Below are 288358 nucleotides of genomic sequence, written 5' to 3' on the forward strand. Positions count from 1 at the left end.
TCTGTGGCCATCTGTGAAAAGTGTGGTTTAACTGACCTTATTCAGCACTGTTCAAGAACTATGCAGCAAAGAAGGGGCTGAATCCATCCCAAAGGCAGAGCTCAGCTATTCCAAGAGCTCATCCTTCTTCACGATCCTATGGTGTCACTTAATGCATGTTTATTCTGAAACAAAAAGGGAAAAAACTGTTATAGACAGCGGCCTTTTCCACCATGTAGTTCCTGACACAGCTCCAGATCAGCTCCACTCTGAGAAGTAAATGTAGCATAGATCCCATGGAAAGAATAGTATGCAATTATATTATTTGCAATTATTTGGAAATGCATATGCAAGTGAGAGGAAGGATAAAATAATACTCATTATGCAGTATTGATTTTGCAATCTAATCCTCATTTAAAGCAGATTCCATATGTGCAATTAGCTAGCTTTTAGAAAAAGCAAGCAGTAACAGGAAAAGTAAAACCTTTCCATTGTGCATCGTACTGTGGTACGTGTCATAGGGGCTGGAGCCTTTAGATCCATGGCAGAGAGCCCTGCCACTCAAAACTAACAGGGAAACTGATGAGAGTGTCTTTTCATCCAAGACTGGACAGGGACAACAAGTATCCAGAGATCTGTGGTTCTATTACAAACTCTGAAATACTTGATTCTCCCTGCTTTCTTCTAGCACAGTTCATTCAGCTTCCTAATACCCCATCTTTCCCTGCCCTATTCTTCTTCATGACAGCTTTCTCCATCCTAGTCTTTTTCTATCCATTCTTACATTTGCTTCCCCCTCCAGTCTCCTTTCTATATCTCTTCATTAGATCCCACTCCCAGTTTGGGAGCATCACATCCCAGCTTCCTCTGCATTCCTTTCTACATGTTTCAGTCATACCAGCTCTGGGCTCTTTACCCAGGACTTTGTCCTTTTTTTATCCTTCATTTTTCCTTCAATCTTTTCTCAGTTGTTTCCTTTCAGTCCTCCCTCCAAGGACAAAATTCCCCATGTGTCTAAGAGCTATACTGTCACAGCCACATCTGTTAGTACAATCTCTTTCCCTTCAGCCTTGCTCGCTCACCTGCTCCCTGGGGATCAAACAATCTCTGGTCCAGCTCCACCCACCACCTGCTTGGGATAGGTCTGGAACACAATCACTGCCGCAGCTGCACAGCCATGCAGATATTCCCACAATAACTTCACACTAGCTAGTTCATCTCTTGCTGCCTCACGTGTACAGTGCTCAGATGCAAACCCTACCAAGAAGGTGAGTAGAGATTAAGGACAACAGGCATGTATCTGTATCCCTGTCTACGTCTAAGGACAAACACCAGTACAAGCAAATAAAAATAAGACACTTGGCAATACATGAGTATATGGCAGTACTCTTTCCACAGTCGGTTTCTGTTTTCTTCTAACACTGGAAATCTGTCCAGATTTGAAAATGAAGTTGGGCTACACCCTAGTACTAGACCTGTGGTAAATTCTGATTTTGGTTTGGTATTGTGTGATGTATCACAGCTAGAAATTAAAGCTTTTATTAAGAGGAGAGTATTAGCTTTTATGTGGTGCACAGAGAACTTATTAGAAAACGAGGTATATTCAATCATGAGAAAGATCACGGAAGTGCAGTATGGTTATGCTTAGAGAGGCTGTTAAAGATCATCTTGAGCTTTCAAAAGGAGAACATTTTTTCTTCCTTTTTTCCCCCAAGGCCAGGCTGGATGTGGCTCTGGGCAGCCTGGTCTGGTGGCTGGCGACCCTGTACACAGCAGAGGGGTTGAAACTGGATGATCATTGTGGTCCTTGTCAACCCAGGCCATTCTGTGATTCTATGATTCTATGATTCTATGATTCCATGATTCTATGATTCTATGATTCTATGATACTGGACTAGCTTCTTCATCAGTGTCTACGGGATACTGCACAGCATTTTTATTCTCCAAAACATGTCCAAAAGCTTTTTCCCAAATTACTTTTTCATTTACATATGCATGCAGAATGCAGGAGGGCATATTTTTATCCTGTGCCTTATCAAAATCACAGAATCACAGGATCACAGGGGTTGGAAGAGACCTCTGATAAAGCATTAAGACAAACACCCTGCTAAAGCATGTTCCCTACAGCAGGTCACAAGGAAAGCATCCAGACGGATCTTCAGTATCTGCAGAGAAGGAGACTCTACCACCCCTCTGGGCGACCTGTTCCACAGCTCTGTCACCCTCAAAGTGAAGAAGTTTTTCCTTCTGTTTAGATGGAACTTCCTGTTTCCCAGTTTGTGCCCGCTGCCCCTTGCTTTGTGAGTGGGTACCACTGAAAAGAGCCTTGTTCCAACCACTTGAGTCATATTCTTCAGATATTTATAAGCACAGATAAGATCTCCTCCCTCTCAGTCTCCTCTTCTCCACTCTGAGCAGCCCCAGGTCTCTCTGCTGGCTCACGGCCTACCTGTTGTTCACCAGGATGCCCAGGGCCTTCTCTGCAGAGCTCCTTTCCAGAAAGGGCATATATTTACACTTACTGCTTCTTAAAAATATTTTATATTTGCTGTCTGAGTTTTTAGAGCATGCTCACTACTGTTTCGCAGGTCTTCCTCTACAATCTCTGTGCTTTTAAATGTTAAATGAGACTTTCCTACAGTCTTTGGATACTTCTGGGTAGTGCTTTGAGGAACAAACAAACTTCAAGATGCAAAGTGGAAGTGAACACATTGCGTCAGCAATGAGAAAATCAGAAAGCATTAGGAACTCCCACAAAGATAGGGGATGTCACAGATGTTTACAGCAGTTGGCTCAACTGTGCACAGCTACAGGTGGGCATCATACACCAGAGCAGAGGCCCATATATGTGCAGCGTTCAGGCACAGTCACAGACACTGTATCTGTGTTGCTAATGTGCATATCAAGAGACTCCCAATTGCAAAGATCCCACTCAGAGAATATATCCAGGAGCACAGTTACTAGATCTCATGTACAAATCTCCAGCACAGATGTAACTGGACACATGTTTTCAGTCTTATGTTGGTGGGATCCTGAGATGAAGTGTTGGAGGATGGAGATGTTTGGGTGAGGTTCATAAATAAAGGAGGAGAAGGGCTTGTTGGGCTCATGCGGGTACGTATCTGTGGGGGTTGGGTGTGCAAATGTAGTTGAAAGTGCTTATGAATGGTGAATATCAATGTATACGCAGCTGAGATCAAATATTAGCACATGAGTAGTTCTAGAAATTTCAGGATATAGTCTTGGGGATTTGCATGAAGTTCTGAGAAAGACTTCAGGAACTGGAACTGGACATAGTGCTTTTTGGGGGGGAAAATGAGTGTTTGAAGCAGGCACAGCAGCAGAGTACAGGGGTTTCATTCTGTGGGATGCGAACAGTGTGGTTCATGTGCACTTACAGCACCAGTAGCAGGGTGGGAAGTGCCATCCATTCATGTCTGTATGGTGGGAGTACCTGGCCTCTATCCTCCATGGGGACTGCCATTTGCAAACTACCTTGATTTTCTCTGGAAGGACCCAGGCAGCTGTTCAGAACAAGGAACAAGCTCATTCTGCACAACACTGTACCAAAACAAAACCAAATCAAAACGATCAGGGAAGGTCAGCAAGAACAGGCAGTTACACCTGCCAGCTGGTAGAAGGGCAATTACTGCCAAAGCACACCTGAGCTTAGGGGTGTAGACTGGGAATATACTTGTACACGGACAATTAGGCCTGAACAGCTGACAGCTAACAGCGGGGCAAAAAAATGGCTGCTGAAACAAAGCCTGTGTGGGTGCTGTCTCATACCACCCGTAGGGAATAACTTACAACTCCACTTTGGTGAAGGCCTGCAACATCACCAGCGCTGGTTGTGCCACAAGTTGCTGTGGGAAGTGTTGGGAGAAGTTTTCAATTAGCAGCACTTACATCTTGGATTCATTTTACCAGCCACTATATCATTACTATGCAGAGAATGCAAGTGATGCTGAGCTCATGGCAGGTTTTTTGTTTTGTTTTAGTTTGTTTTTTTTTTTTGGTGGAGAAAGGCATGGCTGTGGCTCCTGGATGAGCACTGAGGACCCTCTGGATGGAGCAGGGTTGTAGGCCGGCAGCTTGTGTTTGAGATGAGCACATGTTGATGAAGAGTGAGGTATGAATTCAGGTTTTGTTTCAAGGGGAGGATTAAGATTGTATGTAAAAGAGCTAAAGGAAGAGGTTTTCTTTGTTGGAGGCAATGTTAATGAGAAGACTAGAGGACTGTAGGACTTCCAGCATGAGAGCCTGTAGGATGGAGCAGGGCTATGCAGTAATAAATAGGGGTGCTGGGATCCTGGATATCTCATTAAAGTTCTTTAATTTTGAAGGCTGCCTTCTTTCCTGCTTCCTCTTCACCCTGAGCCACGGCCAGGTGGCCCTGCTCTCCTTCCTGCCTCTCATCCCACAGCTGCTTTTAGGCCCAGGCAAATCCTGCTCGTCCACAGCAGCAACCACATAGCAACAGCCTTTCCCAGGCAGTGGGGGACCCTCCTGGCACCACAGCAGTGGGCTGTGCCTGTGCTGGCAGGCAAGGTTCATGCTCTTTTCCTGCAGAGATCTTGCCTCAGTACCCTATGAGCACCTCAGGTGCCACAGGAAGCCTAGAAGGTTGTCAAAACTCAGGGCAGAAACTCAGGACAAGCTGCATCTATACATCCAGCTCCAGCGCTGTATTTCTGGGATGTTCTTAGGTACATACACGTGAGTGAAGTGTGTGTGCCAGACGGATGTGCCCATGCTATGGAGAAATACGACCCCAACCACGTGGGCAAGACACAACAGTGAAGCTGTTCTGGCTGAGATGCACCCCGGCCACACAATCACCCCGGCGGGGCCGCGGAAGATTCTGGAAGGGTGTCTGCGGACGCCCACCTGCGGGCACCTCAGCCGGCTGCACGGGACCGGCGGCCCCGGGGCAGGCGCGGAGGCTTCCCGGCACCGTTCTCTCCACCGCCGCGTGCGGTCTCGGGTGCGCGTGTGTGCACGGCGGGGGGAGCAGGGGGCGGACACAGTGGAAATTTCCACTCCCTGCAGCAGCCACAGCAGCCGCCACCACCGCGGCGGCGGGAAGGAGGAAGGCGGGCGCAGGCCCGGAGCCGCCGCAGGGGAGAGGCGGCTCCCGCCCCGCCGCTCGGCCCGCCCGGCTCAGAGCCCCCTCCCCGGTGCCGGGCGTCCCCCATTCGGCCCCCCGGGGGCAGGGGCGGCAGGGCAGCCCCCGGGCGGGCCGTTGCTCGCGAGGCCGCGGCGGCGGAGGCGGTGCCTGCGGGGGGCGGCGCGGCGGAGCGTGCGCAGCTGCCGGCGCCCTTTAAGCCGCGCCGCCCGCCCGCCTGCTCGGTGTGTGTGCAGCCCGGGAGCCGCGCGGGCGGGAGTCACCGCCAGCACAGCCGGGGACGCGCTTTCCTCCTCTCCTCTTCCGTTACCCCCTGTCCGGCACCGCCGCCCTCTCTTCTTCCCCTGTGTCCCGCCAATCCCTGCTCCTCCCGCTACGGCCGAGCTCTGCGATGCCCCGCTATGAACTGGCTTTGATCCTGAAAGCCATGCAAAGGGTGAGTGAGGGAGGGGCGACGGGCGGGAGGGGACCGGCCAGGTGGGACCGGCAATCGGGGGGCTCCTCTCTTCCCCCTGTCACCCTATCCAGTCCCGTCCGCGGGGCGAGCAGCTCCCGCCCGGCCCTCCCTCGCTTCTCGAGGCGGAGTTGTGCGCGGCTCCCGGCCCTTTATCTCTTTCCCCTTTTCCGAATCCTCCCCCGCCGGGAGCTGTCGCAGCGCGGCTCTCCCCGCAGGTAAGCAGCTGCCGGCTGAGCGCAGTCCCGGCTTCGCCCTCCCGCGGTCCCCGCTGCTTCCCGGGCACTCCCCGCACCTGCCCCGAGCACCTCCCCGCCCGCAGTGCCCCCGGGCCTCGCCCCGCAGCGCCCGGACACGGGTATCCCCGTTGCGGCCCGCTGGTGGGGGAAGGGGTGGAGGATCTTAGTGTTAATTTTTCGATTTATCCCCTTTTCCGTTCCCTCCCCCCCCCCCCCCCCCCCACCCTGCCGTTGCTACCACCAGTTGAGCCGCAGCGATATCGCCCCTTGGAAGGGCTGCCAACCGCTGGTGCTCTTCGGTGGCTCGGTGATAAGCAGTGGTGTGAGCGAGCGGGATGATGCGGTGCTCTGCGAGAGCCCCTTCGGGGCTGTGTGATACCTGCATGTGGAAATAGCGATAAAATAACAGTATCCTGCAATACCTGAGACCCTCTATTGGGAAACAATAGTTCACGGCAGTCCCTCCCCAGTGCCTCCTTTAGCCCTTATCTCTACCTTCAGTGCCACACGCAGGGTTGGGGTTGGCATGGAGCAGCACCCATAGCCTGTACCCTCCTGGTTCTACCCCCTGCTGTCGCATTTCACCTTTGTTTCTATGAGCACATACATCTGCAATAGGACACTGAGGAGCAAAGTGACGTTACTGTGTGCCTCCCGTAGTTGCGGGCGCACGTCTTCACGCATTGCATCTGCTACATATACTGGTATATTTCCATTCATTTTACATGTAGCATCCACATGTCAGGGTTGGCTTTTTTTTTTTTTTTTTAACTTGGCTTAACTGCAGGAGCTGTAGTAGACTTCTCAGGTGAGTCCCCTAGTGGAGAACTGCGGCAAGTGGAACAAAGCTGGGGATATCGCTGCACCCCCTCGTGGAGCAGCGCTCAGCCTGGTACCCGTGTGAGCCCTGGGTACGAGGATGGGATGCTTTTTGTGGCTGTGCTCTTAATGTGGCAGATGCCTTGTACTGTGCGGGCACTGTAAAGGCAGAATGGGGCAGGAAGCATAGCAAATGTGGCATAGTGAGGCATGGAGAAATGCTGCTCTGAAAGGATGCTATGGAGTGCTGCGTTGGGGGAAGAACGTCTTCAGTGCCTAGTGTTTGGCACTGAGACCCAGTGATAGGCTCTGGGTTGTAGGATGCTCCCAATGTGCATTAATGTACTGAAGTCCTAACATCCACAACCTTTCTCTCTTTGATTCCTTGTATATTCTTTCCTAATGATGCATCTTAATTTTTTTTCTCCTGTAAGCTGTGTGTTTGTACACCAAGTTTTAGTTCAGGAATATTATTGTTTCTAACCTACCCATGTCATCATTCTAAAATCTAGGTAGTTAATCTCTAGGTGCTGTTTTCTTGGTTTGCTTTTCAGTAAGTGTCTTACTACTATTCCTTTTCATGTGCAGTGTACATTTGAAACAAATTTCTGTACATGCTGGTTATATGCTGCACAGTACTGCTGGATACTGACAGATGGGTTGCTCTGATAACTCCTTAATGATGTGTAATCTGAAGCATGATACTAACTTAAATCGATCAAAATACAGAGACCTGATTTTTGGCCTGAAATTGCACAGCCCTGCAGAAGTTGAAGCAATTGTACACAGTGCTGAGTAAATTTCATTTCCCCTTAATGAGAGCTCTCTGATAAAGCCATCCCAAGCAGATGCTCCGTGTGCAAGGTTGTCAGTCCCTCTGTGCTGTGTCCGTAAGCTCTATACCTGTTTCAGGTTGAGCTTGAGTGAGGGCTGGCTAGTCCCCTGCTGTCCCTGATACCCATTCTCATCTAGCAGCTCCCCTGCCCTGTTTTCCTTATGCTTCACTGTTAGCTCCTATGGGCTCCCATAGCAGCTTGAGTGCAAACCTCAGAGCTGCAGTCTGGTGGATTTTCACAGCTCTCTCTCTGGCAAGAACTACAGGCAAGTGCTGTGGTTCTGTGGGGTTCCCCCCAACCACAGTTGTTTTTCATAGTTGCCTTGGCATTTGCATGGACCTAGGGAGAACTAACTCCCCCTAAATAAATTCTTTTGCTTTAAGTTCTTTTGCTCCCTAGTACTCCTGAGTTCAAGTTGGTGGTCCCTCATTCTTCTCTTGCATGTGGCTTCTTTTCTGAATGATAGAATGTGTAATGCAGCAAGGCTTCTTCACATCCAGCTGACCTCTGTGTGGCTGCAGGACTCTGCTTGTTCAGTGTGGCTCTGTGATCCCATCCCATTCTTCTCTGTCCCTGCAGTGCTTGGCAGATGTCCTCAGTCTCTCCGGCTTTCCTACTGTTGCTGTAAAAACACAGTACCTGAAAGCTTAGGGGAAGGAGGGAAAACTTGCTCAACTCAAACTCTGTCGCCAACTGATGCAGTGTGCTTATCTGAGGGATTGTGGCTTTATTCTGGGTAGAGCTGAGGAGCCATTCCCTGTCCTGTCCTGTAGGTGGTGTGCAGTCGTTCATCAGACTTGTAGCAAAGATCTCTAAGTTTCTTATGGGCTGTGTCCTCAATCAGCAAAGACTCTGGCTCTCAAGAAACCCTAATTAATGAGAATCTCTAAAAGGGCTTCCCGAGTAGATTAATTTGGGGGGGGGGGAGGGGGGGGGGGCGCAAAGGGGGGAGGAACACTTGTTTGTGGTGTCACTGTATTTGAGAAGTAGCTGCAGTGGGAGCAGTTGGGTAGTAGTAGGAGGAGATTTCTTGCAAAGGCAGTTCACTAGAGAAGTGAGGTAACAGAGTTATGGTGGAAGTAGTTAATTCTGCCTCTTTCTTTTGCTTTCTACTTTCAAAGTGCTAGTGAACTATAGCATGATAGCAGGTTTGTGGCCAGCTCTTAGCAGCATAGAGATGTGTGTGTGAAGGTGCACTGCTTACACTCTGGAGCCTGAGTCAAAGGCTGCAGTTGTGTGTTAAGTAGGGATGCAGAATAAAGACATAGCGCTTGGTATTTTGCTACAAATAGTGAAGTTTAGAGCATGGTTTTCTAATTATTTCTGCCTTTCTCCCAGGAGAGCATTCAGCAGGGGGGGTTCTGGCAGCAGGAAGGGACAGTGACCCATTGGTGGATGTGCTGGAGCTCTGGCCTCTGGAAAATGAGCTGTTCTGCAGGGAGCCTTCCTTTGGCTTCCCTCCTGGTCCTGCTGCAGCTCCCTTGGGAGTCTGGGGAAGAAAGGAAGTGGGGCATGGGAAGGGGAAAGGGAAGGAAGAGCTGGAAATGGCTTCCTCTTGCTCTGCTGCTGTTTTGCAGACCGACCGCAGGGCGGCAATACGAGACACCCCACGCGGGAGCCGGCAGCCTGGGGAGCGTAGGACAGACAGAGCAGGCGGAATCCCCGTGCTGTGCTTGCTGCTGCCCGACTGGCAAGTTGGGACAACCCTCTGCGACAGGACAGCGTTGTGACTGCAGCTGCAGAGAATGGGCACTTGAAAAAAAACTTCTAGTAGATGATCTTGCTGAAAATGAGAAAGTGTCAGTATTTTTATTAGTATCATAGAATCGTTTGAGTTGGAAGAGACCTTTTAAAGATCGTCTGGTCCAACGCCCCTGCAGTGGACAGGGACACTTACAGCCAGATCAGATGCTCAGAGCCCTGTCTGACTTGACTTTGAATGTCTCTAGGGATGGGACATCTGTTACCTCTCTGGGCAACCTGTTTCTGTGCTCTCCCCCACTTCATCTGTAGTGAAGTCATCATGATTTAACACCTGTTTACCTTATTACAGCCATTCTCTTAGCTAGGGAACCTGTCCACCCACCTCAGTAGCCTTGCAGTGTACTTGGACTCTCAGTTTGACCAGCATACTCATAAAGTGTAACTGGTGTTCAGCACTTGTTTGCTGTCTTCTGAGCAGGTTGCTGCTTTTCAGAAACTGTCTACCTGCTGTGTAGATCATTCTATTTTAAGGAAGCTGAAGTAATGGGCAATAGTGTTGCTTGACATCTTGACTATTATGCTTAATTGCTATGTGGGCAGCTGCAGCAATTGGGCTTTTGATATTTTAGTTGCTAGGAAAAGGAGAAGGGAGTGAGGGGGGCAGTAAGCAGGCAGATACTGTTTTTATTTTTTTTTTTTTGGATAAACCCACCTATTCTTACCATGAATTATGCCTTTCCTGTACGCTCTTGCACCACCACCCCCGTTTGGTTGGTTGAAAATTACTTTTTCTTCTGTTTCCTTTGACTTTTGTAGTGGGCTGAAGTAGGCTCTTCATGATATTATGTGTAGCAGGGAAAGGACTTCTGTGGGGGAGGTGCTGGAATGAAGACCAAATAGTTGGAACCAAAAGAGAGGATTGGAAAGCTGCAGGGTCTACAGTTGACTCTCCTATAAGAGTCAGCCTTTTTGTTTTCTGCCTTAAGCATTACTGTCAGAATTACTGGATTTGAACTGTGTGATGCAGACAGTGTTAGAGAATGATACCCTCTTCACTGACACTTGCCATTTTTCTTTCCTAGGATGTGAGAGTAGCAAGTTTCTGCCAAGTGTGTGATATTTGCCTGGTTTGGATATGGAGGAGGTGAAGGATTGTTATTTTCTGTGAAGTAGTTTAAACCTTTTTATAGCAGATAGTTGTTAGCAAGATGTGTTTGGCAAAATTGAAGTGAGAACTAAAATGATGGCAGGAATTAAGATAGTCAAAAGTCTCTTGGTTTATACAGGCTTATTCAGTGACTGAATATGTGTAATAGGATGGGCTGGTTACTCTGCAGCTCTCATTTCCTTAGCTTTTGAGCTGCCTGAATGTAGAGGCAGGGCTGTGAGCAGGCTGTTGTGACTATGCTGTGGCCAACAGACTTCAGAGGGATTTTGTGGATAGAAGTGGCAGCTTAAACTTCTAAGATAAGAATTCCCCATTTTGCTCCTGCTACCTATTCAGCACTGTGCTGTTCTGTCTTGGTTGTGCATCTCCTCTCATTTGTTCATTGTGTGTGTGTGCATTTATCTGTACACATCAGATATATATGATCAGATAGAGGCTTGTAAGCTTCAACATGGGAGTAGTTTGTATTCTATCCTTCATAAATGAGAACCTGTTGTACTGATAAAATCACATTATTGCTCTCCATTGTTTAAAAACAAACAAAAAAAAAAACAAAAAAAAAACCTTAAGAGTGACTGACTTTCAAGATGTCCTTTGTATCAGACTTGTCTGCTAAATTCAAGTATGAATGTGTGTATACGCTTGTTTTCTTCTAGTACATAATATGTATTTTTTTAATAATGTAAGTCCTTGCGGTTTTACATATCTTTCAGAACGTGATTTCCTCAAATTCTCTTGTTCCAGAGCTGTAACAATGACACTTTGGGGATCATTGATTATTTATTGATCAAGTCACTTGTTTTTCTTTTTGTTTGTTTGTTTGTTTTGTCAGATTACAGACTGAGCAGATTGTTAATTCTGTGACCCACAGCTGCTCACACCTGCTTTACTACAGATCTCTGACAGAGGAAGCATTGCTGAAGTGGAAGCAGCAGTTAGCATTGCTTATAATGACCTCTATGCAGTTTATTTGAGAGCAGCAGGAGCCACTGTGTTATGCACTTGAAAGCTTCGTGCCTGTGGGATGTAGCTCTGGTGTGCCTCTTGTAGAAGAGCCAATAATGAGGTGGAAAGGAGGGCAGATGGGTAAAATATAACTAGGTATGTAGAAGTTGGACAGGAAAGATGAGAGTTAAAAATACAGAGAGCAAGGCAAGATCTATGCAAGTTAAAGGTTTCTGCTGTGGGAACATCAGTTTGAATTCTGGAGCTGAGATATTACAGAAATGTATTGGCCTGGCTGAGGAGGGGGAACAGAAACAAGCATGGGGGTGGCAAACTGTCATGAATGCTAAAAATGTAGTTCTTCATGACACAAGAACTGCTGTTTTGTTATTTCTCACATCCTTTCTTTTCTTTTTTTAATCTTGGCTTGTCCACTTGCAAGCCAGTCTTTGCTTTGGTCATGAAATCATTTAAGGAGTAATAAGTATAAACAAAGGTACATCCATAACATGGATGGAGGAGGGGAGTATGTTCAGTGGAGTTTGTTGAGACTACCTAAGCAAGCTGGGTAGTGTTCATTCGCTATAGGTAATTATAAAGTTCAATTTAGAATTGCACTAGTTGTTCTTTAATCAAGATAACTTTCTTTAATACTCATTTTGGTGCCTTGAAATGCCTTCAGAAATCTTGCAAGAGCATCATCAGGCTGAGAATTTTGAGGGGCCTCAAAATTGGATTCTGCTGTTAAAAGTGCCTGAGAAACTTCAGTCTCACTTAACAATAAAACTCGTGATACTTTTTGTTGTTGAAAAGATTGTGGACAGCCATAAATGTGATAGGAACCTGGGAAAGTCCTGAATAAGCCTTGAGTGTTCTCTGTGATTTTCTTGTGCTTTTTTTTTTCCTTTGTCCTTGAAATTCTGGAAAGAATGACTTCCTTTTCTGCCCAGTTGTGTGGTGACTCGCATTTAATGATCATTTCTTTCTCTAAGTAGCTTATGAAGTTCCTCCTCTCTTAGTCAAAATCCTCTTCAAATGAGGTAAACCAACACATTTTTCTGAACTGGGAGTTGTGCAAGTTATTCTAATAAACTGCCAGGTGATGGTAACCATCAACTAGATTGTGTCTTCGTGCCTTGCAGCTGAAGAAGAATTATCTTCAACAGTAGAGATACATAGTGCTTTCTGATGGCTTCTGTGCTTTTAATAATAATTAATGTCTGTCATTCACACACAGAAAACTTTATTTTGTGGTCCCAAGTCCTCTGTTGAAGTCAAATACTTGCATGTTTGTATTTCCTTTATCCTTGCTGTTGATCTTAATCACAAACTACTTAAACAAACTTATCCATAGGTAAATAACGTTTGTAAAAAGCAGTGAAAAAGATGGTGCTTCTGAACCACTAGGAGAAGGAATTTGAGTCTGTAGCTGCTGATGTGGTACATCAGCAGACATCTGTACAGACTTACGTGGCATGGTGAATTCTGCCTGATACCAGAACCTTCTTCCTTTCCCCAGTGCCTGGGGGAGATACACCTTCTCACTTCCCTTTAAAACTACTTTCTTTCCCTGTTTGTCCTGTTGTGCTCTTAATTTTGCTATTGTTGGCCACATGCTTTCTCTGTGCTCTCCTTCCTCTTCTGCTTCTAGTTCCTGTGTGTGAGGAAGGTCATCTGCCTATCTGCATTTGCAAGAAGCAGCATGGTTTTCTTCCTGAGGGAAGGAGGAGCTGCTTATAGTGACCCATCTGTGGGCAGCTGAGCTACTAGTCATCTGCTGGAGTTTTGGTGAAGATACAAATCACAAAATAATTGAATGGTTTTGAGTGAAAGGGACCTTAATGATCATCTAGTTCCACTCCCTCTCACCCGCTGTGGGAAGGGCTGCCCCCTACCAGCTCAGGCTGCCCAGGGCCACATCCAACCTGGCCCTGAGTGCCTCTGGGGGTGGTGCACCACAGCTTCTCTGGGCAGTCTGTACTAGTGCCTCACCGCCCTCCAAGGAAAGCACTTCTCCTAAATGTTCCTCCTTCCCCCCCCGACATACTGTTATCTGCCTGTGTAAGAAGTTGGTTTCCCTGAAGCTTGTAAGCTCACTTGGAGCACTGCAGGAGGCCTCAGCGTGGTCTCCCTGTAGCCCCTTTGTCAGACTGAACAAGCCCAGCTCCCTTAGCCTTTTGTCACAGGAGAGCTGCTCCTGCCCTCTGATCGTCTTCATGGCCTCTTCTGGACCTCCTCCAACAGCTCTGTGTTGTTCTTGTACTGGGGGCCCCTGGCCTGTATGCAGTGCTCCATATGGGGCCTTATGAAGGGAGAGCAGAGAGGAATAACCACCTCTGTCTCCCTGCTGGCCATCCCTTTTTTGATGTAGCCTTGTGTTGGCTGTCTTGGCTGCAAGCATGTGATGAGGTTTACATCTACTAGGCCTCCTGAGTCCTCCTCCCAGGCTCTCTGCATATGGAATTGCATTGCCCCAGCTGCAGCACCTTGCGCTTGAACTTGAAAATCCATTGATGTTAGCAGGAATATAAACCTGCTGGGAGAAACTACTGAATTTGAAGTGCAATGACTTACCCCCTCAGTCATTACAACCGTCTAATGATACTATGTATTTGTGTGGAAAGGTTGGCCAATCTTTTGAAGGTGCTGAGCAGCTGTACTTCAGGATCTCAGAGCTGATAATATATCACCCTCATAAACATAGGCCAGTTCTTTTGTCCCCCTTATGACTTGGTGAAGGACCTGGAAATGTGTGTATGCTTTGGGGCTGGAGGAACTGTTTGTATATTTTTAAAAAATAAACGAATAAATAATTTGATCTACAATGCTGGTGCTGTCAGTTATGCTGGCCTTCAGCTTCATATGGCCTCACAGTACTCCAGTTACTGCTTCTGTAAAAGACCATGATAGCATAACATTTCTGACAGACAAAATGCAGTGCAGTTGCCTTTAGAGAGATGTAGTTCTCTTGCTGCTGAACTGCATGCGTGAGGTTACTTATTTCTCTTCTGTCTCCTTGATCAGTCCTTCAGAATCAAGAAGAACATGCTACAGAGCAACCTTCTTTCTCTGGTGCTGCTATAAAATGATGAAGAACAGAATTGGAGTCATTCCTGAGATACCAGACGAAGAAGTACATTACATGCTTTTAGTAACTCCTTTGAGTGACTGACTGACTTGAACTTTGCACCCTGAATTGAATTTCTGTGGTGGCGATAACTTACACATCTACCTCTGTGGCACCTGTGTTCTCCAAGACTGGAGAAGCGTTAATGTGGTATTGCTTTGGGGCAGCACAGTCTGTGTGGCAAACAGGCTGATCCGGATAGCTGCCCATTCAGATAATTCCAGTTTGTTGAGCTGCTGGAAGTCACATTTCAGACTTATTTATTAAATGTTATAGGTCCAGTTCTGCCTTTGAATTTGCCTGTTTCCTTTGCTGTACTGTGTTGCTTTGGGGTGCCATTCTAGCCCAGCCCCTCTGGCCCAGTTCATCATTTATAAGGCCAAGTCCTAAAAGTCTGTGGATGTTTAGGGTAGTCTTGAGCAGACCTTGCCTTCTCTAGGACGTGTACTACGTAAGGAGAAGTTGAAATGTATCAGTTGATGCAGTTGATCTATGAAGAACATTTTTGTGCTCCTCTCTCTCTCTTCCCCCCTTTTTTTTTTTTTTACCTGGCATGCTGCAATAAATGGAACAGAGCCTTTCCCATTTTTTTTTTTCTGAAAGATAGGCTACCTCAAGCATCCTTATATTTACTGTGGAGCAGTGAACAACTAGGAACTCACTTGCATGTCTGTAGCAGGCAGCCCGCAGTGTGAATAGGAAAGACAGCACGCTCAGAGGGTTGGATGTTGTGCAGGCCTGCTCAAAATATAAAATCTTCTAAAGTCTTTTTTTTTTTTCCTTCCTCCCCACTGGGAGAGAAAGTGTTAATATTTTTTGTGCAGGTATTGAGTCTGGAAGTCTGGAAGTCTTACACAGGTGAGTGATTCAATAGGTAAGGCACTACTAGCTCGCATTAGCTTGACCCTTTTTGAAGAAGAGAGGAGTGAAGAAATCTTACTTCTAGGAAAGACCTTCAAAACCACCTTGTGAGCAAAGCTGTGTACTTAATTTGCTAAGTGATTGTAGACTACTGTGGCCATGTGTATCCTCAAGTTAACCCTTAAAGCGTTGGTCCCTGGGACTAGCGTTTTAAATGCAGGGAGGAGAGGAAATGAAATGGGAAGCCTCCCATCTGCAATTAAGAGAAACAGACTAAGCACAAACCAGATAGTTGCTTCAGGGCTGGAACAGTTTGATTCTGGCACTTTTAAAGGCCTGTCTTATTAGAAAAGCACTGTGGAGAAAGTGTTCCTTTAAAACAATCATACATATTTCTCCTACAAATCCCACCCTAAATCTGCTTCACATTATCTAGCATCTCTTCAGGGATTTGAGACTTTTTTTTTGCTTACAACATAGGCTGCCTGTTGAAGACAAGAGCATTGTTTCACCAGAGTTGTAATCTTCTATCTTCACGCAAGAGGGAAAAACATTGTTTTGCATCTCTGATATGATCCAGCCAGAAAACAGCTCTAGGGGAAAAAAATCACAGTCCTTGGCAGCAGGGCTCTTTCTTTTTTTTCTATCAGTGCCACAGTGTATGCTGCTCTAATAACTTCAGCTTAAACTCTCTTGGAATGTCTCAAAAGTCCTTCTTAAGACTTGAGGTCGTAACTTGCTGAAAGTTCAGAGGGACGTGTCTCATTTTCATAATAAAAAAAAAATTCCAGGGTTATTTTGGAATTAGGTCTAGTATGAAACTGGTACAAGAGACTACTTTAGTACAGTAATTTAGTGACAGTGCAGCAGATTTGTGGCAGCTACTGAAAACTTTACACCTTCCTGTTCAACTGAGCTGAACCCTGTAAATTTCAGATGTTGATTACAAAAGTGATAGTTCAAGCCTCTGTAGGCTGCTTGTTTAAAATGAATAATTTGGCTGTACCTTCCAGTGGGAAATACTCAATAAACTTCACGTATTGTTTATTTTAGTTAGAATGAGCCTGTAGTAGTTTGGCATGTATCCCAACTGAGAAATATCACAATTTGTTCAAGGGCAGCTGCATCTTCTACTTACGCTCTTTCCAGGGGGATTGAATGTGCTTGTGTAATGGTCTTATCAGCTGGGTACCTCTTTTATCATGTAGACATAGTTTCATTGGATGTTGTCATGATTCATACATGTTACTGTGTAGTATAACTTTGCAGGGTTGTTGATTAACCTACAGGGAAAATATTGAGAAGTGAACTGAAGTTCAAGTCCAACATTTTTCAGTAACAGAATGACAGTAGAATATTATCCTGTACAGTAGAAGAAGGATAATATAGATTCTTGCTATTTCTTTAGCTTGCCCATTATTCCGACTCCATATAGTTTTTCTTATTTTCCAGAGTGTTTCTTCTTCCACTTCCCTTAAAATATTTTATTTTTGGTGCAAGCATTATAAAGTACTTGAAAACTTAGGGAAATATAGTAAAAGAAACAACAGTATGAAAGTATTGCTCAGAAAGGCTTAAAGCTAAGAATACTATGCATAACACTGGCGTATGGTGTGATGGCACCCTATGATCTGAAGTATTTAGAATTCTGTGTTGGATTAAACTAAAGCATTTAACTTGTGCTGCATTTGTGAGTGGGGGTAAACACGAATTCTTCTGTGGAAGAATTTCAAATACATCTGTGGCTCGAGGCTTAAGAGCATTAGAAATTTAGCACAGTACTGTAATCAGTCCATTTTGTGCCACGTCTCCGTAGTCTTTCATTATTGACTGTAGCTCCCGCAGAATGAATACGTGTATTCTCATGTGGGTTTGTGGCGGTGGTGGGGAACCCTTATTATCTTGTTCTGATTCTGAACTACTCTTGAAAAACAGCCAGCTTGTACAAGTAACATGATTGTGATTTTTCTCCTTAAGGCTGAAATTTCTTGTAAGCCTTTTCTAAAATACATCTGCCTTAATGAGAAGCATACATTCTTACGTCAGCACCTTTGCTGCCTTCAGTAAGGCAGACAGGGTATGTGTGCATTTAAAACCAAACTGCAGCTTATTATGATCTATTTGAGAAATCTTGATGTTTTAATTTTTCTTTTGTTTAAGAAAAATGAGTATGCTACAAGGGTGCTGAAGGGGAAACCACCCAAATGCTGGTATGTTATCCATGAGTTTGTCTTAATCAGAGGTGAATGAATAGGAAAACGTGTGCTTTCAGAGTGGTACCCAAAGTGGTTTTGCAAAGGAAGTAGAAGAGGGAGTGCCTAAAACTGATGTTTATAGGCCTCCTACAGCTGATAGACCTTATGTTCAGAACAGCGATCAGTGATTTGTGTGCTTGCCTTTATTAGTGGATGGGAAAGAGAAATGGTGTCAGTTTCCTGTTCTTTCCTTCCCTGTAATAAGCTGAAATTCCAAGACTGTGCTTGTATCAGAAGCAGAAAAACTTTGTGTCCAGTCCTCCCATAAGCCATTACATGATTTTGGTAGGTAAATGATACTTTCTCAGGCAGAATCAGGAGAAAGGAGCGTCTTGTCTGCATAACAGAGATAGGAATCACTGTGAAGCTCTTTAATGCCCCTTTCCTGCCTTTTCAGTTATCTTGACAGCAAATCTTTTTATTATCCCCTTGCCTCCACTTTAAGCGCTTCAATCCTGGGTGTTTAAATGAATTCCCTTGTTTGGTGATGTGCAGAACAGGGTATGATCTGGGGGTTCAGCAATAGAACAGCAGGATATACTTTCCCTTCAAACTTGCCTCTGGTTTTAATGTGATCCTTTTCATGCTTGAGTACAGATGGGTGGTACTGGAAACTGGAAACTACCAAAAGCCATCCAGTTTTTCATCATGGTACCTGGAGTGCTCCCAGAGGATGTTGAAGCCATGTGGGTGCAGATGTCAAAAAGCACGTGGAAGATAGAGATATCCTAAAGCTGGATGTGAGGCATAGTTTTGCTTTTGCCATCTGGATGAATGGGACCATTTCCTCACTCAGAGGATGTGTGGTACTTATGAAGAGCTTTCAGAGTGAAATGTAACCCTGTTATAATCTGTACCTTAGGCAGGTGCAAGCTTGGTTAAAACCTGTGGAATAACTTTGATTCTCCAGGTGATGATAAATTCATGTTGTTTCTTGACAGCATTATGACTTTGTAGCTCTAGTATCCAGCTTGCGTCTTGAGTGCATGCATACGACATCAGGATCTGTTAAGATTTGTAAGGTGCAGTACTAGAGCAATAACATGACTAGCCAGGTTACAGTTCCTTTGTGTTTTTTCTTTTTTCCTAAGATTGTCTGAAAGAGCAGGGCCTTTTTAGTGGCTTGAGAAATAGAATTGAGAGACTGTAAAGATTAATGAAAATGTATTTGTTTCTTGCCTTCTTTGGGGGAACTTGGGTGACTTAATAGTCTGGAATTGCTTTGTATCTTAAGGTGCTTGTTAAAGTTGACTTATAAAAGGCATGACTTCTTAGTTTTACAAGAATTGAATTTGTGTGTATTATGGATTGCTTAAATACAGCATGGATTGCAGGAAATGTAAAGGGGGAAAATCTGTGGTGTTGAGTCATTGTTTTACTAGACTTCAAATTTTTTCTCATTACTTCATGAAATTCTCCTCTAATTCAATCTTTGTCTTTTGTCTTTGCTGCCTTGCAGGGTTGGTACAGTAGGCCTCACTAAACTTAGCTGCAACTAAGAATTTCTCCTACATCAACTGAGTTAAGGCTGATGCTCTTGTGGAATGTGGATTAAAAGTGCGTGCTAAGTTCCAAATTTCCATTTGAGAAGCGGAGAAACTAAATGTACCACAACCACCAGCATCAGGACAGCAAACCAAGGGACAAAGAATTTGATCCGCAGTGTTGATACATGTTAACTGGTTCACGTGTTGCTTAAGAGACGTTTGCTGGGGGGCGAGAAGTGGACATCAGCTGTGCGAAGTCATTTTGTTTACAAAAATGAGGGCTTCTTTGGAAACAGCAGACATTGCCATTGTGGCGCTGTACTTCGTGCTTGTAATGTGCATAGGTTTTTTTGCCATGTGGAAATACAATCGAAGCACCGTAAGTGGCTACTTCTTGGCAGGGCGTTCTATGACCTGGGTAGCGATTGGTGCATCTTTATTTGTGAGCAATATTGGAAGTGAACATTTCATTGGGCTCGCAGGATCTGGAGCGGCAAGTGGATTTGCAGTAGGTGCATGGGAATTCAACGCCTTAATGCTTTTGCAGCTTTTAGGATGGGTCTTTGTCCCTGTCTACATTCGGTCAGGAGTGTACACCATGCCGGAATACTTGTCCAAGCGTTTTGGAGGGCATAGAATCCAAATCTATTTTGCAGCATTGTCTCTAATTCTTTATATCTTCACCAAACTTTCAGTTGACTTGTATTCAGGGGCGCTTTTTATTCAAGAATCGCTAGGTTGGAATCTCTATTTGTCAGTAATCCTCCTTATTGGAATGACTGCACTGTTGACTGTGACCGGAGGTCTTGTGGCTGTCATCTACACAGACACCCTTCAAGCTCTGCTTATGATTATCGGTGCCCTCACACTTATGATCATAAGTATTATGGAGGTTGGTGGGTTTGAAGAAGTTAAAAGAAGGTACATGTTAGCATCACCAAATATTACGTCTATCTTGTTAACCTACAACATTTCCAATACCAATTCCTGCAATGTGGACCCAAAGCCCGACGCTCTTAAAATGTTGCGTGAGCCAACAGATGAAGATATTCCCTGGCCTGGATTTCTGTTGGGACAGACTCCAGCATCTGTCTGGTACTGGTGTGCTGATCAAGTCATAGTGCAGAGAGTTTTAGCTGCAAAAAACATTGCTCATGCCAAAGGATCCACTCTGATGGCAGGCTTCTTAAAGTTACTGCCAATGTTTATTATAGTTGTCCCGGGGATGATTTCACGAATACTGTTTGCAGATGATATCGCCTGCATTAATCCAGAACACTGTTTTCAAGTCTGCGGGAGCAGAGCCGGATGCTCTAACATTGCCTACCCACGTTTGGTGATGAAACTTGTGCCGGTTGGTCTTCGGGGACTGATGATGGCTGTGATGATTGCTGCACTGATGAGTGACCTGGACTCTATATTCAACAGTGCCAGCACCATATTCACGCTTGATGTCTACAAACTCATTCGGAAGAGTGCAACGTCTAGAGAACTGATGATTGTAGGAAGAGTCTTTGTGGCATTCATGGTAGCTATAAGCATTGCCTGGGTCCCCATAATTGTTGAAATGCAAGGTGGTCAGATGTACCTTTATATTCAAGAGGTAGCAGACTATCTGACCCCGCCGGTGGCTGCTCTGTTTCTTATGGGTATATTTTGGAAGCGTTGCAATGAACAGGGAGCGTTCTATGGCGGAATGGCTGGGTTTGTCCTTGGAGCGATACGATTGATACTGGCATTTATCTATCGTGCTCCGGAGTGTAACCAGCCAGATACTAGGCCAAGCTTTATCAAAAACATCCATTACATGTATGTTGCTACAGCTCTGTTCTGGATCACTGGAATTGTGACCTTTATAGTGAGCCTTCTTACACCTCCGCCTACAAAGGAACAGGTTCGAACAACCACTTTCTGGGCTGTGAGAAACAGGAATGTAAAAGAGAATACTGCAAAGGGGGAGCGGTACAAAATACAAGAAAAGAACATCTTGAGGTGTAATGAAAATGCTAACCATATCATTCCAAACGGCAAATCTGAAGAAAACATTAAAAATATTAAGCCTGAGGATATCAATCTTCTGGTTACTTGCAGAGATGACAGCAACCCGGTGATTTCCGTAAGTCACTCTGAAGTCGAGACACCAGTTGATTGCTATTCGAATGGACAAGCAGCTTTGATGGGTGAGAAAAAGCATGAGGAAGAAACTGATGATAGAGAGAGACATTTGAAATTCATAGATTGGTTCTGTGGCTTTAAAAGTAAAAACATGAACAAGAGAGCTGTTCGGGAGATGGAGGAAGAGACTGTTTGTTTACAAATGCTGGAAGAGACTCCAAAAGTTAAACTATTACTAAATACTGGACTGGTCTGTGTCTGTTCGCTTGGAATATTCATGTTTGTCTATTTCTCTTTGTGAGTGAATAATGAACTTTTAAGGGTATGGCTAAACATACAGAAGTTGATACAGGTCTCTGGAGATTTTTTTATTTTTATTTTTTCCAAGTAACATAACTGCAACCCAGGCATTGTTTACGCTATAACTGTAAAATCAACTCAACTTTAGCCCATTTAGAGACCATTTAAATCATGTTGTCCTATCTGCTGAAAGCAGGATGTGTTGTGTGGTGTCTCTCTCCCTCTTTCTTCCCTCCTCTCCCTTCGTTTGCAGTACTAATCTTTTCTTTTTTTCCATGTACATGTGTGTAAATATACCAAAGGCGGGCAGGTGGCTGTGTTTGAAGTCAGGCAGTTCTAGAGTTCAGTCAGCGTTAAGATGAAGATAACAAGTAATCATTTACCTTTGTGTAAAATCCAAAATGATTAAAGCTATGTCGAAAGATTTTGAATGCAGAGTTGTGATGCACATCATTGTATCGTTGTTCTTTGTAATGTAGCTGTGTTATCTTGGCCAACATAATACTTATGAATTTTGTTCATCACTTCCAGTGTTTTCAGCTTCTCAGTTCTCTTATAGCAACAACAGAATGATATTTTTCCTGCAGTAATTTAAAATGTGATAGCTGTTAGTAGCTTTCTGTCGTTCTTCCCTGTAAGGAAATGTTTATCTTTTGATCTTTATCCTTTGTAAATTGCAGTACTGAAAAGCTGTTATATTTAAAGCAAAGAAACCCTGGAGATCACGAACTGGCAATGGAAGAGAGAAGAAAAGAGGGGTGAAAAAGGGTTCTCTTCATTGCGATTTTACAGTATATTGAAGTGGAAGAATATACATTCAATGCTGACGGTCCACAAAATTTTAGCCTTATATTGTCATTGATGTCATTAGGGTTTGCCTCTTTTTAGAGAAAAATCTATACGTAGTCTCTACCACATGGGAGAAAGAGAAATGTTAAACTTCACATGTCTTAAGTTTAGTAAACACACTAAAATATAACTTTTTTTCCTCCATGATGGGGAGAAAGGGAATGCTCCACGGCCTTATCGCTGCTGTATTTTGAGTCTGGAAGGGGAGAAAACAAAGGAGAGGGGAAGGAGAGGTGAGGGAAAGAGGTGCAAAGTCCCTATTTTCCAAAGTCACATCCACGCTGCCTTTGGAACTAACTCCTGCAGCAGTCTTTGCTCCTGAGCTTGTCTGGGGAATTGTTTGGGAAAAGTGGCCAGGCTGAGACAGTGTGAGGGGCTGTGCTGACAGAGCCTGATGTGTTTTAAGGGTCCAGAAATGTTTCCCTGCAGTCAAATCTCTTAATAAACTTGAGAACAGATAGTTCCGTAGAGATGAAATTGGGATTAATCTTGCCACTGACTGTTGGAGACGATTTGTTTTCTAGTACAGTGGGTCCTGTAAGCTGCAGGCTGCTTAAGTAGCTTTTAGCAATATGATATATGATGTGTGTTTTCAAGCAAACCAATGCATGTTGGGTTTTGTGGAGGATTTTTTTTGTTTGTTTTGAAATCAGTTGACTCCCATTAGCTCTGAGACTTTAGTTAGAGGATGAGTTGTCTCAACTTTCTCCACTTCATTTAGTTGTTGCCACTGTGAAGTAGGATATCTAACTGGAAATACGGTAGTGTTGGAACCCTGTTGGGAGTGTATCTAAGAGAGGAGAGTTACCATACCTGACTCTTGGTGTAAATACACATTTTCTTGCAGTTTGTGGCTCACTTCATGCAGAAAAAAATCTTTTAACTCCTTCTTAATGGTAAAGTTCTAGTATATGAAGTATGTTAAAGGAATCTCAAGTTAATGGGGTGAGTTGGGAATAATGATACTGTATGTAAAAGACATAAAACATCAATAAATGTTTCTATGCAGGATAAAATAACCTAGAACAGAACTTGCCTGATGTTACTGGAGTGAAAAATGACTTGTAGGATGAGAATAAGCCTCAGACGATCAGTATTTTCTTGAAAAGCCTAGGTTCTAGAGTGCCAGATTTGGCACAGGGAAGGAGATTCACGTGCTGGGCACTGTCCCTTACTAACTTGGCTTGTCTTTCTATCAGCAGCTGGTACTTGGGTTTTCCAGAGCAGTCTTTTTGGCTCTAATACTAACAAATGCATTACCACCTAACCTGTGCAGTTAGGTTAGCTCAGGGACCCTTCTGCTTGGCTGCCCTTGCTTCGTCCTTGCTTACTTTTTTTCCAGGGTGCCTTATGTAGTTAGGAAGCTGAAGGCATGGCTTTTAGTGCCACCTAAATAGCAATTTGCTTATAGTGTGTTTTCCCAGGTTGTTTTTCCCTCCTCTTTCCCTAAGTCATTTGCTATTTAAACAGAACGGAGTTCTATCTCCGTTCTGTGTAAACAGTCAATACATGGGATGCTTGTATCCTGGTCAGTGTAACTGCAGTCAGATCCATGGTCAAAATGATCCTTTGGTCCTCGTATGGAGTCAGAATCTTTCCCATATGTACAGTGCAGCCTTTGACTGTTGAATCTGAGATACTCAATATTCCAGTTAATACGTTCTTATTTTTGCTGAACTAACAAGTTGCCAAAACAATGTAAGTGATAATTGACAGGCAGTTAGAATCTTCATGAAGTAATACTCTCACCATTTAAACCATTATTATGAAGAAGCTTTTTAGCAAATTGTTTATTTGGTGGGTTTTTTTCTCTTAAGTCATTTACAAACATTTCTATGGTACTCTCTGCCTGATGTCGGCCTCTTCAGTCGTGTTCTGTTTCCATGTCTTAGAGGTGTCATAGAACTTGCCCGATACTCTTTGCTGCATGTCACCACTTAACAAATCCTTTTATCCCCCCAAAATTTAAGGCTTCAGGAGAACTGTTGGTGAGCAAATGCCTCACCCAGTCTAAGAGACTATAGTGTTAGAAGTTGCTCGAGGGTTTTTTTTTATAGCGTAAACATGCCTTTGCTAATTTTTTGATCATGATCTACCTACAATCCTGGTTAATATGTTTGGGTCCAAACACCAACTTTTTGGTCTAGTAGAACTGCAGTTTGTCCCGTAACGGACAGTTGGTTCCATACATGTTAATGACTGGCCTCCTCTGAGGTGGGACTGGTGAGCTGCACAGGGGCAGAGCCAGGGGGTGCTTGGCTTCCCTCTCTGCAGCAAGGGGATTATTTATTGCCTTGAACTTAGAATGACAGTCTTGAAGAAGTCGTTTTGGAACTACACCTTTTTTGTTGTTATTACCCTTAACTTATTTCTGTTAAGATATCTGAATCTTCTCCCAGAAATCTATTAGAAGCCTTTTATTTAAAAAAAAAAAAAAGAAAAGAAAAAAAGAAAAAAAGAAAAAAAGACAAGCTAAGAAGGCAGCAGCTTCTTGAGAGCTTAAGAATGCATTCTGGGAGACTGTTCTTATTTAATTTTTTTTTTTTTTTTAAATGAATGATTTGATGCTGTTCTCTGCCAAAGTTATTTTTTTTATTTTTTATTTTTTAATTATTACTTTTACTGTTGTTCTTTTTGTTTTGTTTTTCCTGTTAGCTTTTGCTAATACCTGAAAGGAAATGGCGAGAGTTTGTGCGAAATTAAAAATGGCCTTCAGTTATACCACTCGTGTACTTTTTTTACTTCTCCAAATCTGTGTTTCACCCTTATCCCAGAAGGGCCAGCGTGAGACTTCTGATGCAAGTCATGAGAGTACTGTAACTCAGTAGTGAAAAGGATTTCCCACAAGGTTATGGTGAATGGGCAGAGCCATCAGCGGATCTCTGCATGAACACTTAAAGCTGCTTACAACTTTAAAACGTACAGCTTTATTTTTTTTATATATATATTTTTTTAAATCCTGAGATAAAGGAGGTGATGGGAGATGCTCCCTTTTACAGAACAGGATGCCCGGGAGAGGTTGGAGCTGATGTGCTCTAACGCTTTTGAGGAAATCTTTGGATTTAGCATGTATAGCAAAGCAAAAAAAAAAAAGCAAAAAAAAAAGCAAAAAAAAAAAAAAGCTCACCTGTTAATTTGGTATTCTGTATGTTCTGTGCCCTTAAATGTAATTGTTTTGAAAATAAAACTAACCTTGTTACGTGATGTTAAAAAGCAAACTTGTGTGCAATGTTTTAAATTTTTTTTTTTTTAAAGAAAATGTTTGTATATAATTAAATGGTTTAATGTGCTTTAATTGGCCTAAGGTAAAGAGTAGTCCTAGAATGTAAACATATATAATTAGAATTTCTGATTTCACTGTGAGATCTCTGAACTCTCTTGTTTTGCGAAGTGGTTTGTTTTGTTTACAAAACACTTTCAATTATTTCTTTTATGGTGTTGGTTCAAAGGCATTTGCTTCACTTCTGTTCTAATATTGAATTCATGGTATAGTGACATCTGGTGACACTTAGCATTATCAGTTTCACTGTGTAAAGTCAGACACTTTGAGCAAAAATGGTAATGATATGACAATTCTCTGTGTCTATGAATACACGTTTTTAAATGAGGTGGTTATAAAAATAGTTGCTGTGCAAAATGTTAGTAGTCTTCTTCAAGAAGAAAGCAAATTTTCTAATATCACTAGAGCAGTCTCTTCATTCATCTTCTTATTTTTGAAGCACAGTGTCAAAGTGATGCTGCTTTACCTTGTATTTCTGATATAATGGTTTTTTTAGATATCTGTGAGGTATTTTTGTTTTTTTGTTGCTATTGTATTTTTCTGCAGATTTTATATAAAATACCAGTTAACGAACTGCCTTTTTTTTTTTTTTTTTAACTATTCAACTAAAATACATTTCAGACCAAAACCAAATGATATGATCTATAGCATTTGAAATCTGCCTTTTTCCTTGTCCCTTGTTTGTTTTTTTTTTTTTCTTTTGTTGTTTTTTCGTTTGTTTGTTTGTTTTGAAATAAGCCAAATGGGCATGTAGATAAGATCGCTATAATGGATCCAGGTCTCTTTTGGTAAAGTGTTATTTAAAGGTCTGTTAAGATCTTATAAGACAATATACTGATAAAAATTATTGTAGTAGGAATATAGTTTTAGAAGTGTTAATGAGATTAATACAGCTTAATTATACTTGTAAGTTGCTACTGTCCATAATGACAAGCTTTTTGTCATAGAAACGATGTATGATAAATTAATTTTGGTCTAGTGTATAGAATCATCATATTGCTATAAATCTTTGAAGTAAATCTGATGCAAAATTTTCATAGTTAGCATTGCTGGCCCTGTGTATACTGTTCTTTGTATACTGTATGCATATTATTTCGCCTACTGCATTAGTCTTCAAACTAAAACTCTTATTAGAGAGTATTTGGATACTTCAGACTGTGTTTCTTGCAGTTTACATTCCTTTACCATGGCATTTTGTCCTGTCTAAAAGTATTGTATGGAAATGTTTAAAACTTCTGTACAAAGTTTCAATAAAAATAGAGGAAAAACAAGAATAGATATTTGTGAAGCTATTTTGGAGAATCTCTACATAATTATGTCTCATATATTCTTGCTTGTAACGAGCTTTATGTCCGCATATATAAAGAATATCTCCTATTTTGCACCTGTTAATAAAGGCAAACCTCTTGAAGCAGGGCATGGGCATTTTCTTAACGGAGTTTAAAACGATAACAACAACAAACAAGAGAACAAAGCAGGACTTTCAAACTGCAAGAAGAACTTAAGGATCCAAACTGCAGTAGTAGAGTTTGGCTGTGGAACTGAGGGCCAATTCGTGCAGTGGGGAGGTGGGCTTATGGGTGAGACCTGTGAGTGGTGTGGGCTGCTCCTTCTGCAACTGAAGGTCAGGATGCCAGGCAGCAGCAGGGGAAGGCTAGCTGCCAGATGCACCCTGCAGAACAGCTGCTTGCTTAAAACAGAATATGGGTGAGCCCGTAGTTAGTGCAGGCTTGTCAGACACAGGGTAAAATTGTGCTTTTGTTTTCTTTTATATACCAACTGCTGCTTCATTAACCAGTTTGTGAATGAGACGGGCATCTTGTTTCTTTGTTCTGGAGTATCCCTAAATACTTACAGTTGTGCTTTGGCATTGCTCTGGGACTATCACCGCCTGTAAGCCTTGGTGTGTCTGCTGTTTATTTCCAACTGTGGTCTAAAAATTGGTCCTAGTGCCTGAGTCCCACAAGGAGCCCCTGTCCATAGGCATGCTCTGAAAATGATGAGTGTGATGCTGTCTTCTATCTCATAGGAAGCAGTTACGGCTTGGAGTAGTCAGTGCTAAGATTCTTGCCCGTGGAGTGGGAAGGATGCTTACTCAGGATGTTTACTTGAACTGTTGATATTTTAATCTTTTTCTAGAAGAGGGGGCCAAATGTGAGTCCTCCCCTTCCTTCTCTCCTTGTCCCCTGTAAGGGTGTATTTGAGCTAATAGCTATGGAAAGTGTGGTTTTAGTCATGGTTTCTTTGTTGGCCAGTGAAGAAAGTGGGGCAGGTCTGTGGATTACGCACCTATGGAATGATGAGAGTAGAGTAGGAGCAAATTATGGGAAGGACATGAAGCAGAACTTCAGCTGTAGGAAAATGTTGCATTCATTAAATATTTTCTTGATATACTCTTGCTGCTGTGTTTCAGAAGCAAAACGGAAGCTTGGCTGATGTTTAAAGAAATGGGTCCAAAACATCTTTGGAGAAGAAAGCTTGGACTCGGGATACAAAATAAGCAAGGGTTCTTGCCTGCAGTCTTGGCATGGATTTGTGACTTATGGGAGGGAGGGGAACTCATGCTTTTGTTAGTTGTTAATTAATTAGTTATCTAATTGGTCTATAGGCTGATCACCCAGTGAGCAGCTTTCCATTTCATTGATTTTAAAAGAAGATCAAGAAGTATTTTTGTCACCTACTGGTTCTATTTGTGTTAATTAGCAAAGACTCCCAGTACCCAATTTACTGCGACCTTCATGTTTCTCTGGGTGTGGATTCCTGGCCCAGGCAAGTTGTGGGCAGGCTCTGTAAATGCTGCAGCAGCATTTATTTTGAGGGTTCACTGGAAAAACTCAAGGAGAGGGTGGTAATAAGTACTCTGCCTACTGGCGCTAGAGTGAATTCTCCTTCCTTGGATGTGGTTGCCCTAGTTTGCACTGTGCCTATGTTGTGCCAGGAAAGTGAGCAAGCCAGAAAGTTTGAATTCTCTGCTTTTTTTTTTTTTTTTTTTTGCTTTTTTTTTTTTTTTTTTTTTCCCCTATCCATCTAGTAAGCACATTTAATCAGGTTGAACTTTGTGATTTCCTTCATGCTTTTTGGGGAGTACTTAGATGGATAGGATTAAGGTGGTGATTTGACTTCATGACTGTGATGCTTATAACACTTGATCTAGATAACTAGTTTTAATACTTATCTAGACCATAAAACTAGTTTTGTAAATTAGTTTTGAATATCCGTGTGTATCTGTGTGTGTAAATGTATATGTACAAGGGCTGCTATGAAAGTAATACCTCCTATGTTATTCTATTGGCCCATGACATCAGAGGTGGATGTTGGTGGTATGGTAGTAGAGGGACAAACCTTCCCACCAACATCCCGTTTCATTTTGTTGTGGTATGACAGATGGCAGCAGAGGGGCAGTCTAAGACAGTGGCATCTGACATGGAAGCATGTATAAAGCAAAGGTGTGGAATTGAATTCATCTATGCGGAAAAAATGGCACTCACTGATATTCATAGACAATGGCTGAGCATTTCTGGAGACCGAACAGTGGATGTTAGCACAGTGAGGCTGTGGGTAGTTTATTGCAGCAGAAGCAACAGTGATATGAAAGACAAACCATGCTCTGGGTGGCCGTACACAGCTGTCACCACAGAATGAAGAGCATCTTGATCAGCCCATTCATACAGATCAGTGGATAACTACTAGGGAACTGTGTATGGAGCTGAATATTGCACCAGGGGGGTCCCACTCATGTTCATACAGGAACGGACAGAATACCATGTGTAAGTTTGTCAGGACCTATTGAAACAATACTGTATGATCCACTTTCTATTGGCCCATGACGTTCAGTCTTGTTACCAGAGATGAGATGTGATGTCACCCCTATGAGCCAGAGTCAAAATAGCAGTTTATGGAGCGATGACGTGAATTCCCCATGAAACAAAATCTTCAAGACACAGAAGCTAAAGTGATGTGCATTGTGTTTTGAGTTAGAAAAGGGGTGATCCTTTTGTATTTCCTGGACAAACCATAAATTTGACTGCTACTTTGCAATGCTGGCTGATCTGAAGGTTCAAACTTCTGGAGTCAGGCAGAGGAGGTGGCTGCCTTTCTCATGCAACACAACAATGCTAAGCTCCATACCAGCTTGAAGACCATGGAGTGTATTGCCAATCTTAGGTGGACTGTCCTACCACACTCACCATGTTGTTCAGATTTGGCATGTTCTGACTTTCATCTGTTTGGCCAATGAAAGAAGAACTGTGTGGGCAGTGTTTTACTAGCAGTGAAGCTGTCATAGCAGCTGTGAAACAGTTGGTCACCTCCACTGGTGCAGATTCTTACGAGCACAGCATGCAGGCTCTTGTTCATGGCTGATGGAGGTGACTATGCTGATAGATAGCATTTTGTAGCTTGGAATTTGCTCTACCAAATAGTGTTATTGTGCTCTTTCTTGCAGTTTCCATTGAAATCATTGAGGCATTACTTTCAGTGTAACCTATGTATATATTGTATATAGGAAAATTTGGCCAAGAAGTTGTCAAGGTTCAGTTTCACTTGTGCGCACCAGTATAATGAAAACAGTGTGATTTCCACCCTACATGCTGTTCTGGTTTAGAATCGAGGTCAGTTAATCTTCTGCAAAAGCAGGAGGATTTTAAAATTATGACCACAGTCCTCACACAAAATCTTTGTGGTTTGTTACTTACTACGTTCATTTTTGTAGTCCTGACTCTCATTATACAGCACTAAGGGTAACTGTGAGGAGTATAACAGCTAATATTAGGAATCAGATCTCTAGTTTTAGTATTTAAAATATTTCTCTCATTCAGTGCCTTAGACTAGTCTAGTGCTAGCTGTATACTGTATGTCTGGAGTTTGGATCTGTGCTGGAATATATCCCAAGACTCAGTGACTGCTGTGGATGTTTTGGACGGGTAGATGTACACTGTCCAAAGACTGGAACTCTAAGTCTTTGACCTGGGGAATGTTGAAATTAACTGTCTGTGCACTTTGCAGCTTGTGGCTCTCAACTGAAGTAGTGTTTGTCTTCTGGAAGGCATGCTGTGCCAGCTTCCTTCCACATCTCACAGCTTTTCTCCAATTACAGAAGTGTGAAAGCTGACTTGAAAAATACATAGCGTGCAGGATGTGTCCAGAGTAATTACAGTGAAAAAATCTCTGTGGGTTTTGAGCTGCCAGTGTGTGTGCCGTGTCAGACAGCGATCTGTTCCCTGCAGGGAGGAGTACCAGACTTGCTATCACCTATTCAGGGTTGGACAGGGAGTAACCATGCATTTTAAATGCTTGTGATGCTGTGTGCTCTTCACAAAACAGCAAAGCCATTCTTTTTCATAATACTGATAGCTCTGTCCCTGAAGCATCCAGGAAGACAGTGTCAGTAGCAGCGTAACAGTGTTTTGATTTGTGTCCCTTCTCCAACTTGTACAGAAGCTAGTGAATCGAGGTGATAGGCACCTGAAGGAGTAAGCTGTGCCTTTGGGCATCTTTTTCCTTTAGAATGCTGACAGCAAGGGAAGTGATTGGCTTTGGCTTCGCTTGGAGCAGCAGCCATTATTTTTGGAGCCCTTCCATACTGATGTTAAACTTACAGGTGAATAAAGAAGGTGAATTAAAATTGGGCTTGTCTTGAGACGTTTGATAATACGTATGACATTTTTAAGAGGTACTTAGGATTCAACTTAAGTCTGTTGTTGAATGGTTCAGTCTCTGTATGAATTACCACTTGTGTTAGCAGCAGCCGCCTGTTTTCATAAGGGTTATGTCACACTAAACATCTTAATAGGTAAAAGTGCACCAGAGGTCCTCTTATCCAGAGAAACTATAAACAGCTTTCTCAAGAAAGCAGTAAACTGTAGCTGCAATGTGTGAAGGTGGGGAGAAGACAGAGCAAACTTTTGCTCTCTGTGGTGTTTAAAGATCCTGATTATATCCAAATACATCATACATGGGACTTCTGTTACATACTCATCTAAGGATGACTTGATTCAGATCTTGAGTAGACTAGACTGCATGATGTAGTGTGGCTTTACGTTTTATTCGTCTCAGGCTCTTTTTAAGGTGGATCTTTGATGCTGGGCACTTAATCTCAAATGCATGAGGAAAAGTTCTTGAAGTTGGAAGTTTCAGAGTTTTTTAATATTCTCAGCTGACTGCTTTGGGGACAGTTGGTGACCTACACTGGCAAACTGTACAGTGACTTATGCATTCTTTATATACACAGGTAGAGGTTTAACAATGAGAAATGCTGGGATGGTAAAAGAAGCCTCTTAAATGTGGTTCCAGTCTTCTGTATGACGACATTGCAGAAAATTTTCTTTGACTTCCTGATTTTCTGCTCTTCTTGTCATCTTTTTGTTCAATTCATTGGAAGGCGTTTACTTTTTAATCTTAAACCTGACAAATGTGGAAAGAATGAGAGCTGTAAGCAAGAGCATGGAGTTGTAAATGTGCATGTGATGCAAACATGGGGCAGAAAAAGGTTTGGAAAGAACTCCCACCACTGGTTGGTTTTTTGTTTTTTCTTTTCCTTTTGCATTTGAACTTATTTAAGCTTAATAAATAAGCAAAATAAGTTTGATGAAGTGTACTCTGTATCTTTGTACTTGTGGTTTCTGCTAAGCTTGGTCTGAGCACATTTCCAGTAAGTAGACCTTACCTTACTATGAGTGTTAGATTTGAGTCCACGTTGTACTGCATTGTGGTTGAGAAGAACAGGGTAAGTTTCTAAATGACATTTTAAGGAAGATGTTTAATTGTATCTCAGGTAGTATCTACTTACTAAATCAATTATTTCTAATAATAAAGCACTGAGACGGCCTCGAGTCACAGAGGACTTGGTTACAGTTGGCAGTGTTATTTAGTTGAGAATTACAAGACATCTTCCAGAGTTCTTAGATATTATCAGAGTTCATACTTTTTAAGATGAACTAAATGTCATTTCATTGTTGAGATTAATGTTTTAAATTATTTGAAACCTGATATTTATCTGGTATTGGTATTGCTCAGGTTTAAATTCAGTTTTGTAGATTCAGTAATTTCCCTTAATCTTAAACTCTGAGTTAAAAAAAAATCTTGTGGAATTTAGATACTTTGAAGAAGAAAGGTGGATTTGGGGACAGAAGAGAGATTAGCAGCACTTTGACTTGGAAAGTTGCTTTGTTTGCATACAGGCCTCTGGCTTCAAATTCTCATTGGGTGTAGTTGCTAATTCCTTGGTTTAGCCTCCATTAAAATGCTGATTAAAGAGCTGTTTTGAGGATGTGGTGTTTATTAAATTCAGACTGACTCAATTTTGATCGCTCCCCCGTACTTATTTGTATTGACTTACCATCTAAAACTTCTTAACTATTTTCTAAACCCATTTCTAGAGTATCTTTCTGTCTTGGCCAATAACTGTTTGATGGAAATACGAACTTGGATTCTGCCATTTGTTCCTTACTCTATGCCTAGTAAATTATACCGTCACAGTTACAGTGAACTGGTCCTATCTGATGCTGCTCTGTGTTCAACTTTCCCTAGATTGTTCCCTTCCATCCCCTGCCTGGCTTTGAACATCCAGCCAGGTGTCCTGGCTCCTCAAATTTTTGTTGCTCACTTTCCCAAGACCCTTCTTACATTCAGAAGTCACATGCACATGATTTTTTATCATGGGTGCAGCACGGCTAGCACACTTACTTTTCACTTGATCTACCACTTTTATCTTTATTTGGGTCGTTTCTGTGTAGTGCATGTCTATCACTGGTTGTGACTGTTCCGTGTTGTTTATGTTTTTATGGTGATTACAGCTTTGCATCTTGCACCAGGAGTTCAGGCTTGTTCCTTAGACAGATACAGGACAGCTAGTGACATCATTGCTCTTCATGCCTGGCTACAGTTTTTACTAACATTAGCAGCATTTTTTTTCTTTGTTCCCAATTCTTAATCTGCTGATTGTTTTTTCATCTTGTACTAAAGCAGGGTGTTATAGTTAAATGGTTCTCCACAGTTTCCTGTCATTTCTCATTGTAAAGCTCATTTTCTTTCTTAGGCCAGTGATCTCAACAAGTTTACAAATACGTGTTCTTATCATTTTCACTAACAAGTTTATAGTGTTTAATTACAAACTCAGTAACATTAAGGAGGGTTTTTTCCTAGTTATACTGCTTTTGAATTGCGGCTTTCTTCCAACCATATTTTTGTATTTTTTGATTTAGATCAGATTTTGATTGTGAATTTTGGCAGTCATGCTAATCATGATGAAATTCTTTTTGTTTAGGAGGATGCCCACTGATTTTAAATGCTTTGTGTTAACTGGGTGAGTAGTCAGAAGAACTTGAATGCAGTCCTAACTAACCCTTAAAACTAAGTATTTGGTGCCCATTTCCCTTTTTCTCTCCAGTTTCTTCTAGGACAAGAGCTTTGGTGGCTTGAGAAGGCTTCTTTTTCAGCCAGTTCTTTTTATTGCCGTTCTTTTGACTTTGTCATCTCATGAGCTCCCTCTGGCCAGCTAACTAGATGAAACCTGGAATAGTGCTGCAGTCTTTTTAAATGGCTCTAATTTCAGCCACAGAATTGTCCTTTCCTTTAGGACTGGATGCGAGTCTCCTTGGTTTTTGTTTTTTTTTGGAGATGTCAGCTTTGCCCAAGTTCTTTTTCAAATTCTTGCCAAGTTTCTGCCCCACCTGAGAAATGCATATCATAGTTTCAGCTGATGAGCTCACATCCATTTAGCCTCCAGTAGGACAAAAAATACTGTGCCTTTAGCATGTTGCCCATTTTTTTTCCTGTTTCCCAGTTTTTTAAATATACTTGCTTAGTGCCATCTGAATTCTTTACAACTGATGAAGACTGTAGTAGAGTTTTTACTCATGCTGGTGGTGTATCATAAGTTCCCCTCACAAAGAGGTTTTTGGAGCTGTGTTGCAGTACTTACTGGTTATTACTGTGCATTTGTGGCTTTGATCCTGGGCAGCATTTCACTGTACCCCTCATCTGTTCCTATTTTTGCAATCAGTTGAGATTCTGAAGAAGTCTGTGCATTAAATAACTTTCTGCTCACTCATATGATATTTATGGTACACTGAAAAGAGCCACAAAAGTACATACCCACACTTTAACTGTAGGACTTCTATTAATCTTTGACTCGGGGAGGTTTTGGAGTGAAAGAAGGGGTGCAGCGTAGACAGACATGATTGAGTGATAAGCTCAACTTTGCATGGAGGCTGTCTGCATTTGGAGGCTATGGTGATGGTGGGCCCAAAGGAATGGGTATTTGTGGAAAAGCACTTGGTTATCTTGACATATGTAGCTACTGCAGTGTTGGCGACAGCAGCATGAAGGCGACCTGCTAAATGTGACCACAGTGTTTCTCATCCATGGAGAAAGCCAACCATAGACAGAAAGTATCCTTTGCAGTGTGCCCCTCTTGTGTTTGACAATTGGCTACGGGGTTAACAAGCTAGCCAGCACATTTTCACTTGGGCAGCTGTCAGTTTTAAAAGCGTGGGGTAGAGGATTGAGGAAGTTTGATCTGTAGATAACAGTTCTTCAGTTTTCCTGGGGCAGTTTTCCAAGTACGTGTTTTCCAAGTAAAAGCATTTGGAAAGTCTGCAGTGACCTCTCCCCCCTCTTCCTTCCATATCCATAGTGGGGTCACTAGTTCTGCATCTCCTGGAGAATAAGGTAATTACTTATGGCCAGATGGTGAATGGAGTTCACTGATGAAGTTCACTAAGTTCACTAAGGGTGAATCCAGTTGAAAGGGCTCTGGCTTAATTATGCACCCAGGAGGATGAACAAGGGATAGAATTGCATACCAGGGCTTACATGCTCTTTCTAACACTTCCTGCTCTCCAGCATGGGTATTCTGGCACTGGCTGCCATTTGCTCCTGTTTTTTTTCTTTTTTTTTTCTTCAGTTTATTTTATTTTTTTTTATTTTCCTTCCTTGCTTCTCCACAGTTGTGGTACTAGAATAACTGCTGGCTGTTTAGGAAAAAATGTTGTGGCTTCTGGGTTGGGAGCCAGGCAGTACCATTTCCTATGTCCTCAACTGGTCTGGCTCTGAGGCAAGCCAAGGAACCTGTGTCTGTGGATATTATGGTTAGCACAGGCTAGCCTATATATAGTTTGGTTGATGGCTTTAGGCAAGCTATGGTGAACCATGATCTTTTTTGGAGAGGAGGAATGAGAGGGATTGCAGTGACAAGCTTTCAAAACCAACAATTAGTTTATGTTTTCAAAGTACTTCCACAAATGGAGAGGTTGCAAAAAAGCGTAATATTTTACAATTCTGAATGTAGAAATCTGTGGCTTTCTTTTCTTGTTCTTTTTGTTTTGTTTTGTTTTTAAATATATAGGACGTTATCTTAGATTTCATTGTGTTTGGAAACTGCACATCATGTTGGACATGCTGCCACTCTAGGAAAATGCTGATTTGTTGGCAAGTATAAAAGATACAGAAAGCCGAAGTGTCACTTGAGGGTAGGAGGGATGCAGAGGAATAAACTTATCCAGTACATTTAACTGAAGCATGCATGGTTGTTATAGAAGGGTATATCATACACGTCCACATCTGGACATGCTGCTGATTGTCTAAAAGTCTCAATCAGTTACGGTCTCTTTTGAACAGAGCTCTCTTTGTGGATCAGAATTTTTTGTCTGAGTGGGAAACAAGTAGCAACAGTAAACCTAATGATATTTTTATTTATTAATCTGACAGATATTTACTGTGATAAGTGCTTGAGCACCACAGAGGCTTCTGCAACCAAAGCACACACAGCAGGCATAGAAGAAGACTTGAATGGCAGATCCTATTCCTTTCTAAGCATATGTTTTCCAGCCTAGTGTTGCAAGCACTACAGGTGTGCTGCAGTGCACAAAATACTGAAGCTGTTAGATTAACTACCCTTTCTTTCCTAAAGCTACTTGTTTTTCATTATTAATACAAGTAAAATCCTAGCAGTCTTTGTCAGATTCTTATTTTGAAGTCAGAACCTCCTAGGGAATGATGCTTGTGTCAGTGCTTTTGTTTCACAACAGCCGTAGTTGTTACTTTTCTCTTCTTTCTTGAAGCTGGATTTCTGATACAGTTCTTGCAGCATGAACCTATGGATGTCATTAACAGTTCTGTCACCCTGCTTTATGGAATGTGCAGCACTATGAAGCAGCCACTGTTAGAAAGGTGTCTCACCTGCAGCTCCTGGTTTGGATGAGTTTTGAGTGCTGAGATCACGTGTTAATGGAAGTAGCAAAAAAAAAAAAAGGTATTTAGAGTTTGAGCCAGATTCTCACATCTTTGTGTCTTTTAAGTTGTGTCGAAGAGCTGTAAAGAGCTTGAGAAAATAGTTGTTCATGGAGAAAGTACTGAGAGGAGCCTCAGCTCTGCTCTCACTCTGTTGTGTTACAGCATTTGTGGAGTGTGGAGGAATAGGGTCAAGTAAAGCCAAACTGTTACCTGTAACCTGACTGTTACTGACACTTCTCCAGTAGCAGAAATTTAAATGTTTTTTATTATGATAAAAGAAAACATGAATGTTTTGGAGTTATTGTGAAAATGCCACTTGTTCTACTTGGCTTTCCAGATGGCATGATTTATATGTAGGTTTCTACTTCACGTGAGGGCTGTATAGTGTACCTATCTGTCTGCCAGTCTCTCGTTCATAAGTTCTGAACACAGTGGTTTTGTTGCAGGTAAACTTGAAGGAAGAGACTGAAGTCAAATTTAAACACCTTAAATGTTTGTGAGAACAGCTTGCTTTGTGGCACAAAGGCAAAAAGATATCCTAAGTCAACAGAAAAAATGATTTTCCTATTTCTGAGCTAAAATATGATTTAAATTAATATAGTGCAAGGCGTAAGCTGTTTTAACAATGCCTTCACCCTAATTTTTCACACTGTGACAAGAAATACTTTTAGTATTTGTCTCTTGTGAGAAACATTAGTTTTAATGCATTGAAGAACATTGGCAAGGTAGTGACATTTCTTCATATTTGAACTTACTTGTCTGGTTGCTTTGACGGTTTTACAACATAGCCTAAATGCACATTGAAAACAAATTCCAGGCATTTTTGCTTGGGGTCTTTGTGTTGAAAATAAATTTCCCAAACAGTTCATCTAGCAGATGAGGAGGAAATAAAATTTCTGATTTATAGTTAAGAGAAGTAGATGCAGACTCTTGACTTTAACAGGTCAGTTAACCTATGGAAACAAGAAATCATTTCAGAATATCTGTGCTCCTGGTCTTTCCAAGAACAGTCAACGTTGCAAAATGTTGCCTGTTGAACACCTTTACTCTGCATTTAGAAGCTCTTTCTTATCACCTTTCATCCTCTGCAAAATGAGAAGGAAATTCTATATGCCGAGGCATGGACTATACCACATTCTTACTACAAGATTATGGTTCCACCTTTTTCACCAATGTCCTTTAAGAAATTCGGATGCTAAATGGCCCTTCTTTTTAGAGTCACGAAGCTAACTTTGAGTAATCTTCATTAAATGATTGAACTATTACGGAAGATTTTTTTTTTTCCTGCCTGAGAAAGGGCAGTACTTTGAAAACCAGCTCTTTAATTACTTCACCATTCAGCTATTGCCATTTCTACGGACAAGTAGATTTGGGAATATACGGTGATGGGAAATTTTGCAGGGAGGTGGGAATAACACTTTGTGGTTTGTGTTCAGTTTGATGTCCACTTGCTTTCCTTTCCCTGCAAGAGATTGGTTTTCTCAAATACTTGTCACAAGAATGTACCAAGTTTGCAGTTTTCAAAACGTTGTAATTTATACTGAATAACGTTTTCATAGATATTACTAAGTGTTGCTGCTGAAATCATTGCATTAAGCAAGAAAATGTTGCATCTGTTTCACCTACTGTTTTTTGGCTGCCTGTTCCTCATAGTTGTTCTTATGATGAGTGAAATCTCTGCATGTTAGACCAATTACTGCGTGCCGGTTCTATCGTTCTTAAACAGGCTTGGATGTCAACTACGCAACTGTAATGAGACACGCAGCAATTTAGGCAAGGGTCCAAATATCTATTACATGTGTGCTGTTGAAGTGATGGTGCAAAGTGAATGTAGTGCTAATTGCTATTTCCAGCAAGCCACAGATTGGTATTCCCCATACTGTTCACTTTAAATGTTTTGATGAGCAATATTAACTAGCATTAGTGGTCCAAGGGTCTTTCAAGCTGTTGTCAGTTCGTAGTTGCTCTTTGCCATACGTATTTACTCAGACCTGTGCAAGGATCTGCCAAGGTGATACCAGGTGAGTCAAATCCATTGATTACTACACATTCCCTTCTGGTACTTAAGCCATACAAATGCGTGTGTTGATTGTAATCAACATAATAAGAATAACGAGATTTGTGTACATTTCCTGCTCTCTTTTTATTTTTTCTCTCTTCAAAGCCTGAGACTGCAGCTGTGCTGAAGCGCACTGTAGAGGCTCTCATGGAGAGAGGAGCCATTGTGAGGAACCTCGAAAACCTGGGAGAAAGGGCTCTGCCATATAAAATCTCCAAGCACAACCATCGCCACAGGAGAGGAGGGTATGCATGATGCATTTTTTCTTAAAAGCCTTTCAGTGCTCCTATGAAATGTACTTACGTAACTGTCATCATTTGGTCTTCCTTGTGCTTCTGGGGAGTAGATACGCGATGTCTGTCACCTTGGCAAGGCTTTGCGGGGCTCTTTGTGCATGTGTTGCCCTGTTTTGTGCCTCTTTGTTTTGCCTGGTGTTGGCTTCTTGTTCGTTTTTAGATGTTATGTTGTGTGTGGCCCAAGTTCAGGCCTTCAGAACTGCTTTCCCTAGTGTACACAATGTTATTTTGTTAGGGCGTTTTTACGTAACTGTTTTCCAAGCCAGTCAGGCTGTTTACTGATAAAAGTCTTACTTAATCTGCTGGTTGCTAATTGGCAAGATTGATTCTTTTTCTCTAATGCATCTGAACTAAATGTTAATCACCATATGTATCCCGTAGGACTTGTGTTTGTGGTACAGTTGTTAAAGATGACCATGTAAGTGCAGCTCGCTTAGAGGATAAATGGTTCCAATTGCCCCCAGAGACGGTTCTCAACTGGCCCATCAGGTGCCAGGCTTCTCTGGGGCTGGCTGGGTGGGTGCTGTGGGTTTCACCCCCATCACTCATGTTAGTGTTTGTTGCTCCTTGGACTACCTCCGACATGGAAATGGAGGCGGGCTCTTCTCTAAGGTTGGGAAATGTTGCTAGGCAACCTGTGCTGTGCGGCACTGGGCCTGCCTGCGGTAATCCAAATAACAATTAGCTGCACGCTTCCCCCATCCTTCCAGTGCAGCCGGCTGTCATCAGTTGGCTGACCAGCATGTGTGCCACCTTCCTTGGTTGTCATTTGGTACCAGAGAAAATGAGGTGATTCCAGAGGTGTGTGTGCTTTTTATGAAGCCCTCCTTAGATCATTTCCTGGGGCTCTGCTCCCTCTGCTGAAGAGCTCCCTTCTGTGAAGGGGAGCACAGCAGGCTGACAGAAAGGATAGGGAGGGGGAAACCTCCGTGGTGTGCCAGTTCCTTACCAAAAGCAACGGTATTGTGGCCATGAAGTTCTTGCACTCTTGCTCCATGGTGCCTGTGGTAGTCTGTGTTCAAAATGTGGCTCGATCCTGTATGTTTTGCATTTTAGTCTTGCTGTCTCCACACAGGAGCTAATCAAAGCCTTGTCTCAAGACAGAATTATTAATTACCTTACTCTTTTCAGGGTGATTAAGCAAAGCGAGGAGCTAGTATAACTTATTTTATTATAGATGGGAGCTAAGACTGAAGTTGAGACTTCCAAATTTTCTTTTAGAGCACTTAACACCTTGAAACACTTCACCACCTTGGATCACAGTTTCCACTTGGTTTGAGTAGCAACAATTTGGAGGTCAGGTCTTGGTTTCTTCAGCAGGGAGACCAAAAGAAAAGAAGGAGAACAGCCAGACAGAATTATGTAACAGAACTGAATAGAAGGCATATCACAGAATTGCAAGGGTTGGAAGGGACCTCAAGAGATCATTGAGCCCAACCCCCTGCTAAAGCAAGTTCCTACAATAGGTTGCACGGGTAGGCATCCAGACAGGTCTTGAATATCTCCATACAAGGACACTCCACCATATCTCTGGGCAACCTGTTCCAGTGCTCTGTCATCCTAGCCATAAAGTTCTTCCACATGTTTATATGGAACTTCCCATGTTTAGGCTATTACTTTGTTTTACCGTGTTTTAGGCTATTATTTTTTGTCCTATTGCTATGCACCACTGAGAAGAGCCTGGCTTCATCTGTTTGCCTCCCGCCTCCCTTTAGATATTTATAAACATTAATCCTTTCTCCAAAGGATCTTTCAGATATGTAAGCTAGTTTAACTTGTTTACTGCAACAGATTATCTGTTTCATAGGGAGAAGGAGGGGATCAGTATACTATAACCCTCTTCTTTGCAGTCCTTAGAGGAGATAGATTTTCTATTTGAGGTTGGTTTTAGTAACAAATAATTACCATGTTTTAAATCGTGGTCATGAAGCTGTCAGACTAATGTGACCATTGCTGCTTTTCCTCCACCTCCCAGTTCAAGTATCTCTAAATAATTAGCCTTCATTCTGCTTGCCGTGGATTTGGACTCTCTGTATTTGAGTATGGCAGTTTCCTGCTCTCAATTGTCTGGCTTCTTAAAAGGGAGAGGTGATTAAAAGTGTGTACTACAGGAAAGAATAATGTTATTTGGATAATTTAAATTCAGGAGAAACAAGATATTATAATGGGAAGCAGCAGCAGTTTCTGGACCTAGTAATGTGAGAGAAGGCATTTGTGTATATATGCCAGGGAGGTTGCAGTTCACTGTGGGTGATGGATTCCTAATACACTATTTGATATTTTATATGGTCCAAAGAACAACTTACTAAGGATATTAAACATAGTATGGGAACAGAAAGTGAAAAGTCAGATCTTTGTCCACCTCATAAAATCAGTCAGTTTTACTTTACAGCACCCATAAAAGTAACTTTTTTTTTCCTAACAGGAAAACATTAAAAAGAAAGGGAAAAAAAAACTTTTCAAGATCAAGCTAAATATACACCTGTACTCACTAAGAAATCTAAGATCTTTGTTTCTAAATAATGAGTTAATTCTGCCTGTCTCCTCTTCCATACTAAGTTGGTGTTGAGTGCTAGATTAAACAGCATATTAATGTGGTCTCTAACTTTTTTTAAATTATTCTGGGCTTTTTTTGAAGTGACTCAAAGGGCTTCTATGAGAGTGCAAGTGGTGCTACGTTTCTGCAGAGGAGTGGTGAACCTTAGAAAGCTTTTCATTTTTGAGGGGTGGAATTGTTCGTTTAGTTTTGTGATTCTCAGCAGAGCTCTTCAGGTAGTTTGTTTTCTGAGAGCATGTACATGTCACGGGCTCAGGATGCACACTGAATCCATTACTTCCTTTGACCTCCTCTGTAGTTTTACTTTGTGAAAATTAGTGCAATACAGTATTCATAGCATGGGTCACAGCTTAATAGAGAGCATCTCTTAGAGACAGCCCTAGTGACCTCTGCACGAACCATCTTCCTGTCACTCAAAGTGGCACAGAGTCCCCTCAGCTGCATGGAGTATTTACTGGGAAGACAAAATGATTTTCCTGAATGTCCTGGTTCCCTTATAAACAGCCATTGTTACCCAAGCTGTTTCCTTATCTTGACTCAAGGCCCATCAGCATGGCACTGCCAGCTGCTCACAGCTCTGCTGAGACGTGCTCTGCAGCATGTCGAGAGGCCATCCTTCTCCCAGCCTTTTGGTATATGTTCTCTTCATTTAGTTCATTTTAATTTCATTTTCGTTAATTTAACTGTAATTCAAGCCTTTACATACGGTGCGTAGCATAAAACAGTGTGACTGACAGAGGCAGACAGAGGTGTCTTTAGTAAGTGGCAAAGAATTAAACCTAAAATGCGTGTCACTGGTCATTAAGCAGGTATCCTGAATTCTCAGTACAGATTTTTTCCCTCTCTGTTCTGTAGTGCTTCAACATCATCTATCTCAGCTATACAGCATTACAGGCGCATTACGAATTTAAGAATATCCAGGAGACTTAGTGGAGAATGAGAATTTTGCTGCCGATTGATCTATAAAGCTGTGATTTTTCAAAGGTTGCCATAGGGTATATAGTGGCCCACAGCTGTCACTGGAATGAATGGTTTTTTACTCCATGGCAGCTTTGAAGACCTCAGATCACATGTAAAATTGACTTTTTTCCTCTGGAAACAATATTCACTGAGCAGGTGGTCCCTGTGCACTGAGTGTATATTAAAAGAAATTTAGGTCTTTCTGTTAAGTGCATCTCTTCTGACAGAAAACAGCTTCTGTTTTTTAGAGACCTAATACTGACAGGCTTTGAGTTTAGGGAATTATGAAAACAGTACCCTTCAGGAACTGCATGGATACATGGGGAGAATAAAACTTACAAACTGTTAGTGGATTGGTATTTTAAATGGAAGTTAAAGTGACTACTAATTAATGGTGTTAATTGCTGTAGCAGAGCATTATTTTGTTTTTAAATTATTTAAGAGTGTGATTCAAGTGTATTCTGTAGTGTAACACAAAAATTCTTAACAGATATTGTTCACCTTACAGATGAATGAAACGTGACACAGGCATGCTTTGGTTCCAGTGTGGGTTAGGTATATAACTAACTGTACTGGGCACTGAGCCTGAGTGACTTGCCCATGGCCATCACGTCTCCGAAAAAATAACAATGGGAGAGTGTAAATAAGGTTTCTTGACTGTATTACCTAATGGATTATAGGTTCGTGCCAAGTGTTTGTTCTGTTAGCCATGACTTAATTGCTTTTGATACGATGTACTTGAATTGCTTGTGCATTTTTTTAGTACTGTATCATACGTATAGGGATGTATTTATTTCTGGAACAAACAGAAGCAAACTGATTTAAATTAAGTGTATGAATTCAAGGAATGTTAAACTCTGGATTTCTTTGCTGTTTAAAATGATACAGAAACAATGAATCTCTCAAAGCTGCTTTCAAATGAAGGGTCTAGACTATGGCTTGCTGATGACAGTACAGAGCCATTGCTGCCTATGCGGTCAGAGCTGAACTGAGGAATATTGCAACTACTTGTAAAATGATAGACCTCAGTAGTACAGTCTGTGGGTTTGCACTTTGTGGCATACCTGTTTTCTTTGGCCTTGCCAGACTATGCCTTAATCATATGCTTGTGACACTTCATGCTTCAAGGCATCAGATTAAGGAGCTGGTTTGGGGGAGGTGGCTGGTATGCAGGATATTTTTACTTCAGGGAAGCTGGTACAAGGGAGGCTGCAAAACAGATCTTTAAAAAATAGGTTTGAGGCACTCCTTTGGGAAGGTAGTGGCTCAAACGTTTTACAAACTAGGGTTCTGTTACACTGGAAGGAGCTATGGCAGGGGCTTTAGGGAGAAGAAAGTGGCCAGGCGTAATTGGAGTTTGTGTATTGCTGCCTTCTGGGTATCTTGATATGCCCTAGAGATTTGTTGTTAGAGATTTTTTTAAAATGTTACTTCTATTTATATTTTTTTGTTATTTCTGTTGTAGAAAGGATGCTGTTCATCAGCCTAGTCAGTGCTGTTGGTAAATTGGTACAGCACTGTGGTCTTTCTTTTCTGCTTCGCTCCGTGTGCTTTTCCTTACTTAATCTACCTCTAACATAGTAATGGTTTTAGAGCTTTCTTACATCTTTTACTTTTTCATTCTCTTTATTTGTGAGTTCTCTAGCTAAACTGTGCATAATTCTGGTTATTCATAACAATTTTCATGTTCTATTTGCCAACTTTTTCACTGCCTTGGTTTGTTGTTTCTATTCGTCCTTTAAATTTGATTTTGAATAGGTGGCAGCGCTCATTTTTTATTTGCTTGTCTCTCGATCTTTTTTGTTTTGCTCTTCACTCCAAGTTACCTCATCAACCTACTTGTTCTCTGAAATAACAAGCTCAGGTCTTACTTTTGTTCATGGTGAATTGTGCTTTGCAAGTCTGTCTTAACGTGTGCTTGGGGAATTTTCTTCTGGAGTTGCACAGGGACCCTAGTGGTGCTGGAGTATGCTAAGTAGCATAGGCTCCTTCCTCGGAGGCTGTCCTGGCTTTGTCACAAATTTCTCCCTGCGCCCCTTGGTGGTTTAGGGCCTGAAGAAGTTTCTCCTTTTTGCGGAAGCACCTCGTGTTTTGCTTTTATATGCCTCATGACTTCATGGTTCACTGCCAAAATGTGGGCTTAGGGAAGAAGGGGCATGTGAGTCTACCTCGTTTCCTTAGTGCTAACATACAAGGAGTAGATAGATATTGAGAGGAGTATTGGGTATGATGTTCTTTAAGAGTCTGAGTATTTTGTAAGCTTATCTATGTGAACTATGTTTAAACTTCTCCTTTCCTACAATATAGGAACTGTACTTACACAATTTGTTTTTAAGCAAGGAACTTGTGGTGGAATATTATTCCCTGAGGACAGGGGATGTTAAATTGCCGTACAGCAACCCATGCTATCTGGATATAATGTTACTTATTTTTAAGAGTGAAATAATAGTTATCCATCAGAGGTATTCTCAGGATTGTTTTCAGGTTTTCACAAACCATCTCTTCCTGGCCCCTTATATATACTTACATATGTATATATACTTATATGTATATATACTTAAATACAAGTGATCATATGATGGAAGGACTTCATCTTGCAGGTGATTCACCTTCACTTTCCCTCGGGTAGACTGCCTTGATTTTTATGGCTTCCACAGGCCAAACTGGAGAAAAGAAAACCAGGTGAAAGACCTTGCAAAGTTTCTTAACACCATCAGACTTAATTTATAGTTAATGTACAGCTTGTGCTGTTTGGTTTGTTCAAATTTGAGAATGTCTTATGTCTCGGTCTGTTTCAGCAAAAAGGAATTCTGAATCTGCATTGTACTGGGGTCAGGACAAAACAAGTATGAATACTTGAGTATTAGGCACGTATGTAGTATTTTCTGTGAAATTGATTGTCTTCTTCCACTAGATGGGGCTTTCTCCATTGATGAGTTGAACCATTACTTTCCCTTCAAATGTTTTTGTCCACGTGCATGTGTAAGTGTGCACATACATTGGGTATCAGAGCCCTGAACTGCTGTCTTTTTTTTTTCTTCCCTTATCTTTGAGATTGCAATTTGCAGTTTTCTGCTTGCTAGAAGAAATGTCACAGTGCAATAATTTGAGATGTTGAGGTGCTAAGTGTCATTTTCTGGTGTGCTAAATTCTGTATCATCTTTGTGCAAGCATGTTGATTAAATGTAATGGCCACTCCCAAACAGTAATCCTTTCAGCTGTCTTTGTGACAAATCTGCAGACTTTTCAAATGCTGCCCAGTGAGCATGGCTTCTAAAATACTTGGAATAGGTCAGGCTTGTTTCTGTTTTGCAGTGAAGCAGTATTTTTCTATTTTTCTGCAACACTGCAAAATATCTTTCTGTTATTGAATTAGCTTAATAACAGGCATCTATGTATAGGTTTGGCAAATGAAATTTCTGAAGACTGTGGACAATTAAAAAAAAATTAGTTTTCCCCAGCGTACTGGGGAAATTATGGATTATTTGCATCCCTGCTATGGCACAGTTCAATTATTAAGATACAGCTTTTGGTTTCAATCTGGAACTTCCCAGTCACTGTCCTTGTGATTTTAAAGGGATTCCCATCTATTCCATGCATGTTTTTTAAAAGCTAGAAATAACACATTGTGCTAATCCTTCCAGCTACAAAACCATAATCCGTCTGAGCAGAAGCTTGCCTGCCTACCCCACTGAGGACAAGTAGCTGCAAGAATGGAGGAAAAAAGCAAACTGTGGCTCTTCAAGAACAATGCAGTGGTTCCAAACATGAAGCGGGCATTCATGTAGCAAAGCAATTTTGTTAACAGGGGATTATCACAGTGAAAATGAATGTCCAGCTATTTTCATGAGAGTACCGCAGCTTGCTTTCCTCGTGACAATTTCTTGTTCCCTTCTTGGGTGCTTCAGTTGTACATTTTCTTGCCTTATCTTCCACTTTCCCATTAGGGAAGCTTACTTTAGACTCACTGTTGCTGTGTGCAAAGGAAAAATTTAAAGGCAAGATAGCTAATGGAACTTGAGCTTATCATCTTTAAGCATACAAACGTTTTTTGGGCACAACTGTGGGACCACACAGTCTTTTCCAAGTCTACCGTATGTGTGCTTTTTCCTCTGCTCCATGGGCACATTGCATATAGAATGGCCTTAAACTGAGACAGGGGAGGTTTAGGTTAGATGTTAGGAGGAAGTTTTTCACACAGAGGTGGTGAGGCACTGGAACAGGTTGCCCAAGGAGGCTGTGGATGCCCCATCCCTGGGGGCATTCAAGGCCAGGCTGGATGTGGCTCTGGGCAGCCTGGTCTGCTGGTTGGTGACCCTGCACACAGCAGAGGGTTGAAACTGGATGATCGTTGTGGTCCTTTTCAACCAGGCCATTCTGTGATTCTATGATTTACAGATGAGTTTTGATCCATTCAGGATTCTTTGAAGCCATATACTGTCCATCTTTAGGGCTCAGTGTTCAAACCATTTCTTCCTTGGATATGTTAAAAAAGATAAATGAAACCTGTCTTTTTTTTTTTTTTCTCCAATTTAAGCATTGTTTAAATATGTTTCACTGGGTAGTCTGCTCTCCTGTATTTACATCATCCTTCTATTTACAGTTGAGCAAGATGACAAAAATAACTGTGGTCTCTTATTGAATCAATGGAATTTTCCTGCATTTCTCCCCTGATGATTCGGCTGACTCCTAGACAGCCTAAATGCTTTTGCATTTCTGCTTGCACAGATGAGGTAGTTCCTCTCCTGTATTTTTCCCCATCTTTAAATCTCACTGGGACTTGCTTTTGCTTAATACACAAACAGCAGAAACGGCGTGGTTGATCAGGGGGTCATAGATCGCTGGCTGAAATTGAGGCATGCCTTATTAGAGTGGGTGAAAAAAAGCCCATAACCTCATGACAGCTGATTTAAATGCATGTGTTTGGAGGGAAGGTGTTCCGGATCTCCGCAGGAATTGCATTGTCAATTGTGTTTGCTTATTCTTTTTGCAGCTGTTATTTTCTTCTCTTCCTTTAATGAAAGAATAACATTTTTTATTGCTGGCCCTCCTTCGCTCTTTTTTACACAGGAATGCAATTGCTGCTTGTTACCTTGAAGACCGGTTGCTGTTTAAAAAAAAAAAATGGCTTTGTCCCCAATTACTGCAGTTTTGTGTCCTCAGATAAAATACCTATTCTGCGAGGAGTCATAAAGATATGCTGCAACAGCTCATCCTCCCATCCCCCACTTCTCCTTCAGTTATCAACAGTGCGTCAGTGGAAATTTCCACCGTTTGCTAATGTGAGAGAAAGCACAAAGTTGCAAAGCAGCCTTTTGAAGGGGAAAAAAAAAAAAAAAACCTGCCACAAAACCAACAAGAAAAAAATGTACTGCCGTTTTAGAAGCACAATGAAAAGCAGCATACCACTTGCAAGCAGAAATGAAATCAGATTCTGAAGAAATGGGATTAATACGGTGCACGGTTTGCAAAATGAATGAATGCTCCTGCAAACCTAAAGCTAGGAGAAGGGGGCATGGGAGTGATGGCATGGCATCAGCTGGGATTTCTCTCTCCATCCTCCCTTATATTATTCACAAGTGTGAGAGGATTGAGAAGGGTTCTTCCAATGGAGAAGATCTAAGTGGCATTTGTTAAATTTACCAGTGGCTTTTAATGGCTTTAACAGAAAAAGACTTTCCCTTTTCAAGGAGTGTGCATTTGTGCATTCTTCAGAATTGTTATGCTACAATTCTCATGACTCGTCCAAGCTTCAAACTCATTCTTCTCCTTAAACTTTTAACCAGGTGGCATTGCCTGTTTTCTGATCTTCAGAAAGACTCTTCATTCTCTGTGGAGATTTGCACGGAGAAGTGAACCACCCTCCAAGCCCTCCTTAAGGCAAGCTGTCCCTGCGTCTTGCAGCAGCCCTTCCTGCTGCAGTCACCATAGCTGACTCAGTGAGCTGGCTCTGGTCCCCCACTCCTGTGATGCACAGCCAAGGCCTGCACCAGTTGGGCACCTGTTATGGAGGAGTGGCTTCTTCAGTGCAGGCTGCAAGGAGATTTCTTGCCATCAGGCTCCTCACCTCATCTGGGGGAACTTTGTGCTTCCATCCGCTTTTTCTGAAAAAGTCTTCAGTCCTAAATTGTGACTGTTAATACAGATGCAGGCGTAAGAGGTTCAGGATGAGGATGTCTGGCTGAGAAGAATTTTCTTTGCAGTGTTTTCCATGTATGAATTCCACCTCTGCGCAGCAGTCCAGCAGATTTCTCAATTTCATTTCTGACCTAACAGGTCTGTGTGTGTACTATTTCTTGGTGTTAATTATGCAAGGCATTTAGTTAGGTAAAAAGAGCTCTAATGCAGGTCAGCGGCATGGATGTGCATCTGTCTGTTTTTGGAGACCCCACCTCCTGTATTTCCCGTTCAGCCTCCCATTCCAACTGCTCATTTTGTGGACTTATCCTCCAGCATTACCTCTATGGAAGTGATGTTCACCTTGATAAAAGCCTGTGTCTCCTGCAGAATACAGTCTTGTTAGGTACAGTTTTTAAACCCAGCTAGAATGCTTGATCCTGCTTCAGTGTTTGTGAGTTAGGAGTGCAGTTCTTGACAAATGTGTAGTATGACTTAGGAATACTGCTCTCATGGTATGTTTCAGGGTGGTGCTTCTTGGGGAGGTTCAATCAAGATATTTAGTATACTAATATACACACTATATACTATACTAATTCGGGATACTAACGGGCAAGCAAATGTTATCCTTTCTGTAGGTAGGCAGTCGGGTTTGTTTAGCAGATGCCAAAGGTAGTTGTGTGGTGGAGACGAAGTGCTTACCTGGAGCAGTGTATTTGATACATTCTGTGCATGTGTGGAAGGAAGACCTTTTCACTCTTGCCAAGATCAGCAAGTCAGCACGCTTGTCAAGTGCCGACTGTGCAAGTTGGCATTTCCTGAATGCAGCTTCAGCTCCTACCCCCACATTGATTTAAGCTCTGTTCACATTGGAGAGGTTCCTAATTTAGGATAAGTCCATCTATTTGGGTGTATTTTATTCTTTGTGGGGTTTTTTTGCTTTTGCTTTTGCTTTCTGTTTGCTTTAGTTTTGTTTTTTTTAATTTGCATTCAGCTCCAAAGCAGAACTTTGAAGCAGTATACCTATGTGTATGTAAGCTTAAGATATTTTGCGCTGTCATTTGTTTCCCAGTGAAACAATGCTGTAAATTCAAAGGAGAGTGCATGTTGTAAGCAAAGTTAATACGCCACCATTCAAAAAAAAAAGCCCACAACATATTATTCAGATGTTGGTGACCCTGCACATAGCAGGGGGGTTGAAACTAGATGATCATTGTGGTCCTTTGCAACCCAGGCCATTCTACGATTCTACAATTCAGATCCAGGTATGGAGCAGGTACAAGAAGGTCAAGTTCTCTTTAATGTGCTGCGCCACCAAGAAGAGTTCAGACGGAGCCTGCTTGAGTTGAACTTGTCATATTTGAAATCAAGATAGTACTGAGTTTTTATTTAAAGAATTCTGGTAGCAGAACTTTAGAAAAAAAAATGAATTTCATTTGAGATATCTCACTTATTTGAATTCAAGTTGTAGTACAGGTACTTTGTTTTATTTTATGTGTGTTTCTCATTGCAGGTATTTTTTGGTAGACTTAGAGGGCCCACCTTCAATTGTATCGACCATGATGGATCATTTAGGACGTGATGTTGATGTAATTAGACGTGCTTTTATAAAGTATCCTGTGTCAAAGACAGAAGAATGCAGTGGCATAGTCAACTATGAAGACAAACTAACTCCCAAGAAGAAATGAATACTCTAAATCACATGTTTGAAACTTTTAGGTGATTTTTTTAGTCCTACTTTTGAATACAATTTTGATAAGCAATGTCCATCAAAAATAATCAGTTTTAGCTATGTTATGTGTATGGAATAATACGCTTAAGTTATTGTAACATTGGAGGTTTCTTTTAAAATTGTTTAAATAACTTGAGTAGAATTAATCTGTATGCTTATCTTCATGTTTGACAGCTCTGAAAATGGATTTTCTTTTCTCTTAGAATATTACATTGATAAGATTTATCCATCATCACAACACTCAAAATAGCATTCTTTTCCAAAGACAGATTACTTCATAGTATGCATATTTACATTAGAGATTAAGAAGTCTACAGTGTAAATATAGCACAATAGTGTGTGATCTGTTTGAGGATTTTTTTGCTTGTTTTTTTGGGAAAAGGTAATAAAAGTGTGATTAAAAATAAAACTTGACTCATTTTTTATGACCAGAAAAGGTACAAAAAGAAATGACTCATGCTGCCAAAAGACATGCCAAACTTTTCTTTATGGTCATGTGAGAACTGTGTTCAAAGTACAGGTAAAGAGTTACTCTGTATACAAACACCAACTGGCATGTGAGAGAATGACCATAGTTGAGTTGAGTGAAAGAAGAATAAAAGACGTTTTGTTTTACCATCAACTAAACCCAGACTGGACATTGGAATGGAGGAAAATATATGTAGGATGGATGTTCCTTCCACACAGGTGTGAGCTTAGCCAGGAGGAGCTGTGGGGTTGTAAGGCTGTGCTGTGGGGTTGGATTCGTGTGCTGCCCTTTCTGCTGATCTGCTGAGAATTGAGGCTAACAGCATATGAAGCACAAACTACAAATAGAAAACTACATAAAAATGTGTTTTACTCAAGTCTCTCAGAAGTTTTTCTTAGTGGGACATGAGCAGAAACCTGTAGCCTAAAGATTCCCATCATCTTTCCTCATTTCAGTCTTTTGAGAAATGAGTGCTTAACTCTTTTTGGTCACCTACCTATTCACAGAATAAATTGGTGTTCTGCATGTAAAACAAGGCAAAGTTCTCCCTTGTGTTACCACCCGTACAAGCTTTTCACCTACACCTCCCTCCACTCTTCCCCCCCTCCTATTTTTGTTTTGTTTTGTTTTGCATAGGTGCACAAAACAAGTATTTGTTGGTAACTTGAGTTTTTTTTATTGTTTAAGAAAAATTGCTTTCAAGTCTAACAGTTATCCTCTGGCTAGGAATTTGGGCCCTGGATTTCATTTCAATAGCAAGGAGAATACATAAGCTTTCAGCTTCACTAAATAAAGATTGAAAACGGATTATACATACACAAATACTGGTTGTTTGTCTTTATGCTGTTCCCTTTAGCATCATATTATATCTGGCATTTAATTTGTTTCAGTTTTGATGTTGATGCGTGTGTTCAGAAAGAAAATTGTAGATGTTCACTGAGGATGAGCTGTCAGCATATTATCTATGAAACATGTGATAGTATTTGTTATGAATCAGGACCTGAAGTGAGTTGGACTTTCATGTCTCTGTTTCTGGTCTGAACAGAGCGTGGTGGATGCTAGGGATAGAGAACTTAGGCTCCTGAGTCCAGCTTATCCCAAGAGTGGATCAGCATTAGTGAATCTCTTGGAGCCTAGCTGACCCTAAAGAAAAGCAGCAGTACCAGCTCTGAGAGATGGTGGTCTCCAGAAGGCCAGAGAGCATAAGGAGATGCTCCCGATCCACTATCCTCATACTCTGAAGCATTGGTTGTGTACAGGGGAAGGACTGAAAATCTGCCTTTAGCATAGACATAGTGCCCACTGAAGCCAGCGGCCACAGGCACAGCAGCACTTGCAGGCCTGCTACGTGGTTACACAAGCACTCGTGCTTCCTCAACATCAGGATTTATTTATAAAAAGTCTGCTGAATAGCTGTCTCTTAACTGGATGTACTATTTTTTTTCATAATTGATAGTTTCTAATATGAACATAATTTTTTTTTTCTTCTTTTTAATAGGGGTTGGGTGGGGGAGGATGAGGAAGGAGCCTTGGGTTGCAATTTGTTTAGCCCAGTCAGCCGCTTAGACTGGTAGTTAGCTATTTCAGGAAAGTAATGCAGAACAGTGCACACATTCTCTCAGCAGCTATAAATGCTGGAATGGGCATTGGATTCTATCTGATGATTTGAGCGGTTCTGGTTTTGGGCAGCCTGAGTTGTGCTGTGGAAGAAAGCTAGGAGCTATACCTTGGGCTGTCAGATTCTCCTAAGAGAGAGAAGGAAAATTTTAGCATGTCTTTGCAGTGTGCTGGGGTTTTTTGATAGTTGAGAGCTGATTTGTCCCACTGGACTCTTGATTTCCAAGAATAAAACTTCAGGATGCTGTATGGTGTCACTGGAGAGCTGGAAGAGTCTGTGCAGTGGGAGCGTGGCCAAATAATCAAATGTCAAACTCCACTGGCATTCCCAAAGGCCTAAACAATTTGTGTACCAGTACTTGAAATTTTTTTTACCCTGTAGTCTGATAATGAAGCGCTTTGACTCCTCCTTAGATTATGTGAGAAGCTGTGGTGCCCCATCCCTGGAGGCGCTCAGGGCCAGGTTGGATGGGGCCCAGGGCAGCCTGAGCTGGTGGGAGGCAGCCCTGCCTACAGCAGGGGTTGGGGCGGCGTGGGTATTGAGGTCCTTTCCAACACAAACCATTCTGTGATTCTGTGTTCACAAGTGTATGAAATAAGTAATTTTACACTCCTAGATGCCCGGTAGATTGTGGAGATGCACTGAGGTAAGTACTAACATACCAACTGGCAGTTCTCCTGGGCCAGAAGTATTTTCTCTATCCTACTTCTGGCAAGCAAATAAGCACAAGAGATTTTGTGGTGGAGATCTTAGGTACGTCTTCAGTTACATATTTTTCCTGACTTGATCTCTCTCACTCTGCTGAATATGGACTGTGCTGTGGTTTCTCAGCAGGCTGAGGGCAATGCACCCTCATAGCACTTAGCACTGTGCTTGCAAAGCACTTGGTGAGCCTGACCCAGGAAGTTTGTGCATGTGGTGATGTGCTCCCGCTAACCCAGAGGCTGTACACCTTCTGTACATCTCAATAGCGTGTTGACAGTGTGAGCTTAAAGGAGTTGAGGATCCTCAATGTCGGTAGAATATTTCTACCACTGTAAATGTTTTAATGGGTCTCTCCAAAAATCATCTCTCAGCTGCATTTCTTAGTAGAGTGCTGAAGCAGCGGGCTGAGCCAGGTACAACAAACATGGGGAGAGGCAGCAATAATTACAAGGGCAGCTTTCCAATGACTCACGGGCTCTGACCGCAGAAACCCATCACTTGTCACTTAATGAAATCAGTTTCTGTTTAGCAAGGTGCTAACTTGTTTGAAGCAGTTGGAGTCACAGCATTTTTTTCTGGGACTTAACCTGCTTGCTACACTTTATTCCTTCTCAAGAATGGCTTTGGGGATCTGACCAGGACTGCCAGTACCTCCAGCAAATGTTCATGACAAGCCCTTCCAGATAATTCAAACTTGTGGCATGTAATCATGGGCTAAAAAACAATGAGTACTGTTTAAAATACAAGGTTCTTTTTATTGGCCTTTTAGGTTTTTGAGCTTTCATGATTCACTTTTTTCAATCTTAGTGGCTGGCATGGTTTTCATGTAGCATCTGACTGAAGAGCTTTCAAAAAAACAGCTATAGCAAATGAGATTCCTGATAAATTCATTGGGACTGGTGCTGTGTCCCTACACCCACTGAGACAGAACAAGGGAAATTAAAATGGAATTGTTATTTTATCCTTCCTAGAACTCTGAGCTTCAGATACCAGAAAAGTGAGAATTGATGCGGAGCCAAAACATGCATTTTCCCAAGTGCTGCATGAAGGGAAGATTAAAAAATGTGTTATTTGCTGTGACCTATGTGATGCGTTGATTTCTTACTGCTGCTTTGGCAGACCTTCAGAAACACACAGGCTGCAGCTGGTGGACTACCTTAGGCTAATGCTGCTTTTCTTTGCACTGCTAATTGTGCAACTTTGCGGAGGAGTGGGAGAGACACCACTTACTGAATGCTGGTTAAGAGGGAGAGCGATGTATTGACAGATCCCATTGCTGGAGTATTCAAGATTGCCTCCTAAAAACAGTTTTAAGGGAAGGCAATGTTCACTGTAAACCTGGGAGAATTTTCATCCCTGTTATTTCTGCATTGTGCTTGGACTGCCAAGTCAACCTTGTTTGGAAATTGCTAACTTTCACACAGAAAATCTGGCTTATTACAGTCTTCAAGGTGTTGATGTTGGGGATGCTTTTGGGGGAATAGTGCAGATCCACTGCCTCCTTCTGAGCTCTGTAGGAACTGTTGCATTCTGACATTAAGATTTACTTCTCTGAAGGGCAAGCCGACTTGGTGGGGCTGGGAGAATTCAGGATTTGTATTGGTTCCCAGGATTCATGAGAAGCTCCTGTGCAAGGGCTGGTGGATACACTTTGGAGAATGACTAACACTTGCAGGGCTCTCACAGAGCTGCTGGCTGTGTTAACGAGGTAAGTTCTGCCCAATTTTCTGCGGAGGGCTGACTTGAATGTTACTACAGAGAGAAGGAGGCTTTAGGTTTGAATTTCCTTTCATGATTCACCTTGAACATAGCAGCTGGTGAGGCAGGGTGGAGAAAGCTTTTGTGGCATGTTCTGATCTCTCAGGCTGTCTGCTATACCATTTTCTGTGTGTGACAGGAAGAGTGAAAATGTCATATATAATCTGTATCATTTGCATGTGTTTGTACCTGAGAGAGATGACTGATGAAAATATAAAGAGCAGAATGTTTATTATCTTATTAATGCATGAACATCATTCCCATTCTCTTACTCATTGAGTGGGAATGTTGTGAAAGAAAGAATCACTCCTCAAATGTCAAGCGCCTTGGAAAAGCTATGATCTGTAGAACTGGAACGGAGGGGTGAATGAGGTTGAAAAATATAGGACACACTTGGTGAAAAGTGTGCTGGAGGAAGGTGGCAGTGGAGCAAAGGATCTGCATGGAGAGGATGAAAAAGGGTCACAGAATCACAGAATGAGTTGGGTTAGGAGGAACCTCAAAGCCCACCCGCTCCCAACTCCCTGCAATGGGCAGGGCTGCCACCCACCAGATCAGGCTGCCCAGGGCCCCATCCTCGGCTGAATGTAATCCAGCAAGGTGCCTAGTGGCATCCAGCAGGAGCAAGGAGGTGATTGTTCCTCTGTACTTGGCACTGCCGAGGCTGCATCTTGAATACTGTGCTCAGTTTTGGGTGTCTCACTACAAAAAGACACTGAGGCAATGGAGTGTGTCCAGAGAAGGGCAGCAAAGCTGTGAGGGGTCTGGAGCACAAGACTGATGGGGGGCTGCTGAGAGAACTGGGGTTGTTCAGTCTGGAGAAGAGGAGGCTCGGGAGATCTCATCACTCTCTAAGCCACCTGAAAGTAGGTTGTGGTGAGGTGGGGATCGACCTCTTCTCCCAAGCAACAGTGATAGGATGAGAGGTAATGGTCACAAATTGTGCCAGGAGAAGTTCAGGTTGGGTATTAGGAAACATTTCTTCTCAGGAAGAGTGGTGAGGCAGTGGCACAGGCTGCCCAGGGAGGTGGTCACCGTCCCTGGAGGTGTTCAAGAAAAGGGTAGATGTAGAACTTAGGAACATGGTTTATTGTACAGTATTGGTGGTAAGTGGATGATTAGACCGGGTGATCTTACAGGTCTTTTCCAGTCTTGATGATTCTGTGATTCTATCCAACCTGGTCTTGAGCACCTCCAGGGATGGAGCACCACAGCTTCTCCAGGCAGCTGTGCCTGCACCTCACTGCCCTCTCTGAAAAATTTCTCTCTGACATCTAAACTAAATCTCCCCTCTTTTAGTTTAAAAGCATTCTCTTACTATCAGAACTGTGTAAAACGTTTTTCTCCTTCCTGTAATGAACCCTTAGCGTACTGGGAAGTCTCCCCAAAGCTTCTCATCTCCAGATTAAACAGGCCTAGCTCCTTCAGACTATCTTCACAGGAGAGGTGCTCCAGCCCTTGGAGCATCTTTGTGCCCTTGTTTGGACCTCTCCCAACAGCTCCACATCCCTCCAGTACCGAGGTCCCCAGGCCTGGATTCAGTACTCTGGATGGGTCAAAGCAGAGAGGGACAATCCCCCTGTTCTCCTTGCTTCTCACTCCTCTTGTGATGCAGCCCAGAAGACCCAATGCATTCTAGGCTGTGAGCACACATTGCTAGCTCATGTTCAGCTTTTTGTCCACCAGAATCCCAAATCCTTTTCTGCGGGGCTGCTCTCAATGAGTTCTTCTCCCAGTCTGTGTATGTATCTGGGATTGCCCCAACCAAAGAGCAACACCTTGCATTTAGCTTTGTTGACCCCCTTAGTGTGTCTCTTACTAAGCATAGGCCACAGAGGCATGTAGGAATGCTGGGGGAAAGACACAAGCACATCCCTCCCTCCTGTTCTGAAGTAATCTGTATGTTTGCACAGTGAAGTGCTGGAAGCAGCTGGTGGGTATGGGCTTGTGCCCAGCTTGCTCAAAGTGTAGACACAAGCTTTGTGCAGCATCAGCACACTGGAGGAGAATCAAACCAAAATTGTTTGATCCTCCAACTTGCTAACTATGAGGCAGGGTAGGATATTGCAAGTTGTACCAGCCACTGGAAAGTGCAAATGGTTTGCTTTAGTAATCCCTGTAATCCCCTATAAATAATGCCCTCCCCTATATTGATGAAAAAATTACATAACAGCTACATCCAGCCAAAGGGAAAAAATAAACAAAACAAAAAATCATCCAATACACTCATGATGCTGGTCAGATTCATCTGAGCCGCATTAGCAGGGCTTAGTCCTGCAGCCAGAAAAAGGAGGACTGCCATCCGGAAGGAATATCTGTGTAATCTTAGGCTCAAAAAGAAGTTTTCAAGAAACTCCAGACCCTGAATCTTTGTTTGTTATGCAGGATGCAGGCTGAGATGGAAGGTGGGGGATCGGTATGCTGGATCATATTCAAGCTGCTCGTTCATAGGGATTTTCCCCTGTGGCCTCCAAGTCAGTGCTGTGATGAGGTAGCTCTTCCTTCTGCATTTAGGTATGGGTCATCCACGTGGATAGCACATGGAAAAATCACTTCAGGCTTGCACTGGCACCTTAGTTAAGCTTTGCAAAAGGGTGACATAGTGGCTCAGGAGGCAGAGCTGCAAAGGGTTTCTCTCCCTGGGCTGTACTGTACTGTCAGAGCTGCTGGGTGGTATGTGATGTGGCTGAAGGAAACTGTTCTCAGGTTAGAAAGCTACAAAGGGACTGTCAATTGCTGACCATTCAGCCCCAGATTTAGCTTTAAAAGATACATACATATTTGAGCAACGTACACTTAGAAGCACTAGGTTGTCCTGTGTTCTTACGTTCTCTCGGGCCATGCTTTAGGCTGCAGACCACAGGAGTGGCCTACGCTTGATAGAGTCGATGGTCATGCCTGTTTGATGCTCCTTAAATTTGCCAGAAGAAAATTTATGGAGTGCTTAGACAGACAGTGCCAGCAAGAGCTGGGGCTACACATGTTTCAGATCAGGAGGCTAAGGAAAGGGACACTGATAAGGAGGTATAAATGCAGCACATCCTTCCAGAGGAGGAAGGCTGTGGAGGGTTTCTGCGAAGGCTTTATGTGCAAGGGGAGTGAATAACTACTGAAGAGTGCAGCAGTCCTTGTGTGTAGGTCTGTGCTGCTGGCTTCTCCACAGCCTCCGCTGGCACTGAGTAATCGCTGAGACGAGTGGGGCTGATGACTTTGAAGATGACTGCAAATCACAGCACCGTGATGGCTCCTGCACGTGACATTCCTCTCAACCTCTGGGAACTCTAAAAACAGCTGTGGTCTAAAACCCCTGGTAAATTGCAGTGTGAAAATGACCTGGTAAGAGCAAGAGCCCCCTCTGGGTGTTATTATGATTTGAATTACATGGTCCTTAAATGCTGGCATTTGAAAAAGTACAATAGTGGTCTTCCTCATGTGAGAATCCACAGAAATGTTATGGGTTCTTTTAATGGTAAATGTGGGCAACCCGCTGAAGCCAGTTGGAGTCCATGGTATATGGTTTTACCAAAAGTATTCGCTAAGGTATTTTTGTGAGAATGAAAATTAAGAAATCCAGATGGCCAGCAAGGTATCTCATTCCTGGAAACACATTCACATGTTTCATTTTATTCTAATGTCACTGATTTTTTCTCGGATATGGGGGAGAGCATCTATTTACTTTGGCTTCCCCTGTTGATTTCCGTCTGTCTGCTGACTTGCACAAAGCTAAGCACGTGCATGAAAATATGTAAGATCAGCAACTCACTTCATGGTATGCAGATCTGAAAATCAGAGCTTTCTGCAGAGTTCATCCTGAAAGATTTCTAACAAACATTCATCGAAAAATATATTTTCTTGCAAATTATTATTTTTTATTTTAAATTCTGGAAATGAAGTCTAGCAGTTCACTGCAAAGCAGTTAAATCCTCATTCAGATGTCAGTTTTCCCTTAGACCTAGATCAAAGTAAAGATCTTAGAAGATCTCACTGTGAGTTCATCTGTTTTGACATCTATCAGTGCTTTCTGCAGAGTTCTTTCAAAAAAATAAAAAATAAAGGAAGAAACTTGGCACAGAGAAGACTCTCAGGGTGGGCCAATTAACTTTAATGAGTTTTCTCTTCTTTGCAATGTATGTCCATGATATGAAAATATCTTGTAGGGTTCATTTGAGAGCTTACAGGAGGCTTTGGAAAGCCTGCTGGTTTCTCCAGGCTTGTATTTTTGTAGACACACTTAGGAAAAAGATGAAAACTATTTCTGACATCTAGTGAACAGATACCATTTGTTTCTGACATCTTTCAAAGTTCTGTCCATTACCTGGAGGTCAGAATGAATTTCAGTGGAAATATCTGAATCCTGGTTTTTTTTTCCCTCGTCTAGTTCTTTGTAGGTTTTCTACATTGCTTTTTTAACAAAAATATGTTCATTTTTATCTTTTAATTTGTGCTTCATTGTCAGGAAACAAACTGTTTCAAACAGGATATATCAATCCTCTTACTGTTGTAGGAAACTGCAATTTAAAGTACTCGCATTTACTTGATTCTCAAGCTGTTCCAGGTGTCTTTCTATAATTAGATTAATATACACATTTTCTTCTACACTTCCCTCATCTCTTCTTCAATGCGTTACTAAATCTATTTGTTCTCTTTTGACTTCTTCTAATTGAGCTCTTGTATCATCATCCATGGCCAGTGAACTGTTTGAGGAACTTTCTTTCTATAGATTGCTGAAATGTACTCTGTAGAAATAATGGAGGATGAGGTGAGGTGCACATGAAGTCTTCAAGCACTTCTTTAGAACCGTTCTCTACTGGCCCTACAGCATCATAGAAGCTCAAGGGCCAGAAAGTGCCTGAGATCATTTAGTTTAATTTACTGGTTATCACAGGATCTAGTTATTGCCATACTCCAAACAATTTTGAGTTGGCCCAACAAGTTCGGCTTGGCATAGATCCTCTCTCTGAAGGGCAGCCAGATTTGAAATGAAGATTTCAAGCTAAAGCTAATCTTGTCCCTCCCCTGGAGAGCCTCTTCCATTGACTAATCACTCTCACTGTAAAATATGAGAGTTGTTCCTGCTTAGGTTTCTAGAACTTGCCATCTGTTTGAAAGAGGCAGATTCTCACTTTTGGGTTTGAGGAATCAATAGATTTAGTTTATAAAATGCTTCTTTTCCTTGTCCCATTGTCCTTAAACAAACAAACAAATAAACAAAAAAAGCAAAAAGGAGATGAGGTGTTGTTAATGTATTGACTTTTAGGTACAGGGCTTTTCCAGACCTGCCCACTGTCTCTAACACCTTTCCTACCATCTCTGCTGTTGTTTTTGTAGACAAGCTTCACATCATCATCTGGTAAGAGAGGGGAAGAAGCATGAAATGGAATGCTTAAGTCCATACATTCCAAGAGTCTTTTCCTGGAGTTTCAGTAGGAGCAAAATATCTCATTTAAGAAGAGGAAAAAGAAGAGAATATTTGGAAGTAAAAGAAAAGACATTTCTCAGTGAAAAAAAAAAAAAGGAAAGACATGACAGAAAATAATGAAATACTTTGACAAAACACTTAACTAGAACTACCAAGTGGTGTAATCATGGAAGAGAAAATTCAGGAGAGTCTGAGGAGATTATAGAAAACAATCATCCAAATTATGATCTTCATCACTCTTCAATTTGACTAAGGTGACCATATATTGTTTGGGATCAAAAAGCATAAACACAAGTCATGTCCAGTTACTTCAGACCTTATCTTCGCTTGTACTGGAGCCTGAACTCCCTGTTCACACTCCCTGTGTGTTGACTTTCTCTGGCCCTTATCTGGAGTGCAGCAGTTTCCTCTTGAGGCAGAAAGGAGAGATGCAGGGGGGGAGTAGCTTACACTCAACTCTGCTTCCACAGTCACTTCTCAAAGTTCAGGTCTGGATTGCAGGCCTGCTGTGTTTACAGCATGAATAAAGTTGAGGTGACCAGAGATAAACAGTTCTGCAGCTGAGAGGCTTGGCTGCCTAAGGTGACCCCTGTGTGGTTCACAACTTTCAGTTTACTGACAGCTTTGTCATCCTCAGGGGTTGAGGATAGGCTGCTGTATTTGGGCTGGTGTGGCCAAGAAAACCCCATCCTCTGCAGATGGAGATGTTGCAGGTTGGACTGGAGAAGGTAAGAGCCACCCAAAATGGGGTCTTGTTTTTACTGCCAGGCTCAGGCTCTGACCTCAGCCCGCTGCAGAGTTTATCTGGAACAGGCTCTCGACATCCAATCTCCTGCACAGCAGGGGGCTTCTGCTGATGATGAAGCTATTTTCTCTCCTCTGCACTTCATTAGGAGAATTTATTTTGTTTATGCAAATAGGCTTCCTACCATCTCAGGCTCTCTGCAAAAAGAAGAAAGAAAATGAGCACCCAGCCAACTCTGACTGATTCCTGACGGCACCTTACGCCATTTGTGTAAGAGTAAAAGGGAGCAACAACCACATCTAAAAACTTCATGTTCTCTCTACTGCAGGGCTGAGTGGCTGGCAGCAGGAGGGGGGCCCTGGGCATGCGGCTGTTTTGGAGTGCACAGAGAGGCAGTGGAAGGTGGCCATGATGTGAGCGAGACCTGGCTGTGACAGGGACAGGTGCGGCTTGGTGGTCCCTGGGGATGTAATGGCTGCTGTGTGCCACTCACTGCCTGTGCTGCAAATGGTGAACGTTGAGATCTTGCACAGAAACCTGGGCCTTTTTATTTGAAACCTGATTCAAAGAATCACAGAATCACAGAATGGTTTGGGTTGGATGGGAGCTTAAAGCCCACACCGCCCCAACCCCTGCCGTGGGCAGGGCTGCCCCCCACCAGCTCAGCTGCCCAGGGCCCCATCCAACCTGGCCTTGAGTGCCTCCAGGGATGGGGCACCACAGCTTCTCTGGGCAGCTGTGCCAGTGCCTCACTGCTCTCTGAATGAAAATATCCCCCCTGATGTCTAACCTAAATCTCCCCCTCTTTCACTGCAAAGCCATTCCCCCTCATCCTATCATTTTGTGCATTTTAATGTGCAGGTGCAAATTACTCAGGCATTATTCCAATATATTCCAGGTCACTTGAAAGTTACTAGTGAGAATGTAGAGATAAGGTGTGACTGTTAGCAGCAACACAGAAGTGTTTTGTTTTGTTTTTTAAAAAGAAATTTGATTTAAGATGACTTTTTTTAACTTCTTCCTTCTCTTTGAGAAAGACATTTTTTGAGCCAGTATTTTTTGCTTTTCTCATAGAAATGATCCTACCCAATTTGAGAGAAAAATTCTTTTATCAGTAAGATGGAGCCAGATCTGGGTTCACAGACTTCAGCATAATGAAATGGATTGCTACTTTCTTCCTCCCATTCCACATTTTTTTTTGTAAAACAACATAGTTCTGTATTATTTTAATGCTATTTTTTTATTCCAAAGTGTTTTCTTTCTGTTTCGTTTTCTATTTGCCATTGTCTTAAACTATTTCTAGATATTGTATGTGCTGTTAGCATTGATGTAGCACATACACTATGACACGCAGTTCAAACATTCTATCACTTAAATTTTATTTTTTTTAATTTTATTTTAAATGCAATGCAGGGTAGCTTCTCCTCAGTGCTGACTGAAATATTTTATCTTCTTTTATTTCTGTGTCAAAGCATCAAACTATCCTGTGAAAGAAAAAAAAGATGTTTTGATCAGTACTAGGCAGCAACTTAGTGGTTTTAAAAATAACACTTTTTGGTAGAATAGAAGGATATTGAAGTTGCGATATGTCATATTGTGACATGCCAGTATTAGTCAGTGCATAATTCTATTGATTAGTCATAGAGTATCAGGAAAACAAGAAGTGAGAAAACTTCCATTAAATAGAATCTGTTTCAAAACGAAAATCCCCAGTTCTAAAACTGGAAACATCATCTCACCCTTTCTTTGTCCTCTAGGTTGTCCGTTTATTGAAATATTATTGAAATATTTGGTTTCATATTTGGATTAAAATTGAATTTCAAAATCTCTCTCTTCAGTGTGAAGAGAAGTTGTGAGTTTCAATCAGCTCTGAAATGAATGTATTGTTGGAAATACAGTCATAATACAATGTCAAGCGAATTCCTTTTTCTTGTTTGCTTTTTATGATTTTATACTGCTACACAAACATTGCATAATATTTAACACATGGAGAATTTGACTTATTTGAGATTTACTTGGAGAGATTTTATGAGCACAATTTCATTTACAATAGAATTCAAAAACTACTATGAAGTTCTATTCAGCATCTGAGGTACAAAGCCACTTTCAAGCATATGTCTCAGTTTCTTTAGACAGGGAGAGAACTCAAACATGAGCCTACATATAAGAGGCCGATAATGCTGAAAAGACAACCACAATCCTCTGCCCTTTCCTTTCTGTTGAGATACTCGTGGTGTTGTTGCCAGCATAGTTGCACACTGTGCCAAGCTGATCAGTCTGAAAAACAACCTGACAAGAAGGAAGGTCCGTTTGGACATAAGTCAGTTCCCTGATCTGGATTGCCGTTTGGCTGCATGTATTCTTGGTGCATGAAGGCACCATGCAGAGAGAGCAGGAGTGTGCTGATGTGCGGTGGGTAAAGGCAAGAGCCAAGCCCCAGTCAGTGGCAGCATGGACTTGTGCTGGATTCAAGTAACCATGTAAGCACAGCCTAAGCCTTCAAGCTTTGTTTACTTGTGTGCGTAAGACTGTTTGGGCATACTGGTTCCTGGCTAAAAGAACAAGTACATACAACGCTGTGTGAGAGCGATGGTTACAGATAAACATATAAACATAACACCCATTTCCTCCACTCCCAAACAAACAATTCCAATGTACGTATCCTTTTGTGGCCAAAAAATGAGAGCACAGAGAATGTAAGATTTGGGGTATCGTGTGATAGGATAGCCAATGTCTATCTACCTTTAACTCTTTCTCCATCCTTTTCCGTGGCACTGCCTGGTGAATTAAAACTGTCCCCTGCCTGTGCAATACCTCATGCAGCATAAATGAATGGAGAATGCTGACATACCCAGCTGCTCTGTATATATGGGAAATGAGCTGCTGTTCTGATCAGGTAAGACCTTACAGCTGCCGCAATAACCAGAAAGATGGTTTAGTTTCCCCACTGTGTGCTGGGACCACTACCTGTCAGCTGCCTGCAGATTGGTGAGGGGAAGAGAAAGTGTCATCTCAACGGTTGTTAATTTTGGCCATATTTTGGAATTTCTAGTGACTACCAACATTTTACCCTTGGGTTCTTTACAGCTGGGACAAGTCACAAATGTCTTGCAGAATGTCTAATTCTAATAAAGATTACAATGTGAACACGCTCTCAGTTTACTCTTCTGGATCCTCTTGGCTTAGCATTTACCAGAGTAGGCCTGGAAATATTGCTTCATAAGACCAGAACTCAAAACATTTTGTCCACCGTCACATTAGAATACATTAAAGGCACTTAGAGTTATTGGTGTTAGATAACTGAATAGTCACACTGGAAATGGATTGCAGTTTTGGATTGCAGTTTTGGGTACAGTCAATCCATCCTGTTCCTGGTACTTCACCCCTCCCCACTCCTCCAGCCTTGTCCCCAGTTATTTCTCACAGCTTCACTAGGAAGTTATTTTGTCTCTGATTTGATGCCATAATTGTCTGTGTGAATATTGCTTAACCTGTTCCAATCAAAATGAGTTTGCTGTGGCAGCAAAACTCTACTGCATAAACTGTTTAAATTAACGCAGCTTGTTTTGACTGAGCTTGGCAGATGGAAGAAGACAACAGGAGGGCAGTGACCACAGTGGCTTCTATGATGCTGACTTTGAAATGAGGTGATCAGAGCTTTTTCCCAGCTGTGCTCCTACCTCTGCTGAAGTAGGAAGCTGGAATTATAATCTCTTTATATTGTTCTGCAGAGCATTTCTTCTACAGTCTGAGCATCTTAGTGTTTTGACTGCACTCAAGCCCTGAGTCAGGATAGTGTGGATGTGGTATGCATAACCTTTTTCTGAGCTGATGCAGTTCTGGCAGTGTTCTGCAGTGAAGAAAGGCAGTTATCCCTGCATTGTGCATTATTTATGAGTATTAACTTTTCTTGGCATCATACAGCTATTGTCCATCCTTTTGGAAAATCTTATTGCCTGACTAAGCTAGATGAGTATACGCTATTTGGAAATTTTGTTGCCTCCTTGCATAATTCCCTTTCCAGGTCACTAATGCTTATATTTAAAGACAGCACCCCTAGTGTGGCACTGGAAAAGCCTCACTGCCAACTTTGACCATGAGGAAAATTGACTATTGACTTTCATGTTATTGGTTTTTGACTTTTAGATAATTTTTGCTGCATGGGGGAACCTGGTCTTACAGCCTAGAATATTTTCTGACTGCAGATCATGGACACCTGAGTAAAAGTCATTGTTTTACAATGGAGTGGAGACCCTTGGCAGGTCAGCTAAAGTACTACCTCATAGAGCAACAGTGACTCAACCGCGTCTGCCTCACACTGGTGGTGACTTCAGCAGGACCTCCGTTGGCACTCTTTTGAGTATTAGAAAACCTTGTCAGGGAATTCTGCAGTGTCTTTGCCTGGAAAGAGACAACAGATGATTTTTGTGGGACAGAAATAAATTTTGTTAGAAATGGTCAAGTCTGAGTGAGCTTCCTGTGGACATCTTGTTCTCTTTTTGCGTTATTTTAAGCTACTGTAAGACTTTGTGGTCTTTAACTCAGCTAAAAAGGTACAGTTCTGTGCTGTCTTCCCAGCTGTTGAATGAATATTTTCAATGAGGTTCCTAAATTTCCTCCTGACTTCCTCCAGAAGGTAAACATAGAAAGTGGGTCCTTTTTAAACCCATTCTCGTGCCCTAGCACAAGTCACTGTTATCGACACATTCATCGCCTTGTCAACTGGAGCTAGAGTTGAAAAATGCAGATTTTGCATAGGTGTCTTTTTATCTCCTCAACATCTCTAGTGCTAAAGATTTCTGCAAAGGAATATCTTAGCTTTTCAGAAATGTAGCATCTATCTGGATTGTTTCCCTAAAGACTCACCAATATAGCAAGTGCCAAGGTTACTTCACATGTTTCTTGATTCAGATTTCATTCCAGAACCTCATTTCAAGATTCAGAGACACTAAGGTAATAATATATATGTTAACGCAAAGTGATGTCCAGAGAGAGTGGGCCTGTGAAACAGAACAGTTGATGCTGATGAAAAAGCAAAACCCTCACACACCACAAAACTCAAGAGGATTTTATTTTAGATTTGGTGTGGCCTGTTCCCATTGAGTGACCACTACCTAGTGATTGGAGCACACTCAGTGCACTGCATTTTCTGCTTTAATTTCATTCAAGAAGAACCTAGTTTGTCTGCTCTGAGATATGAATAAAACATATTGAGTAAAGACAGTAAGATTTGCTTAAAAAGTATGCTCCCGATCTGAAGTACTAATGTAGACAAAGCCTGGAAGTACCTCTAGTTGATTTGTTTTAATACTCGGGCTATCTATTTTTCAAATTCAGTTTTGGCTGTCCTTTCATTTTTTTGCTCATAGTCATTTATCATTGCCTTCATTATGAGTGTTTCCAAATACAAAACTGCATGTTGGTCAGGCCTGAAAAGCCTCTTGAATCTTCCCATTTAGCCGTGTATTGTTTCCTTGGAACCTTTTATTAATGAACTACTATTGGTGATGTTTCTGTGTTGACTCCAGGTGGCTTGTTACTTTTCCCTTTCTAATTTCAATGACTTGTAAGTCTGAACACAGTACCTCTCCAGTTCCACCCCCACCCTCTTGTACTTCATGTAGCAATTATAGATTTATGAATGCATTTGTCATTGTTGGTTATCTAGGACTTACAACATGCTTGTTTCACAAGTGTCATTTCAACTGTATTGTTCCTTAGGTCCTTGTTCTCATTTGCTTGGAAGCAAGACAGAACAAGCAATTACTGTCAGCTGCTTTCGGACTGGCTTTCTGAACTATTCCAGGAGATGGAGTAGAGCTGACGCACTTACCTTGATGAAGAACCTCACTGAAGGTTTGCATTTTATATGTGGTATCACAGCACTGTGAAGGATGCATATGGGGAAGGCAGTTTAGTAGTCAGGTGACAGGAAAAGTCATCTGAAAGTCAAATAGCCAGAAGTGGATTGAGAACTTCTTAACTGAGTGCCATTTATTCTAATGATAAGGTCATAAAAGAGATTTGGAACTAGACCTTACTGGCTCTCTGTCACCACAGTGCTTTTAAAGTTCACTTTAAATATTGCACATATTCATTTTGTGGGTATGTTTGTATATTCCAGCCTGGCAGTTGCACGCACATTTAGATGGCTGATTATATGTGAACAATTCACTGAGTTATTGTCTCATTTGTGCTCAGCGACTAGGAAACTGCAGGCAGGTATTATTAAATGAACTGGATTCTTTACTGTAAAATCATTATAATCCTGTTATCTTTTGTACTCTGTAAAATCAAGAAGCACATCAGCTGTCTAAAAGAAGCCTAAATTTGTAGTCCCATATTCAGCCATGTTTAATATCAAATAAAACTGGCTAACTATGAACCTGCCCAGTAGAGCAGCTTAGCTAAAGTCTTTCTGGTGTACATGAGAACATTTTCTGAGCATGTGTGACTTGATTCTCATGGATGCTGCGCACCACTCAGAAAGAGACCCTTCCTCAGATCCCTTCCCCACTCTGCGTGCTGTCATTCATGCCAGGGTGAATGCTTTCTGCAGCTTAGTGGTGGAGCTGAACCTTGCTGCTGTAAGATTATTTGCGTATCAAGCACAGGGGGCTGCAGGGTGAGGTGGGTAATTTGGGCTCCCTCTGTTCTTTCTCTGCCCTCTGTAGGTACCAGTGTGTCTTTTGATCTAATTCCTGGTAGTGCTGTCCCAGCTTTGTTGAACATGCTCAGCTGCTACTTATGGCTCAGCAGGCAGAGAGATGTAGAGCAGATAAGGCGTGCCTTGTTTACTCCTTAACCAAATGGCTGTACCAAAAGGAAGTGGTGCTGCTTCAGGTTCTGCAAGCTGCTCCTCAGACTGTGGGCTTCACAGGGTCGTCCATCTTGGCTGAACGTTACAAGGGCTTCAATGGGAAACCTATGATGGCCTCAGATTTCCTTTACAACTGAGCCTTTACTAAGGCAAAATTGAATGTCTGTTAATTGCTTCTTTATGGCCTGATAAATAGCTCTTGTGGCAAATGGATTATGGTTTGCTAATGCTGGATTATTTCTTTTTCTTTTTTTCTTTTTTTCTTTTTTTATTTATTGTGTGAAATTTCAGGCCTTATATCCCCTCTGTTAGCTGGAGGGTTTTCTAAATGAATGAGGTATCACTCGAGGGTGAAACCTAAACTACTTCTCCCCTCCCTTACCCCCAAGGAGGGGGGACTAGTTGGATTAAGCTAATCCTCTTGACTTGAAACCTCATTGACTTGGATATTAAAGGACATTCCAGATGGGACCACACTAGGAGCTCCGTGCTCTGTTTTGAGCATTGCAGAATGGGCCTCTTCTCACTTCAATTTTTTCTTGTAATGTGGGCTGTACAGCGCTGTAGGGCAATGTTTGACCTAAAAATGAAGGAATTATTTTCATATGTCCCCAAGAGTGGCACTTTCAGCCATTGGTGAACTAGTGTCATCTTAAAACAATTGATTAGAAGAAGTGGTGGCATCTTTCCCAGAAACTGTACTCCCTGGCATGAAACCATAGGAAGTTTCCTTGATGTAATAGGCTGCATGTGGGAACTGTGAGGGTACAGTGGGTAAGTTGAGTTTGGATGGCTTTCAACTATCTGAACCTAGGAAATTAGCTGGGAACTGCCCGCATCTGAGTCGATCAGTGCAGACAGTGAGTAGAAATGAATGGAGTTGGACTACAAACAGGCTGTTTTATTATTACCATGGCTATTATTTTTAATTTTAATTATTTATTTATAATGTTTCCCTGAGCTAACTGAGTCATATGCTCTGGACATCCCTCCGACCAGATGACTTACTTGTCAGGTGTGGGCTAATAGAAAGAGCTGAGAGGGTTTTAGGTCTTTGGTTTGTCTGCATGGCCTAGGGCAGCCTTAAGGCTATAAATTGAGGTGTGCAGGGCAGGAATGTCTCCAGAAACTGCATCTACTGAACACCAGTAGTTTTGTGGTTGAAACCAGCGTGGTTCTGCTGCCTTGAGATGGGTACTTCCTTCAACATAGAAGCAGACATTCCCTTGCTTCACAAAGTGTCATCCACATTTATGGTGTCAAGCAAATAATGTAGAACAGCCCCTTGAGGTGTTTTCATGGCACTTGTGAGTAATGGGAGAGCTGCAGGCAGACAACACAATTGTTCTCTCTGCACCCACCACAAGTTGGTGCAAACTGATGCCAGTGTATCTGGGCCACAGCGAAGCAGGGGTGATGTTTTTGGCTGGGACAACATGGTATGTGTAATCCTAAAATAAGATTTACTCTGCTAAACATTTAGATTCCCTTATTGGGACTGTTGAGAAAACAGAAGCTTAATCTCCAGGGAAGCACAACATTTCCACAAGGCTGAGCCACCTTCCTCTTCTCCCTCCTTCCCTCTTTGCTCCCTCCTCCCTCGTCTGCCTCACAGCATGCAGCAGAGTGAGTTCAAAAGCACACACTGCGCAGAGAAAGTGAAACTGTCAGTGCTTCAAAACGGGTAGCCCAGTGTAGTAAAACGTGGTAAAGTCTAGCTGCAGGCAGCAAGGCAGGGAATTAGCCTCGTGCTGCTAAGAAATAGATGTGTTTTCCAACAGAAAGAAAATTGTAAATCTCTGTGACATGACAAGAATCCTCTCTGGGATGGAAATACATTTATTAGGGCTGCACAGCATCTTGTCTCTTCGGCCTCTGCCTGTGTTCACATCGCAGTGATTGGACCAGGTTGTAAGAAGCATAGGTGGAGGGGAAGTGCTGTTTGGTTCTCAGGGGGTGCAGCTGCCTTTCTGGGGGCACAGCTCGCCTCTGAGCTCTCTGTTTGCTTCGATTCCTCATGGTGGGGCAGCTGGGCAGGGAGAGTTTGGGGAGCTGTGTTTGGGGATCTGTGTCTGGGGAGTGAGGCTGACTCTAATATACTGCTTGGATGCAGTGCTTAGTTGGCACATCTCTGATGGTCTATACAGAGCGTGTTGTGTTAATCGTCTTGCAGGTGCTGAGGTGAATGCGTGCAAATGCAACACTTTTTGTCTTCTCTTGCTCCTCCTTTTGCTGGGCCAAAGCAGTGAGCTGGCCGCCTTTCCTAGATGAGCTGGGCTCAACCCTGCCCATCTGGTCAGAGAAACGTTATGAACAGCAATGTTGAACTGGATAATGCTTCCTAGTCCAGATTGACTCATAGGGTTTGGGGTTGCACTGTCTTCAGAAGTTTTCTTTTCAAGTTATTTTCATGCCATTACAGCCCAAGAAAGCACCAAGCTTACAAGATGGATGATTCCATAAGATATAACGTTGACTTGAACTCTCATCTGACTGCTTATGGGATTTGCAATCCCTGAACTCCATAAATACTTCACTCTGATTCACTTTTGACCTAAACCTTATCTAGAGGCCTGAATCCTCCCCAAGGCGAGCTCTCTGCCAAACTCAGGCAATGGAAACTTTAGGTTACTTGGAGACATGAATATGGACTCACCACAGCTGCAGACCAGCACTTTATTCCTGAATCTGCCTCTTTTCGTTGAAGGCTACAAACAAGACTGAAAAAATAAGGCTGTCCTTGGAAAGGATGTGTGTTTCCATTTGTCCTTATCTTCACTAGCATAGCTGCCTAATGTCCAGAGAATGATCCTGTTCTTTTCAAAAAGATGTTTGTGCTGTTTTTCACAATGGCTTTCTGTTGCAGAAAATTCCCCAGACTGGCTCTGGAGCTCTTTGAGAATCACTTCCTTTTGCTAGTTCCAAATCTATGGAACCATAATCTCATCAAGTGTGTGCTTGTTGCTCTTGTATGGTATTATGGTGCTCGATAACGTGGGTATTAATGTGGGTATTACTGTCTTCTGATCAGCAACAAAGCACAAATCTGTTGAGTAGCAAATTATTTTCTCCATTTGAATGGAGTTTTTCAATCTTTCTGTAATCCTTGTTTTAAATCTCATCAACCGAACAATGTTGGGTTTTTCTGTGTGTGTGTGTGTTTTTTGTTGTTGCTTTGTTTTTTGTTTTTAATTATAATTTATATCTAAAAAATTTGAAATCTAGAAAATGACAGTTTTCTCCAGGAAAAGTGGAAAGTTACAAAAATGCCATCAATTTGCAATAGTGAAGTGGGTCCATGTCATCTTACATACCTGTACATACTCATGCATCATTTTTCAAAAGTATCAGATTGGAAGTCCTTAATTAAATTGCTTTTGATTAAACTTGCAGCTAAATCTGTTTCTGACCAAACTGCATGGGCTAAAGGCAAGCTGTCTGGAAGCTGTCTGCTTTGCACTTCAAAAAGGCCATAAAGAGCAAATCTCAATTTTTGAAGCAATTGGATGTGAAATTAAACTGTAGATTCAGCTCATTGTAATGTCAATTTAATGGGGAATAGGTCAAACAAAGAAAGAGTTTCTGAACCCGAAGCTTAAGCTAGGTTTCTCTTCACTCAGAGAGCTTGTTCTTCCCCTTTTGTACACTAGACTTGTTGGCTTAGATGTGTCACATAAAATAACTGTGAAAAAGCTATCCTGACATCTAGATCAGTTATGCACACAGCTTCTCTGCTGACTGAGAACAAGTCCTGGGTAATTTCAACCATAGTGTAAATTTCATGTTAGCAATGAGCAGAAGTTGGCAAAACTGTCATAGTGAGCATGATCCACTGATTTTTCTTGCCTTGTTTTATGCCCTTCCACTGGTTGTTTCTGTTTTAACTCAATCCTTTCATCTTTACAATACAATAGTTATAACCAGTTTGGGGTTAAAGCATAAACTCCATCACATCTGTGGTCTCAGGCCCTGAAACCATGACGATGAGCAGCCTCAAGACCTGAATCTAGGATTTATCATAACAGTGCTCTCTTTAGCCTGGTGTATTGCCTCCAGCAGCTCAACATCCATTTAAAATGCATGTATGGATAGACTATACATCAAACCTGCTATGTGCAATGATAGCGGGAATGCCTAAGTCTCAGATAGTTTCTTTCACCATAATTCTCAAAATGCTTCACAAGTGATGTCAAAATTAATGGCCCTATTCCACAAAAGAGAAAAGGGATACGTGGGGAAGTAGATAGCTTATCTGCCTTTGCCATGCAGCATGATGGTATGGCTGGCAACAGAACCAGGCTCCAGTTCACTCAGAAGTTAAGCATGGCCAGATTCAGTGCTGCTGACATGCCTATGTTGTGCAAATATACAGTGCCATAAAACAGCATCATGTAGAGTTTTTGAACATAGTCTGTAAGGTAGGATTATTCCTCCAGAGGTGAATCATGCTGTAGGGAAGAAGACTGCTGCATGGAGACTCATAGAAAGGGTTGGGTTGAAAGAGACCTCAAAGCCCACTCAGCACCCCTACCCCTGCTGTCCCCACCAGCTCAGGCTGCCCAGGGCCCCATCCAACCTGGCCTCGAGTGCCTCCAGGGATGGGGCACCACAGTTTCTCTGGGCAGTTGTGCCAGTGCCTCACCACCCTCTGAGGAAAGCATTTCTTCCTAAGATCTAACCTAGATTTCCCCTCTTTTAGTTTAAAACCATTCCCCCTTGTCTCATTGCTATCAGACCATTTAAAAAGTCAGTCCTTCTCCTGTTAATAAGCTCCCTTTAAGTACTGGAAAGCCACAATGAGGTCTCCCTGGAGTCTTCTCCATACTGAACAAGCACAGCTTCCTCAGTCTGTCTTTGTAAGAGGTGCCCCAGCCCTCTCATCATCTTCATGACCTTTCTGGATCAGTCCCAATAGCTCCTCATCTTTCTTGTTTCATCACTTGTTAGTGATGTGGGAATACCAGGTGGTGGTGGGCAGCTGCTGGTAAAGAAAAGCCTCACAGTGGCCTGCTCTAGTGCAAGCTGTTGCCCATGTTCCCTGCCACAGAGCTTCTGTGTGATCCTGGGACAATCATTCATGCAGCCACAGGTGGTCATGAATGGTGCGTTCCTTATTTCCTGAATTACTGGCGAGCCTCGGGGCTCATTTGAGACGCATGCAGAACTGCTGCCAATAGTATGCTACAGAAAGCACATCCTGCCTATTTCAAACTGGGCACCCATTCTGACCAGACACTTTCATTGCTTCAATTTCCTAACGAGGGAATAATATTGTCTGCCCTGCCCTCCGGGAAGTGTTGTGAAAATAAATGAATTGATGTTGTGCAAGCACAGAGAGGCAGTTTTTCAAAGGTGTTTATTCAAATACAGACAAATATTTAGGGCAGTATACCAAACACTCCCAGCGATGCTGGTCCTAATTATTTAAAACTCTATTTAAACATCTGTCTGCATTCTTGAGCTCCTGAAAAAGCGATGGAGTCTTTAGGCCTTGAAAATGCTAACACTGTGAGTGCCACAGAAAAGGAAATGAGTAAGGAAGTGAATGAGGATATGTTTAAGGATATAAGCTGAAGGAAATTACAGTGAGAGATAACGACTTTTCATAGGCAAATTGAATTGAGTGTAGTGGATAATGTTTGCCAGTGCAGTTTCACAAAAACAAACTATTGAACAGGTATATATATAGATATAATTATATATGCACTATGAGAGTGCAGCTCATTCCATGTGTAGACTGAGAGGCATGGGACAGAAGTAAAAATGGCATGTGATCATTAGAAGTTGTATTAGAGCCCAGAGACGTAAGAAGGGTGAATGATGGTTCTGCAACAACGAGTTGCAGGTTTTAAACGTAGTCATTTCATCTACAAATACTGTGGTTGCTTAGGAAAAAAAAGAAAATGATCTTGTTTCCAGACCTCTGAATGCTAAGGCCAGGTATTTTTGCACCATGTGCGCCTAGACTAACAAAAAGTAGAAGCCAGTTGCTATTCCCCATATGGGCCTTCAGCAATGTGCTTCACAGCTGCATGGGAAAGGCAGGTTGTGAGCACCTTCGTTTATGTTCAGTGCTCAGCTACCTGGCTGTCCTTTCATAGAATCTTTCACAGAATCACAGAATGGATTGGGTTGAAAGGGAGCTCAAAGCCCACCACCCCAACCCCTGCCATAGGCAGGGCTGCCCCCCACCAGCTCAGGCTGCCCAGGCCCCATCCAACCTGGCCTTAAGCGCCTCCAGGGATGGGGCACCACAGATTCTCTCAGCCCATTCAGCTGTTTCTCTGTGTCCTTCAGTGGCTCCAGCTCCAAACCTTACCAGGTCCAGCTCCTCTCCCTCTCATCCTTGTGGCTGCATCACATAATCTTTGCCCTGGAGTCCCAGCTCTCCATTCCCACTTTGTCTCCAGCACCTAATCCAAAGAGATCTTTTCTTGATGTGCTTCAGTCCTTCCACAGAATCATGGATTGCCAGAAACATCAGCTAGCCAAGTGGAGGAAGCCTCTCCTAGGAGTGTGTGAACTGTAGTTTCTCTTAAGATTGATGATTAGTCCAAATTCACTTGGACTTTTATGGCAGAAGGTACAGCCATAACACAAAAAAAGCTATATTTTAGTCTTCTGCTAAATTTTAACCTTCTCTCCAATGATACAAGAGTAATAAATCTCTTCAGTGGGCAGTTTATTATTTTTATTATTATTATTTATCTATCTATCTATCTATCTATCTATCTATCTATCTATCTATCTATCTATTTATTTAGCTTTAGGCAATGAGCTAACTTACCATCTCCAAATCTCGTCCTGGGAAAGAACACAATGATTTTGCCTAAGCATTTTAAAATAGACAACAGACAGAATCTCACCTTTGCTTAGTGTTTGTCGTAGACAGTTCATCCCGAATTTTTAAAGTTGGTCTAAGTGTTGTGTGCACAAAAACAAGGTGTTCCCTTGGCTGCGTTTTGCTGAGTCACTAACTGGCAGTTCCTGCTAACCTCAGTTGGAAGCCGTTAATATTGTTTCATTTTCTAGCTTTCCCCTTTGCAAAACGAGTAACATTAGAATTGCATTTTAGAATTTGGCCTTCAAAAATTGTGGCACCGAATGGTACTGGCTGCCTACCAGGCGATGTGTGTGAGATTTTTTTATGTTTTTTTATCCTGTTTGGAATTTGGTAACTTTATAAGATCTCCCCACACCCTTTCTCTGCAGGAGTCACTTAATTTCTTTGTGAGCTTTGCTGCTAAACTGTGCATAATTTGGGGTTTTCATTGTTCTTACCCTGCTTTTGAAGTTGCTTTGTGATTTTTGAAAAGATGTTAATTTTCCTTTTGTTGTTTTCTGTTGGCCACTTAATCCTTTCCCATTCTAATTGTTATTCTTATTGGTCTCCTCAAACTTTTCTGTTGTTTGAAATGTCTGTCATCTAAAACTTGCCTTTGTTTTTCCAACAATGATTTTGGGAGCCTCCCTGCTGAGCTGCATTCCAAATGTGTGTGTGGCAGTGGATGGGGGGATTTTGGCCTTCCTTGCTCTTTGACGCCTCTCTTTCCTATATCTGGGCTATCAACAAATGCAAGCGACTCGAGAGAATGCTCCAGTTCTGCCTCCTTGGACGCTGATTTCCAGACAGCACAGAGTCACAAAAAGCCAAATGTTGCTTTCTGACATCCATTGCTATTGGATTAGACTCTACCTTGGTGTATTTATCAGATCTGTCCATTTCAACATTTGAGAGCAGATGAGTCTGACTGCAACTTAGCTCAGACAATCCTGTTAAAAAATGAATTTCTTTTTAAGCCTCTTGAGCCTCCCAGCTGCTGCTCAGCAGCTCTGCAAACATTTAAGAGCAAAGCACTTATCCTTGCTATGAAGTGGAAGCAAATCAAAATGATGAATAATTTATTTCAAAAGTAGTTTAATGATATGGAATACCTGAAGATGTCCCTGGAGGTATATCCCAATCAGAGAGGAAGTCTGAATGTTTATAATGGACTAAATATTTTCAGTTCATTTCTGCAGACCTTGGACCCTAATAACCATTCTCAAATCATAGAATCACAGAATGGCTTGGGTAGGGAGGGATCTCAAAGCCCACCCAGCTCCAACCCCCTGGCTGCCCCCTACTAGCTCAGGCTTCCCAGGGCTCCATCCAACCTGGCCTTGAGCGCCTCCAGGGATGGGGCAATGAGGATAAGATATAAGAATTGCAGTTGTGTTACCTTCTAAGAAACTTGGAATCTTTAGGATTTTAGGGAATCTTTATTTGGGTACACAGTTAAAACCAGCAATGTTAGCTACCTGCACCTAAAATAGAGATCCCTGATTCTACTTTCAGTGGTGGACACCTCCTGGAGGTATGAAAATGGTGAAAATGGAATGTGGACACTTCCATTTTTGGCAAATGTTATTTCTTTTTCATCTTTAGATGGATAGATGTAAATATCCAATATGGGATAGAGATTTAGGGCTATGACTTCTAGTGGGAGAGACAAGCTTCATTGCTGCCCTCTGTAGAGTACCAGGTTTCTATCTAGAGGTGTGTAGGATTTAAGTAACCACCTAGTTCTTGTATCTGCACTGTTGTCTGGCTTAAGCAGCTCCTTGCTTGTTGTATCCATTTCTGTGGATACCAAAGGATCTCTTCTCTGAAGCCCTCAGTGCTCACCAACCTCAGCAATACGATGTGAAAGTTTCCTTTGGGGATCTGATGCTAAATAGATGTGCTTTGTTCAGTTTTCATATCTTTTGAAGTAGTAGCTTAGGAACATGATTTACCGTGTTGTCCTGAAATATGACATTTAGGAGAGTTCACCCTTCCTGAATTGCTCGTGATAGGGTATGGTGGAACAGTGACAGTCCAGTCTTCTTGTTGATGATTAAGTTGTGTCCTGACAGAGACTGCTTTGGCCTGGAGATTTTGTGCCCAAAAAATCCACTTACAATTGTCACATGTTATCAGAGTGACATCAACATTGTAAGGAAATGGCTTTTGTGTACCTCAAAAGGTGTCTATCTTGATCAATGCTGCATTTTCCTTCGGTCTTTACTGTGTTAGTTAAAGTCCTGGAAGGCTTAGTCATTTTTTAGATGTATTACAGCACAAAGCTGTAGCATGAATGTAGCCATAAGTCACATTCTCTTTTGCTAAATAGTCACACACAGACTTCTCAAAGGCCTCTGTAGGTCTCTTAGAAGACTGAGACGCCTCTGCTCCACTTTCACTCTGTTACTGCAGAGTTTCACCTCCTGCTTTCCTTGTGGTCTCAAGCCAGTGCTGAGAACTGGCTTCCAGTTTGCTGAAGGGGCTAGTGTGTGGCTAATTGCTGGCCTAGGGCAACGCTTGCTAGGCTCAGCAAGCTTTGCAGGACAGAAAATACTGTCCTGATGCCTGATGGCATGCACAATTGAAATTTCAGTCCAAAATGTTTTATCTCCTGAGAAGGAAATCCTGGGATTGACTAGAAGATTCTGTAAGTATACATCTTTTGACCAAACCATCTTGGACAGGAAATATCCCAACCCTGAAGGAATTCTCCAAACATCAACTATTTCATTCAGGGTCATTCTAAATATGGCTTGTTTTAATTCTATTGCTATGTATTAAATGAGCAAGCTTCTCTCCCTCACTAAGGGCAACTAGCAATCTTGGGAGAAATCCAGGGTAATTATGTCAACAGTTGGGCTTGCTGGGATATGGGAGTTCCCATCTCCTCACCTTCCTGACCATTCCAATGGAACGGTGGCAAATCCGCATTGTCAGCTTAGTCATACCCCAGCACTTCCCACATTTGCACAAATAGCAGATAAATGGAAATCTACCCCATCCTATCTGCCAGACAGAGAGGTCATCTTGTTCTCTGTAAGTGTGCCAATTTTCTAACGAATCATCCAGTCCCAATTTGGGCAATGACCTGCTTTCAGTTCCAGGTAAGGAGCAACTCTCTTCCCTATGTGATAGATACACTGACATCTTTTTAACTTGACACTGTCTCTTAAGCTGGTGACAAATGGTGCTTTCGTGAAAACCAACTGGTAAGTGCTCAGCAAAGCTGGTTTGATTGGAGCTGATTTGCCCAGAACTTGTTGCTAGGAATCAGTAAACTGCTCTATATCAGTAGTCCATCTTTGTCAGATACAATCTTTACTTCAGTAAATTCATTAGCCTTACAGGACTGCAGTAACACAAAGACTCCCTTTTGACAATTAGGACCACAAGGGAGGGCTTGGGAAGATGATTACTCCCTCCTGGGAAGAGATGAAAGACTACAGTTGCAAAGAGGAGAGATTTTTCATTATAGATCTTAAGATTAAACCTGAGGGACTGCTTGTGCTGGAAGCCTGCCTTATGTTTTGTATCAATAAGTGAATTTCAAATGCTTGGCTCGTGGTCATGTTTTTAGGTAATGGTTTTCTAGTTTAGCTCACTCTGATTTCTTGGGAGCGGATTAGTACATAATTAAATATGTGGCACAGTGTAACGAAAAACATGATTCTATCAAAGCAAATTAATTGCCAGGTCTGGTTTTGAACTTAGAATCACTGCAAACAATGATCTGCTACATCTTCCCTAAGTACTTTTCCAATGCTCTTTTTACTTGATAGTCCTTGGCACTTACTGCAAGCAAACATAATAGTAATAATTTTCTAGGGAGGAGGTAGGGGTGGAGGGGGGGAGGGGAGAAGGAAAGGTGTGGGGGGAGACCAGCCTCTAATGTGTATTAAAGCTTCTGTGTCATCTGATGGGTACAGGTTTGTTATAAATTATATTTAGCCCCTAATAGGCAACTATGGGGATTGATAAAGGAGCCTTCTTAGACTTGAAAACCAGGTCATTTATCTTCTGTTTCATTTATAAACAGAGTTTTCAGAGACAAAGAAATCAGCAGGGCTGGTCTAATAATGCATCACAAAATATTTGCTTTCATTATAAGTATTCATGTGGAGATGGAAATTAAGCAGAAATCTCTTCCAGAGTATGAATTTTTTTAGTCTGTAGTTCTATGGGCAACTTCATCTTCATTCATTTGTCTTCATTCATCTTAGAATGCTTAACCTGGCATTTTTCAAGGCTGCTAAAAGGGAAGGAAATGCTGTCACTTGTCAGTACAGGGCAGGGAAAGGTATCTCCTAAAGACGTAGTTTTAAACAGGAGAAAAGCTGAAACTTCAAGCAATGACTATGATTGGTTTTTATGCTAGGAGGCTGATTTGAAGGTAGGTGAGTCTCCATGCCTACAAACTGTTGCTGTGTCCTCAGCCACAGTCTATTCTGATTGGTACATCTTACACAAAGGCTGAAGAATACAGAGCACAGAAGAGAAAAGAGGATCTGTCTCCTCACTTCCTGTGATTGCTGGGATTATGTGTGTATTTACATACAATTTTTAAGAGTGAGATGTTTGTAACATATTAGTGCACTTCCTTGGATTTGGTTTAGTGCCTTTTTTTTGGGGGGGGGGGGGGAAAGGGGGAGGGGGCCTGTTTCAGTTATTTTAATCAGGAGGAAATGCTTGACTACAACAATGTGAGCCCTGTAACACACCTGTTTAATCCCCTATACCTTGTGCATCAGTGCCGTGAACAAGAAGGGGCAGAGAGCTATCCTCCTTGGTTGTTGCTGCTATTTGACAGTTCTTGGCATGCCTAGCTTTCCCAGAGGAGCAGCAGTCCAACTATTTACACTGTGGTTGAGTCTACAGTAGCATATTTGGGGAAATCTCCCATCGTTAGACTTTTGGCAAAGACAAGTAACAGTGGGAGAACTATCACTGGCAGGGTGTTGGAGCTTTTAACCATCTAACTGACTAATCCTCTGGCTATTCTTTATGCCTCTGTAAGTGAAATCTAGGGCAAGCAATGCAATCCAGTCCTGAATGTGGCTTTACTTTTCTCAATTTGTTTGCCAGGTCCACTTCACAGGTTCAAAGTACATAAATCTTACTGAATTCTGAAGGTTTTCTGTTGCTTCATTCAAAAAGAGATTTTTCTCCTGAATTTTGTGAGAGCAGAATCAGACTTTAATATTGAAATATTAGCTATTTAGAAGGACAGAATCAAATTCTATTGATTATTTGCCCTTTGGTATATCCTTCATATATGCTAAAAGTGCAGACATTGTTTAACCCAGTTTACAAAGCTGTGATGTGTCCTCCAGCATGGAAAGGAGCAGTATTGCAGCGGTAACTTTTTTCAGTTTGTGGATGGAGTGTGTTTTTCTGCTCTCTAAATGCTGAGGAAGTGTGGAGCTGAAAGCATGGCAATTTACGAAAGAGATTCAGACATCAAACCAATCTTAGTAAAGATGTTAAATCACAGCTTTTCCATTCATTTGTCTGATGTTTTTGGCTTGATGATATTTTCTTAATAGTTTATAAGTTTAGAAACCAACTTGTTCTGCAGTAATATCTGGAAGCAATTCTAAAAGCTCCTTGGATGGAAATAAGAGCTCTTTATCTCAGGATGTCTTAGTTTCATCTAACATGGGACAGTTCAAAGCCTCTCAGTCGGAACTGCAGGTGCAGACAGACACCTTTTGGATATGTACCCACCATCCTTCTTGTTTAGACCCCTTTGGAATAGTTGTGTTCATCTAAGCCATATTTAGCACCATTATTTATTTATTTATTTATTTATTTTCAGTAGTACATCTCTCTGTCTCAGTTTAGTCTGCCTTACTGTCTAGCTCTATCTAGGCTCTTCTTCCTCATCATCCCTATCCTTGTCTATGGACACCCATTTTCCAAGGACTCCATCTCTGCTGTTCCTCCTTCCTGCCTCTCTTCAGAAGACATCTTCCTGGACAGTCATTTGCTGATCCTAGTGCTTTGTTCTACATTCAGCAGACTGTTTGCAGAAAGGCCATGCAGATGAAAAAAGAACCCTCCTAATCACAGATTTCATCAGGCAGCCTACCTCCTGGAAGCGTGATTTCTGGGGTCAGAGTCCTGTGTGTCAGATTTTATTCACAGTTTGTTGTATAAAATAAATTTGTAATGATACTCTGCATTTGGAAGCCTTTCAGATTTTGAAAATGCCCCTGCAATATATGTCAAGAAATTTCTTCTATTTGATGCCAGCCTCCTGGTTTTGATGGATTCTTTCTTTCTTTGAATTTTCAAGGTTCCTTAATTCACCTATTTTACTGTGAGTGAATCTCTTTAGGCTAAATCTAAGATGTGGCTGGTATTTTTGGTCATCCTGCCTGAGGTTCCTTCAAGTCTAATTTTCATACAATTGGAGAATGATAGAGTGGTTTAGGTTGGAAGCAACCTAAGTAGGCATCACCTAGTTCCAACTCCCTGCCATGGACAGGGCCACCTTCCACTAGATCAGTTTGCTTAAGGCTCCATGCAGCCAGGTGGTGAACATTTCCAGGAATGGGGCATCTATGGCTTCTTTGGGCAGCTTGTGCTTCAATACACTTTGAGTAAAGAATGTTTTTCCAATACCTAATTCAAATTTACCCTCTGTTTACTTGAAGACATTACGTCTTGTCCTGCCACTACACTCCCTCACATCGTCTGTCTCCAACTTTCCTGTAGGCTTCCTTTAGGTTCTGGAAAGCCTCAATAAGGTCCCCTTGAAGAGCTCTCCAGGCTAAACAGGCCCAGTTCCCTCAGCCTTTCTTCATAGCGGAGGTGCTCCAGCCTTCTGAACATCCTTGTGGCCTTCTCTAGACTGTCTCCAATAGCTCCACATCTTTCTTACTCTGGGGGCCCCACAGCTGAATGCTCCAGGTGGGACCTCATAAGAACAGAGCAGAAAGGGACAGTCACCCTCCTCAACATGATGAGCACGCTTCTTTTGATGGAGCCCAGGATATGGTTGGCTTTCTGAGCGGCAAATGCATATGCTGAGTTGTGTTGATCTTCTCATCAACCAACATTCCCAAATCCTTTCCCTCAGGACCGCTCATGTTCTATTTTCTGCCCCGCCTTTATTTTTGCTTGAGATTCTGACCCACGTTCAGGACCTTGCGCTTGCCCTTGTTGAACTTCATGTTATTTTGCACAGGCTCACCTCTCAAGCCTGTCCAGGCATCTCTAGATTGCATCCCTTCCTTACAGCAGAGAGGGTTCCACACCAGTCCTGATCCCTGGTTCAACTGGAGGCTGAGCCAATTCCATCATTCCACCTATATAGACTTATCCCCTGAGAGGCCAGTCCACATGGCTGGAGAAACTAGCCTGGTAGCTAGTATGGGAGAGAGGTGGGTAAGAATCTCACTAGAAAGGGAGAACTGTCCATAGATCTCTTGTTGAAAGTTCTATCTGTTCCTCATGGTGGTTGGGATGGCAGTAGGACCCTATGCAAGAAAAAGGTAACTTAGCTCAACTCTTTTATAAGAAAAATACTGAGTTACTTCAGTTCAGAGGAGTCAGAGTGGAATAGCATGGAGGCAAGTACATCATACAGCCCAGAATAAGGCAGTTGAGCCTTGAGGTAGATGTAGGATGTGAATATATGTACTTGGCACTTCCTCTGAGCCATGTAGAGCATCTGTTATCCATTGAATGAACTCTTGTGAATCCTTTTGTAAGGGAAGATCTTTAGGCACCCTCTAGAGAGCCTGGCCTAGTTCAATGCTGGGAATCCTACTGTGGAGACCAGCACCCAAATATTAAACAGCTGCAGTATTGAGTGCTGTAGGTCCAGTTCCCTTTGTAATTAGACACCATGTTGGCAACCTAAATAAAAGAAGTGTAAGGCTCTCATTGACTTTAGGTTGATTTGGGAGTCTTCAGGATATCTTAGCTTATCAGATTATATACATCCACAGCCCTAACTACATTGTAATTGTATAATTATATGGGATATGTTGCATAGAATGAAATGAGAATGCAACTGTTGTAATAGGGATGAACTTTTTGCAACATCCTCAAACCTCTGCTAATTTTAACAAATTGCAAAGACCAGCTCTGAAATACTTTCTCCTCTTTTGTACTACTAATTAAGCCAGAGCTAGACTGCCTGTCATTGTCATACACCATGTGAAATAGAACAGAGAATAGGGCTAACACGTCTAAAATATACCTTAAACCATGTAGTTATTCAGCTTTTATTATTTCAGAACTAATGTTAGAGTTGCTGAAACTTTGCCTATTTACATATGCATGACGTTCCTGGTAACTAAAAGCTAAGAGCTTAATAGCTCTACTCAGACTCAAAACATCTTTACTGATGAAAATGATGTATGTTATCCTAATTTGGTCTCCCATTATGACAAAAGAATTATTTTCCACCAATGAATTTGTTACGAATAGTCATTGCAAAGCAATTAATCTACCTCCTTAATGCTCTCCAAATGTTAGTTGCATTTGTCTATCCAGTAAACTAAACATGCATTTTTTACAGAAGGCTCCTCCTTCATTCAGCAGATTAATCTGTCTTGAGAAAGTGTGTCACTGAATGATCGCATAAATCTATGCTTATTGTTTTCTTAGGTCTTAAAAAAAGATTCAGCATCTTAGATGAGTAACTGGCTGCTGGAAGAGCCAGCCTGAACGTGTCAAATTGGCAATTTGCAAGGACAGCAAATGCAAAGGTGTTTGTACCAGGACTTTTTACATTTTGATTCTCTAGTGTAACTACAATGTTCTGCAGTGTGTGTTCTCTGCAGAACTACTTGTATGGACAGAGTTTGCTCATGTTTAACTACTTTGCCAAATCAAAGCATCTATTTCTTCATCTCCTGTTCAGTCTAGGTATTTATACTACACCATTGCCTGCAGCAGAAACCTCTCAGGAGTGTCTTTTCAGTACAATTTTTAAGTTGAAAGGTTTTTTTTCTTTTATTCTTCTTTTTTTTTTTTTTAATGAAAACTGTCATGTTAGCCAAAATGGAAATTTCCTTGGTAAAAGTATCTGGGTTTAATTATATTTTCATGTCTTCCATTGGAAAACTGAGAAATAAATTGTTCATGTGTCTGGCAGTGTGAACTTAAACAAATTGCCGGGCTGTCATTCGACTAGATGAATTTTTGGAGTTATATTTTTTGATTGTAGAAAACTGGAAAATATTTTGCTAAGTGGGGTGAAAGTCTGAAAAATTTTGCTGTAGAAAGTTAGTGAATTATGATGTTTGTATTTAGCAAGTATAGATTTCTTTCAACATAAAACCCACCTGAACTTTCAGTGTGTTCTGAAAGCAGTCACTTTCTTTGTCCTATTGAACTAATGAACATAAGTTCATACTTGCACTAATTTTAGTTATCTAATTCAAAAGGCTGGCTCCTAGACTGTCTGTGTAACACAGAGAGGAAACCTGCTCCGCAGAATGACTCTGGACATGTAAATTAGGCTTTTGCTCTTAATTTCCTCTTGAAGGAATCTTTCTCTGCCCATTGACCATACAGTATGCCTATGGAGAACAGTTTCAAAGTCAGGTGCTTTAAGATCACCTTTGTTGGCATCACCTTTTGACTGAAAATGGATTTGAGAAAGAGCATACTTAAAATATTTTCTGGGAGCGTTGTGATATGTGGAATTAGCTGCATGTCTTTATACACATGAGTAGACTGAATAGAATTGTTGTGTGTGCACAATGTATTTGGTTTTGTGTGTGTGTGTAAGAGGAAAAAAAAAAAAAAAAAAAGGAAAGATTGTGTGAATAGCTAAATAAGGTTTCCAAACATATTCCCTCTCCAGGAATGTATGTCTGCTGGCTGTCTTTCCCTACCCATTCTCTTGAACTCTGTCATTTCTGGAATTTTTGTCCCTTGCAAGAAATCCTCCCACAGCATCCTTATTCGTCCTTCAGTCCCTCTTCCTTTTGTCTCAGAGCTCTGTGCATCCCTTGACATAGTCAGAATTTCTCCATCTCACTTTCACTTTGTCTTTCTCCACTTCTCTTCAAACGCTCATAGTGTCATTCACCACTTCCTTCTTTTTCACTTTTTTTCTTCTTTCTTTTCAGGACTTTTTTCACTAGCTTTCAGCACCCTTGCTGCAGAAATAAAGCATACATAAGGACCTAAAAGGCTGTCTGTCTCAACTGCTTGTCTGGCTATGGTCTATTGCTGAGGGTAACCCAAACCATTGCAAAGTGGAGAGGGACAAAGATAATTCCACGTGGATAATAAAATAATTTGCTATAGAAAGTAAAAATGCCTCCATTACACTAGAGGATAAAATAAAAGAAAAAACATAGAAAAGGTGGCATCTTGAACAGCATCTTGAGAGGTCTAGTCTCCTCTCTGTTCTGCAACAGGGAGTATAAATATAGCTGTATTCTCATTAGATCTATTTCACGTTCTGCCATCCTTCTCCTAGAAGGGGACTTGTTCAAATCTAACCGTTGGATGGTCTAGAGCAAGAAATTCAAGCCCCTGTAGTATTTAGGGCCAGTTCCTAACTCCTAAGGAGCCCTCCTTTAATATTACCTCTGCTGTGCTTTCAATTAAAAAAAAAAAAATAAATGTTTCCATGGAGTAAGAGTTGGAAAATGGTGGATTTTGAAAGCACCTTGAGTGGGTTTGTTTTTAGCATTATAGCATGCAAGTGCCACGGTAAGATTCAGAAGGGGCATGGTGCTTCCTCTCCAGCAGACAGACCCAGAGTTGGACCTAATCCATACCATCTTTGCTTAGTATCCAGAGGCTAAACAATGCCTTTAATAAAAGGCATAATGTCTCTGAATCCATTGGGTCCTTTCTAAGGAGGAATTACATTAGTTTAACAAAATTTGTTCTTGACAAATAATTGTTTGTTATCATCTTCTAGATACTTGAAAATGGAAGTTTTACTTGTTAAGAGCTTCTTGATTTCAGAGAACCCTGTTTTGCTGACTGGTGTATAATTCATCCATCGTTTTTGGAGAGAAATATTGTGTTCTCCATCTACCAGTCATGCAAGGTGATCACAAAAGCTCTCAGATTACTGCAGCTAGTTCCTCATTGTATGAGAGGAGAGTTCCTCAGACCTTTATGATTTGAATACACTTAAGTTGTCATTTTAAAAAATGTGTTCTACACTGTAATCCTCCTTGGCATTTCCTTGTCAATACTAAATCACAGTTAAAATTTTTATGAATACTGAAAGTAGGATGTTATCATACGTTTTCCCTCTTTGTGGGCTCCTCTCCTTTCCTGCTTGGAAAAACACTACTTCTACTTTTCTAATTTGCTTCTTATTGCCTTTATATCCTTTATAACTTAGCATTCATTTCCATTCCTGTGTGTTTTATGCCATTCCACTTCACTCATCTTTAGTTATGTGCTTTTACTTTCTTTATTTGAGCAAGATCTCTTTGATATTCTGGTCACTGAGGAACTCAGCATTGCAGGCTCAGAGGTGGGATCAAGGCATTAATGTTGAACCTTGTGCTTTGTCACGGCACATTCAGTATAGATTCTTTTGCTAATTCATAGCTATCCTCAGTTACCTTCCTTAGAAGTCTCTACCAGCCACTTTCTTGGACAGAGAAATCTACTCTCCCGAGAGCTATAATTCATTTTTTTTGCTGCTCTCATGTTTCCTTTTTCTTAGAATACTGAACTCTTTCACTTCATTCAAATTATCCCTTAGTTTGTCACTTGTCAATCATAGAATCATCATGGAATGGTTTGGGTTGGAAGGGATCTCAAGGATCATCAAGATCCAGCACCCCTGCCACAGGCAGGGTTACCTGCTGCTAGATCAAGTACTAGATCAGATTGCCCAAGGCCCCATCCAACCTGGCCTTAAACACCTCCAGGGACAGGGCATCCACAATTTCTCTGGGCAATCTGTTCCAGCACCTCACCACCTTTTTCAGTAAAAAAACTTCTCCTGACATCTATAGTTTAAAACCATTCCCCCTTGTCTTATCACTATTCATGTAAAAAAGTTGTTTTCCCTCATGTTTATAAATTCCCTTTAAATATTGGAAGGCCACAATAAGCTCTTCCCACAGCCTTCTGTTTTCTAGGCTGCACAAGCCAGTTCCTTCAACCTGTCTTCATAGCAGAGGTGCTCCAGCTCTTGGATAATCTTTGTCACCCTCCTTTAGATCCATATCTTTCCTGTGCTGGGGGCCCCAGACACACAGTGCTCCAAGAGGGGCCTCATGAGGGCAAAGCAGAGGGGGGACAATCCCCTCCTTTGCCCTGCAGGCCACCCCTCTTCAGATAGAGCCCAGGATACCACTGGCTTTCCAGGATGCAAGTGCACACTGCTGGCTCATGTTCAGTTTTCCATCAACCAGGACCCCTAAGTTCTTCTCAGTGGAGCTACTCTCAAGGAGTTTTTCTCTTAGTTTGTATAAATATCTTGGTTTACCTCAACCTAAGTGCAAAACTTTGCACTTTGCAATCACTTGGAATTGAACAGGTATAGCCTTAACACCTTTCTCTACCTAAAATAAAATGCTGCACTCAGCATTTTGCAAGCACTTGTCCTACTGAACCATTTGGTCATATACCTTCAGATATGCTCTTTGGGTTCTTCTGATATTTGTGCAAGAAAGAGATAATTTACCTCCCTCTCTCTTATTTAAGTAGCCATTAGTAATCTTTCTAAGATTATTTGCTATTTTTTCATCTCTGTTTTCCTCCTGGTTTTCAACAGAGCCATCTTTTCCCTTACTGGACACTTACAGATCTATCTGCTAGAAGATAGATCAGTCTCAGAGTTTGCTTCTGCTTTTCTTCCCTCTGGTGATAGCTGTAGGTGTCCCTGTTTACTGCAGGGAAGTTGGAGTATATAACCTTTAAAGATTTCTTCCAACTTAAGTGATTCTATGATTTCATAGTCAAGAAATTGATCCTACTGATGAATTGCATATGACTGGCATCATGTACATCTTAGGTTGACATAATCTTTCCAAGATAATCACAGCACTGGGTACCCTAAATCCTGTCTTCCATCATATTCTTGGGACATCCATTTGTCTCATTTGTCTTGTGCACGTGCAGATGAAACTGACATTTGAACAAGTTAATGTCCAAAACGATTCCACTAAATTTTCTTTGATAAAGGCTGTTTTCTATCACCATGCTACTTCTTCTCCAGAATGATCAATATTTGCAGCTGACCTTGGCAATTTTGCCATCGCTGCCAGAAGGAGCTGATTAGGGCCTCTATTCATTTGGGAACAGAGATTCCTACAGCGGCAGGAATCTTCAGATCCTTCACAACTTTCCCCTTCTGGGGGATATGAAGAGATGTCACCCCAGAAATGTACTTGAAATCTAAAGACTGTAGATGGATATACCTTGAAAAAAAAGAAATACACATAAATGACAGCACTGTCTACAGCAGCAAGAAGACATCCTCTTTCAATGTGGAGGCAGAATTTGGTAACTGTATGTGTAAAAAAAGAAATGTGGTAGCTAATCGCTAAGCCATGTGAGAACTAAGACGAACACGAAATTTGGAGTTAAGAAGGCCAGCCCTTGCAAGTCATGAACTCAAAGCATTCTGGCTTCACTCTGTGTCCTACTTAGGACTTTCCAAATGTAGTCCAACTTGATATTCCTTGTTTCACATGCTCTGAAAGGAAATTTCAGTTGTAAACATGGAGGCATTACTCATGCTTCTCAGAGATAACCCAGTACCTGCCCTGGCAGTCTCTGGACACTATGATGATTCTTATTGACTGCTGTGTTGTGTACAGAGAGAGAGGTGAGGTGCTGCACAGGCTGCCCTGAGAGGTTGCTGATGCCCCGTCCCTGGAGGTGTTCAAGGCCAGGTTGGATGGGGCCCTGGGCAGCCTGGTCTACTATAAATGGGGAGGTTGGTGGCCCTGCATGTGTCAGGAGGGTTGGAGATTCATGATCCCTGAGGTCCCTTCCAAACCCTGGCCATTCAGTGATTCTGTGATTCTGTGATTCTGTGTTGCAAGACTGTCTAGAGCTGGTGTGCTAGGCATCATATAAACACTTCAGAGGTAGCAGTCCCTGTCTGAAGGTAAACACAGCCCAAATAGCCAAGGCTGTTTGTCATAGACTTGGAGGTTCCCTTGGGAAAAGGGAATGATTTCCTCAGCTCTACAATTTGGTAGTAAAGATGGGGGCAGAATGTTGTTCTGCGTGCTTCAGGAAGACTTGAGGTCTGTGCTGAAGGATGGCAATATTTTCAATCTACCTTTGGAGCAGATTGGGAAAAAAGTCTGCAAAGGGAGAGTTTCCTCTTCCCCCATTGTCTTGCATGCTCACAACCAAGAAATCACAGCGTAGCCTGTTTAGTATGTGGGGAATTTCCTGAAAAGATCAGAGCAGGACTGTCGTTCTACATGTAGTGTAGACATCATTATGTAGTGTTCTGTGGCTGTCCTGTGTAGCCAGGCACATATCATAAATTGTGAGATTATTTCTACAATCAACAACAATATTATTGTATGTTAACAGTTACATATTCACACCAGTTTGCTAACACACAGAAGGCTCTATTCTTTGTAGTGGATTGTATCTCATGAAGAATTCTCCTTTGAGCCATAAGACATCAAAGTGGTGGGTTTTTTTGCTTTTTTTTTTTTTTTTTTGTCTAGTTCTTTCCCAGAAACCACGGTCTATGATGTAGACTTTCTTAAAATAGTATTGCCTTCAGGGCCATATACATTCATTATGAAATGTTGGTAGATGAAAGAACAAAATAAATGTTTTATCTGCTAAAAATATTATCTAATTATACATTGCTGTTGTTGTTGTTTCCCCAGTATAACTTTTAAGGGGAAAAAAGTATTGGTCAAACCCAAATATGCTAAGGACTACTTGTTTCAAAGGCCATAGTTCTCTAGCCTTTTCACTTCTAATCCAGTTCAGATCACTCTATTTCTATTCGAGAGCAAAGATATCAGTTTGAGAAATTTTTCTTTGGTTTCTCTGGACCTTGGGCTGGGATATTGATAACAAGCCCCACAGAGGCCAAAACAAGTGGCAAAGCACCACACTGTAATACAGTCTCAAACCTTAAGCTACTTCTAGTTTCTGAATTCATGGGGGTACCCAGGGTTCATATCATGATATTGAAAATGCCTTCTGCAGCAATATGGATCTATACAACTATATGGGCTATGTCTGCATTCTGTTTGAGAATTATACATATTTATTGTCTCAGCAAAGGCTAACAGAAAATGTGAGAAGCTGCTGCCTGATAAACATTTGTAGAGAAAGAAGAGAGTATTCCTGAGGCTGACTTGAGCAATCTTTCCCTGCTCTGCAATTCCTAAATGCAGTCTTGATTCATGTCTGTGTGTATCTTGATGATGTTGTGGGCCCAAGACTTGTATGCAGGCATAGCGTGACAGTTTACGGAGTTCTTTGGGGGTACATAGAATTTTTAAATCAGACTATTGGAAAGAAAGTTAATAGAAAAATATCAGAATCATCTGGAAAAGAACCACTAAATGAGGAAAGAGCTGTATCCCTTGTGGGCAGCAGTAAAATCCATTGTCAGACTTTATGATATGAGACATAAACATTTCACAAACAACTAAATCTATTTGTAATTCTCAGTGGGGTTTGCCTCAGTGTGCCATTGCAGCAGCTGTTTGGATGTGTGTTGGCCACCTGCTGCATGCATTGCCACCATGTTTTGCGCTTCAGCAATTAATACAATGGCAGAGCCTCACTGCTGCTTCTTCTTGGGTCTCCTGAAGGATCAACAGTTGCAGTATGAGAAGAAGAAGAATAGGGCCTCTAAATGTGCACATTTTTATATATAGTATCCTGTGTTATTTGGTCTGGCAAACATTCGGAGCAAATGTGGTTCCATGTGGCTCCTCCCACTATGTCACTGAAGAAGGCTCTTCGTGTGCTTGTGAATATCCCAGATGTTGTGTGTTGGACAAATTTAGCACTCAAAAAATGGATTGTGGCATCACATCACGTAGACAGGGCTTTCCTAGAGGGGAATGGAGAAGCCTGAACTATACTTGAAAGTATAGGTTGCTATGCAGTCCAATTCATTTGGTCTTATGCTGTGAGAAACATTTCTTTTTGCATGACCTCTGGAGTGGTCGTGACAGTGAAGTAGAAGTACACAACATCTAAATTTAGCAGAGCCCATAAAAACGTATCGCATTTTGTTTGACAGATGTCCACTGAGATGGGAAAGAACTTTTCCCTGCTCCTGAGACTGGCTGGGAACTTCAGCAAGTCTCCTCCCAGGGAATCCTGGTGTTATTCTTCACTGCTAACCTCAGGTAGTTGTATTTTGATTCTCTGTTGAGAATTTGAGCAATTTTTCCAAGCACTCAAGCAATGTCTTCATGCTTTCATTTTTTTGCCGTTATATTTTTAATACACATATCCTTGAGAGCTAACAGTGGAGATCCTATCTTAGAAATCTACCGAATTCATCCCTTTGAAGTTGCACCTGGCATTTTTGAGTCATCAAAGTAATGAAGGCTTAAGTTGGGAAAGAGCTGGAATGTATATCTAATTAGATTAATGCAAATGTTTATGTACGTTGTGGAGGAGGAGAGGAAGAGGAATGAGGAGGAGACAGTGGAGAGATATCCCTTTGAGACCATGTAGGTAACCAACAGCAGAACCTGACTTAGAATCACAGAATTGTCTATGTTGGAAAAGACCTTCAAGATTATGAAGTCAAGCTACCAACCTGACCTAGTGAGTCCCACCACTGGACTGTGTCTTTTAGTGTCATGTCCATATATTTCTTAAATACCTCTAGGGATGGAGACTTCACCGCTTCCCTGGACAGCCCATCACAGAGTTTCATCACTCTCTTTGTGAAGAAATTCTTCCCGATATCCAATCTAAACCTACCCTGGTGCAACTTGAGACCATTTCATCTCATCATTTCACTTGTTATGACACAAAAGATTCTGACACCCTTCTCATTGCAAACTTCTACTTATTTCTATATTAGTAAAGTAAGGACTACAGGGGTCTGGTTACAGGCACTGCAACTTAATTGAACTGATCTTGAATTCTTAATAATAGATCCTAGAGTGGTGGTTGCAGGGAGGAGTCAGTGTTCGCCTAAACATTGCAGCACATGGAATTACCTCCCTCAGTGTGAAGACCATTTGCTAAAGGGAGTTAGAATGCATCCACCCTGATTTGTAGGTTATGAAAATTTGATAGAACATATGTTGGCCAGTCTGTTCCAGCTGACCTCAAGGTCACTGTGTGAACCTTGCCAGTATGAAGTTTTCTTGAATGAAGAATAGATAGAATATGAAGATTCTATGACAGTTTCCGTAGGTCATCAAGATACTAAGCCTATCAGTTGCTGTAATCACAAGGTTTTTCAGTCTCTTTTCATGACAGTTCCCTCCATCCCTGCAGAGTTGCCTACCCTTGCCTTCAACTGACCAGCTTACCTGCCACTGTATAAGACCCTGCTGGTGGTTGCTACTGCATAAGATCCCTTTCTGCCTCAGAGAACCAAGAATGTTCAGTTTCTACAGCATATGACTTTTCAGATTAGAAGGACTTATTTTCCAAGCAGTGTAGAGAGAGATTTATGCAGACTAGCCAGTTACCTGCAAGGCTGCAACAGTATTTCCCTGTCTTGGGTTATGCTTCTACTCTCACTGAAAGCAGCAGTGACTTCAGTAGTTCATGACTGGACCACATTTCTGGGATCTAAGACAAAAGGCACTCCATGTGAGTAGTTATTATTCGTTGTTATGCTCACTGATCCACTTTGGAAGACAGATGTGCATTCTCTCTCCCCCTGAGAACTGATGAAACATGAAAATCGCTTCTTAGATAAGAAACCCCCACAAAGTCAACACGATACGTTGTGAGTTATTTGGTTTCTAATCTCTGAAATTGAGCCAGGTCAAACAGACACAGCTCCTCTGATAAATTGTTATTCTTAGAGATTTCATCCTTGCATGGAAAAGTACTGAGCTGGCTCTCTGATCTCCTCTTACACTGTCATCAGCATACAGCCGCGGGCCAGTGGAAAATTGGAGAAAACCAGCTGCATGTAGAGTGTTAAGGGCATTATTTTTAGATGCTTCGTTTCTTTCTGACTACACACACTTCCCCGTGGAAAACAAGGCTGTCTATCCTAGTGACTTATGGGCAGCTGCTGCATTATGCATGTTGACGATGCTCTTTAGAAATGGGATGCTACACAAAATAAATGGAAGAAAAAGAGATGTACATTTGTGTACAGCATGAGAGTTGAGGGAGATTTGAGGTTGAATCCAGGGGAGTCTTTGGAAAGCATGCAAGCCTGCCTTTCAATGGAGAAACAAATTTGAGGGAATAATTTTGTTTCAATTTCCCTTTTTCAATGACTGGGGAATTTCCTTTCTTGTTTTCATGAGCTGTTTTGACATTTTAGCAGGTATCAACGCTGCATACTGGCTTTCCTCGTGAACACTGATCTGCTATCATAACAGAGCTGCCAAAAGGATGAATCTCCAGTCCACTGAAAACTATGATAATAATCAAATGCATGAGGACTCTCGTGCAGATGAAACACATGTACATGGGTTGCTCCACTGCCTCCTGCTGGCTGCCAACTCATTGTCTCACAAAGGCAATTTGCCAGGTAGGCTGGATGCAGTTAGATATACAGTTGGTCAGCATGCTGAAAGGCTCATTCTCTCCCTTTCTTCTGTCCCTGTGTGATCTCACCTGAGTGCAAGAAAAAGGCATCTCAGGGAGTGCCACAGAACTTCCACATCCAAGTACCAGATCATCCTCTGTATATCAAGAGCAACCCGTCCCTTGAAGAAAGGGCAAATGTGAATCTCCAGGAGGAGAGCAGCATGGAGAATCTCTCTCCAAATCAAAGTGTGTAACTTAACACCTCACACTAGTTGTACCAGTTATGAATTGTTGCTCTTTCAGATTCCTTAAGGGAAATAGGAAAGAAGAATGTAGAGGGGATTCCACAGGCATGCAGCTGTGGTGGTTACAGGGCTGGATTTGTGGGGCATCATACAGATTTGGGAGAGGAGTACAAAAAGCTCTAGTTGAATTTTCACTCGTGCATATTTTGAACGTGGTTGGACATAGCTAAGATGGCTTGTCAGGGGCCTATTGTTAATTACGGTACCTGGGAAATTTTTGGTACAAGGCAGTGCATTCTCTTCACCCCATAAACAGTTATTTGTCCTAGAAAAAAAATGTAACATTTTTGCCAGTCTTAAAGAAATCCAGCAGTGTGTTAAACCTCTGTTTCTCCAGACAGTTCTTCCTCCTACTGTTTGGGCTTCTTCATCTACTTTTAAATTGTGGGCATCAGCAGTTTGTCTTACCTCTGCTCACACATCTTTGTGAGCATCCGGACACCCAGCGGACATGAAATCTGAATGTGCTCCAGCCTTTCTTGCTACCCAGGAGTCAGTTGTGATGTGAGACAAACTAGAGAAAAACCCACATGGTGCCAGAGCAGAATGATACCTGTTACTGAAGAATTAATTATTCTTTCCTGTGGTGCCCTGGGTGTGTGCATATCTATAGCACAGGTAGATCTCCTAGCATGTTGCAAAGTTTAGACCTACCTATGTTTCACTTGTTTTTTGCTTTACCAGTCTTGAACCATTTTAGTAGGCATTTCCTGGCTCGAGTATACACTTCAGGCTAATGTATTTGTGACAGACTTTTCTAGATTAGCTCAATCATTTCCACAAATAGAGATGGAGAACACTGTTGTTCTGTCCATGCTGCATTAGAGAAAATTTCTTCCTGAGTTTTTAGTAAGAGACTTTGGTTCTTCCATGCTTAAGATTTGACAATGGAATGCCATGGTGTATGGGAACTGCTGAGTCACGGCCTGAACCTCTGATTGATCACCTGAGGTGAGCAGTGAATCAGCCAGAGGAGCACAGGTGAAGGCAATTCACCTGTGCTGCAGGAAGGGGTGCAGCCTGGCTGCACCTCTCCTAGACCTATTTAAGAGCTGGCTACCAGAGGGGAAGGATCTTTTCTGGAGGTTGCCTCTGCTGGTGTTTTGTGGGTGAGCCCAGGATAGGGGTAAGCCTCCTATTTATTCTCTTTTGTTATCATAGTCTGCTTTGCCTAACTCTCTTGTTTATTTTGTGATTATAGCATCCTAATATTCTTTGATTATACATATGGTGTTAGGGGCCTGCCTTCTCCTCTTTTTTCAAGATAAATTGACTTTCTTTGGCCTGCTTAGCAACTCCTGAAATTTGGCAGTTGCATCTTGTCAGTACAGATATTTATGAAACTTGGCAATAAGGCATGCTTCAGACTTGGACTTTAGAAGCTGTGCAGAACGTTATAGGTAACTGCTTGGTAATGCTGTAGTGGTAGGCACGGAGTCTGAGAGCAGCAAGACTGTTCTGTGGGCTCTTGATGCTCCAGAAAACATGTCAAAGAATAAAATGGGGAAAGTTTTCTGTGTTAGTACAAAGAGTATATGTAGGTTGGAGGGAAAGGAAGAGGCTGCATCAGTGGAGCTCTCCAAGTAGTGGAGATCTGTTTTCAAAGTATGTACAGTGGACTACAATAGCTACCTCCAGTGTGGGAGACAGTGAGGATTAAAGATAAGAAGGCAACTTAAGTTTAATACATTTATGGGAGCACTACTGAGCACTTGTATTTATATGGACTGTTTGAGCATGCTCACCTCCCCGAGGACTCAGGCTCCTAGTTGAACAGGAGTTGAGCGTAGACCAAGACTAATTTTTGCTGCTCTCCAAGCTTTGCTTGGAGGGTTGGTGAGATAGGAAGGTTCATTGCCAGTGATGTAAAGGATTGAAGGCAAAATAAAACAGTTTGGATCTCACTAGAGATCCTTGGCAATACAAACTCCCTCCCTGCCTCTTGAGTGAAGTGGCCAACATCCACAAAATTATGTTTTTGGCTGGTGGAATGTAACACTGGAAGGGGGTTTTAGTCTATCATGAGTCAAAGCCACTGTCCTTTGTGACAGTAGCCAGCAGTATCCACCCCTTATTTCCACCTCACAGTATGCACAGCAAGTCCATTCTATGCCCAGCTCCCTTTCTCAGCCTGCCGCAGGTGGAATTGATGGGCAGATAGAACTAGAATTCTAGAAGGAGAATCTTTGTACATAGGTCAGATTTGACCAAAACACACTGCCAGAAGAGTTTAATCACTCCACAGTTGATCACTCAATAGACACTCTAGGCCATACTGAGCATACTGGTACCTGTGGAAGCAGTAAGCCAGAGGGAAAACAGGTCCTGTAGATGCGTGCATAAACACAGATCATGCTGGTTTTTGTTTCCTGTTTCCTTCTTGTATAGGCCTTCTTTCATTCAATTTTTCTTCATAGAAGAGATTGGTTTTATTTTTGATCTTATAGTGCCAAAGAGATTAAGCCTGTGCAATGTTTTTGCAGTTGTATCTCTGTGATAAACACTGAGAACTGCTCTTGTTGGTAGAATACCTGGAAGCCACTTTACTGTTGAAGTGCCTTAGGTCTTCATTTCATTATTTATGGCTTTGCAAGTGAAACACGGGAAGGTGAGAACCTGAGAAAGATCAGGGAGGCCTGCATGCCTCAAGGTTGTTCTGATTTGTTTAGTCCTCAGTATTATACATACTGGGAACTGATAACATTTCCCTCCCCTTTTTGGTTATTTTTTTGTTCCTTCATCAAATCTCAGGAGCCTCTACCATTGTGTCTTAAGGGCAGCCTCCTGCCAAGAATCTGTTTACTGTGCATGTGTCATTATTTACAGGCCTAGTGTCTGCCTAATGTGTCTAAGGCCTGATTTATACCTCCAATTAATGCAAATTTACAGTCCAGTCTTGTTTAATCTTCTCCTGCCGTGCTCACGCACTTGTCTGTGCAGCCACAGAACAAATTTCTCCCTGTTTGATTACAAAGTCTCTCCAAATTCAGAGCTCTGCAGTGTTCAGCACTTTCTAACTGCAAAGCCAGAGAGCTGGTTGGATAGGTAGGTGCTAAACTGTTTGATGTCATGATTTGGAAACTTATTTGGTTTACAATTCTGGGTAAGTCCAACAGCCTGCTGAGTATAGTCTCGCATGTGAAGCCTCTGCTAATCAACAGAGGCAGCAATGTGATTTAGCAATGGTGGGCATTGTATGTGGGAGAAAGCGATGGGTTGTGTCTTCTCAGGAGATGATTTAGATGTTTCCTTCCTGTACTGGAAGTTTTGCCTGTATAGTCCAGACAGAGCTGCCATCACAGTATTTATGTTTCATTTTGCAAGATGAACTGGGAAGAACAGGCAATAATAATGCTTATTTGGTGTGAATTGCCTCTGCAGATCCTCACTCTTGGGAACATGCTTCAGCACAGTCTGGCACAATACTGGGGATTGATTCATGCATATTTATCATGTACTTAGATATCTTCCAAGCAAAGGTGTAAGGCATGCATTGTGTTATTTTTAAAATCTGGTGAATATGCTGCTGTTATCAGCGCACGCTGCTGGGTTGGGCTTTGATAGCCCATGGACTCAAAGCAGATGGTAACAGGCAGTGCTCAGAGGCTTTGGGAACTCACAAGGCAGAGCAGAGTCCTGGCCATGCACATGTGTAGGCCTCCACGTGCACATCCATCAACAGAATGCTCTCGGTGTCAGTCATCTCTAGTATTTGCAGGGTCATCTGAAAGGAAATCTCTAGCTATTTCTCTTCCTTCCTTCCTTCGCATTCTTTGGAAACTGTTGTCTCAGACATTGGGAAAGAGCTAGTAATGAATAACTTCCTCTGGACACAAATGGTGACCGTGACCATATCTGGGGCAGTGATGCTTTCACAAAGCCAGGTGTGGGAGCGGAGTGGGCCCTTGCCTTCTCTGACTGTTGGGCTGTGCAAGATCTGAGCTCTCTACCTGGTTGTTAGTGCTGACAGAAGAGGCTGGGAATTGAGACTCTGTACAGAAAGGGGAAGATTTGGGCCTGGATTTAGATTGTGCTGCTAAAGTTCTCCTACTGAATTTTTAGTTGGACACAAGGTTTTAGTCCAATAGTTCAAGTGGTATGCTCTTAATTTTCCCTCATTTAATTACAGAATCACAGAATGGCCTGGGTTGAAAAGGACCTCAAAGATTATCCAGTTTCAACCCCCTGCTGTGTGCAGGGTCGCCAACCACCAGACCAGGCTGCCAATAGCCACATCCAGCCTGGCTTTGAATGCCTCCAGGGATGGGGCGTCCACAGCCTCCTTGGGCAACCTGTTCCAGTGCCTCACCAGCCTCTGTGTGGAAAAACTTCCTCCTAATATCTAACCTTAACCTCCCGTCTCAGTTTAAAACCATTCCCCCTTGTCATATCGCTATCCACTGTCGTAAGCAGTTTTTAAGATAAACATTGATATCTAACTAAAAATATTAATAACCAAACATTGAAAATGAAAGTACTCCAGAAGGCAGGGCTGCTCAGCTCACCCCAAACTGCAGTCAACATTTCCTCCGGGGTGATGTGCTGGTGATGCAAGTGATATGGTTATGGGTAGCTGGTGCAAGAGGTGGAAAGACATACTCTATATGCTCACATCTGAGCTTGCTCTGGCTGAGGCATGGGGCATAAACTTGCATTTTACCGTGTACCTGATGTGAAGCTGCCATACCAAATTGGTGATTAAGCGCTAATGGCAAAGCAATATTGCCATTTCTCTTCCACATAGGACTCTTACAAAGAGAGAGATGAGGAATACCAAACCTGTGCTGTGAAACAGGCACTGATGACAGCCAGTTGACTTATCTTAGTAATGGAAAGCTAATGTGTTGGTGATATCATTGTTCTAGATACCCACATAAGTAAAATGCCTAGAAACAGAAATACCGATAGTTTAATCAGAAGAGTGGCAAATTCATGCCTAGGAATAAGGTGCTCTTTTTGTACAGTGACACTAGTGCTTCAGTTTTACTATCATTTTACCCTAACAGAAACAAGAAAGTGAAACAGCTGTGCACTTGTACTGCTTCACTGCTTACTTCAGTTCCCATACTACTCCTCTTTTGGAGACACTGATCCAAGTATTTTCAAGGCCATAAAGGGAACAGAGCTGGAAATTGTTCTAAGCAGTGTAACTGTTCTTGCAACGGTAATGAGAAGATGGTTGGACTAGATGATCTTGCAGGTCGTTTCCAACCTTGTGATTCTACGATTCTAAGCTTGTCCCCCTCTCAGATAGGAGAGATGAGTGTGCTCATTTGATTCATCATGACATCGCAAGCGCATGTGTGATGGGAGGAAGTCAGCAGCATGTGATAAGAAAGTGCTGGAGGCTAAGGCAAGAATTCTTTTTTAGGGTCCATTTTGTCTGCCACTCATGGTAAAACTACAGTATTATCCCACCTTGATTCCATTGCTTGTCTTGAAATCAGAGGAAAGTCTCTATGTTCTATCTCAACCTGGTAGGGCAATTTGGAGGGAATCACTGTGTTTCTGTGGTAACTAATGACAAGGCTCATACTTGTTTCGAAGGGGTGCCACTCCCAGTGGATTCATGTGTGATTCATGAGCAGAAAACCAGCAGCTGACAGTGACAGTTTCCACCTCATCCCATGGAAGAAGCTTGCAGATAAGAGATCACTTCTTCCCATGATGGACAGAGGAAGCCATTCTGGTATGAGACATTCAAAATAATCAAGTAAGAATGCCTGAGAATTTACCATCTTCTGCCAAGCAGAGTGTAACAGGACTTTTGTACTCCATATTTCTCTGATAGTTTGAGGAATGACTTCTGACATTAATTTGAAGATAAATGCAAATGCTCATGTAGTCTGGCTTTTACCCTTTTCTTTTCATTGGATTACTTTTTTAGGAACAGAGAAGGATATTGCTTACAAAACATATACAAAGCAAAGTTAAGCCCCTTTAAAAAAAAAAAAAACAAAACTAATCTTCTGCAAACTAAGAGTTCTTTATAATACTTTTATGCTCACCAACAATAAACTGAGAAGATTTTAAGAGGTTAGGAAATAAACATTTTCTATGCTTACTTGAGATGAAGTCAATTGTTAAAATAGAAAAAAAAAAAAAGAGTGCTTGGGTAATAAATGGTAAGTTATTCATGACTTTTTTTGAAGAAGAAATAACAATGTGCCTTCTGTGAATATTAAGTAAAAGTAACCTTAGGGGGATGGGTTGGGCAGTGTGAGTCATACTCAGGTTTTGAATTACTGATGTTCTGTGATTGTCAGCCTTTACAAGTTTGCACTCTATATATCTTAGTTCCTTCGAGGCAGGTGGAATAAGTTTCTGCAGATCCATATATGTTTCCCCAATAAGTTACTAGGACAGGATATGAAGGAATTTATAGTTGTGCTGATTTTTGAACTACCTCTCTGCAAAGCACAGCCTCTCTTGCAACATAGCATGTAACCATGCTTTTCCCAGGGGCAATGCGGGTACGCTTTGTGTGCTCCAGCCCAGTACATTTCCATGAACTACTTCCCATGCGCCTATTTTGAAAACTCTGTGATTGCTTTACAAGTGCAGTTTCATTAGCTGTTCCTGAGAGCTGAGTTTGATTAAGCTAACATTGGTGGTTAACAAGTCTCTGCTCTGTCACTTTATTGGCATCTTCAATCTAAGAAACCAGAAAATGTGAAGACTGGGACATAAAACACTCAAAAGTTATAAAGAGGAAGAATTAAATTGCTCACGTGTTGTCCATTCCAGCTGCTTGTGTGTATGCAGTGTGATACGGTTTTCAATTACATGCTTGTGTGCTCCATTTTCTGTGTCATGATGTCCCCTTTTAGTGTGCTGGCTGTCTGGTGCTGATTGACTGGGTAGCAATTCCTTATTACTGGTTCATTCTCAGCACTCAATGTGTGGCCACAGGCCTTATTTACTGCAAACCATCTAAATCCTGCAGAGACTTCACTCTAATGGATTTCCTCAGCTCCACTTTGACTTAATTTATGCTACTATACAGTATGTAACCACTAGAGATAAAATTCACCCTTCTTCAATCAGTGGAAAAAGCTAATGTTCCCTCAGTGGGAAAAGCTCTCTAGAGGGAAATGGAGAGTACGTTTAGTAGGCAATAGTCCTTGGATTATAAGTAAAGTTTGTCCCTGTGTTCTATGGATTGCAGGAGTGGGCTGGCACTGCTGGGCTTTGGCCATTCTTAGGGGAATCAGTGTGACTGCCTGCCATGTGGTGGCACAGGTCCTGGAGGTCTTTTTGGCCTTGTGGCTGGTGGTCAGAGAGGCCCATACATTGCATGTCAAGTCCTTCAGCAGAGATACTTCAGTTGTTGCAAGGGTCTGTGCTGGACATCAGCATCAGGAGATGCAGGTGTGGGTGGGGTAGAGGGGGAAAGCAAAAGTTGTTGTCCTACTATGCATGTGTGTGAAAATTAATACACAAATAGCTGATAGGTATGGTTTCATTTAATTATAATTGTCTAAGTAGTGGGACTATATTCAGGATTTAGCATGAGGTGATACAAGAAGTAACACACTTGTATAATTACAATTAGAGACAAATTAAGATAAGAGTAGTAATTTAGTCCAAATGAATAGTTAATACAGACAGCACGTGTCAGCATAGCATTGGATATGCAAAGCAGAGGTAAGGTGATCAGGAAATATTAAAGGTGCAGAAAAAAGAAATTGCCAAGAGGATGGGGCAGGCTCTTTTTGGTTATGCTCAGTGACAGGACAAGGTACAATGGGTACAAACTGGAACACAGGAATTTTCATCTGAACATGAGAAAGAACTTAGAGTGACAGAGCACTGGAACAGGTTCCCCAGAGAGGTTGTGGAGTCTGCTTCATTGGAGGTATTCAAGACCTCCTGGACAGCTTCCTGTGTGACCTGCTGTAGGGAACTTGCTTTAGCAGGGGATTGGAATTGGTGTTCTCCAGAGGTCCCTTCCAACCCCCTACGATTCTGTGATTCTATAATCATATTAAGATGTTTCTGTAGCCCACCTCCTCCCTCCAGAGATCTGGAGCCAAGAGACAGTACTGCCTGCTCCCTGCCTCGTTCGCCTCATCCTCTTGGTGACAAGCATTGCAGATGCTCATCTGGGGCCAACTGGAATAACTGGGAGACAGTGCAACAGGCAGAGAAGCTCTTCCCACCTCCCGTCCTCCTCAGCCAGGCTGTCAGCTACATGGAAACTGTGGGTATTTTAAGGAAGCAATTGTTCAGCATGCCACAGGAGATGACTGAAGAGGAGCTGGTGGTCAGTACTCTCCAGCTATTAGCAAGGGTGGAGACAGCTCCTAATAGCCTGGACACTCAAGTACATTGATAGTCTGCCTAAAATAGAGTGGCAGGGAGTTTTATGACAATCCTGTAGTCTCCTGGGAGACTCTCATGAAGCAAATGGTTCAATGCAAATAAAAACAGACAGGTCCGGAAGAAGCTTTTCAAGCATAAAATACCAGGCCCAGAAATATCAACTGAAAAATGTGCAAACTTTTTTTAATATGAAATCTGTACAAAATTAGCTTTGCCACTTGTAACCATTTCCTCAGCCCCCACACAGTAGTATTTGCTGTTATGTTTTATTTAGATTGAAAGCTTTAATGGACTGCTATCTATCTGCTTTGTGTGTCTATAAAGCTACATATACATCTTGGGATTTGTTTGAACAGTAATATTAAGTAAAGAGTGGGTAATTTGGGCTGAAATGCTGCCAAATATATACTTCACAGTCTTATAAGGTGCTTAGTTAAGTATGCATTTGATTTGTGAATGCTCTTGTGTGAGAAATCAGGTGACAGAGGTCCAGGTGGGCTTCCAGAATGGAAGTCAGAGGTGTTGTGAAGCTGGTTCTATTCCTATTAAACCCCTGGTGTGCTCTGAAGAGCTTATCTTTTCTAGACTTCTCTAGTGCAAGGCTGGAGTTTTCAATAAAAGTACAGATCAAAGTGTCTGCTTTTTGTTGAGGTCAATGACAGTTGTTGATAAACTGGGTCAGCTAAAAAGGGTCTGGAGGCGGGATTCATGGTATTGAACTTCAGAAGTGCAGGAGTATGTGTCTACATTAGAGCTGCTCCACAGGGCCTTTCTTGCCCTAATTTAGTTAAAGCAAAACACCCTACCTGGCTGGCTATAAAGGAAGCCTCACTCAGTGATTGGAGACTACACTGGGAGAAGCCTGTTTGGGACAGATGAATCCTGAGTTGGAGATTTTTATGCGTAATTTGATTGATGTTGCAAAGGAAAGATTTGTTTTATCTTTCACAGCATGATGAAGGTGAAATATAGCTCTGGGAAATACAGTATCTTGTATTTTCCTAGGATGCTTTTACTTTTCTGGGAAATCAGAAGGAAAACTACAACATGACTTTTTTTTTTTTTCCAGGCTTGTGTTTGGGATTATTATAAAACCTGTCAGAAGACCTCTCTTTATGGTGGTACAGGCTAACTTTTACCCAGAAGTCAAATAGCTTCTTAAGCATGCTTAGCCAAAAAACCATCCTGGAGAGCAGAGAAGACCTGAGGTCTGTCTGTACATGTTAGGCTATTTAGATCAACTTGTCTAGTGGCACTGAGGGATGTGGTCAGTGAGCATGGTGGAGATGGGCTGACAGTTGGACTAGGTCATCTTAGAGGTGGTCTTCAACCTTAATGAGATTCTTCAATTCTGTGTCTAAACAGACACAGTCTGAAGTAATTGTCTGAGAAGGACAGCAAAAATCTGCCACTGCAGTTGAGAAAGGTTTGGATCTAGCTTCTCTGAGGTACATACAAAAGGTTACTCACAGTGAAATGCTGGGCAACTAGTGGGGCCCTTGATGTAGCCTGAGCAGCTATGTTACAGGAAATATTTTGGTGATGAGGGAGTAAGAGTAGTTAAGGATGAGAGAGCTGTGGAAATAGCAGAGAAGCAATCTTGGAGAAGCTGTCATGATTTGTAATAGCTGGGCATTACAGGGCAACCAGAGTCAGGGCAGTCCAAGGAGGTGCAAAGCCAGCATCTAGCTTCCAGTCTCTCTCTCTCTCTCTCTCTCTCTCTCTGTTGGCATCTCACTGTTGTTGGAAAAAGCAAGTGGGGAACTGAGCGTGAGGCACTCTGGGACTCTCCTGGCAACTTGTTCGTGACACAAAATCACTGTTGTGTGATCTAGCTAACAGCACTGACTGTTCAGAGCCTGCGCACACAACCATTACTTCAGCTGCTACGTGACCTGGCAGTGCACAGCTTTCACATGACTGAGGGATGAACTATGGCCTCAGAAGATGCAAAGAGAATATAGCATGTGATATTGAGCTGTTTATAGCGAGGTGTTACTAGTTGCCTTAAAACAAAATCTTTCCTCCATGACAAGGTCCTTGCACGGTGAGATGGGGAAGAAAAATAGATGAGGCCTAATCAGAAGTGGGGGAAAAAAGGAGAGCTGAGATATGCTCTAATTGCTAAATGGAAGGTGTACAGTCACTGCACACGTGAGAAAAAGAAAGCCAGCTGTTACATGTGTCATCATGAGAAAAAGCAGAACTGACAGAAGAGGGAGACTTAGTAACTGTGAGCAACAAAATATTCTGCTGTCATTTGTTTCTACTTTTTTTTTCTGGGAAACAGGACTTTGTGGGCATACTTTGTAAATAAGATCTCACCAAAGAATCTCTCTGATGTTATTTTTTTATTCCTTCCATAAACAACCCTAATAGAAACTAAGTCTAATAATGTGGTAAAACATGCCCTCAGGAAAAAAAGACAAGTTGCCTGAAGAGAAAAATCTTGGAAACATGATTTGTAGCAGAGCTTTTATTTAGATCCGGATGTAGAATAAGATATATCAATATTTGGCTCAAACTCTTGACGTGAGATTTAGAAAAAAAAAGAGGCCCCATCTGAAACTAAGGACCTGAGAAAACTTACGTTCCAGGCATATCCACATGAGACTTTCCAAGATAAATTAGCAGTGGGCCAATTTGTAGATGTTCAGCTGGACTTAGCTCTACAGACTGAGATGTGAAAGGAGGAGAAGGACACTTCACACAGCTGTGGAATTTGACAGGGAAATTGAACCTTCATTTGTAGCAACCCACTAGGAGAAGAAGCAGACAAAAAGGTAGAATTCAGTTGCTAGGAACCCTATTAGCCAAGACTTGCTCCTGGTAGGCATCAAAGACAAAAAGCAATTGCAGCTTGTTCTATGAGATTTTTCATCTCAGGGAAATGTTGTTAAATTTAATTTAGAAAACAAGAAGATAATGAAGAAATTCAGGGAGGCTATTCATCTAATTGCTGTTGTGGTGATCAGGAAATACTGTCTTGAGGATAGTTGCTCTCACTTTAAAACTGGCCAAGAGAGAGAATCACAGCAGCCTGGTGATAGTCCCTTGGTACCAAGATGTTGAAGTTCAACACTTGTGTCTAAAGATTATAGAATCTTAGAATGGCTTGGGTTGGAAGATGCTTTAAAATCACTGAACTCCACAACTCTCTGTGATTAGCAGGGCTGCCCCTATCTGCTCAGGCTGCCCAGGGCCCCATCCAACCTGGCCTTGAGTGCCTCCAGGGATGGGGCACCACAGCTTCTCCAAGGACTGTATGCTTCTGCTTTGGGTCTGGGAGTAGCAAGTGAAGTTGGATGTTTGTCTATTGAATGGGCAGTAGGACTATGAAATGCAGGGTGATGATAGACAGCAATCAGAACAGTGTTCCCTAGAGCTTTTAGTAGTCCAAGAGAGCACTGTTCCTGTGCTGTGTCTTAGACTGCAAGTGACAACCCCATCAGTGTGAAAGATGGGGAAGGGTGTTTAAAGTTGCATGATAAAGCTTTAGGCTGCAAAACTCTTTATTAATCTATTATTCCCTGTGCTTTTTGTAAGCATGCAGTTGAAACACCTAAAATTTGGTGGGGCAGGAATAATCCTGAAAGCTCTGGTTTCTCCAGGGTGCGCAGTTCATTTCTGCATGTAATTGGAAATTGACCATGACATCTGCTGTATCTGTCAGACACCAGCACAGATACTGGCAATTAGCAAACTTTCTCATGCAGTAGCTGAGCACGCTGGTCATCACCACAGTGGAGATTAGAACCAGGAACCATATGCTCCAGAGGAAGAAATCCACCACTGTATGATGTATGAAACAAGAAAAGTCTTCCTTCTAACCTTGCCAGTTCTCAACTCGCAGAAGATAAACCTGAGCTATTTTCTTACATTCTGAAGTACTGATGTTCTTGTAGGAAGTGGGAGGTCTAGACAAATGAAAGATTTTAGGCACTCCTATTTGGGGAACACCCGAGGGAAGGACTGCTTGAGTGATTTGTTTATACACTGCCTAAAATAAAGGGGCCCTGATCCTTAGTGTTAAGGGAATAGGAATAACAACAACAGCAGTCTTTCCCTTTTCAGTGGGGACTCCTTACAGGATGGACATAGAACACGTGGGCTGGCATCTGACCTATGGCAGACTTGTAACATTCGTTGGTTTTTTTTTAAAGTTCTGTGTGGATAGACCTTTCTTGACATCTGAATATGACTCACGCTCTATCAATGTGACAAGTGATGAGGAATTGTGAGAGTCAGCTCTGCCTTTGGGTATGGGCAGATACATTTCCATTGAAGATGAAGGGTTGGACATATGTGTGGAATTTAGGGTAACAAAATTACATCTTGTAAATTCTGAATACTTAGTGACCACACTACAGGTTGTTGATTTTTATAGCTAGTGGTTTTCTCCACGTGACAGGCAAGAGATACCTCTTTTCAAGGACTCTGACAGCCCTGTATGAATGTTTTGTTTTCAGAGGATGCCCACATGTCATGGGGCATTTACTGAAATGTGAAGGCATAGAATTGAATACGAGCTGAGCATTCTGTTCCCAGCTCAGCTAGGCTCCCTTCTGGTGGATTTGAGGCACAGAGAGGGAGGGAATTCAGCTGTTAGGGTTTTTTTTTTTTTTTTTCTTTTTAAATGTAACTGCGTAGAAAAGTGCTTTCAAACTGAGCATCCTCTCACCCCTCAGTAATGATGATGTTGTTATGTGTGCTGCAGTCTTTCCCCCTTTCAGTCTATTAGCAGTTCATGCTACAGTGAAAGTTGCTCCCTACTGAATTCCATTTGATAGGTAGCTGCTCTTGACATGGTGGGGTCACCAGGACTAGAAGCTGTCAAAGTGAGCTGGACCTATCAGGGTTACAAATTGCTTTTGTAATTTGATTTTTTTTTTTTTTTTTTTGTAAATTGATTTTTACAAATTGCAGACATGTTGTTCTGATCATAGAATCATACAATCATTAAGGTGGGAAAAGACCTTTAAAGTCATCTGGTCCAACCATCACCCGTTACCACTATGTCCACTGCCTTGTACCTCACTGCCACATCTCCATCATCTCCTCATGCAACAGAGTTCCTGAATAATGGCTTCATAAATGCCTCACCTCAGGGTCTTACAGAGCCCAGTCTCTTCTCTGAAAGTAGGTGGTAGTACTGCTGGCTAACGCTGAGATAAGCTGCTCAGCTAAGAAATTGGGAAGGTCAGTGCTATCTTCAGCAAGGAAAAGTGTCCTGATATTTGCTGTACTCTGATCCTTGCTGTTTTACCCTGCAGTTCACTGAGCACTGATTCCATAGAGGACATATTTTTGCCTTTTTTTCCTGATTGCCCTGTCACTGAATTGTGACTCTAATATGGCAATCAAAACATGAGGCAGTAACAGAGGCACTCTGGCAACCAAAGCAAGTGAAAACCCCTGTAAGATTAATGCTCTTGTTCCTTCTCCCATGGTAAAATGTCAGTATTTTAGGAGAGAAAATGTTTTCAGCTGTGCACCGAAGGGTTTTTATTTAAGTGACCACAATTTCAGAGTTTCCATTGTGTTCTCCTTCTCCTCTCTTTCTTTATGAACAAACTAGTATCATTTATTTAAAATTCTCCCTGTTTTCATTGGAATGTAGTTAATTGACTTGGAAGAAGTATAATCTGTTGAAGAAAAACATGCTTACCATGTAAACAGCTCTTTCTCAAAAGGTTTGCAAAAAAGCAGATTATGTACAAATTCTTAGAATGCTCCTCTGTGCCAAATGCTGTTGAATTTTCTTGTATTGGTCGAGTTCTAGCATCAGAACATGACATTTGTATGATTATTTGTCCTGTTTGTTAACTAATGTATAGCTATGATAATCTGATTGCTAATGATCTTAGTATGGCCATATAAGCTGTTCACAGCAATAGCTCAAACCACATGCAATTTGGCTGGTTTTGAGTTTAAGCAGGAAAGTAAAAATTACTGGGTTTCATGAAAAACTGTTTGGCCCATGAACCTTTCATCAAATCTGCAAGAATAACTTATTTGTTTTTGGTTCCCCCCCGCCTCTTCTCTCTGTACACACCCCTATATTATGGAAAAGCTTAAATGAATGTTGTGTTTTTGTTATGTAACTTCAGGCCAGTGGCTGAAAATCAGGCATATGATAGGTTTCCTGGTTACTGATTGACCAAAATCAGTGTCTTTGTGTATATATAGGCATAATAATGTATCTCACTGCTGTGGCCTGTTCTTTATGAAATGTTGATAAAATCCTTGGTGCTATATGCTTAACAGCCAGACCAAGCAGGGGCAGCCCAGGTGGAACACATCTGCTTCCATTTCAGTGTAAACGTTTGGATTCAAAATTTACCTCCCCTACTAAGTTGTCATGGAGGCTGCTGAAGTCTGAACTCATCTCTGATAAGAGAGCAGTTAAGATGCTATTTTTGAGTCTTATGGCAGTAATACTTTCCTGAAGGGGCCTTTATCTCATGCCCAGCCTCCCTGAAGATCATGCTGGCATCAAGCTGGTGGTACCTAAGCCAGACTTATGAGGCATTTCTATGTGTTGGATCAGAGCTGTGCTGGCAGCAAGGAGACCTGCTCTACTCTTGGATGTGTGAGGGAAGTGCAGTCCTGTGATCAGTGGTGGCATGGGGCTGAGACTGCTGCTGGCTTGCACTCTCCTTGCATGGATCTGACAGTACAGTCATGCCCCGTAAGCCCCCAGCTCAGCTTTTCAAGCAATGGAGGAGAGGAGCCTGACTGCACACTCTACTATCATTACTATATGTATATTGAATAGGAAGATCAGGCACAGACAGCTGGGGGAGGCATCTGGGGCAGTAGTGTACCTGGGAGGAAGGAAGGGGCTAAGTTGCCCTGCTGTCTTATTTGTCAGCCTTGGAAAGACTGGGCAGGATGCTGCTGCTCTCAGGAAGGAGTCTGATTGTCTGGGACTGCAACAATCATACAGGCAAGAATCACTGACCATTTGTCTTCCTCAATAGCAGGACCAACAAACCCTGGATTTCCAGTCTCTGTACCTAATTGTCCATCTGGCACTGCCCCTTTGTCTGCCCCTTACCTCCATGTGCTCCTTAGCTTTGGGGCAGCAAACTTCAATTTTGCTGACACAGCTGAGAAGGCTTTAGCTGGCTTTGTGAAGGAGAGGGCTTTTCTGAAAACTGCTGATGGCATCTAAGTCCTGGAGAAGGTCAAGATTGAGACATATTCATGTTTTTGGCACTTCCTGTGGCTGGCTCAGCAACCTGCACTTTGTGGCTCTTGCTTGAAGGCATGCTGCTCTCATGCCTCTTTGTGGGAACTGAGGCTTCCATATCTTGGATGCTGTGAAATCCCCATGGCAACCCAGCATCTCAAAATTAGACATGGCCTTACAAAGTGTAGCAGTGCCCTGGAAAGACTCACTCTAAGTCAAAGAATAATGGACAAAAACAAGTCCAGGAAAGAAATTTGTGATGTTGGACTTACTAGGCTTTGACAGATACACGATTGTTCCAGTTCTTGCTCTCTGTTCCTTCAAAAAATGCTTGCTCTACCATACTTCGAACATCTGATTACTTTTAAGGAGCAAGGTAGTCTCAGGGAAATGAATGGATGGCTTAGAAGGGGAAATTTGTTTAAAGAGGTGGCTGAGGGGGAAAATGAGAGCACTTGTGCTTCATTTCTCACAGATCAGGGATGTATTTAGCTGAATTCTGCAGATCCACTGTATGAAAGTACACAAACATTTTTTTTTTATTCACACACAGAATTACTGAGGGATTTTTTTTTTTTTGTGCAGTTCGGAAGGGAAGCAGGCAGGGAGTGGCTGGACAGAGAAGGGCTTTTTGTTCTCATTCTGCCTTTGGCAAATGCTCTGACTCCAGCAGTGTTTGGAGAAGGACTGAGATTCTCTGCTGAAAGGTGTGGAGGAGCGCTGGGCACTGCAGCCCATTCTGCAGGCACAGCATCCGTACATGTGCAGAGTGGGCCTAGCCGTGCGACAGGCAGACTGTCAGTGCTTTCTGCCTAAAGTGAGGCTGTCTGAAAAGAAAAACAGTGACATTTTTAAACAACTCAATTTTAACCGGCTCAAGAAAAGGCAAATTAATTCTACGTGTTCTCAGTCCATTGCCTACCATCCATCATTCAGGAGAATGATAGATTTTCAGTTTATAATTCGGTCAGTGTTTGTTGACAGTTCTCTCTAATTAGTTTGAAATACTTCCTGGATCTTTGATTCTTTGTAGTTGCTCAGCACAGGGGAAAGGAGGGCAGTGAGAGAGTTTCCAGATACCTGATGTGATTTGGAAGCTTAGGAGAGATAGAAAGACATTGCAGGTACATCTGGTAGCCATACAGACTTCTACTTCAGAAGTGGTTTCTTCCACCACTTACCAGCCATGGATGTAAGCCACCCCTAACCTCCTGTGCTGGAGTCTTCATGCTGTTCCAGTGTTTAGATCCCTAAAACTGCAGTGGGGTTGCTGATTTGCAAGTGTGGCATAGGGCATGTAAAGCGTCCTTTAGCAGATCCCCTTAAAGGTAGGGAGGAATGCTTCTTGTTCACTGACAAACTTTTCAACAGTGTCTGCAAAGCAAAGTTTGAGAGCTGCTGCTGTACCAGACCCACTCCAGAAGCTGTTAGAGTGCAGTGTGTCACAGAACAGCATCATGTTTGGCCAACTGGGCCATCAGTGTTCTCAATTTCTGCAGTAGCAGGAGTTCAATATGGTAAAAAGCACAACAGGTTGTCCACAGAGGTGGTGGATGCCCCATCCCTGGAGATACTGAAGGTCAGGCTGGACGGGACTCTGAGCACCCGGGTTGAACCTGATGGCCTTTGAAGGTGCCTCTGAACTCAAATGATTCTATGAAAAATACCTTCTGAGATTGTACTCAGTAGGGGACAGCCTTTGCTGGGACAGAGGAATAGAGGACAAACATTTTGCTTTCTGGGGAGAAGATTCCTTCCTGACCTCAAGTCTATGGACAGAGAGCAGATATGCTAGGTACACCAACCAGGCATCTCTGAGCTGGACTGTGCTTGTCAAACAAGTCCTAATATGAGCAGGTCACTTTGAGAATGGACTGAGTGGACAGAGGGGAGCATCTGAGAGGGGCGTAAGGATAAATGGCATGAGATGCAGGTTCCTCTGTGATGAACTCCCCCTTCTGTTGTCCTTGGAGGTGTTCAAGAACTGTGTGGATGTGGCACTGAGGGACATGGCCTGCAGTCATGGTAGTGATGTGCCAATGGCTGGACTGGACAATCTTAGTGATCTTTTCCAACCTTAATGATACTAAGGCTGGCATCTGCTAATTGGAGAAAAGCAGCAGTGATGCAAGTGAGAAAAAGCACCTTCCCTGTGCCTTTTGGAGATGCTGTGCACCGACTGTGCCAGGCTTATAGGCAAGCATCTCAAGTGGAGTGTGTGCTTAAGGATTTTGCTGAACCTCTGCTTGCTCTTACACAGAAGTATAAAAAAAAAATCTCATGTTTAAGTGCTTTTCTGAACCTGAGCACTAGATGGTCAAACATACTGGTCAGGAGATGTCATTTTTTTTTTTTTTCTTGCAAGGGATGTGCTTTATCCCTCACACTGTGAAGATTTCAAGCTCCATAATTTCTTGGTTAGGACTAATGCAATAGGGCAGGCTGGGCTCTTGAAGCATGTATGTGATTCCCCTGGAAGAGAATGGAAAGTATATACAAGTTTAGTAGTTGGCCTTGCCTCTGAAATCAGCTTCTTCATACCAAGACAAGTATTGCTGAATTTCTTGCTGAATGGTTTGCAAAGTACAAGCAAGCTTGGCTTCACTCAAAAGACTGTCCCCCAATTATGATTTATAATAATCTAGATTTATTTCATTTCATCTTTAAATTCATGTCAAATCAGAGGAGGGTGGTAGTAAAAAACAAACATTTTTCTGAAACAATAACAAGGACATCGTTATGGTAATTGCAACATAATTTACTCCATCAATCACATAGTTGTGTGGGTTTTCTTTTTTTCTAAAAAAGAGAGGAGGATAAATGGTTAGAAAACCATGCAAAAACAAAACAAAACAAACAAACAAACAAAAAAACCTCATGATTTTTTAGCCAAATGTTTGTCTGTTGTTAATTATAAGAATCTGAATTTGCTGGCTGACTTATGGCTATCTTTCCACAGAGAATAGCAAACCATATGCCCCTTAACTAGTACTAACCTGCCAAAGTTATGTTTTTTGCTGAAAGCAATCTGGAGTGGCTAGTGCACTCACTGCATCTGTTTTGCAGATTAAGAGAGAGGAACACAAAGAAAACTATTGTACTTCTGCTTTTTCTTTCGTTGGCATGTCATGTAACAGCCGGGAGGAATATTACAATGGTTAAAAACTAAGATGAAAGTGATGCGAACCTGGGAAGATTGTTTTTGTTAAGTTTACTAATTAAAGCCAACACAAAAATCAGGAAGGCACGGGGCTCTTATGTTCCTTTTAGTATTTTCTCCAGTTGAATTTCGTACCTTGATGGAATTCTTGCAATATGCTGTAAATATGCACAATTTGATGTACATTAAGTGCCAGCCCTTGAATTTGTGGTCCCTAACAAAGGCCAAGAGCATAGTTTTTTCAAGTTTTGTTGCTTTATTAGCTCCTTCACTGTCTCGTATTAAGCTATGGGATTGACTTTTAATCTGTAACAAAATTCTTGCAAGAAATTTTACTGTCTCACTAAGAAATATTTCTTAGTCTGTAAAATTTGACCAAGGGGGAAATTGCAACATCACTTAAAAAAATAAAATCTGTTAACTTCATTTTGTAAAACTGCTGCTAAGCATCATCAGTTCATGACAACTGGAAGAGAATAGTCCTGGAAGCTAAGAATGCAACTTTATTCATGTGAATGATTGTCCCTTGTGTATCAACAGGACAGTGGAGTTCTGATTAGTTGAACAGTGAGATCTGCAGGGCTGAGTTTGGGTCCCCACTCTTACACTGGAGCAATCTTCTCTTACATAAGGAGCTCCAGGAAAACCAATTGTCTCTTCATATAAATGAGCTCTTCATAGATATGAAGGGTTGTACCTTTGGTGCAGACATACCCCGTATGGAGGTGCCTTTGCTTCTAACTCAAATTGCATCACTCGGTAACTTTTGCTAAAAACTGAGTTCCGCTCTTGATTAGTAGTCAGTCTTTCTTGTTTTGTAAGCAGTCAGCAATGGCTTCCTTCTAAGATTTTTCATCTTGGTCTCTTCTATCCTCTTATGTATGTTATTCTTTTGTGTACTTTAAGCATTCAGACATGCTGATCCTTACAGCTCAGCTTGTGGCAGTGTGCATGGTTGTATGGTTTTTCTCATGCTTATGTTAGTGAAAAGAGAAAGCTAGATTTTGCTTGATAGGATTCAAACAAAGGCTAGTTCTTTGGCTATAGGCATTTTATTTATTTTAGTGTCATCTTTCCAAGAGTTTTGTGGACCTTCCTGTACTGATACTTAAGTGCTGTGTGAATTTATATAATTGAGCACAAGGCAACAGAATGAAGAGTTTTTTCCACTTCTTAATCTCCACTGAGACAGTAAGAAGATCTGAGATGTGCTTTTGAAAAGCTCTTTTAATTTTAGTGAAGAGCTTCTTTCCTGTTATGCGCCTCTGGATGGCAGATCCTGCCTCCAGGTTTTCTCCACTCATTTCTGTATAATCACCTCCAAACATTAAGAAGCCACAGAAACATTGAATCACAGAATCCTTAAGGAAAGACCAATGAGATCATCTAGTCCAACCATCAGCATGTGCTTGTGACTGCTCTAGACCATGTAACTCAGTGCAACATCTACCCTCTTCTTAAACACCTCCATGGATGGTGACTCCACCACCTCCATGGGCAGCCTATTACAATGCCTCACCATATTTTCTGAGAAGATGTTTTTCCTGATATCCAACCTGAATATCCCCCTGTACAACTTGAGGCCATACCTCTCATCCTATCACTGTTACTTGGAAAAAGAGGCTGACCTTGCTCCAGCCTCCTCAAGGAATGTTTTCTCCTGGACTGAGTAGGGTGACAAGAAACTCTTTCTCTGCCTCTGTAAAAGTTGGCCTGTGTGTCTCAGCCCCAAATCTTCAGTCTTTCAGACCTAAGAAAGGTGATATGTGTCCTCTTCAGGTGTGCTGCATCAAGCTCACAGCCTGCCTCAGTGGTCACAGATATCCCACCAAACCTAACAGGAAGCCCTCTTCTCCGAGTTTGTTAATATGTAAAAACAGTGTTAGAAAATCCACATGGAAATGACAGCAACCCATCAAAGAAGCTCAAGGCTGCACTGAGGCCCATCAAACAATGTTAAGGGTGGATGACCTTTGAATATATTGGTTGTTCTTAGCAGCCTGGCTACATCAGATGCACAACACTGTCCTGTGCTCAGAACTTCATGAGCTGTTATGTCAGTTTACCTGTTAAGGGCTCATCATATTCACAGACTCTCACTAGGGAAGTGTCCTTAAGCACCACTTGAGAAGATTCCCCTCATTATGATAAGCATGCCAGGTGCCTGAACTCTCATGTCTTAATCAAGAACTTCTTAGTTCTGAGAGTGTTGGAATTAGGCTTGATTTATTTTTGTTTCTTAAACAGGATTTAATCCACTGACCCATGATACTCCGTGCAGGGGGCCTCAGCAAGCCCTAAGAAAGGAGAAAAGCGGGACTGCAAGTAGTAGGGAGATGGCCTGATGTGCCATCCCAGCATTTACTCAACTCCTGTGGTCTGATGGGAATCATTTTATCTGCTTGCTCTAAGAGAAAGACTGAAATACTCTGATACGTTGTTGGTGGAGCACAGTAATGTACTTTTTAGAGTCATACACAGGCATTGTTTTGTATGTGTGGTTTCTCTGGTGTCTAATAATACCTTGTAGTAATTTGCGTTATGAGTCCTTCACTAGTCTGCCTGTATTCATGAGATTCTGGATGAATTTATTATGTCTGAACTGTCAAGTTTTGTGAACTGGTCAACAGCTTCAAAGGGCATCAGTGAGAATAGGTAGTTTGTGTGAATACATAAACTTGATTTTCCTAGGAAAATCAACATAAAATCCTCACGGAAAAGCAATAAATTATTACCTTCAACAGAGCAATTGCAGCTAAGATGATTTAGCAGTTTAGATAAACATGGTGTTTTATGGTTGATGCACTAACCACACTTCTCTACAAGGCTTTTCTCTTGTCCTGAGCTCCTCGCATAATCTTTCCTAGCTGATAGATGTAGTCATCTGAAGAAAATATAATGACAGTTTATAAAGCAAGGTGACATTTACAGCAAGTTTCATAAATTTAAGATACGTCTTGGATTTTTCCTAAAGGAAAAAAGAGTAGCTGAAGAAATTTGTAAAATCACAAACTTGATGTTTGGCTTGTCTTTGCAAAATGTCTCAGTTGTTTTGAGTATAAGCCAGATGGTCTCAACCTCTGCTTGAAAACAACTTACAGTAACATTTCATCCACAAAATAAATCATTAGAAAGATGTATTTCAAAAGATTTTTTTGAAGGTGGGGGGATGATCAGGTTTAAAAATGTTTTTGTTTTTAACTGAATCAACTGGTTCAATTTATTCTAGTTAATACTCATAACAGGTAGCAAATAAATACTTTGTGTAGATTACGAGCAGCTCTCCTAACCTATAGTTCAGTAGGATATGTACACATCTATGTTTGCCTGTAAGCAAGTGCCAACTTCTAGTGAAATCATTTATATGCAGAAAAGTCAGCTCATGGTGTTGGGTTTTTTTTTTTTTTAAATTTATCTATTTTTCTACGGGATCTTTGTAATTACCAAAAAGCTCACACAGAACTGTGATAATCTTGGTAGCAGCCATGTTATAAGAGCTAACCAATAAATAGCCAAACTGAGCAATGCATAATTTAGGTCAACTTGATCTTCTTTATTTTCTTACTGTGGTAGTGTGTGATTTTACAAATGCTTAGGAGAGAAGAATTAGGATCTATCTTCCAAGTTTGACTTATGTCCTAGAATGACTGTTTTCAATTTGAGATATTTACTGCTCACATCTTGCATTTCGCCTTATTTTAAATGAAAATCATGTCCATCCAGATTGTAGCAATTAACACTTATATAAGCAAAGGACGCTATTAAGAAATTTTTTACCTCTATTTTTTTGTTTAGGGGTTCAATTTTTGCCTGTCACACTATACGTTTTTGCAACTTTTGTGACACTCTCTGAATTCTCTAGAGTAGAGAACATCATTCTCCGCTGAATGACAGAACCAGCTGTGAGTGAATGCTGTATGGGTGTAGGTCTGTGTGATGGATGACTCTCAGTCTTACTCGTAAGCAGATTACTTTAGTCAGCATAATTTGTGTTGCTGCTGAGCCAATAGTGTTTTGGATGCTACATTTCCATACTGACAAGGACACTGCTTAGAGACTGAAACTTAATTCAGTTTTTACACCACTAATGCTTTTCATTTCATACAGCAGTACTGGTATGATGACCTTGCTGAGGCCCACCTGGCCAACTGCCCCACACCTGGCACAAGTCTTAAAGAGGTGAAAGATTTTGGTGTGTACTCAGGTGGAAGAAAACACATATGAAACCATAGAAGGATCATTACATTTTACACAAAATAATGAACTTAATCTAGCCTGTCACTTGGAAGTACAGATGTAACAGGGCATTGAACTAATGGTGAAGTAATGTGCAGTGCAAACGAAAGCTCATAATGCTGGGCCTGATAAAACCCAGAAAGGCGGTAAGCAGAAGGACTGATTACACTTTGAGAGACATGGACCCTGTAGACACCTTGTTGCCTTGCATTACACTATTGTGCAGAACCAGGTTCTTGAAGACAAAGACTGTGCTGCATAGGGGCAAGGGATATGCTGTCGCATGGTATCTTCATCTGCTGTAACTCTGGGGCTGTAGTTTTAAGGTCAGAGCTTGATGGCATGTTTTGTGTAGATCTTAAGGCTGTACTTCTTTTTTTTTTTTTTTTTTTTTTACTTAATTCTCACAAGTTATATCATATTTGACAAAGAAAAAGGATTAGCTCTACTTAAAGCTAAAGGACTGTCAAGAATCTCAGTCATAGTTTGTAGTTTTTGTAACCCCTAGTAATAAGGCCCCAAAAGCTCGTTGAGAGCAAAGGTGATATTCCTGGAGGAGCAAGGCAGGGAAAGTGGATTTATTGGGAATTTGAAGAGAGTTAACAATAGTTAAGAACTACACCGTGCTTGTGTGCATTGATTTGTATATTTATTTGAGTTTTTAAATATAGAATCATCATAGAATCATTTGAGTTGGAAAGGACCATTAAAAGTCGTCTGGTCCTACTTCCCAGCAACGAACAAGGACACCTACAGCTAACTCAGGCTGCTCAGAGCCCTGAGCCAGCCTGACTCTGAGTTTTTAAATATATAGGGTAAGCAATCTTCCACCATGCCAAAAAAAATAGACGAGAATGAAGATATCCTTCTGTAATATGAATGGGAAAGTTGTAATGGTGTGAGGAATACTGCTTTACAAATAATGAAGACAAAACCTAATGGAGTTAAAACAAAACAAACAAACAAAAAAAAAACCCCAACAAACAGGTTACTATGCATGTAATTATGTTTCTGCAGCTGCACATTGAGAATCACAGGAGATGAATCTTTTCCTGCTGAAGAGGGCAAAGGGCCTCAGTAGCATAAGCCTGAGTACAGGGCAGAGATAATCTCATTGCACTGTGAGTTGCCTACTGCACACATTCTTTATTTTTTGTTAGTGCAAATGTATAGATATATCATATGTACTGTGCCTCTCTTGAGAAATAGAAGTGGACTATCACACAGCAGGGAGAAAATCTGTATGAACTGTATCTGAAAGAAGAGAAGTTCACTAAAGGAACTGCCGCTGTGTGATTAACACCAGAAGAGGTATGGTGTTTTTAGCTTTAGGCTGCGGTTTCTCAGCAAGACTTCCCACTAGTTTAGAGTGGGGAAAAAAAAAAGCACAGGTTCATGCAGTACAGTTACAAAGAAAGAAGATAAAAACACTGGCCTCATAATTTTTGGCTTCTTTCCCTTCCCTTTTCTGACTCTTCCCAATTCTCAGATGTGTTTCTGGTCACTGTCCAGCAATTCATTCTTTCTTCACATCTGTTTATTGTTCATTTGCACTCCTGGTCATTCTGCATTCACTTGTCTTTCCTTATAGTCTTACATTCCTTTCCTTTTTTGGTTTTGCTTTTTTTTTTTCTTTTCCCCCCTTCCTTCCTAATTTTGCTTATGTTTAATTGCCTTACTGCCTCTGTATTCCTCCTTCACTTTTTTCTAATCTTGGTTCTGGTCTCTCTCTCTGATTTCCTTATGTGTTAGCTTGAAAGCAGAGTCTCAGTTGGTATAAGTTGTCAAATCTGCCCTTCCTTTGACAGAAATCTTTGTGCTCCCTGCCTGAGAAGTCAGCTATTCACATCCCTTAGGAACTTCTATGATATTCTTATTGATGTGCTCAAGCACCTCATGGGAAAATGTAACATTTGTTGGATTCAGTGGAAATCCAGCACTTCATTTTCACAAGGAATACCTCATACTTCATGAGATTATGAATCACTGTTTAGCAATGAATGATGTTGGAGGTTGCAATTATTTTGAATAATCTCGGCAGTTGTAGTGCTGTTTACTTGACTCCAATCACTTTCAAATTCCAAAGAACCAGGCTGAAGGCCAAAGGCAGTGGCTAAGAAGAAAATATTACTATAGGGTATGTGAGTGGGTGTGAAAATTGCCATACTGTTTGGTAGAGACCTCACTGTGATGTGAGAAGTGGTAACTCTATAACTCAGTATGTGACCAGCATGCACTAATTCTACCCTGTGTTTCGGAGAAAGAAAATCAAGCAGTGGGCCGCAGAGGGCCATTTGCAATGGTTTCTTGCTCTTTGAGGGAGTAGCAGCATAAAGCCTGTTAAATTTATGGCAGCATTTTGCTTCCACAGTTTGCTTTGCCAATATCCATAGCCTTCTCCAAGACAAAAAATTGCGCATTATTTGAGGTAGTGCTTATCTCACTTCTGCATCATCATTTGAATGTTAGCTATCTAGCCTAAGCAAGTTGATTAGAAACTCTCTGGGGGTCAATAGAGAGAGATAACTCTGTGCTTGGATGTGTTTGGCTGCCTTTTGGACTGCTCTCTTTCTGTACAAATTACACAGGAACGTAGCTTAGCCTACATCACAGTTTTACTTCTTGTAAATTACTCAAATGACGTAAGATGAATCTCACTTTTCCCAAGTAGTCTCCAGTGTGATTTCCTGCTCACTCAATACAGTTTTGTCTGTAAGTGAACATTCCTATTGCACATGAAGTGATGCCTATGCACAGACTGAACCAATTGCACAAGTGTTGTCACTGAGGTTATAATTTTTATAGTATCATAAGGGTAAGATTGCTTTTATTTTTTTTATTTTTTTTTAGGAACCTATTGATCAACTGCTCCTCAGTTCTGAAATAAATGACATCTGAAGAACAAACAAAGCTGTGATAGAAAATTATTTGGCGTTATGTTAACCTTTAATTGGGCTTACAGTCCTTTTGGTTTTACAGTACTTTCCAGTTGCATAGTATTTCTCAAAAAATATATATAGTTAGCAAAGTCATTGCTGATATCAGCTGGATTTGGGGCCCATTGTTCTTTTCCAGGCCAATTCCTTGAAGGAATTGTTTCTGGGGCAAAATAATAGTTCTTCTGGTAGGCCTGCTCTTGGATGGTACAAAAACTGCAGGAATACCCTTTGCCTTTTTCACTGGTCTCACAAACAGCTTTCAGAGGGTCTGAGCAGGTCTGAAAAAAGCATCAACTCAGATAAACTTTTTGAACAAAAACAAAGCCAACTTAGCAAGGAATTACATGGGAAGGCAATTGTTCTGTGCAGAATTGACAATCAACTTCTCCATATTTCTTTCACCGGAACTTAAAGTTAATGGCACATTGTACAATGGGGAATTCACATAATGATATCACCAAGCTTTCTTGCAATTAATCACATGCTTTTCCAAATACACTTCAATGTAGTTCTAGTGGAAGTTTTGGAAAAGTTCTGCTCATTGTCTGAAAAGCCATTCTGCTGTCATGCCTGCTAATTGTAAAGCAGCCTCCTGGCTGCTGTCCCACCTGGGGAGTCCTGTGTGTCTGACTTTAGGCACCTCCCTGCAGCAAAGAGGCTGTGCTACTTTCATCGGGGCACTCTCCGCTGCAAGGATTTGTCCTTTTTGGTTTTGAAAACTGGTGTTTGGCAAGAGCTAAGGTTTTTTTCCTGTTTTTCTGTCTTGGGGGTCTGCTAAATTGTAATGCAATAGCTTTCATTCATTCAGAGCTCCTCTCCACATCTGTGCCCCTGTTCGACAACAATGGTAAGCCATGCTTACCTTCTCAAGGCTCAGCCTGCACCAATCTTGATTTTATTTATAAATCAGAGGACCTCAGACTCTGAGAGGAAATGACTGACTTACAAGTATGTGCAGCTATCCTGATGGATACAAACTAAAACTGCCTCGACAGAGGAACACTGCTTGCCTGAAACAAGAAATGCCTGTGTTTGCGGAGAAGCCCTAGCCTCAGTCTGTTCCCAGTGTAGTTATCTTGAGGATGAGTGGTCTGGAAGAGGAACTGAATACAGACTTAGATTTTTGCCTTCCCTTTGTCTGTCATGGGCATATCCCTTGGTGCTTGCCAAGGATAGCACATTGAAGGTTTATTGCTTTGACTCAAAATCTTGTCATTTGAGTCACCTCTCTGTCTCCAATGATTGTACATTATACAGTCCAACTATGTTGCTTCCTGTAAATAAGTAAAAGCTCATGTGAATGTCATCACGTGCATAAGTTATATTACATCTGCTGTCACCAGGAAAAAAGTGCCCTGAACACTGATGCATCAGTCTCTTTGGCAGGGACTGGTTTATCAGGCCTAGTCAGTCTATGTTTTTTTTTCTAATACAAAACAACAGACATTGTCCTGTCACTGTGTGTTTCCTTTTGATTTTGTTGTATTGGCAGATGGACTTCTAATTAATAATTAATATCTGCTTGTGTCATTGTTGAATGACTCCTTCTTTGGAAATGAAGAAAGTTTTTGTTGAATTCAGGTTGTGCCAATTAAGACTGTAAAGGTTTTCCTTTTGTTTCCTGTTCATACCATCTGAGCAAGGGAATATAAATTTCTTTAGTTGATGTATCTGAAGACTTTTTGAAGCATAGACGAACCAGAGCTAGCTCTTGCTTTTTCCTGTGCCCTTAGCCCTGCTGAAGCTAATGGGATTACTCTTGTGTAACTCAGAGCAGAATTTGGCCTTGTGGATGGGCGTAACTGTGCTATAAATTAGGGCATGATACAATACGTAACCATGACAAATGTTCTATTAGGAGACCAGACCAGAGTTTGGTGCCAAACTGGTAATAATTTACCATCTGGCTGGTCACCTCAGGCTTCTTTGCAGCAAATTAAAAAAAATAAAAATTGTACATTTAATGCTAAGCACTGGCCTGCTCTTTTTGGATAGATGTGTGTGTGCTGGGCTAACTGCAATCCGACTGGCAGCTGGAGTCTTGCTCTATAAACATCAACATAACATTTTCAGAGTGCTTCTATTCCACGATTGAGGGGAAAGAACAGCCTTGCAACTATAAAGTCTATTTTAAAGCCATTTCCTTACCTGCGACCATTCCTTCTGCTGGGATGGGGAGGGTCCTTTAGTGAAGGATGCACTTCAGGAGAGTGAAGCCCCTGTTTCTGCTGTTCAGGCTTTGAACACTCGCCCTGTTTGGTCTGGAGGATCTTCCTAGGAATCTCAGGCTATCAATGCCAAACAGATCTTCTGTCCATGGGTAAACTGGGAATGGATCTACCCCACTGACAATACAAGCGATTTGTTTTTCACTGTCAGTTCAACTGATTGTGAGCCCATTTGCTGTAAGAGAGAGAGGGTCCATGAATATCCTAAAGTGGACTTGTGTTCCCTGAACAACTGAGAACTTTTGAGAGAGATTAGGGAAATAGAAAGAATACTTTTGGCAAATAAAAAGACAAAATAACCCAAGCATTGCAGGTGTCCTGGTTAAAATTCTCCTGGCATTCCCATTTAAGTTTAAAGAAATTGCTGAGCTCTATCCTGCAGCTAGAGCAGGAGCCAGGGTACTTCCAAAGGTAAGAATTATTATTTTATGCAAAAGCTTTACACATTTTCCACATAGAAAATGAAGTCTCAGCAGTTTCAGCTGTGTGTTCCAGGTTCTTACTTCTAACCTTATGCAGTGTTAGAACAGTATGCGCATACAGGAGAAAGAATTTTTAAGAGAAGGAAAAGAAGAAAGTTTGGAGAAACAGCCAGCATGAAGCTTCTTGCTGATTTTAAACTGCTCTGTGATGAAGAGATAGCTTCTTCGGTGACAGCATACCTGCTTAAGAAGTCTTTTCTTGCAGAGAAACATAAAGTACCCAAAACATTCTCCTCAAGGTGGCAAGTAACATTTTGTTTACATACTTAATACCATGCCTGTATTCTCAAAGGCAATGAGCCACAACGATTTCCTTCACATCATCAGGGCATTGCTCTGCTTTGTGATATATACTGACTCTTGTTATACATGGTTGTTTTTTTTTTTTGTGTGTGTATGTGTGTGTATGTATTCATTTAAAAAGTATTAAGAGCAACTTGGCAAAACGATTTGGCTCAGCTTACAGCTACAATAGCTTAATCCATGTTTTATTATACTGAGACTTCATTATATGAAGTGAGTCACTTCGCAGCAAGAAGTGAACCTCGAGGAGTTTGAGGTTTTGTAAATCACAAGCTAGTTTGGGATTTGTGAATAGTGAGCCCTTTACCACCGTGGTATTCATCCATTACTTTCTGCAAGGGAGTGGTGAATTAAAAACCCTGTGGCTAAAGCAAAGTCAGTGTGTGAGGGAGAAAACGCTTCCTCATGTCTATGCTTTCAGAAACACCCTATGTACGATATGTACAGGGCAGTTTTAGATGAGAAGTTCTCTTGCTTCTTAATCTTTCTTTTCTATCATATTTAAAAAAGACACAGACAGACTGTAGAGGGCCAAGGGGAGGTCTGCAAAGATGATCAAAGGGCTGGAGAACCTGCCCTATAAGGAAAGACTGAAGGAGTTGAGTCTTTTTGCTCTGGAAAAGGGAAATCTCAGTGGAACCTTATCACAGTTCTCCAGAGTTAAATACTGGCTCCAAAGTAGACAGAGGCTTTTTTTTTTTTTTTTTTTTTTTTTTTTTTTCTCTCCTCAGGGAGCCACGTGAAGAGCACAAGGGGCAATAGATATAAGTGGGAGAGATTTCATCTTGACGTAACAAAGACATTTTCTGCAATTGATCACAACTTCTCCAGTTAGGGAAGTTAGGTAGTCCTTATCTCAGGAGAATTTTAAGACACAACTGGACAGGGTGCAGGCCAATCTCATCTAAACTCTCTTTTTTCCACAAAAGGTTGAACCTAATGATAATCTTTCAAGGTTTATCTTCCAACATGGGCTGTTCTGTGATTCACATTCTGTGTGCACTGACATTTGTTATATCCCCCTCATGTTCCATTTTTGTCTTTTTTTTCTTTTTTAACCTTTCTATTTCTCCATGCTTTCTTCCAGCCAAACACCAGCTCAATAACATTTGCACTTATTCAAGCTTATTGCATACTACTAGTGTGCTCACATGGATTACAGCTGAAGGAAAGTGTCTGAGATGAGAGGAAGGACATGACATAGGATTCAGTTCAGCAAAGCGGTCATGTACATGCACATGGCTCATGGCTACAGGAATAATCCCATACTAGAAACAGGACTAAAGGTTAAATACATTCCCTAGCCCTACAGCCACTTCTAACTAGGAGTAAACCCACAAAGCAGCAGCGGCATTTCATCCTTTCTATTGCAAGGGTTGTACCAGTATGGAGAAAGCGATACTGATGAATTTGGGATCTTAGAAGGGTGAGACCAGCATGCAGGTTGGAGCTGCCCTGTCGTTGGGGCTGAGATATCCAGGCTGCCTCTGGACTGAACTTGGCTGTTGTGGTACTTCTGCCTGGGGTTCCCCAAGTTCTAGATCTCTCTGGGTGCTGTTGTGCATCTCACTTTTTTCTGAACCATTCCTGACTGTCTTGATCCATCTCCCAGCCACTGGATGTTGCTGCAGCTTTGGTGACAGGGATTAAAAGAGTTGGTTGTTTTCTATGGCCTATCCATCTTCTGTTCCTGTGAGCCAGATAGCATGAGGTCTCTAAGACTGCCACTGCAAGAGTTATTTGCCAACTGCTGGATCATTCTCAGGCACTCTTTTACTTCTGTTTAGCATTCCCACATCTTTCATGAAGTGTCATGTCAAATTCACCCAATTCCTTTAGCCAAAAGCACAAGCCTCAAATAGAATAAATAAATAAATAAATAAAAGAAACATTTTGCTTCCACTCCTTAACTGAAATATTCCCATGTTTGAAATTCAGAGCAACAAACAGTTCATAGCATGCTTGAATTTTATTTAAAAGAAAATGGAGATGTTTCTCTTTTGGTCAAATTAAACATCCACTTGGCACGCAGTGTTTTCTGTCCTCAGTCTTTAGGTTTACTACAAATAAATACGAGACAAGATTACTATTTCAAATTTATTTGAAATGATATGAGGATTTTATTATGATCTGCTAGTTAAATGAAGTGTGAGAATTATACTGCCATTCTTGCTTGAAGTTCTGGAGGATAGGGCACTGCTCTATTTGTAAGACGTAACAAAAATCTCCTTTATTTCCATCAGCTGCTAAAGCTGCCCAACGTGCCTAGTCATCCTTGCAGTATCTCTCTGAGTTTACAGATAATGTTTTATTTTCTGTGTTGCTGACAAATGACCTTCCATTTCTGCTTTTCACCAATTTACCCGTCTGAGTTCAGTAAAAAGTAAATAACTATCCCTTGTGGAACAGAACTGTTTATGCTATTGCCAATAGTCCTATGAAGTTCACATAATATGGAATAATTGATGAAACACTTTCAAATTTCCACATGGGAGAGAAAGCCATAAGGCACTGGTCAGTCATATGTTTTGGTACTTTCTTTATTTTTAGAAACTCTCATAAATCAAATAATTAATAAATAGAGGAAAGACAGGCACCGCTTTTCTTTTTTTTGTTATTTTTTATCACAGTGGCATTCATATACCATGTTTTTCCTTGTGGGGCTAGAAGACACTGGGGCTTGCTGTTGCCTTCTGTGGAAGATTTTCTTTCTCAAGTCCAATTTATAAAATATATCTCGGTCTTGGTTGCCCACTGCCCAGATCCTTGAGAACTGTCATTTCAGACCTGCACGAGGATGGACTGTTCTTTACAATGTTAATCCCTACAGTTTTTTCTCGTCTGATTTTAAATATTCTAATCAGCAGGAACTCATGCTAATTCTTCTCAGTGATCACTCATGAAATCCATGGTGGTGTTCTTTTTTTCTTGTAGGCAATAAACATCTTGGCACCTTCTCTTGTGACCTTGCATAGAGGAGAGTATTCTGAGTAGCTACTGCATCTTTATGATATAAAAAGTCCTCCAAGCATAACTGCAGTTACTTAAGTTCAGTGACTACTGGCTGCACCAATAGCTGAACATACGTGCGAGAGTTTTACTGTGTTGTGGCCTAGCTCTGGAAGGACTTATTGGTGGCAATTTGAGGAAGGCAATGTAAGTGGGAGGTAAGGTAGTACCAGCTTGAATTCCTCATTTGTGAATTTCTCTTTCCAGGTCATGATTAAAAAGTGTTAAGTAAATTTTGTTATGCAAACCTTCAGAAGCTGAATTTATATATGGAGAGAATAAATAGCTCTCTCCCTCCCTTTCTTCCTCCTGTACTTCAGCTCCAGACAATGAAAATATCCGCACAGAGCAATGTATTTCTGGCAAATTTCACATGGTATTACTAGGAGATAGAAGGAAAGATCTAAGTGCTCCAAAATGAAATACTCTGTTAAGCAGCACATGGTCCAACACTGATGTCTTAGGCATTTCTAGCCCCATGGTTTACATGAGACTAGCTTAGTATTTTTCTTTCCTATCTAGACACTGTGATACTGAAATAATTTACTGCCAAAAAACACAATTATTTTCATTCCACTTTTATGGGAAAAAAGAACCAAAACCATAGATTTTATTTCACTCTGGAACAAATGTTTTACTGTGCGGCTAATGTAGTTGTAATACATGTATTGCTTCGTGTATTCTTACAGGCATTTTTTTCTTGTGTCAAAAGAGGCAGCCATATCTTTTTTTTTTAACAGATTTATTGTGCCATGTATTTCTCAATAGTTTGTTATTTTCCAGATGTTAAGTAATTTATTTTTCTTAATATTTGCTCCATTACTGCTAGATACAGCAGTCAGACTTACAAGGGGGTAATTTTAGGGACCATTCAATTTGTTGTTAATTGCTTGTAATTTTTGTTGGTTTTATTTTTAAAGCGTATAAATGCACCACCATGATCAGAACCCATTGTGGAAAGCACAATATGTACATTTAGGAAGAGACACAATCAAGATGCCTAGTGTAATAATAGAACCTCCCCTTTTATTGAAAATCTGCATTTTGCTCTCCTCTAGTCCCTCACAAATAAGAAAGAATTATTGGCATGGCCAATTGAGTAACTCCCTTGATATATTAGCATGAACACCACATAGCTAAGAAAATGTGTTTGTATCTCACTTAATCTCTCTCATGCTCTTCTACAATAGCTTTCACAGCTTGATGAGCACATAAATGGATTTTCTTACCATTTCTAGTTAAATATTAATGTAAGAAAGGAGATTAGCAACTTTTTAGTGTATTTATGCATTCAGATCTACATCTTCGGCTATTGGTAGATAGATATATTTTCTGTAGTATTTCCTTACCTCTCTCAGGTTGTCTGTTTGCATCTGACTTGGTCAGCTTCACTGCATAGTGAGGGGATCTTGTTTCTGACACCTTATTCAAGGCTATCAAAAAGCTTGAAATAGAGAGCACTGAAGAAGAACGTGGTTGTCCTAGCTATGAGCCACAGGGTGATCATAAAAAATGAATGGCAGTGAAACACCAAAGTTAGTTCTGGTTGAGCTGTGTTCTGCGTGGCCTACAACCTGGTTGTTCAGGGTCATTCAGGCATCACCATAACTGTTGGTGATCTGCAGGGAAGGAACACTCTTTGTCTCTACTTCCTCTCTTTAATTTTACCTTTGTTTTTGCCCGAGGAACGTCTCCAGATAACCACAACTGAGACCTAAGCTAGACACTGAGTGAATTTCATTGCCTTATAAAGTGGGTGTGACTTTCAGTGCTCTGATTTAGAGCTAGGATCTAGAGATCCCATGTAGGAGCCATTTGGAATAAAGACACTGCTGTCTTCCTCCTAAAACCCATATTTTGAAGCTATTATCCATTCCAAGATGCAGAGGAAGGAGCTTGAAACTGTGCTTCCCAGTCAACCCCACAACAAGAGATGCCAGTTTGCCTGGACTTGCCCTGAGCACCAAGTGAAACACAATGAGATTCATACTTGGTTCTTATGATTAGTGCTGTTTTAGCTCTAACTGGGGAGCCTGACCTTCAGCCTGGCAGGCCACAATAACTTTAACCACTCAATAAGTTGTAGCTTGCAATAGCCAGAACAGTTCTTCAAACTTGTGGACAACTCTTGGGTTGCTTCTATATTACTCAGTCCATGCATCCAGGCATGTCCATGTGTCCCTAAAAGCATCCAGGAAAAGTAGGAAGTTGCCATGAAATTGCTGCTTTGGTCTATTTCTGCTGGAGCAGACTGTGAGAAGTATTCTCATGGCAGAGGCCTGTGTTGGCTTCCCTTTTTCTCCTGGGAGCCTCTTGGAGTCAGCAACCGGGTGCATTGTAAGCCAGATGAATTCCTCTGGCAGTGGTGGTAACCCAAGAGATTTCCTAGAGGCTCTGTATCCAATGTGTCCCCAGTAAGATGCAATGGGAGAGGCTAGTAAATACCCCAGGAAGGAGCCATGTGAATCTCCCAGGAGCTGGCTGCAAATATTAAGAATTGTTCTGGCAGGCCATAGATCTTCATATTCTTCTACTGATACCCTCGGTTGCCTTGGATTTCAAACCTGTAATGCCAACAATGTGGGTGAAAAAATATTCCTCCTGGATAAATTTGGTGTGTGTTGACTATTGCTTGGCAATGTACTTGTAAGTGGGACTGTCACCAAAACCAAATGCCTGTCTCAGTATCCCAGTTCTGAGGCTATTTCCTGAGAGGCAATGTAACAAACTCCTTCAGTGAAGGGTCTCACTCCACAGCTGCTCCCACGGTTCGACCCAACATTAAACCCATGCTGGCATGGCACCGGAGAGTCTTTTGAAATACCTTTTGACTTGAAATCGTAATTAGTCTCTAGATTAGCCATGTTAAACAAGATGGCAAATGGTTTCCTTTTCCTTCTCAGGTTTCTTTTTCTGAAAGGAACCCAGGACTGTAGAGTTTCTTGTGGTCCAAGGAACACATTTTCCACATGTATAAATTTCACACAAAATGTGGAGAAGTCATGTAGCAGCACAAGTTTTGTTCCCCACAAGTTCTCAGTGGTGGTTTTACATCCATAATTAAGATGTCTGTTCCTACCGCATAACTTGTTATATTATCTGCTAATGACCCAAACGTTTCATTTTTCTGATGTGGAACACAAGGATATCAGCATTATTACCTATAAAAAGCAGAAAACTACATGTGAGGTCTCAGAAATAGACGGGATTTCTTCTCATTTAGGCCTATATTCAAAAGATAAGGGAAAAAATGATTCCTTTTGTTATTGTCAGAACCATAAATTAGAATGACTAAATCACAGGGCTGGGAAAAGCTGCTATTCCTTATTGAATCAAGTGCATGGTATCTTGAGTTCTGGGAGAAACTGACCAAGATGCTCTTTTTGGTTGAAAAGATTCATGGTGCCCATGAGTAGCAGAGACAAATCTCATTTACCAGTGGTGGAAAAGGACAGCAGGAAATACTAAAGCTAATAAACTAGCAAATATGTATTCCTTTGTCTATTTATTTCAGGACCTGGAAGTATTTATAACAAGGGAATATATGTATGTAACTTCTCAAAGGGGCCTTGCTTTCTGCTGTATTATCTCTGATACAATCAGTGAGCGTTTAGGCCCCATTCCTGCCATACTGTTGAGAGCGGGATCTGCTCCCAGGGTTACCTCTTGCACTTTCAAGAGTCTGCTAAAGTCTTTCTCTGGGAAATACATCTAGCAGTCCAGGATCCTTTCAGCTAATTCACTCTGGGCATTAGGTATTTTTCTTCCTTGGAGATCTGGAAATGCACTCAAGTGTATGTTCCTTGTTTTGTAGCACTATATTCAGTGCCAAATTCTGCATGCTTTACTTGTCTCAAGCTGTTACATGTTGCTCTCTAAGGGTTTGGACTAATGTTAGTTTTTAATTCCACCTCCTTTTTTGTTCTTTCTTTCTCTCTCTCTCTCTCTCTTTTTTTTTTTTTTCCCAACCTGGTTTGGAAGAAAAACAGCTACAGCAGTTAGAAGTATTGAATACCTTTTGTTGTTGTTTAGTTACGCAGTCTCTGCGCACACAGTTTTAATACAAAATATTTTCAAATAATCAGTGATAACTCAAGAGCTTATTTATACATTTAGCCACCTGGGCTAGATATTGGCAGCAGCTAATTGAGAGATTGCAAGGATATGACAAATACTATGGAGAGGTCATCTGTCTACTGAAATCAACTCAAATTATAGTAACACCACATAATTAAATTGCAATTTGCTTTCTTGACATGAATCCCTCTCTGGCTTCGTATTCATCTACTATTTGCCTGGCTTTGTACTTTCAACAGTTTGCAACCTTTCTTCTCCTTCCTGAAACCACCTGCTATTTTTCCAAGATTCTAAAAGCTACCAAAGCTGTAAAGACTTCTTCTAGTTGCGTTTTTTTTGTTGTTGTTTTTTGTTTTGTTTTGTTTTGTTACATATTTACACCTGTCTGACTATAGAAGAACCCAGAGTCAGTCTTTTCGCTCTTGGATGCTACAGACCTTTTATGAAACCTTTTATAGGTAATTCAATCCAAGAACATGGATAAATAAATTACTTAAAGTTCTACTAAAGTAGAGCAAATCCCAAAGCCCTGCCCAGATGTGCTTTCTCAATCTAATCAACCTGAGACCTCACTGTGGCCTTCCAGTACTTGGAGGGAACTTACAAGCAGGAAGGGAACAAACTTTCTACATGATCTGATAGTGATAGGACAAGGGAGAATGGTTTAAACTAAAAGAGGGGAGATTTAGGTTAGGTGTTAGGGAGAAACTTTACACTCAGAGGGCAGTGAGGCACTGGCACAGCTGCCCAGAAAAGCTGTGGTGCCCCATCCCTGGAGGTGCTCAAGGCCAGGTTGGATGGGGCTCTAGGCAGCCCTGACCATGGCTGAGGGTTGGGGTAGGCTTTAAGGTACCCTCCTACCCAAACCATTTGGTGTTAACAGAGGTGGTTTCCCTGTCTTTCATTGCAGATGGGGTCAACCAACTCATGCTGTCTGTGGGAACAGCTCAGCACGTGTCCACAAACCATCACCAAAGAGCAGCTAAGCAGCTGGAAATACACACCTGGGTCTACATCTTGATGACCATTCCTGTACATGTCTCCCTAGCTAATTTTGGGACCATTATTTTTCCTTTTTTCCACTCCTCCTCCCTACACAGACCTCATGTGGCCAGGATCAGTGTCTTGGCCAGATGTGGGAATCTGTTTTTGGGCTGAGCCTTCCCTCCTTCCACCCCCTCTCCTCTTCACCAGCACCTCATCTGTGTTGACATCCTCAGTCTTTTCTGTCTCCTGTGTCCGAGGCAGCTGACTTTCCTTGGTTTTCTTCCCACTCAGACCACTGGCTACCTTCCTTGCCTCCCCTGCAGTGCAGTGTTGTTGTGTTTCTTCTGATGTCTGTCTTTCTCCCTGCCTAGGAGAGTGGATGTTCTCTGAGGGACCATGTGGGATGCCTTGATCCAGACTGGACCCTGACCTAGTGCCTTACCTCCATGGTACTGCCAACTTGGGAAAATCCATGCATCACTCTGTCTCCTTCCTTTGTTCAAAGGCTTTTCTTTAACAGCAGAAAAGCAGCAACTTTTTCTGTGCTGTAAACTTACTGAACTAGCAATAACTCCTTTATAGCTTTGCTGCCCTTGCTGTTAATAGAGAAGTGTTAAGTATATTCTCACTTGGCTGCTGGCCATCCTTTCAATTTGTGGTGCAATTTTTATTCTGACACGAGAGCTGCTCATTGTAAAAGCAGACTAGGTATGTTGTGAATTTTGGGATAAGCTTAAATGTTACAATGACTGTACAAGGATACTCCAGCCTTTGTTAATGGACTTACTGTTCCTTTGAATTGCAGCTGTCTCCCTTTAGTACCTGCCAGTTGGTGATCAGCTCTATACAACTCTCCAGCTCAGTCAGAAATTTGTTAGGTATTTCCTGCAAAGGACTGAGGAAAAAAAAGCAGGGACAGGAGTGACAAGAGAGACAGACATGATGAAAGGGGCAGGCAGGATGAAAGGGAAAGGCGAAAGAACCTGAATCTGTGGGTGGCCTGGAAGCTGCCTCTGAAGGCATAAGAGCCAAGCGTGGGAGAGAAAATATTTTGTTTGATTGTTTGTCTGTGCTGCCTGCTGACATTTTGGACATGCCTCTGGATATCTTCTCATGGTGGCAGTATGGTATGTGGGACTTAGTGCTACAGAATACGGGAAGGCATCTAACCTTTAAAATTAAAAAGATCGGCAAGTGAAGAAAAAACACCACCGTAATGTCTCCTAACATCGACATAGAACTATGTAGACCAAACCCAGCCTTTAGGCTGTCTGAAGCCATCAGGTAGTACTGGTGCATTCTTCTGTCATTAAGAGTATGGCTGGTAGCACAGGTTTGGAGGGGCAATTGGGAATGGCCATAACAGCCCTGTTGTATGTGAGAAGAGTCCAGCCAATTTATGAACCTTTCAGCAATGAGAAGAAGGCCTGTTCACAATCTCAGGAGAAGGATAGACATTTTCAGAATCCCGGAGGTAACTTTGGGTACGTATTATCAACTGGCTGGCAGTGATTCTATGGAAATAATGATACGTCCAGCTAGTCTTGATGATCATCTCCATTTCCCAAGTTTACAAATGGGCTCCCAAGAGAAGTGGTCACAGCACCAAGCCTGCTGAAATTCAAGAAGTGTTTGGACAGTACTCTCAAAAATGTGGTTTGAGTATTAGGTAGTCCTGTGGGGAGCCATGATTTGGACTTAATGATCCTTGTGGGTTCCTTCAAGCTTGGGATATTCTATGATTCAAGGATTCTATGTGCAGGGATTCAAGGAGGGCTAGGGCTTAAAGAGGTCACACTGGTTCAGCAAAAGGGGTAACTCTTTCTTTTGTGTCCAGATAAGTTTGAAGCTCCAGGGACTTCATTTTTACCTCAAAAGTGACATCGTTTGGCTACTCTGATGCAGTTTTAATAAGACTGTAGGTGGGACTGAGAAGTTCTGATGAGCCATCTTGTAGAATCAACAGATAAAAGAAGCTGTTAGTGTACTGCACACAGCATTGTCATATCCCTTTCTTTTACCCATCATACAGGGAGCCTGCAGCAAACAAGTACAAAGTCAGTTCTGGTAGGTGTCCTGTATCTCACTGGGATGAGTCAAAGCCCCTCAATGCTGCTATGGAGGGGCTGCTTCAAGACTTCAGCTACTCCCACTAGAAAGGGTTGCGTGAATAAATGAGTAGTGACACTCCGTTATGCAAAGAATTGGTCCATCTGTCCCACTCAACATAACGAAGAGGATAACAAACCTAATAGCACACCTAACGCTGTTTTTTCTTAGATGGCAAATGGGCATTTCCAGTTTATCCAGTGATACAAAATATCTCTCAGGAGATAAATATTTATTCTTATGAGCAGGAATCACTATTACAGAAAAAAAAAATTAAATATATATATATGTATATATATATATATAACTTGCATTAAGCTAAACTGACCTGGAAATCTTGTGCAAGACATCGGGTGCATGACTTTCATGATCTCCTCTATTCCAAGATTACATGCACGGGACTGTTGCAGTGCAGTTAAAGGTAATAGGTCAATTTTTGCTGTTTCTGACGTCTGTATTTTTCCAATACTAGGTGTTTCTGTAGTACTGGAATGTTTCTAGTGTTTTTGGAATATTTGAAACTAGTGAATTTCCAATATATGGAAACAGTTCTTACATTACTGAATTTCACTGAGGTGGGCACCCAGCTTTAACAACAACAAAAATCTTTGTTCCACTGGGTAGTCCAAGTTAATTTCATAGAAGTCATGCACTGAATGTAGAGTCATAGAATCATTAAGGTTGGAAAAGACCTCTAAGATCATCTAGTCCAACTGTCCACCTACCCCCAATGTTGCCCACTAAAACATGTTCCTTAGTAACACACCTACACGTTCCTCAAACACCACCAGGGAAAGTGATTCCACCACTTCCCTAGGAAGACCATTCCAGTGCCTGATTGCTCCTTTAAAAAAGTTTTTCCTGTTATGAGGCAAGCAAAAATGATACTAATATTCCTCCTGTCCATCAGGATGGGAGGGGAGAAATCAGTTACATGATTCAGGCCCTCAATAGGATAGGCCCTCAATAGGATAGGATAGGATATCAATAGGATATCTCATAAGGAGCCAAGGTTGTAGAGCCAGATATAATAAAATCCAGTGTCATTTTGCTTCCTACTACAGTGATTAGAACTGGTCTGAAAGTTTCCTCCCACAGTTGCTTTCAGGGCTGGCTGGCACATGGACAAGACCTCTATAATTCAAAGCCTGATGATTGAGGTACTGGCTTGGCATACAAGAAATCTGGTTTCAAGTCCCTGCTTTGCCTGAAATTTTTTTTTTGTTCCAAACCTTTACTGTGCTTCAGTCTGAGTGACTTGAATTTAGGACTCCACATGCCAAACGCAATACCACAACCATCAGGGTATGGAATATTTGTCTTGAAATGGAAACATTTCTATTAAAAACTTAGCTTTGCTGACAAAGAAAAATACGTATATGAAATGATATTTGTTTGATGAAGGTCAGTTTTTAGATGAAGTGAATTTCTTGAGAACAGAACCATTCAGGAGCTGGTTCTCACTGAAATACAAATACGCTCTGGCCATGTCCTTTACCCCATTGAAAGCAGACACAGGTTGGAAGAGCTGCTGACACCTGAGATCACCCATGGCTCAGGATAATTTTTAAGAGGAAAAGCACCAAATGGCTGCAAGTCAAGTAATCACCTGTCCCTAGGTCATTAACACAGCTTTCTCTTTGTACAGAGGACCAGGCCACTTCACAGTTTATAGCCATGCATACTGGCCAACCTGATACAGGGAAGCAGAAGTAGCAGATAGATGAATATGCAAACACTGTTTTGTGATGAAAGTCATTAGAACAAGTGGTCTGTCTTAAGAGTAAATCATCTCTGGACAGATCCTGAAGAACTGTCTTGGTTTGTTTTGGTTTAGCCTTTAGTGAGGAAAAACTGCTTCTGAAGCCAAGATCATTTTCTTTTCTCAGTGGAAAACTGCAATGATGCCTGGTTTGGCTTAATAAAATAATGATGATTCTCCACAAGCTCTGTTGAAATGATGAGCTCAATCTATTAAAACAATGTTAATCGATCTTCATTACCTGTCTGGAAGCTGGATGACAACTGGATAGTTTTGCAAGCTAAGGCAAAGAAAGCAACATCTGTGGCCATGTGTGCTGATGACTTTTCAGCCATTTTTGCCAGTGATTGATCAACTGACTTCAGCTGTCTCTTCACAAAATTGGAAAGCCAAGGAAGAAAACATGAGGAGGTGTATATATATTCATTTAAAAATACAGTGGTGGCTCAGCACATCCATGTGCAGATGGGTTTGAGAGAAAAATGTAATGATTCAAAGGGCCAATTTTAACTTTGCTAAAAGCAGCTAAATGATGCCCCTGTCCTACATTAAACTATGCTGTGATCAAAGAGGGCAGATGCCAAGTACTTGTGGCTTTACAGTTTTCAAATAAATATTGCTCAACCTCATAAAAAAGAACTTGAGAACAGTGAGTGTATTTGTCCTATTTTTTTTTCCTGAGTATTTATTTCTTTATTTTCAGTATACTTTACAGGTATAAAGGATATTGCTGCTGTTCCTTCCCAGGATTTCTACACATAATTCAGCTGTGAATGCCACTTGACCACAAACCCAGTTAATTTATATTGGCTCGCTTGATCGCAGGATGTTTTATGGGCTGGCAGATAGAGAGCCCTGGCAGATCTGCTGTGGAGCTGCAAAGTTCCGTACCCAACTGAAACTTTTAATTCAGCATTGTCATTTTTAAATAACAGTGCAACTGCAAAACAAATTGGCAGGTACTTATGAACTGAATACTGCCTGAAGCTCTGTCTTTTCATTTTGCTGACCAGTGTGTCTGGTCTCCAATTTAGAAAGCACCCAGTAGTTAAAAAGCACTAGTGAAACCTTGTAATGCAGAGTAACTGCATTGTTCACGAAGCAAGAGATGCCTTCTCTGACTTGTTGATTCTTGCAAATTTCTTAGTTTCAGGAAGACAGAGGGCAACTTTAAAAATAAAAACGCTCTGAAATGTTTATCTATTGTAGTAACCAGTACAGAATGAATCTTCTTTGCAAAGTTTAAGATTTCTGCCCTAGGCCCTATATGAAGCTTGAAGGAATTTTAGAGTATTAAACTAGAAGGGCTATGTTGGGTAACTTACTCCCAGTGCGATGCTATGTTGGAAAACTACCTTGCATGATCTCTTTCCTGGACACTAAGTGGCATCAGATACACGTGGGCCATCTCCTATAACTCTGCATAATTCTGCTTAATCTGATCTGTGACACTCCAGATTTTGTCTTGTGGTTTTGTAAAATACCTTGCTTCTTACCTATGCTTTTGCATTGCTGCCTCACTAAGCAGTGTAACCAGAAGTTGAATAGGATTTTTAAAACAAGTAGAGGCATTCAAGTAATCTCACAAAATCCTGCAGCACTATTGCATTAAGCCCACTAACTGTCAATCTGCTAGCCATCAATCTATGAACTAATCAGTTTTTACTCCCAGAAGGCATAGAAGCTGTATGTAATGACATGACCCAACAGCCAAAAATCATGCTCAGGGTTGCTTCACTGATGCTGTGATGACCCAATGGAGAATACAGATTTCATAGGTGGGTATCTTCAATTTTTGTTTTGTAGAAAAGACAGAACCCAGAAAGCACCAGTAATAGCATCTTCAAAGGCATTTCCATTGCCATAAATTAGGATGTGTCTGCTAGAAAAGAGAGGCAATCTCCAGACTTTAGCAACTTTCACACAACTTGTGACCATATGTCATACAATGTGGGCCTGAACCTTACACTGCTTAGTTCTCATTCTCCATTCACGGGATCTACCATGCAATGGGCCGCAGAACAGCGCGCCTTACAGACTCTGTGAGTATCTCTAGTCACAGGACTGTGTGAGTTACTGACATTTTAAGTGATAGATTACTGAAGGTCATCTGGAAACTTGATCCTGCCACCCTGCTGAACAGAGAGGAGAGCATAAGGATATTTTCCTGCAAAAATGTTTAAAATATGACATTGGCGACTCTAACCCAGGACAGCAGAGGCAAGGATAACACAGAGGGCTGTTTGTTAGCTAAGAGCAGACTAGAACATGTAGGAAACAACATGAGAGTCCTTTCTTCTCAATTCATAGCATGTCTACAAGCAATGGAGAATCCAATCAGATACAGTATTCTTAAGCATATTTGACATTCCCTAGTATTTGCTGCTTGTATCTATGTTTATTCCTAAAAAATAATATAAGGTACCTACTCTATTCCAAAACATCCTTTTGTGAATCCATTTTGAGTGTATGTGTCTTCAGGACTACTGATTTCTCAGAATGGCTTTGCTTACTCTGGAAGTCAATTGCTATTAAAATCTAAGTTGAGACAATCAGAATCATTACTTCTGCCTCCAGAAGAATGTTCTCCATAGTCACATGGAAAGGAACTGTATTTTAAAGGTGGCAGATACACGGTTTCCCAACATAAAAAATGCATGGGGATAGGACATACAACAAGCAAAAATATTCCAGTCATTATCTTTCAGGAGGACAGAAGAGTTTCTGAGAATATTTGCGCAAGGATTTTTTTGGCTATGTGTGTAGGATGTTGAGGTTTTGGTCACCTGGTGTGTACTTGTCATTTTGCCAGCACTGAAGGAAATACCCGCATACACTTGGAAGTAGTTTCTTCATTAATACAGTTATGCTTGTCTCTGTAATCATAAAAGTTCATGCAGTATGCTATGACTCTAAGAAAAGTCAAGCAACCCATTGCTTTTTAAGGCAAAATCCTTTGTTTCATGGCTTTCTCAGAAATGTGAATCATCTAGCATTGGGTGAGTCTTTTTGGTCAGTTGTCTCTGCACATTGACCAGTTCAGTTGATTTATGGCCACATGAACTCTTTTTTAAATTTCTGGCTAAGTGCCATAGGAGTTCTAAAACAATCTTCGAGGTTTTGAGTCCGTCTTCTTCTCCTCTAGGGAAGGGAAGCTTGGGTATATGTGGTTATTCTGGGAAAGTCTGTGGTTTTCTTTTCTCTCCCAAGGGGTCAGAGATGTCTTCCAAACCTAGTATTGAGAAAAAGGACCACAATTCTACCTCAGGAAAGAAGATGTAGCTTGGAGGCTGATCTGCATTTTCTCTCTCCAAAAATTTTTGAAGGAGAAGATATGAAGGGTGAATATCTGGAATTCTGTCACCTGGACACTTTCTTTACTTCCCAGGAATCTTTCTTGCCAGTGAAATATTAGAAGCTAGCAAAGTCATTCCAATGACCCCATAATGAGTGGGTGGAGGAGGTATGTGAAAATTGAGTGTATTATTTGGAAGCTTCCCTGGATGCATCTTACTTTCCTGTGCGGAGGAAGGACCTGACATCGTCCTCTCCTACCTATTTTTTCCCCCTTAATTGGTTTCAAGAAGATTTATCAATCATTTCTGTCCAAGCAATGTGCTAACACATATAATACAACATGCATTCATTACATACCCCAAAAAACACGGTGAAACTTTGAGCTTTGCAACTGTGGAGTTCTCTTGCTCTGTCTAATCATGCAGTGAAGAAATTGCTTCCCTGTGCTTTGAAAATAGCTGTCAAAATATTGTTGGGACTGCTCAAATAATCAGTTCAAATTACCTCATACTTTAAATGATTACTTCTCCTGCTTTGTTGATGCTCTAAGTGTGACATCAAATGGCATTACAAAAAGGAGTGAGCATTTCTCAGAAGGTTAATCACTTTGCTGACTTGGGGCTTTAGAGATAATGAAAAGACAGTGCCTATCTTGCAAACACAGATCACTTTATTCCAATGTAATCTCTTCTATGAAGTGGAGAGCTTGGCCACAGATAAGGAAAGTGAGATACATAAGAAAGGCAATGTATACTCAGATCTTACCAAAATGCTGTTATAACTGAGGCTGATACACTTAACTGTACATTGGGTCAGTGGTTCCCTTCTGACCTGGTGTTGCAGAAGCTGCTAAGGCAGTAGGTAGACAGGATTATTAGCCGTATGCTATCTTAATGCTGAAAAAAATTGTCTGGCCTGTGATCCCGATCTCCTCCATTCTTAAAATCCAAAGCACTGACCTTCTCAAATACATGACTCATCTGTTGCCAGGAAGGTGAAAGTCGAGCTATTAATGAGTTGCTTTATTGTATACAGTCTTGAAAGCCAGGGCTTTGCAATCAGTTCAGCTGAACGCTTTGGACCTCTTCCCATCACTTGATTCTAATCATGAGTCTGCACCTGGTCCAGCTTTCTATTTGGTACAATATGTTAAAAATTCATTGTTGCGCTTCTTTTTTTTTTTTTCCTTTTAATTGACTTTTTCTTCCCCTCCGAGTTAAATGAATGCTTTATAGGATGAAGACCAAACAATGTCAATGGAATGAATTGTGGAAGAGAGCCAGAGGCACCGCTCATATTTAGGAGAAAGTAGGAGTATCCAGCTGTATCCTGCTCACCCACTTTGATGTCTTTGGCTGAAAGAGTGACGCGTGATTCAGACCACCTACTCTTTGGGCCCTGGCTCCCTTGGTGGTCAAAAGAGAGAAGAAATCATGAACCTCACATAGAACACCTGTACCATTTATCCTGCATCCTCCTTTGCCTACTGCACAGGGATCAGGTGTCTGGCAGCTCTGGACACTGTGTAGTTCCATGTGTTTGTCTCTTACTTGATCTTTAGCACTGTAATATGGGCCTGTGTCCAACTGAGGCACCAGGGAACGCAGTTTGAGTGCACCTTGCTGTAAGCACACTGTGTTTCTGTAAACATTTCTGAATAGGAATAGATTATGTATTTGCTTCATCTACAAGCATTAGGCAGCGGCAAGACATACTCCACTTGGCCTAGAAGGACTAGCTCTGGAGCTGGATATGTTTGAGATAAATCCAGGCAGCACTTCAACTTTCTTAGACTTCAGACTTCAACTTTCTTTCTTATCCTAGGCTTTTCATGTTGGTTTGTCTTAAACCCGTTTTATTTTCTTTTTCAAATGAGAAAGCCGTTAGGAGATATGAGGATTCTCAGAAAGCACAGCACTTTAGAGCTGATGGACACTTCACTCGTCAGACTTCTGCCTTAGGCATCTCCATGTACTTGCGAGCAGAGTGAATGATGGAAGTTTTATGGACCCCGTACTACAAGAAAGACATTGAGGCCCTGGAACATGTCCAGAAAAGGGCAATAAATCTGTGATGGGTCTGGAGCACAGGTCTAGTGGGAAGTGGCTGAGGGAACTGGAATGATTCAGTCTGGAGAAGAGGAGGCTCAGGGGAGACCTCATCAATCTCTACAACCACCTGAAAGGAGGTCATGACAAGGCAATGGTCAGCCTCATCTCTCAGATATCAGTGATATGATGAGAGGTAATGTCCTCAAATTGTGCCAGGGGAGGTTCAAGTTGGATATTTGGAAACATTTCTCAGAAAGAGGGGTGAGGCAATGACACAGGCTGACCAGGGAGGTGGTAGAGTCACTGTGCCTGAGGGTGTTCAAGAAAAGGTAGTAGTAGTTAGTAACATGGTCAGTGGGCAAGGTGAGGATGGGCTGACAGTTGGACTAGGTGATCTCAGAGGTCTTTTCCAAACCTTAATGATTCTATGGTTCTGTTCTATGGTTCTATTTTAAGTTGCTATAACAACTACAGATGGCAAGAAAACCTACAATCAAAGGCAGCTTATCTGCTAGGGCCTGTCCAGCTGCTGGTTATCATCCCTTTTGCATCTGGCTTTTCACAGTACATCTGTTTAGCATAAATAACCTTTTTTATTGGAGTCCTATGGTACATCCAAACAATGAACAGAAGAAAAAACAGAAACTCTAAATAAATTTTACAATGTCAGTAAGAGCATTCACATTAAGGGAAACTATTTTGATTGAATGCCAGTTCTTAATAAATTGCTATTATTCTGGTGTTTTTACAAAGACCACAAGGAAAAAAAAAAAGAAGAAAAAAACCCCACAGAAATTGTTGAAAAATGGAAACACTGAATGTCAATGCTCAATCACTCCTTTTAATTGTAATACTTCTAGGCTGTTCTTCTAGCAAATAAAGTGCCAATATATTTTTTTTTTTCCTTTGGTGTCTATTTGAAAAGCCAGTGGCATAAAACAAGACCATGACTCACCTGGCTGAGCTCCCTTTTCTGAATTCTCCCTGGAAGGCTGTCTTTCAACCCATATTACCAGCCCATGGTCTGAGCAGGCTTTCTGGAACCTTGGGCTCTCCTGCATAGCACAGAAATGGCTGTAATGATTCAGAACCTGCAAGCTCAGCCTCCCAAACAGGTGAGCCCTTCTGCTGTTGCTCAGCTGATGTATCACACTAAGAGGCAGCAATATTTCTTAAAGACGGCAGGTTTTGCTAAGTATGTCCATGGTTTTCAGTCACAGTTATTGACTCTATTTTCTCAGTGTGATTTCTTAGTAATGGTTCCTTACTGCCCATTAGCCCCTGAGGAATCCTGCTAGTTTGTTTTTGTAGTGATCAGACTATTTTATGTTTGCATCTTTCACAGCTCCTGTGAGTGTCACTTACTTAATTCTTGCCTGTGGATATTCTGGGAACCTGCTGGGTTTCCTTGAGATTTCCAAACCTGGAGGAGCCCTTTGCTGGTAAAAGCCATTGGCACCACAAGAGTAGGGTAAGCAGTGTGTGGCTGCAGAGCACAGATGCTTCACCTGGTGTTGGAAAATCAAGTGTTAGGCTGACTGTGACAGATGCTGGGTGAGGGTCATTTCCGAGCAGGCAGGAGCAGGGGAATACTGGAAACAATGCCAGAGGATCACAGAAACACAGTATTACGGAACTGTAGGGATTAGATGGGACCTCTGGAGAACATCGAGTCCAACCCCCTGCTAAAGGAGGTTCCTTACAGCAGGTCACGTAGGAAAATGTCCAGGAGAGTCTTGAATATCTCCAGAGAAGGAAACTGCACAACCTCTCTGGGCAGCCTTTTCCAGCACTCCATCATCCTCAAAATAAAGATGTCTTCCTTATATTTGTATGGAATACAAATATCCAATATCTGTGTGAATACGATATCTGTGTCGGATATGACTCTCAAGTTGCAGTGGTGCCGTCAGTCATCCTTCAACAGTTTGCAAAGCTTGCAAACACATTAACTGCAACAAGTAGTTCTTCCTTGGTGGGGAGGATTTGCTGAGCAAAGTGTCTGTGCTTCTCTTTGGTGCATGGCAATGAGCTCTGGGGACATCAGGCATCTGCAGACCAGAGGAAGCTGGGCCTTGCTGCAATGACACAGGCACTGGTACGCCAGGACACTTTGAGGGGGACCATGCTTTTGGAGCTATACCCAGAAAGTCTACAATCCTACAGAAGAGGCAGTTTTGCCAGTGGGGGATGCTGGCAGGGGAGAGGACTTAACCCCAAGAGCATTCGGGAGCTGGTGCTCCTGGCCATGGCTGGCTTTCCCTACCACAAGTTCACCCAACCAAGGGAGCGAGCCCTGAGCCCGAACCAACTCTTTTGCTTTTCAGTACACCCAGAAGTGCTTTTATAATGAGATCAGGCCAGAGCCCAGTGAGCCAGAGGAAATTAGAAGCATTGTATGTGCTCACATGCTTGCTTCATGGGGCAATTTTAATGAGTAATTGATTGCTAATTATATGTGCTGCTTTGTGGTGAAACATCATGGTACTTTGATATGGACCAGGAACCGAAAGTTGCAGTTGCACTTATTTTTGAAAAACATTTGGCCTGCTGATCTGTATGGGGTATTTTGTGCCTGATTAATTTAATGTATTGTCTTGGGTGAGTGTTGATTTACTTGCTGAATTCAAGATCAATTTTAATGAAGCTCTTAGTGCGTGCTGCTTTGGGGACACAGGGTGCCATATTATTGGTTTGTTTAGATTGCTTACTGTTTTGTTAGATTTCAATAAGAAAATTTCTGGCACAGTTACAGCTTCCCACTTCCCTACAATTGAGCAGACAACAACAGAGCTTAAACAGACAACAAACTTTATTAAACTCACATGTACATACATAACAAGTACAAACTTTGGAGCAAGCAAGTCTGACCTATTTGCCAATAGCAACAAGAAATATGTTCGTTTTTAACTCCCAAGCCAGGTGCAATCTGGGAAACAGCAACTGCAGCTAAAGAGTCAGACTGGAAATTAATTTGGAAAATAAAGTGCAGACCATGGAAGATATTAATACTTTCTCTGTTCTTCACCACTGCTGTGTTCCTCCACCCTTTCACTTAACGTGCATCTGGGGCAGGTCATAGAAGTCTTGGGAGAAGGATGGAGCAGGGCTCAGAGTAATGAGAAATGCCTTGTGGAGCTATGTACAATGAGAGCATGGAGCTGGGATGCTGCTGGACTTCCAGTGTCCTTGGTGTGCAACTAGCCAGGCTCTTCAATGTGCTGAGGCCTCCGTGAGCACTACAAATCCACTGTGGAAATGTTCAAACCCAGAAAGCTTGCAATGGCTTTGCAACCATGACTACCTGTATTGATACAGCAGAAACTCTGGCATTTGTTTTTATCTCTTCAGCAGGGTATGGCTGTGCCCCCTGGGTCCACTGCTGCATGTTTGGAAGAATATCCTGCTCAACAAAGCAGAAGTTAACTAGGACTTTGGAGTTGGTATTGGTTATGCTGGGAGCAGACCAAGGGGAATATTTGCTTTCCAATTGCAGAGGAAACTAAAAGCGGATCCAACTTGAAGGGAGTGTGGTGTGGGAAGACATGCGGAGACGTGGGAACAAGGAGACTCAGGAATGCTGTTAGAGAACTTTTCCACTCTTAAAATGCATGGCCATGGTTAGACTTGGTTAGCAGTGAGGCAAATCATGGCATTCCCAGGACTGGAAAGCACCTGTGAGCTGCGCTCACCTTGGATAATGTCACTTGGCCCCTCCAGGCAAGACAAGTGGGTGGTGCTGGCAAGTACAGGAACAACGTTTTTTCTTATTCTTCAGGGAAGGCACATACTAACTTGTCATGCTGTCTTTAATTTGATCTTGGATGATACACAAGTCCAACAGTTTAATGTCCCGTGCAAAATAAATAAATAAAAAGCAATAATTATGTTATTTGAGAGGAAAAAGCCATTTGCTTGTTTGTGTTAGCAAAACATGAATTGGCACTTACAGGGTCCAAAGGACCGCAGAATTTTCAACAGTACTGGCTCCCACAATGCTGATGGCTTTTTTTTTTTTTTTTGCAGAGAGATTTAGTAGCAGGATGAGACAAAAGGATGCACAGCAGGCCTGTAACATCCTTCCTCTCCTGAGTAGTCTCTGTCAAGGCAGTGGGTAAATGGGCCTTCAGAAGAGGACCACAGTGAAGTTCTGGTGGTAGGTGAACAGCAGCACTTGCCAAGCAGGGCACCCTATTCAATCTGCTTTCAGTGATTTAAAACTGAACTAGAAAATGTGAATCCAGGCAGAGACTTGGCATTTAAATTATCCACTTGAGATGACTGAGCTTTTTTTAAAGTTAAAAAAAAAAAATTAAAAAAATGATAATCCTGAGGGATGCAAAAAGAGTTAGGGCATAGAGATGACATGAAAAGAGTCCTTTCATATGCTGCTTGACATTTCAGTAATTCTTGAAGCAGCATTTTAAATTTCTTTTTAAATGTAGAGCTTTCTTAGCCAAGTTTGCAGCATGAGAAGGCTGGAACTTAATCTTTTCAATGTACTCTGACTTAGAGATAGCTCTTTTCTTGTATGTTCATGCTGCTGCTAGTATAAATATATCCTCACATGGCAAGAAGCCAGGAAATAATAGGGTTAGAAATGTCACAAATAATGCTGAAACATTTGACTAAGTTATGAACTCACACGATCTTGAATGGAAAGGATATAAGAGGGCTGCTCCAAAAGTAATGCTTCCTATTTTATCTCATTGGCCCATCTGAGGCAGATGTTGGTGATATGGCAGTAGAGATTTAACCTTCCCACTCATATTCCATTACATTTTGTTGCCATGCAACAAACGGCAGCAGTAGGGCAATCTGACAAAATGACATCTGACATGGAAGTGCATATGAAGCAAAGGTATGTCGCTGAATTCCTCCATGTGGAAAAAATGGCTCCCACTGACATTCACTGACACTTAATGAACATTGATGGAGATCAAACAGTAGATGTGAGCACAGTGAGGGATGAGTGGTGTGTTTCAGCAGTGGTGACAGTGATATGAAAGACAAGCTGTGTTCCAGATGGCCATGTGCCTATCTGTATATGGCATGCAGGCTCTTGCTCATTGCTGGTGAAAATGCACAGCTAATGGTGGTGCCTGTTTTGTCAAATAGTGTTTTGTTTCTGAGAATTTGCTCTATTGAATAGTGTTATTGTATCTGTTTTAGTTTCCATGGGAATAAATAGTAGGCATTACTTCCAGAGTGACCTACATATATAGATAGAAAATTGGAGACTAATATACTTTGTATGTATTTATACTATAGGATATATATGTAGCATATGTAAAATTAGAAGTGCTTTCACTAGCGTTTACAATAATAACTTCCTTCATGATTAGCAAGATTAGAAAGAAATTGGTGCAATTTTTCTTGTTAATCAGCATTGAAATAATAGTTAATGTAATGAATATATATTAAAAACAGAAAGCTGACTTAAGATTAACAGTGTTAACCTGGGCCTTAAGAGCTCAGTCTTCATTTCCCTTCACTGCTAGATTCTTCCTGTTTGACTGCTGATTGTGTCAATTCTGAGTATCTGACTGCTGGTAAAATTAGTGGCAGGTCATGCTTTTTGTGGGTGCTGCCAGGGAGTGCAGGAGTGAAGAACATTCAAGTGGTTACCCAGAATGGTGGGCTGAGATAGCTACAGAACATTTAGCCTAGAGAAGTTGATGTTTCTACTCTTCAGACATCTAAATCATTTCCTTTGGCACTAGTGACAATAATGTCACCTATCCACCACCATCTACATTGTACATGCACCACGGTGTTTCACCTCTCTCCTATGCAGTGTCTCAAAGCAGCTATGCTCCTCAGCCAAAACCAAAGCTCCTCAATAGGAGTCACTGTTTCAGGACTCTAAAGGATTGCCATACATCTGTTATTTTTGTTATTATTTGTGGTTTGTTTTTCCATCTGGATATGCCTCTCTTCTTTTCCCATCTGGAAATGCTGACCTGGAAGGTTCTGAATTTTTCGGAGAGCTTCCAGCTGTCTTGACATCCAGAAGGTGCTACTTTATTTTGACAGTGTGATCATAGGATAGATCAGCACAAGAGCTCCTTGTGCTATTAGTCAAAATCACAGTTTTGTTTTGTTTTGTTTTTCCTTCTGCACTGAATCCGTGAAAGCTGTATAGTGTATCTCTGTCACTTCAGGGTGAACTGGATGGATCTAATGCTTACATGCTGCATGTAAGTGCAAAGTTGAGCATGCCTTGCTGTCAAGCACTGAGTGGATGTTGAGGCACTTCTGTCTCACACTGATAGCTCTAATAATGGTCAGTGGCACTGGGTCTCTGTTCAATGCACAGGGCATAGAAAACATCTGGGATATGGGAACAGATGTCCTATTTGTGTTCTTCTTGAGCCCAGGCACACAGCTTTGTTCCTCTGAGACTCATTTAATTTGCTTTCAAGGCCACTTCTCAGAGCCATCTAATTGTCCCCAGGCTCTCTGTGAGGATCCTGTATGCCCAGGCACTGGGGTCTCAGCATGGGGGAGCCCACAAACTGTCAGGGCCTCTCAAGGCTAATGTGACCACAGGGAGCGGCAACATGCCAGGGTTCAGCCATATGAACAGTACGCGCATGCTGTGCCAAGTGTGCCTTGTGATCAAGTACGAAAATGCCCCCATCCTTGGCTTTCTCCTTTTCTCCACAGTGGAGTGCCCTTTTGTCTTGGAGGCTGCAGCTACAAGTAGCCCACCCAAAGGTCCCACCAGTATGCTGGGTGGTCAGGGCCACTTACAAGAGTCATTGTCTGGTTCTGCTCACATGCTTTAAGCTCCAAGTCTATTCTTCTTCTCCTTATCTGATCACAGTTCCCCCACTGGTGCAGTTTGTGCCACATATAAATTTAGAGAAAATAAACAATTTGCTTTGTTGAAAAGCAACCCATAATAGACTCATTGCCTCTTCCTCTTTCAATCTGCACTTGCTTATGTGCCCTCCTGGCCTCTCCATGCTTTCTGCTCCATCAGCATGATGTCCCCTCTACTCAGCTCTTGTGAGGCCCCTTCTGCAGTACTGCGTCCAGGCCTGGGGCCCCCAGAACAGAAGGGCAAGGAGCTCTTAGAGCGGGTTCAGAGGAGGGCCACTAAGATGATCAGTGGGCTGGAGCACATCTCCAATGAAGAAAGGTTGAGGGAACTGGGCTTGTTTAGCTTGGAGAAGACAAGGCTCCAGGGAGACCTCACTGTGGCTTTCCAATACTTGAAGGGAGCATATAAACAGGAGGGGGAACAGCTGTTCACAAGGGTGAATAGTGGTAGGATAAGGGGGAATGATTTTAAACTGAGACAGGGGAGGTTCAGGTTAGATATTATGAGCACAGTTTTCACACAGAGGGTGGTGAGGCACTGGAACAGGTTGCCCAAGGAGGCTGTGGATGCCCCATCCCTGGAGGCATTCAAGGCCAGGCTGGATGTGGCTCTGGGCAGCCTGGTCTGCTGGTTGGTGACCCTGCACATAGCAGGGGTGTTGAAACTAGATGATCATTGTGGTCCTTTTCAACCCAGGCCATTCTGTGATTCTATGATATGATTCTATGAGCAAGCATCTTCATTTTTATCAGCATTTAAGACCCACTACTGATTCTCTCACCAACATCAACGCACAGGGGGAGAGCAGAAGAATGTAATTCAGGGCTATGGTGCAGCAATGTGCTGGGAGGAGATGCTCAGATTGCTGTGGTGTGCCAGCAAGATGCTGGCAGCTGCACATCATCCACCAAAGCAAGTAGCCCTGCCAGCATTCAGCTATACTGCCAGTGCTGTAATATGAGGTTATTGTTGCAAAGGTTTATAGTAGCCATATGTCCCCAGATTCAGCTTCCTGGCAGACTCACCTTTCTGCTTTCACAGAAATACAGAATCACTAAGGCTGGAAAAGACCTCTAAGATCACCAAGTCCAGCCATCAGCCCACCCCCCCCCACGCCCACTGCCCACGTCCCTCAGTGCCACATCCACACGGCTCCTGAACACCTCCAGGGTGACTGCACCACCTCCCTGGGCAGCCTGTACCACTGACTCACAAAGGTGCTTGTTGGTGCTTTTTGGTGCTTTTTTACAAGATGTATGTTCCATTGTGTGTGGCAAGCTGGATAGATGTGGCTCAGCTGTTCTTCTCTCATTTGACCGACTTACATCCCAGTCATAGCTAACTGGGAAAACTCAGCTCATTTAGCTCCCATGGACATAACCTTTGAATATTGTCTATGTGAGCTTGAAACATCAGTGAATTTTGTTTAATAGGGAAACAAGAGAAGTGATTGACTAAAGCACTTTTTATCCCCTGTTTTTATCCATAAATGCACATACACTGTTGAGTGTGAGACTGGATTGGGATTGGCTCCTCTTTGTCTCTGTCCTCATCCACATCCCTGACAGCCCCTGACTCCTGCAGAAAGTCTCTTTGTTGGCATGCCAACCGTTGTTTCCCAGCACACTTCCCTTAGAAATCCCTGCTAAGTGCATATTGTTGTTGTCTCACAAAGAAGATATGAGTGTGGAAATGGGCAGTTATGTGGAAAGCATATGTGCATAGCAACTCATTAGCTAGGGCTTTTTTCAAAGAATTTTCAACTTTATCTTTGGTTGCTTCATCTAAAGGAAAGCTCAAAGCAGGCGCAGAACACGAGAAGAGTGTAAAAGGTGAGGAGACTTTGTGCTGCATTGAGGAATCCTCTGTGACTTGCTTGTTGTGTAAGCCCATCAGATGGAGAGGGGGAATAAACAAAAGAATTTTCTTCTCAGCATGTGCTGGGACCCAGCACTGCAAATAAATTCATTGTTAGTTGAAGTTGGTGTTTTGGTTTCTCCCTTCCTTTGTGAGATGCTGTAGAGGAAGCAGATTAAAGATTGCCAGCTTTCTGGCAAAATATACTGGTGGCATCGGAATGACTTCATTATAGTCTCTAAATGAGCTAACAGACTAATAATGTGTTCAGGAAAAAATACACATTATGAACATGCACACAGGTGTGGACTTAACCCCTTCTTTGGCATCCTTTGCTTTGAATCCAGCTACTGCTGCTTAAGCCAGTATTCAGTGCTCTGCTAGCTGGCCAATAAAGGATTTAATTCAACAGCTGCGTGCCAACTAATTGCAGCTGTATTTTCTTTTGAGTTCATCTACAATGCAAAGAAGATGGTAACTATTTGTTTGTTTGCTTGTTTGCTTGCCTGGTTGTGGCTGGGAATGCTGCTGCTAGGTGGCAATGCCAGCACAGAGATGCAGAGGCTCTGAGAGGCCATACAACTCGAATCTTTTATTTAAAATGCCTTCAGAAGTGACTTATACCTCACACCTCAAGTGTTTATGTAATGCTTGAGGTTTTCTGGGTGTATTAACAATAACGATATTGTGTTTCCAGAATGAACCCGTAGAAACCCTGGATGCCCTGCATGTGCTCAACAAACCCAAAATTTTCAGAATGTGTAGGACTTTTACTGTATGTGAAGACCAACTATCGAGCACTTGTTCAGGTGTCTGTGATATGGGTGAGAAAACAGCTGTACCTGTCAGGTCACTGTCCTGCATAAGGATAGATGGTAGCCAGTGTGTTGTATAGTAGAGTATACTCATATAGTGAGAATATTTGTGATGTCTGTCAGCTTTGCTACTCAGGTCTCACTGCATCTGCCAGAGGTCCAGAAACCCAAACAAACATAGGAAGTCCTGAAAATGTCCTGAAATATCCTAAAAATAGGAAGAATTTCCAGACGGAAGAAGAGCAGAGGTTCAGGAAAACAAGTGAGCAAATCCATTTTTATTGTAAGCTATCTTTAATGTACAGACATTGCTATTCTGTGCCATGAATTTTTGAACTTACAAATCCTGCTTTCTAGTGGGATGTATCCAGAGACTGACTTTGGTATGTAGGAAGGTGCAATGTCTGATGGAAGCTCTTATCTCATTGCAATCATTTATATGGCCTTTCCTGTCTCATATGATGTTTAACAGAGGGTGTTCTCATACTGCAGCCCATGGATAGTGTGGTCAAGGCAAAGACTCAAGGGTCTCAGTCTTCTGCTTGCCCTCTATTTTCATGAACTGTGTAGGAGTGTTGTGAGCTTGATCTATGCTGCTTTACCATGCTCTCTACTGTCCTTGCCAGAACTGGTGACTGTATGCAGATGTATTTGTAAGACAAGACATCCGGGATTGGTTTATAAACAGTATATAATGAGCACTTCTTCTGTAAAACAAACTATTGTTTATGTAGGACTGCATCACCACTGCATCTTATTTTTAGGGTTTCTGTGAGAAGTGGGCAGTTGCCTTCAGCAAGCACATAAGAGACTGGCTTTTTGGTGAAAAATAGAAAACAGATAGAGAAGCTTTTTGATTGAGGGTGAGATAAAAGCCATGAGTGGCTATTATCCATATCTCCTATTCCTCTGAGTTTGCAATAAAGCAGTCTCAGGGGTGTTAAAAGCTGTTGAGCTAGCATGAACGATTCTTTAGATAGCATTCTGTTTAAGCCTTCACTCCTTTCAAGCTATTTTCTTGCTTTAAAACTGCTTTATAATGCATGTAGTTTAGGAGCTATTTGTAACAAACAGAGAACTGAGGCTGCATGCAGGTACCATTCTTGATTCAACAAAGTCACCTTAGAAGAACATATGGATTTTCTATGGAGGTGCAAGGGGATTTAAAAGGAACTCTGTTAAAACAGATGATGGTGCCTAAAAAGCAGAGAATCATTTTTTGCTGCCATTGAACACACTCAGGCCATTTCAGTCATATTCAGGTATCTGGCAATCTGAGGTCATGTGGAAAGTGATGACGCGTATGCTTTAGTTAATCACTAAAATGGTTGGGAGCAAGCTTGAATGTAAGTGGCCCATAGGCTGGACTGATTTTATGGGAGTAGCCCAAACTCATATCAGACAGAAGCGTTGCTGCGAAGACTGAGTCCACAGCCATTGGTTGTTCAGTTGTTTTTCCTATTTGCTGCCAGGTCTTGAAAACGTTGGTGGTGAGATCTTGTTCTCAGTTCATGATTGCAACGTGGGTGCGATGCAGACTTGATGGCTCACATCTTCCTTTTTTTCTGATATTTTTCCCCGAACTGAAGAGGAAAAATATAGCACACAGTGCATCAGCTTCGTGTTCCAATACTGTGAATGTTTCATGGAGACAAGCCAGCTTTGTTCCCAGTAGCATTCTTGAATAGGATTTGGATGGAGAGTGTTCCTATAGGAGCAACTAATAAGTCTCCTAGAAGAGCAGCTGGTTTGTATACAGTCTCAGCTACTGAGCAGTTTAATATCAGAAGTAAATAGCATGACACCCCTGAAGTGTCTTGCATTCATGCTAGGGTAAGGCATAGCAGCAGTTGACTTTGCATGGTCTTACCACCTTTCTGTTTGTCTACTCCAAAGGTAAAACCTGTCATCAGCATGGAGAACATATTCATCAGTGAACATTTATTGACAGGAAAACAATAGAAGGAACTGAACACTTTCCAGAAACAATAAATGGGCTATAAAGAAGGTATATTTGATGGCTAAAATTCCACTTGTTACTGTGCAACACCCCTTGTAAGGATACAACACCCAGCAGAAGTATGCAGGAGTTAGTGGGAACAAGATTGAGCATGTAGGAGAAAATACAATGATCTTGTTACAAGCTATAATGCAATCCTGACTCCTTTGATGGTGATGCATAAACTTCCACTAATTCTGAATAAGTTTGGTAGAGGCCTAGAACAAGTACAAGATAAGCAGTACGGGGAATCCAGGTTCTAGTAATAAAAAATTATTTTCTTGGAACTGGCGTTCCTTTTGGGAAAGGCTTCTTATTGGTTTTGTGGTTTAACACCAATAGGCATTAGATGGAAATGATTTCATCCTTGTTGGACTACTGTAGAAATGAAAAACATTATTCATACAGATGAGGATAGTACAGATACTCAAACACAATTACACGCTTCTACTGAGATGAAAAAAACAGAAGTGACCTGAATTAATACTGTGAGTGTTAGGAGGGTATGAAGGAAAGCGAGAAAGCTGAAAGAAGACCTAGATGTACAAAAGGGGATATGCTTTATAGGGTACGGTTTAAGAAAGAAGTGAAGAACCCAGTGAAACCTAGCAGAGGACTGGGAAGATGGCTGGTGAGGGGAATTCTCAGAAAAGATTCAAGAGGGAAAGAGAAACTGAATTGTTTGGAGAATGTAGGACATCTGTGACAGTTCCCTGCTGATTATAAACTGGTAAAAATGGCAAGTCGCTGGCTGCTTTCTATTGATAATTTGATATTTAGAAGAGATTTTGTCTCTCTCTTTTTCTGCCTCCCTTGGACTGGCAGAACTCTATAATGAAGTCACAGGATGTCCTTCTAAAGAAACAAAGACTGAGGGCTTTTTGTTGGTTTTTCTGGGTTATTTATTTATTTATTTATTTATTTATCCAGAAAGAGCCTAGCGTTGACCTAAGGCTGTTCCCAGTGAAGTCAGTGGTGAAACTCCTACCTACATTTCATTAGAGAACACTTCTAGCATCATGGAGGCTTTTTGAAAACTCTGCTTGTAAGACAAACCAAAAGCAGACAGTACAAAATGGATCCTGCAGATGAATTAGTTTGTCACCTTTTCTGGGACAGTAGTGATAGGACACGTGTGCAACTAAAAGTTTCAGAGTCTTTCAAAGTTTTCTGATGTTTTCTGATCAATGGATCCCGACAATTTTTTTAATGTAGATAAAAAATAGCATAAATGTACTGTCAGCTGTGCTTCCCAGTCACTTTTCCCAAATCCCCTGTAAGCACTTCACACGTTGTTACTGGCCGTTAGACCAGAGAATGACCAGCACTAATAGAGAGACTCTCTTATATGGCTTTTGCCCTTAGGCGGTATAAGACCATAGTGAAAGTAAGTGATATCCACTGCCCCAGACAAGTGAGAAGTTAAACAGGCAAGACATAGGAAACAGGTGCAAAGAAGGAGGGCACTGTGAACTCCTTTACTCGAACTCCTTTACTTGGAAATATTTGAAGCAACACCACAACACTAAGTCATTAGTCAAGTGACTTGTACATTTTTTCACATCCAGAAACTGTCCACAGTCAAGAATGCAGTCTAACATGCCTGAATGCAACTAGGTCATTCTATAAATATATTGTTAATGGGACCTTGATTTCCCTATTTGTGTAAATATGTACCTGTTTCATGTAAGTGTTGGAAATAAGTCATTAATCTATGCTGATAGAACACTCTGAAGGTCTGAAACATTGTACGCGGTTCATATTACTGCCATAACAGGTCAGGTCCTACAGATCTGGTACATTAGTTGGCTTTGAGCAGATGTGGAAATGCTGTATATACCATTGCTAAAGGTACTGCAGTCATTGTTTTTAGATACTTAGAGGATACATACACTGGATCACTTTCCATTGTGTTTAGACCCAACCTTGACTTCAAGTGTTCAGATTGTCTGCTTGTGCAGCTCAAGAACGTGGAACTCGAGGTCCTAGATCCAGTTGAGTGTTTTACATTTTATTATACACAATAAATGTAATGATGGGTATGTGCATTTCAGGCTATTGGCAGGGCAAGATAATAGGGCACACTGCTGATTCACACTCAGTCAGAACCTCCACGTCCCTTTCTGTAAGGCTGTTATCCAGCCTCTCATCCCTCAGTCTGTACAGATATCCAGAACTGAGCCATCCAAGGTACAGAATCTAGCATTTGCTCTTGTTAAACTTCATGCAGTTGATGAGTGCTCAAACCTCCTATTTGTCCTGGTCTTTCTGCCAAACCTCTGCCTCTGGAGAGGGAGCCAGCAGCTCCTCTTCATTAATATCATCTGCAAACTTACTTAGTATACATTCAAGTCCTGCATTCAGGTCATTTATGAAGATACTGAAGATAACTAGCCCTAAAGTGGAATCCTGCAGAGCCCCACCAGTGACTGTATGCCTGCCTGATGTAACACTATTTACTACAACCCTTTGAGATTAACTTATCAGCCAACTCTTCACCCATCATATTACACACCTATCCAGCTGCATGCTGGATATTTTGTCCAAAAGAATCTTCACTTCTTTAAGATCTAATTCAAGAGCTTTATGTGGCAGAATGAAAAACATTTCTCTTAGAACAGTTGCAGTATGGACTTCAGATCAGATGGTAAGACATGCTGCTTTAATCCCTTATGCCTGCCTCCTTTAACCCCATGTATTTCTGACTTACTGTGAGGTTTTCTCATGGCTTGTTCCAGGAGTTTTCAAGACTGTTCACCTCCCAGATGACAAATTTTCTTATTCAAATACTTGGGACTGCAGTCACCATGATGCCAATGTCTTCTTTTTTTTACTTTGCGTGTTCTTACACTGTACTGTTGTTTACGTTTCCTGCTCTCTTCTGTGTTCAACTTATACCCCAAGGTGCTCTGCCAGGTAGTGCTGTTCTTTCCCAAATTACACTTTCATTAAGGCTGGCAGCTGCCTCCTCCTAGAAAGTCAAGATGCCACCTATTAACTGAGTGACAGTAACTTCTTCCCATGTGAGGTCAGAGGGTGTTGATCTGGCTAAGATCAGGTCTTACTGGGAAGCCAGGAGACTGAGCACTGCTTATGACTAAGAACCAGTGACTTCCTATTTAGAGCATCCTATGAATCTAGAATTTGCTCCCACACCAGCAATGATAACCACCCTGTGGACTTCTCCCTAATGTTGCATACTCCTTTTTCAGGTATGAGGATCTCCAGTTGTTTTGCCAGGAGCCAACCACTTGAGATCACCCCAGAAACCGATACTTTATTTAAAGACTCTCCAGTGGGATTCCTCTGGATGAACGCCGGGGACTGTTTCTGGTAGGAGAGTATCTGTTTTGGAGGGTGCGGTGCTTCTGGCTTCATTTCCCCTTGAAGTTTTCAGGTTAGTGCTTGCACACAGTGAGAAGATTGAGATGAGATCTCATCCACAGTTGTTCGTTTTACAATTCTATTTAAAAAAATAACATGGGGGAATTTTCTAGATTCCATCCAATCCATAATAACTTTTGAAAAGTTAATTTGCTGCAGCTGCTTTATAACTTCTCCTAAGGCCACAACTCAACATGATTACACAACCGCAGTAACTTTTATGGCTGAGTGGAAACACTATCTTGGTTTTGTTGTTCTACAAAAACCAATATTTGGTTTAAAGATTCCCTTGGATTTTTAATCCACTTTGCTAGGAAATCTCACTCACCACCAGTATTTTGAGATACTTCACCTGCTTTCGTACTTGCTTCCCATACTGGAAAAAATGAGAGCCCTCCATCCTGCAGGGGAAGTTTCTGAACATGAATTACGTCATATTCGCATCTTTTGTTAGGGTGTACTGTGCAGGTCTTTATGGGGACTCAGCTTATGTACTTCATTCCTTCTTCCTGATAACCCCCTCCCGTGTGAGAACAGTGTCAAACATAGCATCCAGCTGGCCGGCCCCTGGGTATGCTAATAAAAGTTCTGCTTCTCCAATCATCCAGCGTTGCCCGAGGAGTCTGTCAGCAAAAATAAAAAGGATATTTCTATTTAAATACCATACAGTGCCTGCACATTGCAAATATTTTTACCGTGGTAGCATACATGCCACTACCAATAATGGTGTATTGTTGTTATATGTTGGCTGTTAAAATTCAGCCAGCACTAAAAATTGCCGTAGCAAGTCCTAGTATAGAAGGTATTTGTTTGTTTTCGCAGGTTATTTGAAACAGGGAATGAAAAATAATTAGTGGTTTTGGACTTCTACCTTGCATTTTTTCTGCTTAAAAAGGTCTTAGATTATATTTGATGGTGATTGGATCTTAACAGAAGGCTTACATCCTGGGAAAGAGTGGGACTGAAGAACTAGCGGGCAAATTTTGGGGTTCATTTTGTTAGGAAAAAAAATGCTCTTTCCTTTTCGGGGTGAGAACAACTGCTACAGCTTTCTGCCCAGCAAGTGTTCAGTTTACACCACTAAGAGTACAAAAGGGATATTCAATGACAATTCAAAATCAGGTATAATTAGAGAGGCATTATAAGCATTAGCACTAACAGTCATTTTTGCATTTCTCTGCTCGGATAAAGGATTAAAACATTTCCACCTATAATGTACTGAGCCTCTGAAAGGCCTCAAGCGATCCAATTGTGCTCCAGGGTCCTCTTCATTCGTAGGTGGAAGTTATTGGCTCAGAGAGATGAATCCCCATATGGTCAGCCTTCTAACTGAAGACAGACACCTAAATTTGTACATAGATAATTGGTCCGACAGCCAGAGAACACAGTGCTCTTCCCTTGATTCAATAGGAAGTTTGGCTGGCTGTATAACATGGCCATAAAGGTGTCAAACTGGAGACATATAGACCAAAGATTTTATTTTTAAATGGCTGCTGAAAATAAGGGTCCTAAATCTATACTTCGACAAACAAACACACACCTGATTTTCAAGCTGCTGAGCACCCAGTGGCTTGGCCACAGGTTTGAATACTTTGGCTTACGTGACATGTCCGAAGCCACACAGGAAATCTGCTGCAATTCCAGGAATAGAGCAAAGATCCTGTGCTTTAACCACAAGTTGTCTATGTTTTATTTGTCAGCAGTCATTCCCACAAGGAGACTAAACCAGGGATCTCACTTTATCTAAAGTCAGCAAGGTTACCTACTAGCAATGTAGCTAAAAGATATTCCTTGTTCTCTGAGCAGTAAGTTGTGTAGGGGACCCTGGAACAGCAGCTTGGTGCTTTGAAGAATCTGACTTGTTAGGACACACATAAGTAGACATCAGAGATAAAGGACAGTATGTCTGCGTCTCTGTCATCTGCACTTCAGGCTACTGCATGGGTTGAAACTGCAGATTGGAAATGCTGTGGTAGGTGGGAAGGGGAGCAGTAGGCATTGCCCTTTACTTTGCTTAAAAAGCTGCTTCTGTGGTATGCAGCAGGACAGAAGCTCCACTATGCAAAGCTGATACTTTTTTTGATCAAGGCACATGAAGGTAGCAATCTAATCCTACTTGTGGAAGTGAGTACATAGGACATTGCTCATGTCCCCTACCTCATGTGACTGAAGAGCCAGTATCAGTCTCTGTGTTGCTCTCTGGCTTGGAGTCTGTTCTGAAGTCTAGTCTTGCCCTCTGCCCACACTGTTTGCATACACATGGCAGCAGAGGTGGACTTCTGACTCCCTAAAGCAGAAGAGTTTGAAGGTCAGTGGCTGGAGCTGGAGCCCACATTCTTCTTTCAGTGAGCTGTATGCAGAAGTACAACGCATATCACAGGCCAGTTATCAAACAAACAGCCCAAGTGTGGTTTCTCCAAGAAGGGCATGAGACAGATTGACCAGAGAGGCAGTGGATGCTCCATTCCTGGAGATACTCAAGGTCAGGATGGATGGGGCTCTGAGCACTTGATGGAACTGTAGGTGTCCCTGCTCATTGCAGGGGAGTTGGACCAGATGGCCTTTAGGAGTCCTTTCCAACTCAAATGGTTCTGTGATTCTATGATTCTATGTCCATTTAGCATGGATGAGAAGTGTGCTTTAAGCCAGCCTGTGAGTCCAACTTTGCAATACAGGGATCTCCACTGCCATCATGCTACCAAGCTGTGAATGCTGAGTGGTACCACATATATTGAGACCAGTAGAATCCTAAGTCTAAAGTGATGGAACTCAGGATTCAGTGATGCAATACTGCTTTATATTATCAGGGAATTACTCTTTTTTTTTTTTTTTAATGAAAGAACCAATTGCTGTCTCTCTGATTACACTTAACTATATTTCTCGTAAGTACCAGAATGGACTTGAAAATCTGTTTTTGCACATTGTAGTTCATGCCTATTAGTATGAACTATTTTAAATGGAGCTGTTTAGCAGGTGAGAATGTGCCGCAGGGAAAAGGCACTGAGCCATAGCTTTTATAAAGAAAATGTTGAGGCTCTCTTCACGGTATATGCATTTGACTTTGTATAATGCTAGACAGTGGTTTCCAAATGACATCTTATGTAATTCCTAAGTCAAGTAAGATAACAAAAGGGGCTGTGTTGCAGTCAAATTACTATAACTAAAAACCTTCTCAACATTATACTTATATACTTATTGCTAAACCAGTGAAGACAATTACAAATTACAAAGTAGAAAATGTTCAAACATTCATTACCATATTTCTTATATCAATGCAAACTACACATTCCTCTTAGACACATGCCAAATGTGTGACTTTAAACAAAACATTTCTTGAGTTACACACGTACAAAGAGGATCTGAGTGATTTTCATAATTGTTCTGATCATTTGGTTCTATCTGAACAGATTTTTTTTCTGTCTTAAAAGGAAATATATTGAGCTGTGGACAGGGCAAACACAGAAACATTTAGGCTACACAGTAATATGAAGGGGATCAGGGGAATTGTAAGTGACAAGTGGGTTACATTGAAAGTCCCATCTTGGTTTCGACAATAGGGCTGATATCTTGATACTTGCATTTAAGAAATGTGGATTTCCACATACTAAGCATCTTTCATGAATTACTGCAGATCTGACACATTTGAGTTATTACGCTCCTCCTGGGAGATTTTTAAATCCAGTTGTAACAACAGATTATATGAAACAGCTGGTCAAACAGAATGAGGAACCAGTTCATTGGCATCCGATGAATTAACAAAAACAGGCACAATACAAATTTCAGCAAGAACTAGTGATTCTCCAGGAGAACAGGAACCAAAAAGAAAAGAGCAGGAATCAAATTACAGCAGCTGTTTGGCCAACAGGTAGGGTAACTATTTCTTCATGGCCAAGGCTTGGAAGACACATAAGAGACTTACTGCAGCTTCTACAAATAATAACAAAAGAACAGTGCTTACAGAAGTTTATGCATCAGACTGTCTGCTAATGCAAGGACAGAACAGGCTTTGTTTTCTCACGAGGGATGAGTGGCTTTACAGACGGCAATCCTTTGCATGTCACAGATCCAGTGGCAAGAAGAAGTCTTTGAGTATCAAGACTATTTGAAGAAATGGGGAGAGGTGTTTCACAACACTGATGGAACTGAGCTTTATGGTGCTCCTGTCTTCTTCATATAGAAGTTCCCACGCAGTGTGTTATCTTTACAGGGAATATCCTGAGAAATCATATTAAGGTGAAATGTCAGGAGAAGGAGCTGAACAAAGCAACTTGTAAAATGAATAGAAAGGAATTAGCAGGGCGAGGTGGCTTTTACCCTGGACTGCAAAGGGAAACCAAGTGGCAACAGTTGAACTTACAGTGTGTGCTCCATCACTACATCTCTGGCATAAAGGACCATGGACCATGTGGATAATGGTGATTGGGCTAAAATAAGGAAGTGGTTTCAAACTTAGAGAGAGGAGATTTAAGTTGTACATAAGGAAAAAGTCTTTTACAATGAGGGTGGTGAGACACTGGCACAAGTTCCTCAGAGAGGTGGTGGATGCCCATCCCTGTAGACACTCAAAGTCAGGCTGGACAGGGCTCTGAGCACCTGATGGAGATGGGCTGTTCCTGTTTATTATAGGAAAGTTGGACCAGATGGCCCTTAAAGGTCCTTTTCAACTCTAAAGATATTCTGTGATTCTACGATTCTAAAACGACAGAAGAGAGAACAATAAAGATGATGAGAAATATAGATGGGTTTCTGTAGGAGAGGAGGCTAACAGATTAGAAAAAGGTGGATAGTAATATAGATCCATAAAACCATGAAGAATGAGGAACAGGGAAGGATTACTCATTGTTCCTTGTAATAAAAGCAGTAAAAACAAGTTAATAAAAGTATCAAGTAGAGGTTTTAAAACAGACCAGAGGAAGCACTTTTTAATGCAATGTATAATTAAGTTGTGAAAGTCTTCATCAAAACATACTGTGGAGGCCAAAGGTTTAAATCGGTTAGAAGACAGATTAAATAAATTCATATAGGACAGTTTTTCTTTGTAGTTAATTGACACTGGCTGCAGCCTCCAGCCCAAACAGTAAATCACTGATTGCCAGAAATGCAGGTGTGTTAGGGAAAGGAGCATGTTGTATCTGCTATTCTCTATGCTCTTCCAAGTCATGAACAAATACCGCTTTTTGGGGAGCGATACTTTCCCAAGGCCAAGGCAATCCTCAAGCTGTGGCTATCTCTGGTGGGGAGATGGATCTTGAACCCTATCCTTGTGGCAGGGCCATGAAAGGGAGAACTCCCTGCATTTGAAAAGCAGGTGTTTGAAAGGGAAGTTCAGTTCAATTCCTGAGGCAAAGTTACCGTTCTTGAGCACTCCGCCACTGTTTGGGTGGTTGTGTACATTTCTGCAGGTTTCTTGGATCGTCTTTTTAATCAAGTTAGAACAGGTAAACCCGTGTCTATAACCTGTGTCCCAGGCTCTGCCATTTGTGGCTTACGTGAAGGCAGCACAGAGTGAGATGGAGTAATAACCACAATCCTTTACTTCATCTGAGACAAATGAATATTAACTAAAGGTTTGTCTGCTTGACTTACAGGAAATGAATCTGGAGGGTTTGTTATCGAATCCCTGGCATTGCTATTGTGGATGTAGCCCTCACTGACAGTGAGACTAGTATCATGACTTTACCAGGGACTTAACTGTGATGTATATCTTTTATACACGTAAATTTTCTAGCAATACTTGCTCATGCCGCCATTTTTCCTTGCACTGAATAAATGGCTGGGTACACAAGGACTACCTCAGCCTAATAACTAATAACTGATGTTATTATTTGCTGAATGCTGAAGTTTATGTCAGCTGAAGATTAAGGAATCACAGTACTGAGATGAATGATGACTGAAGGTTTTCCGTTTGTTTCTGAAGCTTCTGTCTTGTTCGGAACTGGGGAGATCCTACCATAACTCTGGACTATCTGCTACGGCCAATACACTGTTACTATCATGTCTTAAATGCAGGAAAATTCCAGAGAAACACCTTGGAATTTCTGGCAATTTCTTTAAGTGCATTTAAAGGTAAGAAGGTGTGTTTGATGATACCAGATTTTTTTTTTTTTTCAAAGAAGCATGGCTTTTTTTGTAATGGCAATGCAGGCTTCTCCACAGTCCTTCAGTATGTTTACCCCTGACCTAAAGCAATCCAGAGTACTGCACTTGCCCATGACTTTTGAGGCATGAGATTCTAACAGAAGAAATCATTGAAGTCCCAACGCAGTCTTCTGCAGTAAGGTACATTGTCATTCTTACCTAAGCGGGAATAATAAGTGAAGGAGAAGAGAAAGATGTGTGAGATTTGAAGCAAGTAAACTTCAGGCTATTGGCTCTGAATTTGAATTCTGCCCTTCAGCTCTGGTAGACGGGAGTCATCTTCGGGATTAAACTGGAACAGTTTGTTTGGTATCTCAGTGGAACAGTGGAACTCCGTCTCTGTCTCCCACCAGCAAATGCCAAATGGTTTAGATCTTCTCCACCCACAAATCAAAGCGAAGTTTTAGCCAAGTTTTCAATGGATCTCACACATAATGAAGTTTTCAACGGATCTCGCACAGAATGTTCTTTTTATTTTTCGCTAGATGTAATGAAGTTACTTTTTTTTTTTTTTCTACTCACGACCTTCTTAGACAATTTTTTACTCACCAAATATGAATGACATGTTGTGATCCATTTGATGGGACGTGGTTGTGACATTGGCCATTTCCCATTGTCTATTTATCTAAGATAGAGAACATTACTTGTCCCTGGAGTCTGAATTTCGTTAACAATAAACACTCCATTGAAATATCCACAAGATCTTTTTCAACAGGCAAAAGCCCAATAAATTCTCAGCTGTTCAAAACGTGTAAGAATGAGTAAGAAAATGTGGCATAAAGGTTTTGGATGAAAACCTAAGTATTCTGTTATCATGCTGAATGTCAATTGAGGATTTTCCGTGGGGAACTAAGCTGTTTGGCTGATTTACTGTATAGTAGTCAAATATTTCTGGCTTAGAGCCTTTTGCAAAGTTATTTTAACAGATTAAATATGAATCAGGGAAGCTATTAATTTTTCAGTCATATGATCTTATATTCACTCTTGTAATCAAATCGTATTCCCACCCCCACAGTTTTACTAAAGAAATGTGAATCTCATACTCTGCCTAGAGTTCAAAGAAATTAAATTATAGTGAGTTTACTTTATATGGAATTGCTTAATCAGAATGCAGAGTTCCACTAATCATATTTAAATATAGTCACTGTAAGCCAAATATTGACCTTAGGTTAAAAGATTTTTATGGCTTATTTAATGGAGACCCATTTATAGAGCACCACAAAGAATTCTAAATCATGTAGATGCAGGGAAAAATGAGATGATTAGAAATGCAACAATGAACTGCCACAGCCATTGTCATTCTTTGGAAATGGTATTATTTAAAATTGCTTGAAAGATACTGTAAGTCTAATAAAAATAGTGCCAAAAAGGCAGAAAAAGAATAATTTTTGGCTACAGAACAGTAGAGATTTCTAGAAGATAAACAAAAAATGCAATTAATTTTCCCCTTAGATCTTGATATTCCCAATATACTCTTCTGGACCATCAACACAGCGTAAGTGAGTGAAGGTAAAGATTTATGTGTGAAGACATACGCCCATCTCTTTCTTCTTAATTTTACTTCTTGTGGTAGTTACAGGGTCAACAAAGATTCTCAAGTGCACAAATATGTTTCGCTGCATAGCAATTCCTAAAATGAGAGGGAATTAAACATCTACCTGGCAGTCGTGCCATTAAAAATCTCCCCTTTTCTGTTGGATTATCGTGGTTGTCAGCGTTCAATCACGATTTTATCTACCCTTGCTTATGGTGTAGCATCAGGATAGTTTTAACTATATGCTATGTAGGGCAGTAGTGGTAATTAGCAATCACAATGTAAAGCTGTAGAAAAGAAGAATTCAGGGGAGACTCTGGTTGGGACATACAGTTTTACTGAATGATGGGGCTGCAAGTGAATAAACTTGAACTGGTGGACTCAGTACTCTTGCATGGCGAGTTTCACATGATATCCGTATTTCCATTGCTTTTCCTTATGACTGTGCAAGTATTGCTCTGGACTTAGTGGCAGACAATTGGCAACATAAGTCACTCTGTCATAAGTACGACCTAATTTTTAGTCTTATATACCATCATAATCCATTTTAATCTTGAAGTGTGTACATTTTCACATGTAGTTTTTACAACAGAAACATAAAAAATCAAGCTTTCTTTGTATTGTAGCTATTTGCAACAACAAACCTCTTTCTTTGCTCTGTTCTTTTTCCATTTCACTTTTAATTTAATATTCTCTGAGTCTTCTTTAGCTGACATTTCTGAGAATTGGAGGTAGAGTTGAGTTGGCACTTTCTTGGGTTTAGAAATAGAGGAGCTAACCAATAAGTGAATGTGGGCTAGACAGCCTCAGAACTGTAGTGCTGATGGGCCAAAGTGGATATCCTGCATGCCAGCAGTCCCCTGCAGATGGGCTCACAGGAAAATAGCACTTAAATTCTCATCTGGGTTCAGTCAAATCATTACAAGGCTTGTTAGTTCTTACTGTTTTATCTTTCAGTGCAGTGGCCAACTTTTCAAGGCTCAGACTGGCTCCTTGGGGAAGTTCATGTTGCAGCACTGAAACGAAGTGCAAACCCTCTATCTGTCTGTCTGTCTTTCTAGTCCTAAACCAAGATATTTATATCCTGTGTCTCACTGAAGCAGAGCATTCTGCAGAATTTCATGTATCCCACAAACTTGCATGGATGTGAGTAGGCAGAATTTGGCCTTGACCAATGTACTGTGAAGCTGAATCAGCCCTATTTCATGCCAGTCTTTCACAGATTTGTCCACAAGAATGGTTTCTGCTGTTCTGCTCTTCATCCTCCATGGCTTTCTTGAGGCGTAGGGCTGTCATCCATTCATGCAAACAAAAGGCCAAGTTCCTTGAGGGGCTTAGGGAATGCAAGAATGCAGTTGGCAGCTAATCAGCATGGAAAATCTTGGGTCCAAGAAAGGGAAAAGGTGAGAGAGAAGCATGCAGTGTCTGATCCTGGTTTCTCTTCTGTACGGCATATATGTCCACAGACTAGAAGGCCAGTGAGCTGCTACAGATGCATTTAGTTGAGAGGCAACAACTCATTGGCCTTTGCAAAGGAAAAGGAATGAATTTTAAAGCAAATGGAAGGCTAGAAGAGACATCAGTCTCTCCAGGTCTTTTGCTGTGCTCTGAGAATCAGAAAGTGCACAGAAAAGAGCTTTCCTCCCCTGAAAATTCCTCCCTATATGAAGGGAGCAGCAGCACCACAGAAAGAAGAGAGTAACCAAGGATGGGAAAAGACCATCTTAAACTAGACTGATAAGTAAAAGCAATACATGTAGATGAATATGATTGGGAAAGAATTCATCAGGATGTGCAAATAGTAGGCAAAGGGGTACATGTGTCAAAAGGGCAGTAGCCGAGGGGCAGGGTCCCATGTTCCCAGGGAACTGAAGGAGAAAGGAGTGAAAATGGGCAATTGTAAATGCAGATTCCCAAGTGACGCTATTCTTGTGCCCCATGTTCTTCTGCTACAGTGGGAGTCAGGCCAGCAGTGACTTGTGCCATTATTGCACAGTAGAGTCCTTTATGTGTGTATCCCTCAAGAAAATCACGTGTGCTGGGAAGAGAGAGCAGAGAAATTAGTGAGAGGACAGAGAAGGAAAGACATCTCCCAAAGTTCTCACCAACTCCCAAACCTTTCCTGGTTTCCCTGGCCCCCTTCTATTACTGCCCTATTCCTACAGCTGGCGACATGCAGCATAAAGAGCTCTACTGACATAAATTCACTTCAAGGAACTGCATGGGCCAAAGGTCTGAGAGATCTGAACTAGCAGTACCTCTGTGTTAGCATCTGTTAGCACAGAGAGATATATAAACCAATGCAGAAGAACAGAGCAGCTGAAGAAGGGAATAGGATATACAATGATCTGCAACAACCTAGAAATAAGTAAAAAGTAAAGATCATCCAGATCTCAGTAAATATTGAAAACTCCTGTATTAAAGATAGTCATGACCAGTAGCAAATGGGGAATCCCATAGAGCACACTGCCATTTTCCTTATACAAGTTCCAAGGGTTCTGCTCCTGGAAATGGGATTTCTTGGATGAGGAAGGCTTAGGTTGAGACAGACCTTTCATGTTTCTTCATGGTGTTCTACCTTATACCTCGCTGTTTTGGGTTATTTACTCCCATATGTATTTTCTTTTTTTCTCCATCTCTCTTTCTTATGCTCTATGAAAATTCTCTCTTCCAGTGCTCAGATTTTCCTATCTCTTCATTGCTCAGTCTGGGTTCCTACAGCAATGAGTGCAGCAGGTCATGCTGATTCTTGTTTACATGAAGTAATCATCAAGAAATCATTTTATAAGCCACCCCCCAATTTCATATAAGAAAAAAAATCAGCAGATTTCACATAGTTGTCAGAGCCCTCATTTGCTTCTTTTTTTTTCTTTTTTTTCTTTTTTTTTTTTCTAGCACTCATATAAGAAACAGAAGTTAGTAATAGTAACATGCTGGTTTGTAATACTGACAATCAAGATACTATCTGTCAGATGTGGTCAGTGTCCTCACTTCCACCAGAAAGCAGCACCAGGACAACCTCTGTTCACGTGCAGATATTGACAATGTAGGCATTTAAAACAGGACTGGTCACCCTGCATATCATTTGTAGTCAATAAAGACAAATAAGCACTTGCAGAGCACAATTCATCTTATATTAAATCAATCACCTACTTTAGGCCAGATGAGTCACACTCTAAAAGAACTTGTTTCTTGCCTAGCGTGAGTAGTTTAATGCAGGTGTCCATATTGTATTTGCTTAAGCTAAAGGGATTCACCTCCCCATGTCCTTGCCTCACCTCTGCTCCTCAAATAGTCAGCTCCAAGTATTTCTTTGACTACTGATCATAAGTCAGCTGGTGCTGCGAAGTAAGATATTTTGCAAAGTAGGAAAGGACAAGTAACTTCAGAGTCAGGAGTGCCCAGTCCAAGAGAAGATGAAGTTTCTCTGTTAAGTTGTGCAGCACAAGGGGATTTGCAGTTTAAATTCACATTTTGGCCAGTGCTTATGGATTTCTACAGTCCATCTTCATTCCTTTCCCCTTCAGTGAATGAAAATATGGGAAGGGCAAACAAACAAATTGCAGTGAACATGGTTTTAAAAAAAGCCATCGAACAGAAAGCTGACAAGAAGAAAGGAAGTTTGTTAGAAAGGTGGAATGGGAAGCACATCTCCTCGACTAACACTTCTCTCTGTAACGGCAGTCCATGTGAGACCTGTCAGGAACATTGACTCGAGGGTGCAGGGGTCTCTTTTTTAAACTTTTAAGTTCTGCCACAGATAATAGAGTAATTTTATCATTTGATCATTTAACACTGGCACTCTACAGGGTTCCCTATGGAATATCTTGAATCTTGAACACAAACACAAATCCTAGAGAAAAAATATTTAGTTTTCAAAGACAATTGGAATATTTTTCAGACCAATCATTGTTTTGGCCTAGGGTATGCACTTTGTGCATGGCAATCTCCAATTTGTACCAGATGCAAAGGCAAAGATATTTACTACACATGCCCCAGACTGCACAAATTCCTTTGTCTTTGTGTTCGCTTAACCTCAGCTTCCATTCCACATAACTTATTTCACCTCAACTATGTTTCTTGGAATAACATTGAATTTTGGTCACTTCATTATTGGTTTTGTTTTTCTTTGGTGCACTGTGCGTTGGCTTGAAACACAAAATACTGTGGCAAAAGAATCCAATATGGTAATACAATCGTTTGCCTACTATTGCAAGAACAGTTTCCATTATGGCCCCTATTTTTCACACTCTTGTAACTTTCCAAAACACTCACCTTTGGAGGCAGTTTTCCCTTCTTGATGTTTGCCTGGAGGTTAAACTTGCCTATGAGAGCAGAAATTTTAACAAAGAGTTCTAGTCACATTTACATTATGGGAAAGTTGGGGAAAAAAGCCTACGATTTTTTTCTGACTTGGAAAGAAAAATTCTAACCACATTTCTAAGAAGGGCAACAGTAAAGCTGCTGAGTGTTGTAATTTGATGGATAAAATCAGTTGAGAGCCCAGCTGTATCTTATAGATTTTGGTTTTTTGACTTGTCTCAATGGTCCTGGTATCTATAGAAGTCTATTTTTGTTCAACAGCCTAGGGGATCAGAGCAAAAATGGCCAGTCATTCCAACTGCTAACAACTAATTTTTGTCCCTTCTTTCCCATGCAAGCACAAAATTAGGACAGTTTTGTCTGTGAGAGTCTAGAAATTATAAAGTAAAATTTCTATTCATTTCAACTCTGTCCCTCTGAATGCAGGTAAGTTTGTGTGTAAAGGAGCTGTTTGTCCAGTTAAATACAGAGAACTGGTGATATTAAAGGAGTTTCTGTCTTTCTTCTGTCATTTCTTTCCTTTCACTTTGCTTTAAAAATCTGCATGATCTGACTGAAGGATTTGGGGCTGGCCTGTAATAGTTTGTGAATCCTACATGAAGTCTGGCTATCAAGATATTTATTGTGTGGCTACATCTGGTTATTGGATTATTACCCATGTGAACAAGTTGTCTTAGCTTAATAGTCAAGCCACTAAGGAAAAAAGAAGAAATGAAATACAATAGTTCCAGAAGAACAATTTGTTAGTCAACTTATAGGGAACTCTTAAAACTAATGCCTGTGCTGCAAGCTGTACAGAAGCCACATTCACACAATGCTTGAGTTAAATAGCCAGTAAGATCACTATCGTTGTTGAAAGAGATCTCACTGACAAATGCTGCCTGGATGAGAAGGCCAGATTTACTTAGGACCATTACAAGTTTTAGGTAAGATAAAGATGCAGGTTTCTTTACAATTGTGGGGATGTAAATATTCATGGAGGCTGTGTTAAGCTTTAAAACTCAATATCATTCTTCTACTGCTGAGAAGACACTTTTCAGTCACCTGGGTTAATGAACAGTCCTTGGCAATCTGCTGTAAACTAGTAGCTTCCAGCGGAAGTGTGAAGAAGCAGTATGTGGGAACTCAGGTAAAAGGCTTGTCTCTGGGCACATGCTTGGTGAGATTAGAAAGGGGCAGGGCTAGAGCTGCTACTGCAGAAATGAAACCATGTGCTTTTGTGCTTGTAAGAGTAAGCACTGTCTCCGGCAGTAATTCCAGAGCAAAAGCAGTGAATGAACAAACCTGGCTCACTCTGGCTTTATCTACATTGCTCTTTAAGGAGCTCCAATGAAAGGCTAGAACACCCTATCAGTCTCCAGGTATCACCAGTCCATAGTGTATGGCATTTCTGACACAAATCCCTGTAGCATTTCAGGCAAGCTCCCCTTAGTACTTAACCACAGTCACAGCTTATCTGCTCAATGCACACCCTTTTTAGCTGACCATGTTTGAGTGCAAGGCTGAACTAGATGACCTCATGAAGTCACTTTCAAACTTAGCTATACTGTGCTCATGGAATCATAGAATTATAGACACATGAAGGTTGGAAAAGACCTCTTGAGATCATCTAGTCCAACCATCAGCCTGCTCCCACCATACCCCCTAACCATGTCTCTCAGTCCCATGTCCACACAGCTCTTGAACACCTCCAGGAGTGGCGAGTCCGCTGCTACCCTGAGATGCATGCTTCCAATGCATGCTTAAAGCTTCGGGCTCCCACAGGATCCTTGCAAGGCTGTTTAAGCAAACCTTGGTTCTCTTGCATCCACGTGCGCTGTTTGGTTTTTGTATAGCAACAAGTAAACTTACACTACAGCCTGTTTCTGAATAAGGACCTTCACAGAACCACCCTTATTTTATCTGGCTATGCATTTTCTTGAAGCTGTTCCCATGACCACACTGCAGAGCAGGCCTACTTTCTGATTTTGCCACGGAGCTTGGTAAAGAGAATGACGCTGTCACGTCTATGTGGCACTGTAGGTCGATGTCACTGGGGTGGCTGGCAGCACCATACATTGTCTGGATTATGTTCCTGTTGCCAGGAGATGCTGTGAGGGAAAGCATCTCTCCATTTTTGAGCTCATTAAGTTAGGACTTATGTTGTTCTATTCATATTCCTGAATATGGCAATCACAAAAGGTTTTCTTGTATCAGGGCTTCTCTGGTCACTGCAGGTGGCCCTTGAGCACACAGGTCAGAAGCATCAGTTGCGTGCATTGCGCCTGTACTTCTCGGAAGTCCTCAGCCTGCCACTCGTTACAGATGTTTACTCTCAACTATTGACATATCAGTCTCCACAGTGTGATCATCTCCACTTTCATCTTTATCAGTTCTGTGTGACCCTCCACCCAGATGACCATGGGGAGTTCAGTCACATCCCAAGCTCCTGCCAAATGTGTCTTTGGGTGCTCAAGAGCTGCCAGAGCACTCAGCTGGGTGCCAGCATGGTGAGTGCTCTCTCACTCTGAAGTGAGAGCCTCCTCACCTGGTGCTCCAGGATGAGCAGAGGTCCTGCTCATCCAGAAACAGGGATGTGATGTGGTGAGACACTGTGCTTATGGAATTAGATGCCAAGGGACTGAGGTAAGGGCCCTCCTACAGGTCAACGAGTGCAGAGAAAGGCACGTGTTACAAAAATACTTTATGGTTGTCAAGTGTAAAGTTTTTCCTGTGGTTATGGACCAGCAAACTGCATTGGCCTCACACAGAGAAGCTTCTGGCAAGAAATCATTCCTGAAAGCCAGCTCACATTATACAGCACTCTTGGGACTGCTGGCTCCATGGACAGAGCACAAGGCCAGGGGAAATGTGCAGACTGGTCAGCCCTTTCACCACTGCACCTCCCTGGATGCTGTGGACCAGCTTGGAGTGGTGAGAAATTACAGCTGTTGTAACCCAGGCATGGTACAGAAAGGGAGAAGATGAGGAGAGGACATAGAGCAGCAACAGGCTTGGCATAGAGATCTGCTCACCCCACACACCACATATGTCTTGCTCAACCAGAGGGGAAGGGATCAAGTCAGCTCAAATTGGACATCAAGCAGAGAAGAAAGCTCCCCATTGATTACTGGGGCAATTTGCAATCCCTGAGATCATTCATCTTCACCGTACCCAGAAAAGATGGGTCATGATACTGGTAGAAAGGATGTGAGCATAATCACAAGCCACATGCTGTCCTGGCCTTTTTTCTTAAAATACAACTTAGGCCTGAAATCTCTCTGCTGACTGCTCAGGGCAGTGAGGGCTGTTTGCCCTGTTCAGGCTAAAGGCTGTTTGCTTTTTCACTAGTTAGATAGTCTTTGTAAAAGAAGGTGCATGATACATCCTTCCCTAAAAGTTATAAAAATCAAGAGAACTATAAAATAATGGAGCTGAGACAGAATCCCAGGGCCACTATGGTGCATGGTGCCCTGCAGGCTCCATTTCTAGGAGCTTCCTGACCCTCACGATCTGATTGCCTCTGACTTGTGGGCTCAGCCTTGATGCTGAAGGCACACAATTGAGTCTCTTACCACCTTATCTGGCTGAATTCCTGAAGCTTAAATCTCGGGGCCTCAAAGAGCATGCTGATGGAGTGATCTAATCAAAGCAGAACCCCTTCACTTCAGAACTGCTTGCTCTCCCTATGCATTCCACAGCCTGTGAAAAGCTTCTGATAGTCAAGCTTTTACCTGGTGGTCAGTTGGGAAAGACAGGATATGGAGTTTCTCTGCATTTAATTTCTGGGTGGACATGCATTGCCCACAGCAAACAGCTTCTGCCATCTGGAGTAAGACTATATGAAGCAATTTGCTTGTATGAGGTTAGGCAGGCAGGGCAGCTGTGATTTTCCATTTGGATGGCACATGCAGTGCAGGAATCCATATTTTGCTGTGCCTCCAAGGTGAAGTCCTATGTGGTAATGGAGACAGTAGACAATATTGCTCAGATGTGCTTCTAGGAGCTAATCCTCTGGCTTTCACTTCGACAGCTAGTGTGGCAGGGTTGTGTCCCATGGCTCTCTTGTTGGCCTCCTCCACAGTGATTCATCGACAGAAATTACACTGGTCAAAACCAGATTCACTGGTTCACTTCTTTTGCTACTTTAAGCATTAAGGCATAGGGGAATTGTTAACAAGTTATTCTGGAGCAACATAGATGGCAGCATCATCTGTTGACTCTTTAGCAGATGAGTCCTAGATGCTAAGTGGCCTGATGGAAGATCTAGTAGTGTGACCATTGTAGGTGGAGGCATGGCAAGTTTGGCTTTGCTGAGATAAGGCCAGTAGACTGGCTGTAGGAGCAAGCGCCTTGCTGCGAGATGATGCTGACCAGAGTTATCACAGAATGACTATTGTTGCCTGGTGGAGTACCTACAGCAAAATGAGGCCTACTGACACAGCGATTGCTGACATGCCACTCTGACAGTTGTGTTTTCCTTCAAATCTGATCTAAGCTGATGGTAGGTGAGCAGTTATGTTTCTCTCATCCAAGGGTTTTCCTGTCTGTGAGCTTTGTGAATCTTCACACTCAAGCCAAAGTATCTTTCCCTATCTGAAATGGTTGCCCCAGAGCCTTTAAAGCATCCTTTAACATCTTTCTGCTTTGTATGGTACTACCATCTAATTTGCCTTTCTCCCAGTGCCTGGTCTGGCCCAGAATCCTATACTGAAGGAACACTAACAGGACAGGCACAGCCTTGAGGGAAGGTGGGCATTGCTTTGCTCTGATCCCTCTGATGTGGAGACACTATGTTTAATAGCAGAGGGAAAACAAAACCCCACACATTGTCCCCTTATCACTCAGACTTGGAGCTATGGTCCAGCAGGGCAATACTAGACAGCCAGGAGCCTGATCTGGTTCAGCACTGCTACATTCCTGCTGTGTGGTCTTGGCAATCGGCTCGCTTTTCCATCTGTGAAACAGAGCTAGTGGTGCTTACCTTTGTTTTCAGGACGTTTCAGGTCTCAGCACGAAATGTTTTATGCAAACGAGGAGGGTTTCTGGTGCTATTTCTTAGTAATGAGCAGCAGACCTTGAATTTTGACCTTTACAAGTTGTTGTTTTTTTATGACTATCCATACTCGCCTCACCGGGCCTGGACTGAGTGGACTGGTAGCAACTGAAGGTCAGAATTATTTTCCTGCCAGCTCTAACCATATAAGTAAGGGTTAGAGCAGCGCTGGAGGGAGGTGTATTTATGGGCATGCAGATGAGCTGCCACCGCTTGGATGCCTTTCTGCTAGGAGCATAGGGAGGGAAGTGCAGCTCTGTGGGGACACGGTGTGGTCACTCTGAAAACGGCACCTGCATGAGCCGAGCCTTTGGCTTCTTCTACTTGCTGGATCAACCTCTCTCTGAACTTGTTCATACGCACACTGAAGAGCTCCTGTCAAACAAGAGGGAGAGCGCCAGGCTGGAGTATGCTCTGCTCTCCAGAATACAACGGCAGTATTTTGTTGGCATCCTCTCTACGAACTGGGTCCCTCACTGTGACAACTGGTTGAAGAAACAGCAACAAAACAAGGAGCTCACCAGCTTGTCAAAACGTTAGGGTGAGATTTGGACAGACCCATCTCACACCTCCTTGGTCACTCAGGCAGCACGCAGACTGCCCTTCTGGTTCCCGGTGCCCCTCCCCACCCACCGGACCTGAGACTCCATTCCCTTTTCAGGAGGAAAATGGAATATTTCTGTTCTCTCTGGGGTGAAAAGCAAATGGATTTTGTAATAGAAAAATTCTTTGTGAAAGGGGATTGTTGTGCTCTGCCTGCTTCTTATTGTGATGCTGTACAGGCTGTGATTTTAGACCTCATTTTGCATATGCATTTGACATTGTTTCCCTTATTAGTGTTGACGGTGCCATAAAATTTACTAGGGACATTGCTCTGGGATCCTAGCTAACGTATGGAGAGCTCAGGTACACAGTGATATGTATCAGGATCAGGTTCTATTGCAAAGATGGCTCTGAACTCCTTAATTCCTCCTGCTAAATGGGATAATTGGTTTCAATCTTGAATGGGATAATTGGTTTCAATGCATTATTAATGATACCTGACACAGCATCTGATCTCCAGTTTCACAAAGCTCAGGATTGCTCAGATGAGCCTTTGGTCCTTACTCCTCTCGTGAAGTGAGCTTCAGCCACCTTTGATGTGATATTAATGATCAATTAAAAATACTGCTTAGCTCTGAATTAATAACAGGGATCCTCGTGTAAAAGATCAAGGGAAATTCTAGGGCACTGCCAGATTTTTGGGGCCTCTCAAGCAGACTTTTATCATCTGCATAGCATGATGTTAGGTGTAAGGCGGGGCCTCGTGGGACAGCATACCCAAAGACACCTCTGCTGGTAGCCAAGCATTGTCTCTGGATGGTATGTCTCTGCGCCCTTCAGAAACAATGCTCTCACTCTTCCTAAGTCTCATATCGGCTATGGTTGCTGCAGGGTATGGCTCACACTGTTCTCTCTTGGTGAGATAAAGCTCCCTTCAAGGTTCCAATGTGCTGAAAAACATCTCACACCACATGCAGTGCGTCTGGAAGCTTCCAGATTGTTTAGAGCAACGTGAGCAAAACTGTATCTGTATTTTCAGCAAATACCTTCAGAAAAGACAGAGCCTTAAAATACGCTGAGTTTGTAAAAAAATCCAGTAGAAAGAGTGTAAGACTGAGCTGGTCTTGTGGTTAAAAAACTTTGACACAGAACTATATATATCAGTGCAAGAAATACAAACAAAATGCTTAATCACAGAATCATAGAACGTCCCGAGTTAGAAGGGAGTCACAAGGATCACCAAGTGCAACTCCAGTCTCCACACAGCACCACTGCAAAAATCAGATCGTGTGTCTGACAGTGTTATCCAGACTCTCCTTAACTCCAGCACTGGTGGCCGTGCCCACAGCCCCGTGCATCCCATTCCACACCCACCGCCCTGTGGTGCAGCCCCTTTCCCTGAGCCCCAGCTGCCCTCCCCTGACGCAGCTTCATGCCGTTCCCTCGGGCCCTGTCGCTGTCACACAGAGCAGAGCTCAGCGCTGCCCTTGTGAGGAAGCTGTAGTAGAGCATCATTTTTTCCTCCATTGCCTTTTCTTCATGGCCATTTCTGCACGGCCTGTCCCTTTGCCTCATAGTTTGCATCTACATGGAGAAAGAAATGAGCAGAACCCATTTTGGTATTCACTGTAGAATGCTGACTGACTTTTGCTACTGGCCTGACATCTGAAGGGAAAGATAAACATTTTGCTATTTTAATAAGACTGCAATTGCCCCTTCAAACAGGAAATATTATTTAGAGCAATAATGCCGGAGAGGTTGGAGGGACCTGCAGCATCTGTTGTGTTCCATGTACTCCAAGCAGAAAAGAAGAGACATCCCATTGTTCTGTTTTATGGAAAAACATATCTCTGGAAGACATTAAATCCACTTTTGCTTCACTGGCAGGCACTCCAAAGCCCCAAATATTTTTATATCTAATACCTTCCTTGTCATGGATGATGATATTCAGCCAGGTTTCCAGGTCAGGCACATGGCTTTGAGATGTGTGCCAAATGCAGACACATATGGAGCTTTTGAAGCAAGTGATCTTCTCCCCTCAGGTTTGGTCCTCTTGATGAGTGGGCATACAGGTGACACACTTCTCTCTCCAACCCATTTTGGAGCACTTTGCTAGTGTGTTGGCTTTATGGTAATTCTCATCAGTGAGCACAAGGCTTATCAGAACTAAAATCTGAATAGAGAAAGCAGAAAATAATCAAGGTTTATAGATCAGTTCTAAGAAAAAGTCTATCTTTTTTTGCCTTCCAAGAAGATGAAGGAAGAATAAGTACAGTTGAATTTCAGCTTCTTATGTACTGATGATCTGCAGAATTTGAATCCAAGTCTGGATTCATATTTTGAACCATACCCAAGTTCAGGGAATTGTGGTCAGAAAGGTCAGGTCTGTCCCTTTGTGAAGCAATGCACCTGAATTATGCCACCGAAATAATCCTTTAATGAAAGAATGTAGGAACCTAGCTCAAAATAGTGCCCCTAGTAAGCATATTAACTGTATCCTGGATAATATATAACACAATATTTTTCACCTTTCCTTCTGATTGGAGTGTAAGCAAATTTTTGATCATTCAACATATCTGCTGGGAAAAATGTAGTTACCCTTTCAGTCCTGAAAACATGTTAACATTTTCTTGAAAGTTGCATGGTACATTGCCCTTACTCCATGTTTCAAGGCAGAGAGAAATTTCCTTTTGTTGGTAACAAAAGCCCCCATAGGCCAATGGGGCACGTACAGCCTTTGCATTCCAGTCCTAAGAATTATCTGCTGTCAGTGATGAAACTCTTGTGGCACTCGGGAGGCAGTGAAAGTTCTCATGTTGACTTCTGTGAGAAGAGGCTGAAAGCTTGATCTTTCTTTAAATCTGAGAACCCTTTTTCTTCTGTTAAAGCAATTGTTTGCTTGTGGAACTCTTTAGCTAGAGGCTGGAGTAACATAGTGCCATGAGGGCTTTGATGTGGAAAGTGAGTAAATATTACGTTTAGGACTTGAATTAAGGTCTCAAAGAGCCCCCTAAGCACATTAATGATCTCTGAAGGTTGTTGCTTATGCTGTAAATTTTCTAAGTGAAGTAATAGAATTGGTGTCCACCAGCAGATGGTGCTTCTGCCTGAGAATTGCTTTCTTTCATGATGATTGAAAGACCATTTCCTCACTCACATCATTATTGCAAATGGTCCACTGCATGCCAAAACAGTGGCTATTACATCACACGTGTTCTCTAATTGAAATAGTTCATATGTATGCCTTTCTATCTGCTCACCCCTTACCACTAGTGCTGATTTTCTTTGTAGCACCTTTGATTAAATGGAGAATTTCAGTTTTAAAAGGTATCCCATAAAAAGTGCTTGTTTAGCAGATGTGATATCTGGCTGCAGAATTTCAGTCGTAGAAAAGACAGAGCAGAGTGATGTTTGTTTTAGCTTGGGATGCCTTCCTTGCTGCCTTCAGTTGAGACATGCATGTTCAAAACCAGGCAGACAACCTCACTGTCTACTAATTCCCAGCTCTCCAGGACAATAAGCTGAAGATTCTCAGCTCATGTGGAGCAAATGAGGAGGTGGCAAGCAGACAAATGAACACCCACTCGACTTCAGACTATTAGACTCTTCTCTCTAATTTTTGTGGGACTAAGTGCCAACTTTTGCTGAAATTTGCATTAGAAATCTTGTACTATTTTTTCTGCTGTTACAATAGCAGTAAGTGCTTTGAAATTAAGATCTAGGACCCCCCTGAATGAGACAATACATTGTCACATTGCACGTAAGTGTCTTAAGACTCTTCTCCTCCAGCATTTAAGATACCTTGGCGGTTGATACATCCAGTCCCATGGTTCATGTGCCACTGTTTGTGCTTAGCATGTTGTTGCATGTAGCAGGTATAAGCTCAGATTAAGCCAGTATGATGCTGGTTTTGGACTCAAAGGTAAGACTGAGCTTGCAGGCAGAACTGGGAATGGAGAAGGATTGGTGGTAATGTAAATCTCTGCAAGTACATGAGGTATGGTTCTCCTTGCAGAAGAGCAAAAACCAGGAGTTTGATTCAACATTTTGAGTCCGATTGTGGAATCATTGTCCTTGTCATAGAGATCATAGAATCATGGAATGGCTTGCATAGGTAGGGACCTCAATGATCACCTAGTTCAAAGATTTCTGCACTAGATCAGGCATTAGATTAGATTTTCCACGGCCCCATCCAACCTAGCCTTGGTATTGAGACCTAAACCTGCCCTCAGGCTGCTGTACCCTGCTGCATTCTATGCAGCTGTGAACAGGTTCCTCTCAACCAGATGATGGGATAAGGACAGTGGTTACCCCAGAGAGAAGATGAGAACTCTGAATGATCTGGGTCAAGCAGGGTAAGGTACATCAGTACGAGATGGAAATACTGTAAAGACATTCTTACTTTAACCATAGCAATCACACACTTGCACACAGAAAAAAGTGCATACTCAATAATGTGGATCCGCAGACATTCTTGAGCACTGTGAAAAGTCTGATTTGTTTTAAAAGTGATGCAATTCTTATGTAAAATGGTAATTTCTTCTCTTTCTCTCATCTCAGAAAGGATGAGAGAAAACCAGCAGTAGATGTGCTAAATTCAGCTTTTCTGAAGGAGCTGCTTTGAGGTACTGCTACTGCCTGAAACTAAAAGAAAGCAGCACTAAAAAGCATTCTCATGATTTTGATGTATATTCCATGCCACAATTATTGCAGCATAGTTTCCTGGACACCATAGTCACAGTATTTTTGAAATCAAAAGTGAAGCAACATTTTTTGTCTCTTTAATATAGATTTTAATATAAAATCTAATGAAGATGCCAGAGTACGGTTTCTAGAGCACTGGACATAAGCAGACCTAAGAGGGCAATTAATCAGATGGAATCCAATTAGAAGATTACTTTCTTGTTCTCCAGAGGTTGCTACGTGGACAAAAAAAAAATTATCAGCTGAAATCCCTCAGGAAGCTCACCTAGAATAACCTTCTTTTGCATCCACTCCAGCTCCAGGCAAAGGCTCTGATTCAGAAAATTCTCTTCATCCACGGTAGGTCTGAAAACCACGCCTGCAGAGCTTCCCAAAAGTGCTGTCTGTGGACCAGGCCCTATGTGGTCACCCATGGGATGCCTACTAATACAGCTGGTGTTTGCATGGCTTTGGCTGCCATGGGTGTTAGCATCACTGCTGCAATAGGTGGGCACGGGAGTACCTCCACATGGAGAAACTTTTGGGCACACGCTGACTGTGCTTTCTGCTATAGGAAAGCTACTGGAAGCCTGCCCGGGAGGGAAGGAAGCTCTCTGATGATGGCTTCCATGGCAACAAGATAAGGCCTTACAGAGTAAGCATATGCGGCTCCCAGTGAGGTGCGAACCCTAAATTGAAAACAGATGAGTGAAACAGGTGACTAATACAGATAAAACCAGTGCCACGGGGAGGATGGGGAGCCATGAAGAGGATGGGAAACAACCAGATGCTGTATATTTGGACTGTGACATTACACAGGACAGCCTTCAGCTTGGTTTTATACATAAGGCAGTGATGATGGAGCAGTTGGACACAGGAACAATTCTGAGGGTCTGGAACCTCACAGAACAACAGCATGGTTGATACTGTAAGAGATTTCTGGAGACTGATCCAACCCCATGTTCAAGCATGGCCACACACAGCAAGTTGTCCAGGGCCGTGTCAACTCTCTAACTAGCAGGAGACTCCACAGCATCTTTGGGCAACTCATACCAGTGCTCTATCATCTACACAGTAGAAAAATGCTTCCTGATGTTCAGACAAAACCTCCTGTGCTTCTGTTTGTACTCATGCCTCTTGTCCTTGCTCTGGACACCACTGAAAAGAGCCTGGATCAGGCTTCTCTACACCCTCCCTTCAGCTATTTGTATACATTGATTAAATCATCCTGAGCCTTTTCTTCTCCAGGCTGTGCAGTCCCAGCTCTCTCTCAGTGTTTCTTCATAGAAGAGACACTCCAGTCCCTTCATCATTTCTGTGGCCCTTAATTCTCTCCAATATGTTCACATCTGTCTTGTACTGTGGATCCCAGACCTGGACACAACACTCCAGGTATAAGACATGTGGCCCAGTACAGTGTACTCAGGGTGCCTCATCTCCCTGCCCACCACATTCCTGGGAGTCCTGCCCTGCAAACCCAAACTGTCATGCCTGTCCTGTAGTTGCAACTGGTGATGTGGTCAGCTGGCAGGGATGATGTAAGCAACACTATGCAGACAGTGTAAGCACCTGAATGCTGGCATGGTGAAAACATGCATGTGTGAGTGGACATTGCTTGCCACTTGGTGGCATGAGTGCTTGCTTTGTGTGGGAGCTGAAGATGGGCAGATTGCACAGCCAGTTCACACAGCTGGATTTCAGCCATGTAAGTGAATGGGCCCAAGGTCAAGGAAAGATAAGAAAACAATAAATGTGACTATGTGCATGCAACATGCACCAGTTGTATGAGCAATTATTTCTTACCTCATGTGCTGACTCACTTGTTTCCCTTCCTTGCCACTGGACTTGCAATGATCAGTTGTTAATAATTTTTAAAGTTCTTGGGGACATGTAGAGCCTCAAGATATGCTTTAGCCTAAGTGACCTTAATACATTGTTATGTGTAAAACACAGATTTTTCTGGAAAAGTAAACACCAGTTTAATATACCTTCCTTTGACAGTGAAGTTGGTGTAATGAAATGATGATATGATATAGGGTTGTGTAGAGCGTTCACCCTGTTTTTCTATTTCAGAAGAATCTCCTGCCTTGGTTTTTGTTTCCCCTTTCATTATTTCTCCATGAGTAGTATGAATGGTGCCATGATAACAGAGCTTTATTAAAGTTCCCAGTACAACCAAAGAACACCTCTATTTGGCTGCATCAAGGCCAACAGGTTGGGAAAAATTCAAAGCATTTTTTTAACATGCATTGGTGGAGTACAAGTAAACCCAAAATAGGCAGTAGTTCTAGACCTAACTTGACATTTTTTTCAAAAAACTAAGCTTGCCAGCAGGCTGCACACAGGTCCAGTAACCATGTGGTGATAGCAGCACATTTTAACATGACCTTACCTTAGTGCTGACCTCTTCCTGCCTGCATAAGGTAACATGGTACAAGCACTCAATGCAGGCTGCTGCTGTATGGACCATGCCATTAACAAAGCTGCTCAAATGCCACAGGATGAGAAGCAAAGCCCTCAGCTTTTTTCTTCAGTCTTCCTGGGGTGGGAGGCCAGCAGCAGCTCCAGTGATGCAGCACCTGCAGTGATCCAGGTGCCTGGGTGGGATGAGGCTCTGGTGCACTCCCTGGAATTCACACATGAAATGGTGAGCTGAACTCTGCATTAAATTAAACAGTATGCTGGGCTCTAGATGGAGAGGAAATAGGCATGCTATTGGGCAAGAACTTCAATTTCCTACTTCTGCCATGCACCAACTCCTGAGGGTACTGCTGGGAAGGCGTGCTGCTCCACAAGTGCTTCCTTGCATGGCTGCAGGGAATGGAGCAGCATTACTGAGTGACCTGAGAGAATTCCATGGGGAGCCAGTTCTGAGTAGAAGCATTTCTTGTTTGTAGAAGACAGGTCCTGTTCACTAGCTAAATGTGTCTGGTAGGGATAAGATCAAGTGTGAGATGAGGCAAGTCTTGGTAATGCAAGGAAATGCTTCCAGCAGAGCTTGAGAAGCTTCAGTGTGTCCTGCAATTTTTATAAGATTTAATCCTTGACTTCAGCCCTCTCTCTTTTGAACAGCATCATTTAAAAATGGCCCTTGAAATGCATTCCTGCCATGAGGAGCCTCAGCAACTCTCCTGGAGAAACGGTTGAACTATCCTGCCCGTGTGAATCAGACCATTTGTTTTGCTGAGGAGTTATAAAAAGATGATTCACTCATATGAGCCACTTTCCAGCAACTAGTCCTTAAGTCTGTAGACGTGTGAGTTAACAACATCAAGCCCTGCAGAAGGGGTATTGACAGTAACTCCAGCTCCAGTTTTGGCTTTCCTTTCTCTGTTCTGTCCAAGTTCCACACCAACTTCTGTGGACTTTAATTGAACTGGAGTGGATAACCATCTCACTTATAAACTGGGCTGCTCTGGAGAAGCAGCCCTTGGCATCAAATCTGGCCATCTCTGTTCTGATCCACATCTCAGCTGTGCTCTACATTGGCATCATCAAGGGGGACACTGGCAAGAGCAGCAGGTTGCAATCTCTTTTTGGTCTCTCCAGAGCCTCTTAGAAAACCTCTGACTGCTCCCTGTCCTCCTGTTTGTGTTTACATTGTCCCACCTGGAGCTCCATCAAGTCAAGGCACCATTGCACCAAAAGAAGGAAGTCTGATGGGAGCACCCTGGTGGCGTCTACAATATTCCCTTTATCTTCCATGTTGTCCACTGGACAGATAGTTTGCCACGTGCTTTTTTACTCTTCCCATTTCTTTCACTTATCCCCTTTCCTGCCTCTCCCTCTGCCTCACCAGACAAGGTGAGGAGGTAGCGGGATCGCTGCCCGCATTCTCCACCAAGTCCAGGTGGACTGCCAATATTCTGGAATATTTGTAAACTTTGAGCATTAACAATTAAACTCCCAGTGCCCCACATGATGTTATGATGTGGAATACCGAAAACCAAAAATCACAAAACCATGACAGGGGTTTTGTTAAACAAAGAAACCAGTCAGAAGAATGCTGCCATTCCCATTGCCTGTGTTGGATGTGGAGGTCACTTAGAAGCTAGTGTTCTCTGTGGATAAGGTGGGGATGCAGATGAGAAATAGCAAGGAGCCCTGTGAATTTAGCAGCTGCCCTGCAGGCATGTTGGACTACACTTTCCTCAGAGCATAAAGACTATAAACCATAGCAACAAAACTGCGTGATTGCAATCTCTGCCTGACCATAATTTTTCCACCCCTGCAGTTTCGACTGGGGGAAGCAATGCACTACCTGGCAGGGTGGAAGGTGCCTGTATATCAGCTGCTGTGCAGTCCTAGCACTAGACACAGTGCCCTGGTTTTTCTTCACAGTTGTTTTCTTTTAAGCTTTCAGGGTTGGAGAAGCTGATTAAGCTTGAGTCCCTCAACACTGAATGCATCCTAATAACATACGTTCCTATCTCAGAGACACAATGGTTTTCCTCACAGCCTTGCCTATGCTTGGGCTGCATAACAAAATTTGTTTAAAATCCACTTTCTTTTTGAATATTTTTCCTCTCACTTTAGTTATGACTCAAAAATGTTAGTTTGCTGAATATATTTTTCCTTAGCCACACGGGACCATTCCAGATGGGCCGTTCCACTATCTGCACTACTTTCACTCTTTCTAGACAAGGCATTAAGAAAAGTGCACCCTGATGCTGGTTCTCTGATGTGAAGAGGGAGTGATCATTATACAGTTATTATAATATTTAGAGGTAATTTTCACAAGTTATCATCATTTTGGGGGTATCTAAAGACCAAAGCAATAGCCAATGGTGCTCTTTAAATAATGGGCTCTTTAAATGTACCCAGATGTCCCTTTTCAGCCTCAGCCATTCTGCGATTCTGTGATAACCTTTAGAATCAGAGAAATGTAGAATGCCTTGGGTTGGAAGGAGCCTTAAAGATAATCCAGTTCCAAATCCTTTGCTGAGGGCAGGGTTGTCATTCACCAGATCAGGCTCCACAGAAGCCTCTGATGGGGGCCAGCATATGCAAGCTCCCATTTCTCCAAGGGTTTTAACTTCCAGCTCTAAGACATACAACTCCTCTGCTTGTATTTAACTTGCCCTTTACCCTTAAACTTTGCCATGGCTGGGGCTTGAACATATGGCCTCCTTGTAAACTACCTTGAACCTGACCAAGGTGTTTCAACAAAAAGACTGCTTCTCTGCTGAACTGAAGGAACAGAAATCCTGTGTGAATGGAGTTAATACTTACTCAAATGTATACTCAAAGCGTTATAATAGGCATGACACACAACTAAGACTCAGGGTTTCACAGAAAAGCAGAATATCACAATTGTTGAACCAGAAAATGTATTTGCCCTGCAGCAAAAAGAAAAGGCCCAAGAAAATAGGCTAAGTCTGAAAACTGTAAACATCACTCCCTGAAAGATAGAAGAACAGTTACATAAGAAATAAACAATTGAGAAATGACTACCTCACTTCAAAAGAAAATCCAACCTATACAGAGCAAGATATCAAAGCTGCTAGTTGTGCTGAAAACCATGCTCTTTGGTGGAAAAGGTGTACAAACCAGAACTCCCTTATGCTGAGAAAGAAAACAGTATCCACTACGCTTTGGGTGAGTGAAGAAAGAACATTAAGTGATAATGAGTTGCTTACAGGAATGGCAAACAGAAGCAGAAGATGGAAGTGCTGGAAAGGTGGTAGCTAGCACATACCAGCCCGCTGCAGAGGCTCCTCACAAGAATGTGTGTAAAGAACAGGTAAGAGATCTAGAAGACAGGTGCAAAACAAGAGGTGAGGTAAAGAGGCAATACCTTTAATTGCCAACAGCATCATGAGAAGCCATAAGAGCTGACAAACATCCCAATATGTATTAAAAGAATGGATTATAAAGGAAAATCAGTGTAAAGGAAGAGTTCAAATGTAAGTAATAAATGTAATCCTGAGTAATTTTAAGAGAAAAGGCTTTGGCAGTCACAGTTAAAGAAAAACTACAATAACATAATGGCCTTGGTAGGTCTTTTTGTTTAACTGGGTGATCTTCTGAAGAACAACTTGAAAAGAAGCATACAGACCTAGGGATAGAACTGCTGATTTCACAAGTGTTCTATGAAGCTAATATAAGTAAGAGGAGGAATCTAGGAGGAAGGTACAAAGTTTGAAGCAGTGGGGAAAGTAATGAAATGCTATCAGCACTTTAAGTACCAGTGGTTAACTATACAGCATATCAGTAGCTAAAGGCTGAACAGATTGTCAGTTAAGGCTGCGTGTACAAAGATTTAAGGTCTGAGAACAGTGAATAATACAATATTATGATTTAGCCAGAAGAAATACTGAAGGAAAATCACATAGGTAAGTATTAGAGGATACTCATATCTCTTCAGTAACGATGCTTAACAAATATATTGTTTTGTTTCTAAGAATTAAGCCTATACAGGTACTCTTACAATTCATGAATTATATATAGTTAATTGCAAGGTGAGGCAAGGTGAAGCAAGGGAAGAGAAGGAAACAGCAAAATTGGTGTATAAATGTATCTGAATCAGTATTTAAGTATGTTAGCTGCTGATTATAACTAAAGTGTGAGCTTTGATACTCTACTTCAAAGAATGATGGAGATTTATGCAGAAACAAGTGATGGAAAATTATCCAGAAGGTGATTGAGTAAACTTCTTTGAAGAAAAATGTTCAAGCTTGTGGGACAAAGATTATTATTAACAATCATTGAACCACAGACTTGCTTGAGTTGGAAGGGACCCTTAAAGGCCATCGGGTCTACCCTCCCTGCAATGAACAGGAGCACCCGCAGCTCCAACAGGCGCTCAGAGCCCCATCCAGCCTGACCTTGAGCGTCTCCAAGGATGGGACATCCACCGCCTCTCTGGACAGCCTGTTCCAATGCCTCACTACTCTTACTGTAAAAAATTTTTTCCTTATATCCAGTCTAAATGTCCACTGTTTTAGTTTGGAACTGTTTCCCTTTGTCCTATTAACAGATGCTGCTGAGTCTGTCCCCTAATCTTGTGTTAATCTTAGTTCTCATGCGGTTAAGTTCTCTTCTCACTTGGTTAAGAACTGAGTAGGCAGTTAACGTCTGCTTGACAACATATGCAACTTTTGTATATGTATGTATACCTGTGTGTTTGTGCAAGCATGTACCTGCAAGCATTGGCCAAATGGGACCGGCCAGGAACAGACATCAGAAGAGGCTGGTTGAAGAGCTGTCTATTGGCAGCCCAGGGTAGCAGTTCCCTAGATACTCCTCTTGCAGCCTAACCTCCAGGGCTGTGGCTCATCTTGCTTTTGGCAGCTCCTCTAACAGCATGCTGGTGGCTCCAACCACCTTCAAGCAGCCAGGGCCAAGCAGGGCACATCCCTGGCTAAGTAAAGCAGGAAGCTGGACTTGCAGCAATCTGTTTGGCTCTCAGATTTCACCAAAGCAAACAGAACCAGCTTGCCAGTTACCTTGACTTCAAGGGCCCCAGCAGAGGGCATTTGGGAAACTTCCAGAGAGAAGTGGGGGATCAGAGAGGAGACGTTGCCAGCAGCTTGCCTTCATGCTGGGAGGTGTTTATGTACAGAAAATCATCCAAAAGAAATTATAGGAGTAAACATGACAGTGCCAGCAACACGGCACTAGCAGGACTTCCTCAGGGATTAATGCGTCCCAGTACCAAGAACGTATCTCCCTTTTTCTCATGTGTTCTGTTGATTCTGTGGTTGTCCACGTGTGCTTTATCTCCCTCAAAGCAGAGCTACTTGTGAAAGTGTTTTCTCTGCAAACTGCTTAGGCGTATCTACCTGTAAAATGCAGATATATTTTACAAAAGGGTCTCTCCTTTTTGCTTGTGGGGCACTTTGTGCACATCCTCATCTCCACCCTAATCCCCCTCCGCTGAATATCGCCACCAGAGCCGGGAACCACTCCTGACTAAAGATGAAGCTGTCTCACTTCACTAAGCATGTTGCTATTTCTAAGGTGTGACTCAGTGCTTTTCAGTTAGGTGTCATCACGTGCTATTTGCTGAGAAATAAAATCAACATTAATTAATTCTTCTCTCTTTTTTAATACAGGTTTTTGTTTCCTGCTCCAGATCACGGGTGATGTACACAAACAGCAGAGTTCACAAGCAGCAGAGTTTGGGGAGGCTGATCCTGGCTGTGTTTGCAGACCCGCTTCTTGCAGTATAGGCTTCATGGTCACAGACAACCACGGTCCTGGTGAAAGAATGGAAAACCAAACAATAGGAGGAATCTAGGAGAAAGGGAGGGAAAGGTTATGTTCTTTATTTATGGCAAAGGATGAGGGAAATGTGAAACAAAACAAGGAGAAAAAGAACAGAGAAAGGATATAGAAAGCCCATATGGGTGACCTAGTAGAAGTAAAGGAGCACAAAATTCTTCCTTTTGGGTGCAAACAGCATGGAAGACCTTCTACAGTACCTGCTCAGTGCTCAATCTCTTGTGCCCGTATCAACCAAGGGAATTATTCATTATTTTGTAGAACACGTCCTCACTTTTCTTCTCTCTAGGTCAAAAAATGCCAAACCATAAACCTCTAGAGATGTTTATCCTTAGAAAGCGCTGCAGTGTTCTTTTACAATATATGAAATTGCAGTAATAAGAATAAATTATAGCACTCAGCATCGGACAGGATGACTGATGTAAGCTGTCAGCCAATGTTTGACTTTCCAGGTGAGATTAGATTTAGCATTTACCTTAATATAAACAGAAAGTGTGCAGTAGAAAGCACTTAATTAACAAGCAAGTGCTCAAAACCTTGTGCAAGCTGGAGGCTACTTGAAGCTTAAGATAGCTCTCCTCTTTCCAGAGTATCGCAGTATTATCCGGCGGAATTTCAAAATCCTGATTGTTACTGGGAATCTCATCACTGAAGGAGACAGGAAAGGTAAGTTTCTGTTGCTAAGTCCTTATTTTTTATAAAAGAAAAATCTGATTTTGTTGTTGTTGTTCTGAATGAAAGGAAAGCTGTTAGAGTTAGGGTAGTATGGTTAGGTCGTGGTTGGACTTGATGATCTTTAAGGTCTCTTCCAACCTGAGTGATACTATGATTCTGTGAAAAGCACAGAGATTTTGCACAAAAAAGAAGTTTCAGGAGAGTTTGGGTTTCTGTTTTCTTATAGCTTGCTTCCTTTCGTTAGACTGCCTTTATCCCATATGTTTGAGCATGTGTGTATAATTGTACAGAGATCTACATGCACGTGTACCTGTGTCCCTCTGTGTGTGCATACCTGTTCTGTGCATGCTGAAATCACAAAGCTATTCCAAGAAGCAAAGGAAGGTAGACCAATATGTATAGCACCCCTTCCTGGTTGAAGAACATTTTCTTTAGTCTTTATCTCAACAGGAAAATCAGTGTGCCTGGATGCCTGTAATATGGGTCAGGTAGGCCCACACTCACTGAACTTCACTGAGGCATACTTGGCTTCCACAGACTGAAAATGACCTGAATAAGGAGTAGGACTTCTTCAGGTCTCTAAACATGTTGAAGCACTCTGATATAAGGATTCTCAGCTGGTCTAAAATCAGTATGACACTTTCGCTAGTAGGTATTATTATTTAATCCTCATAATGCATACAAAACAAACCAATGTAATTGTTATAGTGTAGCTATTTGATTAAAATAAGTATGATGTTGTCTTTAGCAGCTGTAACTTGCAAGGATGGCTGAAATACGAAACTTCACGTGGGCAGTGGAAGATATTTTCAAGGAAACTTTTCTCACTTACATGAACGGCTGGAGGAAAAACATGACAGAAGCGGCAAATGAACTGCAAGCCAAGGTTGATGCTGAAAACTTTGACTATGTTATCCTTTATTTGATGGTGATGATTGGAATGTTCTCCTTCATTATTGTGGCGATTCTGGTGAGTACCGTGAAATCTAAGAGGCGAGAACACTCCAAAGACCCTTACCATCAGTACATCGTGGAGGACTGGGGTGAGAAGTATAAAAGCCAGGTTCTGAATCGAGAAGATCTCAAGTGTGTGGTCCATGAAAACTTTGGTGCAAGGGACAAAACAAGCCCCACGTCACCCTGACATTCCAGAAACATCAGCAAAGAGGAAATCATGAAGTCACATTTAGGGAACTCGCTGGAATTACAAATAGCTGAGAAATTGTTCATTAGATTTACACAGGTTGAGCTAGAATGGGCTGCTGAAGAAATCAACATCACTGTTTCCTCTGAGAACTCTGGCGCAGCTGCTTTGAGGAACACCCAAGAAAAATGCATGACTTTGCTCTGCTTTGATATTCTGCTCTTCAGGAAAATAAAGTCATGGAGAGAATAACTTGAATTTTTTAGCAATTTTTTGAAATCGAGAAGCAGATCTGGATTACTGAGCAGTAAACTTCAGACAAACAGTAGGAGTTTTCAAGTGTTTAAAAGTCCTGATTCAGATCCCAATGTGTGACATAAACCCATTTAAAATAACAGGAAACTGTACAATAAAATACCAGACCCTCTATCTATTGATTGAACAATGTGTTATGGTATGAATCACAGGACGAGCCTATATCTACACATGTTCAAGTCAATCCAAACTGCTATTTTAATGACCTGGCTCCCGTTTCAATTTCATTATTCATTGACTACAAAGAATGATTCATGGCCTTCTGTTTTATCATAAAAGCATAGCCAGACTAGCAGTCTCATCTAAGAGTGTCCTGGTTGTCCAGGGCAGCTTTTAGAGTGTCAGTGTCTTTCTTGAAGTTCATAGCTGTCTCTTCTGCTGTTTCTTGGTTTTTCGTATTGATCTGTTTATCTGCAATGCAAGCTGGGTGATAGGGATTTCTTGCATTCCTATTAGCCAAGGCCTAGTGTAGATCATCATGCTCCTGCTATATATCTTTCAGAGCAAGGGTTTCTATGACCAGCTATCAAAGCTATTCCATTGTTATGCTTTCTAATGCTTCCCATGTTGGGTACTGGTGTGCACCAGTCAGAAAACAGGTTGTAAAGATGGTTTATCTTCCCTGTGCTGCTAAAGTACCATGATGCTGGCTGTTGGGGAATAATTAGAAGCAAAGCCAGTACTACTTCTAGTATTAAAATGTGTTCCTTTTAGCTCTAAGTTTATCTTCTATTCATATTACCAGACTTAAACTGCTTAAACTTGAAGTTCTCATTCTGGCTGTCAATTGTGTGGGCAAGGAGAAATGATGAAGAAAAGAGCTTATTTTTCTTGGAAGCTTTGGCTTGTTTTGGAGCCTGATCTTGTGGTATGGCACAACAGCTGTTGTTGTGCTCCAGAAGATGCTCATGTTATGGCTCTGTTCCCCTCCAGGTGGAAGGACATTCCTTACTACTTACCCTTGATGACCACAGGCTGTAAGGGCACAGTTAATGTGCCCATTGAGCAGCTAGAGGGACTGGCCATCTGGGCCACATGCTACAGCTGTGCTTCAGCTAGGGAAAGAGCATCTTTTGACAGGGTATGGCAGCAGGGACAGCCACAGTGAACCTTACTAGATGTGCCAACATCATGAACAGCTGCACCTGCTCAGGCTCTGCTCCCCACCAAAAGCGACAGGCAACTTCCATTGCTGGCTGTGCTCTGATCAGCATGTGGGCAGCTGTGACACTGAAATGGGAACGAGCACCTGAGTTGACTCTGCCCTTGAGACATGTTGGCAATGCCTTAGATCAGGCATGTCCAGCCTGTGGCCCAACCCAGCCACCCCCTGGCCCATGCCATCATGATGGCAGTTCTGGTACACGTCTTGACTACAACAGCAAGCTGTTCATTGCTGCTGAAAACACACAGTTAACGGGAGTGACTGTAACAGTGTTTTGTAGCTGACAATTTATTGAATAGTGTTATTGTACTCTTTGTATCTGTTGTAGTTTCCCTGGAAATAAACAGGAGGCACTACTTTTGGAGCAGCTTAGATAATGTATATGCAGCTCACGACAACTCCATACTCAGTGCAGCCCAGGCAAGCCCAAAGTTGGCCTAGTTCAGGTGAAAAGAGACAGCCCGCTTAACATACTGTCTTAGAATCATAGAATAGAACCCTAGAATCACTCAGGTTGGAAAAGAGCTTACAGATCATCAGTCCAACCACGACCTAACCATCCTACCCTAACTCTAACAGCCCTCCGCTAAATCATGTCCCTGAGCACCACATCCAAACGGTTTTTAAACACTTCCAGGGATGGTGACTCAACCACCTCCCCGGGGAGCTTCACAACCCCTTCTGTAAAGAAGTGTTTCCTGATATCCAAACTAAACCTTCCGTGGCTGGAGGTTCCATGTCACATGGGGCGGTGCTGCCTTTGAAGCCGTTGTAGGGAACAGCTGAGAAAGTGAAGGCAAAGCTTTCCACGGGGAACTTCAGAAACTGAACAGCTCGCTAACAATGTACACACCTGAAGCACTCAGCACTATTTAACCAGCCAGCAACGCCGCTCTGGCGTTTCCCAGCAAGCCCGCTACCAGCACACCCAGCCCCGACACGGGGCAAGAGAAGGGGCTGCCGGGCCGAGCCGGACCGGGCGCTGCTGGGAGATGTAGTTCGCCGTGCCTTCCCGCCCACAACAATGGCCGCCCGCTGAGGTAGGGAGACGCGCTGTTGGGCCTTTCCCCACCGCCCTCTCCCGCATGGCTCCGAGGCGGGCGGGCCGGCAGGGCCGAGTTGCGCGGCGGGCTGGCCGGGGCCCTACGGCGTGATGCGGTACCCCCCCAGCACGGCCCGCGCCGCCGCCGCCCCGCGGCCTGCCCGGCCCCGTGTGGGCCCTGGGGAGCGAGGGGAGCTGCGGAGAGGCACCAGGAGCTGCCCAGCGCTTTTGCAGCCGGGGCTGGGGTGATGATGGTCGCCATCCGAGGTGGAGCCTGCGATGTGCTGTTTGTGTTCTAGTGTGTTGGGTCGGTCAGGGTTTTATCCAGGTGCCACCGCTGATGCTTCTGTCTGCTGTGTGCTTTGCTTTGACAGCATTTGGAACGTGCGAGGAGCTGCCAGAGGAATTGTTAATATTTCCGTTGCAGCTTCAACAGATAGGTAGGCCTTACGTATCTATGCTTCCATGTGCCTGGTGCTGGTGTTAGTGGTTTGGGAATGGTATGAACTGAGTGATTGCACAGGTCTTCCTAAACAAGTAGGATGCAGAGCTGTTGGAGAGAGTCCAAGGAGAGCGCAAGGATGTTCAGAGGCCTGGAGTAGCTCTTCTGTGAGGAAAGTATTAGGGAGTTGGGCTTGTTTAGCCTGGAGAAGAGAAGGCTCTGGGGAGACCTCATTGCAGCCTTCCAGTGAAGGGAGCTTCAGTGAAGGAAACGGGAGGGAGACTGACTTTTTACATGGCCTGATAGTGATAGGACAAGGGGAAATGGCTTTAAAAACTAAAAGAGAGGAGATTCAGGTAAGATGTCAGGGGGAAGTTCTTTCCTCAAAGGGTGGTGAAGTGCTGGCACAGCTGCCCAGAGAAGCTGTGGTGCCCCATCCCTGGAGGTGCTCAAGGCCAGGTTGGATGGGGTCCTGGGCAGCCTGAGCTGGTGGGGGCAGCCCTGCCCATGAAGGGTAGGCTTTGAGGTTCCTTCCACACCAAGTTTTTCTTTGTTTCTGTGGTGTTTTGGCTTATGGTCTCATGAAAGCTCTAAAGGTCTGACTTTTTTTGACTTAATATTACCATTGCATCCAATGGCAGTGGTTTGTGATGGATCTTAGCACAGCAGCTCTGGCTCACACATGCTGCAGCTGTGTTTCTATATAGTTTTTGGGCTATGCCATATTACTGTTTTTTCCCTCTGTCCAGTAGTCATCTTTTTCTTGAGGAAGAGGCATGATCATACCTTTGAGGTGCTAAGTGTTGCTACAGGTCAAGTGCAGAGGTAGATCTTCCAGTGACAGTCCAGGTGAGAAGTATGCATTTTGTTTCCTGAAAAATAAGCAGCAATATAAACAGGTGGAATTAAACCCCTTCTGTAGCTCAGAGAATATTCAGCCATCACTCCATTTAAATACCTTGGTAGCTTGCTGCTTTCCAAGGCCTTCCAGCAGGTTACTTTTATAGCGTCTCACAAAGCGGATAAGAAGTGCTTCAAAATCCCCAGTCAATAGAAAAATGTCTCAGGTCCCCTTCTGTAGGGTAGATGGAGTTATTAATGGGTTGACTGAGAGTCTCAGCCAAGACAGCTTGAGTGGGATTGTGAGTTCTCAGTTGCCTGGTAGGAATGTTTTTGAGCATGCAGCCCAGTCAATATTCTGCTGCTGCGTAAGAAAACAATGGCGTTAGTAGCTGGGCTGTGATGTGGTTGCTGTGGTAGAGTACAGCTATAATTCAGTGGTTGAGAGACCTGGATTCAATTCTGTGCTTCACCACTGACTGGGGCCCAGCTCTTCAGTCTGCACGGGGTGGTCTGTGTTGCACAATGTTGTGCAGAGATCTGGGGCTGGCACCATCTAAAAGCTAGCTCAGGGAATTGCTGCAGCCCTCCTTGGGAGCTCATTAGCCCTGCTGAGGACACAAGCCTCTAGGGCTGTGTTGTGACCCTGACAACCAGCTGTGGATCCAGCAGACCTCACAGCATCCAGAACTGACAGGATCGCTGGTCCAGCACAGCACTAAGGTGCAGCACAGGCAAATTCTCTCCTCCCTTTCCCTTCTGCAGTAGTTTGATCTGCTTAATGGAGGTCTGAGTGTAAATAGGGTAGTGATAGTGAAGAAAGCCACAGACGTGTGAGAGTGATGTCATTTTATCCCTGCCCTGCATAGAAGCTTACGAGTGTGTGATGGATAGAGCATGACGTCTCTTACAGGGCTTCAGGCAGAGCCTAGTGCTCCTGCTTCTTTCTCGCATGGCTCAGCATGAGATCTTGTTTGAATGAAGGTAACAGTGACCTTCTGTGGGGCCTGCACTCTGCTGTTTGTTAAGGGAGCTTGCATTTTCCTGAGGAACGAACAATGCCTGGCTGTGGATGTTTTGAACTCTTATCTTGGCCTTATCTGCCTCTGAAAAGGCAAACATGAAACTTCAGCTGCTTATTTGCCTACTTGCTTTTAAGATATCACAACCTTGAAAGTACAGTGCACGAGCTTTTTACTTCTGAATTGGCAACATCAGTGCTAACAAGCATTGTTTTTCTGTCGTGAAGTGAATCCTGCCATTTTTTTCTCCTTGCCCCATGCAGCTCCACCCATTATTTTTTTTCTGTCATGGGATTTCAACTGCTTTCAATAAGGTCTGCATCAGAATGGAGACCAGAAGACTCTAGAGGTGAAATTAAGAGAAGTACTTGACTGCTGGAGGCTGGTGACGTTGGGTGTGGGAATACAGGGAGCAGCAGCTTCCGCTTTTAGTTCCAGTAGTAGAAGTCTCTGTAAGGACAGATAATCAGAAGTATCAGCTCTTGCAGAAAGCATTTTGGACTGAAACACTACAGTTGAGAAAAAAGGAAAAATTTCCTTATTTGCTTTGTGACTTCAATACAGCTACTCCTAGCGGATGCAAATTCAGGCAGATTCATGCTTGTCTCTCAGCAGAGCAGAAATATTGAAGAAGCATTGTGCTGAATGTTTAGGTAATTGACTTGCAAACAAGCATTTGCAGGAGTGCATGCATTGTATGCTGATTCTCACCCTGCAGTCAGACCTCAGATGGGCTCACATGACATTTGCTTGGTCTGGAACTTCTTCTATACATAAAAATTTCTGCGCTCCACTTTGAGCATCATATGCCAGATGCTAGCTTGTTTTTTAATTCATGCCTCTTTACAGCATGTCACAAAACTGCTTCCAACTGAAGCACGGAATTTAGAGTAATTTAGGAGAAGAATGAAGACTGTATAGTGATGAAGCCCCCACCAAAGTCAGGATGAGGATACAAACCCCAGTTGGGCAGTTCAGTCCCTCTGTATCAGGCCAAGGTTGTATAACTTGGATTTTGCTGAGAAGTACATGGTTTAGTGGGTGTGGTGGCGATAGGTTGACAGTTAAACTAGATGATCTTAGTGGTCTTTTCCAGCCTTAATGATTCTGTGATTCGATGACTGTACACCAAGAACCACCTCTGATAGGTGATATTGGCTGTGCCCATCTGGCAGGGGTATTTACATTGTAATGTTTGCTGAAATTCTGGAGGAAACATCAGAAGTTACAATGCCTTTCTGGGGGGGATGTGAAACACTACTGACTTGTTACTTCACAGCTACCCTGGCATTTTATCAACAGGAGAAGGGAGCTACACAACTAAGGATCAACACAGTAAATACTGGATGATGAGTTGGCTGCATCATTGCTTAGATACAGTTAGATCATGCTAGCAGCAGCTGACCTCGCAGGTTCTGCTGTTCCTGAATCTGTTCCAGTAGGATATAATCCTGGAACATCCCCGATGTGTGCAGAGCCATGTAGTATTAAACAAGCTGCCATCTCCACCCTGGCTAATACTCCTGTCAGGGCTTCTTTGGGAGGATGGGTCTATGGATAGACAGGAGAGCTTCCCTGAGCAGTTAAGAATGACCGGCTCTCATGCTGGTGCTGGGCCAAGAGAGCCCTGCTGCTGTCATCTTAGCCACGTGCAGTAGCTTGGGCCAGGGGTATGTGTCCTGTGCTCACTATGTCTGCATTCTGGACATGACAAACACTGGGAGGTGTTTTCTTCTCCTTTCTCTCTGCGGGCAATCCGTTGTTTTTTGTGATCAGAACTTACACTCCTTGCTCAGTGGGTCAGTTGAGTTAAGTAACTTACATGGGATAAGTGGGAAAAAGGAAAGCATGCCATTCTCAGCCTAGGCAAAGGCAAGGGGTGAAGCACAGGAGCACTGGGAAAGCAGGAAAGCACACCATGCATGGAATCAGTCTGTTCTGACAGACCCTCCCAGTCTCTGCTTGGGGTCTCCTGTGGTGTCCCCCCATGGCAATCCCTTAGGTGGAGAAATGTGGTTAGCTGTGAAGAAGCCATCTGAGCAGCTCAGGAGCAGCAGGAAGATTTATTTGAGTCTCTGTTTTCGTTACGAAGACAAGCCACAAACAGCTGTTGTGGTATGGAGGTGATTTGTTCCGCCCAGCTGCCAGTAAAGGTTTGGACTAAACTGTTGGCCTTCTTCCTTCTCTCCAGCAGTCACTCTGTTGTTACACCTACGGGAGATCCCCCGAGGCAGTCAGGCAGGAAAGTGCTGAATTTGAAATCCACAATTTGAAATCCAGCAGTTGAAACAGCGTCAGCACTGGTGGAGCAGCAGCAGAGACCAAAGGGCAGCATTGCAGCTGTGTGCTTCAGCCTTCAGTATCCCTTGAGCATTTCCAAGCCCAAAATTCAGTTCTGAAATGTATATTGGCCACCTGTGGGATCTGCGGCTTGGTTGGTTCACTTAGGTGTTATGGGCTGTATAGAAAAATTAATGTGTTAGCAAATGAGAGAAAACTGATGCAAATGATGCTATGTCATAGAATCTCAAAAGGGTTTGGGGTAGAAGGGACCTCAGAGCCTACCCAGCCTCAACCTCAGCCCCCTGCCCCCCACTAGCTCAGGCTGCCCAGGGCACCATCCAACCTGGTCTTCAGAGCCTCCAGCAATGGGGAGGATCCATTAGGCATTCAGGCTTTGAACAGGGCAGATAGGCTTGAAATCCACAAGATGGCACTTCTAGGTGCTATTTGTCCACTACATTTGAGATGTCAGTGAGGCAGCTTGGTGTGCACACGTGCCTTTGAAAGCAGCCAGTGCTTCATTTTTGATTGGGCAGCTGCTGAGATCGGCTATGCACAGTGAAAGCACAGCCTCCCCTCTCTGCAAGTATAGCACCTGCCTGGGCCTATCAAACCCCTGTCCTTCAGCAGCACCCTGCATGGATGTTGTTCCTGTCATTCAGCTCCAAAAAGGCACGCATTGGTCATTGCTGAACCCTGTGGTGCAGATATCCTGCCAGGCACTGAGCTGCAGATGAGACTGCTGGAGAAGTGCATGGTGGACGTGCTGAATAGAAACAGATGAGCTAATTCTTTTTAAATTTCCATTTCTTCAAGATGCTTCTGTCCTGGATTGTGCCTTTAGAAGTGTGACACTTGTCAGTGCTGGACACAGCCTGCTTCAGAACAGGCATTATCGGCCTTCAGTCAAGATGGTGGCGTTTAACTTGAAGGTGAGGATGTTTCATGGTCATATGAGAGTGAACTTCTGGTCTTTGAAGGAGGTGGGTTTAAGATGTGGTTGGGTGAGTCTTGTGTTAAAGTTGCTTCCCTTGTCTAGGTGATGGCTTCACTACCACACTGTACCTCAGGCCCAGAGGGCTTGCAGATTGAGGCCTTGTATGTTGAACCTCTCCTCTGGCTTTCCTCTTTCTAGGCTTTTCTCAGGCTATTCTCTCCTCAGCACCTTTCCTTACCAAAGTGTGGTTTCTCTGCTTTATCTTTTAGGGAGTGAAGGCCATATGCATAAGGGTACATATGTAAGGCTCAGAAATGTTGAAGCCTTGTTCACTACCAGTTATAACTTGTTCAGTTAGTCTGTTTATCATAAAAGTAGTGCTAACCACAGACCTTGGCTTTGCCTTTCTGCAGAGCAGAGCTGTGGTTTAAAGATATTGCCAGTAAAAATGATGTTTTCTGCAGAATTGGTTTAAAGTGACCAGATGTCAAAGGTAACATGCAGCTTGCGTAGATGAGTGCTATAAGAGCCCACTTGAGGTCTCATTTGCAGACTTTAAGGGGGCATGCTAATGGAGTATGGATGTAAGGCTTTTTTAAATACAGTATTTAAACAATGGGCAAACAACTTTATGAGGTGCTGGAAGGCCTTCTGAGGTTACAGAGGGCTACTGGGATACTTGCTTTGGGAGGACTTAAGCTGTGAACCTACTGTGCATCACTGAAAGGCCAGAATGATCCTGCTGGCCAAGTGGCTCTTTGAAACAGGGTACTGGGAAGCTTGTGTACCTTCAGTATCCTTCTGAAATTGACATCTCTCACTGAGTGCCTCTGCAGCCCTCATTGTATTTTAGTTCACAGTGTTACCCGTTTGCATTTTATTTTCTGCTCCATACGCACTTAAGAGTAGTGTGCTTTTGTAACACTGAAATATGTTGTGCAATTTTATTGGCTTCAGACATTAAAAACTGCTGAAACTGAATCACTGTAGGCTACATCCTTTTTATATCTTTCGTGGTTCAAAGACAGTCATCTATACTTAATAGTACAGACCTGGGCAAATTGCAGAACTGTCTTGGATTAAAATTTCTAGGTGGACAAAAGTGTATTCAGGCACTGTATCTGATAGCTGATATGCATGCTTCCATCACTCCTATCAAAATTGTTCAGATGCATTTCACCTTTTATAAGCATCTTAAGATACTCAATTCTTTCCCTTTTTCAACTTCAGGTTGTGCCAATATTACATTCACAGTAAAGATGACAAAAGCAAGAAAGACCTGTATGAGGGAGTTTCAAATATGAACTCGAGTACAGTGAATTGCATTTTGGCCTTTTCCCTGGACAATCTGCCTAGTTTAAAATCCCCTGCAGAAAAAAAGTATGAACAGAAGAACATTACCATTGCTTTGAATAATGCCATTGTTGGAAGAAGCTGTATAGCATCCCTGTAGATTAATTTTTAATTGTCCAAGCGTTCCAGTAACCGCTTAAATATATTGTTTTTTATTATAGGCTTTGGAGAATTTCCCATTGCTGATGTACATCTTGGCAGCTAAAACATTGATTCTTTGCTTAGCATTTGCTGGAGTTAAAATGTACCAGAGTAAAAAACTTGAAGAAAAATTGAAGAGGGAACGTGAAGCGAAATTGAAAAGAGAAGCAGAGAAGAAGGGTGATTAAAGGAATCTCTCAGGTATATAACTCATTTGACATTCTGGTATTTCATAGTGGCATTGCCATATTAATCCCATTATATTTTGGCTTCAGTACATTTGGGTTGTGTGGTTAGAAGTGTCACCATTAGCTGAGTTATTCAGTATGTGTCTCCTGTGATGCTTCACTGTATTTGCACACCCATACCATGCCCATTCTTTGTAAGAAATGAAGTTAGTACCAGACAACTTGTCAGCCACTGTTTGGGGTTTCAGAGATCTTAGCACAATATTCTTTTTCTGTTCTTAATTTCCTTCAATTTTGTACGCCCAACCAGTTGCACAGAAAGTCCTGATACATAAAGAAATCATTAAAGTTGGGCAAAAACTGTGTGAGAGGCATGCCAGACAAGATGATGTAATAAGGTTCCTTGGCCATAAGTCACATTGAAAAGAATCTCCAATTCCATGTTAGTTAAATACATGACAAGTTGCTGATAGTTTAGCTTGAAGGGCCAAACCTCATGCTGTGAAGCTTCCCAAGGTAATAAAACTGCTTCAGGTTATACATCCATCATATATACTTTTTTTCAGTGAAGTATATATCTACATTAAAAAAAAAAAAAAGCAAAAGGAATATTGAAAGTATAGTAAAGTTTTAGTTTTTCATTTTCATGTGCTAAATTCCTTCCCAGTATCTTCAAAGTTTAAGCAATCATTGGATCAAGTCTGTTAGCAAAATGAGTGTGGTCTAGTGCTAAGATTATACTCCCGGAGTTTTTGGTGTGTGATTTATGTATCAATTCATTTCACATTTCTCTGTTCTGCAGCAAAATGGGAATTCTATTCCTGCCTGCCCTTTGTAAACTCAGTGGGAGTTCGCTATAACAATGTTGCACTTTATTAAACTAGAAAACTAACTTTCTCCTTTTGAGGTCATCACCTCACATATGAAGATGGTTTCAGTTTTTAGAAATGTTTACTAGTTTTGATTTCAAACCTATCACTTTTGTTTCTTGCAACAGAGATTGGAAATTGTGAATAGAAATGGGGCCGGAAAATAACCATGGGAACAGAGTGTTTCATTCGCACAGGGAAAACAAGAAGTAGAGAGGTGTTTTTCAGGCTCCTGTTTACATCATGTTGAGTATTTGTGCCTGTGCAGACTTGTGCCATTTTAAACTTTCATTTTAAATTGGTCCAGGTAGCCACTGGAACGTGCTGTGAGAAGACTTCTTTCAGTTTATGCTGAATAGGTCAGAGTAAGTTATATAGAGTTTTAGTGCTAAACAAATGAGAGGTGGGCACAAGGGCAAGCTGCCCTGCAAGTGAGCAAGGCTGCTACTTTTAATGAGCAGACTTTAGTGTGCTCTGTGTTAGGCCCCAGGGAGTTCTGCCTGGCAAAGGCTGTAGCCTGGAGGACTGCTGCACCAGGGTAAGGAGCTCATCCCACAAGACCTCGTGGTCTGGCATGTGAGATTGACCTTGTTGAATGACTGACATAAAAGCAAATCTGACTGAAGTCCTCTTAGTCACCCAGTGTGGCCCACCAGAGGCCAAGTCTTTCCTAAATTCTGCCATTTCTCGGACTGTCAGCACATCTTTCTATAATGGGATTGCAAGAAGGGATGACTTCTCCTGCCCTAAAAATGTTCTCCCGTGTCAGCACTGCAGAGCTGTGATTAGCTCCGATTGCAGCCTGCCACGTGGGCAGGCAGATTTAGTCCATGTGCTGCTAGCATATCATGCCTGCTGTTCTCACTGCTGTTTCCCCACCCTGCAGATTCTGTGACACTTGGCAGCTTGCTTGGATTCCTTTCCTGGGAGAACGAAGTCTTCCTGTAGATGAAGGATGTGTAGAAGGAATAAAGCCCTCTGGAGTAACATTCACTTAAATTGTATCTCAACTTTTTGTATGTACAGCAAAATATCTAAGCTTCTATTTATGCAATAAAGAAAACATTTGTTTAAAAAAAAAAAAAAAAAAAAATGACCTTGGTTACTGCTTACTTAAATGCTACAGTTAGAGCTGCAGAGGAGGCACTTTTTAAAGATTAGCTGCAAGGAGGAGGCTGATTTTTAAAAAGAAAACACTGAATCCATCATGGGTGTATGCAGGGTTCATGGACAGAAGGAATTGTGGAGGTCCCTGTGCAGCTTTTTCAAGCAACTGCAAGGGTACAGACATGAGGCTCATGGGCTCTCTGTTGAATTCAAATGAAAAAAGCAAAGATATGAACTCCTCAGGGTGGTCTTTTTCAAACCCCTTTCCATACCCAGCGCTGACTTCAGTGTAAAGCAAATCATAGCATCGGTGTGAAAATCTTTGTGGAAGTTTAATATGAGGAGGTTTCTTGTATTTTGCTTTGTTGCTAGAGACCATTACTAGCCACTCCTGCATGTTCAATAACTTGAAGTCTTAAAGAGTAAGCACTCTCAGTCATGGTAGGTTAATCAACACAATAGGTGGTTTGCACGTAAACAAACCTTAGGAATGTGCAGCAGTGGTAACAGGTATGTTTACCTTCACATTTCCTTTATAAAGCACTTCTAAATCCTGGTGTTTTCTGGAAGTGAAGGTGAATGTGAAATCTGAGTGGAGTGAAAAGAAGAAGACAGGAGAAAACTTGGAGAAGACTTGGGAGCCCAGAGGTTGTGGGAGGCCCCTGGGTTGGCTCGCTCCTGCCCTCTCCCTGTGGCTACAGGCTGAGGTGCCTGCTGTGGTCATGTAAGCGTGTACTGCTGCAGTGCGTGTGTCACAAGCATTATCTGGCAATGCGTGTAGCTGATACAGCTAATGCTCAGAGAGCTTTTAGTGCAGTGGAGTTACTCACCATGAACTGTGGTGATCTGTAAAATCTCACTGTCCATGCAGTCGCCTTGGTGACCAAAGAATGTAAGTATTACAGAAGCCTGTTCCTGGAAGAGAACGGTATTTTTCCTATGGCAGCTTCAGGACTATGTATCTGACTGGAGAATTCTTAGTGTCGTTGCAAATCTGCTGTTTTCCCTCTACTGTCTCAGCAGTCATCTGTGTATGCAAACACGGAACTGAATAGTAATTTAATTAAATGGCTTTGTGGTGTTCAGTGAGAGCAGACTCTCCTAACCACTTCCATTAAACAGCTATTGAGGGAAACACACCAAGAAGTTTAGCTTAGCCACATACCCAAACTGTACGAGGAAATTGTCAGGGCTGCACGGTGTCTACCAGCATGAGAAGTAAGTAATGTGTTGACTCCATGCAGTCTGGGATTGCCTTTAAGTATTGGCCTCACTTTTGATTTTTTTAGAGTCTCAGCCAATAGTAGGTTTCTCTAGACCAATAGTTAGAATGTGTTATTAATTGGAAGTGACGGATTCTCCCTTTCAGTACAGCTACTCTGTAAGCAGAATCAAAAGGACACGATCTCCCATTAAAGCAAGTGATATTGCGTCAAAGCAATTGAGCTTCTTTTATCACCCAAAGAAATGAAGACTGGTGTTAAAGCCTGAGGGGGACATAGTTTGCTAAATGCGTGCAAGAAAGCAATTAACATGAGTAGTCCTGTTTTTGTTCCTGAATTGAACATGGGCAAAAAGCAGCTGTGAGTCTCCTCAGAAGTCCTCTACATCACCAGCTCTTTGCATCTACAGATAGCTCAGAAAAACTCTTTGTATATTTACTTCAAATTTGGTCCAATCTGGCTGTTTTTTCCCTTAGCTCTGGAGTAGCGCTATGGCATAGAAAACCCCTGGGGGTTGTAATGGGTGTCACAGCAGGCTGATATTCTGGAGGTTCCAAAATACGATACCAAACCTGTTCCCAAGTCTGAACCAATTTCTCTTCTTCCGTATATCTGGGTGGATGTTTGATCTATGCTTTGAAGGCCGTCTAGGAAGGAGAACACACCTGTATTTTCCTTCACTGGGTAAGTTGCAGCAGGTCTCTTTACCCTTGGGCATTTTATGTGCCACAGTAGCAGCCTTGAAGACGAAAATATGCTGACACTGGGGGGAGACAGCAGCTCAAATTTGTTTCACTTTGCTGTTCAGAAGAGAGCTGAGGACCTCGAAACCTGTTTCTTTTTTTACTGAAGGAAGAGTTATGTGACTAGTCCAGACCAATTTAAAAGAGGAATAGAGAATTTGATTCTATTGAGTTTCTGCAACTGAGAGGAAGCAGCAAGAAGAGCCTTGAAGTGCACAGCAGGGAATAAACAGGGTTCCCTTGTAGATGTTCCCAACCCAGAAAGCAAGCCAGGTCACATTCTTTTTGTGCCTACAGAACTACAAATTCACTGCTTCTTTGCCTGTTCCACTAAATTATGCCCTTTTAAAAGGGCACTCATGTTGTACAGACTGGCAACTTAACCTTAGCCAGCACCTCATTTGCACAGGCCTTTGACTGTTGGATGTTGTCACTGTCGCTACTGCCAAGTGTTGAAGATGGCTGAGAAATGGTTTAAACTTCTAGCATTTGCACCTTTAGGTTTTCTTCTGACATGAAGGCCGTGTGTTTTTAAACAAAAGAGTTTTCTCAAGCAGTGCCCAGGAGCAGGAGAGGTTGCTGTCCTGCTTGCTGTCTAAAAGCAAGGCAAGACTAGGGCTATTTCCTCAGTGTCATGTGGAGTTCCTTGTTTCTGTGTCAGGTCTAGTGGGTACAGCTCATGCACAGTGGCAGAACCTACCATACTGATAAAGCCATACAATGCCTACTTAAAATTTGGCATGCCAACTAAGAAAACTGCACCGATCTCAAGCGATTCTGCTGCAAGTCAGTGAGCTAAATAATTTTCAGGTGTCAGAGTACCAGCTCCAAGAACCTTTTGCTGTATTTCCTTTCTCAGTTTTCCTCTTGGGGATCAGCTATTCCAGTTGTTTTGTATTGCCTTTCTTACTGAAGGCACCGTGAATTCTCTATCTGGCTTTGAATCCTTTGCAGTTTTCCTTGGATCCCAACTCTTGTTTGTGACACACAGACAGTGTCTTTACTAATCTGCTGACTCAACCTACCCTGTCCAAAGAGGAGCATTGGACCCATTCACATCACCCTTTCTAGCTCAAACATGGAAGAAACCTGTAGATTAGGCAGACTGATGCCTCTCTAATTTCACAGAATCCTAGAAAATCTTGGGTTGGAAAGTGACCTTAATCTAGTTCCCCTCCTTGCCACCAGATCAGGCTGCCCATAGGCCCCATCCACCCTGGCCCTGAATGCCTCCGAAGATGGGGATTCAGCCTTCACCAGGCCCAGTTTCACAGCCTCTCCAGACCTGCTTCCAAAGACACATCTGTCATCTACTTGTTGCATCCTCTCCCTACTTATTAACTGCTTACAACCCTCCATCTTCAAGTTTAGGGAGAAGATGATAGAACTCACATAAAGAACCTGATTGCCCTGTGGTAGCACGGTGTCTGTCACACTCCTGATCACATGGAAAATAAACCAGGCAGTGTGGCCATGTGAGTGTAAACTCTGCCGCATTTGTGTATGGAGACAGTTCAGATAAAATTTCTGGAACCTGTGTTTACATCCATCTCAGAAAGGTGCCAGAAGCCATTTTCAGATGGGACAGCTATAAGCTGCCACCTGGTTTGGGGACTCAGTGGTGGCTGCATGCTTTGTAACGGTGCACATCATTCCACAGCTGGGCTTTGACTATTCAAGCTGATTCATCTTGGCTACCAAAGCAAGCTCAGTGTACCATCTAGGCTCATCTGGACCTTGACTGGCATATGTGTGTATCAAACTTCTATCATGGGTATAATCAGAGTGCCAGCTGCTCCTTTTCCATGTTGTGATAGGGATACCTGATAGCGGCCAGAATAGTTATCCCCATAGTAATGGATTCCTCATATGTTCCTGTAGAGAAAAGAATTGTTTGGGCACAAATAAGTGATTAAGCATGTATTCATGTGCATCTCCATATGGCATCAATTTCTCCCTCTTTGAGTCTGATAAAAGAGCTATGGAAAATGTCTGTGTGTAATATCATCAAAGGCTGTGCCTCTCTTTGAGATTAGTTCCAATCTGACCAAAGACTTTTGAGATGGCTGTCATAGAGCAAATAATGTACATGGTTGCTTCCTTTTAGTCACTGCAAACACAATATAGATGACTGTCTTTTTTTTACTAATCTTTTTTGTTTTGGCAGGTTTGTTCTGTTTGTATGGCATTTTCCAAGGTCTGTGACTCTTCTGATTTACTATGACTCATATTCCTCTGGCCTTATCACTGATTAGCAGAAGTTTAGTGCTACCCAACTAGAAATGTCAGGCACTGTCAGTTAAGAGGTGTTTAAGTCATATCAATAAGCTTTGTGTGTATTTGTCTTTTAAAGCAGGTTTTTTTTTCCTTGGTTTTTCTTACATGGAATGTTGTCGCTGCATTCTTCCTCCTTTCTTTGTGTCCCACCATTTTTACATCCTCCACATGGGCCTCCTTAGACTCCTGGCCTAAAAGCATCTGCCCTGTCAGCGTTCTGGGTTGCAGCATGCTACTAGTACAGTGGACTTATAAAACTGCGTTAAGCTAATCCTTGCAGGCCTGCTTCATAGACTAGAAGAAAATAGATGGTTTTTTCCATGAAGATGAGTCTTGGAAAAGCATTTAGAAGTAATTAGTCAATGAGACATCATGAAAATGCAGGTGATTTGCATTCCGGCTAGCTTAGAGCAGAGGGACATCTGTTATAGCTTCCTCATCAACACATGCATTTGCATCTGCCTCTCCTCTTTATGCAAAGATACTTTAATCATTTTATTCTAGTGGTGCATTTCAATCAGAGTCGGGAGAGGAAACGAAGACTTTGGTTTTGGCATACTGAAATGGTCAAACAAACTGGGCCTCACCACAACAGCTACTGCTAAAAAAACTAATAAAATAATAGCTATTAAAATACTAGTGAGATGTTGGGCTCGTGTACTATTCCAAATGCTTCTGAACATGGTGCATGCTATTTGCTAACATCCTCCTATTAGATTGTTTAGTCATATGTTTTTACTTGTCATCCTAAATTATCAGTTGAGTCAGAACTGCATGAGCCACCATAGTTTTCTTCAGTACAAAGCGCTATGAAGTTTTTTAGAAAACATGGGTTGTAATTACCCTTCTGCAGCAGCAGAGGGGGAGGGAGGAAGAAAGGACTCATCTCAGAGGATTTTATACAAAATACCAAAGTTCATTTAGTTTCAAACTTAGTTCTTTTCCTGCCCACAGGTTTCCATTCCCGTTATATATGACTGAGTAGAAAAGTTTCACCAGCTCTCAGCCTCCCAGGCGAAGGCAGGGAAGAGTGGATGTAGCTTGGGAAGTCTTTCCAGCCCTTACCAGCAGGGAAAGGATTTTTTTCCATTTTTCTCCAGAAGGTAGGCCACCAAACACCTCTTTCTTCATGCTTGTTTCCATTTTACCAATGCTAAAGTAGGAAAAACAGATACATTTCTGTGACAGACATCACTTTCTCACCAAACTTCCTTGTTGCTGAAATGGATGGAAAGCGGGTGATTCTGCACCTGGTCCCATGGTCTCCACTGCAAACTATAGATGACAGAAGGCACACCCTAGCAGCAAATAAGTTTTGCAATGTGGCTCTCTTGCTTAAGATGGTGGAAGCAGAGACCCATAAGGCTGAGTGGTGGTGAGGTGGCAGTCTGGGACTTTGCTCTGTTCACTTTTGGTCTCACTCTTTTTCATGCAGATCCAGAATGGAACAATGAAGTCATCAGGTTTTTACTGATTTGATGATAGGTGGCATTAGCACACTCTTCTCCACAGCTTCGTGCCAATATTATAGTGTGGGGTCATCAGGTGAAGGCAAATAGATCCATTGCGATAATGAGTTGTGCATCATTTGTTTGTTAAGAAAACCAAGCTAGTGTGCGATTGCTGTTCATCCTTGTAGTAAAGAGGGATTGGATCTATTTCTTTTCTCAGGATGATTTCACACCACTTTGTGCTCATTGATCTTCAGAGGCACAGTTCCTGCTTCAAGCCAGTATGAAATTATGCTCAGGGCCATGATACCAGCACAATAAAAACATTCCTGCCCCTCCCTAATCTTTTCCTCTTTTCCCCCCTACTCTTTCGTCTCTGCATTTGAAGCACTTAATTTTCCATTCCCTGCAACTTCCATATTTATAAAAATGAGCAGATGTTTTTCCTGATGAACACAAAGTTGAGAAAATACGGTTATTTTCTTTTGTATCTCAGCTTTAGGGAATTATATGCATAGATACTTCTGAAGGTAGATGAGATCCCTCTTTTGAGATATCTCTCTGCCACACCAAATTACAGCGCTAAAAAATTACAATTTAGATGGTTTCCACGCACAGAGAAAAACAGCACAGATTTCCCTCAGTGTACTGAAACGTTTTGGTGAACCTGTGAATCATCTTATAACATTTTTCTCATGTTCTCATGATTTTCACTTTCTGTCGTTAAAATACAAAATACAAACACACAAAGTAATGGGCTACATGGAGAAAGTAAATTGGGAGGTGCTTTACAGAAACGAGAAAGTGCTCCATGACCTTGAAAAGCAACACATTTAAAACATGACTGCGTCATTCATAAGTAAACTTTTGAACTTGACTCTGAAAGAAATCTTTACATCCCAGTGCCCAACAGGATTCAAACAAGAGTGAATCGATGTCAGGAGTAAAGAAAATCTCCCGTGATGAATGCTGTGTTTTATTCTGAAACTCTTCATACTTTAAAGCCTGAACCAACTACTGAGGCAGTTCCCTTTTAAAAAAGATTAGATGTCACTGGAACGTTTATTGCAGAATGTTGTTAGAAGCAAGGCACCAGACATAATGAATTAATGAGCTGATAACAGGTGAATGTCTGTATTATGGGAAAGTCTCATAAACCTTCCATTATCTGTGGTCTCTGCCTCAGTCGCAGTTCAGCATATATTGCTCAGGAGCAACACTTCCATGTGTGTCAAAGATGAATCTGACACGCAGAATTAATTTTGCAGTATAAACTTTCTCAGAATGGAGGAGATTCACATCTGTGGCATGGTCTTATGATTCCTATGACAGAGGACTGGGCCTTACGCATGCTTTTGTCCATTTTCTTGGAGGAAAAGGATCTAGAAGTGTTGATACCTGTCTGAATATGAGCAAGCAGACTGGCCAAGAAAACTGGTGGCGTCCTAGCTTGTATCAGAAATAATTCAGTCAGCAGGAGCAGGAAAGGTGATGGGAAGTGGCTGAGGGAATATTAGGGAAACCTAATATCTCCTTACAATCACCTGAAAAGAGACAGTGTTGAGGCAGGTGTTGGCCTCTTCTCCCAGGTAACAGCAACAGGATGAGAGGGAATGGCCTCAAGTTGCACCAAGGGAAGTTCATGTTGGAACAATTTCTTCTCAGAAGGAGTGGTGAGGCACTGGACCATCACTGTCCCTGGAAGCGTTCAAGAACCATGTGGATGCGGCACTAAGGGACATGGTCAGTGGGCATGGTGGGGATAGGTTGCTAGTCGGAATATGTGATCTCAGAGGTCTTTTCCAACCTTAATGGTTCTATGATTCTGTGATTATTTTTTTTTGCAGTAAGAGAAATTAACTGTCACTTCCTGGTGCAAGTATAGCACATATCAGCCTAGTCTTGGAAAACATCTGGAATGTGATATTCAGATTTAAAATGATCTCTTTTATTAGTACAATTGACATTGCTTTTGAAGTATATATCCTTTGAACAAAAGGGATCACCAGAGCAGGAACCTGTATCAAAGCACATCTGAGGCCTGAAAATAGGAAGAACCATTTAAGAAAATGAGTCGAGGTAGTAGTTTTCCCATTTCTTCACTTTGTTAATCGCTATTTTCCATTTGTTTGGGGTCATCTTCTCTATTCCTTTAATAATCAGATCACTGAAGAGGATACATCTGTAGGAATGGGTATTCTCAACAGACCTCAGGGCAAAGTCCTTCCTGTTGTTTATAATAAACCATTTCAGAGAAGACCAGGCGACATCCATTGGATAGAGGTAGGTGTAAGATGGAGGCACAGCAAGAAGCTCATGGCCATTCGCTCTAGCAGTCTCAGGGCAACACTTGATGCTGGACATGTAGATTACTGGGGGGACTGAAGGCAACAATCCCATCTCCTGCTCCTTGCTGTTTTTCGCCCCTACACCTGTCAGCTGCCTTTTATCTCTTGTCACAATTATGCATTTCCCATAGGACATGGTCAGAGAATCACACAACTCCTGGAAGGCACCATTCTGTTTCTGAGTGGGCTGCAGTTCATTTCTTAACAGCAGTTTGTACCTCCATGGCACCCACCCTCGGCTGCTGCCAGCATGAACAAGTGTCCATACTGGCCAATGTAGGCTGGCCTCCTCAGCTATTTTTTCTCCTGTTATAAGACTTTCTGGAATATCTGTTTCCCCTAAGAAGATAGTGTTGAAACCATTACGCTGCAGTGCCCTCAGAGTTCTTAAATACTGCAAGCACTGTGTCTTTGAAGCATCATCAAAGCATCCCCTAGGAATTATGTGCCTGAGAAGCGGGTTTGCAAAGCGCTGCATGTTGGCTTCTAAAGGGATACAGGAGTTGGAAGCTGCTGAGCTCACATTGTGTGTGGTTGCCCTAGTGGTGCCTGTGATGTCACACCTACCTGGAAGCAGCTGTGGGGCTTCCAGGTGGCTGACCATAAGGCCACTGTCTTGTAGGCGACAGGCAGAAGTGTGCCTGCAGCCCAACACTGCAGCTGTCCATGGGAGGTTCACTATGGTCTACCTGCACATCTTCAGGCTTTGAAGGGGGAAGAAATTATCGATGCCTCAGACACCACTTCAGGGTGATGTATTTTTAGAACTAATCTGGTTTTTAGAGTCTTTTCACCTTCTCATTTAGTGCACAGAGGTGGGGAGTGAGCAAATGGCAAGCGGTGTTCAGCTGCCTGCTGGATTCAACCACAACAAAGATGAATGGTTTACCCCAAGAAAGAAGCATGTATGATTTAACTGTTAATCAGATGCAGAATGATGGCAATGCCAGACTGCAAACATATGAAAAACCCACTAGAATCTACAATTCATATTCACATGAGAATACACTACAAAATAATATTGATTTATCTTTATTAGTATTTCACACCATGATATAATTTTCTCCTAATGAATCAGGAGTGTATGCCCCATCCCTGGAAAAGTTCAAGGCCAGGTTGGATGGAGCCCTGAGCAACCTGGTCTAGTATTAAATGGGGAGGTTGGTGGCCCTGCCTGTGGCAGTGGGGTTGGAGATTCATGATCCTTGAGGTCCCTTCCAACACTGGCCATGCTGTGATTCTGTGATTCTGTGACACGAGTAGTTCCTACTGGAATTATTGGTTCCTTGTACCATTCTGTAATTGTCCTCTGTGCCTATGACCAGCAATCCATCCATGACACCCACTGGAACTGCAGATCATATCTCTTGTTGCCTAAATAGGTCCTTAATGGAAGGTTCCTTCTGTCCTCTCCAGAGAGGATTTACTGAATTGTGAATGAGTTGGAGACTGCCATCCTTGAGATAGGCTCATAAAAAGGGTGTTTCCCTTTTGTTTCTCTTGCTTTTTAATTACCTTCTGATTGTCAGTAGATATCAGTAGAAAACAGGGCAGGGGAGTAATGGTGGTAGCATCTGAACAGAATCCCCAGGGGCCAGAGTGAGGTAATCCTCCTCTCCACTCTCACCTCTCACCAAGCTTGTCCATTAGGCCTCCAGGCCACACCAGGCTCTTCCACACTGCCCACCTTATCCACCTGAGGCCCATCCCAACTCCAGTCAAGGGCAAGAAGCACTAGTCTACTGCTGTCCCCAGTGGGCTCCCCAGGGAATGAAAACTGTGGTGCCCAACTGATTGCATTCTCTGGGGCTGATCAGTGATGCAAAGCAATGAAAGCTGCAGCCTTCAGGAGGCTTGTTTAAAAAGCACGGTCCTCCTCTCAACTGGACCATACGTGTAGGTATAACTGCAGCTTGCCTGGGAAAACTGGGTTTGATCTTCATCAGATTAGGCTCCCTACAGTAAACAGTCCTGAAAGTGTTCCTCCAGCTCTCCAGACTCTTGTATTTTTGCACTATCAGGTCAAAAGCGAAGGGACAAAGGTTATTTTTGTTTTCATGTGACAATGAAAGGACTTAGCAGGATGGATGAAGGAGCCACATATCAGCCTTTCTGCTTAGGAGGATGGGCAAGGTCCATGCCTTTGCCTTTTGTTGCTGCCCCAGAAGGACACTGTGTCCCTCCCAGCCTGTCAGGTGGCACCATCGTGCCTGTGACTCTGTTGAGCCCTGTTTCCATCAGCCCTCACAAACTGGTCTGTGCCTTAGTGGTTAAGAAGATACAAATGATAGTGCTAGCTGCTGACATTTAGTGAGACAGGAGAGATGAACTGCTCTCACCTCCTGATCAGAAGAATTATTTGAGAACTGGGTTCTACTCTGTTCCTGTCATGTATATAACAGAAACCCACCTGCTAACCTGCTTTAAAAAACAATTATCCATAGTCCCAGCATCTCAATATTATTAAAAACACTTGGAGAGCAGGCAGAAGGCAGTATTCTAAGACACAAACCCACATCTCCGTGGGCTCAGTGCCACACGGAGTGTTTCACCAGGTGTCCAGCCGCAGTGGCCTCCTGCTCCCCATGAAAAGGTGGAGGCCTCACCTTTCTTCATGCTTATTTCTGGGTGCTGTACCGAGCTCAATTGTTTCGCTTAGCAAAATGACAAATTTACCAATTACCCACAAACAAAGTCCCCATTAACGAAGCAATTAGGTTAGCAATTATCGGTTACATGCCAATTACCCATTTCAGTAGTAATTATGTCATTAGGTCACCGGTCACCACATTTACACAAGTTAAAAATCATCGCAAATCTTTTATTTTAAAGTCCAGAATAAAAACGTAATGAAATATGGAACACAATGAAATACAAACAAACAGCAGTGGGTATGATGTTAGGCAACCAGTGGGCGTTTCTGCTGCTATTTTATATTAGAAGTACCAGCTGAAATCAAGTTGCTGAATTTGAGATTTAGTGTTTTATTTTTATCTAAATAAAGTGTCATGCAAGATTGATTTGTTTGTTTGTTTTTTTTTAACTAATACTTGGGAATATTATTCTGCACAAAATCTGTGTTGTGTTTTTTTTCCAGTATTTTTTTTTTTCCAGAAAATGCTATTCCCAATTTCAATAATCTGTTTTCACTCCTGACTATCTGATGGCATACTGAGCACCAGCTAAAGTCTCACACCAAAGCAATGCTTCTGATATCAAAAGAGAATTTCCAGAAGTATGTAATTTTAACTCTAGATCCATGATGGAACCAATAAGAGAAGCACTTGCCAAAATCAGTGATGGCCCAAGGATGGAAACACAGAGAAGGGTGGAAACTTTGGAAAATAAATTGAGCCAGTATCTCAAGTAACAGTGCCAAATTTCTCAGAACAGAATAGCACAACAGCTGAAGGATTCCCACAAAGATCTGTGAGGCACCTTGTGAAAAATGATGAAATTTGTTTTCCTGCATTAGGGATCCTCCACAGAGGTTGAGCTTAGCACTTCTCCATTGGTGGCATCAGAGACACAGCTCCCTCTATCGCTTGGAAAGTGTAGGAATGGAGCATCTTCAGGAGCTGAAGTTTTTTTAGCAGATGTGGTTGAAATAGCATGTACACGTTTGCATGTCCCTGAAATAGGGAAGGGAAAAGGGAAGGAAAGCTTCCTTCACAGAGCACAGAATGGGAGGATCACACCTGGAATTTCACCCCAGTATGGAGCTAGCATAGAGCTGAGCAGTGTGCCTCAATTTGGGAAGGAGACAGAGACATGGGATGTTACCAATGCTCAGTCTGATTCAACTGCTGAGTACACAGTGCAGAGACCCTGTTGCATGGTGAGTACAGGCTGGGGGGGCCCACCTCTCCTGCATGCCCAGACTGCAAGAGCAGATTACTGATGTGAGCAGGAACAGATTCTTTCAAGGGGAGAACCAAGGGGATATCAACCAACACATCAGCCATACGTTAGCAATAGATCAGTTTTCAGAAGCTGAATTTCAGAGAGATAAATAGCACGCTGGAGTTCACCCTGTGTTCTGGTGTTTCCCTTGCATCAGCCTGTCATGAAAAGCAGAGGCCACTGCTGAAGGAGGTGAAATTTCTCTGCACAGAACTCTATGTAGTGATGGATGTCTGAAGCTTGTATCAAACACTCATGGAAAAAGGGATTTGATTCTGCTAGCTAACACAGTTGCATGACTGGAAAATAGATAAATCGAATCTACAAAGGAGGAGAAATTGTCACTGCAGCAGCCAGCTATTCATCTTTCTTCAAAATGGACTGCAGTATTTGCCTTCTTGTGAAAAACACCCATACAAGGAACAAATCTGGAACTGCAAGTGTTTTTTCTACCTTCAAAACACCTCTAATTTTTAAGATCTGAATAGCTGAGCTGTGGTAACGGGAGCATGGCTACCAATTGCAGACAGGAACAGTGTGCATAAACACCAGATTATGGTTCAAAGCATGAAGTGATTAAACCAGACGCCATGATGAAGCCAAAGGTAGTGGGGTCCAAAACTGACAGAACTGCCTAATTGGTTTCTACTAGAGACAGTGTGTGGGGACTATGCACCTGTCCAAAAAAGGAGATGCCTGCATTGGAAAGCTGAATCTCTGGAATTCAAGCAAGAAGTGTGGAAAGCCAAGAGAGTGGTATGGGTTTCATCTTGGCTAATGGCTGGAAGCATCAGCCTTGAAACGTGTCTTACAAGATCAGGCTGTGGAAATTGCCTTGAAGGATATGGCCCACAAGAAGTAAATTATTTTCAGGAAAAAAGTGGCAAAAACTCACAATAATAACAGTACATTGTGCCAGAAAATGATTAAAAAAAAAAAAAAAAAAAAAAAAAATCAAACAAGAGGCTATGGATTTAGTGGCAGCCTGTTGAAGAAAAATCAGAGGAGAAAAGGAAAGAAATGCTTTTTAGAGTACCAAATTGTTGAGAATTTTCTATCAGTAACAGAAAGTAAAAACACACAGAAACACAAAGGTGTTTGAGTGGAACCAGCAACATCACCTCACAGGTACATAGTTTTAAAGGACTTAATAGGATTTTTGCTTCAAAATGCCCTCGTGTTCTCAGTGTACTTTCACCAGTAGTTTCCAGACTCCTGAGACTTTTCCAATGAATGCAAGGACCGGTAATTGCAAGCTGAAGTCCACTGCTGATGGGCACCCCCCCATAGCTATCGTCGTCAGCAACTGTGTGCCAGGGCTCTGCAGGACTTGGGATAAACACCCATGATCTGTGTGGTGAGCAAACTGCATCTTCTTGTGCCTACCAAGGCATGGTGTCCAGCATCAAGGCAGAAAGCACCCTCAAGCTTCCATGCCAGGCTCCTGCTTACTGGCTACCACCAAAAAGAAGCAGCAGAGGCTGGGGGCTTGTGGGACTTCACGTTGAAGGGATTAGCACTAGACTGAAGGAATCAGCCTGGGATTATTGATGCAACAGCAGCACAGCCCTAAGACTGTGGCTCCTGAGTCCTGATGGTGGACAGGTAAGTCCTGTGAGAGGCTTTGGGGACACATCAGGATGTCTTGGACCACCTCGCTGCCCTGGGCTATGGGAAAGGTTCAATGTGCAGGAAGAGCACTGCTGAGAAATGCATGACCAATGTCAAAAACCCACTGCAGACCAAGCCTGGCAAGCAAGCAAATAAGTTCAATTTTTGTGTGTGCCTCCACGTAACCTCCGTTTCAAAAAGGCTGACCACGCGCTTAGCTCCATGGCTGCCCAGCATAATGGTGAAGGTGGATGCAGAGGTTGTCGTGGCTCTCTCTGCTTGCAGAGCACAAATCCAATGGGCTCACTGATAGCTTCAAATTCCCAAATAAATAAATCCTCAATAACAGCAAACAGGCACAACAGCAATGCCCCAACTAGAAACAGTGCCCTGCTTGAAGCAACAGTCTTTCCTGAGAGGGAAGTTAGAAAAGCGCGTGATAAATGCAGCCATGAAGGAGTAGGCCAGTAAGGACTTGATTCCTAGCCTGTCCTCCAAAGGACCATGGCTGAAATAGCACACGTTGCTCGCTGTGCTTGGGAACCTTCACAGTTATCATGTGGGAAGCTTGCACAAGACAGGTTTGCATCTGCCCTAGCACAGACTCTCCTTTCTCACTTTCATAAATGAAAAAATATCCCTCTTGGGTCTCCTTACACACAGCAGAATAGTAATAACGAAAGAGAAGTTTCATACATTCCTCAGAACTGCATCTGTGCTCAGTGCCTCCAGTCCAGTGATATACTTGATGTCCTGCTTTTGCAGATTCATTAAGGCAGCACCGTTGATGATAACAAAAGTGTCTTTGCTCTCCTTTTCTGAAAGCTCCACCTTGCTTCTCTGAGGATTAAACTTCCCAGAATAGAGATAGTCAATGTAGTTTTCAGGCTTGCTGGAAACAATATTGCTGAGCATCATGACAAACAGAAGAAAGCCAAAAAACCCAACAATGATGAGGATATAGAACGATGCCATTATCTCCTCCTGCATCTCCAAGGCTGGGTTGCTGTGGTTGTTGAATCGAAGGGTCTTCTTTTGCTCCACATACATATGGAATAATTTCGGCATGATTGAACTGCCATTTGTGTGGTTGCTGAAAGCCATTCTCCCTTTCCACTCTGGCTGCAAATCTAAACAAAACAGAACAAAGGAACCAAATCAGCTGGTTAAAGCACCCCTGACCTTTGTGTCTTCAAGCACAGGTCTTTCGCATTGTTCCCTTCCTTTGTTGAGTATCTATCTGCACTCAGATACCTACTGACTGTGTAGCTTGCATGCATAGAGCTATTGTGAAAGTCAGTGGGAAGTTAATGCAAGAATCAAGAGAATTAAGCACTGTTGTCTTCTGCATGAAAGATGTGCATGCACGTACATGGGCACATGATACTCCTGTATGCTGACTTTGCTGTTGCTAGTGACCTAGCATTAAAATCAGGATGAAGGAATAACACTATCAATTCCTGTGACTATCTCAGGGGAAAAGGGATGACTCACTCTTAGGTACCACCATAATGCAAACAACATTGCCACCAAGATGTTAGAGCACAAGTACAGAGACATTAAATCATCCTCAGTAAAAGAAGGTGAACTGAAAAGGAGCTGTTGCAAGGAACTAAATAAAACCAAGCGGATGTAAGTTTGTTATCTTGCTGAGAAGGAAACTTGAGAGATAAATAATTTCCTGTCAAATCACATTGCATAGTGTTGACTTCTTTACGAGCTTCTTAAAAGTAATCTGCAGCACAAGAATGACTTAATATATTGCCTCTGTGCAAATCATGAAGAAATTCTATTTGCAAAAATCTAAAGTTTTCACTCTGTTTCTCAACACCACATCCAAATAATGGTCTTTTTTTTTTTTTTTTTGAGTTATCTGAAATCCCCTTTTTTGAGAAGCATATGTTAATCTTAGAAAAGCTTTGTGAAAATCTGCCCATAAGGCTTTTCCCTGCTGTAAATAGAAGCCAAGAGTTTTATCCCAAATACGTAACTTCCACTAATTTTAAATCATTTACTTTCCTTACTTCTGTTTTCATCACTTTGCACTTTGCAGCCAGCACTGGTTGACCTACTAAGCACTTCTGTTGCAAAGCACCTGTACAAACTGACAGTGCAACTCTAAAACTCAGGGGACTTATAACACTTGAAGGCTGGACCTCTTCCATAAATCTCATTCAATCATTTAAAGAGCTGGATGTGAATAACAGAATAAAAGGCCCTGAAAATTCTATGATGAACTCTAGAACGCTACCCATGGAAAATCTCAGCTAGGTTCCCAGCTGGCAGCCTCCTTTCCTTTCTCATCCTATTTGATCTCTCCAGAGCAGGCACTGGTGGCAGTGGACCTTTTGTCCTTGTGCCTTGCACTGGGATGGTGGTAAGTGCTCCTGATTCAAGGAAGGAAGGCATTTCCTCTCCATCTGGCTAGGATGAGCCAGTCACCTGAACGCTGGGTGTCTGCAATTGCTTGAACATCCTGGATGATTAAAATAGCTATTCCTGGTTAGGTTTCCTCCTTCTTGCAACTATTATCCTCTAATGAAGGTGTTTACTATGCTGGCTGGGAGGTGACTGCTCTGCCTGGAATCTATTAATAGCCAGATAACCACCGCAGGCGGTTCCATGAGTTGAGCAAAAAGTTTATACGGAACCTACTCACAGAGGCAGGTGGACATTTACTACTGCAGGGTGAGAAGTGAAGATGTGGCCAGGGCCTCTTCAACCTGTTCTGCTATGCCAACTGCCCTTGGTTTTGTGGCTAATGCCATGGTGAACTGCAATACTAGCGGAGGACCAAAGCTCAGGGTTGTATTAATGTCCCTTTATCTGCTTGACAGAGAGACTCTATGACCACAGCCCAGACTCTTGGCTCCCATGACTCCTGTCACCTCTGGAGCAGCATCAGTCCTTTATTGATGAGCACAAATTTCTGGGTTTCAAAAATTGAGAACAAAGCGCCACTTTCTAAAGAATCATAAAGAATCATAGAATATCCTGAGTTGGAAGAGACCCATAAAGATTGAGGCCAACTTCCAAGAGCACCATCCAAAAATCAGAAACGTGCTGAACTCCAGCATGCTTGCATTCTGTTGCTGTCACAGAGAGCAGAGCTCAGCGCTGCCCCTCTGCTCCCTGCTGCAGGGAGGAGCAGTGAGGAGCTGCAGCCACCATCAGGCCTCCCCTCAGCACCTCTGCTCTGCCTCAGCCTCTCTTATCCCTTCCAGACCTCTCACCACCTTTGTAGCCCTGCCTTGGATGCTCTCTAATAGTTCTGTGTGTCTTTTTTGTACTGTTACACCCAAGAGTACAGTGCTTTGTGCTCTCAAGAAGTGAAGCTAGTTAAACATTGGACCGGCACTTAAAATGTCTGCAACGAAGGGTATCAGTGAGCCATCTGCCACCTCAGCACAGTAAAATTCTGCATGTACATAAAACTTGTGTGTGGGTGCATTTATGTGTAATGGTTTTTTCTCCTGCACAAAACACAGCAGAATAAAGCAACAGGGCAGGTACCAACCCCCAGAAAACAATAATGAGAGGCCTAAGGCAAATGACATAATGAGCTGAAAGGGCAAAGTGCTGCCCGCTGGCTTTAATGGCCACCAAATTCCCTCTGGCTTTAATGGCCACCAAATTCCCCCCAGGCCAAGTACGCAGCACAGTAGGTCTGCTAGGTTTTTTAACCAGCAGACAGTGGGGCCAAGCACAACTGCAGCACCATAGAAAAACAGAACTTGAGTATTCACTCAAAAATGAGAAAGAGGAAACCTAGGGTAGGATCTGCCTTTGGTGCTGACTAGGGAAGGATTAGTGTCTGCGGTTGTGCCACACCAGGCCTCTAGGGGAGAGAAAACAGGTCTCGTGCTGTGCCTCTGGTCTGCAGATCCATACACCCTTACAGCCTCTGCCCATCAGCACTCCTCGAGACCTCAAACATCTGTATCTCCTTCCCGTCTTGAATTAGGTACGTTAGAAATCTGCCTTTCTTTCCATGGTGGGACTCCTTCCCTTTCTATCCATTTCCCTCTCCATTGCTTTTCCACACCTTAAAGGCTGCATTATTTTTCATTTTGACCATTTTTTGTCTGTGTGGAAGGTTGTGTTCCACACATACCAACCATATATACATGCTTCTATCACCTGTCTCATAAGTAGGCACAAATCCACACACAAAAATGCACGTACACATACATGTGCTTAAACTTCTACTCTCCCCACATACACAAACACACAAGAAGATACAAAAACACTGTTAGAGCTGCATGCATTATGCCATATCTAGCTAATTTTCAAAAGTTTTTCCAAAAATAACCAGTAGCTTGAGTGATAAGCCTAGTTGTTTTGAAGAGGACAGCATTTTAGGGGGAAAGAAGATCCACTGAGCATATCCAAAATATTGGAGAAATTAAATTTGAAGCAGTGTCTATTTATTACTACATAGAGGAAGTCAAAACAACAGCTATGAAATGTTATACTTGCCCTGACACTTTACTTACATGCAGCCTTGTCTCAGTCCTGGGAGCAGCACCTCTTCCAGCTGTCAGGCTTGCTCCCAGCTGACCAAAGCATTTAACTATTTAAGGAGCAGAGGAGAGGAGTGGCTTCTGCTTCTTGCCTCTGGCAAGTAATCACAGACACATTATGCATGAGGGAGTGTCAACAAAGTAATGTGGTAACAGGATACTGTCTGTATACAAGGCTTATAGGACGTGGGGGCTCAAGGCAGGTGGCTATCTGCGTACCTCATCTTGCAGAGCATGCTGGTAATGTTTACCGGGACTCAGCTGTTTCAGCATGGGCCACAATAAAGCGTGAAGAGTGTTTCAGGCAGGTGCTTGCTGCTGGACGAAGCCTGTGTAAGTGTAAATGTGGGCCTGGGGTGATTTTTGGTTATTCATCATAGGTGTGCCATTTTAAAATCTACGGGAGGAGGAAAGAAAACAGCTCTGTACCTGCTCCCCCCAAATGTCTTTGGCTGATGCTGCCTCACCATGCCAGAGGGAAGAGGCTGGGTAGCTATGTCTCCTTGTAGTGCACACTTACATCCCTGCTCTTCCTGCTCTACCCTCCTGGTGAAAGGATGGGGAAAGAAAGTAGATGGGAATAGGAAAGAGGATGCTGGATGAAGCAACCTTGCTATCTTTCATCTTGCATCCTCCTGCCACAACCTCTTATATCCTGTTCTGCCAGCTGGGTAGGGGTGTTTTATTCCATTCATTTATTCCATTCCATTCATGTTCCACCCTCCACATGGCAAAACAGCACAAGTTATACCCCTTCACAATCAAGTCCCCCTCTAAGATCAACAAAAAACACCAGCCACAGCTTGCAACACTGCAGATTTAATTCAGATTTTGTGATGGGGGCCATAGACTGCTGTTGCTGGGTTGCTTTGTATAAGCAGAAAAAAACTGAAGGCACTTCTTGGAAGAGGAAAGCTCACACTAAAGTAGGCTGGATTTCCTTCCATGCCAAAAGATGGGAGGGAACAGGAGTGTTAAAGGCAATGGTAAGCAGGACCTATGACAGCAGAATACATCTGCCTTCAGAAGGCAGCAGCATTTATTGCTATTAAATTGCAGTTAGACAGATTCATGAATCTTGCTGAGGAACTCAGCTCAAACTATTTGTTTTTTCATGTTTAATCTTCTGTGGATAGCACATTGTGCTTTGAATGTACCAGTAACTTGTTAGATGAGCTGCACCTTTGGCTAACAAACGCAGAGCCAGAAATAGGAAAATAATCAGAAGCAGGGAGCTACTGGTTGGGGAAAAAGAGATCTAAGAGCTCCCAGAAGCAAGGCTGGGATGAGCTCCCCACTGTGCTTTCCTCCATCCATGTATTACCTGCTCTGCTGTCAGGATGTGGGAACTGTTATCCAGCTAACTGCTGGCTCCAGGAGTGATATGTGGCACTGAGAGCATTTCTGGTCTAAAGTCATGATCTCTCCATAGAACAAAACACAGTGAAGAACACAAAACACCCACAGGCTTGTCTGTCTTGCCTTGCATCAGGCTGAGCTGCAGATGTGTGCTGGCTGTGTCCCAACCTCTCTCTCGAGCTAGAGCATGGATTCGAAAAAGGGCATTTGATGGCCCTTTTTCTTGGAAACAAAACCAAATGGAAACGTATGAACACTGATAACATCCCTGTTGGTGATTATGTCCGTCTGATCCCCTCAACAGTATGGGACTACAAGTGGGACAGGCTCAAATCTACACCAAATGTGGGATTTGCTTCACTCCCTGGGACTGTGGTTTGGAGCTTCCCTGCTAATTGGGAGAGAAAGGTAGTCACGAAGGCTAATGAGTCTGTCTCTTAGCACAGTTCATCCTCCAGAAGGTCTTGCTTTCTAGTGATTGTGATTAGTGTCAGCAGTAAAAGTGCTATAAGACAGACTCCCCTCATCCAGGGCGAAGGATGTATGATCCTTTCTTGTCCTTCCCAAGTCAGGACAGCAAGGATATCACGTCACTTGCAGGGAGGATTCAGGTACATTTATCTACAAAGACAACAAAGGTTTTGGAGTAGACTAGATGTTTAGGCGAGGAGAGGGATGGGAGTGCTGGATCCCATTGTGGTGCAGATGGCAAGAGGTGGGCAGCTATATAAACTTATTCCTTCAGCAGGAACAAGCACTCAGCACCTGCACGGGTGACAGCTTCTTTCCTCCATATACAGACCTAGAAGTCTGTGCTGGTGCCTGGTAGCACCTTTCTTTTTAAAAGGAATGAAGGACAAAGGAGTAGGTTTGGAGTACAAACAAAACAACAAGGCTGGAAGTATTAATTTGGCAATCTTTCTATGAAGGCATATGGACCCCCAAATAAGCTAAGGCATACCAGCTGAAGAACTGATCCTTTTATTACTGAACTTTCATTATTTTTAAAAGATAGCATAAGAAAATAATATGAATTAGTATGGCTATTTTAGTCATATTTGTGAATTTTTATGTTTTAGTGTCACCAACTCTACAGTGAGAATCAAAGCCCCAGAGTCTGATTCAGTGATTGGTGGAAATTGAGCTAGTCTGTGTGCTCCTAGCTTCTAGCATCTGAGGACACCTGGAAGTACATTATCAAGACAGTCATGCCTGGGAATGAGTCAGGAATAGAAGATTCAATGTGCTATTGAAGCACCTGACAAGTCCAGGTGAGCTTTGAACTTGATGCATCTCCGATGCACACTTTCCTCTGCAGCGTGCAAACTTGTTTTCCACGCTGTCATCCCTGTGGTATATAACGTGGATCATATCTTCAGTCAATATTTCCTGTTGAGCCAAGGTGACCTGCCTGTCTGGGAGGAAGTGGGATGAAGGAATGTCTGGATCTAAGATGAGCAACAGAACTGTACTGGTCATTGAGGACATTGGGGTACTGAGGATCTCACCCCCACATGATGCCTCGCACACAAGCCCTGTGACTTCCTCTCCCCAGAAATCTGGGTCATGCCCTGGCAGAAACAAACCAACATGAATTTACTCCAGGAACGAACCACCCTCAAGACAGGGAAGCTGAGATATGCCCATTCCTCAGCAATCCTCCTTGGGGGCCAGAGGGTCCTGATGTGTCTCGGGGAAGCACAAGAAAGCCAAGAAGCACAATGCTCAGGAAGCTGATGTGCTGCAGCGGCACCAAGAGGAGTCAGTACTGGAGGAGCACTATGTTGAGTCTGCAGAGAGTCAGGCATGAGCTGAGGAGGATTTGTTACAAGTATGGAGCTATTTTGTGTAGAAAAATCCTTCCAAGTACCCTGGATGAGCAGGGCAACTATCTGCTATGTCCTTCTTCCACCTTACTTGTTGCTGGCCGAGTCATCCTGTCTTCCTGGAAGATGCGGAGTCTGAGGGTGGGAGGTACAGGTAATGGACTCATCTCAAGGCAGTACATGCAGACTTGCACAGGTCACAGCATGCCACAGATCGCATTGCCCAAGCTTCTGCAGCTGAGGATGAGCCAGAGCTTTCATTTTGCTATTGCAGTAACAGGCCTTGGGCTAGTACTGGCTTTTTGGTGTTTTGTTTCTCTCTCTCCGTGCCCAAGTGTAGGTGTGTGAAAGAGCTCATCAGAACCCCTGTTTTTGCAAAACATTGTTGCAGCTCTGCTCATATACAGGGACTGTGGGGAAGAAGCAAGGTGCTGTCGTGTCTGTCTGCTCAGCAGTTAATGTGCCCACTCACTGTATGGCACTGCATGGTCCCCCTCCTGCTTGTAATTTCCTTTCAAGTATTGGAAGATCGCAATGAGGTCTCCCTTCTCTTCCCTAGGCCCAACAATCCCAACTTCTTCTACCTTTCATCACAGGAGAGGTGCTCCAGCCCTCTGATCACCTTTGTGCCTTTCTCTGACCTACTCCAAGAGCACCCCGTCCTTCTTGTTTTGGGGTCCCCGGGCCTGGATGCAGTACTCCAAATTGGGCCTCACAAGGGCAGAGCAGAGGACAATCCTCTCCCTCTCCCTGCTGGTCACCCCTCTTGTGATATAGCCCAGGATACCATTTGCATCTTGAGCTACAAGAGCACACTGCTAGCTCGTGTCCAGCAGGACCCTGACATCCTTCTTGGCACAGCTGCTCTCCAGGAGTTTATCTCCCAGTCTGTACTCATATCAAGAACTGTCCAGTCCCAAGTGCAACACCTTGTGCAAGGCCTTATTGAACCTTACTAGGTTCTCATGGGCCCACTTTTCAAGCCTGTGATCCTGTTGATAAGTCTAAGGCAATGAAGTTTAGGCTCCCTTTTGTTAATTTACTTTTATTCTTTTTTTGTAGTTTTTCCAAAATTTGTTGGCTGACCATCCTAAGTGCTTTTAGCTTTCTGCATACCTCCAGACCTCCACAGTCTTCAGTGCTCTCCCACCCTTCTCAGACTCTTCCCTTGCCAGAAAGTTTCATATCCTTACGCTGTCTGAGTGCTGTACTGGGAGGCATTGAGAGCTGCTGAGACCCATCCTCTCAGTACAGAGTGTGCTTCAGAACAAGGCATCCCACAGGACAGCTGCATTATCACTTAACTCACTTCACGTGCAGTCTTTGTGCGGTTGTAACTGCTTCAGGACCTGGTTGTACCAGAGCCACATCTAGGTTTTGCCGCCCACAACTCACCTACTGGCAGTAAAATTCTGTATCTGGGAACCAAAAAGATCCACATTTATTGTGGTCCAATGTTCACGTTTTTGGCTCCCAGCCAATACACACAGTAATATGATTTGAATAGTATCACCTTCAGGACAGCAATAAAAGTAATTGCTACGCCCATCCTGTGCTTCACATCCTGTTTCCACCACAGGCTACACATTAAGGAGCTCTTGCTGAAGACAACATCACCCTGGGACAACCCAAGCCAGCCTGCGGCGGTGGCTGCTGGCTGCTGGTGGCAAAGATGAGCAGTGCCCTCTCTGTAGGAGGAAAGGTAGATCAGGAAAACCAAGTGTAGTGCTGAAGACCAACGTCACCTGTGGTGAATGCTGATAATATCCATGAGAGTTCACAAAGTCCTTTTTTCTCCCATGTTTCACTCCTGATTGTACTCAACCATCAGTTGAGTGCATGGAAGAAGAGGGCATGGAGGGAGCTTACAGCATGGGAAAAGACATTGATTTTGCTGCCCTGTGAATGCAGCCACTGGGAGGGATGAAGCTGTGCTGGTGGGCTTACTCTTTCTGCTGCATTATCAGCAGTCAGGACTTTATTTCTGGACCACTTGTTACGATGATCTTCCTGGATATTCATAGAATCACAGAATTGTTCAAGTTGGAAGAGACCTTTAATGTTCACCTAGTTCAGCTTCCCTGCAAAGAACAAGGACACCTACAGCTCTATCAGGTGCTCAGAGCCCATCCAGCCTGACCTTGAGTGTCTCCAGGGATGGGGCATCCACTGCCTCTCTGGGCAACCTGTTCCATTGCCTCACCACCCTTACTGTAAAAACTTCTTTGTATCCAGTCTAAACCTCCCCTCTTTTAGTTTGAAACCATTTCCCCTTATCCTATCACAACAGACCCTGCTAAAGAGTCTGTTCCCTTCTTTCTTACACCTCCCCTTTAGATTGCTGAAAGGCCACTGTCAGGTCTCCCAAGAGTCTTTTTTTCTCCAGGCTGAACAACCCCAGCTCTTAGCCTGTCTTCCTAAGGGAGTTGTTCCTTCCCTTGGACCATTTTTGTGGCCTTCCTCTGATCTTGATTTGGACATTTCTAAAGCCATTAGGTGGGCAGCTGGTAACAACCAACAAGAATGTGTCCCTAAACTCCCAAAAATGGAAGAAAGAAGTGTTGGTTGAGGAGATGCATTTGTGTCAGGCTATGATTTAGAGAGGCACCCACAACAGCAGCAGGCAGTTTGACAGGTTGCCCCATGTTGTCCCAGCCACTGCAATTGCTGATTTCCTCTTCCCCCTCCCCTGAAGAGTTCCAGATAAAATTTGTTAGCCTGAAACACCTGCTCTAGGGTTTAAATGTGTTTCCTTAGACGAGGCAAGAAGTATGCATCCGTGCAGCAAGGTACTGACTGGTATGCACTGGTCTGCTCCCCGCAGTAGGTGTGTGCTCACTCTCCTTGTTGAGTGGAAACTGTAACATGTAATAAGAACGCAAACACATCTAATAAAACCACAGCCAGGTTGCAACACCCCTTTACTACTACTATATATATATTTTTTTAAACAGGCTAATGAGTTCTCTGAAGATCCCCCCAAAGCACCAGCTACTTCTGTGGATAAATAAAGAGAGTAAATAAAGAGGGTGCAGGGTAATACCCTGCTTGTTTCACTTCTCATTGAAGGAAGTTTGAGGGGGAAGAGGTTTGCCTACATCTGGAAGAAAGAAAGAGCTGGTGCCACTGGTATGGCTGCGATGCTCCTACTGCACTTGGTCCTGGCTGTTTTAGAAGGAGAGCTGGGCAGTAAGGTCTGGTGTTTTAACTTGGCTGTTGATCTCTGTGAGCAGCTGCTGGATGGGTTCACTGCCAGTTAACTTGCCCAACAATTGTCTGTGCTGTTACTGTGGTTTTGCCTTGGCATCCAGGTGCTGTGCTGCAAAACACTCAATGCATACCATGGCAAGGTAGTTCTCATTCTTGTACACCAGCAGACCACAGGGGATCACTTTTCACCGTATAACACCATTCTTCATACTTTTTGGGAACCATAGAATCAGATGATGCCCTTGTCTTTGATCCTGGTGAATCCTAATTGGAGGATGGTAACCCAGTCACACTGCAGACAATGACAGCACTGCCAGCAGTTACTGCCACCTCTACCTGTGCCCAAGTTTAGCCACAAGGGCCTCTGGGGAGGAGAGCTGCCCCGTGCAGTCAGGGCGGATGCGGTCATGTTTCATGGGAGACCAGAAGAAAATAGGACAGAAATCTGAGCTGGGTCAGCCTGCCCTTGTGATGACGTGTACCTACCTATGTCCTCTCCCAGGTAGTGACACCAGTGAGTGCTCATGGAACAGGTGAGAAAGATGTGGAGTTTGCCACACCAGCCTATGGTACTCAGCAATTCATGCCTAATATGCAGAGGAATGTCCTTTCTCAGCAACACTTAAAGTTTGGTTTCTAAAACAGACATTCAGGAAAAGATCTATTGAGGTAAGGTTCTGGTCTTGTGGCACAGGACCTGAAAGTGCCTGCAGAAGCTTTTAAGTGTTTTTCTTCATGTCAGAGAGCACAGAGCAAAACTCATTTGAAGGCTTCCTGTTTCCCTGCTGAGTCCCAGCAAGCTCAGCTTGGATACTGGATATTTCCAGGACATGGTGTCAAGGGGCCTGGTAATTTCTGTATTTTGGAGATAAGATAGGAGGCTCAATTATTTCACCTGATCTGCAGTCAGTTTGTCAATACCACTGGAAATTTGATTAGCATGCAGCACTATTACCTTTATTCAAATGTATTTTCTTTTGCTTACCTTTATTGAAATTTCATTTTTCATTCTGCTACAATCCTTTTCCCAAGGCCAGGAGTTGGATGGATGCTCTGCTGAATGACAGAAGGATGGAAAGGATTTGACTCTTTGTTCCTCTGCTCTCTGCATGCAGCCCAGGGCCACATTCACACCTGAGGCCCAGGGAACTGAGCTGCTGGGAGTGGATCTGCAGCTGCATCTGTAAGCTAAGCTCGGCTCCAGTAACCAGGAGAAGGGATCTGGCCTGCAGGTGCAAAGCTGGCATGAGATTATTGTCTGCACACTTTTTCCCAGATTCTTTTTGCACTGTTAGGTGAGAAGTGAATAATAAAAAGTGCTTGAGAAAACACTGCCAGGACAAAAAGTCATGTCATTGGAGGTTTCTAAACTGGCTGTTGCCATGGGCCTAAATAAAGACCACAGGTTTGAGGTTTATGTGCACAATAATGAACCAGAACAGCTGCTGAATCAACCATTGCCACTGGAAGCTGGAGGTCATAAGGAAAAAGGAAATAGGAGCTAAGACTTAGGGAACAATGTGCTAGATCCTGTGCTGATATTGCTTCTTTTGACCAAGGCAGATGGGTTACACTTATTTTTGCCGAGCAAGGACCTGTGGATCTATGGGGAAGATGGGGATGGAGGTCTGAAGGCCATAGGCTGCGGTATGGAATGAAACACTGGAAAATGGAAAACATGCCAGTATGGGGAGGCAGAATTAGTACTATGGATGGGGCTGTGCCCAAGAGAGAAGTATGAACATATTGGGTAATCATGCGCTTCTGAGTCCTTGGGATCAAATCAGAATGAATGCTTACAGCTGGACTAATGAGTCATGTTTTTCTTGTATAGAAGTATGAAAGCTATTGCACCTCGAAACAGCATCAGAATGAGAATCCAACTGGACCTCGGTCAAAATCAACTGCATTGCTGTGAAGATCAGCTGTGCAATGTGTGCCCATTCTGTAACTGCTATTGTAATGAGTTAAGCATTTTTCAGAAGAAATGCTCTCACGTTAAGGTGCCACATTTTGTTTTGCTTGGCTTTAGGTCTTGTAAGGTTGGTGACCCTACTCCTGTGTGTGGGTTTTGCAGACTGAGTGGAAGAATTACTTCAGCAAAGCTGGGTGTGCCTGTGAAAATAATGCACTGTAGCCCAACCAGAAAATCCAGGTCTACTAGAGAAAGCGTTGCATGAGAATCATTCTTTCTTCTGCTAAATCAGAGCAGATGGCCACCGTGTTCGCTTTTGTATTTAGTACTTACGCATTTTCCATAAGATTTATATGAATTTTGCCTTTTCTTTCATCTGAAGCACATTCAAAAACACTGTTGAGGACTGCCTCAAAATGCAAGCATTCTTGCAAGCCCTGCCCTAGAACTACCATGAATTTAGTTATTTGCTAGAGTATTTTGGCAGGCTATGGGCCTTTGCTTCTTGCCATTGGAAGGCAGTTGAGTAGGACCATTTTTCCACTTGAAACTGCCCACAAGGCCAGCCAAGCAGACAGGACAGCTTCAGTTTCAGGGAAAACAATCCTGCCTGTTTCACTGGTAAAACACAACGTGACCTTTCCCAGCCTCCTCTGCAAAGCAATTGCATTTGTGCTGGTTCCTTGAGCAATTGCTTGAGAAAGGCTTCATAGAGGTTTCACATGCGCAGCTGATGGCTGCAGCTGGATAAGGAGATTAGCAAGTGAGTTTGGCTTGGCGATAACGACGTGTAAAACTGAAACAGGATACCATAGAAATATGATATAAGATAATTTCAGTTATCAGCTGTAAAGAATGTTCTGCTTACTTCTGATTGCTCATATCTTCTATTTTTATCGGCTTCCTCCTGCTAGTCTTTGTGTGTGTTTCCCGGTATAGCAGGTCTGACCCAACCAACTGCTAATAAAGATAACACTGATAACTATAAAGTGAGGTGGGGGAGCTCATTTAAAGCTTGTGCATTGGAGTTATCTTTGACAATGAATCATTTTCCACATGGAGTTCTTAGTACTAGGGATTTGATCTCCCATATCAGCACTAAGGATTTCTTACATGTACAACAAGTACCTAGTCATCTTAAAGCTGAGATTTGTCTATCTATATATACAGACACAGGTTGCCCAGAGATGTGGATGCCCCATTCCTGGAAACTTTTAAGGTGAGGCACCACCTGATCTAGCATTAGTGTCCCTGTTCATTGCAGGGGAGCTGGACTAGATGACCTTTAAAGGTCCCTTCCAACTCTAAGTATTCTGTGATTCTATGATCCCATACAAATATATCCTCAGATTTATATTTATATAACAGATGAACATGTTGCCATTCAGGCAAATGACTGTGTGCTGCTGGAGAAGGGCAGCTGCATCCTGCTGCATGCTGCAGCTCACACCATATATGGCTGGTGAAGGTCTTCTTTGGTAGGGGAACTACAGGTGACGTTCCTGTGACAGTTTTGCAAGCACAGCCAAAAGAGACGTGCTTGGGGCTGGGAAGCTGCAGCAGTCACAGCATTGACCACAGTCTAAGCAATGTAGCCAGCTTTCCAGGGCAGGCAGAAAAGGGAAGAAGAGGGAACGCCTTGGCCACCAATGGTCTCATAACCTAGTTACAGCTGTCCTGGAGCTTCTTCCTTCTCAGGCATGAGGACTGATCTGTCCATCTCAGAGGTACAACATAGAATCTTGTCCACATTTATGCTCTACTGCAGTTATCCATATATCTTCTACATGTAGCTTTTGTTGCACATAACTTCCAAGTTAGTCTGAAACTCCACAGAATTTTCCAAAATATATGCAAGAGAGCACATGTTATATTAATTCTTTGCCTTTGGTTAAGATTTTCTGTGTGTTAGCATCACATCACTGCTAACAAAGTAGGGCTTAAATTCAGAATGCCATTTTTATACAATTCCATATTTCAGAATGCCCTTTTGTGTATAATTCCTTTTATATAAAGCATAAACAGCTAGTGAGCAATACCTATGCCTGGAGGTACGCTCATTGGGCCAATGAGCAGCAAGGCTGCCAACTGGAATAAGCCATAGGTGATGAAGCCAGGGACTTAAGCTATTGTGGACTGGAGAAAAATAAACCTCTGAGAGTTCCCTTGCCTATTTTATGTCCCCTAAGCAACAAAATTTGAATTTGAGGCAACATTTGTGCAACATTTGCCTAATGACTTTAAGCTTCTTCCACCTCTCTGATTAAATAAGAAATAAAAAAAAAAAAAAAAACCACCAGAAAATATGATCACTGTTGTATTGGTAACAACATGATAGGTTTTGTCTATGGCAAAGGTGAACTAATCACACATTTGTAGGTACTCCTTGGCCAACCTGTGCTTTCATTGCATGAAGTCAGGGATGGACTCGGTGTCAGCCTTCCTGCATTAGTCAGTTGTAATGACAGAGGAAGTGGAAGCTATGTGGAAGTCCTGAAGGATGCTCTGCAATGGAGGCTGCAGCTGGCTCGCACTTCCCATCTCCAAAACTGTTAATACGTGATCCAGAAAGGGATTTTGGAGCCTTTTTCAAGAATACAGAGAGACCAGGCTGACCCGACTTGTATCTCTCCTGTGATCAAAAGTATCCTTTCTAACCTTAAAAATCTGCATCAACAGAGCATCCCAGGATGCTCTTTTTGGCCTTGTGCAGTGCCAAAAGACCTTCCTCATTTGTTGTACTGAACCAGAGTCAAGCTGCCTGGTGAACTGCAAACCCTGCGAGTTTATTTGAGGTAAAGAATTTGTGCCTGACATTTTATTGTTTCTCCTGATCTAGGTGTACTGGGACATATCGCAGCACCCAGGCCTGGCCCTCATTAATAGGATGTAGAAATGTGACGGGTGAGTGGGTGCCCATCAGGTAGAATCGGTGCTCTTTCTGCAAGCTTATGAAACAGCTCAGAAGAAAAACTTCTAAGGCCACAAGCAACATTTGTAATTAATATTTTATTGGTTTTTGTCACAAGTGAAAAATGTACGGGAAGAAGGAGAAAGACTGAAAGGTAATGTGAAGGTCCACTGTGGGAGTCTACAAGTGACATAGAAAGGTGCTTTGTAGCCTGGTTACAGAGAAAAACATTATGCCTAAGGCATAGTTGTTCCTCACTTATTAAAATAAATAAAATGGCAGAGATTAAAAAAAAAAGAAAAAAAAGTGGAAGCTAAGTAATGCAGACAATGACCTTGTCACAAATAGCTACATTGGGCCTATTCAAATAAGGCCACCAGCAAATGACTCAGCCCAAAATACCTGAAAGCACCTGGAGTGGAAGGAGAGCTGCAGGAGGCAGACCTTTTGAAATGCTTAATATTCAAAGGTTTTAATGCAGTGAAGGCCATTGTTAATGCAGGATTAAACATTTTCAGCAATGCTTTGTGGGTCTACACCTAGATAACCAACAAGCGAGAACATTTGCATTCTCACAGAACGCGGGAAGTAGAAGCAGCATACAGACTGCATGGTAAGAACCCAAAAGGACAGTGCCCAAGAAGTTCACAGTTATCCAAAGCCTGGCTTGGTCTACCTTCCTCTAGAGGAGACAAAGGCTGAGATAATTAAGCCGATAGATATATTCCAAACTGTTCAAGACACTTAAAACATTGCCCTCACCCTCAGCTTAATGGTAGGCACCATACAAATACATTTTAAAAAATACACAGTGTTTTCAAGTGTCCTAAGTTTAAGTATCATGGGAAGATAAACATGGCTGGAATGATACTTTAATGAAAGTACAGTGCTTTGCATCCCTTGCCTATCCAAATATTTGGTAGTGATCTGCTCCCACTCTGCCTTTGCCTTGCCTTTGAAGCAACTGCTCTGGATGACTTTTTTTCAAGCCTTTCCCATTTCTTCTCACTCTTTGGTAGCTAAAAATGAGATGTACATCTGTAGAGTAGAAAAAAAAACGTCCCCTCCTGCCCAGACCATTGCTTCTTTGATCCCATACAAGAAAACAGGATTTGACCTGGCTAGGTTGCTATTTTAAGCAAGGCAGTGTTCAGAGCAGCCATATTTCTGCCTGATAGCAGAGACAGCCAATATTTGGTGCTAGAGCAGCAGAGTTCAGCTGCTGCCTTCTCCCTGCAGTTTGGTGTACACAGTCCATGGAAGGAGGGCATATGGGGGCCACAGGCAGAAATACCTTGCTAGCATGGTTCCTCACATGGGATAGTTCCAGAAATAAACAGCTGTGCTAAGGGGGCTGTTCTTGGGAGCTAGAGAAACAACTAATGGGCTACAAGTTAGGTACATAGATAAGCTGCTTTCATGGCTAAATAGCAGAGATCTTGAGAAACCAATTTTCACAGTGTGGAAATTCACTTTGCAACCAAAGGCTAGCACCTAGGTCTTCTGCAATAATTAAAGGTGATTGAGACTCACAACACTGTATCATGGACACTCAGTCCATGTACAAAGGTAGATATTGCTTCTGAGATCGACCTGGATCCACAAGAAGGAAAAACGTAAGTACTCTGCAAGTCTTATCTGTGGTACACAATGTGAATTAAGGACAGACACTAAAAACGTTCCCTCCAAATTCTGCATTTTTTCACACAAATGGTTTTCAGCAAAAATAAAGCAAATTCTTTTTTTAAAAAAATTCTATCTCAAAAAGCTACATGATTCTCAGAGAAATTACTCGTCCATAACACTGTACAGTTGATATAATAATTATTCAAAAATACAAAGAAAATCTTTCTGCTACATTTTCTTGGAAGACAATGGTCTTACTTGAAAACAATTGCTTAAACAATACTTGGCTGTTAATAACTCTAGCTTATGCTTGATCCAGTTTGTTTTGAAGTATATTGACTATTGTAAGAATTCATGCTGGCAACATGAACTGCATTTCTCACCAGGTGAAGCTGATGAGTTGATGATACTCCTATTGGTATGTCCCCTTCCCTGACTTTACAGAGACTGAAACAATGTGATCAGGCAACTTTGCAGCACCCGAGCCATCACAAACCCATCAGCTTCACTGTCATCTCTGTAATTCAATCTGTCCTAGGCCAGCACCAGGAGCTTGGCAGGTGGGAAGGGAGCTAGCCTGGTTCATAGCAGATATTGCTTGGGTTGTCCCCATGCAAAGTTCAGTCCTTTCTCCCATTTGGCTAGGAAGACTTCTCCTCAGGAATGTGTATGCTTGGCTGCTCTACTGCCAGCTGGTTTTCAAAGACACAGCACAGCTTGTAATTTTCTATAAGCTTTGCTTGAAAATATTCCTGGTCCTTCTTGTGCCAAATGTCTGTTGCAATGTACGTGTTGTAGGGGTTGTGGGAGTCCTCCAGCCTCCTAGCACGGATATTGGTCACCATGACTCCCACTGTGAAGAACCCAAAGAGACCGACCATCATCAGCACGTAGATGATTTCCAGGCTGCCGCCAGTGCTTCCAACTGTAGAGGGGGCAGTGCTATTTGTCTGCTCCAGGTGGTCTTGAAGCAGCTTGGAGAGGAGAATGCTCAGGGCTGTGTCATTAGACAGCACCAACATCTTTTTTCTTCGGTCCTTTGCACTTCTTTCTTCCCTAGTCTCCCTAGAAAAGAAAAAAAAAAAAATAGGAACATGCCATTAGACAAAGATGTGATTCTCTCTGTCTGCCTTATGGTTCCCCCCAGCAAGGAAGCTGTCTCAGCACATGAAGAGAGTCAGGGCTTGAGAAAGTGCCTGAGAGGCCTGCTTACCTCCTCCTTCCAAGCAAAGCCAGTGAGGATGTGTCCATCCCCTGCAAATATTTGTCTGAAAAAGCCTCCATGATACCAAAAGTCCTCAGTCTCCACAAATAGTCTACTGTGGTATTTTACTGCCCCAGCCGTTGGCCACTCACCCGGCACAGGCCTACGCTCCTGCTGCCTACAGCCCATGGCTTCTTCCCCAAGCCCCACAGGCAACAGGAGTGGCTCACTCCCATGCTGCAGCAGCTGCTTTTGGCTTAGAGGGTTGTCATCCTGGCTTCCCCTCTCTCCTATACCAGAATTGAATCTGGAAACAAAACTTCTGTACCTGATACACAGTGCAAATAATTTGGTACCTGCAGCAAGCGTCACACATCCACCTCTGCTGAAGAGCTTTATCTTCTGCAACCCTTGTATGGATATACCATGCAGAGACTGAACAACCAAACATCTGAGATACATTTATCCCGAGCTTATTTAATGTAAATTCCCACTGGGCATTTGCCCACGGAAGGTGTTTACAGGGAGTATGCAGTAACTGCCTACCAGGCAGTGGCTGCTACTGATGCGCAAGGAAAACCTTTTCCCTCTATCCTCCCTCTTATATGCAGACAGGCCTCCCCTAGGCAGTTCAGTGCTTTCTCCTCCAAACTAAATTGCTGTGCAACCTGTGTTTTATTGTCTGATTAGGAGAACTTTCACTGGCATTGCTGCAGATCAGGAATGCATTAGGAGATGGCTCTACCAAGAAGCAGTGAACAACCAAAGCCTCCCAGCCACAGCCTTCTGTGCTGACAGCCCTCTACAAGAATGCCCCTCACTACAAGAAGGACACAGGGTCCCTGGAGCATGTCCAGAGAAAGGGAACGAAGCTGTGAAGGGTCTGGAGCACAAATCTCATACGGAGTGGCTGAGGGAACTGGGGTTGTTCAGTTGAGACTCAGGGCAGACCTCATCACTCTCTATGACCACCTGAGCGGAGGTCATGGTGAGGTGGGGGTTGGCCTCTTCTGTCAGGTCACAGTGACAGGATGAAAGGGAATGGCCTCAAGTTGCACCAGGGGAGGTTCAGGTTGGGTATTAGGAAAAATTTCATCTCAAGGCTGCCCAGGGAGGTGGTGGATTCAATGTCCCTGGAGGTCTCAGGAGCCATGTGGATGTGGCACTGAGGGACATGGGCAGTGGGCACGGTGGGGATGGAGTGATGGTTGGACTAGGTGATCCCAGAGGTCTTTTACAATCCTTAATGATTCTTTAATTCTAAGAAGTTGAAGGGTCCTTTTCCCTTTTTAATGTCAGCTGTGAATCTTTTAATAAGAACAACTCTATCACCACTGCAGTCCCAAAGCCTCAACAGCCAGGTAACATGACTGACAATCTCATTACAATGCCTAATTTAAACAGCTCTGGAAAATTAAGACAACAGTTTCTCCCTGTTTTTGCCCTTAACATGTGTGAATCAAGGTACTGTTATTCAAGGTGACTTCTGTGACAGCAATCCTGTAATAACATAAGACAGCTGTCAGTGCTTTCTACAGTTTTAAATATGTGATAGCAGGTCAGCCTGTTAGCAAAAGCTTCTTCAGCATGAGTGTTCTGTTGTGGCTTTTTTAATGTTTGTTTGTTTTGTTTTTGTTTTTTGTTCTTTGGTTGGTTTGCTTTATTTTGTTTGTAAGAAGTACTGTTATGTTCATTTATAATACATCAAGAATGAAATGAACCCTTGGGCACAAAGCCACCAAAAGACCCAGGCAGCAATTACATCTCTGCGTGAGGGCAGCATTAATGATACATAGCTGTTGTGCAGGACCTCCATGCAACAGGGATGTTAGCTGTGCACACAGCCTCCAGCTGCTGGTAATAACACTGCAGTGGATGTGAAGTGTCTGGAGGTTTCTCTCAATTGTCTGTGCCTTGTTACAGCACAAATGGTGTAGAAGGAGATGTTGAGATAAAGGAAATGAGAAAAGAACACTTATCTTGTGACCTCCTATCCCACATGTGGAGAGCAGTAATTTACTCTGTTCTGTGGCAGCTAAATCAATTATGTCATCAATTTAGACATGAATGATAAAAAATACTTGTAAAAATTAATTGCTAATGCAACCTACGCTGATTTTAGCACCAGATTTGTCCAAACCGTTTTACTAGATTTCCATGCTGTGCAGTCATGGATTTGAGGGCAGGTCTCATTGCAAGTCAGATGCTCAGCCCAGGATGATAACTGTCGTGAAGAAAGTTTTGCTTTCCTCATCACACATTCCTGAGCAACACAAATGGCATCAGTCCACACCACCTGAACCCAGACTCTTACTCTTGGTGAGTGAGTGACCTTGGGGAGCTCAGGGGAGGCTTTTGAGGGCTCAGATTCACAGCATTCTGAGCACTTCTGGAGATGAGCTGCCTTTCCAGCAGGAAAAATGAGCACACATGGGAGCATGCCTTGGTATTTTGGTTTTAAATAGAGATGAGCCTGGGGGTGGCAGAGGGAGACAAAATCCCCTCTACAAACAATATTCTGATCCAACTCATCTTCAGTTGCATGAGTCAAAGCTACAGGAAATAACATCTTGGCAGCTTGAGCTCAATAGTTAAAATCTATTCACTTTTCACAGCTGTTTTCAGATCCTTTAATAAGGAAAGGAAGAGAAAAAGAAGATTAAACCTTTATCTGAGATTACTCCTCCTAAGTGCATAGAATGTGTCAACACTATAAAATGTAAAACTGCTAATAAATCATTGCAATGACTTGTTGCCAGCCTGGCTCTATCTCCACAGCCACATCAGAATAACACGCTGAGGGAGGGAAGAGGCACACTCTGGTTCCCAAGAAAGACAGCTCCTCCTGAAACATCAGCAGGCCTAAAGGTCTCCATCTACCATTTCACAAGCATTGTTCAACTCCACTGAAATCCATTTAGAGCTGCAGTACACAGGACTGGGAAGAACTGTCTGTATCGCCGTCTAACCCATGACAGATGGAAGTCATAATGTCCTCAAAACTTTGTTCCCCACTCACTGCAGATGTCTGCTGACGGGCTGCAAATCATCATCACTGCCCCAGTCCCTTGTGGGGCTCCTCTGAAGAGCTCCACGTAAAATTGCGAACATCCCAAAATCTGTTGGCCATGGGTTGCAACCCCTGTAAGCACCTTACAGTTGCAGTGTGTGGCAGGTGGTTACACCTCCTATCCCCTCTATGTTTTGGGGGGCAGGCACTGAGCAGTATTAGTAGTTCTCTGCCTGGTGTTACGAATGGCCTGGAGCAAACTTGTTAACAGTTCAGCAGCTCTCTCAATGGGCAGTGATTCAGAGGGAATTCCTTAAGGTTGATAACAGCCTGAGCTACATCCTGCTCTCAAGTGTGTTGCTGCTTCTCCACTCCCAAGCAAAAGTAGAGGTCTCAGTGCAAGTTTATTTTTAACACCGAAGTTTCCTAGCTGTGCAGATGTACTGCTGGCTTTGCTCAAGCTCATCTTTCATTGAATGTCAATGATGAACCTGAGCCACTGCCCCATTGGCTGTGATCCACAGCATCAAGAATTGAAATGAACAGGTTCTCAGGTGCAGCAGCATGCCTTCAATCTAACCTTAGTGCAGACAGGAGGATCCTAGGACAGTGTTTGCTTTCCTGTCTGATGGCTGGAATTGCTTGGGATGCCTTCAGCCTGGCTGCTGTTCTAAGCAAAAGTTTCCCCAGGGAAGTATTTGCATAGGTGGGCTGCTACTTGTAGCTGGGGGCTTCCACAGTGGGGAAAAAACAATCCAAACCCAAGAACAGCTTAGAGCTGTGAAGTATTATAGCTGCAACATGCAAGCCTGTGAGTCTGTGTGATGCATGGTCTGACTCTGCTTTGGGTCTGTGGCGAGGCCAAGCCAAACAGCTGGAAGAGCGTGCAGTGCCCAGCTGGGTGCTGAGGCAGTTGCATTCATCCTGCTGAGGAAGTAGGACTGTGACAGGGTATCTGCAGAGCTGCAAATTGACATTTGAGTTCAAGCAAAGCAATTAGCAACTGCAGAGCATCTGGCACTTAATATTACTTCTGTCTTCTTTATAAGCATCAGAACTGACTTATGTCTGGCTATTTCCCAAGAAAGCCAGAAGAGCATGGGTCTGTGTGTTGCAAGGCAGGCTGCAGACTGCTCTCCCAACCTAGGTGCCTCTGCACAGAGATCAGAACCAGTTGGAGCAGCAGCCAAAGCCCTGCCTCTGCTCCACCTGGGGCTGGGCTGGGCTGGGTCCCAGCAGTGGAGCTTCAGTGGCCCCCCATAGACTGCCAAAAAGTAAAGAGGCAATTTTCTGTCATGTACCTAGAGGATTCTCAGCTTTGGAGCCCAGTGGGGATTTTTCCTCCAATACAAGGTAGGCAAGTTGTTTTGCTTTGACTAGTGGTACCTCTCTTCCCTACTGAGTTAAAATGTGGTATCATGCAGGCAGAGGTGGATGTTAAATGACAAATGCTTATCTCCCATTGCCATCTTCTCAGCTCTCCAAAATCAAACAACTGTATTTTAATTTATACCCAGCAAACATCTCCAACAATCTCTCTTTCACATTGCTGCCAAGAGCATCAGTAACCAAGCAGCAGAAACCGAGACTTCAGAGGCATTTATGCCTTCAGAAAATACACTGCAGCAGCAACTTCTCAGGAGCTGATGACACACAGAAGAGCCTATTGTACACTGGCAACAGAAGTTAGCACAGCACATTGCCCACCTCCCAGTTCTGTAAAGCGATTCAAGTTCCTCCAACATTAGAAGGTAATGGAACTCCTGACCTCATTTCTCTGCCTGTTCATTACAGGGATGGGTAGGTCAGACAACAGCTTTCTGGAAAGCAGAGCATTGCACAAGACAGACTCATTTGGTCCCTTCAGATCCTGGATATGTGTGCAACAGCACAGCATGATGCAAGGCTAGATGTGAGATGGTACAGTAGAGCAGCCCAGAAGCAAGCAGAGCTCTGGGGATGGATCTGCAGTCATGCACAAGTTGAATGTATCATCTGCAACCCCTAACAAATCTTAATCCTTTCCCCACCAACCCTCAGGTCACCCATCACTGCCCACTTAAGGTCCTTGTGCTACTCTAAAATACAACACTTGTACTGAGAGTACAACTACTTCTTCTCAAAAGCACCAGGTACATATCTAGTCCCCTTCCACACACCATATACATACCATACTATTTTGAAGTGAAAAACCCAGCAACCACCCCAAACAATATGCAGTGGAGTTTATCCTCCCAGATGCAGCTGCCTTGGGCTCATACCCAGCCTGACAGAGCAGACAAAAACTGTTGTGACTGCAACAGCAAACAAAAACTGTCTAGTGAAAGTCTTGCTCCCCCTTCTCCTTCATTAGTTCAGCCCTGCAACGTTTGCCATCACCCCTGCTTTCATCCCCAGCCCGGTACACACCTGGAAACAAACCTTGGCTGGATGCAAGGCTCCAAGCCCTCCTGGAGGAATTGAAGGTGTGAGCCCAGGGAAGACCACGAACTGTCTGCAAGCAGAGGTTGGTTTCTGGCTCCTTCAGGCTCTTACTGTCCCTATTCCTGGGATCAGTGCAAAAGGTAAGAGGCAAACAGGAAAATATACAGGCTGGGGGAGGGCAGTAGCCTGTGGCAAGGGCCAGCCTCCTGCTGCAAGGTGTGGGCACTGGCTGTGGGTGCCAGGTAAGTGGGAGGTACTGGGGGCAATTGCAGGTGGGACCCAGCCCTGGTAGGTGCTGCTGTGGGGTGCTGGTGAGACAGCATGAGGGGAAGCACTTTCAGGGTTTCTCCTTCAATAAAATACCAACAACTTGGTCCAGGGGACATTTGCTGACCCTCAGCCATCATCCCAAAAGAGCTGCTTTCCATGTGAGAAGAAATGTCTGCCATCACCCCTTAGCTAAAAGGGAGTCATTAAAGCACATCTGGAACCTCTGAAATGAATCTAATAGCTTTGCAGGGCAGCTGCATTTAAACACATGCAGACAGTGTTGGCAGTGTGTGATAATGAGCTCTGGAGTGCTGTGCAATCCCCCCCAGGCACACTCCAACCAGGGACAGCAGCAGCTCCAGCTCCTCAGCTCTACTGTGCTGCTGCTGCCAGGGTGACAGCTGGAGAGAAGTGAGAGGGTGACTGAGGTATTAAAAGGAATGGGTGGAAGCAGTGTCTTAATATCTTCTCTTTCCTTTCAGGAGCTTTGTTCTATGCTTTTGGTGCAGTTGGGGATATAGTCCTCACTTTCTGAGCAGCCCAATGGAGCCATAGGTGTCCCTGCTCAATGCAGGGGAGTTGGACCAGGTGAGCTTTAAGGGTCTCTTCCAACTCAAACAATTCCATGACTATGATTCGTTGCTCATGGCATTGCTGCGTCCCATTGAGGATTGTTAAAAGGAGATTCTTGAAGGTTGGGCAGTGGCTAAGTAGGGAAGCAGTGCACTGCTTTGTGAACAAATTGGTCCAATCCTCCAGCAATGCAGAGGGATCAAAATAGGGTGCACCTAAGGGTGCTGTGTCTGCAGGTGGAGAACGCAGGTCTTTCATGCTCCCTTCTCTGTTTCTGGGCAGCGTGAGCACACTGAAAGGTGCACTCTAAAACTGGAGATCGTCAAAAAGGAGGTAAGGGAAAGAGGAAGAGAAAAAGGAGGACACACATCAGCAGAGACAGCAGACAAGGAGCAGTCAAGTCCTGCTTCCTCTTTACAGGAGAAATTTGGGAGAAACTTAGATCACTTCCTCTTCCCGTGGCTGAACAGTCAGGAACATGTCGGGAAAGAGGAATGCTGCTTGGTGTGGGCTGGCAGCTGTAACCTTTGTTTCAATAAGAGCTGCCTTGCCACATACAAGGCACGCAAGCCATTTTGAGCCAAGGTTCAGTGACAACTGAGCCTCAGCACTGTGTGCAGGTGTGGCACCACAGTACAAAAAGGACATGAAACTATTAAAGTATCCAAAGGAGGGCTAGGAAAATGGCGAAGGGTCTGAGGGCAGGATGTGTGAGGAGCAGCTGAGGCCCCTCGCTGTGCTCAGCACAGAGCAGAGGAGCTGAGGGGAGGCCCTGATGGCGGTTGCAGCTCCTCACAGGGAGCGGAGGGGCAGCGCTGAGCTCTGCTCTGTGTGACAGCGACAGGGCCCGAGGGAACGGCATGGAGCTGTCAGGGGAGGGCAGCTGGGGGTCAGGGAAAGGGGCTGCACCACAGGGCGGTGGGTGTGGAATGGGATGCACGGGGCTGTGGGCACGGCCACCAGTGCTGGAGCTCAAGGAGCGTTTGGACAACACTCTCAGACACAGGTTTGATTTTGGGTGGTGCTGTGTGGAGCCTGGAGTTGGATTCGGTGATCCTTGTGAGTCCCTTCCAGTTCAGGATATTCTGTGGTTCTATGAAAGCAAGGATTGACTTTGAAAGCTCTTGAGTTCTGTGTGACATCTCACTTCCATGAAACCTCCACTACAGCTGGGTGGAATGCATTTTGTTACACAAGACCAAATCCATTTTATTTTCTTTAGAAACATCCACGTAACCTCTATTTGACTTTGGTGGGACCTGACAGGCTGATTATTTTTTTAATATAACAAAGGTAATATACAAAAGCTAGGCTCAAAGCCACAGAAACTCTTTGCCCTTCCTGATCTGTCAATAGCCGCAAGTTTCATTTTGTTCACTGTAATGACGACATGGAGTAACTGGATCCCTCAGAAGGTAAATGCATCACATCTCTTGAAGGTGGTAAAGGACGTTTCACAAGTATAGGAGTGTGCGGATTTCTTGAATGCATCTTTCTGATGGTGATAGAGAAAATTTTTAAATGGGTTCTTAGCATCATTTTGAGGAAAGAAATGGTGCAGCAGGTGTAGGAAGCAGAGAATACTGGTTGTTCTTTCAATGACTCCATGCTCTGTCTTAGAAAGGCTGCTACTGTGGCTTTCGCACATGAGATAAAGTCTAATATCCAGGAGATCATTATCTTTGGCACTTTCCCATGCATATCACATTAATCCCTCAAAACCAGAGGAAACTACTGGCAAGTTGCATGAACTCTTAGTTGCAGAGTTTTACTGGGCTTGCTACCAAAGTCCTGAGCAGAAACAAAAGGCCACAGAAGTGACTCAGAAGGTGCTTTTTGTCTCCTTGGGTCCTGCATTGATCTGGGCTGGGCTCAGCTCATCTCTGCTTCCTAACACCTGGCCAAGGGTTGGACAAATGGGACTTCGGTCCCATGCTCCATTCCAAGAAGGAATTCCCACCACATGGCATTGGTCTGGCCCTTTGGGACAGTCTCTAATTCAACCCAAACTCTGTGGAAATGACTTTAGATGGGGGTTATCCAAGCCATCTTCCAAAGGCTGGGTTTTCAGGGAAGTCATAACATGGGTTTTCAAGCAAATAAAGCTTGAGTTAGAGAGCCAACTTTAAAAGTACCCAGAATGATGTGTAATATTTAGCAAACCTAATTAGTGACACTAATTCAATCACTGCTATCCAAGCACCAACTCAATGCATCCAACTCGTAAAAGCCAGGACATGGACCACCTGCTTCCCACTTGTGCACGACTCTGCCATTACACAGCCACAACACAGAGGGTCACTTGGCTGCAGGAGCAGGAGAAATGCCACAGTCAGACCTACAGCTGCTCTCATCGGCATAGCTGTGGCAAAGAAGAGAGAGCTGCGTGGATTGACACCAGCTGGGAAAGTAGGTTTTCAGTTTGCAGTCAGCCAACCAAATATAATTTAGACTTTATAAAGCCACCATGTTACATTACGAATGTGCTGACACCTGCAGCATTTGGAAAAAAACAGCGTATGGAGAAGTTTCCAGTCCTCTATAGCAAGGTTAAACACAATTCCCTTCCACTGAAGAGTAATTCCTGGATACTGGTAGAGGCACAGTGTTACATTTTTATGATGATGATTCAAATGAGTCATCTCCAATCAACAAGCAATCATTGCTTTAATGACCAGACAGGGAAAATGCGGTTTAGCGGTGACTGACACTGCAGTTTCTTCTTCTGACTGCTCACTAAGCACTATGGGAAGGCTGTGTCACGAGCTACAAATTTGTATCCAGCCCAGAATGTATCTCCCGAAAGCTGGCTGTGGGTACCAGCTCCAGCAGGACCTGTGTGGCAGTTTCTGCTCCTTCCCAATGACAGTGTTGCAGGCACTCTGTGTGTTTCTGCTCTGTGCTTGGCAAGCAAGTGGCCACATCCCAACAACCACCATTGGCACCCAGCAGCAGGGCATGGTGCTTTCTGAATATCCCATTCCCTGTCCTAGGGATGTGGGAGGCTTTCTTGACCAAGGAAGGGGAAAGGGTCATTTTCCTCTCAACAGTCGTGAAGCAGCACAGGCACACCCAGGTCAGCCTGAGAGGCACTGCCTTGGAAAGTAGGTGATATGGCTAACAGCCCCATGGGGATGCAGTCTGACCCTTATCTCCCATTTCTGATACAACTGCTGTAACCTCGGAGCAACTACCAGCAAACTAAGAGCTGGTGACCAAAAACACGTGCTTCAAGAAGTGCAGTCCTACCCATCCTACAGACACCTACTGAGCTGCGCACACACCTCCAGGACTTGGGCTGAGGAGAGACAGGACTTGGCATCCTCAGAGCTGATCAGTCCAGCACTTACATTGATCACAGCTCACTGTGGTCACAGTGCCTGAAAGACCTTCTCTGCTCCACTTCTGAGAAGGAAGGGCAGGAGGAGAGCAGAGAGCTCTGTGCAGAAGCGGCTCCCCCCATCTTCTTTCTCAGGGTGTTTGCCTCGGATGAGGTGCTCGTTTGCTGTAAGGGCTTAAAACAGGTGGGGCTATATATGCCTTCCAAAGTAAAGGGCTATCTTAAGATTCACACACTCTGACAGAGGATTTAAAGATGCTATCTGAAGTTTTCATTTAAGTCAGGTGCAAGTGCCAAAGCTATATACTCATAAAAATAAATCATTATGAGCAAAGAGCAAACAGTGCAGTGGAAAAGCACTGCAAACCTCCACACTTTTGTAACAGTGACATACTAACTCTAATTAGTGGATGGAAAATACTGTAAATTTTCTCCTCCTTTGGAGTTCACGAAAGTTTAAATTTGCTAAGAAATCAAGATGACACACTTCCAAAGTGCTTACACACAGCAGATGGTTTTATCTGCAACTCAATGTGCAGGCTCTGTGGCTGCAGCTGGAGGCTGAAGGGCAGTGGAGTGCGTTGCCCAGCGTAGCCTGAGCTTAGGATCCAAGAGAAGCAGCAGTGGCCTGGATGAGTGAGGGGCTTCAGGAGAGTCATAGAATATCCTGAATTGAAGGGACCCACAAGGATCACCAAGTTCAACTCCAGGTTCCAAGCAGCACCACCCAAAACCAAACCCTATATCTGAAGGTATTGTCCAAACTCTCCTTGAACTCAGGGCCTCCCCTCTGCTCCTCTGCTCTGCACTGAACAGACACTCTTATCTCCGTGTCTGGCAAAGAAGGTGACCCAACCCAAGAGCACTGCACAGGGGAGCCCCACACTAGGGAAACAGCAGGACATAACATTGGCCTGTGCCCTGTCTGGAGCTGCATGCTGTGCCCTACGGTGCCCTCAACCCTGCCTCCTCACATTACACTGATCCTATGGCAGTCAAACAGCCTACCTGCAGCAGACAGACAGCCTGCCCACTGCTGTGTGGACCAGGTGAATACATGGTCAGGAGAAAACCTGACAAAATGTAATCCTGACTCCATCAGGTGGCGAAACTCAAAAGTTATGCTCACAGAGCACTTATAAATGAGCTAGATCCTCTGCTATTCAAAAGTCTATAGCCATTAATGGTAGAGTCCTTCAAGCACAGCAGAGGTGGTTTTGTATAAGACATGACCGCCTTATGAGAGCCGCAGTGTCAGGCAGGGAGGTTTTAGGAAGCCACAATATTATCACCGCAATGTTGGAGGCTTATTCATTCTCCTGATATTTAAGGTATCGAAAACCTGAGAGGATTGCATTGTTCTCCTTTTTGGCAGTAGGTTGTTTAAGCAAGAACAGTTTTGAACCTTTGGCTTTTCCAAGTCCAGCCACCACAGGAAGAGTTTCATACCCATGTTTTTTGTCAGCAGGTCTCCTCATTCACCAAGTAGAGATGGCTTATGCTCAGAAACCAGTTTTGCTGGCAGTGCTGCTGGAAGAAAGCAAGATCAGAGATCCTTTGCTGGTACAATAGCATTAGCTGTATGAACATCCCTTCCAATCTGCCAGGAATTTGCACAAAATTGCTAGGCTAAGGCATGAGAGGAGGCTTTGCTGTGTACTGGGAAGGGCATTCTCAAAATTTCACCTATTCAGAAAAGGTACCAGGTCATGGGGGAAGGGAAATCTTGTATCCTGGGAAGTCAAAATGTAAAATACCTTTCCAGTCATTTAGGTGAAATAATGAAAGCTATATCCCCACACATGCCACCCACAGCTTCCTGTGCTTGCAAGCAATGTGAGGTCCAGCTTTGCCCGGGTTATCAAGGAAGGCTTTCAAAGGCAGTGCTATTCCTGGCTTTTTTGTTCTTTTCTTCTTTTAAAGAAGCTGTGTGTTTTACAGTCAGGTATAGATAAGCTTCTCCCCAGAAGCAGGCACGCATATCTCCTTGCTATGCCTTTTTTCCCCTTGAGCAAACACCAGATGCAAGCAGCAAAAGCAAACTGCCACCCTCCAAACCCTGAGATGCTTGGTTTGTTTGTGGTTCACTGACCTGTGGCTGCCTGCCTTGGGACGTTCTCCCTCCAGGCTCACAGCTATACTCCTGCAGCCAGATCTGAAGCACTAGCACAGATGTACACTGTCCTAAGCCTCTCATCTCTCCTTATCCCAGTTTTGCACATATTCAACCATGTTAGCATGAGCAAACTTTCTCCTAGGGCAAGGAGCCATTGCTGTCCCCAAAAACGCCCAGTTGCCTTCTTGGGAAGGTGGAGGTAGAGCTGGGCTTGTGGTTGCTTTGTGCCCAGCAGAGAAGGTGAGTGGAGGTGGGGACTCAATTTTTCTTCAGCTGAAGGAAAACCACATGGTTCTGAATATTAGATAGCTGCTTGGGCTACATAACAGCTTGTGTGCAGCTTTATAAACCAAAGGGCAAGATAATTCCTTGGTTAGTATATGAGCATAGATGGAATATGTTTCTTCTGCAATCACAGCCAAATAGAAGGAAATGAAGTCCTGGAGCCAGCACTTTCCAGAAGGTTGCCCTTCACTCTGTCAAGCATTTCAGAGGAAAAGGGTGTGGGATGACTCAGAAGAAGAGAATATCTGAGAGGGCACTCAGCATCTGAAATGCCCTTGAAGCAATATGATTCATTTCTCCCAGGAAAGAATGACCAGCTCCTATATACAAGCAGCTGTAAATGACTATTTCTTTCAATCCATTTCTTTGTCTTATAGTGGCCAGTGCACATGTTTAGGGAAAACTGGTAAGAAACAAGTGTTGGGCTGTGTGTTGCTTGGTACAGGCCCTCGGCTACCAGCAGCCATTGCTGCAGCAGGTTCTCCATTCACACAGCCACGTGCTATTAGATGACTCCCTGTGTCTTGCTGAAACTAGAGATGAGAGCAACCTACATAAACTAAGAACACACTGAAAACATCTAGGAATTTTCCTAGACAAAAGGTGTGTGGAACAGCAAATGCCAAGGTAGCATCAAACAAGCATTCCTCTGGTTGGACCTTTCAGCTTTGTTAAGGTACTGATCCCACTGGTGTGTCCGTAATGGTGCACTGCCACTTAACCATAAGGGCACTGCAAATAATGAGACAATGACCATAAATTCTTCTGTGATAGCAACACTGCTGCAGCATGTGTTGGGTTCGTTCCTTCCATCCCCTAGGACTTCTTACACCTTGCCTGTCCCCACCACACCTGAGCATTCCCAGCTGTGCCAAAATGGCTGCTGCTACTTTGTTCTCTTGTCTAGAAGCAAAGCACAGAATTATGGAATCATCTAGGCTAGAAAAAGCTTTTAAGATCATCAAAAGTCCAACCATCCTACCAAAAGTCCCACCACTAACCCATGTCCCTTAGCACCGTGTCTACACATTTCAGAAGTACCTGTAGGGACAGGGACTCCACCACTTATCTGAACAGCCCATTCCAGTGCTTGACCACCCTCTGTGTGAGAAATTCTTCCCAATAGCCAATCTAAACATCCCCAGTGCAATTTGAGGCCATTTCCTCACATCCTATCACTTGTCACTTGAGAAAAGAGTCCAACACCCACCTCACTGCAGCCTTTCAGATAGCTGTCAAGCAGGCTGCAGGACCGATGGAGAAGAAATGCTGCCTGTACCAAAATCACCATCAAATTTCTCCTCCCTTTCAAATAAAAGCACCTTCTGGCTGTCATGTACCTGCAGTGTCCCCAGCTGCCTGTGGATGCAGGAACGCCAGTCAGCAATGCGTCAGGGGTCAGTGCTGGCTGTGCTGGCGTGGGATGGAAGGAAGCTGCCCAGGGGCACAAAGCATAACTAGACTTGCCGTGGGCTGAAGTTATGCAAATTTACTTAATCAGCATTTAAGTCCTTACCTCAGAGCAGGGCCCGCAGTACAGGCTGAGGAGGAGATCGGTGATATGAAGTTTAACACAAAGTCTGGTAGTCAGCCGCTCCTTTCTTCAAGGCAAACTCCTTTTCTTCCTTGCCTGTGTTAGCATCATGAGTTTTAATCGCAGCTTCCTCATAGCAGAGATCTCATTTTTCATTTACCTCAAAAACCTCTCGCAGAGTTTGGGCATGATATAATTAGAGGCGATGATGATAATTAATCGATTTTGAAGTTGCCATCTCTCTCCAGTGCTTTTAATGAATGTCAATGATAGAGCTTCCCAGAAGTGCCAGAGGCTGTAGCTCCACCTAATGACATTGCTGAAAGTGAACCTTGAATGCATGCTGAAAGAGATTAATGATGGTAGATTCCAGCTTCATTGTCAGTGATGTGGAGATGCGAGTGCAAGGCTCCTGCAACAGACAGAGCCGGAGAACATATAAGCTAATGGTTTGTGTGGCTGGTAGACAAGCACAGTGATGGGGAGAGGCATACTGAAGCCCAAGATTTCATGCCAACCCACTGAAATGCATGGCTTGGTGATTAGCAGTATCTATACTGCCTGCCTTGAAACCTCAGCTTGTTGACCCGCCTGGTTTCTTAATGTGCAGCCACAAAAGAAAGAGGGGCAGAGCTGCACCAGCAGTGTCAGTGAGCAGGAGGCTCGGGGCAAGGACTCAACTGCTCTTGTAGTTTGCTCAGCTGGGCTGACAGTTGTGACCTCAAAGGCACACCCACAGAACCTGGTGGCTTCCTCAGAACTGCGAAATGTTTTTATTCCACTCCAGTGGGTCTTATCCTGGCAAGGGAGCAAAAATGTGCTTCTGTTGCCAGCCCCGATGAGGGTGTTGCTAGACCTCAGACTCCTGCTTCTACCACCTCTGCAATTTCTGTCCCTAACAAATTCTACTACACCCAAATCAGAAATGCACTCACAAGAGCAGAAGCTTTGGGCCTGCAGGTTGGTGGTCTTGATGCAGAGCAACATGCTGTCTCCTGCCTTTTTCATCTCCTCGTGCCTTCCTCGCTCTGGGGCTTTGGGTATGCATTCATACATGTTTGAAATGTGCACGTGAACATTTTTTCTACACATTGCATATTTGTGTTACTTTGGGCACTTCCTTTCCTCCTAAGCAAACAATCCTTCTTAGCTCTTTGAATTCCCTCCCACTCATAACAATGGTCTAGACATGGAGCAAAACTGCAAAACTGTCCCTCCTTAGATCAAGCTGTCACGCATTTCACTCTCTTTAAATAAGGGGCTATTGCTAAGCTCACTATTTCAGTTCTCTCTCAGCCAACAGCAAGGCTGAAGCCCATTCTGGCTCTGTTCTAGAGCTGGCATTCGTGACCTCATTTACCCATGCCCTATGTGTGCCACGTGGGATGAGCCACAGCCTGTGGACAGCATCTCCTCAAGCAAGCGGTGAGGTGACCTTAGCTTGAGTGTTTGTAAAATGCTTCTGTCCCTGGAGGTGTTCAAGAAGCATGTGGACGTGACACTGAGGGACATGCTCAGTGGGCATGGTGGGGTGGGCTGACAGTTGGACTAGGAGATCTTGGAGTTTTTCTCCAATCTTCATGACTCTGTGATTCTCTTCTATGATTCTAAAATGGCTGGAATTGAATTAGCATCACTGGAAAGTAAATGTCCCTAGAGAATGCATTGCCATTAAACGCATTAGCTGGTAGTTAGCAGTACTAATAATTTTTAGCTGGTAGCTAAAAATGGAGCTTCAGAGTCACGCGCATAAAGATGCTCAAATATGAGCTGCCAAACACTCCATCACACCAAGGTGAGACCCTCGTGCCAAGCAGCAGGCCCGTTTTATTTAGAAAACTGGATGTAGTTCTAACAACATTTTCCTTGAGCAGTGGTATTGCTGACCATGCCGTTCATAATACAGTGACTAAGTGATTTACTAATTTTAAGCCTACTTTGTTTATTCCACACCAGGAAATGGAAAATGTGAATTCCTGGTGTTCAGCTCCTGCACCAGATATAGTACATAATTCCTTTCATTTGGAAAATTTTATTTCCAAACAGTATTGTTACTCAAACTGTATTAATGCGACAAATGTACCGTCCAAATAGTTTCCAGTAGATCTCACCAAGAGGATGTTTCTTTTTTTCTGGTGCTAAGAGCTGCTCTACTCATGACAAAAAGCTCCAGTTAGTGTCATCTTTTATCTCAAATGTTTTAAAAAATAAATGAATATTTGAGGTTCTTGTTTCCTCAGAAGTTATAACCACTAGTGATTCACTTTCTGCAAGCGTCACACGGACACCTTGGTCAGTGAGGACCAAGTTGGGAAACTACTCAGATATTTTAGCACTTCAGTCCTAAGTACTTCTGAATCTACAGCACTTGGTTTGAGCTTTGTGGTGCATTGCATGCTGAGTCCTCAGCTGCCTGAGCTTCTGTCCCTTCCTACATCATGCCAGTCACCTCCGGGAAGCCCGATCTGGTGGGTGGCAGCCCTGCCCATGGAAGTAGGTTGGAGCTCAGTGGTCTTTAAAGTCCCTTCCACCTCAAGCTGTTCTATGATTCTGTGATGATTTCCTCAATGGTCCACTGATGAGCAATCAAAACCCTCAGGAGGCCAGAGGTATCCTAGCAGCAGCAGGTCTCAGGGATTCCCATGGAACCAAATGTCCTGACAGCGGGTCCCTATGATCAAGGTTCCTGGATCATCACCATGGGCCAATGAAAGACTGGGAGGTGGATGAATGCCTGAAATCTTTCCATAGAAGGTACCAGTTGTTTGTAACTCTTCTCCACTCAGATCTGCTCTAGCAAAGCCGATCTTTAATATCTTCAGTGTTTCTCATCCTTCACAGAAAGTAACAATGCTTCTGATGGCAAATAAATTAAACACATCAACAGCCCATGACTTAATTTGGGAGATGAGACAGCATCAAAAAGAAGAGTGCCTTAAAGTAGAGCTTTCCAAGACAAAGCAGCAGCATGAAAACAATACCTTGACTCACTCCATCACCATCAATATCATCTTAACGCTACAAATTCAGTTCAAATTAACTCCTTCAGGTTTCCACAGAGGAGAAAAATCTTCCAGTGGTTTGTTTGCTTTTAATCTCACCTGCTTAATAAAGCCAGCAGGTACTTGTAATATGAATGCTGCTGTGTCACACTTAGTGAATGACCCAAGACATCAAAATCGCTTCAAGCCAACAAGAAACAAAACCCAAGTTGACCCTGTCCCTCCTGATGAAGATAACAGAGCAAACTCATACCTGGCCAATAGTAAACAAACCAAGATACCTATGCTTTTAATGAATGCTGCAGCACCAAGCACTTGGAGGAACCAAAGAATAAATACGTCTTAGGTCATCAGCTTGGGGCAACTATAGAGATGCTAAGATGGAATATGCACTGATGAAGCTACAGATGCTCTGTTTGCAATAACTGCTACGTGTTGGAGGAGGCGGGTGGTGGTGAAAGGACCTCACCCATACTATCTCTCACCCTGGGCTGGGTTCCTCAGCTGCCACTTGCTGCTGCCGTTCATTCTGTCACAACACATTCGCGTGAGTCCGCCCTTCTGTTTAAAGGTTTCCTGTCTTCTTCATGGCCATCATTAAATTTTACAGATTATAAAAGCTCATTTAAAGTGCAGATTTGTACATGCATTCCACTTATGATTTGCTGCATTCAGCATATCTTGCTGCTGGTAGGCATGACTACTACTGGAATAAAGGTCATGGATAACAACTACCACCAAGCAATGAAACACTGCATGGGCAAACTTTCTGGACGGACATGACCCTTTGGCTTTATTTATAGAAGAGGAACACCAGGCAGGGCACTAGGTACTGGAGTACCTTCCTTGAAACTCAAACTTGCATGAACATGTCAACTTGCATGTCAAGCTGTCTGCAAAATATACACAACTGTGTTTTCTTTTTTTTCCAAACCCCAGGGCCAGGTGCCTGTGCCAACTGCCACATAGAGAGTCCCCTCACCCAGAACCTAGCCAATAAAACAAAAATCCCCTGTTGCTTCAGTTTGTTTGATAGTGCTCCTATTAACTCATGCTGAAACATTGGAGATTGTAGACTAATTTGAATGGAAGAGACCCTTAAAGGCCATCTGGTCCAAGCTCCCTGCAGTGAGCAGGGATACCTACAGTTCCATCAGGTGCTCAGAGCCCCATCCAGCCTGACCTTGAGCGCCTCCAGGGATGGGGTGTCCACCGCCTCTCTGGGCAACCTGTCCTTATTATGCTTGAATACAAGTATGTTATTTGGAGCAAAAGGACTTCAGGTCTGCCTCTATCACCTCTTCCTGTGGTTGCCTATGTGCAGGGACATCTCTTCTGCTCCATTTTCTATAATGACAAATAATTGTAAGGAGAAGAATTTAAGAAACAAAGAAAGGGGTAATTACCATTAAGATGCTTGCATTACACTCCTTCACCTGGCAGTAAGGACACTCCAGCCAAAAACCAGATGAATAAATTCTGTGGATCTAGCCCTGACCCTTTGAGCTGCCAAAGAACAAATAGAATCACAAAATCATAGAACACCCGCAGTTGGAAGGGACCCATAGGGATCATCAGTTCCAAGTCCTACGTACAACACAGGCATCTGATTTGCCAATAAAGGGAAGGATCACAGGAGGCTCCCACAATGGCAGGTTTGGATTTCACCCAAATGTAAAGGCTGAGCTAAGATGGAGCCGGCTATTTGCGTCACCATGAAAGCTGGTGCAGATAGGATTCAATGGCAGATGAGCTCAGGTGTTTAATGCAGGCAGATTTCAAGTGCGTGTACGGTGCTCAGATGGAAATATTACTGCTGCAATGGACAGACTGGGGCACAGAGCCTGAAAAGAATTTGGAGCTCTGTGAACACACCTTACAGATGCATCAAAACATCATCTGATATTTTCTATGTTTAAAAAGCACTTTAAAAGCTTCAGCACTGCCAAATATAATTTTTACCTACGAGAGATGTTTTAAACCATTACCCAAAGCACAGAGTGAAGGAAATTTCCTACAGATACGCACCCCACAGCTGGATTTCTGGAACGTGAAAAGAATCCCCCCAAATGACAGAAGTGTTGCAGGAAGACATTTTTCTCTCACAATTCTCTCCCTTATTTTGCTTCACAGCTCCACATCAGTTTTCTGAGCACGGATAAAGAAAAGGCCGTTTATTTCTTTATCCTCGTTAGAGGAGCTGTAGGCATCTCTCTCGCATCCGGCTATCATTTATCATCTTCTCTTGTAAATTCCACACACCTGGCCAGACCTCAGGACTATCTGCTGCCTAAATTCCCCGCATGGTTCCCGTCTGCAGCCCTCTTTGTGGAGTTTGTTTGTGGCGTTGGTGCAGAATTTTGCTGCGCCATCTGGCATTGTGTAATCAAGTGGAGCACAGGGAAATTGAGAAGTCTGGAAGCAAAACAGCTAGCATCTGCAGATACCAGGCAGCCTCATTGCCAGCCAAGCTGGGGTGTCATTGGCAGAAGCCTGCCATTTCCAGAGTCAGGCTCAGAGATTTTGCAGTGTCAGCTGAGAAAATACTTGTTTTTAAGCCGGCTGGTGCTGAAAGATTTGATTAATGACTGCAAGATGGCAGCCTTCTCACTCCCTTCACCACAGGTACCAAGCGACAGCACCCCCGGTGTAAGGAGCAACCCCGTGGGCAACAGAGCTAATTCTCCTTTTCTGTCAGCAATCAGCATCTATTTAGATGCACAGGCTGTGCCCGTGACTCAGCTGACCAGATGAAGGCACTCAATGGGAGGAAATGGAGGCCCTGGCACCCACAGCCCTGGCTGTGCTTCTTGCTGCTTCCACTACCTCACGCAGCCCAGCCTGTACAAGTGGCACAACGATGGGGCTTAGAAAAATTCTCATCTGCCCAAGAGTAAAAGAAATTCAAGCCAAGACTTAATCAAATGAACATTAGAATTGGGCCTATCTTTTCAACTGGAGTCTTACTCTGGAAACAAAACATTTAAAGGTATAAGTAGGAAAGGCCTAACCAAAAGCTTCATTAACACAATAGACAAGCATTCATGAAGAGGCTGTAAATGCCCTGTGCTCTACATGGTCATAAAGATGCACACCTGCTCTGTACTGCCATTACTGTTCTGTGCCCTCTAGTTTAGCACTTGTCCTCTGAGCGAGAGCTGTCACAACTGCTACCTATATGGCAAATATACCTCAGACTGGAAGAAAGTCAGCATTGCCATCACTCCCTCAAGGAAGCCCAAACCAGCACTGCTAGTTTCAATATCACTCACAGTAGGCCTCTGCTCAAGTATTTAAGATATACTTTGCCTCCCTCGTTTTCCAGTAGACTTCATTCTTAAGTGTTTCTAAATTTCTTCAAGAGCTTCCTGCACACAGGGTAAGTCAGAGCCAGGGTAAACACTGGGGCCACTTCTACCAACACCTTACTTGTGCTCAGTGACCTATTCTTCTTGGCTTCCTCTGTATCTTCTCTCATTCTTGCGTGTTCGATCTTCTCTACTCACACTGTAGCTCAAAGCTGCTCAAGGCAGAGACTTCCTTGAGCCTGGTGTTTGTAAAGCACATGCGTCATCGTGAACAATTAATCACAGCTTTTAATTTCAGCAGTTCTTCTTTCCTCCTCCACACAGCCCACACACCTCCCACAGCTCTTAAGAATCCTGATGAGCAACATCCCTAAAAAAACACAGCAACACTTTGCTTCTTCAAGAATGGAGGCGTTCAAGGCCAGGCTGGATGTGGCTCTGGGCAGCCTGGTCTGGTGGTTGGCGACCCTGCTCACAGCAGGAGGGTTGAAACTGGATGATCATTGTGGTCCTTGTCAACCCAGGCCATTCTGTGATTCTTTCTTACTGATATTCTCTAATACAGGAACTGGGTGTACACAAAATGAGTTCCAAATGGCTCTGGCAATTGGGTGTATAAGGTAGACAAGGGCAGAGAGGCTAAGTACTGAGCAGTACTATTCTGGAAACCTTTGGTAATGAGTAGTAACAGGACACGTGGATGAGTTAGTCCATTGACATGCTCTATGGAGAAGGATTGGGTATTTACTACCAACGAACACAACTCTCCCCCCAAACGCAGTACTATTCTTTTCCTGAATGATACCATAGGCTGACAAAGCATGGAAAGTTCTTGTTAAATATTTCTCCCACACAGCACAATTTGGCAGAGAGATTAACAGCGTAATGTAATGCACCTTCTTTTTAATCTCATGTAAAAATTCTAGCTGCTGAAACACTGCTTAATCAGCAGCTTGCCATTAGAACTGCTCCTCAGCAAATGCTTACTGGAACACCACGTCATGCTTGGAAAGATTTTTGACCTACCTACAGGAGCTCTATTATAGCATCTCCAGCCTGTAATTAAGGCTATATCAAAGCTTCTATCCTGTAATATTGCTCTAGAAGGAGAAAGTACACAGAATAACCTAGAAAACTCGAGGTTACACACGAAATTGCTCAGGGTATCATTTTGTACAGCTGAGACTTCAAACTCAATACTTGCCATGACTCACCCAAGTGAATGCAGGACTTCACTGTCAGGTGCAGCAGTTCCTTCTCCTTTCTTGCAGTCTTCACACAGCACAAGCTATTTTATTTTCACAAGTTGTCATCTCAGCTTTCCTCAAGGTATCTAAGGCAGTAGGTCTCCACTCACCCTATCGATCCTTCAGCATAGCCAGGTTAGCTTTCCCCTGCCTACAGCAAGCACGCTGCATTTAAGCACATTTTCTCATGCAGCATTCTCTGATCCAGCCCATCAGACAGGCCTAGCTGAACCAAACAAAACACGTGCATACATCTACCTGCTTTCAGACTGAATTGTCTCCTCCATAAAACTTGAGAAGATCCTGTACAATGCTCAAGTCCTTAACTTACAAACAAGCTATGAAATTATGTTTGCTTATACTTCTTACAAGAATGCCACAGCTGTACCTTGGAAAACAGATCCCGATCAGCATGACGACGGGTAAGGTAATTAGACCTGTCCACTCGGTTCATGTTCAAGTGGTGAAGCAAGGTCAGTGAATTATAGATACGCAACTGGAGCATAAGAAGTGGAAGCTTGCTCTCTGAAAAGCTCAAAAATGAGGAGGGCAGGGAGCCAAGAGGTACTTGGCATTGCATGGTGGAACTGGTGCTCTGGGAGAGGACACGTGCTTGTGCCAGCTGGAATCAGGACCATTACAAGAAGGTTCAGCATGACAGCCTCTGTGGGAAACATACATAGTGCCAGTGGGTATGAAGAACTTGAAGGACTATTGCATCCAGCGTGGAGGCATAAGTCAGGACACTGAGGAGCAGAGGGAGAGGAAGTCTGAGCCCTGATGCTCAGGTCAAGCTCTCCTTGTACCCAGACTCCTCAGCTCAGCCTCAGGAGCATCTTTTGCTTCTCTTTTCCTAATGATTTCACGTAGGCTTCACTCCAAGCTACGGTAATGCTTTTATGACCAAACGAAACAACTGAAGTTGGTGCTGGCCATGCTGCTTAGGACACAGGCAGAAGTGAGAGACGGACTGATGCCAGCATATAAGCCAAGATGCTTGAGGCTTGGACAACCTTCTACAGGCCTACTGCTATCTGCTCTTCTCTACATCTTAACATGGAAATCTCATGGAAAAAAATAACATCTGGAGCACTGGACTTCAGCATAAAAAACTTTTTGTAAAGCTTTTTCATCTCTTTAAATGAATTACTGTGCATAGCTAGGAGACACCAGCGTGGCACTTTCAGTCTTTGTAACTCCAATATATCTAAGAAGTGCATCTGAAAACAGCTTGGGCAACTACTTGGTTTCAGAAAGAGCCTGCTTACACAGAATGGAAAAGCAATCAGAGGCAAGCCTTTTCCCCGTAGCACTGTATTTTTTTTCCTTTACGAAAATAGAACTCCTTCCAAGTGTCCTTCATCACAAACAAGCCCATTTGCCTTCAGCCAGAATAATGCATGTTATGGCATGCAATAGGCTTGACCTTCAGTATCAGAACAAGGAAGATACTGCGTTTCCCTGTCAGGACAGATATAGTAGCATGTGTATTCTCTGCACGTTCTTCGTACCTTTGAATGAGGTACGAAGTACACACCAGTCATTTAGAAGACAACTTTGAGAAGTAATTACTTGGCTAAACAGAGATCTCCTTGCAGCTTTTAGATCATTGTCTGTCCAGGTCTGCAAGACTCATGAGATCAGAAACAGCATTTTTAAAAACATACAAGACATAGAGGGACATGGAGAATATACTAAAAGCACTGAAGACCTGTCACTTTCCACAGAAACAGATGCGCTATGTACAGAGGTTGGTCTGGTTCGATGCCGACAGACTTGAGCTGTTTGTCCTCACTGAGCAAGGGGTGTCAGCTATAAACTAATGGATACCCTTGGCTTACTAAACAGAAATACTTCAGAACCTGAACCATTGCAGTCACTTCTTGCAGCTTCAAGCCACTCAAGTACAGCAGGATCAAATTCCCTATTCCAGTAGGGGCAAAATCTTACGAGTGGAAAACAAAGAGGTATAAAGGGCTAGGCTGTGAAACTGCTTTTCATGCCAAGTCATATTTTTTTCTCAGCCTTCATAAAATCGATGAATTGATCATTTACTTCTCACAACAGCGGCCCAAACAAACCTCATTCAGCTCCAATACTACTAAAGGCCAACAATAAAAATAATTTTAAAAAATCCCATGACGCTGTTAAAAGCACGTTACATAGCTGCTGCTCTTTGCATTAGTTCAGCAATAACTCACACTGAGAAATGCTTTTGGGTGAGCTTGTCTAAGCCAAAGCCACCCTGTGAATTAGCAACGCTTGATATATATATATATACAAGTATTTGGATTTCACCTTTTACAATGAAAAGTGGCTGGATACAAAGGTAAAATCATTAACCATCTCCGCAAGCTTGCAATGCATGCTAGCTTTTCATGCCTTATTTTTCCCATTAATTGAGCATTGCGGTGATTATTTCTACTCTCTTTTCCTGCCGGGAAAAGCTTCTCTCCATGAACTGCTACACCCCATCATGTACAGTCCTTGTACAAAGTGCTTTATCACCTGGCTTAATCACATTTTACAGTATGCGTGCTTACTTGCACACAGGGATACCCATGCAGAGATGTTACTCAAGTACTGGAGGCAATCCTGCCGTGATATATGACACCCTCAGTGTGTGCACTGTTTGCTTTCTATGGGCTATAAAGCATGAAGAGTGTCACAGATATGGAAGGCTGGAGGTTGAGATTTTAGTTTTATCTGCACTATTTAACGGCATCGCTTGATATTTAGCTCCACCTATTGGGCACATGCATGTACCTCTTCCAATTCATCGGAATTGAACAGCAACTTATTTACACCTTCAGTCTCTGATCACACTAGTCTCTGCCCATCCTTTCCCCAGCTATTAAGTACAAGGTTATAAAGCTCTCGAGATCCAAGGAAAACAAGTATATAAAGTAAGGGAGAGAGGATAGCAATAATCAAGGGAGGACTAACAACTTCAGTATTTCCAGAGATTTGGACAATGGCAGCATGCATGGGAATTTGATTTGTTCCAAAGCCTGTGTATTTACTGAAGGTATCACAACACACTGTGATACAGGGAATTGATTACTTGGCCAGAATTACAGACGGACAGCACTAGAACAGAGCACAATCTGCACCCACCAGTCAAAGAAATGAAGGTTAAACATGTAAATGACAGTGATAGATGCTCAGTGCAAAGCAAATAGTAAAGCAGATGTAATTTCATGAGAATTAACAAAGGCAAGACATCTTGGGTGATAGGTGAATATAGGAAAAGTTCATACAGCTGAGATATGCTACTAATGGTGCTGAAAATAAAACAATTTCCTGGCACATATCAGTGCCAGGAAAACACGCACGCATTCAAAATGAAGGCAGGTGCACACAGTCAGAAATAAAATCCAAGGAGATGAAGGCTGTGCTTGATAGACGGTACACAGCAAACTCAAATACAAAGAGAATCCAGTCCTGCCAGATCCACTGTACTGACTAATGGTCAACTGAGCCACTTTTCTGGTCTTGCTTTACCAAAGTAGGGCACAGCATCCTGGGGATGCCTTGAGCGGGTCTTATCTTCACTGTTATTGCTTGTTTATTATCAGTTGTTCTGTATTCTTGTTCTTGGACATCCAAACATGAATTACTAAAGGTGTTAAGTAGATAATTTTTTTCTGTAGAATGTTTCCAGAATGTGTTGGACATAATCCAGAATAAAAGCAGAGATGATAGAGAAAGTGCAATAGCTAAGTCTAAGGAATGAATTTCTAAACTTAGTTCACGCCTGGAGTACAAGTCTATCCCTTGCTATCATTTCATGTTTGGAAATGGGAGAGGATTCTGGACATATCACAACAAGAAAGAAAGCTTCACAGATACAAATCACAATCTCAAGTTAAAGAACTTGTCTTCCCAAAGGCATTCTTTCTGATGTGACAAAACTGAACTTGACTTGGCAGGTGATCATGCTTAGAGCAAAATCCATGCTGTAACTGTTAAAATGGCATGAGAGAGTTGCTTCCCCACCCTTGACAAGTCTGGGCTACACAAGAACAATTAATAGGCTTGTCTAGTATTTTAAATATCAAAGTTACTACACTTGTTGCTGCTCTGAAAAACAACGCCCTGATTAGAAACAAACCTTAGTCTTACATACTGTTGAATTCCCCTTGATAAGGTTATTAATGTAGTGATGCGTGCATAGAGCATAACCCAGCGATAGCAATGCGTATCACTAAACTGACAACAAGTCTTGCAAGATGGCAACAGGTGGCATCTTCCAAGATTCGAGATAGCAGATGCTATCCTTAAGCAGAATGCAAATAATAAAACTGTGAACAATATATTCAAAAAAGAAAAAGAAACTAGGTATTCTGTGTAAAGTGGCTCAGTTGAAACTGCTGCTGTTTGAAATTGTGGAGCAACTTACCTTATTTTATTAGGTCACGTAAGGATCAAGTTATTCTGGTTACTCTACGCAGGAGTTCCCTTGGATGGGTCTGCTACTGATGAGCAGCAAAACCCTGCTATTTCAAATAACTTCTGTTTATGGGGCAATTTATCACAGATATCAATTCTTCTCAGTCGTAAGTACTGAGAAGAATGATGAGCATTAATATCAATAAATCCTTTCTGCCATGAGAGGATTTCTTCCATCCTAAGGAGTAAAACTTTCAAAGCATTTTTGCATATGCTTTGCAACTCACCACACTGGATTACTGGATAAAGCCATAGAAATGCTGACGTTTTCATATTCCGAGAGCTTTAAAAATAGAATTATTCATGCTGTAGAAGAAAACTAGTAAAGGTGTAACAGAATGGTAAAGTGTTGATACTGTTATTAAGAAGCACATCAACTCCTGACACAGAACAATCAGTTTTTAACTGAAATATTTTGGACTATTTCATTTATTAGTAGATTCTCATACTTGCATTAAGATCATGTAAGTCACTTAAGCAGAAGGTTGGGAAGTCTTTCTCTATGCATAAATTTATTTAGTTGATAAGGATGTGACCTGGAACGATATTCTTATCAATTGTTCCTTATTCAAACCAGCAATGTTTAAGAAGCCTAAAGTTCAGATTGTGGCGCAAAATCTTTGAATAGTTACATGTACAAATACCACAACATTACAAGAAGACAATAAAATATTTTAATTTAAATATGCCCCATACTATACAATTGTATAAAATACCAATGCAATTAATTAAGCACTCATTTAACCAGTTTTGTTTGTGTTTTTTTTTTTTTTTTAAGAAAAAAACCAGGGCAAACAATATATTGTAGTAATAATAACAGAAGGTGACACACGCCAAGATACACAACCAGAAAAGACAGGCAGATTACTGTCTCACTATCTTTGCTTACAATTATAATCAGAAGAACACACTGCAGCCATCCCAAGTCTCCCATCCATGGTTTCCAGTGTCCACCTTCATTAGGCAGATATTAGGGTAATAGTCTGGGAAGATCATATTGGTATTTCTTTAACATTCTTTATTTTTAATTGAGTATTAGCACTGCTTTCTTTGGATTGCCAGGAAGCAGAACAGAAACTAAGTTGCTAATGTAAAATTAATGCAAAACTAATGCTTTGACTGGTAATCATGAACAGACAGAAAAAGGACCAAACAGACATATTCCAACAATTTCAAGTTGCATGAAGTAAAACACTAAAGTCCAGTAGCAATTTGAGAGACATGGAAAAAATCTTGGAAAGGCTTGAAAACAGTTGTGGCAAACTAACAGGATTTCTCTCCATTTTATTTATTGTGGGGTGTTAAGAAGCAGTAGATGTATTTAGCTGATTGTTACTCATTAATAAGGCAAATAACCTTAAGCACCTTAACTTGGAGAGAGTGCCACTTAATTAGGTTCAAGATAGACACCGACTGTCAGTGTTTGGTATGCCCTGTAAACTGAAACAAACAGAACAAAGATCAAAAGTAAATGACCTTTAAAAGATTCCTGTTCTCTTTGGTCACAGGATATCAATCTCTGTTTTGCTTAGTGTAATGACAGGCCTTCAACAAATCACTTACACACCGCACCACAGCTTGGAATGGCTTTGTTACACAACTTGCTTCACTAGTATTTGATTTAAAAAACAAGATGTGAGCCTGGACATTTAAGTCTACGTTTGCTTCAAATGGCACTGAATTGATTTCTTTACATTAAGTCCAGCTATGAAAGTCATCCTCAGACCAAGTGCGGCAAAAGTGAATCAACGTGGAACCAAACAGCTTGGATTTCTAGAAACATTTTGAAAAGCTCCAAACATCCCCTTTCTAAAAACGGTCAGTGATATTTTCCCACAGATAGCAGTTGCTATCTCTTAAAAAAAAAATAAATACACTTACATCAAAGTGAAGATTTCCATTTAAAAAAACAAATAAGAAAATACGCTCCTGCCATCTTTTGCCAAACCTGTATGTCATGACCTAGTGTTTTTACACACTAATATGTTTTAAAAAAACCCTAAAGCTTTTCCCATGTGTACCCAATACTTAAGTATGCATCATTACTTGGCGTTAAGCATTTCTAAATACCAGCTTAGAAGCAAGGCTAAGAAAGTATATACTTATGGACATACAAAGCCAGTAGAAAAAGATACAAGTGTGCAGCTTGTAGAACAGTTAACACCAGGAATGAATGAAGAAAAGGCACTCCATCTCTCTTTGCTGTTCTACACACTGTGTGCAATTTTTCAATCCCTGTTAAATCTGTTTCAACAATGCAGATTTGCTTACTGGATAATGCTCTCATTCTCTCCATTACCATTCTTCTCACTGAAAATGTACATTGCTGTGAACACGCAACATTAGCTTTGTTTATACATTTCAGAATACTTTTCTTTAATCCAAGTGAGAAAGTTAAAGTCACTGAAGAAATGTTATCCAAGATATAAATTATTTTAACTTAAATAATTTTAAAACAACTTATTTAAACCACTTTCCTATTGCACATTTTTTTTTCTACAGCTTTGCCTGACAAAATCCTACATAGGCAGTTAAAAGAGTCAAATATTAAAAGCACAAGTTACATAGCACCAAAGGAGGGTGCCAAACAAACTGTATGCCTGCTGAAACATGAGTGCCCATATAAACAAATATAAATATATATGTATGTACACATCTAGTAGTAAGTCCAGGATGCTGAGATAATAAATACTTTAAACAATTTCCCAGATCTCCAAAAGCATGTGAGAAACTATAGAAAATAATGCAAAGTTACTTTAGAAGACCAAGAATACACATGCACAAAATCTATTATATGAAAAAGATTTACAATTCCAAATATTTTACCTTTAAAACCACCTCTGTTATCGCTATGTACACCACACAACGACTAGCCTACTAGTTTGAGGATTTATGTGAGACAGAACAAAGAAATCTTCCCCCAACTGCTTTATAACAGAAAAGCCTACAGTACCCCCCCCAGAAAGAACCCAAAGTTTGTCTTATTAGGTCTCAAAATGTCATTTTCTGCCTATCCTTCGTTCCCAGAGATCTGGGAACACACTCATGGTATCTTTCAACCTGCAGCATTAAAAATAAGGATGAAATTTCCTTTATTTTTTTCAGAGCAAACTTACTTTGGAATTTCTCCTACTACAACTGCTGCTGTTGCCACCAAAGCTGTGACCTGCTGTTTCCACAGTAAATGTTTCCCTTGCATATGCCTACTTGCAACCCTTGAAAACCTGTAGCAGTTCAGCTTAAATGGGAAGGAGTATAATCCGGTCTTCTTGTTTGAATAATTTTTGGTTTGGGTTTCTTTATTTCTTCTTCCACATCGTTTTCCTGGTCACTCTCACATACGTGGACAACAACACTAGGGGTAGTATCAGTGGCAGCATGTAGCTCATACTTATCTCCTGAAAATTAGAAAATTAACAAAACTAGTCAAGAAATTTTATAGACAGCTATGAAAGACATGCTAAAAAACAAAAAGGACTCATTCTTTAAATGTTATCTGTGTAAGTAAAACATCGATAACAAAAAGTCTGATGCCAACAGAGCATTCAATGGTGCAGACAAGTATATTACTAACTGCCATATTTACCTCCCAGAAGTGTTTAAGGTCTGTTTTCAAAGCAACAGCACTCAGCTGCTCTCTTAAAAAGAGAGTGCATATATGTTATACATATACATATACATATACATATATATATATATATATATATATATAAAAGAGTAACTATAAGAATTATAGTTATGTATATATGTATATATATATGTATATATAAAAGAGTAACTATAAGAAAATATCTCTGTACAGGCTTTTCAAGAAAGTGTTCTATATGAGCTGTCTTGAGATTAATTGAAGTGTTTACTGTTTTGTGTTGTGCTTGTTTGTTGTTTGTTTTTACTGTAAAGCACACAAAGCATCCACTGTATCATGCAGACAGCTTCTCTCAGTGCTGACAAAACCACAGAATCCTCCTTACTCCCAAAAGCTTTTACACTTAATGAGGCTGAATGCACTTCTGCCAACCTCTCACAGAGATGCTCTGATACTGTTCTGGCATTCTGTGAAGCAAGAGCTAGACAGCAGGCATCATATGAGGTGAAACACTGAGATATAATACAACCACCGTGTAGATGTGCTATGATATAAGTTTGGTTGACTGCTGATTTGAAATCTGTTTTTGCTACAAGATAAATAATTGTATCTAAACAGATGTTAAACAGGTTTAATCTTAAGGTTAGACCAGAGAAAGAGCAAACTATTTCTTTCCTCCATTTCCCTGATCAGCTCCCCTTATTCATTTTTTTCTTGTTACTTTAGGCTCATAACCTCTCAAGTGGGAAATACAATTTTAAGACTATTTTAGTGATCAGTTGTTTGAGAGAACTAATATAAGCTGCAGGCTGTGGTGTGCCAAGGCTCTTAAGTGGTCTCTGCTCTGTTTTCTGGAGGACTGCAGGAGGGGGAAGTGGCAAGAAGAGCAATTCCATAGAGAAGAAGAGGTAGAGCCTTAAAAGGCTAAACATTCACAATATATGTGAAAAAGCTCATGGGAGAAAGGGATCACAGATCTGCCAGTGAGCTTACTGTAATGCATCTTAACAACATAACTTGCAGGGTAAAAAACAACCAGTATTTTTTTTTAATAGATTAGCAAACTTTTAAATATTTAAGAAATATATATTTCTTCCTGGTATTGCCAAAACTTAAAAGGAAAGCAGCAAGCTGCAAGCAAGCTCTGAACGTTAATAAGATCAGCAAGCTGTAGTGCTATTTATTTATTCCAAGCGCTTCATCAAAAACAACTTTTATTCCCATGAGCGCTGTCTTATGGGATTTCTGTTTCAAAAACAGATTTCATGAGAATAAAATTTAGGATGTCATCCATCTTGATGGATGGTTTCAAATAACCATATAACAAAGGCTCACACGCTTTGTGTATATGCTTCTGGATAACCAAATGATTTTTGGCAGTATTTTATACCCTTACTTCTAACTGTGATATTTCTCCTATAAAACATTCTTGCCACTATAATTGATTTACTATTTAAAATATGGTACTTATTAAAGAATGGCAATAATCCATCCCAGTTTTTACCCCAGTATAAACATAGATATCTGTCTCTCCACAGACTGCAAGGGTATGAACTTTCAGAGTTCAGAAAAATTCCTTTGTGGTCTGAGTCACATTACTTCCAGTAGGAACTGCAGATTTCACCTGCATGCAGTCAAGCTACTACACAAACAAGTTACGACTGCAAGGTTGGTGCATGAGGAGCTACAAGTTCTTTCCCCTCCTCTTCCTCTCCTTCCTACTGATGTAATAAGGTGTGCTCCCTAAGCAGGCAAACATATAAAGAATATTGCAGTACTATAAACTATAGCAGTATCAAAGATACAATACAAACTAACTATAGCCAATTGCTCCCTCTCCTAAACCCAAGAGGACAGTTGTGAACAGGTCAAATCAGATTTGTATGTTTTTGGAAATAAAATTTCTACCAACTCTCATTCAGTAGCTTGTTTTAACTGAGATATAAATGGACATCAAGGAGTGTGATCATATTAATCCCTGAACCATTCTCAAAATGATTTAGTTTAGCAGAACGTTATATATAACTCATGACTACTTGGTTTAAAATATGGGTACCTATCTGTGATGCTATGTATTTTTAATAAATGGATGCATTAACATCCTACACAGTTGAAATGAAAAGCAACTAATGAGACAGCACTAGAAATAAATGGTAGTAAACAATGTTAATTTTAACATCTCCTCTGATTTGCACAGGGAAAGGTAGAAAGGAAGCATTTTTCTTTCCAGGGGAAAGCAACCTTAAAGCTTCCAATAAATAAATGATCTGCAGCAGATGAAAATACTGAGGAGTTGGGAGTGGCGGAAACTTCTTCCTCTTAAATCCAGAAGAAAATTAGTGCCTCAAACTACCATAATATTCAGACAGCAGTATGTGTAGGAGAGAAACTATCTCAGAATGCAAACAAAGGTAATTCAAACGCAGGGCTATACAACTGTTAACTATTTTACTGTCCTCATCTTTCCTATCCCTGCAGAAGGTGTGCAACTACCCAGCTTCCTCTATGTTTAGGAAGTTGCTTCTTGATTCTTGTTTGATGAACAAGCTAATATATTGCTGAAGTGACATTCCTGCTGTTTGTAAATCTGAAAACACCATATTGTTGAGGCCCAGGCCCTTCAAATGATCCTGTGGAGTTACAGTGTGTGTAAGAAGTTCATAGCTTCCTTTTTCGGATATTACCAATGTAATTGCTACGCAGTAATTCATTTAGAAAAAATCTAGACATTCATTTCAAAACGCACATATTTGTGCTTCTAACGCTTCTTACCTGGTCCTAACTTGGAAATAGCATATAAAAGGTCATAGTTAATCACAGGGGTAGCATCTTCTACTTGCTTCCAACCAACAGGTGGAGAGGCAGGAGGTGAAATCAAGAACTGTTTGTCTGGATTTGGTGGTGCCAAATGTGAGCTTCCAATGTGTAAAGTCTGAAAAAAAAGCGATAAAAGACCAGAGCTATTCTACTGTCATCAATGAATTCATTATTAATGAGGAATTTTAAGGTTTGGGTTAGATGTTATGCTGTAACAGGCACTCAAGGTGGCAGCACGTAACAATAGTATTGAAGAGAGCTATATGAAAGACCCAGTATACAAAGTACAGACAAGTCATCACATCCATTTACTCTGATGGAACATGCAATGAAGTGTGCACATCTGCATCTTCTCATTATGAAGTTTTACAAAACTTTCACCAGAAAGTATTTGCCCTTAAAATACTGAGGTAGGAGGAAGCTGGATATGGGCTTTAAAGGCAAATGGCGTTGAAACTTATTACCACAAGGGAGAGTGGTGAGAATTCTAGAAGGTATATAAATAAACTGGCTCCTTCAGGATTGTCCCTAGGGACATCTGAAACAGACACACACAGGTTAATTTTCCCATTAAATGTACGGAGGAAAATACATAGCAGCTACCAAAAAGCACCCAGATTACCACATCTTAAGCAGTAGATGCTAGCTAGTCCTAGAGCTGCACTGAAGGCAATCTTGAAGTACAATCTGCAGTAGTGAGAGCCAGATCAACAGGTAGGAGTCCTCAACATGTGCTTCTACACTTCAGATTCCCTTACAAACTATTTGAGCATCTTATTGTGTGTGTACTGCTGCCAAATACACTCGGCTTCCCCCACCCAGAGGAGTTCTATCTTTGACTATGTTGATTACTATCATCTACTCTCTTTCCCCAAGGGTATCAAACCAACAAAGAGACATAAGTGCAAAGTATGCTACATATAGCTTGGGAACAACCTAATCAAACCAAAAATTAAGTGTTCATTAACATGTACTGGAGACCTGTGGAAGCTTATCACTATTTAGCTATGCTTTAGTACACTGCAATGTTAATCACAAAAAGACATACCTGAGCAAAATACAGTTTTATTTCCTTTCCAAGGAACTCTGTCTTGTGCAGCTGGACTCTGGCATCTGCCGCAGATAAAGGGTTACTGAAATTTATTCGTACTCTTTTGAAGCTCTTAAAATACTGAAAGGTGATATCTCTGTCATATGTTCTAAACAGCGATTCAAATTTGGCCTGAAACGAAAGGACCAACAATAGTCAATATGCAACACTGTGCACTTCTCTGAAGAAACACAGACATAAACTGTAATTGCTAGAAGGAACACACCAGCGCCCTTGAAGATTAATATCATTGTTATAGCTGAGGTTTCTTTTTCTTATTATCTACTTATTATTAATTTTTCTAACCTATCACTTTCTGTACTAGCTTTTCCATTCCTTATTTTAAAATAGCTTATTATCAGTAAGTGTCTTATTTAGCAGCATAATAGAAACAGTAGTATTGCTAAGGTGTTGAAAAGAAATGCTTGCCTTACAAAATTAATATTGAAAGGCCTGGAAAAGAGTCTGCCAAGCACATCTTTGTCTAAGTGTGCAATTCTCAAGGAAAGCAGTACAAGACTTCTAACAGAAAAAAAGGAAAAAATCCTATTTGCACACTAAATGTAATTTTCTTCAGTGACTCAGCACACATAATAAAGGTCACGAACATCGCCTTTTATAACAGCTGTTGCTTTCATTTAGGAAAATGAACGTTAAGAAAATATATTATTACTGAATACAGATTTAATAGCCTCTTCTATTTCTGGAGCTCAATTCTAAAGAAGCTCCTAACTACATCTCCAAAAAAGACCTAAGCACTAACCACAGAGCTTCTGAAGGTCCTCTGACACATTCTGAGTTTTGACTGCGTTCTAAGTATAGGAGTCAAACCAAAATCTCATACCTTTACAGAACTGCAGCTGACAGGATGTTGCTATCCTAACTGCATGAAAAGGCTAAAGATGACCAACAGCTGGTCATGTCCTTGTTGCACTGGATGCCTGTGCTCCTAGGGCACCTGTGCAAATGTGACTTAGATTATTTTACTTTTTAAGAATTTATTTATTTGAGGATGCCAAGTCAAAGGGGGAAGAAGCGTAGAACATTTGGCATACTCTTGCAATGTGTTTGTGGCTCACATTAGGACACAATCAGTTACAGTGGTGGAGATGGATTGAGCATGCTGGTATTTCTGGTATTCTCTCTTCATAAAAGCTTGCTGAAAGTTGAACATGAAACTAAAATATGCAAATATATAGAACTGCACTACCTCTTTTTTTTTTTTCTTTTTCTGTTTTTATTTTGAATTAGTAGGAAAAGCAACAGATTACATAAGAGGGCAGTGATTACTTCAAAAATTTCATTTTCCTTTCCAAAGAGTTCTGTTCCACAAACTCATCACAGCTACATACATAAACACTATATTCCAAAGATATATTAAAACTAGAGCTGTCCTACTTCTTGTTGAGCCATATTTAAGATCCTTCAAAATGAGATCTGATTACAAGATCCTTTGTAGAGAAAGCCTCTATGAGTTAGCTTCCTGTACTGGAAAGACAGCTAGAAGGAACCATGAAAACTAGCTCTGCATTTCTAAAGCCTTACTCATGTATTACTTAGAAAAAAAAGAAAAAGAAAAAATAAGTTAAAGAAACAACTTCAACACATTCAATATTCAAACTCAGAGAGAACCAGCAAGAGTTGTGCAAAATCTTGTTTCTTAAAGTGTGGGGATTCTATAGATCATAAATATCATACCAGCAGTAGGACATTGAACAAAATGTTATTTTTGTCCTTGAGGTATCTAAGCAGTCAACAATTCTCTGTATCAGGACTGTATTACATTATATTCATTCTAACCAGTGAAATATAGATCCAAGAGAAGTTCTTAACAATTCTAACATTATTGAGAGATACAGTGCCAAACAAAAAAGAACACATGAGAAAGTGTGGAATGTACTGTAAGTTACAAGAACTTTACTACCAAGATCGTAATCCAAGCATTGCTGCAAGCACATGAAGCTGAAGAATACACTATTCAGACAAGAAATGTCTGGAGTTCAACTTCTGATCTTTTTCAAAACCACACAGCTTAAGATCTAATAATTTCCAGAGCGAGATTCATTCGTATCAAAGCATACCAGAGCACCAATGTGACATTTTCTTGTTAAGTAAAAAAACCCAAAAGCTTTCAAGGTAAGCTGTATTCTAACCAGTTACAAAACAGGACCTACAGACTTTAGCATTGTGGTAGTCTATATAAGTAAAGCAAAAGAGAAAGCATACCCTTGTTTCTGCTTGATTGAAGACATCGCTATCTGCTACACAGGCAATCAGAGAACTAAAACTGTAGTTAAAATTCCTAAAATGCATTTTGTGCTTTGCTAAAGCGATCCTTGCTGTTCAGCAGAAACCAATTACTTTTAAGGAAGCTGTTGGTTCTGCAGGCAGCGTTTATAAGGGAAACAAGTCCAGCCCCTCTGAAGGAAAAAAAAAAAAGAAAAAAAAAAAAAAGGAGAGGTTTCAGAGCATCCTGTATGTGACAGCGAATTCCTGAACAAAGTCCTGCATGCTTTGAGGCAGTCAGGAACAAAATGTAAGCTTCTACTGGAAAGAGGTGACGTCAGCACATTAGTCAGCTTCCCTATGCTAATTACCAGCGCTCGGGAGGATGGAAAAAGCAGCTGAGGTTTGCACAGCAGCTGCTTTATCAAGCCTCTTGCAGCATAGTTTCCACTGGTAGTAATTCCATTCAGCACTCAGACAACATGCTCTTCATTGGAATGGGACAACCCATCTTAAGATGGAAAATGTTACTGCTAAAGGACCAAAGTCTAGAGTAATAGGCTGTAATTAGCCAGGAGGAAAATTTCAAGACTTTGGAATGGAAAACAAATCCCTCAGGTCAGTAGCTTTTAGTAAATTTTGGAAAAAATACACAGACTGAAACTTAGAGATTAGGAGGGGTTCATTTGGGAACATATTTTTTCCCCTTTACAGTGAGAATTCATTTTGAAGCTTTCTCCATTGCAACTAGGTGGATTAGTTTCCATTCCCACTTCAATAAAAACTCAGTCTGAGCCCCATAAAGTGATGTTGATTTTTTTTAAAACCAAAGCTTCATCAGAAATCTACTGACAGGGTTTTAAAAGACAACCTGAGCTACATCACAGCAGTGATGAGCTATGAAACTGAAGTTCCTAAACATCTTCTGGTTTAACAATTTGCATCCTGGCTTCAGAATGTTTCACAAGAAGTAGCAAGAACAACTTATAAAACGTCATTATAATTCTGAACTATTACATTTAAACATTTAAGCTTTTACAAACCGTTTGGAACCCTCCCACATAGATTTAGGTCAAAATTTGTAAGAAAGTCAAATTTTAAGTGCGTTTGATTCATTTGACTATAAAATGAGGTTATCACAGAATCATATATTTTCATAAAATACTTGCAAAAAATAAGCAGTTGTCAATTTTAGACCTTATTTCATGCATATTTAATAATGCATAATTATTCACACAACTAGCCTTCTTGACATGCTCAAGCTTTACTTACTTGCTTGAAGCTAAAGATGGTTACTGTGCCATAGGCCAAAACCCCTGTTTAGCAGTCAAATTATCTGCTACTGTATATAAACTGCCATATAAACTTAGTGTGAAAGGTGGTGGGCTTCCTTAGAAGCCCATAGTTTAAAATAAGCTCAGCTCCAGAAAGTGGCGTCAGGAAGAACAATGCAACAACTAACATAGATGCCATCAGGGAGATTAAACTCAAATCCTAGAAGTAATAGATAACAAGGATCCTGAGCTCCTAATGTACTGGCTGCCTGACAGATAGAAAGAGGGGAAGAATAAACAACTCTTCCCCAAAGCTCACTAGAAGATGGGATGCAAAGTCTAACATGCAACCCAACCATTCTGAGATTTGGATGTGGCACATGTACAGTGAAAACTGGTTTGAGTTCCCAAGATCACCACCTGTACTCAGAAATGCATATATGTAAGGATTCATAAGAAGCCATCATACCAAGATGTGAACTACCTGAGGTAACGCAGAAAATCATGCAGAGCATTTCTTGAATCCTGCCCTTGCCCTGGAATTAGGTCATTAAGTGTCCTAAAGACTTTGCAAGTGGAAGCACCGAGCATGACTCCATAGACCAGTGGTCCAGGTGCTCAACCGGAAAAGATGGCCATGAATCATTTGGGCATACAAGGAAACTGAAAATAGGCTTTCCACATCCTGAGGCGAATGCTGTTGCTACTGATAAGTAAATAAAGGTCCCATGTAACCTGATGAGGAGTCAGAGTCACTTGACATACTCTGAGGCTATCTAGGTGAGTGTATTTTGTGGGTGGTGGGTAGAAAGGATGTTGCTTTTAAAGAGCCTCACTGGACTGACATATGATGCAGTTTTCAAGCTGCTCAACAGAAACAAACCTCCAGGAAACTCACTGCAGACCTTTATAGCAAAGAGTGTGAAACCTTCCAGGCAGTTCAGTGGTTAAAGTTCTTTAGAAGTCTTATCATGGACTCAGCTTAAAGTAGCACAGGTAGATTCTAGGTACATGCATCTCTTTGTAATTCCAGATTTACATTTGAAGAATTAAAAAAAAACAAAAACCCACAAGCAGATTGCTACATCTAAGATCAACTACATGCTACTGAAGACAAGGCACAAGTAAAACAACTTTACAAGTCTTCCTAAAGCCATTTTATCAAATCTAACCTCATAATTTAAAACAGGACTACAAGCACTAAGTTGTGTGTCCACTAGAAGCCAAGAGTCAAAGTTACAAAACAACCATTACAAAAGCCTGTGTTGCAATCTTTCTTCTGCGTTGCTCACGTTCTTTAACATTTGCTAACACCACATATTAATAAATTACCTGGAACAAGAACACTGCAAGACTATCAGTGCTTGGGGATTTATGGCTCTGATGCTTCCAGAGTAGTATTTTTTTCTTCCTTGTACTTCAGAGAGCTTGCTACTTTGTCTTCTCTGAGATTCCCTACTGACCTCATGACTATAATACAGGAAAGAGAACAAGGGTAAGATCGCCTGCTTAAAGATATATGCCTTCATTCAAGTAACAAATGAAATATTCAATAGTGGTGCAACTGAATGCCGCTGTACTCAATGATGAGAAATGAAATGAGTCAGATTCAGGTAAAGTGGCAGCACAGCTGGCTTCACAGTTAACCTTTCCATTGAACAGTACAGATTCTGGAGCTTAATTCTTCAAATTTGAGCTCTGTTTCTAAAAACTCACTGAAATATTCCTTAATCTCAATAGCTCCTGACAGATGCTCCATTAATAGCACATTCCAGGCAGAGAAATTTGACAGTTTGTTTTTGGGTTAGTTTTCTGGGGGAAAGGAAAAACAATGATTGAATGTCATAATTAGTTCTATAATTTAAACTCCACTTGCAATGAAGTAAGTAAGGCATGACAAAGGACAAAATGAGACCGAAGAAACAGAAAAAAGGCAAGTCACAAAAACGACTGGTTGCCACTGATACGTACATCAAAACCAACAATCCAAGAAAGAAAATTAAAATGAAAAGAAATATACTGGTAGCTCTGTAAGTGAAGAAAACCACCACCTTACAGGCTATACATCAGAATGTAGACCACGCTTTTCCCTCATCACTGGCACATTTCTTCAATTATCCTTGGCGGTTGCTCCTTTTGGAGTCCCTGAACTCCCACTATATATACACTTGCTGATCCGCTGCTATCAACATACAGTTTCTATTCCTGTCTTCATGTTAATTATCTTGCCTTCACCCTTATTTAGGGCAGGGATAAACATCCTGAAGTTACTTAGGATGAATAACCATACTTGCTGGTTTCATCTTCCTAGTAGTTGGGAAAGGAGAATGATGGACAGACAGTAAACAACAAACTTCCTATACAAGAGGAGTCTAGGGTCAGCTAGGGTCAGAAGCTATTCAAGAGACCTAGCCTATACTGTTCTGCCAATGAAGGAATAGGAAAGCCATCTAACTCTGTGCAACAGAATGTGAAAAGCTGATAAACATTCCTTTCTAGAACTTAGCAGCAATCTAAAGCTTGGCTTGAACATAAATTCAGGTAAAAAGGAGAGATCTCCAGAAATTCAACCCACTGAAACTACCAGTGAGCATGTGTCCTCAACAGTGCATTTTTCCAACCCCCTCTAAGCATGCTCTCAAACTAACAGAGCAGTCAAGAGATGCTAACATTCTCAGTTGTCAGAAAACCTCCATTTCCTGCCCTTTCAAGATTAAGGATTTGAGAACTAGGTTGTTATTCTGGGAAAGCTTTTTGTGTTGTTCACTTGATCTTTTGTTACAGTTTTGTTTGGAAAATTACTTGATGAGCAAGAGCACAATGTCAGCTGGCCCACCCAAAAGCCAGTAGTGAGAGTAGTGAGTTAATCCACTTGTCTTAAGATGTCTGTACCATTCTTGTCTCATTGTGCTATCCAAAAATAACAGGAAAAAAAATATAAATCTGCCAACCCCACTTCCCCCTAAACAAAAAATTTTCCACACGTGAAGACTGAAAGGAAAACTGCATGATTCCTTTTTGCAGGTCCAACAGGATTTATTATCAAGTAAAAACAACTGGCAGATCGATCACGTTTGTCTATAATCCTCCCCAAAATCCTTACTTGAGGCCGAATGCTGGAGACTGACAACCTTGATGTCTAATTCAGAACACTAAAATGGCAGCACACCTACTTACATAATCAGGCACTAACCCAGTCCTTGACACAGCTGTATAAGGCAAATCCAGATCAGAAACAAAGGTAACGTGCAAGAAAGGCAGGGAGAAGGAGGGAGTTAGAATTATCATACAACCAATTACAGACAGTTTCTTCTGCTTTGTGATTAAGAAAAATCTGAAGTTATTCCACAAAGCCATACTCATTGTTCCACTCATGTGTGACATTATCAGAAAGGTATTACAGGCAAGTATATATACATTGAATAGTACATTAGTAGAGAAATACTCAAAAACAAAACAAAAACCCTGAAATAATCAGTATTATAAACTGCAAAAAGTATTGGCAAATATATTTGCAGAAAAGAAATCAAAGAGAGTAGAGCAATACAAGTACACAGACTGGTTTTCCAAATTACACAGAGCTATGTGAAGTGTATTAAATCAAGGTAACACCCACACAGTGACAAAATGGAAAAAGAGGCACGAAGCATGGAGCTAAGACTCATCATCAGCTCCTCTCATTAACTTTGTTTATAATGTGGAACAGCAAACTCATGACCATTCACTATTTCATATGTGAATAAGTATTATAGTCACAATTTCCAGCCATAAAAGCCGAGACAAAAATTTGTGCAGCTTCAAAATTTAAGCATCTATTATGGCATCTATATCATGCCATATAGTACGGTACACAAGGGAAAAACCCATTTGTCTTCACTACAATTTATGCCAAGCACTATATGGGGAAGCCTTAAATAAAGAAAGAGTATTAAATGGCTACAGAACTCTGAAGTGCTGGACAGTATTTTCAGACAGAAAAAGCAACTTTTCAGAAATAATGCTTGATATTTGTCACAGAGCACTAATTCAGCACAAGCATCAGTACCACATTTGGCATGTCAGAGTAGATACTTATCGCATATAGACAAGGCTAAAAGCCACCTGTCTGGGTGTAATGTCCCCTATGTTTTGGACTTAGCTGTTATGGGAAAAGCTTTTCTTCTTCTAAATAGAAGACGCAACAGAAGACTGAGTGGCCATTTTTAAAGATGTTAAGTCCCAGTGCTTGAAGGGCTTGAAGTACTTGGATGGGGCCCTGTGCAGCCCCATACCCCCCCCACCCCCCTCAAACACAACAAAGTTTGGTTTCAAACTATCAGAGCCAACCTTCATAAAGATAAGCTGTTGCTTAACAATGAATGAAAATGTCTGGAAAAGACGGTTCAATCCAGCTCATGTTGGGAGAACAGGAGATGCAAGAAAAAAAAAAAATCATTAAATTAGAATTCATTCATTGTGGTTAAAGACCACAATGAATCTTTAAACAAGACAAATGTCAATAGGATTATTCTGTCAGATGTTGGATTGCTGATTTGTTTATATTTAAGTAGAAAAGGGGAAGAAAAAGTAAGAGGGACAATCCAATCTAAGTCATGGAATCAGTGCACATGTCACACTAGATGAAGCCAACTATGGAAAGGGAAGGGCAGGAAATCCTTAAGCAACTCATCCATTTTTCCTTAAACTTTTTGAGGGCTTCTATAAATATAGGTATTTATATAAATCTTTTCCTCAGAGAAGAGACTAAAAAAAGCACGAAAAAGGAAATAAATATAGATGATCTTTGGAGAATTTCAGCTGAAAAAGAACAAGGACTTTTAAAGCAAAGTGTATTAGTAAATCAAGTTTGCATACTACAGAAGAAGTATCTGTAAACTATTTACAGCAGTAGGAAGCTATAAAAAAAAAAAAAAAAAAAAATGCCCTCCCGTCCCCCATCAAAAAGTGCTATCTCTTAAACACTGGGCAATCATGAAGTAAAGGAAGTATATTCTTCCTGCCACTGTAACTGGGAAAAGTCACCAACAGACTGACTCAAGGTTATTTATTTGAGTACTAGCGTGAGAAAAAAAATATTCTAGACAGTAATTAACAGATAGGTGCACTTACAAGATGAAACAATTCAAAAAAGGAGACAGACAAGCTATACAAATCTCCTACTAAAACAAAAACGGCCTCTCAGTTAATTATTTTGAGTGAGGGGGCACCTTCTGAAGATGAACACTTGGCTTTGTAAAAAGGGAACAGCTGTAAAGTTATTTATAAGTTAGATTCAGTAGGGGGAGAGCTCTAGGGGACAGGGCACATGCTTACTGTTGGATTCATGCATTCTTTGCACGTCACACATACTCTAACAGTTACCACAGCTGGAGTGCTGCAATGTTGCCTCTGCACGTTGCCCATGCAGTACAGCGAGCTGAGGGGAATTAAGGAAATCTTGGTCCTGGGCTTGTACACTGGTATCTAAAAAAATAACAGGCTGAAGAACTTATCAGAGACCAAATTTTGACAAAATGAACCTTTAACACTAGCTTTAACATATATATAAATATATATTTAATGATGCAAGTAGGACTGTATCAAGCAACTGGAAAAATGAAGTGATGAGGAACAGAAATTCTCACGTAAAGATAATCAAGAAGTTAGAGCTTATGAGAAAGAAAGTATATAGACAGAAATATAAAGGAACAAAGTTCTCCAGATATTTCTCAAAGTAGGCTGTTACTGGATCTGTAACTGGATCTCCCCTATGACAGTCCAATCCCACAGCTCAGAGTATTTTATTCAAGTCCTATCAAGCTGAAGCCTGTGCGGTTCATCCAGATGTCTCGCTAGGAGGTACACACTTTCAAATCTGCTGCCTTCCATCCACGAGTTGGATAAGCATGCACGACATAAAAGAAAACTGCCAACAGAGCAGTGAACCTGAATTCAATTTATGATTTTTAAAAAACAATCCAGTAAGTTGGAATCTGTTTTTATATGAGTCTTACAAATATAGTAAGATATATCTTGTAAAATAGGAGTTTTAAAAACAAATTCTGAGTTAATTGAGCAAGGTTATCATCCAGATTTAAATATCAAATGCTGTCTTTTAAATAGTGGTGTTTTTTTGTTTTGTTTTGTTTTTCCTGTGTGTAATACATTCATCAGAATAAAACCTTCCTATCAGCACTTTATTCCTTTTAATACCACTTCAGAAAAAAATATTTGTCTGGCTCTCTAGTTTTATGAAACACACACTGACCATCACATGATGCACATGTGCATCGCATGTGGCCAAGAAGGCCAACGATATCCTGGGGTGCGTTAAAAAGAGCATGGCCAGCAGATTGAGGGAGGTGATAGTTCCCCTCTACTCTGCCCTGGTGAGGCCATTTCTGGAATACTGTGTCCCATTCTGGGCTCCCCATCTTGAACAGAAAGACAAGGATCTCCTAGGGAGAGTCCAATGGAAGGCCTCAAAGATGATGAGGGCCTAGAGAATCTCCCTTATGAGGTAAGGCTGAGAGTGCTGGGACTATTCAGCGTGGATAAGAGAAGGCTGAGAAGGCATCTTATCAACACTTATAAATATCTAGAGGATGGGAATCAAGCAGATGGAGGCAGGCCCTCCTTGATGGTGCCTAGCAACAGCACAAGGGCAGCGGGCACAAAGTAGAACATAGTAAGTTCCATCTAAACATAAGGAAACATTTTACTGTGAGGGTGACAGAGCAATGCAAAAGGCTGCCCAGAGAGGTGGTGGAGTCTCCTACTCTGGAAGTATTCAAAACCCACCTGGACACTTTCCTGTGCAACCGGCTGTAGGGAACCTACTTTAGAAGGGGTTGGACTCTATGGTCTCTAGGGGTCCCTTCTAACCCCTCCAATTCTGTGATAACAAGGACAATAATGACACCATATCAACTAAATATTTTTTAAAACAAACCAAAGATTCTAAGATACTTCTATCTCACGCTCTATGTTCTATAAAACAGAGATGATCATAAAAGACAATTTTGAGAAGGAAAAAAAGGCAGAAGTGGATCGGTTATTCTTATCTGTGTCATCATCTACTTATCTATTCTCCCTATTCAACATTAAAATCAAAAGTTACCATGAGACACTGGAACAAGTAGCCTAGTGAGGTTGTAGATACCCCTTCCCTATAAGCATTCAAGGCCAGGCTGGATGGAGCTTTGAGCAACCTGGTCTAGTGGGAGGTGTCCCCGCCTATAGCAGGGGGTTGGAACTAGGTGATCTTAAAGGTCCCTTCCAACCCAAACCATTCCATGATAACAAAGCACGAATCACTGCATATTAACGATCCACATAAGATCCACAGTTTAATTAGCCTAACTATTTTTTTGAGCAATCTAAGCAAAATCTAGTTTTCAAATTGTTTCTGGCACAGCCAGATAGTGTTTCAAAGGCTTCTGAATCTAAGAACAATGATCTCCATGATCACTATTTCCCATCAACAAGTTAGATTGATTTCCAAAGTTATTTAATGCTAGAAAACTCTGAACCCAGCTATCATTTCTGCTGATGACTTTGCTGCTAGTAGCATGCTAATCTTTGTTTCAGCATGACTTGAATCATTAACCTTACTCTTCAATTTCAGAATACAGTAAAACATGACATAACCTACAATAGTGAAAAGTGAAAATTTCAAAACAAGTAATACCTGGTAGGGGGAAGAAAACCCAGTCAATCCAACCTGACTCAACTCAAACTGAACTGGAGTATTCTGCTACACAGCAAGGTGCTACCTTTATTCAACCTGTGGTGTTTCTCAGCACTATTTTTGTGGACATTTGAGAATTTGGGTATAGTCTTACAACCAGAGATAATACACCAATGTCATTATATGTACTCCCCCTCACAGATAAAGTACAGCTGACTGAAAATCTTCAACAGCTATTATTATTCTTTGATGCCATTTGGTGAAGTAGCATACTGGATTGCCTGTGGTCTCATTACTTTATAAAGCGCTTTTATTTGAATAAACAGCTATTGGTTTGGAACAGTTACTCAGTCTTTCCTCAAGAGATACCAAAACTTGTAAAAAAAAAAAAAAAAAAAAAAAAGTTTTGTTTCATCAATAATTCTTTAAAGCTGCCACTATTTCTTTTCCCTTTACTTAAAAAGTTTTACCTTTCAAATAGATGTGAATTGCAATCTAAACTGGCTTCAGAAACTGCCAGTTAACCTACTGCTTTTCTTGATCTTAACTCAGTAACTTTTAACATAATGGAAGGAAAAAACTTGACAGGAGGTTATTTGCATCTATTTCTATTGTTTCAAAAGGAAAATAAAGAAGAAAACCTGCTCAAATTAGTTTAAACATCTTGTAATCCCATTAAGAAGATTGAAACTACAGATTATGTCCTGAAGATGCCTGTCCTTTCAGCAGAAGGCATCTGTATCAGCTGTGGACGTCAGTAAGGTTTCTACAAAGCCAAGTGCTGAACTCAGCCATTTGTCTGCACATAGAACCTATCTGCTCTACAACTACTCCACTGATGTATAAAAAATAAAAATTCAAATAACCCTCTGATTATTTCTTTTACTTACAGATTCCAAAAGCATTGCCAAGGAGGAAAATAGTGCTTTTTACTGAACAGACTTTTTTTTTTTTTTAAAGAGCTTAAAATGCACTAATTTTCATTCTTACATTGCATAGTCTACTATGTTCAAGCAGAATATAAAGAGCTGTGCTCTATCACAGAAGGGCTATTTACAGATCAAACGTGTGACGGTTTTCCAGCCAGCCATCAGAAAAATACCTACAGAGTGTTTAATCCTTCCTTGGAAAAATCCATGACTTACACTTCCATTTCCAAGCATTAAACATTAAATTCCTGTTAACTGACTGGTAACATAAAAGTGGTAATTTGGAAATTCCACAAGAGAATATTTGAGTAACCAACTACACTGTTTTAGAGATATTTTTAATATAGCAACTATAATTCAAAATTTAAAAGCTCTTTGTAACCTATTTTTACTCCCGCAATGAATTTACCCAAACAACCCGTAGTAAATGGATCACAATTTTGCCCTCATTCAAGTATTCTGATGGAAATAGACATTTTTCATACAGTATATTTACTGGCAACTATTTTTCCATTCACATTAAAAATATCATTCCACTTGGAAAAATGACTTCGGAGTGCTGAGAAGCAGCATTCCAAATATGCAAAATTGCAGTGACTGAACAGAACAGTGGACTTCTGAAAAAAGGGTCTTAGAATCTGCTATAGTGCAAGTACTCATAGAATCATAGAATGGCTTGGGTTGGAAGGGATCATGAAGCTCCAACCCCCTCACCACAGGTAGGGCCACCAACCTCCATATCAAACACTAGACCAGGCTGCCTAGGGCCCCATCCAACCTGGCCTTGAACAGTTCCAGGGACTCTAGAAGAGATCAACAACTTCTGTTCAATTAAGTTTGTTCCACTGAGAAAATTATTTTTAAAAGAATAGGAAGAAAAATGAGAATGACAAAATAACATCTGCATTGCACTGTCAGCATACATGGATTGATTATACAAACCAGCTGTTCAAACGGCCTAATACCTATGCAGAACCAGCACCAAAGTGGTCTTGAATAAATTGGCTGAGAACATGTTCCTACAGAAAAATCTAGGACAACTCCTCCTCCTTTGTTCAAGGAATGATGCTTACTGAGTGAATGTGTTAATCTGAAACTGCATGACCATGACACACTTATCACTAGTTCTCCTGATCAGCACTAGAAGTTCAACTCACTCATCTACACGTCAAAGCCATCTGGCACTTTAGATTTACAAAGAATCCAGTCTGGAGTACATTCTGTCTCTTTAGAAAAGAGAAGGGCAAGAAATATTTGTGACTGCTGTACACCCAGGAAATATGCCAGCAAGTCCACAAAGCCTTCTTTCTCACCTGGAAAGCAGAAAACAGTGTACATTCAATAAGGGCCTGTAACCCTGTATCCATCTCTGAATAATCTCTTTGGGACATTATTTAGTCCTTTAAAAAAAGAAACTTTTGAAATCCACAATAAGCAATGCATGCCCCTTCCCTCCCATTTACCCCCCTTCATAGCTCCTCCACGTATGGATAATATATGGGTAAATCCAGAAGAAAAATGTACCTTAAAGAGATAGGGAGAGTTTTTTTTCAAAGTCATCAGACAAAAAAAAAAAAAAAAAAAAAAAAAAAAAAAAAGATTCTCTTGAGTGTCTTAGCAATCAAGACACGGTGATAAAGACTTAAAGAATTTGTGATTAAAAATAGTGTGAAAATACTGACAGGACAGAGCAGAAAGACAATCAAGGAAAAGGCACGCAAAACCCAATTGCAAGATATTCTGTTTGGCATTAGTCAGCCAGTCAGGTTTTGTGAGCCTCCAGACAAGCTAGAACAAGTACCAGTGTATAACACCGTACCTAAAGAAGGGAGAATTCAGAATTCTTTAGAAGGTGGCTGTCAGGAACACACATGGCAGCGTAAAGAGGGATGACTGTTTTACAGTCTGTGCAACATGCTTAATGCATAAAGGAATTTCTAAGCTTTAGGACCTTATTTAATCCACACACTATTTTTAAAAGAAACAAGGGGGAAAAAAAAGTTATCTTAGGAAAATGTTCATTTTCTGATGAATTTCCAGAGAATTTTCAGCACAGAATTTAAAGAATGAACTAGAAGTGCTAAAGATGGCACTTACCTCAGATGATTTATAAGGACTACATCCTAATTTGCAACCTGGTAAGTGTATTTAGCATAGATCTTCCTTAAAGCCAAGAAGCGCACATGCTAAGGACAGAAGGGACAGAAATAATATCCAGTGAAAGTGCATCAGAATTAGGGAGAAAAAGATTCCCAATGGGCAGGGAAGTAATGGGTTCAAGATTGGTTCTATATACAGAGACAGGGAAGATTTCATTTTCAGTGTTAATGCAATGCTACCCTGTACTGTAACAATTTTTTATTTAAAAGCTTTCATATTAGAAAGATTAAATGCAATCATCTTTGAAAAAAAGCAGCAAGAATTGAGACTTCACATGTAATCAACACTCACAGCTTCATGTCTACACAAAGATGTCGTAACTCTAAGCACAACAGCCCCCACCACCAAGCTTTGGAATCAGCTGGTGCTGTCACAATAACTACTGTAGGATTTACTGCAAGAAAGCTTGAAAGCCACACTTCCTCACCATGTGTCCTTCTTTTGGCATTTCTGGTATACCCTTTTAGCACTATAATGGTGTATTCACAAGCCCTGTTCAGATCATGCTTGTCACAGCAAAAAATAAAAATTCAAGCACCTCTATGCCTTCACACAAGTGAAACACGTTGTAGAACTTGGCTGATAACACGAAAAGAAATATTTGCTACCACTTAGCAAAGGAATATTTGGCCAGCCTGCTGAATATGAGGATAATATTTTGATTCAGTTCTCTGAACAATAAAGAGTAATCAGCACTGCAGCATACATACATTAAACTTATTGAGTACTGATGGGTAAGCCTTTGTTTTCTACAATTGTTTCAACTGCACAGTCTCTGAATTTGCTCAGCAGTTACACTGAAAGTAAAAGTCTGAGAGCCAAAGGAGAGAATATGAGTAACAGTTTTGAAAGAGAACAAAACAGGCTCCTATCTTAAATTACATCAATTCAGAAATGCAAGCAGAGGAGGAAAGTTCAGGAAAGCAAGCAAAGAAATCCTCTGAACACCATAAAAACTTCAAGATTTCCCAAAATTATCTATACTTTTTACTTGATACTACATTTCTAACTTGTTTCAAAATAAGCACTTTTTAGAAATGCTGCATGAAAGTAAAAGAGCTCAATTGCAATTGCTTGCTATTCTTGCAATAACTTTTCTCATTTATGTATTTCCATGGTTTTATAAAATCATGGAAAGTTGCACTATTTCCTGATAGCAGAAGGCGAGGACCGGTCACTCATTTGACTAATTCATTCCACTGGGTTTTCCATATGTGATTCATACATACTGTACTCCTTTTTCCTGGAAAACATTTCACAAAGTCTGTACAAGATGTAAAGTGGTATATTTTCATTGTCTAGTTTCTAACTGTAGATCTTTGAGACGCTCTCTTTAAAAGCAAACAGCATTCTTTTAATAAGTTCATTCTGTAAAACATGTTTTTGTTAACTCAAGCACTCCTATACTCAGCATGACTGCTATCATGATAAATATGCACACACTTGTTCTCAAAATGTTACTTGCAGCTTGCACGCAGTTCTACTTAGACATACAAACAGACTTAGTACATCCTTTAATAGTACATTTTATCCTCTCTTGCCTGTCCTGATCCTGACATCGCTATTTTATGTCTTGATTCTGTTCCCAGTTGAAGTTAATGCCATAACACTGCCACTTTTCCAAACGAAAGGAGGATCAAGTCCTTATCTGTAAGCTCCTCTTAATAGGGTTTTATACTATTTACATGTCACCAACAAAGTTATGGGGGCAGGGAGGGACTCTGAAACTACCAACAAATAAGAATTTAACTATTTAATACAACTGAAGGTAAAAATATGAGGACAGGGACAGCTGATTTCATGGCAACCTCAGACACTAAATATTGTTAATTTCCTGCAAAAAAAAACCAACAACCAAACCATCGAAGACACACAGAGCTGTTGGCAGATCTAATGCCCACTCCATTTGCCCAGCAAGGGCTACTGTGTTTAACAGCAGGACACATCATTCTCTACCAGTACATACATGAGAGGGGAAAAATAAGAGTCAAGTATATCCATTTGAACCCTAAATCTACAAAAAAAATCATATAAAAGGAATTAAAGTTTGCCCAATTATTCTTCTTGCTTCTTTATAGAATTACAAACACTGGCCTCATTAAACATTTAGATGAAAATTATGTTGCACTTGAAGTTAAATTTCTGTGGGCCCATACGAGGAGCACCTCTGGAAAATTCTCTACCAAATCCTGAGACTTATGTCTCAAGAAACTGGGAATGATTGAGGGGCACAAGGCAATGCTTATTCTCAGTCAGAAATAAAATGAAGAAAACTATACATGTGTTTTCCCTCTTCATTTCCTGTATAATCCCATTTACTAGAACTTCAGTCAGAGATGTACTAGGAAACAGGACGGTGGCTATTTCTTTTTTTTTTTTTTTTTTTTTTGTAAGGAATACCTATGACTCTATTGTAAGTCAGTTCTTTTTTTGGAACTCAAAACATTACCAAGAATTTGTTTACATAGAGGAACTGTAAAATAATAGTTCCCCAAAACTTCTTGCCATACTGGTTTCTAAAATCCCTTCTGGTGTCAGTTCAACACAGCATGCACCAGTGGGGCTATTTTTAGTAGCTGGGCAAAGTTCTGGCTACTCTGATCGAGACTGAGTCAGGATGGTACTACTTAAACAAATGAGGCTTCAAAGGAGTTCTCAGGACCCTCACCTCCTTTCATTTTCCTTAAGAAATTTAAGGGAACATAGGTTTGTTTAGTATGCAGATAAGCTCTGGTCAGAATGAAATTACATGTAATCATGTTTCACATTTATATGTGAGTTGCTGTGGCTGTGCAACAGGTTGGTTTCTCTTACCAGACATTCCTTCCTGCTTAATATGACAATCGATTACCCAGTTCTTCCTTTCCCAGACAGTCTGATGTAGCACTGCTCACATTTCTCAAGCAATGAGTTTGACTTACAAATTTCGTTTCCATGCGAGCTTTACAATCCTTGCTTCAGGCAGGTTTCATTGGACTTGCCAGTAAGCTCCCCTTTGAACTTATTAGAAGTATTTTATCAGTTTTAGCAACCGATGTTGCCTCACATGTAAGTAAATCAGTTCTATCAAAATAGGAACAATTTCCGTCTGGAGGTTAAACAACACTGAAACTTCAATGAGACATTGAACATAAATGTAATTTCTCAGGCTTCCATACTGCTTTAAAACTTCTTATTTACCTGCTTTCATAGTTTCCCCAGAGCACTTTTCTGGAAAATACAACCATGAAGTCTTTTCTTGGGCCGAGGAAGAAAGGCACCCAGCTCCCTCCAGGGCACTGCCCTAGACTATTCTTAGTCTGCTGTGACTGCCACTCTCCAAGGTATTTCTGAGGAACTTCATTAAGTCACTGCAACAATAAAGCCTTAGTCAAAGGAAAGACTGCTATTGTACACTTAGCATTTAAATAACTGCAGAAATGAAGACATCTTTCCCATGTGAGCAGTTAAGGGTTATCGCTTTTCCAGATGAATTATTTCTCGATTACACTGCTTCTGTAAAAAGCCTGGAGAATAAATGCTTTATTTCACAAAGTTTTACTGTGAGGAGAAAAACCCCGATGTATTCAAATATTCTTCATAAGAACAGTTTGTGTGCAATTAATACAAACTCTTTTAGGAGTTACACTTTCATAAGCACTATTTTTACACAAAGGTCATTTCTGAAAGTCACTTAGTTTTGATGGCCTCTCAGAAAAGCAATACCTTGGCTGTTTGTATAGCCAACCAAGAAAATTTCAGCTGACATTTCAAACCTGAACAAGAAAGCTTACAAGCATATCCAGTTCTGAGTTATGCAACCTAAATGTTAGAAAGTTTTTGCAAATTTAAATCCAAAGTAATTACATAATCTTCAAATTAGACAATATGTAATGCAAAGCACTAACCATAGGAGTCAGCAAAAACAGAAGTGGGAGGGATTAAACAATAATGTGTGAAGATGTGTTGGGAAAAAAAAATTCTCTTAAGAAATGAGAGTCCTGTGAATTTACAAGAGAAACTGCACTGCCAACTCTAAGAAAGAATCAGCCGTCTGCTTTAAGGCTCCATCAGAAACTACCAGTCACATTAAAGATAAATCAGCTTGCAGTAACAAAACTTCCCAGGGTATGTTTTTCCTCTGGCAAAGAGGGAAAAATAAATCACAGTAACGCAAAGTCATACTTGGGAAAAGTTCTTTTGTAAATTACTGCACTGAAAGCTGTTTTCTCTATAATCACATCACAAGTGCAGGATGTAGCAATTTCATAATTCCTTTACTGTTTGATATGGGTGAGGCTCCAATAAAATAAATACAATTAAGTCTCTCTGTTCATTAGTAAGTTTCCGAACCCCACAAGCAATCTGTTAAAAATAAGACTATCCACTTCAACACTGGAGAATTAAAACTACCTGCTTGGGTGCCATGTTAAGACTTTTAAAGCCCTTATTTGCCCCGATCATACTTTGTTTTTACATTCACAGATCTAAGAACTATTCTCCCCCTAAATCCTTATGGGGTATCACAGACAACTTCTCAGTTTTCCCAGCCTTTACTCCTACTAGATATGTCCAGCTGTTCATAAAGAAAACAGCTGACCTTCCCAAACAACGCCCCCATTCAGCATAACTGACATCCAGCACTCTGCCAACTCCCCAGTGCCAGAAGCCACAGGTTCTCCTGCCAGAGGTCTGCCCTGCTGCACAGGGGCCTGAAAGGGATCAAGGTTCTTTCACTGATACGACCCAGCACTCCTGAGCTGCATCAGCACAAGCCACTGATAGCTGTATCTTTAAGTGGCCTTATTACATCATGGCTTTGAAGCAGTGAAGTTCTGCAGCTGTTCTTTGTTTTCTTTTTGCTCCACTTGCATGGGATCTTTTACCTCCTATTTAAAGCTTAGATTTGTCGCAATAATACTTGGGCAATATTTCAGGATTAAGTGACAGAACAAGCACACTTACAGTACTTATGGTTAAACTATAGGCATCAGAGAGCTTCTGGAGTTTAACTTAAGCTTTCTTATGGAAGGAGGATACGGAAGCAAAGAGAACAGAGATTCAGAGATTTAAACTTTATTTTCCAGCTGATGAATAACCACTAAGAGATCAGAAGCTAATTATCAGTCTGGTTCTTCCATCACCTTGGATTTTTATTTAGAAGCTAGGTTAGATTTTACTTTTTAAAACATCATATGCCTTCTGCTTCATTACTTACCATGACATTTAAGAGAACAGGTCTAATACAAATAACTTCAAGAACCAATGAACTGTAGGAAAGAACTCATCACCAACACCAAAACAGGTATCAGTGCTGTAATCTAATTTCCAGACCCAGGGACACTGTGAACACCATCAATTCAGGTCCCAGCTATGTCATGAGACTTCAAGTGCCTACACTGTAAGTTATGGCTGTTTTCGACTGTCCGGTTTTTCCATTTATTACTTGCCTTGACTTCTGCAGTAATCTACAGTAGGATGGTCCCTAAAATACTCCTAATTTAGCAAAAGTCCACTACTTAAATAAAAAGCTAGTTCAGAACATTTTCAGAGAGAAAACCTCCTCAATTAGCACAGTGTTACATAACTCCTGAACTTGTATGTATTATGGAGAGAAAAAGTAAATCCACAGCAGGGCTTAAAAATTAAGAACTTTATACTGGCTAGCTTATTTTGACTAGCAAATATTTTGCATACAGTCTAGGCTTTGAACACACCTTCAGCACTGCATCATCTAAAGGGTCAGATGATTATTATAGTAGTAAAAAGATAATTTTCAGGTAGTAAAGTAGAATTAACTGTGATTTGTTGTATCTGGACAGTGGTAGTATCCAGAGGTTCCCAAGAAAGAAGCTGAGAATTACAATTGGCTTTTCACTGGACACACATAGACAGACCTCAGAACTGTTGTCAGAGAGCCTCTTTCCATAAGGGAAGGAACAAACATAAAACAAAGGAGCTATGTTTTCACATAGAGACAGTTGATTCAGGCCAGAATGAGATGAGGGCTCGACAAAGCTGCACAAGCTTGTGTGTGCATAACACCTAATGCTAGGAATGCTGCAAAAATCTGATGACAATTCTACTATGTGTTTCTTAGAAACTAAACTGTGCAATTAAGAAAAACAAAACAAAACACCAAAAACCAACAAATAATAATAAAAAACCCCCCACAAACTCGAACCTCAAAGCCTGCGGCAGATAAACAGCTACAGCCCTGTTACTTTGCCCACTTCAGGGTCTTCAAATGTGAAGTCTCTGCCTCAGTGACGAGGGAAGCAGTGAGCAGAGCAACTGCTTGAACAGAATGGCCTCTTCCCAAGTTGTTAAGACCATGTGCCAGAATGCATCCACAGTGAGCAGCCTAACTCACCAGCACTTCCTTCATACCACTCACAGCAGTCATCAGGAGTAACCTTCTCCTCTCACTTTCAGTTCTGTGGCTTCTGTGGCTTCTAAAAGCAAAGCAGGAGTCTGGGGCATTTCCACTCACTCGAATAGTACCATTCTGATGCACTTAACATACTTTATATTTAAAATTCAGTCACCTTCACGCACCACATTTTATGTAAGTAAAACAATTTGTCCTTTAAAAGACTACTATTGTTAAAGGGTGAAGCTAAATCTAGATATTACTTTGGCTTTAATTTAAGTGCAGCATGAATGTGTATTTTCTCTTGGTGTTAATCCATCACTTCCAACAAGTAAAAACAGGATTTGTCCCAAAACCTTTTCCCAAAACTTTCTTCCCCTCCTCCTTTCTTCCCTCATTTATGCCAGGTACACAAGCTATGTAATACTGACAGAAGATATAACCATAATTATGAATAATTCACTGAAGTGTTTGTGATTAACTATTTATTACCATAAAAAATGCAACATTATTATGCCAAAACTACTACTTGAAGGAGTAGGAAGGTTGGGAAAGGTGAGGACTGAACTGTATGAAAGCATGCATTCTGACGCTTCTTTAATGACTATTCCTTTATAACAAGACAGTAACATTTGCATAACTTAAAGATGCAAGATTATCAAAGCTAAATACAAGTTTTCTATTCTACTGCATTCATCTTCTGACCATTCTTTTCTGTTCTCTGTGAACAAGGGAAAAATAAAAGGGAAAAGGCAGAGTATAACTCAGGAGTCTTTAGAAAACCACAAGGGCTGTGGAGAAGCAGGCTGGTATTTTTTGAACTTTAAAGAATGAAATTTTCCACTGGAGTCAGTGAAGGAAGAATGGGAGATGGTTTCAAAATATTTTTCAAGAATGTTCTGGGTGGGTAGCAGAAGAACAATATAATTGCAATTAGTGATCGTGTTTCTAAGAACACACGAAGCATACTCAAGAAGTTTCAAAAGCATTTTTAAAATATTCTGATAAAGAGAATAAAATGAGCCGCAGAAGAGGCTGGATTTTATCTCAAATCAGATGCATTTTTGCCGAGGTTAATGTCTAATATTCCGTAATTTTCTCAGGCATATTAAGCTAATGACATGGTACAAGGTATGATAAATTATATAACTCATATTTCTGACCTTACTAAATAATATTGATTACGGCTTTTTAACAGCAAAGAGGTTTAATCTGTCTGCCAAGTTTGTGAAGCTTCCTACATAACCAACCCTTTCACTGCAGCAGGCACAGAACAGCCACACAAGGGCTGATTTTTTTTAGCCATTTACGGAAATAGAGACATTAAAAAACATAGAATCATCAAGGTTGGAAAGGACCCACAAGATCACCCAGATCAAACATCCACCCATCATCAATAGCTCTCGCATGCAGAGTAACGTATGACCATCTGACCTAATCCTAGATCCTTCAGGGTAATTTTGCTATTGAAACACCACTGGTAACAACAACAAAAAAAAGCAGTGGTATTTCAAGCTTTTGCAGTACTTAACAATAGAGCTTTCAGAATGCAGTCATTTTCCTTGTTCAGATGGAAAGAACACACCTGCTTTGTGTAAAGGGAAAAAAAAGATCATCTTTGAAAAATAGCTCCTGAAACTGTTTTAACTTCCTGGATATTCAAAGCAACAGTATTTGTTTATAAACTTACGCTTCAACTAATATCGCTGAAAAAACAAGTATGGTTCATAGAATCATAGAGTAGCTTGGGTCGAAAAGGACCTCAAAAATCATCCAGTTTCAACCCCTGCTGTGTGCAGGGTCACCAACCACCAGACCAGGCTGCCCAGAGCCACATCCAGCCTGGCCTTGAATGCCTCCAGGGATGGGGCATCCTTGAGCAAGGTTCCTCTGTGTAAGGTTCCAGATTTCATTCTATTTTCTGTTTCCCCCTTCTTTCTGAAATGCCTGGCTTTCATAGAGCAGGGGAGATGAAAACTTCTTTAGAGAGGAACAATGAACAAAGCTTATTTTTTGGATTTTATTTATTTATTGCAACTCACCAGGGAAGAAACAAGAGACATAGCTGCATATCAAGTAGTTAAAGATCAATCACTTCAAAAAACACCTATCAGCAGATGCACTTCATCTGCTATGGGCTTAGGTTATAAACACTGCTTTTAAAAGTTGTTAGAAGTTTGTTTGAAGTCATTATATACCTTACAGGTAACTGACCTTCTCCCAAAACCCATTCTCAAGAGGAAGGTATCTGATTCTTGATGCAAAGGCTTTATCTGTTCATGCCTAATAGGTAGGCTTTATTTAGCATCCTTAAATTATATATTGTAATGAGGCATGAACACATAGGCTAACAGCATTTTTAATAGTCAGAAGTCAATGATTTAACCTAGTCTCTGACCCGATCTGATTATGCTTTTGGTTATACAACCCCCAGCAAGAGTTATTCATACTTTCCACTGACTGCAACAGCAGCTGCTTCACTATCACTCTGGAGCCTCAGGAAAATTCAAGCCCTTAATCACTATTTCCATTAGCCAACAGATCTTTGCTATCAGCTTGAAGCAATACAGCTGAAGTGCCAAGAAGTGTACCTACAGGAAATTGATTAAATAAATAAATAAATATATCCTGCAAAGATGCTTCCACATCTATCAACAGCTGGAAAAGTACTGGGACGGGCTCCCATCAGTTCCCTTTAGCTTTCACAAGCCACACACAGAAGTTTTCTGTGCAATACTTTACAAGCACGCATCTCCCGCTTGACAGAAGAAAACATCTCATTTAATAAGATCACAATCTTAGGACATACGCATTATAATTCTTACCAAATCTTTTCTCCCTTTGCCCATTACTTAATTACACCCTCCTTCCCAAACTGGGCAAACCAGTCTAGTCTACTACATACATACTCCCACTATTAGATGTAAAGAAGTCTCAGCTTTCCAGGGTAATGGATAACTTACTACTGCCTCTTCCTAGCAAGATCACCGGCACTGAACAACTTACTAATTACCTCCCACCTCTGGCAGGGTTTAGCACCTAGAACTGTTGGGCTGCGCTCCTTTTCTCATTTTCATAGAAGCACAGAATGGTTTGGGTTGGGAGGGACCTAAAAGATCAGGCAGTTCCAACAGTCCTGCTATAGGCAGGGACATTTCCCACCATACTAGGCTGCTCAAAGCCCCATCCAGTCTGGCCCTCAATACTTCTAGGAACGGGGCAGCTGCAACTTCACTAGTAATCTCATCGACGATGTGTTTTATCTAATTACTGGATTATGACTGGCTTTTTCACTTACAAAATACACAAATAGGATAAATGCAATTTCTTATAATACAGCTTGAATTTACTGGCAGTTCACTAGCGCTGTTGTGTTAGCTTCCTAACTCTACAGAGGAAGGAAACAGTACAAAAGAAAAAGAAACTATCCCCCACACCTTTCAGCCTTGGAAAGCATACTGACTTTCAGAAGCACTTTCCATCCAGACAAACCTTTGTTTTGAAAGCAAGCCCAAACCTTCGCAGAAACTTCCAGAATGACATTCCAAAAACAAAAGAAAACAAACTTATTGTTTGACACACCTATAAAGCATCTAAAATGGCATTTCTTGGCAAAGCCCATTCTGTTCTAAGGATACCAAGATTAACATTACAGTGATGGATACACACACAAACCTAATGATCAAACAGTAATTATCTCGCCATTACCTTCACTCCAAGT

General features: G+C 42.1%; 7 protein-coding genes across 16 annotated transcripts in view; 4 read left to right on the top strand and 3 right to left on the bottom strand.

Moving 5' to 3' along the window:
• The first annotated feature begins 5428 nt into the window (after positions 1–5428).
• On the top strand, positions 5429–33192 carry SLC5A3 (solute carrier family 5 member 3). The gene is made up of 2 exons (XM_048959791.1): positions 5429–5543; positions 18975–33192. The coding sequence occupies exon 2, from the start codon at positions 19277–19279 to the stop codon at positions 21416–21418; it is 2142 nt and encodes a 713-aa protein (XP_048815748.1). The 5' UTR covers positions 5429–5543; positions 18975–19276; the 3' UTR covers positions 21419–33192.
• Positions 5434–51722, top strand: MRPS6 (mitochondrial ribosomal protein S6). Its single transcript, XM_048959972.1, has 3 exons — positions 5434–5543; positions 38943–39082; positions 50281–51722. The coding sequence occupies exons 1-3, from the start codon at positions 5499–5501 to the stop codon at positions 50453–50455; spliced, it is 360 nt and encodes a 119-aa protein (XP_048815929.1). The 5' UTR covers positions 5434–5498; the 3' UTR covers positions 50456–51722.
• Positions 51723–54816: 3094 nt separating this feature from the next.
• On the top strand, positions 54817–195112 carry KCNE2 (potassium voltage-gated channel subfamily E regulatory subunit 2). 7 transcript variants are annotated; one of them, XM_048959962.1, is made up of 8 exons: positions 54822–54999; positions 66935–67069; positions 154667–154851; positions 185152–185353; positions 185909–185986; positions 186744–189659; positions 190036–190101; positions 195065–195112. In XM_048959962.1, the coding sequence occupies exon 6, from the start codon at positions 186762–186764 to the stop codon at positions 187137–187139; it is 378 nt and encodes a 125-aa protein (XP_048815919.1). In that variant the 5' UTR covers positions 54822–54999; positions 66935–67069; positions 154667–154851; positions 185152–185353; positions 185909–185986; positions 186744–186761; the 3' UTR covers positions 187140–189659; positions 190036–190101; positions 195065–195112. The 7 variants fall into 7 exon arrangements, with proteins under 7 accessions (XP_048815901.1, XP_048815919.1, XP_048815884.1 ...); XM_048959927.1 differs by adding an exon at positions 160756–160904 and having other exon boundaries at positions 54823–54999; positions 185152–185986; XM_048959944.1 differs by having other exon boundaries at positions 54817–54999; positions 185152–185986; positions 186747–189659.
• Positions 189773–198784, top strand: SMIM11 (small integral membrane protein 11). 2 transcript variants are annotated; one of them, XM_048959867.1, is made up of 5 exons: positions 189773–189928; positions 190036–190101; positions 195065–195231; positions 196700–196880; positions 198623–198784. In XM_048959867.1, the coding sequence occupies exons 1-4, from the start codon at positions 189910–189912 to the stop codon at positions 196865–196867; spliced, it is 420 nt and encodes a 139-aa protein (XP_048815824.1). In that variant the 5' UTR covers positions 189773–189909; the 3' UTR covers positions 196868–196880; positions 198623–198784. The 2 variants fall into 2 exon arrangements, with proteins under 2 accessions (XP_048815824.1, XP_048815834.1); XM_048959877.1 differs by having other exon boundaries at positions 189803–189928; positions 195065–195180; positions 198623–198773.
• A 492-nt stretch (positions 198785–199276) lies between these two features.
• On the bottom strand, positions 199277–216994 carry C1H21orf140 (chromosome 1 C21orf140 homolog). Its single transcript, XM_048959839.1, has 2 exons — positions 216896–216994; positions 199277–213529 (listed from the first exon to the last, which is right to left on the bottom strand). Exon 2 carries the CDS (start codon positions 207487–207489, stop codon positions 206599–206601), a length of 891 nt encoding a protein of 296 aa, XP_048815796.1. The 5' UTR covers positions 207490–213529; positions 216896–216994; the 3' UTR covers positions 199277–206598.
• Positions 216995–227651: 10657 nt separating this feature from the next.
• KCNE1 (potassium voltage-gated channel subfamily E regulatory subunit 1) lies at positions 227652–236546 on the bottom strand. Of its 2 annotated transcripts, none has more exons than XM_048959898.1 (2): positions 236405–236546; positions 227652–230834 (listed from the first exon to the last, which is right to left on the bottom strand). In XM_048959898.1, the coding sequence occupies exon 2, from the start codon at positions 230789–230791 to the stop codon at positions 230411–230413; it is 381 nt and encodes a 126-aa protein (XP_048815855.1). In that variant the 5' UTR covers positions 230792–230834; positions 236405–236546; the 3' UTR covers positions 227652–230410. The 2 variants fall into 2 exon arrangements, with proteins under 2 accessions (XP_048815855.1, XP_048815846.1); XM_048959889.1 differs by having other exon boundaries at positions 236393–236546.
• Positions 236547–256965: 20419 nt separating this feature from the next.
• Positions 256966–288358, bottom strand: part of RCAN1 (regulator of calcineurin 1) — a 40899-nt gene continuing 9506 nt past the window's right edge. Inside the window, exons 1-4 of one of the 2 annotated variants that reach the window (XM_048959858.1) lie at positions 266254–266569; positions 263986–264159; positions 262893–263052; positions 256967–259932 (exon numbers count right to left, since the gene is read on the bottom strand). In XM_048959858.1, the coding sequence (XP_048815815.1) occupies positions 259769–259932; positions 262893–263052; positions 263986–264159; positions 266254–266340 (585 nt within the window). In that variant the 5' untranslated portion in view covers positions 266341–266569 and the 3' untranslated portion in view covers positions 256967–259768. Of the gene's footprint in view, positions 259933–262892; positions 263053–263985; positions 264160–266253; positions 266570–288358 lie in introns of those variants that run through there. The other variant, XM_048959849.1, reaches the window with a different exon arrangement.

The sequence above is a fragment of the Lagopus muta genome, chromosome 1 (genome assembly GCF_023343835.1).
Source record: "Lagopus muta isolate bLagMut1 chromosome 1, bLagMut1 primary, whole genome shotgun sequence".
NCBI classification, from domain to species: domain Eukaryota; kingdom Metazoa; phylum Chordata; class Aves; order Galliformes; family Phasianidae; genus Lagopus; species Lagopus muta.

Excerpts from the sequence above, each read along its gene's own strand:
- MRPS6 (XM_048959972.1), top strand. The coding sequence starts at position 5,499 with ATGCCCCGCTATGAACTGGCTTTGATCCTGAAAGCCATGCAAAGG. Across the intron at positions 5,544-38,942 it reads TCCTGAAAGCCATGCAAAGG|CCTGAGACTGCAGCTGTGCT; the intron begins GTGAGTGAGGGA and ends CTCTCTTCAAAG. Across the intron at positions 39,083-50,280 it reads CATCGCCACAGGAGAGGAGG|GTATTTTTTGGTAGACTTAG; the intron begins GTATGCATGATG and ends TTCTCATTGCAG.
- SLC5A3 (XM_048959791.1), top strand. The coding sequence starts at position 19,277 with ATGAGGGCTTCTTTGGAAACAGCAGACATTGCCATTGTGGCGCTGTAC.
- KCNE2 (XM_048959944.1), top strand. The coding sequence starts at position 186,762 with ATGGCTGAAATACGAAACTTCACGTGGGCAGTGGAAGATATTTTCAAG.
- SMIM11 (XM_048959867.1), top strand. Across the intron at positions 190,102-195,064 it reads GTTGCAGCTTCAACAGATAG|ATGCTTCTGTCCTGGATTGT; the intron begins GTAGGCCTTACG and ends CATTTCTTCAAG. Across the intron at positions 195,232-196,699 it reads ACTTCTGGTCTTTGAAGGAG|GCTTTGGAGAATTTCCCATT; the intron begins GTGGGTTTAAGA and ends TTTTTATTATAG.
- C1H21orf140 (XM_048959839.1), bottom strand. The coding sequence starts at position 207,489 with ATGGTCAGCCACCTGGAAGCCCCACAGCTGCTTCCAGGTAGGTGTGAC.
- KCNE1 (XM_048959898.1), bottom strand. The coding sequence starts at position 230,791 with ATGTTGGTGCTGTCTAATGACACAGCCCTGAGCATTCTCCTCTCCAAG.